Source organism: Tympanuchus pallidicinctus, unplaced genomic scaffold, assembly GCF_026119805.1.
Source record: "Tympanuchus pallidicinctus isolate F22 unplaced genomic scaffold, pur_lepc_1.0 scaffold3, whole genome shotgun sequence".
Classification (NCBI taxonomy): domain Eukaryota; kingdom Metazoa; phylum Chordata; class Aves; order Galliformes; family Phasianidae; genus Tympanuchus; species Tympanuchus pallidicinctus.
In genome coordinates this window covers 29,899,514-30,187,871 of record NW_026294747.1, presented here as the reverse complement: position 1 = coordinate 30,187,871, position 288,358 = coordinate 29,899,514, and the positions used below count along the sequence as shown (strand labels likewise).

Sequence of the window (288,358 nt, the reverse complement as noted above, 5' to 3'; positions counted from 1 at the left end):
AATATAATTATTCATATGGGAAAAAAAGCTGTAACTTTAATATCTGTCCCAGTAGGCATTTCAAATTACCATTGAAACACTGATCAAAGAGAAAAAAATCTGCTCTTTCAAGGACTGACATTCATTTGCATTTGTAGAGATACAAATATTTCTGTAGATATGCTTACAAGGTTGTCGTTTTTTTGAATTGTCCTTTTGAAAAGGTTGTGGCCTCTAATGCACTGCTTTAAATGGAAAAGAAATACTTGCAAGCTGTTTAGAAGCTGAAATCAGCTTTGTAAAGGAATCATGTTTCAAAATCAGTCACATGAGTGAAATATCTTTTCAAAGTCGAGATGTTTCATAGTGAAAATGAAATGATGGTCATGATAAGTCTTTTCAACATCTTGGTAACAGGCTAATTAACCCTACTTTGAAAAAAAAGCTCAGTCACTACCATTCACTTTCATTAGCATTGTGGACTACTCTTTCGAAATACTTATTTTTTTAAGAATAATGTTATAAAATGTCTTGATTTGAGCTCTGCTGTAGCAAGGCAGATTAATTGATAGAGTATTGAAGGAAGCAGAATGATTTTTCGTCATAAGTTGAAGAAGGCAGAATATACTCATATGCAAAGTGTTCAACAGTTTTATGTTTACTTTCCTCTTCCTTGAAATGTGCATAAATAAGATTTCATGTCAACCAATAGCTTTTATTAATTGCAAGTCTTGAAATAAAATACTGGAGGTGAAAAACAAAGGAGTTGTACTCCTCATGGAGGCAGAAAGTCTTAGAAGCAGTGTGAGTTGCCTTCTCTGCCATGCCAAAACACTTGTGAGTAGTTTTGGAACAGGTGCTTTCCATCTTTCTGTAGAAGTAAAGCATGACTGTCTATATGGCTTCCCCCTGTGCCTCCAGAGTTCTAGTATTTTACTTGTCAGAAAGGCAGTTAAAGCTGCCATTTCTCTTTCTTCCACCAATCAAATACTGTACACCTTATTAAAGATGACTATGGGACCCCTTTTTAATTTTCCACACAAATTCCCTAAAGTGCACTGGGAATTGGCCTTTCCCAAGCTTCCACACGACTGTCCTGTAAGCTGTATTCATCTGCAGGACTACCAGTAAGATCACTCCTCAGGCTGTATGAGACAAGAATCAGCCAACTTGTTTTTATTCATTAGTATCACAAAAGTTCCACATATTTTTCCAGCAATCTTTTAACTAGATCAGCAGAAGTTTCTTGGTTTTATGATTGAAAATTTTTTTTGTTCTAGATTCAGACACTTTTCTCTTTACTTGTGTTTTGCCAACACATATCCACTGTTATTTTTTCTTGTGACAAATTGGAAAAAAAAAAAGCAAAGCAAGATTTCTTCTAAAAGGTTGTGTTGGACCTTGGCTCTTTATAGGATAATTAGCTGCATGTAATCAGAGATGTTTCTTCTTCATCACGTAGATCTCAGCTAAGCATTCTTTGTTGTGAAATAAAGGGACTGGACTTTGTTTCCTGTTGTAGTTAGCAGGACTTTTAGCTTTTGTCTGTGGCAGCAAGTGAATTCAGCCTAATATATCTTCCAGTTTTCTATGTATTTTTTTTTTAGTTTAGAAATGTATGTATTGCATAAACTGTAATGTGATCAGTGGTGACAGTAAGGGAGAACAGTAGGAGCTGCCACATGAGAGCCACTAAAGTATGTTTCCATTTTTTCTGTTAATACAGTAAAATTGCTGCTAACTCTGTGCTGGCTAGCAAGGTTCTGAGCACTTTCCAGCTGTGAATTGTCCTTATGTTCTTGCGCATGCCCAGAATTGATTTTGTATGTTACTAAGCTGACCATATATTTTAGGAACACTAAATCCAATATGTACACTATTGCCCGAAAGAAACATTTCCTATGACACAAATTAAGCTTGCGCAGCTAGATAATGACCAGAGTGAAATAGCAGAACAAAAGAAAGCCTCTATAATGTTACACTCTTGCTTGTTTCTAAGGGATGATAGCATGCTAGTATTGTGCACTGGAGGCAGGAAAGATGTGTAAGAATACAAAATTGCATAGAGAAGACTGAAAAAAAGGAGGTTAATCATAACTAGATGATTTTGTTATGAAAATAACAGGGATTTAATCTTAACATTTCAGTCAGCCATGCATCTGACTTTAATCACTGTAAACTTGTACTCACATCTTTCTACACTGAAACTAATGCTCTAATTACCTATGGATGCAGACTGTTCCTGTGTCTCCTGAGCACACAAGCTCCTCTACCTGCTGGACCTACAGCAGATGGTTATTCAGGCAAGAGTAGTAGAATTTTGATGCCACAGTTAGATATTGATGAAAAAAAAAAAAAAAAAAAGGATGCACTGAATTTTATCTCAGTATTATAGATCAATTTTCAGGACAGAGTTCCTAACAGTCTGTTCATAGGCTGGGTACAAAACCAATTTTATCTGCTTCAGTGGTGTGTGAACTGTATATGGCAAGACATCTCTTTACCCTCTGATAGCTTATCTTCTCTGGTGTCCATTTATGCGTGCTCGTGTAAATATACATATTTTACTGAAAAAGCTCTTTAAACTATCCTTTGAGATGACCTTGAAGTAGGAGTATTTGAATCTTCCAGGAAATTAGCAGCAAAGTTATGTTTTGATAATGATTGGTGGGGTGGGAAGTGCCACTCAAAGCAGAAGTAATAAACAACAGCAAGCTGTATTACAAAGTAAGATATTTGACAAGGAAATACACAAAAAGAAAAATATACCCCCTCTTCCATCTCTGCAAAATTTCTTACAATCTTCAGAAAAAATGTGCTTGGCAAAATGGAGCTACTGTTTAAGAACAAAAATATTAAAAGTTAACAACAGGAAAAATAGCATAACCAGTATGATTTTTTTTGTCCTGCTGGGCATATAAATATTGAATAAACAGTTAGTAAAGAAAACAATGAGGCTTTTCCAGATGATGCAACTTCCCAACAATTAACAAAATTTATGGAATTTTTTATTTTATCTTAGTGTATAGTTTATTATTTTAATTGCCATTTTCTTTCTTTCTGCTATGTTTTCCCACTTTGACTGCAGTCCAGTTTCATCCTCTTAAAATATGAAGTTTGTATTCTTAAATATATATATGTGTAGTGAAATTTGATATAATTTCACTTTGATCCACTATCCTAGAATATACACAATGAACCAGACAATTCAAAATACTCTCCCTTTATCAATGCATAAGCAGGCTTCTACCTCTATGACAAATTCCCTCATACAGATGCAAATACTATTCTCTATAAATGTGGTTAGGCATAGGCATTTTTGTCCTTAACAAATGAGTACTTCCCACGTGAATGTGCATGTCTTAGAACATACATTGCTGTGTTCTTTGCCAGTCCACACTGAGTGACTTTATTTGCTTCTTCTTTTACTGCCTCTTCAAAGTTGCCTATGTAAAGCTCTTGTTCTTACATTTTGCTTATATCCCATATTATAAATTGATGTATTTGTTTTCAATACACAAACACACATGGTCTCCATAGCATTCTTACATACGTGTGCAATCTTCTATAGAAACAGCTTGGTTAACCATGAACTGATAGTAAAATTATATTGTAAAATTTTGAAACATGGTGTAGCAATAGTACAAGATCTTCCATTTTAACTTCTATGATAGCATCAAACTTAAGTTATAAACAATTTTGAAAATGCTCAGCAAAGTAATTAGCAGATGAGATGATATAGTGATAACTTATACGGTGCTATTTTCAATTTTACTCATTAAAATTGTTACTGTGAATTTTAGTGATACTTAACATTTATGAAAATATTAGGAATCAGTTAGGTATCAATTCCAAGTACCAATAAAATATATTGAGTGATGGCTTTGAGACAGTCTGCCAGGAGGGAATATAGAAATATTATTTGGATAATAATTTGGAGAGAGGACAAAAGCCCAGCTTGACGTACCACGAGATGTCAAGAAAAACAAGAGCACAGTAGGTTTATGAGCAAAAAGCAATTGTACAGGGAAGGTGCAGGTTTGCTACTGAACAGGTTAATACAAGCAAACTAGGTAAGTACAGTGCAAAGATTGAGATGCCTTAGAGTTCAATGGTAAACTTAACCCCCAAGTCTCTGTGCAAGAAGCAATAAGACAAGCTAAACCACAGACTGAGAGGAAGTATATTGGACATAACATACAGAAGTGTATGAGACACAGTGAGCGCTATAAGAGTTGACTGACAACAGTGCAAAGTTAGTCTTTAAAAGGGTGATGGAAATAAGGGGAAGATCTGAATGACTTTTAAAGACCAAATAAATATCCATTTCCAAAAAAGAAGATCTGGGAAACTGCAGATCAGTCAGCCTCACATCAGTCCCTAAACAAATTAACAAACAGATCCCTCTGTAAAGCTGTTTCTGTGATAATGAAAGACAAGCTGTTTGGGAAAAGCCAGCATGGATTTACCAATGGTAAATGCGTGAGGAACTGATCTCCTTCTTTGTTGAAACAACATGCTCAAAGAATGAGAGTGGTGATTGTCATCTGCCTTCATTTTAGAAAGACACTGTCACAACTAACTAAAACTCCTTCAGCAAATTAGACTGAAATGGCTCCTAGTCTATAAGGGCCACATCAGTGAGTCAGGAAATAGAAGTAGTAACTATGAAAGAAAGAAAGAGTTTGGCTCAGAAATGCTATCCCTGACACACTATGTACATCTACCTAATCTATCTATATCTATACCTATTTGTTATTAGTTACCTGATAGTATATATATTTTTTTCTTTTTAATGACAATCTTTGATGTGTCTGGACTAAAGACTTCATGTGTCCAATAGATGGAGGTAAGATGCAAGAAACCTGTAATAACCAGTAACCTAGTAATCTGAGAAGAGACTGAGGTGCAAGTTCTGCCAAATTGGTCAGAACTTCTACTTCCATGTGCTGTATATCAATTACATTTTTAGTTGCTTAACTCAGAAAGAATAAGATTGTGTTTCAGCTTTGTGCTTCTCACTACAATAATAGCCCCTTCTCAAAGTTTAGGCAAACAGCATCCCTGCTGTGAAAAAAAAGAACAAAAGGAAGAAGAGTTTTGACTGCATGGTCTGTGATGTACTGAATCTTACTCAATTACAAATATTCATTTCTTCTTATGGACTCCATAAGCTTTCCAGAATGTTGATCTCAGACTAGCTTTACATTGTGCAATAACTAGAATTTGATCAGTCAGCCTATTTTAAAAGGCTTAAGGGCTAAACGCTGGAGCTAAATCTGAACAAAATTTGAGTGACTAGATGGAGTCAGATGAGATAATTTTATGTTTTGAACTAAGTTCTGGAGCATTTTATATTTGTAATAATTATGAAAGCACATATTCTCTGTGAAACACAAAAGGTAATTAAATTTGTATAGCTAAAAGAAATTAACTTAGTTTAAAAATAAAACAAAATACTGATCTTTGGCATTTCCATTTTTGGATTCCATAAAAAAATATTCAGGTACAGAAGCAGGACATGTTTTGTTCATTAGAAATTGCATGGGTTATCATAGACTAACTGTCATTGCTATGTTATACGGAAATCTGGTTTTCATCCAGCAGCACCACATTGCTAATGTTTCAAGCATCTACCCACAGCATCTTTTATAACAGCAGAGAAATGCCATGGAATTGATTTTAATTAGCCTTTGGAAAAAAAATATTTTAAAAATGTAGAACTCAAAATCCATTGTTCAAGTCAAATGCCAGCCATGCTGTGTAAGAGGTTTATGCAGCTAACTGGACACCAGGGACTCATGTCTGTGTTCAGAAATGTACTAACCATTTTATTAAAAAAAAAATTAAGGGATGTGTTCACTAACGGTATATATCTAGGTAGACATATATTTCTAATTATAATTGTAACTGAGAAACAGAGACTAAAAAAGAGGCCAAATTCCTATCTGCAGAGCAAAGTTCTAAAGGACTATAGGGATTCCTTTGGAGATGAAAGAACATGTGTCATTATCATATGTTAAATAAGCCTGCATGAATATATGAGAGCATTTTAGTAAAATACGTTTGTGATGTTCTTAAAACAAGACCTATTCTCTGCTGACAAATCATAGAATCATAGAATGGTTTAGGTTGGAAAGGACCTTTAAGATAATCTAGTTCCAATCACCCTGCTATAGGCAGGGACACCTCCCTCTAGACCAGGTTGCTCAAAGCCCTATCCAGCCTGACCTTGAATACTTCTAGGATGGGGACATTCAGAACTTCAATGGGCAACCTGTTCCAGTATCCCACCACCCTCACAGTAACGAATTTCTTCCTAATATCTAGTCTAAATCTACCCTCTTCCAGTTTAAAACCATTTCCCTTTGTCCTGTCACTACTTAAGGTACTGGAAGGCCACCATATGGTCCCCCCAGAGGCTTCTCTAAACTGAAAAGCCCCAGCTCTCAGCCTCTTCTTCATAGGGCAGGTGTTTCAGCCCTCTAATTGTCTCCTTGGCCCTTGTCTGAACCTACTTCAATAGCTCCATGTCTTTATTGAGTTGTGGGCGCCAGAACTGGATACAGTATTTCAAGCGGAGTCTCATGAGAGCAGATTAGAGAGGCAGAATCATTTTCCTCAACCTGCAGTTTCTCAGTCAGTTTCTCTAGATACAACCCAGATTAGGGCTGGCCATTAAGCTGGAAGAGCAAATACAGATGACCAAACAAGTAGTTGATTGGTACACCATTCTAGATTCCAGGAAACCGAAGAAAGGTAACTTCATACGTTTTGATTTTTGTTAATACTCAATGAAGACATAAATATCCATGCAAGTGTTTCTTCTACGGCTAAATGCCATGTGTTTTTAGGCAGTAAAATATTGACATCACAAGTTGGGCTGGCATTTCCTTTCTGATCTATAGTTATTTGAATAACCTGATTACACTGCATACAACATATTTTTTGACATACACAGTTGAAATTATCAAATTTGATGGATCACAATGCAGAACTCAAAAATCTTTGAAATTTTCTTCTTGAAACAATAGCTGAGTGCAAGCCTTGAAATTAAGAGTATGTTTTGACTTGCAACAGGGGGAGCAATTCACTGCTATTTTCTATACTGAAATGTCTTTGTTTTGTAGGGCAATACTGAAGCATTTGTTATGTTTAAAAAACTGCTTCCACTTCTGATGGCTCAGAAAATATAGTCTGTTTTTGTTTTTGTTTGTTTGTTTGTTTGTTTGCTTTTGGTTTTTTTTTTTTTTTTTGCAAAGGGATCTTTCTGAATCTCTATGGAAAGTTTGCTTCAGACACCCAAAGCTTAAATTCAATATCCGTTACATTTATTAACCATATCATGATAATCAAAGATCAAAATCAAGCATGTAGAGATTTTGTTTTGTGATCTGATGAATATTTTTTAGGCTTATTAAAAAATATGAAAAAAGAAGAAAGAAACAGAGAAGGATAAAAGGAGAGTAAGAAACATCAGGCCCTGCTATAGGTTAAAATAGATGTGGTATATCAAAGACACAGGTATTATAATATGACTTACATGGTAGTGCATTCTGATCTGGAAAGACAATTCCATCCTAGCATTAAGAAATGAAGTTTTTCTTTTTGTGAATCATAAGTTTTAAAATTTTCTGAGCCTACTCTAGTCACTAGACTAATATCTCCTCCTATCACTAAGTCAGCAGAACTGGTATTTCTTAAAAATTTTTTGCAAAACTTGGTAACTGAATAAAATAATGCTGAAAAGGATGTCTGAAAGTCATCTAGTCTAGCTTCCTACTCAGATCAGGGCTAAGTTTGAAATTAGATCAGATTATGCATAATAGGTTGCAGTCAGATTTTAAAAATCCTCAAGGAAGGAGTCTCCTTAGCCTTTTTCAGTGCCTAATTTCTCTCTCTGTGATTTTCTTTTCCTTATACCCAATCTGAATTCCTCTTACTATTACTTCAAGTTGGTTAAAATATTCTCCCATGTTTCTCTCTAAAATGAGTTCTACTTTCTCTTCTCTATAATCCACGTTTTTAAGCTAAATTTAAAGAGCTGCAAACAGATCCCCCTTCATTCTTCTCATGTCCAAGCTGAACAAATCAAGTTTCTTCAGCTCTATGTGTATCTGTAAAAATCATATATGGATATGTAGATGCATGTGTTTGTGTATGTATATATAAAAATATATATCAGGTACTCCAGTTCTCATACCCATCTTGGTGCCCTTCTGGACTCTCTTGTTTCTCACTCTCTAGCCTCACAAGTGCTAGACAGAAATAGACATAATTTCCCTTGGCCCATTGTTACAGTCTTGTAAATGAAGCCCTATCAGTGGGTAGTGGTATCACCTCCAGTGCACATTCCTGGTTCATGTCCAGGTTCTTATCCATCAGAACCCCAAGACTGAGGCTTACTGAGCCAGATCCAACCTGCATTGTTGGATGGAATTATTCTAGCCAGCCAAGATTTTGCATTTGTCCTTTCCTGTTAGCCTGTTTCTCTAGCTTGTGGCTTAGAAAATCCCTCAGGATGGTGTCCCTAGCTTTCCCAGTATCAAGCATTCCTGCTGCTTGCATGTCACACATAAACTTCATGAGAGTGCACTGTATCCCATTGTCAGGACAACTTAATATCTTAAATAGTATCAGCATCAATTTCGACCCCTGAGAAATCCCTCTTATAACCAGTCACTATGTAGACTGAATTGTTGACTTTTACTTTTCCAGGCCCTAAGTTCAATTTTTCATCCATCTTCTAGTCAGTCTCTGCAATTCATAACTCCCCAGTTTGGCTAAAAAAATGGAAAAAAATTGCAGTTTTGAAGTAAATGATGTCTGCTGGTCTCCCTATATCTGCAAAGACAGTCATAGAAGAAAGCAGGCTGATGAAATGTAGTTTGCCCTTAGCAGATCTATGCAAGGTTTCCAGTCCTTTCTCTCCTTTTTGTGATTGCAAGAGGCTTCAGTGAGGACATCATCCATAATCATTCCATCTTTTTTTCTTTAAACAGTCCTAGAATATCCTTGAATTAAGATAGCATGAGAGACATATGGGCTTAGCACCTAAAAATACGCAGAGCAAGCATATCTCTCTTTCTAAAATTTTGACACAAATGGTCTTTCTATTCAAATCTAACAAAGATTTGGAAAATAATGCAGAAGAAATATCTGATTTTATAGCTGTCCAGTCATTTACACTCTTTTAGTTAAAGCTGCCCTATTACAAAAGCATTTTATCCAATCTTCCAATCAAGAATAGCCCTTTTAAATATAACACAGTCAGGCAGCTGCTGTCTTAAAATGCCAGTTTTAAAACCATCTGCTTTCAGTGACATCTGCTTGTGTTCCAACTGGTAAATGTTCTCCCTTTTTTCCTGGAACGACGCTGCTTTCTCTCACCTATTTCAGAAATATCATAGAAGTCTAGCAATATTAGAAGTTTCCTATTAATTTCTATGGCAAGCCCACAGGAACCCATGGATAATGTTCTATCAAAGAACTTCTGTCATTGACCTCTCAAAGCATACGGGGTCAATTTTGGCAATGCTGTTAGCATAAAAAAACACATATATCACTAAAAAGAGAAAGATAAGAAATGTTCTAAAATACTGTAGATCAGAGCGTGTCCCACAGTCATATTTTGAATTAAAATAATTAATGTTAATTAACATTAATTGATGTTAATTAATTAGAAGAGTAGAAGCAAAAAGTATTGAAAATTCAATACCTTTATTTTGATTAGGTTTGTGGTCACAGTGCAAAGATGCTTGTATTATCTGTGATGAACTCTTTGCTATTTCAACATTTTGCCTTACAAAAAGATAAGAAATGAAACTATAAATCCTGAGTCTTTCAAGATACATCCTGACTTCTTGAGAGAACTATTAGAAAGATTATTTACTGGTCTATGTCATATTTTTCAATATTCAGTTTTCCAGCATGCTATACCATTTTAAGAACTAAGAAGTGAGATTTCTTCTGTGGTAATTCACAAATTTAAGCTCAGGTTCACTACATTTTTTGCACTTTTCCCCATCATATCTTACTTCACCTTACAAATATTGCAATGAGAGGTGAATAAAATCTACAAGCATTTTTAAAAATAAATTGTTTATGCCTAAATTCAGATATTAAAAGGATTCTTGAGTATTTAACACTGTATAAAAAATTATAACTTCTACTTCAGTGACCTAAGTTAAATTATGATCAAGTCCAGAAAAGAAGAATTCATAATAGAAAGATGGAAAACTCAAGAATGAAAAAAGCACTGATGGCCTTTACAGTAATGCAGCATTAAGAAACTTAATTCCAGCGAGCTTTATACAGTTCTTTTAATATTTCTTTATCATAGCACACTACCTGTCTTGACAACAAAATTTCAGAAGTTAGGGCTTTATTCTTCACATTGTCATGCTCTATTAGTATTTCTTCTATAGGATTTACCCCGTGAAGGAAGGAATCACCAAGGAGTAAGGTCTATGGTTATCCTATTCACTAAATACCTTTTCTCAGAGATGCACAAATGACTAAGTACTTCTGGTGCCTTTGTAAGAAAGTCAAGTCACACTGGTGTTAGGATGAAAGAAAGTTTGTCCTTTTCTGGCTAGATATTTTACATGTAAAAGAAACATGAAAATCTCAAGTGTTTCAACAGCAACGACAACACAGAATAAGTGATTGAGAGTAGCTCTACCTGTGTTCATCTTATTTCACGGGATTTTATATTGCTATGTGTACCTGCAGACAACTGAATTACTTACACACACATGCATGACCTTCACTTGGGATATTTGGTAGCATGAGTGTTGTTCATTCCGTTTTTTCCAGGATGCACAGCTCTGCATTGCTGGTATTCTTCACTGTGCCCTGAATACGTCACTGCCAAGGCCCATTGTCTCAGGGGTTCCTGTGCAGCAGCACATCTCCACATTCACAGTTACACTCCTAAATACATATTCTGTAAGGCTGACAAGTAGAATTGGTTGGACACTGTATTACTGAGACGAGGCACATGTTGTGCTGGACTTTCAAAGGGTGGTGAGAAGCTTGATTTGCTGGTGAGCTCAGAAGTGTCATCCCACTTGTCGTACTCTGTACCTCCATCGTTTGTTTTGGCTACTGTAGCTGGGAACTTGATTTGTGCCGCTGTGCACATAGTATGGCTTAGTCTGTGAGGAAAAAAAATCACAGCAGAAATCAAATTAGGGTAAGTTTATTATCAGTGTAGAATTGTTTTATAGAATGACCTCTCTGGTGCTGAGCAAATACTGCTACTGTTGGTCCTACTGAAAAATTACTCCGTTTCCATTTCAGTCATTTATTTATTTATTTATTTATTTATTGCCTTCCTCCAGAATAGTCTTTCTCCTTAAAAATACATCTTCTGTTTAATCTAGAATTTAATAATGACAAGGAGGATTCAAAAATGGATTTTAAGCTAGTGGATAGATTTTCTTTCTTACATCAGTTTTATACTGGAGAAATGCTTAGCAACAGTCAAATGACTGTTTTATACAAGTAAGAACCAAATTGGACCAGCTATTTAGATGCTAAGATGCATATTAAGGAGAATATATTGAAAGAAATGGAGAGATTTTTAATAAGGGAAGAGGGGGTGCACTTAATAAAAAGAACATATAGAGACCCTGACTGTGGCTAATGTGCATAAAAAATTCAGCCTGTCAGATCCTCACTTTTCTAATTCAGTAATCTAAATAATTTATTTGACATTTTAGCTCAAGATGACCTTTCTTAGGAAAAAATTACTGTTTTAAACTTTTAGCAAGTGCAACCACTGCAGAGGATTGCTGTTGAAGTCTGCATTTTCCCAAATGAGTAAAGGTTAATCTTGTACAGCTCAAACACATTTCTGACCCTTTTAAACAAGTTCACAAAAAAATCATTTAATTTTTTTAATATGATTTCAATTATATTGCAATATTTGTGTTAAATGATCTTTCTCTTCTCCTCCCCTTTTATTTCTGTTGCTCAGAAACCATTTCACACATGTTCAGAAGGATTTAGGTGAAGGGCTTGTTTTGAATGAGTAAAGGTACCATTGTACCAAATGTTATTTATAAGGTAAGTTCCATAAATCAAGGGAAAATACATAGTAGATTAATAGGTGAGTAGGTTAAAATAGCCACTAGTAATAGCAAGAAAATGACTGTCCAGTGGTTCACCATTCCCAGATTGGTCACTTGACTCAAGTAATCAGCCTCAGAGCTATGCCACAAAAAATGATCATGTCTGTCTCTGGATTCTCTTCCTCTAACTAAACAATTCCATATTTTGCAGAGGGCATTTCAGTGGTTCTACTAAAGGACATTTAGTGTAATTTTACTCTGCTATTTCTGATAATTTATCTAACTTTCAGACAGGTCACTAAAAAAATCTTTCAACGTAAGGATTAATATACCTCCAATTGTACATAATAAAGGCTATAATTCTCTCAGGGTTTTCAGGTGACTTTATAGGGGTACATTATTTATTGTTGAAAAAGTGAATTTGCTAGAATGTCTGAAATATCACAAAGGCTTTAGATTCTGTGTAAAAACTGCAGTACAGCTGCCAGCTGTGAGAGGATGTAAGTGACTAGCTATCAAATGTATAGGTGACCAGCCATATTTGTGAAATAAAAACATTTGGTAGAGCATTGTCATCAGATTGCTGTTCTTTTTTTTCCCCACGTTACCATTACCATGACATGACATCATTTCTATGGCATCATTTGTGCATTTTCAGATCAGCATCTTTCTCATCTTTATGTGCAACTGGAAGTACTCCAGTGCAGTCAGTATGAAACCAATGTGGGTTTGAAGTAAAAGGAGCATCACTACTCTCAGCTCTGCTATGATATCCTTTTTATACTTCTGCTGATTTCAGCTAGTGCTTTCTTTTCCAACAGAACAGTAGGGGGTTGATCTGATATGCCTATGAATTACAGTCAAAAACCTCTATAAAAATGGAAAGCTGAACTATTGATGAAATTTATGCTCCTAAATCACTTAGACAGTTTTAAAATCCAATGCAAGTGTAATTAACCTCTTAAAGGCTTCTGGTGTTACTGACTCTTGATTAACAGTAGTGGGATTATCTATGTTGCAGACAATGTTAGAATTGCAGACCTCGCTTAGTAAGCAAGAATATATTAGGTTAGGTGTGGTACAACGTGAATATTTCTGTATAGCTCCCAGAGCAACCTTGTCACTAGAGGTGGCATGCCTGTCCCATACTGTGTGGAGATAAAACTTGCACACCCAGTTTTGGAACCAAACTAAAGCACACAAATCCAGCCTATCTGGTTCTTCTCCCATTTCAATAACTGGGAGCATTGGGCAAATGCACCCTGACATAGTTTAAAGTGAGTTTATAAAACCTGTATTGCCTCATTACTAATTAGAACATGACCTGCCCATGTATTTCAATTGCTTCATTAACCAATAAAATGGAGGATAAACTTTTGATCACCACAACTATAAGCACAACCTGTTTTGCTTAGGAAGACAGCCTTTTTTTTTTTTTTTTTTTTTTTTGGCTGGGATCTTTTGTAATTACTGCGTTCTCCGTAGATAAGCCATGCAAAATTTTACTGCATACTCATGTGATCTACCCATAGTCACTATCTGAATAATAAAATAGAGTCAATCTTTCTATAGCTTCCTAAAAGCCACCAATTAGAGCATGCTCACTGGCTATTTTAATTTAAGGCATTTGACTTTACAAAAGATGTCCTAGGGGTACTGGATAGGCAACACTTTATGCAATGCTTGTATTTTTCTATCTGATGTGCTTTTTAAACTCTCAGCCTTCTGAAGAAGATGACCAGGGAGCATGGTGATATTCATTGAAACATCATGGGCTGTAATTTATGTGATTAATGAAGTAGGATATTGTACTGTTTTTATGAGACATGGACAGTTTTCAGTTCATGAGAAATGTCAAATGTCACTGCAAAATAGGAGTAGTATAACTCACAACAACATTAGAAAATTATCACTGTTTTTAAAGTTCTCCAAGAGAAAATCTTTTCTTTTGTAGTTCTTTATTCTCTAAATATAAAAGAGGTTACTAAATACTGATTAGGATACCTTAATATTTATTTTTCAATCTGAAAACTGTTAAAAAGTTTGATTCCAGTGAATTAAATTGGACTAATAGGATTAAATTTGTAATTCACAACCGGACCTGTTGAAATTATGAACTGTTAGTAGCAGGAAAAGATACTTTTAATGCTTTATCAGGTAACACTAACCAAAAGGAATTGTAAGCAATAAGCTGCATACACTGCTATATGAATTTTATTGGTACTTGACACGACTGCAAAGATGACTGTAAGAAAAACCAGTTATACTAGCATTGGCATCAAGGAAACCCTGCTTCTCAAAATGGCCTGTAAGTAATGTGACTGGTTATTAGTTAGTAGTCCTGGTTTTCAGTCCTGTTAACTTCCTACTGGTTTTGCACCTTCATTTCTACAAGTACTCTAGAGCAATATGAGCCATCTTAGATTGACAGGAGAAGCAGAATTTGTAGAGAGCCATAAGATTATTTCTTAGACAAGCAGATCATGTTAGGGGATGTTAGAAGATGCATTAACGCTCAAAGTCTTGGACAAGAATAATCATAGAAATTATTTGCTCTTTATATTTATTTATTTGTTGGTTTGCTTGTTTAAAAATGTGGTTTTGACTGAGAAGTGGAGTATGGATTCACTGTAGCACTTTGTTCAAAGAATACTTTGAGAAGGATTACTCAATTTTTTCGCTAAGTTTTCTTGTGTTATTTTTTGTCAGGAAAGTTGTCCTGTGGCCATGTTATGACAAGAAGCCTCATTATGGCTTTCCAATACTTGAAGGGAGCATATAAACAGGAGGGGTTACAACTGTTTACATGGGTGAATAGTGATTGGACGAGGGGGATTGGTTTTAAACTAAGACAAGGGAGATTTGGGTTAGATATTAGGAGCAAGTTTTTCACTCAGAGAGTGGTGATGCGCTAGAACAGATTGTCCAAGGAAGTTGTGGATGCCCCATCCCTTGGAGACATTCAAGGCCAGGCTGGATGTGGCTCTGGGCACCCTAGTCTCGTGGTTGGCAACCCTACACACAGCAGGGGGGCTCAAAGCCCCCTGATAATCATTATGGTCCTTTTCAACTTGGGCCATTCTATGATCTTAGTGATTTCTTAGGCAGTTGAATATGATTTTAAATTAGTAATCTAAAGATGAGAAATTTCTTCCTCTTATTAACAGTTCTCTACAGCATCCACATCTTGTGTGTTGTAAACTTGTTGCTGTTGCACGTAGTATGAAGTTATGTGTTGCATTTGGGTTGAGGCAGTATGAGATATGAATGCAGACTGGGAGAAGCACTCTGAGAGCAGCCCTGTGAAGAAGAATGGGGGATTCTGATGCACAAAAAAACTGGACATGAGCCTGCAATGGGCTCTTGCAGCCCAGAAAGTCCAACTGTAAGCTGGGCTGCCTCAAAAGAGGGGTGGCCAGCAGGGAGAGGGAAGTGATTGTCTTCCTCTGGTCTGCCCTTGTGAGGGCCTGTCTGGAGTACTATGGCCAAGCCTGGAGTCCCTAGTACAGGAGGAATGTGGGGCTGCTGGAGCAGGTCAAGAGGAGGGTCATTGAGGATGATCAAAGGGCTGGAGCATCTGCTCTATGAAGAAAGGTTGAGGGAGCTTTGCTTGTTTAGCCTGGAGAAGGAAAGGCTGTGGGGAGATCTCATTGCAGCCTTCCAACACTTAAGGGAGCTTACAAGTTGAAGGGGGATTGACATTTTACACAATCTGATGGCGACAGGATGAGGGGGAATGGCTTTAAACTAACAGAGACAAGGTTTAGGTTAGATGTTAGGAGAAAGTTTTTTACTCAGAGGATGATGAGGCACTGGAACATGTTGCTCAGAGAGGTTGTGAATGTCCCATCTGTGGAGGCATTCAAAGCTTGGTTGGATATAATTCTGGGCAATCTAAGCTAGTGAATGGCAACCCTGACCATGGCACAGGATTTGGAACCAGGTGATCTTTAAAGACCCCTCCAACCTAAGCCATTCTATAATTCTAGATTGCTTTCATTTCATGCTTTCATTCCCATTATGCAAACAACATGCAGTTTCCTACCTTATGTTTCTCTGATCTGCATGACATTGCATGATACAGTCATGACAGTAAAAGGTGTAGGGCAGAGATGTGATCCTACTTTTGAGGGTACCATAGTGCTGTGTGGTTTGGCAGGAGGAACTGTAGAATGCACACGGTAGAGTGCTAGATCCTGGTCCCCATTTGGATAAGGTCAAGAAGCTGCTTGTAAATATGCTAGATGATTTCCTAAAAAGCCACCTCCTTCTTTATCATCTTTATCTTTAGAGTGGCATTCTGACACATAAAAGTCAACTTTAGTGACCAGTAAATGAGCTGCCTCTTAAAACTTTGCAAGGCAAAACTGGTTTCCAAGTGCAGATGGAAAAAGATTGTAGGCAAGAATTCTGCCCACTTTTGATGCTGAGAAAACATGGAGTTTCAATCCCACACCAAATCCTAAAGTCCTAATATCCAAGTCTTGTTTGACTTATGTGTTGTATATCTGTCTTTCTATTAAAAACAGCTTATCAAATAAATGTAGTAAGTCTTTCTACGTTAAAATGGTCATAAAAGTGGTACAAATCTGAAAATTGTATCAGATCCAAATTTGGATTAAGATTCTATTCTCTATAATGAGGAAAATAAGCAAACTAAACAATTGAATATTGTTCAAATTCAAGTTGCTGTGTTGTTTTTAGAAAACCTCTAGTAAAATGAAATTTGGGGCCCAGATTAGCAGTATAGTTGCAATTAAAGTATTTGTGAAGTAGAGTGAGCACATTGTTACATTTTTGCTTTTTGTCACTGAGAAGCACTGTTATAATGCCTCTGCTTGGTAAACTGAAGTGGAACACACCCACCAGGGATGTCATACTGGATTCCTAATTGTTACTGGGGGTCTGAAGCCTGGGTTGCACAGCCCAAGTGTAGGTGGTTTACTCAACCATCTTATTTCATAGGTAGCTACCTCCTGGCTTAGATTCTTCCAAGGGAGTTTCAGAGCAAGAAATTCTCTTTTGAGTATGCACAGAGTATGATTATGGCCAGCTAACCAGATGCCTAAAATTTGCTTTACTGCTAGTCTGAAGGTGGTCTGCATACTCACTAACCTCTGTGATTAGCTAAAACTTTTGCCTCTCCATTGCACATGGAAGTCCATAGATCTGTGCTGTCACTAGACTAACAAGAATTGTTGGGCATACGCTGTTTCTGTCATTTGATGGATGATAATGGCTGCTATTTTTTGTTATGACCATCACAACTTGAGACTGTGGTGCACAAAACATTAACCTCAAGCTTTGTATCAAATTTATTTACAAGATACTTCACCTTTGTGCACTGAGGAAGTAACCAGAAAACAATTTTGTATCAGAGGGCTGAGTTGCATTTCTCAATACAAAAGAAAAAATTGCTCTGGATTTCAGACACTGGCCAGGACTGCTCAGAAAGGATAAGAGATAGAATGAACCACCATGTATATATAATACACAGAGAAAGCAGGCATAACGAGAGGAGATGATTTAAGGTCTCTTCTGAACAGCACATTTAAAGTCAGTTCCAGCTGATAGCAGTATCAGTTACCAAAAGCTGCTGGCATCCTGATAAACTATGTGAAATACATTTGGTGGTCTCAGTCCATTTTACGTTGCCAGATGAATATTTCTCTCTTTTTTTTTTTTCTTTTTTTCTTTTTTTTTCCAGAGGCATGAAGTTCTTACCAAATTGAGGTAGTCACTGGTATCCTTCTTGGAAATCTCAGTGTGGAACAAGCAGGCAGACCTTGACTGTCTAATAAAACTGAAAGGCTCTTGCTTCATTTCAATCCATTTTGATGGGAGTCTCTGTGTGAAAGATGCAAGCAACACAGTACGTAAGTTTTCTTTCCCCAGGGATGTAAGTCTGACCCTTTTCAAAGCTGCTCAGCTTTCAGGGTTTTTTCTTGTATGCTGAGTACATGTCAGGCCCCGTGTTTAAACATAAATGTTCTGACTGGAAATGTCCCATTCTTTCTGGTGAATTATTTTTTCATTATTTCCCTGTCATCACCACTTCTTTTTTTTTTTTTAATGAGAGTGCAGGGGGGTAGAGGGGAGTGGACACATAAGTTGATCTTAGGGACAAAGTAAACTTTTGGCCTAAAATTCTTTCCTGAGAAAAGAAACATGAGAAACAGTATATTCACCTTGTCTCAGACTTCTGCATGGACTTTTGTGTAGCTGTAATAAATTATTCACTAATTTTTTTGTAATCAGACTAGCTGATCTGCAAGTCTGCTAATGAGTTGCCTGATACGTAAAGAAAACCACAGAGAGAGTGTTACATTCAAGCTTGTTAGAACAGGTCAGGGACCAAAAAAAAGAATGATCCCCTGATTTCTACAAATTTAAAAGGTTAGCATTCCATTGTGCTATTTCAAAATGTCATTAAAACCGCTTATGATGGAAAATTAAGCTAGCTGTCACCCACAGCTTGTTGATGGTAACTTGCTTCCTTGCAGTTTACTGACTTGCAAAGGAAATCCAGACAGGTGAAAAATTTCAGACAGGCTTAGTGATTGCTAAAGAAAAAAAGCAAACTATACAAATGCACCACTCCACACACCCCAATGCCTTAATTCCCTGTTTTTTCTCTTTCTTGTCTTTTCTTGTATGGAAGCTTGATTTGGTTTAAAAGATGGAAGTGCATCCTAAGTGTAAAGTATAAAAAAACACAAATCTTTTAATTATTAGCTGCAGCAGGCAAGGACATTTCTGAAGAATTTTCCTTGGGTAACTTGTGTATGTCCTACCAGAATCTCACTTCTGAATCCAGGCATGTTAGCACTGTGTTTCTTCTGCTAAAAGAACAAACCTATGGCAAAAAGAAGCAAACGAGCAAAGCTTTTGGAGAAGCTATCTGGAGAAGATGGGTTTTACCTAAAGACAATAGAGATTTGTTTTAGACAGAAGGCATGCCTCCCATTTTCTGTTCTCAGAAAGAAATAAAAATTTCTGGTCCTCCCTACAAGTCTGCTCTCCTCAGCACTGCACTCCTCTCCCTGCTCCCCTTCCAGTCACTTTTTGCCTAAAAACTGTTCACAGGGCTTTGCTGGTTTATTTTATTTTTCCAGCCAGAAAATGTACTGTTATTCTGTAAATGTTTTCGTGCTGTCATACTTTGCAGACGATTTTCTTCCTATTTTTGGAGGCCTGAATCTGCCTTTGGTCACACTATTTGCTCCTCTATGGTCACCTCTGAGAAGATTAACCCTTTCATTAAGAAAGCTTGGCCAGGGTCAAACTACTGCCTGGCTCTGGACTCTTACATCCCTTTGATCTCCCAGCTATGGAGAAATTATTAGCAAATTCTAAGCCTTCCCATGTGATTTGTTTTTGTAAATTTGTAGAAATTATTCCTAATCCTATTACGTGGCCGAGGGCAAACCTGCATTAAATATATGAGACTTTTTGTTATGTGGCAGATGGATAATAAAGGAATGCTGAATGCAGCCCATTCCAAGTTATGGGAATCTGGACACTTCATCAGCATTCACTTAATCCTCTGCCATGGCCTACGCCTTTGATGAATGCTCTCATTTATGACCACTGATGCCACTCACTTAATTTCAGAGAAGAAAAATAATACCTTGCTGTTAATGTGAATATTTGAGTTTATGGCTGTACAATGAATAATTGTGACATTATCAAGGGAACATCTTCTTATACATTATTCACTTGTATAGACCACATTAACCAAATGGAGGAAACTTGCAGTTTTGCATCTTCCATCTTCTTTGGAAGGTAGACACCGTGCAGACAAAAGTCAGCATCTTAACCCAAATTCTAGCTGACAGTCCGTATCAGCCCTCACTATATTTTGTTCATTGTGGTGCCAATCTCCTATCTCACCAATGACATTTTTTCAAAGAAAGAGTGGATTTCCTAGAGACTCTACCCCATGCAACTTCCATAGCTTTTTATTGAATAGAAAAGTGTATCCCTCCTTTTTGCTTCAGTACTGTTGCTGTGTAGTACGTTCATAAATTTAAGCTGAAAATTAAGACAGCACACAGTTTTCATTTGTACTATAAAAAAAAAAAAAACAACACCCCATGATAAAAATGGTATCTTCATGCACTTTAAAATAAAATTCATAAATAAAAATAAAATCTATAAAGTCTTCAGAATTTCTTATGTATTAACTCCCAGCTTTTGCATTCAGAATCACAAATATTAAGGTGTGGAAATATATTAGCTTGTTTTATAGAAATCTGTGTTGTCTGAGGTCAGAGAGTTTTTTAAGCATGTTTGTATTTTGTCTGATCTCTCTTCAAGTTTCCTTACTTCATTCAAGAGAAAATGTTATTACATTCCCAGTGTAAATATGACTTTTAATTGAAAGCAATTTCACATTTTTGAGTGTATTTATTTGCTTTTCTGACTGTATAACAGTATTGAAGTGTAGGAGTTTGCTATGATTTTATCTTCCTTTTCTGCAGGCGTAGTAATTTTGGTTGATATTTAATGGTGCTAAAATTCTAAAAGTAGAACCCTGCTGTCCCTTTTGGCTTGCACATATAAAATTCAGAGGTATATTGGAGTTCTGGTAAACCATCAGCATGAGAAACATGTCTGGATTTAGTAAAGTGTTATAAAAAAAACAGTTAAACATCTTTTCTTAGTGGGAGCATTCACACACTGCAACTAATTTACTGGAATCAGCTAGAGTATTCAACAAGAATAAAAATAAGTAGTCTATTTAATTTTTAGTATTTCTATTGATCAACACTTTGAAATCTTGTGTAGCAACCTATGAGAACACCCAGGACTGACTGCTCCAAAATGAATATAGATAGAGGTCCCACACAGAGTGGTTGCTTCAGTGATCCCTTCCACACTGTCACCTAATTTAACACACAGGCAAGCTTCTGCACACAAGTGTTATTTTGTATTTGCTGTATGTATTGAGATGCCTGTCAGAACCAAGGGCTCTGTCAGAGTGGAAGTTTGTGTTTGGAAAAGGGATTGTAATACCATGTGCAGTGTGTCCATGTGATAGCAATGATCCAAGATTCAATTTTTTTTTTTTTTTTTTTTTTAAAGTAGAAAGAAATGCTAGCTGTTCTGTGATTGTAAAATAATACAGTGATGAAAGATTACAACTTAATTGACTTCAGGGAGAGGAAGGCATTGCCTTGATTTAACATCATAATGTGCTAAGCTAAATTTTTCTCACCTACTTGGATTTCTATGCTGATTTCTGATGCATCTGTTTTTTCTCCTGAGAATCACTAATCTAAACATTTCTGCAGAGTTACAGTGTTATTCTTGAAATATCCTATTCACTGTTAACTGAAGTGTTTGGTTAAAAAGGAAAAAAAGAAAGAAAAAATAAGCTATAGACAAGAATACAAAGCCAATCAGAAATGGGTCAGTCAAATCTTCCAATCCACCTTTTGGTGAAACTTACTATAATGTCAATCAGATACTTGCCATAAAATAAGTAGCCCAAAAAATTCAACTTCCACAACAGCAACAAAATAATAGCATAGCAGAAATTTTGGAAAAGGAAACCTTAGCTAAACAAACCTCCAGAATATAAACAACAAAAAGGTATGTAGTGGAGTTAAATAGCTATACATACATATATATAAAACTATATTAATTGTTATTTTTGTGTGTTTATGTATAATATGTGTAAGTATATATATTTAGGGACTTTGATTTTATCCCTTGGTACAAGGAATGGGCAGGTAAAGAAATCCAGACTGAAACTGATTTTTCAAACACCCTTTCAGTGTATGAGGTTTGAGAACTATTGTCACCATATGTATTCTTCACCAATATCATATCACTTGGAACAAGTAACACTTACCTGTGTGGTAGCCGTTCTGCTTTGGCAGTCTACTTTGTAAAGTCTTCCTTTATTACTGTCTGAGAATGTAAAGACTTCATTATACACGATCCACAATCAGTGTCTGGGGTTTCCTTGTTATAGCATTTCAGGCTGCATGGTGATCAGCCAGCCAGTGGCTAGGTTCTCAGCTTGCTAAAGCAAAGTACAGATCACTCTACAGTCCTGCTGTTAAATGAAAAAAACATTTAAAACATCTTTCATAAGCTGTAAATTGGAGACCATAATAAAAGTGAGAAGAAAGAGTATGAAAACTTTTTTATGTTTTGTAAGTTTTTTGTTGATTTTTGTTTTTTTTTGTCATTTGTTTGTTTGTTTACTAGAATTAGAGCTGACAGCAAGAACAATTTATTTTTCAGAAAGTATATCTGTGTTTGGGCGTAAGGAGTTAACTATTTTTTTATAAGCTGATTAGTACAGACTGTTGTTGACAGAGTTTTTTCTGTATTTATAAAGCTCTTATATGATTTCTTAAAAGAATTTTAAATGAGTCTAAACAAAGACTTTCCTGAATGTAATATCACTGTAAAACAATGCATTCCTTTCATATCTGGAATGAAAAGGTAATAAAAGTATGCCGATGTTGCAGCTCCAATCTTGCAGTCAGATGATCTCAGTTGAACATAAAACGTGAGAAGCAGCAAGGCTGAGCTGCAGAACTCAGAGAAATGTCGTGCAGTGAGGCAGTGCCTTTTTTTTTTTTTTTTTTTTTTAAATTGGACACTGAGAGCAAAAAAATAAAGCAGCCACCTGCCCACTCAGAGTTTTCGTGATCACTCAGTAATCCTCCAAACCCACTGTCCAGAGACTAAAAAAGTGCTTTACTTGAAAGTAAGACACACTCACATCTTCTCTTTCATGCATCTGTTTTTCAGTGTGATTGTCTTTGAAGTACACAGCGTATATCATGTGTGATAAATTATACTTTGCTGAAATGTTGCATTGCTAAACTATGCTAAGAAAGCTTTGAGCAATATTTACAAATAGTTTAAATGTCACAACAATACACCCACCACTCAGGCTTCTATAGATTTTACTATATAAAGATTGTAATAAAGGATACCACTTTTAAGTATTATGAAAATATTCCTTATAAAGGAAGATAATTGCGGGACAAAATCTCTAAAATCTATATAAAAATCATTTTGCAGATTCTGAAATCACAACTGTCAGGAAGAGCAACCACAGTCTCTCTTGTCTAAGAATCATCATCTGTTCTTGTGCTGTTACTGCTTGCCTCCCCTTTTGTTCCAGGTGAGTTGTTAATTTACTCACAAAGCTCAAACACCAGCTACATGCTCAGCTGTTTGTTGGTGGTGGGTTTTTTCTTTTTTTTTTTTATTGTTGCTTTTTTTTTTCTTTTTTTTTAACAGTATGCTGTAAATTAATTAAAGTTGTGCTATTGGAAAGAAATGCAGCCTCAGTTTCCCACTTGGGATAAACTTTAATCGTACATAACAAGTGTTAAGTTCTGCTGTTTGCTATGTGACAGTGCAGCTGGTGTAATTCCTCTACAGCTGAATGAAGCAGTTCAAATTTACATTAATTCTAAAGAAGGAAGAGCCAGACCTTCCCCTAAACACCTGAAAATCACTCCTACATTAAAGAATAAGTCTTGTGAACATTACTGTATGTTTTTAAGATCTTCCTTAGGGGAAGGTACGACATTGAAACACAAGATAAATGTTTTTTCTATCAACCTTTCTCTTTATTTGTTATTTTTATTGGAGCGTGGAATATTCCTGTTGTGTTTGTCAGCTGCAAGGGCCTGTTTCAACCACTGAAACAGTGAGTTTCATCAGTGCAAATTTAGCTTAGTTTGTTCTAGTGGGTTACTATATCTGGAGATCCACACCACTTCTGCCTTGGCAGAAACATAATCATGCTATATGGATATATAAAGAAGTAGTTAAATTATATTAGAAAGCGTTTACACTGAAGTGGATAATTTGTTGAGGGGTCTAAGGAAGAGACGTACAAGCTGTTGTTCCAGTTGGAGCTTGCTATTGTTTGGTTCACCAGGAGGAAATGTGGTAAAATGCGGAGAACTCTTGCTTTCCTTTCTAAATACATTGTCCTGTTTTCAACTAAAATGTAGCTATACAGTCAGTGACTTCTTGTGAATTCTTTTTCTCATGTTGAAAGTAGCACTTGTGAAAAGATAAGCCTAAACACCCTGACCACACTAATGGAAGGATCTGAAGTCTGACACTGCTAATGTGCATTACATTCTATCTGCATTTTTAGCATAGCAGCTGGAGATAATATAGTCAGGTGAAATCTAAACTAATTCATCTTTCCATCAAAGGACCAATCTATGTTTTCATATTAACAATAATGCTCAGACAACACCCTCCTACTGTGAAACTTATATATTTCTTTTTCTTTTCTTTTCTTTCTTATTTTTTGCAAAAGCTAGCAAAGTAACATAATAATATTTTACATTACAAATTATGTGTACATGTGCATGTGCATCCAGCTAGAAGAAGTTTCAGAAGAAAAAAGCACTTACATTCAGTAAGAAGCACATAGGAAATGTGCACTGAATTCCAGAGTTAGGGTATTTATTCAGATGAGCTACAAAGCAAGCTAGGACAAAAGGAAACTTTTGAGCCACTGCTTAGCATTAGATTTTCAATCTTGATATGATTGTATTATTTTATCTCTGTGAATTTAGCACATTTGATATACAGTCATGGCCTAATGAAGGCAGCAATAAATATCACATTTGTATTCAACTTCAGAAGTCTCCTTCCCTCCTCACACCAGCAGCAGTGGGTGTGATTTTATAAGGGTATGACTGTAAATAATCTGGTTAAACACAAGGTTACTGATGCACTTACAATATAGAATCACAGAGACAGTGGTAAGATTCAAGCCCCTGGATGTGTCTTCCTGCCTCAGTCAAAGCAGATGTATTTGATTTTGAAAAAGCAATGCATAATCTATTTTTGTTTGTTCAATATAGGAACTGTATACTTGCTGTATCTTTAGGGATTACTTTTGGTTGTTTTCAAGGAAATAATTTTAGTGCTTACAAATTGTTGGATGACATTCCCTTGTACATCTTTAAATATGATATGCAGGGAAAATATTTCTAGTTCTAATCTTTTTATTTAGAATAGAGAAGCTGTGTGTAATCTAGGAGATGAAATATGATATCTTTATTAAAGTGGCACATGCTAGCTCTATTACACTTACAGGTCTGCCAGTATATCCATTAAGGAATCCATTTTTCAGACTTTTAACACTTGTCTGTATTCATACCGGAGTGAAACTTGGCACTCAGGTTTATAGCCCAGAAGCAATTTGTAGTGCTATTTACAAATGTCTCTTGGTATTCATTTAAAAAAATGTTTTTCTATTAAATGCCTGAAAACCATTTGGTTATTTAAAATGCAAATGGGAGTGGTGTTAAAAAGAACAGTGTTGACTTCTCTAAGAGTCCCATGCTGTAGCTTGATAATACTTCTGCCTTATGAAGTTTATCATATTAAATCATTATGAAATGAGCTGCAAATCAGGAGATGGTGCATTTCTTGAGATTAGAGACTTTTTATACCCCTGAGAGAGCTGATTCTGCTTAGCATTTAGCTAATGCATGCTTTAAAATTTCTGTATACCTTCATTTGCACACTGTAGTGATATGAAAGATCCTTATATACAGGTAACAAGCTTTCTTAAGAAACACTGAGTATGTATTCATATAATTCAGTGGTTTATTTCAGTTTTGAAACTAATGATAGTTCTTCATAATAGCATAGTGCTGCTTATTTATTTTTTTTAGTTTTTGAAAGAAATTAAGTAATCTATCTAAGCATGCCATTTTTTCTTGGCAAAATATGATGGAGAACAGGTAGTGTTTTCACCTTAAATCCAATCGTATCTCCCACTATCAGCATTCAAATGTAAATTAACAGTGAGTTAACTCAAATATACTTTTGCTTCTTTGTTTATATATTAGCACTTTCATTTGCTCTTTAAATAAAAGCTCAGATCTTCTGAAATGAAAATAACTCTATTTTATTCTCCAAGAACATCTCTTTCCTCAAGTGATGTAAATCAACAACTGATCAACAAATCATAAACTCATACGTTTCCCTGTACTTCTAATAAATACATTAAAAGTTCAAACAATTTGAGAAGAGTTGGAACCATCCATATATATAAACAAATGATATCAAATATCGTAAATAGTGATATATTGCCGAATCCTCACTGAAATTCTGGGTTTGACAGTAAATAAACTTAAATAAGATGATGAAAAGAATTTTAGCAACTCCTTATAAGCCTGGCTTTCTGTGAACTACTATAGACTGAGGTAGAGGCACTGACAGAAATATTACAAATAAAAGAAATCCAAAATCGAATGTTCATTATACTTTCAGGTCCTTTTAGATGTTAGGGGTTTAGAAAAGTCTCATCAAGATCCATCTGAACTTCAGGAATAAGTCCTTAAAGTCCTTAAAGTCCTATTCTGTAAACAAAATGATTCATAGCATAGATTTTTTGTTCAATTTTGTAGCTGCTATTCCTCAGTTGTGGGGGGGGAAAAGAAAAAAATGTGCATTGGGTTTTTTTTTTAAGACTGTACTTTTCACTTCTGCAAACCTAATTTTTAGTCTTGGGTTCTGAGAAATCAAAGGCTATTTAGAATACAATAAAGAATAAAAATTTGATCAATTGTGAGAAGTATTTCTGTGAAGTCTGAACAAAGTGGGAATCTGAATTGCAGCCCCAAGTATTTAAATAAGCTATTACAAAAGGAGTGCTAGGAACCATTATATTGCATGATTTCTTGTGAATAATAGAAATGCTCTCTATCAGGTATTTTTGCTTAAATGGAATAAATGTTTGAGAGAGATGGTGTTCATCCATTGTAACCTTTCACGCCACTACTGTTGGTACTGTAATAACTTCATCTATTAAAAATACGGTTTGAATCTATTAAAAAATACTCTAAAACTTGGAAAGAAGTGTAGTTTTAAACCACCATACATTAGAGTCTCCATCTTTTGGTAGTGTCATTTATGCTTTAATGACATCAGTGTAGAATTTCAGCATTTTTATACAGAAAATGCCTGTCATATACAAACAACATTATGGCACTTTTAGTATAATATGCCTATAGTAGTGCTATTATTTAATGGTGTGCTTTTATATTGTTCAAGTAAGTTTTTAAGGATAAATGTGCCTACATCACATACTAGTTATGGGGCTAGGAAATGGGATTACTTGCTGCTAATAAGGTGAGTGAGCTTTCATCTCTAGTTATAGTGGTTCTGATCCAGTAACACTGTAGTAAAAGGTGATGCATTTAAGACTTCAATAACAGCAGAAGCAATATCTAAGTCTGGGTTGATCCAACCTGTTACTTAAATCTCATGCATTTTGCTGCATGGAACATTGTCATGCACTGAAAGAGTTTTGCTTAATGAGGCTGGTTTTGTTCAATTGTCATTTAGGAACTGACTTCTATTCTCTGTTTGGGCTGAACTCCAGCTGGTATCCACACTCCTCTTGCATTTGCCCAGGAAAAGATGAATATTTTCTAAGTATGTCTTAGAATTTTAATGTTAAATTAAGGAATCTGCCCCTGTTCCATCACACAGCAGTCAAGGGTAGAGCTTAAATATGGTAAGAGTCTGACTTACGTGAGGATCAGCAAAGAAACAAAAGGAAAAGGATGTACGTTTGTTTCCATAGGAGCAATGTTACTAGAACTAGGCATGCCATTACAGTCCTTATGCAGATTTACCATGTGGAATCACCAGTCCACCACATATCATAGTGATTTTTTTAATTGGGTTTGTCTGGATCTAGCATCCCAAAACCAGGAATACTTCCTGTTCATGTAACTTGATCAATCCTTATGAACTGATCAAGAAATGAGAATTATTTTTTACTTTGACTAATTTTTTCTACATGCCAGAAATATCTCAAAGGGGGGTTGTATGGGCACTGCTGAATCACGGCCTGAACCTCTGATTGACCATCTGAGGCAAGCAATGAGTCAGCCATGGGTGCACAGGTGAAGGCAATTCACCTGTGCTGCTGGAAGGGGGTGAAGCCTGGCACCACCTTTCCTAGACCAATTTAAGAGCCACCAGTGGGAAAGGATCTCTTCTGGAGATCCCTCCTCTGGAGTTTTGCAGCATGTCTAGGACATGGGTAAGCTTTTTGTCTATTTTCTTTTTGTTATTATAATCTGCTTTGCTAAATGCTCTTGTTTGTTTCATAATTATAACATCTTTATATTCACTGACTATACAGAGCTGTTTTGTTGTTTTATTTTGTTTTAATGAATGTAGGACGGTACAAAGGACTAGTTTGTGTATTTTATTAATGAATAAGGTACAAAAACATGAGTTGCTCTTCCTAGTAATAGGAACTTCATTTCAAATTTTATTTTCTTATGTGAGATACAGATTTATAAAAGTGTTACATAATATTATGTTAAACTATTTATAATAATGTTGTGGGATTTTTATTTTTGTATTACATCTTTGCTCAGGCTTTATGGAGCCAAATTTTTTTGTATTTTTTGGCCCAGGTATGAAGTTCTTCACTGAAAGAACAAACTCACTTTTCTACTAAAGCATAAAAAATCCTTTTTGAGCTCATGTAACCTGCTGGTATCCTCCTCAAAATGTAAATACTCTGAAAACTGACTAAGAGAATGAAAAGATTCATTATAATTGAAACCTCTAATAAGAGGAATGGCTAAAATTCTAAATAGATGTTTGAATTTAAATTGGCTGCAATGTAAGGTGTCTTACGGCCATAGTGTAATTCAAGAACTATGGGATAAGTGACTATACCACATCATAAGGGAATGCATCCCTTAATGATATCAGTTTCATATCCACTAATGTAGTTAGAGTGCTGTAGGTTATTTAACTTCAATAGACCAAGCTTTCAAATCTAGACAAATATCTACTTGATGTTCTTTCGGGAATGACGTGTCATGATATTGGGAAAATAGAGCCCTAAAAGGGCTCCATTAAAAATTCTGCTCTCTTCAGTCACAATTGGTACCCACCGCTTCCAGGTCCTTCTTGGTGTGTGCTGAGGCAGCCTGTGTTAGGATCTGAGTAATGCAAGTATCTCATAATTGCTCAGTCTTGTAGCCATTGGCTCTTTTTACTATCTAGATGCTCTTTGATTCTCAAAAGAAAGTCTTGAAACAATGGCTTTAGCTTGACATTAAACCTTACTTCAGGTTTAATGTGGAGTACTGACTGGGATATGTTTTCACCAATTCTAGAGCCGTTTATTTTCATAGTCCTGAGGATGATAACTCACTATTAGCACACAGTAAAACTCCTTCGCTCTTCATTTAGATTAATTCATGGACTATGATATGAGCACAGATCTTCCAGTGAAATAAATTATTTTGTATACATTCGAAAGATTCTCTTTAGCCGGAGGAAATATAGACTTCAACAGAGATATGAGGACTCTGATCCCATGGCACGTAGGAATAGTTACTAACTACACATGCAACAAAAGTAATTGCATTTTTGGTACATTTAAACACTCATTTTTACCTTCAAACATTGCTATTGGTTTTTAAGCTGAACCAGGTGACGTATTCGGGTGAATTAGAGCCCTTGTATAAAGTGCATTGTTCAAAGCACACCTGTATGTGTGTTTGGAACAGAAAGCCTGTCTTGTTTTGCTGCTATGGCAGCCACAAAATGTCAAGATAATCTTAATTTATCCATTAAAAATGTAGGCCCATATTTAAGAGTCATCAGCAATAAAGGAAAATATACTGAATCATTTCAAGTGCATGCTAATCATTTAATGTAATAAATGGAGCAACTCTAATTATCTCCCGAGGAAATGATTTCACACTAAAACAATGGAAATGAGGAGGTTACTTTGGGAGCATTATACACAGCTGAAAATTACTCATGTGAATCTAGAGGATATTTCAAATAAATAGAAAGGATTGCTTAAGCCTTTTCAGTAATCATTTAATGCTATGAGAGAAACTCTAAATGATGGTAAAGATATTTAGTGATTTGCACTCAGCCAGTGAGGCGTTCATAGGTACAGTTACACAGCCAAACACTATTCCTTTCCACTGAGACACTGGTTAGCACCAGATCAATGTCATAACCGTAGGTTCTTAATGCAGAACAACTGCATTAAAATAATTGCAGAATAACAGTGAATAAAAGATGAATATGCTAGTATTTCTTATTTGTTAATTTCAGTCTATGTTGGAATTTACAGATTTGAGATTGATAATGCCTGTGAGCCTTTCCCTTGAGGTGTCTGGGATTCTTTATTTTTAAAAGGATAAGTAAAAAGTCTTTTTTATTTCTTTTTCCAAACTAAATCCCATGAAAGCTTATTTGGGAAATTCAGCATATTTTTAGCCAACAAAGAAGAAAATGAAAAGCAAACTTTGGAATAAGATGTAAAAATTTATCAGGGAGTGGGGTTAAAATTGATTTTAATGATTCAGTCCATTCCCTCCAAGGGAACTGATTTTACTGCAAGCTAAAATGTTTTGTTAAATTATGTACTTCAGTTGCTTGGGTGTTATGTCTCTCTTGGAGAAGTGCATGAAATGAGCACTATCCTCCTAGGCATTTTAAAAACATATCCACATTAAATAGAATATATATACAGTGGTTGAGCATATAGTCTTTTTAAACTAGATAACAAAATGATTTTGACTTGTTTAAAAATCTTTTTCTTTAAATGGCTCTAAAGCTAAGACTAAAAGATAGATAATGTGGACTGAAAATTTTCCCCCTTGCTTTCAGTTTCGTAGAGAACAGCACATTATAGGTACTTTCCTTTGTGCAAGAATCACATCAAATGCCAGGAAAAATGCATCTGTTTTGGCTACATATTTAACAGCATGATTTCCAGAACCATCAATTTCTCTTTATTAATACGTCAAATGCAGTTTGTTTAAAATGTTTGTCCGTTCTAGTACCATGCTACTATAGATACTATTAGTTTCTTATATTTGTTACTGAAATTGCGTAAGATACAAAAAAAATACAGCTCTTTGCATACTGAAAGACCTAGTTCAAGACAAATTAATGCACTGTGATTCTAAAAGCGTAAGCAGACAACTGTAACTTTTCTAAAGGTCTGCATTTATTTTGAAACTGACACACGTTTCACGAAAGAATAGACAATTGTTTTTTATCATAAGATTACTGCTCATCATCTACAAGAAAACAATTGTTATCAGGTATGAACTTAATTGGAATCAACTGCAACAGTCTTTACAGGAATTTACCGAAATGTCTGCCATTCAGAGCTGGCTTACCATAATATTCTCTATGGAATAGTTGACCACAGGATTCTCATTCACAAACAGCCAGGTTAAACAGTTAAATGCTAGCAAATCCTGCATAGCCCTGTGGGAAATTTCACTTTAATCCCGAACTTATAAGAGGACAATCAAAGCCCAAAGCCTGGGTAACAAATCTGATCCTCTGTTGCAATCTGCGTCCTCATGGGAAGGAGAGAGATGCTCCCTGTACAAGCCTGAGATGGATAAATACCTAAATGATGAGATAGATGGGGAATGCAGAAAAAGCGTCTGGCTTCAGCCATTCGCTTCCAATTTCACATTACATTGTGAAAGGCAATTCTTGTGCAGCTCGGGAACAGCCAGTCCTGATTACTATAAGTTGAAGTGTGGCTTAAGGAATGATTAATGACAGTGTCAGGAGAAAACAAAGCACAATGAGAGTTATCTCTAATCCACCTGCTTGCAGATGCTATAGTAAGGGAATGAAAATGGCCCCAGCGAGCCCTGATAATAAAAAAATCAAAATAGAAAGGTGCAAAGCTGTAGATATGTATTAATCTGATATATAAAACTAGGTCTTAGCTTGAATAAAGCATTAGGCATGAATGGAGCCCCATAGGTGATAGATATTAGAGCATAGTGGACTTCACATTGTCTGTATTTTTTAAATCAAACAGAACTGTTCCCTTCAGTATTGCCTTTGACATTAATAGGTTGGTATTTGAAAAGTCACAGTTCAGTAGATGAGCAGGCTTGTGAGTTCAAGCTCATTAAACAAAATCTCTTTTTTGTTGTTGTTTAAAGGAAAAAGTGACACCATACCACCACCTTGCGGCTTTACAGTGCATATGCCCAGGGAGGAGGGAATCGGCTGTTTCCATTTCAAACAAGCTATAGCCAAATAAAACATGATTATGAGATCTTCCTTTCTGAAATATGAACATGTTTACAGGTTACTTCAGTTAGTATAACGCACCTAAGAGGCAATGAGGCCATTTCAAGTGAATCTTTTGATTCTTTTCAAGCTGTCCCTGTTAGATTTGCTCTGATTCAATACAGCAACTATTACAGAAATAAGAGGGTCGCTGGTAACAGCTATGCATATACACATTATGGTGTTCCCCTTCGACTTTCCTATTCTCTGTTCCTGACCTGCCCAGGAAATCTTATACCAGTGGCACAGTGGACTGGGGTCTAGATGGGTTCAGGATGTTGAGTCCTATAGCACATGCTCTCACTGCCTGGTGCTTCTGTTCATCAGGCAGGCATGTCTGCTAAGATCTGTAACAGTGACAGTCTGCTCTTTGATATAAATCACAGAGTTCAGATGAGAGCTACTTGCTTGCTTTGCTGGCATCCTATTCTAAAAAGTAGTTCAATTTAGAATTGATCTAGAGTGAGTAGTACTATGTCTTTTCATTAGGTAAAATTTTCAAAGTCAAGGCACAATATAGGGTTTCCCAACAAACAAACAAACAAAAAAACTGTAGCTACACAGGAAACCTTTTTGCTCTCATTAGGGCACAAATTCCTCTTATATCTCCAAGAACACATGCAAAATTTTAGTTGTTATCATCAAAGATAGGAATACAGGCTGAAAGAGAACACTTCTCGAGACCGACATGTGCATCAGATTTAAGGCCATTGCCTCTTGCTGCCAGCACTGAGGGAATTATTTGACCCCACTGAATTCAGAAACAAAAGCCTCATTGATTTAACTGGGTCAGGATTTCATCCCAATGGTTTTTCTCCCCTCCTTTTTCTTACTATGACCAGCAACAAGTTAAATGTTAATTTATATTTCATGGAAGTATTTTAATATTGAAAATATAATGGAGATTTAGCACTGGGCTTTTAATGAGGCTGACATAACTGTTGAAAGAAAGCAAATACATTATTTTAATTAATATCAATTCATAAGTGCTGCTGATTTATATATTAAACAAAAAAGAAAGTGTCTTGTCATGCACTACAATTTATTCTGCTTTCACCCATCATTTACTCAGAATCTTTTTTTTTTTTTCATGTGAAGGGTATGATGGAAGCTGCCATGTAGAACTGTACAGCTGCTGCATATGCTATTAGCACTGTGATCACATCACCCTTATTTTCTAATGACGTGCCTCAAATCAATTCTATCCACGTGTCTTTGTCTCCACCTGACACCTCCTGCTATCATAATAATCATGCTGTATGGTTTAAAGCTTAAAGCTTTTGTATACTGTATTTTCTTAACACCTGGGAGGCAGACAGTTTCTGTGCTATAAAGATATATTGTTACAACCAGCAGAGTGTTGAAAAAAATTTGATCAAGATATTGAAACCATCAAAACTCAGGTGTACTACGGCTACAGTTTTGATTGGTCCATTTTAGAATCTGATTTAAAAAAAAAAAAAAAAAAAATGAGGTCTGGGTACAGGTTTAGGTCCTGACCTCTCTTCCAGGCATAAAGATGTTGGGGTCTTTATTCAAGCAAAAGTTTGAAATGGGTAAGATTAGAATAAATCGCAAATACATCTGGAACTGTTTTTACCTGAGCAATAGAGAAAAACGGGGGAATTACTTAACAAAGAGAAGTAGTGTTGTAACTGTAATATTTTATGTAGCCATGAAAGATGATTGAGTAAAAATTTGGAAACTAATGCAGCAATACTATTGCAGACATATCACAGTAAAGATGCAATTGGTTGAAGTCTATATAAATCCAAAATCATGCAAGGGTTAACATCTCTGCTAGCATCAGAAGTGTGGAAGCATGAAAGTACCACTGTCAGATAGTCATCTGAAATGCTTTTATACCCATCTGTCATACTCCTCCCCACTTCTCTATTTCCTCCTTCATTCCAATAAAATATTGTGTTTCCTTCAACTTTATCCCCCCTTACTGTGACACAAGTTTCTCTCTTGATCCAAAGCAGTCCTCAGGGAAAGATTGTACTGAGCTATCAAATGTCTCCTCGTGAGCATGCTACCTTTGGATGAAATTCTGGACTTGATACATGCTCTGTTTTAGGTCTGTCTATCTGCCTTTCTTACAATGTGTGCACGCGCAGATTTTCATGGAGGATTCCATTCTGAATGTATATTTCCTGAAAAACATTGAGTCCTTGCATCATAGCCTGTAAGATCTGAAGGCAGCAGCCATTTCAGCAAAGATTTACAGGTAATTACTAGATGTATTTTTAAAAAAGCTCAAAATCCTATTTATGTAGTGTAAAAAGTGAGGAATGAGAGACAGTAGAGGAATTAGAAGATGAAATTCCTAAAAAGAGGGTTCCAATTGATTTTGGACACCTGACTGAGATTTTAAACTGGCTCTTTCCAATCTGTTTTTGTACAAGCAGATTAATCTCTGCTAGGGCTGACATATTCTTGTATTCAGAAAGCTCCTTAAACAGTTATTTCAAAATATTTTGCATGACTCTTCTTCCTGGCCAAAACTCATTCCACACTGCAAAGTGAGAAACCAGCCAAAAATAAGAATGAATAATTTACAAAGGACTGTTGACCTGGTTCTTACAAAATCAAACTAAAATCTGAGATCCAGCCCTCTTGTCAGTTACTAGATCCAAGGATGAGCCCTGCAGGTCAAGACTACATCTGAATTGCATATCTGCCTAAATTTCTCTTTTTCTACTGAATATAGACTTTGGATGAGATAGTCTGTTTTCACTCATTTCCTATCCCAAAATTGCATCATGTTGTAGATTCAGTCATAATGAGTAACTACTTGCAACGATATGCTCTAAGAGTAGGTGAGTGTTGTTCATAGCTTGCAGAGTTCTTCCATGTTGCTGCCTCGTTCATGAGTTACAGTCACTTGCTTTAAAACAATGTATCACAAAATTTCTTGTTTATATGTGGTTACCGATCTTGACTGCAGCTGTCCGGCTTGCAGCCACACTGCCACACAGCAGTGGGGTAGTAATTGTCTAACTCATGTCAGTGCTATAGGTAGCCAACTGAGAAGGGAAATGCTGTGCTGCCTCCTTGTGCTTCCAAATCCAGGCAACCAATGTGAGCCAAGATCCCTATCTGTGTTGCATGCTAGGGCTATTATTTTAGAAGCACTGAATACATTTTCAAGATATCACAATGCGACTTTTCAGCTATCTCTTTTCACATATTCTAACCTGCAGCAAAAGAAACATTTCTCTATAGGTCTTTGCTAGATAACTTGATACTAAGTTCAGTTATATTTGCCTCAATTAACAATAATTCTAGCCGTTTGTGTGGACAATTCTCCTGCTGTGACAGCATTAAAAAACAATAAAGTGTCATACAAACATTTGGAAACTGCATCACCCCATGGCATCCAGTAGGTGCTGAAACCCAGCGTACTTGAGTTCTAATTTAACTACCTGTTCCTTCCAGCTTGGGGGTTGCAGGTGCTGCTGTTTGTGACAATGTATCTGCTAGAGCAGTAAACCTGTCAGCATTTTTGTTAAAGAATCCCAACACCAACAGCTGGTCCATGTGCCGTTTATGATAGACTTAATTTCTTGGCTAAATGAATGATTTTCTTCAGTAGTACATCTACAATGTGTACACCAATCGTCAGCTAGTTGTCAGTATAAGGCCTGGTATAGTCCTCAAGGGAATAACCTGCACCAATAGAAACATATTTATTCTTAGTCTGTGCTGCAGCAGCTCTTTGTGCATTCAGAACATTTAAAAGAAGCTACATTTTTATGGAGCGTATTGAGGTGTGTAGTCTGGAAAAGCAGAAAAAGAGCATAAGAGGGGTAACTCAGATGCATTTAGCATCTGCAAACGAAAATCAGTGTTCACTCAGATAAATGAATTTCTTTGTGATCTTCCCACCTTCTCCCTTTAATTTCGAAGCTCTTTTTCTTCTTCTCTGTTCCTTTTTCTTTTTCTTTCTTCTAATTCTGGTGGTAGATCTGCTCTGGCAGTGTGTTATGTTCAACCATTAGTTTATTTTTTAAGACTAAGAAGAGATATTTCTACATTATAAATTATTTATAAACATCAGAACAAAGGGAGGCTTGTCAGGACTGCTGGTACTTCGAGAAAACAAAAACAAACAAACAAAAAAAAGATGAATTTATGAAGAATATAATTTTATGAAGGGGGGCGGGGGAATGCAACTGCTAATTATTAACCTTCATCTGCAGACAAAGACCTGAAAGGATAGGATTAGAGAGATACATTTACATCTGTCTGTCACAAAAGGAAATCTCATTAAAGGTTTACTAGACTGTCATAAAATTTCTTCTAATGTTAAACTTGAAGGTCTCAAGGGGAAAAGGAATATCTCATTTTTGGCCAATTCAATGAAATGATATTAAAGAAGCAAACAAAAACACTTGCATTTTTAGTAACAGCTCCAACTGAATCTACTTAGGTGACAAAGTTTCAAATGCCATGGAAAACTTTTACATGTCACTGCAAGTTTCAGTAGTTTCTATTTATGCAACCGTGTACTTTGAGACATGATATGGCTGCCACAGCAATCGCTTTGTGAATAACATTCATCATCTGGATGCTTCTTTTCATCTATAAAAAGAAATCTGCAATAGGTTTCTTTGACAATTCAAGATGCTGAGCCATACTTTCTCTGCTTTAAAGAAACAGAATTAAGGTTAAAGACATTAAAAGTGCACAAAAATAAACACCTTGTATGTACAATATGTTGACAATAGCAAAACATCAATATCGTGTAGTTTTTGATCAAAGAGCTGAATCTGTGAAAAATAAATCCTGAATCTAGCCAAAGCTGTCATTTTATTTTTCACAGTAAACTAATATATACTGAACACACGTTACTAAGGAAAATCTAGAACACTTCTATTACTTGAGCTCTTATATGTGACCATAGCAGTAAGATATTCAGACAGCTTCTTCTAGGATCTGACATTTGTTTTCTAGAATTGTATTCTGGTTGGTTTTATTTTGACTTATATACTGACTTGATTAACATATGAAATGTCTTTCAAGGGAGAAGCCCTTGAATTGAAGCCCTTGAAACAATTTTGAGCCTTGTGTGTAAGAGACTGTCAAAACTAATGCAGGAAAATATCACAAGTTCATCCAGATCAGTAAAAGTCCATGTTAGGACAATTTTCATCAGTGTACAAACCAAATCCAAATCATACCCATGATATTCAACTTCCATTCCAGTTATTCTTAATTCGCTTTCAGCTCTTGGATCAAATACAAAAAAAATGCCTAGAACATTAACCTCTGACTTTCCATTTCTATTGTAAATCTAATTCGCACACTACTCTCCAGTTTCTGTTTTCAAACCTGGATGTTGACTGTCAGTGTCTACTTTTAAATGCAAACACTGAGACAGTATAAAGGGGCCTGATTTTCAGAGGCTAGTTCCTAAGGTCTGAAGTTTCAGCTCTCTAGGTCTTTCAGCTTGGGCACCCAAAACAGATGCATCCAAATGTAGGCCCATATGTTTGAGCATGTTGCACCACTATATATGCACTCCTTGGCACTGTTGAAATGCATACATTCCCTGCAACCCTCCTACGCTCCTCCCTCTGTTCTGCTCCATTTAGGTCTATGCACATAATCTAGGTTTCAGGTAACCTGAATGAGAAAGTTCTTTATATTCCAGTAGCTGAAAAATCGGATGATCAAGACTGGAGCCTACACTGCAGATCACCTTTCTGTATGTGAATTCCATGCGAGTGCACTATTCAGTTACCTGCAGAGGACACTGCCTTTGAAAGGAAATGCAAAAATGAAAGCTTTTAAAACAGTAGTTGTGTAAGCAGTAATAACAAGATATTTTGTTCTTAATGTATGTAGTTCCACATTATCTCTTACTGAGAGCTTATTTTACAGAATTTATTGGTATAATCCACATGAGCTATAAAGGTAACAGAACAATCATTGTAACTTCAGGAAATACCTTAATACGTTCTTGAGTGACTTTTTAAGAAATATTGAAAAATCCATACAACAGTGACCAGCTGACAAGCTTTTAACATGCAAAAGCCAAGTAACAGTAGAAATATCTAAGAAATGTGAAATTATAGACATCAAAAGGGATTTTTTATTCCCTTTTCTGAGTCACTTATCTTCCAGATAGCTCTTCTACATCCTTTTTGCAGTTTTACTTCATGTTTTAGGGAGCAAAACTCTGGTTCAAGAAAGGATTTTAAGAGGCCTCTCAGTATTTTCTTTCTTGTGTTCCCAATCATATATTATGTTTGTTGTAATGATATGCTAAAGAACAGAAAAAGTATACAAGTTCCTTAATAGAGAGTTGAATTCCACTTCTTTACTCTTGGAAGTCTATTCTCTGTTAATCATAAGGCAAATATAGGAAGCCAATTTAAGAAGCAAATGATGAGAGGCTTTAAATGCTACACTAAAGTTACAGCTGAATATTTACATTGCACCAGTTTTCATATATATATATATATATACATATATACTTATTAAAGGCAAGTAGAAAATAATTGTTTCTTTTTATTTTCACTTTTTATTTGGCAATTAGATTTTTTTTTCTAAAGTAAATGCCTGGAGCTGAACCTCATGAAATGCCTGCCAAGTTACTAAATAGAGCACATTTAGTGAAAGGCTACTTATATCAGAGGATTTCTGCTGATTGCAAATTATTGCAGTAAGTGGTTATATCAAATGAAGAGCACAATACTCTTTTTGACATTTCTACTATTTGTTATTGTAATATACATTGCTACAAACTTTTTCTTTATGGCTTGCAGCAATTTATTATTCAAGCATTCTTATTTTTATTACAACAGGGAAATATGTAGTGTAGACAGGAAAGAAATCATTGCTGAAACCCATCAAAGGCAGGACTTTCACAAGGCAATTACTGAATCTTATCAACGTTTGGAATCTGACTTGAGAATGATCCATTTTCAAATGTCTGCTCCTAGTTCTTCCTCTTGAGCAAGCCCTTTGCTGTCTGTGTACAAGTGCAGTAAATAGAGTCCTAGAAATTACTTTCTGTTTGCAAGCAAGCTAAAACTTGTGTATACTCTGCACAGCCTGTCACATCCAAGTTTGACTCTACAGCAGTGCTAACTGTAGTGACATAGACACTGCATGTGCACAGGGCTGTGCTGACCTCGGGCACTCTTCTCTTCTCACCTCTTAAGGAGTCTGCACAGCTATGTTGCTCGTTCATCTTTTCTGTCTCCAGCCATCAATTACATCTGGTGACTTTCGCCTTCATTTCCCTAAATTGCATTTTTGCTTTGTTCTTTATTTTATAAATTGTATTCATGTGGGTAAGTTGTGAGGTGGAGAGGCTGGAAAGGATGATCTTCCTAGACAGTGGATACAGGGCATTGATCTTCTGGGGATTTCCATACCAGCAGGTGAATAAACAATGAATTGTTGTTTGCCCGCAACATCTTTAAGAATCTGTTCATAAAACAACACCTTAGAATTTGTTTTTGGCTTTGAACAAACAAACAAGAATCTAGCTTTTTCAGGTATAAATTCAGGTGTAAGAAGTCAGTAGGACTCTGGAAGACTACTGCAAACTGAAGACAGGAGTGTGGATCACGTGTATAAAATTGTGGTATTTGGGCATGAAGCAATGGGATCTGAAGCTGGCATTCTAGAACCATTCCTGAATCCGTATGGTTTGATCATCTGTGCAGGATTAGGCTCCTGACATTTTTTTTTGCATCCTCATGGAGTGGTAAGTCTGCTATTATTCCTTGTTACAAGAAAGTTTTCCAGATGTTTTAAAATATACCTATTACTGAAAGCATGATTTTGATTTAGTTATCAATAATGAATAGCAGGAGTTAATTTTGAATGTTAGCGGAGCTACTCAACAATACGTTCTTGACACTAAAAATGAATTAGATTATTTTTAAATAATGCAGATAACTTCTCTGAAATCATTTATATGGATTGTTTAAATTCTGACAATTCTAATACGAAGACAGGACATTCTTCTAAAACAAATGTTCTCACTTAAGAAGGAATTAATTCAGGACATTGTATAGGTAGTCAAACTAGGTGATCACAGTTATCATTTCTGGAAGTATAAGCCACAAATAATGTAAATATGCAAATATCTTGAAATGGTATTTTCCCTAGGAAGTAACTATAAACTTGCTCACAGGGTATATCTCATTTTCTGGTGACAGACTTTATGTTTCTGCCTGGTATGCTGTGAAGTGGGAGAAGATTTCTGAGACGTTGGAAAGTACTCAAAGTTTCAGCAGATTTCCTGGGGCTTTAGAGTGAAAGCTTTAAGTGCCCTCTTTTGGTATAATAGTGGAATTGCAAGCAAGGCTTTGTTACTTAATGGCCTTTTGAGGGAATCGCAAATTTCCCAATCATGCGATTTCTATCAGATTTTTATACAACTGAAATTTGCTCACACGAGAAGCAGCTCATTTTATACTAATTCCTATTATATGATATACTTTCAGAACTAATCTTGCTTATACAATCATGGTTCGCCATGAAATTCTCCAAAGACATTGAACTTTGACTGAAGTGCTTCAAGAAGAGTATATGCTTAAAGTCAGTGTATCTGGAATAAATATGTGTCAGGAGAACATAGTCATTTTTCATATATTTTCTGTTGGGTTAGTGGTATAGTTGTTATGCTGTCTTTCTTCAGTACACGGATTTACGTTAAAACTGTGGCAAAGTTCCAATTGCAACACTTACAGTGCAATAGAAAGCCAAAATTATTTATTTTAAGAATATATAGATATAAATGCGAAGTTTCATAGAATCACAGAATGGTCCAAGTTAGAAGGGAAGTTAAAGATTATATGGTTTCAAACTCCTTTTGTGGGCAGGGTTATCACCTACCAGATCAGGCTGCCCTAAGGGCCCATCCAACCTGATCTTGAATGACTCCAGGGATAGGTCATCCACAACTTCTCTGGGCAGCCTGTGACAGTGCCTCACCACTCCCTGTTTAAAGAATTTATTACTAACATCCAACCTAAATCTCCCCTCATTTAGCTTAAAGCCATTCCCCCCTCATGTAGTGGAGGGCTTCATGAGATCTCCCCTGAGCCTTCTCTTCTCCAGCTCCCAAATCCCTCAGCCTTTCTTCATAAGAGAGGTGCTCTAGCCCGCTAATCATCTTCCACTCTGATTCTATGCAAAATGGTTTTCTTATCTACTTTTTATGTCACTGGAAGCAATTAGCTGGTCAGAGTTGCTAGTAATCTTTGATGCTTTATAAATGCCAAATGTCTTGAGAGGTTCCCCTATGCCAGCTAAATTATTAACTCTTAACTGCCGGACATTTTGTAGTGTACAGTATATGCACATAGGAGCATAATTCAGTTGTTAGAGATCAGAGTTTCTGAGTTTTGTTAGTAATTACTTTTCTGAGCCTATACAACAAAATGAATAAGACATGACATCTGTTTTCTGGTTCTTAAGTAAACTTACATTGAGTGAATTCAATCATTGATTAGCTGTTCAAGTCAATGAGACATCACATTTTTCAAAGTCAGAAATTATTACAATTTCCATTGAGCCTGTGATCTAATTTGAACTGAGTGGAAAACAATTTTCTGTCTCTGATAAAATATTTGAAAGATTTCAAGAATTTTCCTATCCTTTTACAAATAAGAAACCCTGTAGCAGACTTCTCTGTGGCTGAAACCCTCAATCTATGGTATGTAAGTTCAAAACTCTACCACCCTTAATTCAAATCAACGAATATGGGTTTCCCACATCTTATTAATAGCCAAGCCACTAGGAGGCTGGGCATTATTCTTTGTTGGTTTTGATTTAAAAAGACATAGAGATGAGTGACCTACAAGTGGTATGGTCTCTGACAAGTAGGATTGATTTTTGAAGTTTGGGAATAGAACAATGTAATTATTGGACAGGGGAACTAAAATCAGTGTACTCATTTACTATAGGGATATGAGAAGGCCCTAAAGAAAATTTTGTCTTTGCTAAAAAGAAGATTTTATAACAAATTATCATTTCTGAGATGTAACTACTGTACAACTCTATTTTCTAGGAATTGTTTCCTAGTTCCAACAAAGTTCTCTTAGGATGGATTTCTGATAAGTACACAAAATATCTGGCATTATGAAACTACTGCAAAAAGCCTTCTGGTTGCACAGAATGCTGCTTCATCTCCTTACAGATGAATTTTGAGAAGTATAGATTAGGGCGGAAGAGTTGAGAGTATAGATCGAAGGCTGTGAAATCCAGAGATACAAAAAAATAGGAAGCTAACACTGAAAAACCTGAGGTTGAGAAGGATGTGGGATGTGTAAAAGATTATTGTCAAAGCTCTCTAGGATAAGGCAAATTAAGAGGTGAAAATTCCTGTCCTCAAACTCAAAGATAAACTCTTAGGTAAAATTTGTCAGCTTTATAAATTCCTCACAACTCTGGTGGGATTATGGGTGGTCTTGGCCAGTGAGAAACTCTCAGGGACTTCACAGAAAATCAAAATTCCATTTTTATTTTTTTATTAAAATCTCAAATCCTAGAAGTAAATAAAAGACTTGGCTTTTGTTCACTCAAACAAACTTTTTTAAACTTCTCAGTTCCCTACATATATATATATATACATATACATATATATATATATAAGTATATATATATATATACAATGAACTCTCAATATTTTAAACCCAAAAGATCAAGAACAAATGTAGTATTTTTGTAAAAGTGATTCCCCAGACTCAATACTTTTGGGTGGCTGTAGCAGAAATGTTAAGTCACAGCCTGAAACAGTTATTGATATAACTGATTATTAACAACTATATAACAGTTATTGATATAACCTAATACTTCTTTCTTAGCCAACAATTATTTGTGACTGTATTAATTTGCTTGTCTTTCTCCTACCAGCTTACAAAACTGTCTTTTTGCTCCATAGTTTCTTGCTCTCAATCACATTATGATTAATACATTCCATTTCACATTATAGGAATTTTGTTTACAGGTGGACTCTAACTGCATCATCAGATGCGCAGTTTCTAATTTAACATTTTAGAGTGAGCTAAATGATTGAGAGCACCTGAAAAGTATCTTCATTACTTATATTACAGTCAGCCTGAATTTGACTATCCTCTAAATCTGTCAATTTGAGCCAAGAACAGGGCTTTACTATACTATTGACTTCTAAGCACTCCAGAGCTGACAATTTAAAGCAAGGTAAAATAGATAGTACTTCTAAACAGTACTATTCATTGATTTAATTGGAGAATCCTGATTTAAAATTGATGTGACTGAGGGCCCTGTTGCCTTTGGCCATACATAACAGTACGGATGTTATTCCTGCAAATTTATAGTCATTCATATTCAAACACTGTTCAGCAAGTTGTAGTTAATATTGCAGCTCATCGTTTCAGAGAGGATACTGACAGCAGTGAGTAGATACTGAGATCAGTCCTTTTTATCTGGAGGGACAAGAAACAGGTGTTGTTAACCCTATTCATTTCCTGCTGAGATTTTCGTGCTTTTATTTGTTTGAAAAAGATTTTGGATTCAAACATCCCTCACAAGAACAGAGACTGTGACTCAGTAAGACAACCTGCTAAGGAACAGCTGAATCAGAGCTTGGTCAGTGTTAATACAATCAAAAAAACAGGTTAATGTGTAGAAGGATATAAGAACATCTGTGAAGGATATCTAAGTGCCAATACAGAATTTATAAAGTGCTCTTTTCTACTTTCATACCATACTCATTCAGCATTTACTTGTATCCCACCCATTCCTGCAGTGACAAAGCTCCATAACCTTAAAGGTAAAAATTAAAGGCAGGAGGGAGACCATCTTATGTGGGCAGATAGTGATAGGACAAGAGAGAATGGCTTTAATCTAAAAGAGGGGAGATTTAGGTTAGACATTGGGAAGAAAATCTTTACTCAGGGGGTGATGAAATGCTGGCACAGGCTGCCCAGAGGAGTGTGGGTTCTCCATCCCTAGGGGCATCCCTCAAGGTCAGGTTGGATAGAGCCTGGGGCAGCCTGGTCTGGTGGGTGATAATCCTCTTCATTGCAAGGATTTGAAACTAGATAATCTTTAATGTACTTTCCAACCTAAGCCACAGATGAGCCAAGAATCTGAGGTCCCAGCACTGCAGCTGAATCCTAGCAAATGAAAATCAGTGTACATCAACAGCTTTTCAGAATTTGATAAGATTAATTTGATTTTAAGGTCAGAACATAGTATAAAGAAAGTGGTAAAACCAAGGGAAGAAAATTTTGTATGCACGAGTACAGTTTTGTGGGGAAACATCTAGCTTTCAGAGAGATTAAGTTAATAAAGCAATTTGGTTTCATCTCTTATTTAAGTAATTTAAGTGAGAATTTGGAGAGGGTATTTTAAAAAGTAATTATTATTTGAATAGTAAATATCTATTAAATATCTTTAAATATTGACAAATGAAAGATGAAGACCAGGATAATAGAGTTGTTTATATCATATCATTGCTTCTTTAAACATGATCACAGCATAATTGAATAAAATGTATATCTAGAAGAGCAGTAAATAGCCAACATGTAATAGTTCACAAGACCTCATAATACATGGGACTTCTGGAAGCTTTTTCAGATTGCAGCAATTAATTTTGCAACAGAAACAAAATGTATTTTTTAATTTTTTTTTTCCCTCTTCCGGAAACATACCTGATAAATCTGGCAGTGCTTTTTTTTTTCTTACCCTCTGTTCGAATCAAACCATAATTATTCTGGCATCAAGGTCAGGCAACTTGGCTAGCTCTGAAAGATATCATCTGTTTTTCTCATGTTTGCTGAACGTCTCTTAGACAAATTTTGCATTGTTTTTTGTGTCAGTTTTATCGTGGAACATCGTGCTGCCATCTGGGAAGAGAAACACCATGGTACAGGAGCAGCTGGTAAATGGGAATGGCCAAATAAACATTGGCACTCATTCTGCCACTAGGTGAGATAAGAGGGCTGAGGCCAAGCCAAAAGAGACAGCCCCAAACTACTGCCATTATCCTTCACTGTTCTTTTCTCCCTTATCTCTGTTTAAAAAATACAGCTAACATTCATTTTAGAGGGGGGAACCAAACCTAGATATCAGGTGTTGGACATACCCTTCTGAAGCCTGGAAAACAGAGATATCCACAGTCAAAAGCATTTGAGGTGCCTTGCCAATTGGCTGAGTGACTTACTTATTGCACTGGAAAAGTAATAAGAACAATTAATAATTCTGTAATGATTCCTGTCTCAAAGCTCTTCAGACATAAATTAATTCCCCAAGCATTTGAGAATAAGTAGGGAGCTACTAACTGCTTTTTTGTGGACGGGAAAGTTGGGGCACAAAGAAGCAAGTATCTGTCTTGCTCAGATTTATATATGGAGTTTATTAATGACAGGAATAAGTCCTAATTTTCAACTGCGTAGCCTCTTGCCTACCAGCAGCCCAATTCTCCTTCCAAAAAGTTGAGGCCAGCACAGAAATTTAGGAAGATAATGTACTTGCTCAATTTTTATCTTGTGAAGCATGAACATTAGTAGGTTGGTATTCTTATTTTCTGAAAAGCTGAACTGAATTACCTTTTGGGAATTTCCCACTGGCAGTTATGTTGCAAGGTGATGGACAAAGGAACTACTACATGCAGCCACCTACGGCACAGACTATCTAAAAGCTATGAGCACCTGATTCTTAACTGCCAGACGCTGGCTTTCTGGAAGTAGCTCCTTTGATCTCAGATTGCATATGCTTGCATTTGTAGCTCAAGTCACTTGGAAATGTATTTACACTCGGCACAGACCGGACACGTGCAGGCATGCAGCTACTAACAGTGCCTCAGATGGCCTATTAGCTAGCAGTACTGGGAAGTTTTACTTAGAATAAAACGTCACTACTTTTTTAAAGTATTATCATGAATGGTTGTCTGACAAAAACCTGGAAATTTTAAATTGATAAAAAGCAGTCTGTATGATATTTAAAAATAAGAATGGATTATTCCTTGCAAACCATTATGTCTTTTATGTCATCTAACACAAACTCAGTTGTCCAGTCAGGCTTTATTGCCAATTGCCTGTACTATTTGATGGCTGTTTGGATAGTTTAGTAATCTCAGTACACTTCCCAGTGGTAAAGGCTGTCTTTCTCATAAATTCACATATGGCACTGACTGACATACCTCTCAGCCCTATAAAAGTTAACATCGTGGTGTTGACTTTCCCTTTCCTTTGCACAGAATACTATCAGTCAGGCACACTAATTGGGCAATCTAGGGCAACTTATAAACCAATGACCCTAAAATCGTTGGTCTGAGCTAACATCCCTCATTGCTATAGAAGAGCAAAGAAGCTTTGCTTTTTTATATCTTCTGTGCAATTGTGGAAGACCAACCAGCCACAAGTCATGGCCTTTTAACAGGAAGAACTGTCATCAGCTGTGACCTCTTGTCATGGCACAGGGCACAAAATTCCACTTAATACTTTTGGAGTGGGAGCCAAAACTGTTAATCACTGATCAGAAGAGCCAAAGAAACCTTGCTTCCTCTTAATCTGTGTCGCATGCATGTAATCCACCTCCTTCTTGGTTCCTTCCCTTTTCCTTGGCAGTCCTTTCTCCTCTGTGCAACTTTTCCAGTTCCACCTATCATTGAGGTGAGGAATTATGTTTGCTGCATTTATTGAGGTCAACAAGAACCACCCTGTAAGTGTGTGTGATGTTTGGCTGTTGACTACAAATCTACAAATGGTTCCAATGGGCTGAATTCTCATAGTCTTTCTCTGTGAGAGCACTGTTTTAGGTCTCTCTCCTCTACTGCTCTAATCACGTTTGTGAACTGATCTCATTTTGCCTTTTCAAACTTGCTGAGAGGAGAGCCTTATGGATAGATGTGGCATGCTGTCACTTCATCCTCACTTCTTCAGAAAGCTCCATTACTTCTCTTTCAGATAGAGAGCTCTGGGTGTAGCCATAGTCGTGGAGGGCATGGCCCAGCCCTGATAAATATGAATTATGTTGCAACATCTCCCAGTGTTTTTTTAAGGTGGCCAACAGTCCTGTCATACTATCTTTACTGCTAGTGATTTGTCCTAACTTTCTGTTTTCCCAGGACAAATTCTGTGCACAGTGGAGAGTGCTGATTTTTACCAGATGTTAAAATCCTACAAAAATGACTAGAGAAAAAGTAGTGAAAAATCCAGAATAAATACATAAATTCAACAAAAAGCCAAAATTAGATGCTTGCAAACAATGAGTTAAGAACAGTAAGAAATGAAAAACTGCTGTAAGTCAGTGATTTGACTTTCCCAGAGCACTTTTGCAAGTTGACATTATAAATATTTCAAAAACCTGGACCTCTTCTACCAGAAACTTCAAATTCAAAATACCTACACTAAAAACACTTTAAAACCATTGCAAAAAAGCAACAACAAAAAATGACTGATGGAAGCAGTGCCACGTCTCAGGACTAAACTAGGAATTTTAGTTGGTTGATACTGGTTTTTTGTGTGTGGGGCTACTTGGGCCCTAGGTTATTACTGTAACATCCTAAAAATGTTTCAGTATCAAACAACAGAGAATGTCTCAATAGGAATCTGCAGTGGCTACCTGGTACAATATAGCACTGTGAAAAAAATACTAATTGAAATCCTGAAAATAATTCAGGTTAATCAGTTTAGTATTACACTGACATTAAACAGCCTTAATTATATGTTCTAAAGCTAGCCCTGCTATTGTCTAATTTGCCTTTTTGGATATAATATTAATTGCATACACGTTATTAAAGTATTTCAGCTGGTCTTGATTATAAAGGTAAAGTGATGGTAACTGCCTGTGACAGAGATGCACGATTTCTGCTCTGAATTTTAAAAGCTAGTATATTTGGGGATTATTTTCCTTTTTTTTTGACTTTTTTTTTTAACAAAAATGGAACTTTCGCAATTTTACTTTGCAGGAGAACTATGTAACTCAATTGATCCATGGTGACTTCTAAATTTCCTTTTAAAAATTTGTTGTGCTCTCAGGCTTTTTGATTTAAATGTGTGATTAAACTCAATATCTCAAAGAGAGTAGTACTAAAAATGGTTTCTCATCAAAATTCATGCAAAGATTGGAAAACATCAGCAGTTCAGAAAGTAACTGAACATAATACGGTGTGGCCGTGGGATCTTGACTGTATGGTGTGGAAGTGTCAGGTCATGGAACAGAGAGGAAGTTAAGAGAAGGTTTTGGTTTTGAATAAATATTTTTCTGACCTTTTGTATAGCAAAGGAAATCTTATATGCTAGGTGGGTGCTGGGAAAAATGGTATTTGGCATTTTCCCCATCTGCAATACCATTCTGCTATTCAGAACCACACATACAATGAGAAACAGAAAGAAAGAGCATGTACAGTGTGAATGCTCTCATTTATACTCCTTCTTAGGCTGTTATGAGCCAAGAACCTAGTCGCTTTCTGGACTATCTTGTATAGCAATAACCCACCTGCATGAGTCTAACTGCAGCAGCACGGAATTCACTGAAGATTGGCAAAGTCTCAAACTAGATAAACGTTTTTCTTTCTATGAAGAGGTGATGTCACTACTCTGAGTGCAATTTTCTCAGATCAAGCTAAATAGTTTGAAATTAGCTAGGTACACCCTCAAATAGATAGTGATGCGTTATGTTGTTCTTGTCCACAAGATGTCGATGTACTCTAAGAATTCTAGAGTCTGGTCTTGAATCACAGAACCATTTCAGTTGGAGGGGACATTTAAAGTTTTTCTAGTTCAACTTCCCAGCAATGAACAGGGACATATACACCTAGATCAGGTTGCATAATCCCATCCAGCCTGACCATGAATGTCTCTAAGAATAGGGAATCCACTGCTTCTCTGGACAACCTGTTCCTCATCACTATTATTGTGTTTAAAAATAATAATAATAATAATAAAAATAATAATCTTCCTTATATCCAATCCAATCTGTATCTTCTCCTCTTTTAGTTTGAAGTCATTTCTCTTTGTTCTACCCCTGCAGCTCCTCTGTCCTCTTCTTTCTTATATTCTCCCTTTAGATACTGAAAGTGTGCTGCCAGATCTTCCAGTATGTTTATATGTTAATACAGAAAAAAGCAGATTCAAGATGAAGACAAAGTTTTTGCTTTGTGTATTGGTATTTAGTATAGCTATAGTGTCTAGGCCACTGTAGCCAGGATTCTTATAGGGCCCACTGAGCAAATGTTGCTGCCCATAACAGTCATTGACAATAAAAATCTGTTCACTTTGTCCTGCAGAATGAATTTTTGGGAAAGGTGTAGATCTCCCTGAAGATTTTTTGCTATATGTTCATCTGTTTGTGCTGTGAGAGACCTGTGGGGAGAAAGCAGGCTGCAGTGATCAGCAGCAAACATATGCTAGAAGGAGAAGCGGAGTCTGTTAACTTAAGCATTATGCCCATTATTCTGAACTCCCAAATGGGAGCTGCTCAACATCTGACTCACTGGGACAGTGGGTGGAATAAGTCTGTATGTATTAACAATTGTCTTTGTTTACTGATACATTTTGTTTATTTTTTTTTTTAAAAAAAAGGTTAGATTTAGTCTTATGGAAATTCAGATAATTGCCAGTCTTTATATAAAGCTCAAATTTTGCTTTCACTTACATGACAATATTGGAATAACATGAACGTCCTAAAGTAAAACCAACAGATTAAGGAAAAGAGGTTGTTTCTTCTGGTTACAAAGAATCCCACAGGTCCTCAGGTAATAGATATTAGTAAAAACTTACATTTCCCTATGTTTTACAGATATATTTTTTTTTTATTTTAATCTTTTATTAAACATAGCTGAAGCTCACAATATATTTATCTGAGGTCTGAAGCTGTAGATGCAAATGACATAGACTGATGTAGTCCTTGTTCACTTTGATTTAAAGTTAGTTAGAATGGCATAGAAGATTTACATTAAAATAGTATATGTTAGCAAGATCGAAATGTTAAATTGTTGTATCTGGAAAGGTAGAGGCCAGGGTAGGTACTTCTATTGGCTTTCTCTCAAGCCAGCATTTATGAATGTGTTTCAGTAATGCAGTAACTGCTGCCAGTCTGTCAAAAGCCAAGTTTTGCCAAATGCCTGTTCACTTTTTCCGTAGACCTTTAATATTTTCTTTCGAAAGACAAAGATGGTCAATGAACTGAATGTAATTTTTACAACAGATTTTACAACACGTTAAGATAAGTGATTCTTTCTTGAATCTTTTAGAAAAAAAAATACATAAGATTGTTCATGTTTCATTTTGTGTAGTATGAAGTACAGCTCAAGCATTGTCTCTTTCTTACATTTTGAAGGGAAGTCTGATTTTTTTAATCCCATCTACCTGCATAAATTAGTGGAGATGGAGGAAGTAAAAAAATTAAAATTTAGGAGTAGTTTTATGTACAGAGGATGCTCTGAAAGTAATGCCTTCTATTAATTATGTAAGCCCATGACATCAAAGGCAGATGTCGATGGTATGGTAGTGGAGTTTGAACCTTCTCACCAATATTCCATAACATGTTGTTGCTGTGTGACAGATAGCAGCAGAAGAGCAGTCTGACAACATGACATCTGATGTGGAAGTGTGTATGAATAAAAGGCACAGAACTGAATTCTTCTGTGTGGAAAAAATAACCTGATGAAATTCAGTGTTTGCAAGGTGGTGGGTGCTGTATTTCAGCATTGGTGACAGCAGCCATGGGTCACCTCTGCTGGTGCAGATTTTACATGCTTGACATGTATGCTCTTGTTCATTGCTCATTAAATGGACAATTAATGGCACTAGCTGTTGTTCTGTAGCTGAGAATTTGCTCTATCAAATGGTGTCATTGTGCTTTTTATAGCCACTGTAGTTTCCAGAGAAACAAATAGGAGGCGTTAGTTTTGGAGTGACCTACATGCTGCATTTAGTTATCAGGTGCCTTGTACACATGATGCCTTCATTTTACTTTCAAAGGGTTAAATCTGGAGTGACAGCATCTTGGTTTTATTTGTAGTTTTTGTTTTGTTTTGTTTTGTTTTCTGTTACCTTGATTCTGAGCAATAATGTTTCAACACATTTCTATTTTCTTACTGTCTAAGGGAAATTTTATCAGTTTTATAGAACTCCAGCAAAATTTCACAAAGTATCTTTCTTTCATTATAAATCCCCTCTGTTACTGAAAGGAGGATGAGGTGTTTTTTCCTACAAACGTAAATGTTAGGAGCTATTACTGGGATATAGTGTGCAGTAAAATGAATCTCCTCTCCTTACAAAAACATCTTCCAGGATCAGATCAGATACAAAAAACTGTGCTCCTGGAACCTAAGGTTCTAACCAACAAGATTCTTGTTGTTGGGATCTGCCACTGCTTCAGGTATTTGAGTTCAGCTATTTGGCATGCTTACTGCAAATCTAACTCTCAGTTCTTTATTAGCTGGAAGTTGCAATCTACCAGGCTTTAATAAAGGGTAAAAGTTTTCTCAACTATGACATGTTTTGTTCTTGGGATTTTGTTGTTTATTTATTTATTTATTTATTTTAGCTTTAGCTAAATTGGCTGTGCTGGCAGGGATGACTGTCACATTGATGTAGCAGGTAATGTTTTGCCTAAGAATTCATACCCTATCCCACATGCTTTGTGCTACCGTGTGCTCTGGTTGTATCAAAGGTTGTGTTAGAGCCAGATGTGCCAAAAAGCCAGATAGCTTTTATCTTCTGAGATGAACTCACATAATACTTCTTGTGACAGAAGATAGTGGAAGAGGAAATGCAAACTACGAAATAGGAACTAAGCTAATTTTTAAATTATTTTTAATAATATTTTAATCAGTAACATATTGATTTCTCCTAACTAGGAACATCTTCAAATCTGTCTCTGAGACAGACAGGGAACAAAGACAGACACCAATCTCTTTCCCATCCTTGATGTCCAGTTGTAATTTTGACAAGTAACTTCTATAGTAAACTATTCCCTTTCTTTTCTTTCTTACTGTGATAAGTGGTGAAACAGTGTTTTCTCCTTTATGAAACATCATGTTTATCTTGAGGTGACAACTCATGAGACATTCTTTCAGGGCTGAAATTCCAGACAGATCAGTTAAACACATTTTCATAGCCTTCATTAAAATCATAACTTTTGGAGGATTATGTTCTAAATGAAAGCTGAATGATATTAATTAAATAGTAATTAAAGCAAATGCTCTTTTTCCTACTCCCATAAAAGTATTTTACCTCTTGTTTTGCAGACAAGTGTCTTTCCTGATCCTTCAAGTGAAAAAACTGTGTGTTGAATGGGGAAGAAAACTACTACGTCTAATACTAACCTAACAAAACCCTGATTTCAAACAGTATAATGAACATACAATACGAATCAGAGTAAAGTCTATGTTTGTGTAGCCTGTAGTCTACATATGACTTCCTCTCTCTGGGAGGGAAATCTCTCAGGAGGATTTAAAGATGCTGTTTCCGTAGAACACCGAGACAAGAATAGCTTCAAACTCTTTTGTTAAGCTGTAGGGCACAGAAACACTTTATTTTGCTTCCTTCCTGTAGCTAGTCAGTAAGATACTTTGTTTAACAAAAAGACCTTCAGTATGCAGTGTCTGAATTTGTGACAGTGATAATGTTTTTTTCATTTCCACCACACTGGTAGGGAAGCTAGACAGCGTTTTGACCTGAGCCTTGTGAGATACAGACTTTGTGTCTGTTTGTATGAGACCTCAAACAAATCACCTTGAAACAGGTATTTTCAGAGATATCTAGGTACCTACCAAAGGTGCTATTTTGTCTTTCAGATGACTGACAGCCTCTGTGGATTTTGGTATATCTGCATTATCTTTTGAGGATAGTTTTTTATGATGAGACTAAGGTATGAGTTTTATCTCTCCAGACGTAGTGTTCTCCATTCAAATGATTGTCTAGACTTTCGGAGAGCATGATTCATCTGTTCCTTTAGCAGATGATTCATGCCCTAAAAGTGCCTATTTCTCTCCATTGTCTAGAAACGAACCTTAGTCCTGACTATACCTACCTGTAATAGGATGAGAGTCCATTGGCAGCAGGTCTGAAAATGTGGCCCAGGAACATCTGGAGGGCCAACTTTAAAGTACGTAGTGCATCACATGATAGCTTTAATGCCATGCTACAGGCTGTCAGCAGCTGCCTGGAGCTTCACAGATAGTGACGATGACTGAAGAATGGGAGCGTCATGCTCATGGCCATACTTGAGACTGTTCTTAAAAAACAGTGCAGAGTCTAACACTTATATTGTTCACTAAAATGTTGACTACAGATAACTGAATGATTCTGAGGGGCTTTGCTACTATGTTGTTGAGGGTCAAGTAAGGGCCAGCTGAGAGAGATAAAACCTGCTGTTTGGTGGTTTTGCACAACTTATCTTCTGCACAGCAGTGCCTGCCAAAAGCTTTTCAAGTGTTAAAACATTACGAATGCCATTCTAGAAGCCTCTAAAGTATTGCTGACCAGATATGTGCAACCTGAGAATTAAAGACATTATGTTTTGAGGGTTTTGCTAGATTGTTTGTTTTTTCTTGCCACCTACAGATTTTCTTTCTCCAGAAATTTTAAAAATAAACAGAGAACTGTTAGGCATGTAATGATCCAGAACCATTATTAGACATCTGTTAAATCAGGCAAGAGCCAGGAAAAAGTTCAGCTGGATTGCAATTGTCTTGAGAGGGACAGCCAGGAAGGGAGAAAGTACGTAGAGCAGTGGAGTTAGCCAGAGTCTGTTCATTTATTTATTTATCTGTTTTTCCCAGAATTGTTACTGTTAGGAGCAAGTAAATGCATGAGGCTATTCTGTCCCAGGGAGGTCTTTTCCAACCTGAGCAATTCTGTGATTCTAAGGGGTAAGATTCAAAGATTCTATGGCCCTTAGGGTAAGATTAAGAACTTGTGTTCCACCCCTGCTGCATTTTACCATTTTCTGAAGTGCACATAAATGATGGGTTATGGGAACATAGTACGTTCCTGAAAGATTTGACAGAATGTACTCAGTAACCTATTTCCTGTGACAATACTACACTAGCTGTCCACAACTTTGAAAGTGTGTTTATTTCCGTAGAATTTTGAGAAACAAGTTCTGGTGAACCTGGCTTCTGAAATTAAACATATTTCTGCCTCCAGCTCCCCATCCCACTCCTCTATCAGAGTTTACTGTGGAATCAGTAGAGGGAAGTAGGTGTAGTATTTTCTCAGAAAAAGCTTGGTGTCCCAGAATAAAACTCTGCAAGAAGATGGACCTCAGCCAGCATCACCTAGATTAAGTGGTTGAGAGACAGGCAGGATCCTTCTGCCAGCTTTGATATAAGTACCTTTGGCTGGGAATGCAGAGATAGTTACCTGCAGTGAAGCCTTAGATTTAGAGCAAGCTCAGCTATTACAGCTCATACTAACTTGACACTTTGTTAATAGCAACTACCATGAAATCTCCATGCACTAATGCATGGAGCCTTAAATGTCATTTTCTTTCAGAATGATACAGTGCCTATCCAAGTGTGAAATCTGAGTGAAGCTATTGCCGTATAAACTCAAAGCATATAGCTTTTCATTCAGAGGATCAGGGGCAGAATGCTATCAGTCTGTCTGAATCTGTCGAAATAGTTGCCATCTGTTATCAGAATGCCATATTTCCTGATTGAAACAATGTGACTGAATTACAGCAGTTTGAGTTGTATTTTTCCTAGACTGTTCCTGATTCTGAATAATCTAGGTATCATTCCTGACTGTTTCTGCACCTGCAAAACTCTCGTTTATTAACTCTTTGACCAATAAGGAGGTTCTGAACCTGGAAGTACTTCTACATTTCTGTGGCTTCCTAACCACAGATGAGGTAATTTGTCTTGTCACCTGCATGAGCTGCCCAGGCATCCCAACATATTCTGAAACCGATCATAATTACCTTGTAACATCTCCTGCTTCAAAGAGATAATCTACTTTATTGTCATGTGTCCTACTTGTCTTTTTTGAATTTCTAACTCAAGTCTTCTTACTTTCACCAAAGCAGGTGGAGTATTATGGACACTTGAATTTTCTGTGGAAAATTACTCACGTTCTCAGTTGTCTCATTCTGCTTACCACAGAACGCATCTGAAAGGTTTTATAGATTAATTGAAAATGGTTAAAACACAAAGAAAAATAGTTGACCTTTTTAAAGCATCTGCACCATTCCATAAATTGCAGGTGTAGCTAGTTTACACCATTTGCAACGTACAGAATTCTACAAGTCTGCTTTCACTACTTGCATCATTATAACTGAAAAATGTTAATCAAAGCGACTTTGATCTATTCACTTATTTCCTCCACTCACCAGTAGGAAATACAATTGCTGCCCAGTCTTTTAATGCATACATAGATATCTCATATGCTGGTTCTATCACTATAGTAAGTCAAAAGAACAAAAGATTGGGAAAAAAAAAAAAAAACAGTTTGAAAAACTCTTGCCATCTCCTAGCAATTTCACATCATGAATTACAATCAAGTTGTTAAAGTCTTTGGAGTTCATTTTGTATGATTTTTCTGCTGTTTTAAAATTACTGTGAATGATGTCACTGACTCATGACTTTACCTTAGTTGTATAATATCTGGCATTTATGCTAAATCTATGTTTTCTAGATTTGAATCTCTCATGTGCGAGAATCACAGTTTCCTTTTGAAAATGAAAAGTTCTGAGCCTGCATGGCTATGCTAGAAGAAATCTTTGAAGCAAATGAACCCAAAAGCTAAGAAACTCAAAAACAAATGAGAATAATGCTATATCTACTTATTTATATCTTCTTCTGAGCACTATAATAATTAGGTTCATCTTGGTATCTGTGATCTGGGATTAAGTGTGCCTCTTTGCAGGGCTGGAAGTGAAACTAATACTGCCCATCCCAAGGAGATTCATGGCTGAGACTGTGAGGGAAAACCTTAGTGCAGGGGCTAACTCATAATGGGCAGTTTGAAGTACCACTGCAACTCATCCCTATGAATAAACTGCCTTGTAATGGATGAAATTCACACCCCTTTATTTCTAAGAGCACCTATGGCTGCTCAAACCCAAGTCAGAGATGTCCAGCTCAGCATCTTGGAACAAGTGATCAGAATCAAGGAGAATGGGAAAGGAAGCTTGTATCAAGTTGCAAAATTGAATGGAAAATTCACTTTTGAAGCCTTAGGCTAACAGCACATTCTGCAAAACAGAAACAACTTCTCTGTATTGATGCATTATCAGTGCTTCACCGTTACCTCAGATGTCCTTGTCATATGTTTCATAAAAATTACTGGTAGCTGGCACAGGGGTGCTTAAATCTGGGTTTAAGCTTTTCATGAACCTAAGCCTCTATGAAGTTTCATCAAAAGCACATGGAATCGTGTGAAATGCAATATTTTTCACTCCTTTGCTTTGAATGCTGAGTTTGCCTAGACCCTGAATTAAGACGAAACCACAGTGCTTTAAATCTGCATGAGGCGGCATTGAAAGTAGAGGGCGATTGAGTTTAAATGAGAGCATCCCATCCTTGGCCAATCTTGGTAGTTCTTCTGTCTCATTTTCATACACAAACAATTCCTAGCCACCAAGTTGTGTTCACTGTCTGGACTGGCAGACAGATTTCGATGTGTTTTGTTAGATACAGCCAAGCTTGAGTTCAGTCTGCCAGCACAAATGCCAGAACCAGAAAAATGAGGTGTGAACGCACTCTGTCTAGCTGTGAGGGGTAGCTGCTAGCCTACCTACCCTGGTAGCCCTGTCTAGCTGGAGCCCCACCTAAGCCTGGCATAATTTAACCAGGCTTAGCTTACACAGGTTCACACAAAGCAGGTGTGTCTACCACCCTAAGGCATTTCTTCATCCTTTGATAGTTCACTTGATTACAGTGATAAGGAATGAGCTTCTAGACTGGTCACAAAGACTCTTATCTCAGTAAAATGAAAATAATCATGTTTATGCTTTGTTGTACGTGGATAAGCAGTGCTATGTCACTGAAGTGGATATAATTATGTTATAAAATAGATCAGCACTGCTGCAAAGTGTAATACAATGTATGTAATTGGGAGGAACTGTAAAAATCTATTCACCCTTCAAATGAGTGTAGAACTTCTCTGTACTTACTACTATAGTATATTACTACACAGTATACTATATAGTATACTACTATACTACTTTATTTCATAAAACTTTCATTATTTTATGTCATTGCTCCAAATATTTTGGCAAAACAAACAGAAAAGTAAGCTCTTACTAACTTCAGTTTTTTGCTTCTTTTCACGTTTGTGTTTACCTTTGTAAGGGCAGCTGCCTTTTCTTTTCAATTTAGTCTATCACACAAAAACTTTCCAGCAATTGGAGTAGTTCCAGTTTTGCTAAAATTCAATGCCTAATCTTTTCCAATGTAAGAAACATCCTCTGGTCTAAGACTTTGAGCCAGTTCCTAGCCCCCCAAAGCCCACTCTCCTGGCATGAAGGCATTGTAAGAATTATCTAGTCTAGTGGTGCTGCCTGATACAGGTCATGGCAAGAAATATCTCGATGAACTGGCTTGGGGCATGCTGATCTGGACACACCAAGGAAAACCTATCTTCAGGCTCCAAGCTTGACCAGACTGCAAGCGTGTTTGGACCTGTAAGTGAATTGTAGTGAATAGCAAACCTTTTCTGGTTTCCCGAATGAAAGAAAACCTTGTCCATTCAGATTGCTTTTGCTTTCCCTTGGGCTCACTCAAATTTGCAAGGTTCACTCCTAGATACCAGTGTATCACTTGCATGAATGTACGTATGCTTACTTCCTTACACCATTTAATTACAACAGAGTTTCTGGCCTTGATCCAGTAACACACTTAAGCACATGCTTAACGTTGAGAAAGGTAGTACACTAAGTAAAAATCATGTAATTATTGCCTAGGAACAATACAGCAAGCAAAGAATGAAAAGAAATCCATAAAATACATATATTAAAAGTGATGGCTCCATTTGCTCAACAGTTCTAGAGTTCATAGCTTCCTGATCCAAAATGTAAGCTTTGAGTTTAGATTTTTTGAAAGTTTTCTTTTTTGTTTTTTTTTTTTTGTTTTTTTTTTTTTAATTTTGTTTTTTGTTTTTTTTTTTTTAGTATAAATGTTAGCAAAGAAAGATATTCCTGAGCATAGAAACTGCAGTGTTGTGGGAGCCTTCAGGATCTTTGAACAAAGTGGGTCTTCTCCAAGTGGAAAGTCAGTTCTGCATGTGACCAGCCTGGGCTCATGAGAAGCCATTAGCATTCAGCTCACCCCTATGTAGCTCAGCTGCTGTGGAGAGTGAGCTGACTGGTGACGTACTTGGGATTTTGGCAGTACCTCATGTGTTAGTCCCTTTCTCTTCCTGTTGTCGTCTTAATGAATAGCCATTCTGCTTAATTTAACCTCCTCTTCTGCCTAAGTACATACTCTGGCTCTTCATGCTAAAACTAGATCTTAGTAGCTGTAGAAATAAAATTCCTCAACATGTTTTAGCAGTGCTGATTCATTTCTGATTTCTTGGCAAGACTCTTATTCAAGAATCCCAAGTGCAATTATAGTTGTATAGCATAAACACATCCCTTTTTGCCATCATTACAACTTATTTTGCTCTCTGGGGCAGTATGAAATATATCTGAAAAATTGTGATTCATTAATATAAATCATATCTATAAAAAGAGAGATGATTGCACTGACTGCACTCATATAGTTACATTTGTTCTAGAGAGTAGCCAAATTGGTATAAAGACTTCTATCATAATGTAGCCTCTTCTATCCAGCCAGTAAACAGTTTAAGCTACTGTATCAGTAGATGTTTGTCGCTGAAACCTGCATTTCATATTTTTCTAAGGTGTTAACAGATTAGTTTCCAATCATCTATCCTTTGCATTGCAATTCTTAATGCAGTGAATTCTTTAATGAATGGTGTAAGTGCTGTTCAGCACCAGATTCCACTAGTAGGCACCATCCTAAATAGAATTAAAACACCACAGATTAAGTGAAACTTTGGCAGAATTTAACAGCTAACACTGTTCCAATATGTGCTTCTCTTCTATCACCCAATTTGTCATGTAAATATGTTGCTCATACATCTTTTTTCTTAATCAAGGCACAGTACCAGTCAGAGTGGTAAATTGTTACAAGATATTACATATAAAAGGCATATTGTCAGCATTTCTTCTAATTAAACATTCTCCAAACACTGTTTAATATTATTTTTCCTTGTGTGTCAGCTTATTGACTTTTACTATTGCAGAATGCTAGTGAGAATAGACAAACTAAAATGAAATTCATTTCTTCCCCATATAAAGCTGAGCAAATTCTTCTTTGGAGAAGTGCTATTAATCTCAGTGTTCCCTTTTACACTGTACCCAATTTCCCCATTCCAACAAAACCGGCAATGGAGCTTCCAGAAAAGTAATACTTTGTATTCCAGAGAACTGTTCCCATGTCTAAGCAATTTATGAAATTGAATGAAATAACCCTTACTAACTATTTCAGGTATAAAAGTATTACTCTTCTCACTGCTGAACCTTAGGTGACATAGTTATCTGTGAGGAAGGCAGAAATTCATTTCATGTCCTCAGGCTTCTCTAATCACACGCATTCTTTGTCATGAAAATTCTTTTCCAGCTTTGAAGACCACAAATATTCAGATATTCAATATTCACTCAACTGAAGATAAACTAAGAATTTAATCTATAAGCAAAATAAATATTTAATTCTTAGGGAAAAAAAAATGAAGTGTATGTATATATATATATTATATTATATATATATAATATATATTATATATTATATATTATATAGAAATAATATATATATATTACTTCTATGTACCACAGTGTATTCAGGAACCATGAGAGCACTGCTACCGACAGAATATATAATACATTTATAACTGTCAAGGTAATCTAGTGTAATTTACATTGTCAGTTCATAAAAAAAAAAAAAAAAAAAAAAAAAAAAAAAAAAAAAAAAAACGCCAACTGAGATGTCATGTCATACAGCTAAAATAAATGTAAAGAATCAGTAAAATGTATGTTTTCTAGAGAGATCTTCACTCAAGCCAGTATTTTCTTCTCTGAGTAATCATGCTTTCCCTGCACAGTCCTTTGCATGGTTGGAAGTTCAAAGACTTTCCAAATCTTGTCTAGCTTGCCATGAGGTAACACCTATATTGGCATGTTCACACAAAAGAAATGACTACGAACATGTTGGCTTATTTTTGCTGCTGATGAGCAAAATCTCACTAGGCAACTTGAGTTGTAAGATGTGAGATCCTCTTGATGTGGAGAAAACCAGAAACAGCTAGAGCTCTCTCTTACATCTTTATTGAAGCAAAATCTCCTGTCCAAGGACCAGAGTATGTTAATGAATTACTATTATGGCCACACTGCTCTCCTGTGGATCGCTATCCCAAGACATTTTTTTGTGAGCAGTTGGGGTGGTTGTTTTCGCTGGGTAGTCCATTTAGTCCATTTGCCAGTTTTGCCAGTTAGTTATGGTGCTACTTTTTTTTTTTTTTTTTTTAAGTTACGCCTTCACTTTGGAATTATTTTGGCAATGGTGACGTTTTATCACTAGGTGGAGCTTCACGCTTCGGTCCTGCGGGGCTCGCCGGCTGAATTCCTGTCACCATGACAGGGAGTTCCTCAACCTCTCTAATCACGTAGTTAGGCAACTTCTAAACCATTTGAGGTAAAATTGGCTGTAAATAATCTGTTATATGCTATAAATCCGTTTAGAAGCGAGGGTTTTATTTTTCTTTTGTGTGTATGTGTGTGTGTGTTTGTTGTTTTTTACATACTGAGTCATGTTTGCAGTCACTGAAGTTGGATAGTGATCAAAGGGAAAAAAATAAAGACTTTCCACATGTAGATATGCAATGTAACATGTGTATTAAATTGCTCTATGACTCTTCTAGTATTCTACTGGAAAAGCAGGCCAACTGCAAAGAAAATATGGCAATGCTGTTAAGGTAATATTATTCCCTATTACTGTCTGTGGACATCAGTAACCTAAATCAGTACTGTCTTTGGCTTTAGATCAAGAGAAGGTACCATAGCTATGCTCCCAACACACAGCTTGGGTCTTCATGAAATCAGAGCTGTCCATACGTCCTGCTATTTTTAATGTGGAGTAAAAAAAAATAAGTTTCCATTTTGTTGCAATCTGAGCCAGTTGAGAGTTCTTGGACTGACGCAGCCAGCCTAAGAGCTTCCTCAGCTCCCTGAATGTTCTGTTGTGGTGAGGACCTGATCTCACTGGAGACTTCAGAAAATCTCTCCTGATTGCTGCAGGGCTCAGTAGGGCACACACATCTCTCTTCCTAACAGGAAACCTCTTTTCCACAATGTATTCAAACATGGTATGCGCTTCGTTGTATGAAAAATGTGGCGAGTGAATCTTGAACTAAAGCATGTCCAGAGGGACCTCATCAGAGCCCTTAATTCATGCCTCTTATAGGCAGGATGACCTTTAAGTATTACTGAAAAGGGCAGCTTTCATGAAAAGAAATCAAACATTTATATTTAGAGCAGTAAACAGTGTGCAGTAGAAAGCTTAGGGCTTTAACCCAGAATGTCCTGGTTACGCTATACCCAGGGAAGACTTCTGCATGATGGTTCCATGTGAAGGAACCCGTTCAGTTCAAAGGGCTGAAACCTGACTGGCAGAGAGCAGAAAGGACATCCCCTGTTCAGAAAAACTTCTTAAAGAATTAGCAATTTGTTCTGAAGCTGCTACTTTATCCTGACAGATTAAACTGTTCAGAAAGGGGAAGTCCTGATAGTAAACAGATATAGAGGTGGCAATGGAAAAGCTCGGCCTGGAATTACGTAGTGTTTATACAAACATTTGTAATCACCCTTTTGTAGAACAAAAATTGCAAGAGTCAAGCTTGTAATTAACAGGTTTTTATCTAATAAAAACTGACCTGAAAGGGAGCAGCTCAAGTTACCAGGCAACAATTTGCAATGGATCAAGACAAAACCAGATAGTGCCTATCTCTAGGGAGGAATCTCTACTGGCCTGTCAACAGATGAATTGGTTCTCAGTGCTCTTTTATAATCTTTGACCACTCTCTTTATTCTGTCAAATATTATTTTAATTACAGAGTAAAAACTGCTTCTAACAGTAGCAGAATAAAGGAATTCTTTCAGCAGTTCTTTCAGCAGTTCTTTCAGCCCTTTTTAAAGTTTATCCCGTTTGTATTTTAGTCTGCTTTTGAAATGCATAAGTGCACAAATTAGGCAATTGCTCTTTTCTGCACATGCATTTTGAAAACTTTTAGAGAAGTTTGTGTTACAGAGGAAAATTTCACCATGACTGATTTCCCTAATTTATTAGTTAAACTGATGTAAATTTTGCGTTACAAATGAGACCAGCTGATTTTGTACCTCTGGTATATATTGTACTTACATACAGGATTTCCTTTGACATCAAAGACTCATAGATGATAGTGCTCTGAGGATTTGTCTTGTGAAAACAAGGACTTCTTTCTTCTGCACTCTGAACTCTTCTGTAGTATAAATGATAATGATATAAATGCCTAAAAATATCAGAACTGCTTTTTCTTGTTGCGTTGTCTAGAACAATGCATGTACAACGACTGATGTATGTGTACAGTGCATGACAATGCTTGTACAGTTGAGCTAAGTAGTTGTACTGCAACTACTTTAGAAATTTGTTTGGAACCTACTGAAGTATCTGCATTGCCCAGCAATGATACATACAATATGTTTCAGGTACATTAAATTCTGCTTATTTGAATTCTGCTAGATCTTCATGAGACTAGTCATTACTGTAATTTGAGCAACAGAATTAGTGCAGATTATGAAGTGCACACTTGCAGGTAATAACTTATAAATAAATTAAAATGTATATCAATTACTTCTGAATTTAAAAACCCACAGATTTTTCCACTTCTGCTTTTGGCATTTCATCATTAACCTGCAAAAAGGTTAAATATTCTTATTGTTTGTCCACAGAATTATGTAAATATATGTATTTTAAATTAAATTAAATTAATATAATTTCTGCCTTTATCTATATGACTTTTGTACCAGCTGCTGGGCAGCTGGTGGAGGCAGCTGTTCTCTTCAGTCTTGGTCCTCAGACTTTGGTTTCACTATTTTTGTATAAACTAACTCTGTATGCTATGAACACACAAGCCAAGGTAAGCCTTTCTTTTCTGATGTTCTTCACAGACGCTTCCCTACTCTGAGACTTTCTGTAGACCAGCACTTTAGCAGAAGTTAAAAGCCTTTAATATTCAACAAGGAGCCTCAGTAGCTCCAGACTGTAGGTCAAATACCTCTGCCTTATTAACTTCACTGTTTCTTCATCTATGCAGCTTTATCTGGGGAAAACTACAACAACAACAACAAAAACAATTGGTTATTTTTCAATTTAATTAGTTGGCAAATCCACAATGTGAGCTGCACCTCTCAACTTTTTGCTTTTGCTTTAATTCCATCTCTGCCATCAGAACTTTTCCCACAAAAGGACAATAACAGAATGTAAAATGATCTTCCATCTTTCCATAGTTTAATTTCTCTCTGTATTGCTTCTGCAGTGCCATTTTCTGTCTTGTGCAGAAATAGGAGTCTGATGCCTGACTGTCTCTTCCACTCTCTCTAAATAGACCAGTGACTGTATCCCATATACCATTCCCATCTATCTTATTCTCTTTCTCACTCTCTTTCCGTGCATTGTACATGATATTGTGTCTCCCATTCAAAAATCTGTTCCATTTCTGGTTGCTCTTTCGTTACTGCTAAGATAATAACTATCCTGTCTTATATTTTACCTAACCAACTACAGTCTTATAATTTATCTTCCAGTTCTTGCTTCTGTTTTCTTGTTTCTTCCCAGTGAAAATGCTCCCAGGTAAGCCAATACTTATGTCTTACGTCTAAGGATTAGTATTCCAACATCATTCTCTGTGACTTGACATCCACTTCAGACAATTTCTCACATGTACTCCTTGGAATCCTGTCCTCTCTTTGCTTCTTTGAGACAGCTATAATAAGAGTCTACAGGTGAACTTGTCTAAGCCTCTGTATCAATTTATACTGTTTGAATGTGGTTTTCGAACTTTTTATGCTTTGCCTCACAACAAGAGGATATGGCCTTTAACTGGTCTATGACATTAGCTTTTAATCGGAAACATTTTCAACATAATTTCATATTTGTGTTTTATTTTTGCTGCTTCTCATGAGTGAAGTTTCCATGGCCATTCAAATATCATTGTTTGCAAATATATTATCCTCTTTCAGAATTAGAAAGAGTATGCTGTGGTTCCATATGTTGAAATGACTACCTATATTTCTGAAGAATATTGCCTTATCATTCCTTACTTCTGTTACTTCTGATTTCACCTTTACACTGTAAGATGGAGAAAGGTGAAATTTGGCTTTCTATTTGAACAGCATCACACACACCTGGGAAGTGGTCTTCAACTAAGACTCTGACACATGACAGCAGTATAAATAAATATCCGTGGTATAGAATTTGATACCAGAAAGGCTCTCTCTCAATCTCAATTCCATCTCCTGTGGGTTACTGTATGCCATAAATACAAATGTGAAAAGTGTAGATTTTTCAAAATCAAATAGATTTTGTCCTGAAAAATTAAAGGAAGAGGCATCAGTTTTGTTGTGTTGTTATATCTATGTTCTGCATATTTGAAATTGCAAGGCTGCAAGGGAAGTTTAACTCCCTTTGTATTTCCTGTTGTGTTGCTATCTGAATGTGCATACTTGCAGACCTGGCTGAGCAAAATACATTGGGAAGAGCCCTTTTGGGGTGATAAACATTAGAAGTTTTCAACTTTCCAGGAGAAAAAATAATATTTAGATTGATTGAGTCCTTTCTGAGCTTTTTTGCGTGTGCCGTATATATTGTAATCAGTATTCCTGTTGCTAGGGTACTTATTAAATCAGTGTTAAAAGTTAATTTAATACACCAAATTTTACATTTATATTTGCAAGTGTTAGTTACACAGATCTCATTCTAAAACAAATGAGCACTGACTAACTCATACATATGACTATTCTGTAATGTGTAGAATCAATCATTTTGAATACAAAATACCTTGTGCTCTCAATGGGTTACAGATGAATGACAGACCACTAGCTATTAATGAATATGCATCCAAAGCAGAATTTCAAGGAATGAACACTGACATCGCAGTTTGTCTACAGACTAAAGATGTCAGTTTGAATTAATGCATATATTTATATGTTCTTACATTTTGTATAGATTTTATTAATAGTATTGAGTTTATGAGAAATAAGAATAAACTGAGAAATATTTTTTCATACGTATTGAAGCATTTTGTATTTTTACAAGTTAAAGGTTTCTATTTTAAGGATTGTAATATGGAAAGACCAATATCATTTTTTATATATTTGTCTACGACAATGAATGTCCAGTCTAAAGTAAAAAAAACTTTTTCAGCAAAAGGCACATAGAACTCTGTTGGCCTGTTTCTCTGTCAAATGCTGTATTTGCCATCATTTATCCTGTTAACATATTTATACTAGGGAACCTTTGCACTTGTTAGTAACCAACAGGACATGCTTTGACAAAAGTATTTCTTACAGATAGGATGGAATGGGCAAGCACAATGACAGAGGGGCATGGGTTACAGTCAGTTGTCTTTGCATTGTTCCCCCATTGTCTTGCCTGAAACTGATTGCAGGAATGAGTGGAAAAGAAGGCAGAAGCTTCATTTTTTCTGTGATTCCAAAGCCCAACTCTTGTTTAGCTGTTGCAGTTCTTGTTTACTTATAAAATATTTTTTGAAAATATACAAGCAAAAGAAAACATATCCAGAGATAATCATGTTCCACAGCTTTAGGCAGAGCAACCTTTAGTGAATTATAGAAGACTTGGTAGTAAACAATACCTGGTTTGTGTGCTTCAAGAAAAGAACCAGTATTTTAGGTCATTTCTAAATCCGAATGTTTGTAAGCAGATGTTAGCAGAAAGGACAAATGTCTTAAACATAAGGGACATGTGTATTGATCATTTTAATGCCCTCATTATAGTTACAGGAGAAGTCTCTGTTGTCAGTTTTCCTGTATAAAAAGTAAAGATTCTGTAGAATATTTATGAAAAGGTTTTCTGTATTCTGGGTGCTTGTAACAAAAGAAGATGAAAAAAAATTGTATCTTCGTTCATATGGAAATAAGGAACAATCTTTCGATGTTCCAAAAAATGATAAAACAGCTTTTGGTATTGAAATTTATGATTCTGACTGAGTGAAGTTATGTTTTCTTTTCTGTTAATGAAACACAAAATGGTCATTCACTACTGAGTAGGAGGAATTTTTTTCTAGATACTCTCAAGCACTTACCAAAAATGTAAGATTTGCTAGTACTAATTCTCAAGTGTTTTCTTCCAACTCAAGTCATTTCTAGAAACCAGTTATCAAAAATTCTTTTAGTTTTACTATTCAGCCAGCAAAAAGCACTGGAAAATCTCATGATCCCCAGTGGGGGGAATATGATTTATTAACTTGTTTGGGGTTTCAACCAGAGAAGCCTTTGCCTAATAGCCTTTTGCTTTTACCAGGAGATCATATAGAATATTTAGATTGTATCTATACACCAGTAAGTGTATCAGGTGTATCACGGACCTCTTACACTACAGGAGCAAAAGAAAACATCTGAGTGTTAAGAAGTACTGATAGAAACTAAAGTTCTCAAATGAAAATCTGTCTTTTCTTAAGCTAGACAGTAAAATGTTTTAAAGAAGAGGAGGAAGGAAGGTGAAAAGACTATTGTAGATTTTTTGATGGATTCAGATACCTCCAAATGTTTTTATATGTGAGGTAGATGCCAAAAGTAGTAACTCAGTACTTTAATTTTGCAAAATCAGGATCAGACCAAATCTGACACCAAGTCAAAGCTATTAAGATTCATGTTATAGAACATACAATTCCAGGTTGCAATGAGTAAGAGGAGTAGTGCATCGTTAATGGTGGATGATTTGGTTTTACTGAATGTGTGAAATAAAGTTACCTGTCTACCCTTGGTAGAAGTTGAGCTGTCTAGGCTCACAAGGAAATTGTGTAGATCCCAGAACATTCAAATCTGCCAGAACTGAATCAATAGTGCAATAACATGATCGTAGAGTCATTAAGGTTGGAAAAGACCTCTGAGATCATCTAGTCATTACATCACTACCATGCGCACTAAACTATGTCCCTCAGTGTCACATCTACTCTTTTTTTGCAAGCCTCCAGGGATGATGACTCCAATTCTTCCCAGGGCAGCCTATATACCCAATACCTGGCCGCTCTTTTTGAGAAGAAATTTTTCCTAATATCTGACCTGAACCTTCTGTGGTACAACTTGAGATAATTCCCTCTAGTCCTATCACTGTTTACTTGGAAGAAGAGGCCATCTCCACCTCATTACAACCTTTTTTTAGGCAGTTGCAGAGAGAGATAAAGTCTTCCCTGAAGGTTGTCTTCTCCAGACTGAACAATCCCACTTCTCTCAGCTGCTCCCTGTAAGACTTGTGGTCCAGACACTTCACCAGCTTTGTTGCACATCTTTGGACATTCTCCAGGGCCTCAATGTCTTTCCTGTAGTGAGGGGTCCAAACCTAATCATAGCACTTGAGGTGCAGCCTCACCAGCATTTTCATCTAAAATGAAGAGTTTATTCAGGATTAGCCATCTGTGTTTTACAAATGTAAAATTGGTTTTGATGGATGATCTGAAATAGTTCTGTTGGCAAAAATTGTGAAGGACAACAGTTCACTGGCATCTAAAAGATATCACCTACTATATATTCAGTGTTAGTGAAAGCAAGGACAAATTGACAAAAAACATGTCTTAGATACTATCGGGCTACCAAGTTGTTACTGGTAGAAAGATGGATATGCAGATTTTATATGTGTGACTGTATCAACTGGACCCTCCCGGAAAAAGAGGAGAAACAGTGTCTTCTGAAATGTAAAGTTGCTACCATGTTGTGACAGTATTGAGAGCAAACACATAAGAAATTATACTTTATTCAACACTTTCTTATCCATTAAGATCCCAAAATTATATAGAAAAAGATTAAATAACAATGAAGCTAAAACACTAGAACATCCTACATCTACCTGTTTGCTTGAGCCAGAATCCGTACCGCATATTTAAGAGTGTAAATTTTCCTTTCCTTTCCTTTTCTTTTCTTTTTCCTTTTTCCTTTCCTTCTCTTTCCCTCCCCTCCTCTCTTCTCTCTTTTTTCCTTTCCTTTCTTTGAAAGATCATGAAGCTAGTAAAATGCACAGAATACTTACAGCACCACTTCTAGAATACCAGCTTCCATGTGGTAATGTAGGTGCTGCAAAATAGCCATAGAAATTGGAAGCCATTTTCCCAAAGTTAAGTATTTATGGTTAATAACATGTCTGAATTGTCAAAGGTTAAAAGTGAAACATTGTAATATAACTCACGTTTTTTTTGAAATCTGAAATCTTGATATTCTGTTTTCCAGAATTATAAAAACATAAAAGCATATTTTTTTGACACATATAGCTTTGGAATAGATGCATTTTGGTCCATATGACAGACCTTGGTTCTGTAAATCCAAAACCATGGATTTCTTAGTGTCATCAGGCTTCCAGCTTTCACATAGGGGCTCAGGACCCCAGGCTGACTCTATGTTAATAGATGCTGAAATATTACTGATCATTTAGAAAACTATAGTTCAAAAAAACAAGTATCTTTGAAACAGAACTCTTACACCGTGCACCTATTTGTGATTTAAAATACATGGTCTCTGTAGAAGAACTGATGTTTTCTGTGCTGCCTAACAGTCTATCACTGCCTTTTTACTTTGTCACAAAGTTTTAGTTAAGTTGGAGTGATTGACTGCATTTCTGTCTTCCTGAATTCCTTGTGTGTAAAACAGTGATGATTTTTCAGTTCACTCAGTCCATACTCCAGTTCAGTGCAGGACAGCATTAAAATTGCACCACTTATTTTTTATGTATTTTTTCTCCAGTACAACTAATAGATCATTCATTTACCTAGATTAAATGAATGAATTAATGGAAGTGGAATGCATCCCATTTATTTTAGCAATCTAAATTTAGGCATTGAGTCTAAGCTAGTAATCTACATTTCTGTAGTAAACGAAGAGAGATAGAGATGCCTGAAGAGTGATTCATCCTTTCCCAGAGTGTCTAGCATAAAGGGAATGAAATGCTGTCTTTCTCTTCTCATGCCCCTACAGCGAGACTGGTTGACTATGTACTTACTTCCTTGTAGCTGAAAGTAGTTGACATGACTTGCATTTTTTAGTAAACTTTAAAAATATGGTCATCAATCTTTTCTCAAATTACTTTAGTAGATATCTAAGTAAAAAAAGAGATTTCACCAATGCAAGGTTTCAGGCAGCACATGGTTAATATTAAGTGACGGGATTGATAGGATAAATGTGTACTGCTATTTGAATGGGATAGAATTATTTGAGGGTCAAAGTGTATGCTGAAATGGATAACCGAGCTTACATTCAGCTTTGCTTTTGAGAAATAGAAGTCATATTTTCACTGTTTAATTATACAAAAAGCTATAAATGTATGATACAGTATATCCTATTATACAGGTATGTTAAATATGATAGAGGACATATTACTGTAATTATTGTCCTCCAGTGAGTATAACCATTTCCCTTTATATCACCAGTATTTTGGTCAGTACACTCTTAGGCTCATAGTCATCTGTACGTTTCAGGCCATTACCAATGCATATGTATTTATTGTTTTGAAGGGAATACGCAGTGTTTCATTTCTGAGGCTCAGGTTTGCTTTGCATTCTAGCATGTTAGTATGTTATTTTATTGAAATCAGTTTTGTTGGGATTGTCCAGCCATATCTTGTGTAAATCTCCAAATTTCTGCTTGATCTCTTCCATAGATGTATGGTAAAATAGATAGCATTTGCTTAGTAATAATTATGTGGAATCAGTTTCATATCTATTGGTAGTAGCTCATAGCTATATACTTCAATCAGTCATTACAAGTAGAGTCTGTACCAGTAATTTTTAATTCAAGTGTAGAAAGAGCTTCTGTTTTCCAAACTCCAAGGTGCAGAGTGTTCTCCTATTGCATAAACATGTATTTTACATGCAAAAGGTTGAATAAAGTTATAGTTCAAGCCTGAGAACATGACAAGAAAAAACAAGAAATAACTCCTTCCAAAAACAAAATAAAACAAAACAAAGAAGGGTATGTGGTCTGGTCAGTGCTCTCTAACTCCCAAACAATGTACTGTTTTTTGTGTATAAATTAACCTTGTCCAGCTCTTTCTCATAGACTACGCAAGAGACTTTAATTGTAAAATACTGACAAAAATATTTGTACCTTTACCACTAAATGTAATTGACTTTAAATTTCAGAGATGGGAGTATGCTCAGCAGTGGATGCAAAAATCTTATGCATGGGATGCTTGTATCTCTCTGAGCTATCTTGTATTAGCTTGAGGCATATTATGTAGAAGTTTGTTTTCTGTGTACAGATCTGCCAGGTACCTCTTGTTTATAACATTTTTGCATTCTAAAAATAATTATTTGGTGAGCCTTCTCTCCACTGCTGAGTTTTGTAATCTACTGTTATATTTCAGTAGCAAATTTGATGTTAGGTCTTGCATCTCTTTTTCCAGTAAATGTCAAACATTGCCTAAATTTCTTGGCTTTCTGTATCTTTGCATAGTATCAAACGCTAAACAAATGCTTCACAACCTCCAAATATGTACTCAACACTATTCCCTCCCTGAACCAGACTCACTCTATCAAGAACACAAATAGCACGGGGAGTTTCAATGGAGCTATTCAACTGTCTATCTACTTATGCTTGCCTTGGTTGCTTTTTGTAGTGATCCATACATTTCTAGCATCAAGTATGATGCATACCAGTATTTCTCTAATGTCGAAGTCTGAGCATTGAACAGCAATTGTCATGTTTCCCACCAAATTCCTGCCTGCTTTGAATATGCTGTTTCCTTTCCTCATGTGAGATTGTTTGCCCATCTGTTGCTTTTCATTTGGCTTTTTTCAACTCTGTCTTAAATGCTATGAGAGCATATTTATGGAAAGCTTATCCATCAACAGATCTTTCAGTATATATTTCACTATGTGTAATGTATTTGACACCAGCATCACTAGCTGCTTCTCCAAACTGAAATTTCAGCTTGCAGTAAATAGTTCCTGTTCAGAAATTTTGTTCACTGAGTTGTATGTGGTATCTTAGATGCAGCTTGCCTTTCTACCTCCTACTGTCAGTTACAGATTAACAAAAATGTTATTTTTGATCAGTGCAAGGAGTTTATGGTATACACTACTGTCTATCAGAATATTCAGTACTTTTTCCCATGCTATTTTTATACTCTTCATCTTAGTGTATAGAACCGTAATAAGGATCCTAACAGCCTGCCAGTTCTGACAGCATTTAGATGCTGTGCAATTGCACAACTTTACTGTGCTTAACTGTCTTTCCATGAAACCTTCATCTCTTCTTCCCAGAAGAGACATTTCATCCCACTTAAACTGGATGGAGACCTTCTTTACCTGTGTCCAGCCTGAAGTAAACTCCTCTGCTTACTCAGCAATCCTAATACTTTAGCTATTCAGATCAGAGTCTGAAAGGTGTGTGATTTCTCACCTATATGCTTGTGTTTCCTTCCCCTTGACACCAATACGGGCAACCTGGTAATAGAAAGGTGCTGTTATTACTGTTGAACTCAAACTTGAGAACTGAGATTTGAATTTTACCTGCTTTCTGTGATCCTATGTCTCGTACCCCCATCTTCAGTTTCAGCTCAGCAGACATGAACCAAAAGACATTAGAGTATTTTATACAGTGCAAAAAACATAATCAGTCCACCATTGAGAGAAGTAGTAGCAACCATGCTAGAAAATGTATAGTCCAAATCAGGTGACTGTTTTACCCCTTGGAAAATCTGTAGACAGGCTAGATAAGCCACTAAGAATGGGTTGTTATCATGGGCAGATAATAATAACTGTCATTTTTTCTTATTTTATTGCATAATTTTGACGGTTAATGAAGCAGATGTCCTTCTGTTCCTTGGCTCTGAGTAATTTCTGAACAGCACATAGTACCAGAACAATAAAGTTAGAACAGCTAAAATCCCAATATAACAAGGAAACACATTCTTTGAGGTCATGAAATTCACAGAGAAAAATGTTCCTAATTGAAACATCAAGTTATCAACCTAGGAGTATTAGTATGCAGTATGTTCAATGGAAATGGAGAGTTGGTGCTGTCTTGAAGCACTCAAAGGGGCAGTAAGGTAGTGCTATTATACCGAATAATACAAAACTAAATTGTCCATGGACAGCTCAAGAACAGGCAATAGTACTTTTCTTTCAACGGAAGTGAAGACCAGTAAGTTATGCACCACAGGCATTAATAATAAATAATTGTCAGTATGCACACAAGTAAGATGATTATGTTGACCTTAATCATAGAAAGATTCACCTTATTTATTATTACTATTCTCCTTGATATTACTATTAATTATTACTTATTCCCCTTTATAAGAGAGTTGTTTTACTAAATGATGTCCTGTGTACAAGAAAGATGGTTTTTTAGCTAAAAAAAAAGTGTGATTTGTAAATTTAATAAAAAGCCAGGAGAGATTTTGATTCTGATCAGCTCTTCTAGACTATTTAACAAATACAAAGAGCAACAGGCTCTAGTAAAAAAAATTGGCTTTGAATAAATCTAGTTTGATGAAACATGGGTTGTGACCATCAGAGCAGTTCTGATAAAAACTTTCTGGAGTCAGTAGTTAGTGTTATTCTATATGGCAGTTGGCCAGCATAGCTCTTTAAGAACCTTGGGAGACCTTTAGGAAACATCTCTCAATACCATATAATGTATTCTTCAAGAGTTTAAGATTATGGTTTTTTGAAACTAGAAAAGAAATGCAAACATTACACAAATGCAGATATTTGCTTAATAGAAACTAAATGCAAGAGCGCCAAAATGGGTAGGAAACAATGTCTGGATCACCATGGCTGTGGACATAAAGAAGAGAAAATCTGATCGCAGATCTCAAGGGTTGAACCGCTGTGTACGTATTGATCAGATACTATCATTACAAAGAGCAACAGCATCACAAAGCAAAATCATATGTTTGTATATGGCTGATATTTTGACATAGAAATTTCTTAAAAACAGGAGGTGCAACAGGAGATGATGCTCAAAGTTGTGTGGGTAGACTTAGAAGCAGGAGGCTGCAAAGCAGGCTAAAGTAGTTGTGGATCAAGACATAACATAGAATTAATGGCTTTAGCAACATCTTGAAAGTTGTGTATTTGGATATATAGTACTCTTAAGGTGTGTTCTGTATTAATACTTTCTGTTTTATTGCAAATTAGGCTACATATAAGCAATGATATTTCTTATGGTGAGGGAATAAAAAAGGAAAAGAGAACTTCATAGTCTGTGGGAACTTTTGAGTCAGGGCCTGAACCACTGATTGATCACCTGGGAAAGGAACAGGTCAACCCTGGGAGCACAGGTGAAGGCAATTCACATGTGTGACCGGAAGGAGTGGAGCCTGGCTGCACCTCTCTTAGACCTCATTTAAGGGCTGACTGCCACTGGGGAAGGATCTTTTTTTGGAGATCCCTCCTTTGTGAAGCTTTCCCCTGTAAACTTGGAATTTTCTGATACAGGTAAGCAATCTTCTTCCTTTACAGCTCCTTACTATTGTGTTGGTCCTTCTGTCCTTGTGCTTTTGTTGTAACTCCTTTCCCATCGTATTTATCCATCCAATTGCTATGTATACTGTAACCGCTTCATAGTAGCTTTGCCAAAAACTCACTCTTCAAAAATCACACCCATCTGCCAAGTAATGCTAGAAAATAGAATATGAGTTCTATAATTATTTTTTTTATTCTTTATGAATAAGCACAGTGCAAGTTAAAACAAACAAACCCTTGTGATTTACTGCTTTAAATGATGACTATTTAAAAAAAAAAAAAAAAAAAAAAAATCTTGGAAATAAATAGATAATTCCCTTGAAATAGATGAGCCATGCAATGAAGCTGAAAGGCATGAGACCTACAGAGCTGTAATAACCTCCTTCCAAGGTCCAGGCCTTATCATTATAACTCAGAGTACTTCAAACTCTTTACTGTTCTTAAAAGCATTTGAAAACTCTTGTCATTGCACACCTTAAGAAAACTTTCCTCAATTCAGGTTCACAGCAGCTAAACACTTATTTGGTTTAGTTTTCCCTTTAGTCGTTAAGCTATAACTTTAAGCATACATTGCCACACGAACTGCGTTACGTAATGCATAATGTCTCTCTCAGTTTTTATATCTCCCATAATGAGGCAACACCTATTCAAAATATGAAACCAGAGAACTTGCATTTTTTCCTCTGGCAGTATAGAGAACTGGAGAAGGAAGTCTTAAAGTTTGTCTATTGGAGGGTGTAAGCTTCATCCCTAGTTACTAATATAGTATCAAACAAATGATGGTTTAATTAGAAGCAGCATGTTGCCTTTGATAAACAGATGTTCCTTTTATTTAACTGTTACTCACGAAGTTAGAACTGAGAAATCTTTTTCTATCTCAAAACCAGTTAACTTTTAGCCTTTGGTCACGCTATCCAGATATAGTTCCTAATTAATATGTCATGCCTTAAATAAGTATTAGTTCCTCCTACCAAGTCTCTATTATTTCCTTAAGACACTGCAGTTAAGTTGAGCTTCTTTTCAGAACTGCGCGAGTAACAGTTGGGTAAAGCCACACCCAGTTGTCAGTAGTCCAGAATTTGGGTAAACATGGTCCAGCCCAGCACTCATTTGTCCGGTGACTTGGTAAACAGTGGAGCATTCAGAATTTTAGGGTCCTGCCTACTGAGTGAATAATACCCCACCTTGCCATTATTGCATTTACAGCAAGGTAAACAAAAACTCCGACAGCAACTCAAAAGAGCTGCCATTGGGTCTACTTAAAAATAATTCTGTGCAACTGCTTGATAGGTCACTAAGCAAACAAAGGCTTGGCTTTGTTCTACTTTTCTAGCCTCTAGGTAAATAACAAGTATAGAAAAGCACTCATGAGCTAATAAGCAAATACAGCTTTTAACTTTTCAAAAATTATCTGTTAGATAATGTAGCAGATGTTATCATGAATACACTGCCTATTTCCCAGTTTATGAAGAATGCTTTGCTTTATTTTTCATGTTGTTTTATCTCTGTGTTCATGAACTACAAACTTTCAGCATCAAGTAAAAGGCAGAATGTCCATCTGTTTTATTTGCAAGTGAAAAGAATGACTAAATGTATTTTTAATGGATATTTACCATTTTTTTTTTTTTGGTTCAATTTCTATCCATGTAGTCACAATGTTCATGTAGCTCCAGATGTAGTACTGTCCAAGGATGGGTATGAGCAGGTGTTCTTAAGATACATTCTCTTCTAGAAAGCTATCTAAATGAATTTTGTTCAACGTGCATTTCTGGTTGCACTGTTCCTGACTTTCAAAGCTTAGTGTCTTACATACCAATCACTTTGAAAAGCTCTCTTTGTGATTACAGCTTTAAAGTTTCACAGAAAGACCACTGGGAATCTCACTATTTCAGGTTCAAATTCTGCATTCATATTCATTGACAAGTTTGAGGCCTTGTGGGCAGAAAAATTTCTCAGGCCCGTGATCTACCTGAGCTTTCATTTCAAAAGTATTTTCTGTAGGTATGTAATTGTATAGTTTCGGTTATTTTGTGCTCAGGAACAGTTAAGTACCTATGACCTGATCTTTTGAGCAGCTGAGCACCTCCTTGAAGCCGATGAATGTTCTGGTCAACATGTTAATAGCCACTTAAAAGTTGCTAAGCAGAACTGCTGCTGTAGTTGTGCTTACTCTAGTGAAATGCAGAGAAGTAAAAGAGTTTCTTAGCTTTCCTTTATTTCCCCGAGTAAACGTGCAGCTGAAGCTTGTGTGAACTGTTACAAAGCAAGGATTCTATATATTCCACATCCTGTATTTATTTACACCAATGGGATTTTTCCCTTGAATAAGGGCTTGAGACATAAGCATTTCCAAAACGAAGTCATGAGATTTTTCATGTGATTGTTTTTTTTTGTTTTTTTTTTTCCATGACTGTAATCAACTGAAAGATCCAGCACAGAGGTTGTGTAGGCTATAGGAAACACCGCATCTAAAATCTTCTGTGAACTTTTACCACCAGGATATACACATTAGAATTAAGCAACACCTAGCTAGGTGATGAGCAAATCAGCACTGATAATAGCAAGTAACTCTGCTACTGCAAACACTGCTCTTTTAATTACATGACTTGTTTTTCAAAGTTGTTTTATGCCACCAATAGGAACATATTTTATATTTAATGTGATACAATTCCTGTTTCTCATCTGCTGTACAGTTGTTTTCTCTAAACTGACTGGCCTGAAGTCTCACTTGCAAATGAATTTTGGCATTTTATGTCACTGTAGGTATGAATGGGGTCTATATAGGAAAGGGTTTTGAGAAAAGCACTCTGAATATTGTTTTTCCAAAATGAATTATGAAAGTAGAGGATTCTTCATTAATAGACGAACTCTAGCTAAGCAGATGATGAAAAGGAAAACCCGTAGCATTTATTAGAAGATATGGCATCCCATTGCTTGCTGCCAGTTTACCCCAGCTTGGAAGAAATCAAACTCATCATTTTTTCACAGCTTTCTTAATTATCAGATGTGCATTTGGACCCATAACGATGCTGATAAAGGTGTACAGATCAGGAGTTAAACTATTTAACTTTGTGGCAGAAGCACATTAAATTGTTTAGCGAATGATGTGTCCTGGGTGCCTTGCAGTTCTGCTCATGCTTGGGTGAATTCAAAGATTTGCAGGTAGCCTGCAGCCTCTGTATGATTTTTTTGCCTTTAATTTGCCAGCAGGCTGTGGTTCTGTTTTGCAGAGTAGCCAACCAACATATAAAGTGCCCATACATGCTCATCTACTCTGTATTTTAGCTTCAGTCTGTGCTTTTGGTTTCTTAGGCTGTTACAGACAGGAAAATATTGCTGGATAGGAAGGACTGTTTTTCGGTTGCCAGAATTCCTCTGCAGCTTTAATGGAAAGAAGTAGAATGTTTTCAGGGGAGCCAGCATCTCATTTCCATTCGGCTCTCATACAGCCCCTGTTGTATCTGCTGGAGTTGCGAGTGCAGTGGCTGTGGCAGAGAACAAAGAGGCCATTCAGCTTGGAGCAGCTTCCCTTCTGCACCGTGCTCTGGCCATGGCAAGCTTGGCTGGAGCGCACTCCCCAGCAAACACTGGATTTGCTGGCTGAGATGAATGAGCCTGCTGGGTGAAGACTTCCTTCTCAGCACTGGCATGAGCAACAGGGATTAGCTGGGCCATGTCTTCACCCCTCCACTCATTGCATGCAGAAATGTGGGACAGCACTTCCTAGGGTCACTGAGAATGATAGCAGCTGGCGGCAAACCCCAGTGATGATCTTGAGCGGTATGCTCCAGAGCTACAGAAACTCTAAGGTAACTTTGTATCTGATCTGCCACCTCTGAAACATTGCAAGGGTGACTTCTGGGTTTTGTGTGTTGCTCCAGTCCAGTTCCTTGAAAGATCCCACCCCCTGTGGCTTTGTAAACTGAGTATAGAATGAAGGCATTTCCCCATATCTATTTTCTAGGTTATATACATGAAAAAATTAGGCTAAGATTTTGCTTAAGAATATTAATGTAAGCATTTGATTATTTAAATAATCAAAATACAATAAAGTTCTAAAGTAAGTGCTTACTGACAAGAGAGAGCACCTTATTCATAGTGCTGGTTTGTGTTAAGACTTCAAGGAGATGAAAAACATCTGTTTTTAATGAGCAAAGCCAGGTCACAGCTTTCATTTTCAAGCCCAAAACTATATGATACCTATTTATGTGATTCTGTAATTCTGGATTTACAAGTCAAGCTTTGATTTGCAAATAGACAACAGATACGACTGTGAGAGACTAAGCCACTGTGACCATAAATGTTGCTCCAACACAGTCACCATTATAAACTCTGGCAGAACAACATCAACTGGGGAGAAAAATGAAACAAACTAGGATTAGTGAACCAACTCTATTCCTAATGAAATATCTATCATTGAAGCAATTGCAGTTTAGGTGATGGATAAGTAAGGCCCAGAATGTCTCCAATTTAGCTGCATGTCATTAACAGATATCACAGAAGTTGCCTTCCAGATGAACCAGTTTATCTCAATTGACTTCAAGGGCATATGCACAGAATCACAGAAACACTAAGCTTGGGGAAGTCCTACAAGATCATCCAGTCTAACCATTCACCCATCATTGATAGTTCTCACTAAACCATATCCCTCAACACAAAATCCAAATGTTCCTTGAACACCTCCAGGGCTGGTGACTCCACCACCTCCCTGGGCAGCCCATTCTAGCACCTGACCACTCTTTCAGAAAAGTAGTATTTCCTAACATCCAGCCTAAATCTTCCCTGGTGCAGCTTGAAGCCGTTTCCTCTAGTTCTATCGCTACAGCCTCCCTTCATGTAGTTTCAGAGAGCGATAAGGTCTCCCCTGAGCTCCCTCTTCTCCAGATGGAACAATCCCAGCTCCCTTAGCCATGTGCTACTACTCATAAGCCGTGTGCTCCAGACTCCTCATGAGCTTTGTTGCCCTTCTTTGAACCTACTCAAGGGCTTCAATGTTTTGCAGTGAGGTGCCTAAAACTGAACATAGTACACAAGGTGTGGCCTCACCAGAGCTGAGTACAGGGGGGGGAATCATTTCCCTGTTCCTGCTGGCAACGCTGTTTCTGATGCAAGCCTCTTGGCCACCTGGGCACACTGCTGGCTCCTGTTCAGCTGAGCGTCAATCAATACCCCCAGGCCCATTTCCTCTATGTAGGCTTCCAGCCACTCTGCCCCAAGCCTGTAGCATTGCCTGGGGTTGTTGTGGCCAAAGTGTAGGACCCAGCATTTAGCCTTGTTGAAACTCATCCCGTTGGCTTCAGCCCAGCTATCCAGCTACTCTTTACTTAACTTGTTCAGTGCAATCAGAATTAGAGATTATAATCCATTTCTAATCTTCAGGATAATGCAAGCAATCTTCTGGTTTGTGCAACGTTTCCTACATTCTTTCCCAAAGTAAAACTATTTTATTTCTACTCATCTCCACAAAAAGTGGGCATCAGTAAAGCATGAGTCACAAAGATCTGGTGGTTCAGTTCAGATATACATCCAGAAGTTTAACAGTTTCCAGAGTTTATCCGACCTCATCCAAACTTCTGTAGTCTGGAAACTGGATGGCAGCCTCCTTCAAATAGACTGTCCTGTGCTTCTGCAGTACTTCCTTGTTTCATTTGGGTCAGCTGTAATACAGAACAGCCCTTCTCACAGTACTTTGGCATTTCCAATTTCAGTTCTGGCTGAAACAGAAGCATTGAGATATGAGAAATAACCTCACAGAAACTTTTAAACATTTAAAATACTAGATTTGCTTATTGTTGGGCTGAGTTTCAGATTAATTTTATTATAGGTAGACTGATCCAGTTATTTCCTTCCCACAACAATAATTTCTCTAGTTACTTTACTGGCCAAATATATTTTATCCAGTAGCATTTTCCAAAGAACAAAGCAATTTGAACCAAATACAAAACCTACCTGGCACGTAATAACAAGATTACTGCACTGTTGACAAATGATTTTCTGCTTTTTTTTTTTTTTTTTTTTTGTAGTTCTAAGCTGTGGCATAGTGTTCTTAGACTTCAGTGGCATAGCTAGATTTATTAAAAGTACTGTTACTCTCTGAATTATTTATACTGTAAAAAACAGTAAACAGAATCCTGCTGCACTTTTCCCAGTAGCATTCTGAAATGTTACTAAGTTCTAAGTGAATCCTGAGTAAATAAGGATTTTTTTGCATCCGCATTCCAGTTCAAGATTGGTGAATAATACTTAGCAGAGATATTACCAAAAACTTCTGACTTTTGATTTGGTTTTGTTGTACTACTTTTTCTATTCCCCATAGAAGAAGAGTTGTGGTCATTAGCAGAAATGATCAATCACTGGCATAAACTTATTTGAGTAATCAGCTTTCATACTCTTCAGAAACAGCTGAGGGTAAATGGCAAATGAGCATCTGAAAAAAAAAAAAGAAACACATGGATGTTTGATTTATCCTTCATTATTTAATTTGCTACTCCACTTTTCTACATTTAGGCATTAATATAGGCACATGCATTTGACTTTTTTTTTTTTCTGAAATCCAGCTTCTGCAGGCTTCACTTGAAAGACACACACCTACTTTCCTGTTAAACAGCAATCTCTCACACAAATGTTCAGACATTATTCACATATGACACTTCGTGCTAAAGAAAGCCCTGACCATGTGGCAGGTGTGTATTTGCTGCTTTTGGCGACTACAAAGTTCTCTGGTTGTTTTGATTTTGTTTACTTCTTTCCTCATTCTTCTGAATGCAGCTGAATTCATGTTTGGCATTTGTCAGATAGAGGTATGGGAAGGAGAGTTTGGCTAAGAAAAAAACATGCTTAGATACCGATTGTGTTTAGGAGGCAAAATGATGCAGCCAATATGATGCTACTGTAGAAAAGATTCCTTGTCTGCTTTGAGGAGATGCAAAGACCAAGGAATTAATTTTCCTGTTACAACAAGATATAGAGCATAAATAAAAAGCATGTCTATTCTATAATATTTTCTGACCTTTTAGATTATTTATAAATATATTTAAAGCTAGTTGTTACCAGCTGATTTACAATTCTTGGAATACAAACTCTTTTCTTGTTCATATAAACTAATTAAAGCAATGATAATGGAAATACAACTTTTGCTATATTGTCTATTAATTACCTGGAAAAAATGTCATAAGATCTCAGACCGCAGAAAGTTCAAGTCAGTGACTGATCATCTGACACACACACACACACACACACACACACACACACACACACACAAAGCAATGAGAAAAAGCAGCTTTGAATCTTTGTTAGCCTGATGAAAGCATCTGAGCAGTAGCCAAAAAGCAACTCGTTTTTGAGTGCTGTTACTAAATTTTGGTTCAGAAAATCTCCTTAGGAACCTATTGTATAAAAAAGATTGACTAAGTTTCTGGAGTCCTGCTGGATCTGTTCTGTGCAGCTCAAATGAATTTTTAAATACCTTCAGATACCTTTGAGAGATCTGAGGATTTTCTGTCTAAATGTTTTGGCTTCTCTTTTCCTCCTTATGGAAATTGTACTGTTGCAATATCTATTTTTTATTTTTCCATAGGAAAAATCTTTTATGTAGATTCTTTCTGCTTTCTCATAGGAAAACCAAAAAAAGAAATAGATACTTTCCAGTTGGCTGAATATGAAACAAAATATTCTGGTTTGCTGAAATAATCTGAAATGTTTCATTTTAAGTCAGTATATACTGAAATGTGTATCCCTCTGCAGCTGTTTTGCTATATGTCTCATAGCCATGCTCTCTCTTGTGGAGCTGGGACTCTTTTCAAATGCAATGGGTGGTGCTTCATTAAAGACATGTGGTCTGAATATTAAATACACCACTTCAGTTTGGCCATATGAAAGTGTTTCAGTTGTGAAAAAGCTGAAATTAAGTATTGCCTTATTTCTGCACTGGATTTTTTTCTAAATATTTTGTTCAGCACAATAAACAAGAATTTCAGCTTTTGTTTCACTCTGAGATGAGAAAATGCATTAAAATGTTACTGTCTCAAAGAGATGATGTTCTGATTTTAATTTGCTGAACTACTTCTGAAGACTCTAGTCTGTGTACTTTGGTCCTGAGTTTTCTTAAGAATCCTTTGGGTTTCCTTGAGGTTTCCATGCTCAGAAGATAGTAGCTCATACGGTTCTTGCACTGAGGCTCAGAGCCTGAAATGAGTAGAAGTTCTGTTTCTGTCTTCAACGAGAAATGATCACCTTCAGTGAATATTTATGGATATGAAAGAAAAGCCACCAGGCGTGTTATCTCCAAAGAACCCACATTCTGCTGTGTCATTTTTCTTACAGATATTATAAATGAGAACTATATATATAAAAAAGGGCCTTTTAAAAGTAGGAGTACTCTTACCTGTAATTAGATTTGTTGGCCAATCTAGGTTAATATAGAGAGTAGGCCAGTAAGAATCTGACTTGTCCTATGGCGATATACCTAGACTTCAGAGGAGGCAGTGAAGCAGAACCTGCAAGGCTGTTCTTTATGCACCTTGATGACTTTTTTAATGTATTTCTTGTGACAGATGGACATTCCACCTGTTGTACCATCATGAACTGATGTTGTATTGATTTGCTTTTTGTTCAGAACAGCTTCTTTGTAAGAAACAGTTTAAAGTGTCTGCTTAAGCACTTTATAATTTCTTTATCAAAACACTTGCAATCATTTTTCTGTCTGAGTCAGCAGCATTTGCCTTGAATAAATCATGTGAGATCCCCTGGGGTTTGTTTCAAAAATTTTAGAACAAACATGACTAGAAGTTCATCAGGATGCTGACATGAAGTCCTTAAGCCTGAGCTTCCTAGTGTTGAGATGATACCGGATAATAAAATAAACTTTTAAATAAATAAAGAGGAAATGCTTGTGCATTAAGAAAAATTTATATCCAACCATCCCATCTGTTCAAGGTAATCCTCTAGTTTTACAGTGAAACAATCTTCTAGTTTTACAGCGATGCTTTTTTTCTTAGCTGGTCTCTGAGTAATTACTATGTAACATACAGGTCTTTGCTTTCATTGAATCACATAACTCTGAAATTTACTGGTGCTTTTTGCTTGCACAAAGGAATAATACTACCTAACTCAGCAGCACATCTTGTTTGGTAGTGACGAAGAAGAGTGTAGATAAGAACTTTTAGACAAAAAATTTTAAAATGTGTAGCTGTCTCCCTAATGAAAACTCCAATTTACTTGATGTGTAGGAAAATATCTTTGCCTACATACTTAATGAATTGTCCACAGCATTTCAAAAGTTCTGAATTTAGCTTCAAGTGGCTTTTGGCAATAAACTGTGGTGTTCATAAACAAAATACCATTGGCCCTACCGAAAAATATGGTGGTTCATTCCAAGTTATGAAGATCACATTTATTAGTTTAATTCAAAAATAATTAAACAAACAAAAAGATGTTACGCTGAAAAAAAAAAAAAAACAAAAACCCAAAACCAGAAGAATTTCAACATCAGAAGAGAAGATTCAGTAGTTTATTCTTAAAAATGCTTCCAAGTATCTACAAAAGAGAGAAATAATGAATGTTTTTTTCTCACTGATTATTACTAAGAATAATCCAGTGTATCATGTGTCATGTATTATATGAAAGTACTACGTATTGCATTTTGTTCTAAATACAGTAGTTTATATCCACATTCTATCACATTTTTTTCACTACACGCTTCAGCCACTGTAATCTATTTTCCATAAATTTACACACTTCTGGTGGGAGAGTGAATATTTTGCATTTATCGTTGTGATATATATTAATGAATAATATTCTTAACACAAATCCTGCTCTCAACTGTCAGGTTGAGTACATGACTTTAGGATTTGTCAAAGACAGTTATTGATGGTCACAACTATGAAGCCTCAATAACAGTCCTCAGTGTGTGTCTTTGGTCTCCTTATTCTGTTTTTTGGTTTTGACTGTGGATCTGCACTTACGGTAAAGCACTTGGGAAAAAAAAGAAAAAGATGAAAGTTTTTCCTGTATATATCTTGCTCTTGTTCTTCCAACTACAGAATTTCATTTTGATTTCCATATATCAAAGGCAAAAATTCAGATGATAATAGACTCTCTAATATTTAAAAAGTTGAGATCATGTGTGGAAGTCCACAAAAAAAAAAAAAGAAAACAACAATGGCAGAACTGACTGTGGAAGCTGGGAGCTCTTACACACTCTTCTTTTCTCTAACTGCCTTTACAGTTCTTCATTTCCACATCATGTAGCCTGCGTCAACAGTAAAACCTACAGTGACAGCAGGATTTGAATATCCAATGTTTCTATAATCTCTCAGAATTCCTAAGGAAGTATTTTTTGATAAATATATCACTTGTGTATTTGTGGACTTACTTGTCTGTTTATTTTTTAAAATTCCTTTAAAGGATGTAAATCTGAAGGTGTGCATGCTGTCACAACTAAAATTACACCAGATTTGTTCTGTTTATTTCCCCTGTTCTTTCTTTCTTTTATTTGCTATTTTATCATTAATGGGGCTAGAAGCTGTTTGAGGGAAGCATTTTGTCTCTCTCTATGTTTTTAAGGTGTTCTGGATGTTTAAGTTTCATGCCTGTGTTATGCAGAAGATTAGATTTAATGTTAATGATGCTTCTGGTGCTACAAAGACTTTAAAACAAATGGGCAATCCTTGCTTTTTTGCTTGCCACCAACTCCACTGTATCTGGGATTTTATCTTTTGAACCTACCTTAAAAAGTATTTTCTTAGCTGCTGTCTTTTGGACAAGAATACATTTTAAATCTGTGTATTTTTAACTGACTGTTTTGTGGCTGTCTGTGACATCATCATATTAGAAGGCAGTGCATTGGTAGACATCCATTAATAGTTCTTTTTTATATATTCACTTACCTATTTTACTTGGGCAACTATTGATTGTGCGTGGTATGTTGGTGGAATTCTGTGACTGAATGACTTTGAGGCATCTTGTGGAAAAGTGTTTTCTCCTGAAAATACATCAGGGTGAGAAATTTTAAATTTTCTGTGGCTATATTTAATTTCTTTTTTTCCAAATGTAGAAGTATTTTTGTATACATGGAGCTGTGTATTTAAATGATATGCATCTTTTTTTATCATTTTTGTCTTTTTATGGGTGTCTGAAACTGATCTATATTTTGCTTATTCATATGTCTCTTCTGAGCTTCTTCCTCTACATGTCATCTGTTTAGCAGATCCTCGGTTCTGTAAAGAAATATTTGTTGTTAATTTTGAAAAAAAATCACAGCTTTGAAAGAATACTTTATCAATTCTGCTGGTGGTGAGTATCACAAAAAATGCAATGTATCCTTTGGAAATATCAGATCACATGATAGTAGATAAGTAATAGATGTAGAGTAAAGCTGACAGCATTATCATGAGAGAACTGTTTGAGGAAGCTGAGGTACTCTGGAAGTAGAGGAACAAGATAAGGAAAAGCCAGTAGTACCATGACAGAGGTGCATGAGAGCAGAAAAGAGCAGAAATTATTGTGGGAGGGTTCAAAGAGGTACTGGAGGTATCCAGAACAGAAGCAAAGCAAATCACTAGAGGCTATAGAAGCTGTTATGAGCAGTGATATGATGTAAGATATAAGTAAGAGACTAAGGCACTGAGCTAGGAGCACCTACCAATGCACACAAGGAATCAAGCTTCTTTCGTTCTGGTGCTCACAGAATAATTAATAACTGTTTAATTTCTTACCTTTTTTTTCAATATTATTTCCCTGTAGAAGCAGATATTGTCCTGCAAGGCTTTGTAGCCATTAAGACTTCTTGCATCATTTATTAACCAAATCTATAATATCTTCATTATTATTACTGTATTCCTTTTTATTCTTAAAGTGGTAATCTAATTTTTAGCACTATGTAGAATCAGGTTCTTTCTGAAGGAAAAAGTAGGCCTGACTGTGATAGTCTTGAGCACTTTCTGGAAAAAGTTATTGCCCTATGATACTCATGTTGAATCATATTGATATGAATATGCACTATTGAGTCTTGGTTGTGGATCATTCCAGGTGATAAGCACTCCACAGGAAGTGCTCAGTATGTTGTTTTAAAACAGAGGAACATAAATTATGGAAGCTCAGTAAGATGGCAGTAATAACATGCCTATCTTTGTTCGAAGTCTAAAATCCCACTACACTTTTTTTTTTATTATGGTCTCTATTTTAAATTAAAGACAAGATAATAAGAGTAAAAAACTGATTAATTTGGTGTCTTGCAGTCACAGGGACACAGAACTTTAAGTGGGGGAAAACCTCACTAGACGCTGTTTTAGTCTCTTCTGTAATTACATTTGCTTCTAAATTTTCTCACAGAATTATTTGTTGTATTGATTATGTATTCAATCTGGTTTTAAACACACTGAAACTTGGTCTCTGGTACTCTGGCAAGTCTATTGAAATATCTTTGCATTCTCGATAAGCCTCTAACTCCTCACTCAAGCCAAATTAAATAAAGCTCATTAGTTCAAACTCCAGAAGACAGAAGGCAGAGAAACCTCTTCTAAACCTAAATATGCAAATCTTGGGCTTCTATATATAAAAGATGTATATGGTATGTTCAAAGACTCTCATTTTTCTTTAGTATAGTTTGCCTCTTATGAAACATATCCAGCTTTAAATATTTAGACAGTCTTTTCAGAAAAGGTCTGCAGTTGTTTTCAGAACAGAATTAACTGTCATGAACTTTGTAAAAATTGTCTAAGCAACTGGTATGAGTATTGAAAACTTCTCTGAGTGAGCTTCTTGTTATTGGATTGGAATTCTTTCATCTTTCCCTGCTTTTGTATATCAGGAATGATTTATTTCCAAGCATCGTCAACTTCAGTGAAAAGTATTTCATGTTTACCTTTATTTGCTCATGTCAAGCAATTTTTAAGTTGTTCTGAGGCAAAACTTGTCCAAGAAGTGGAACTTGAGATTCCATTCTGCAAATCATTATTACCATTCCACTGCAGCAAAAAGTCATCTTTTAATTCTTTTGTAGCACTGGAGGACTGCATTTTTGGGGGACTGAATTCCTGAGACTAATATTGCAGCTGACCAATAACACCAGGAGCAGCAGCTTAACTTTTTAGCATTTGATGTGATGCTTTTGGATAGTTTACATGTCTTTGAATGGATACTGCCCTTTTCTTCATAGAACCTTAGAAACAAAAATGGAAAACCTTCGGGCTGTAACGTTATAAAAGGGGGGGTGCCTATCCACATTAAAAATAAGATCCATGTAATAACATTCATTTTCTTATATCCTGTTTCTATAATTATATCAGACCAAAACATCTCTTACTGAAATCAGCTTAACACCCACACACATACCCAAACAAAATCCTTGGATTTTCATTTTGAAGGAGCAAAAGATTCAAATCTTTGATACAGGATTGGTTTTAAATATACAGTGCTGTGAGCATCCTGCATGTAATTTGGGTAATTGGCAATAGAAAAAAAAACTACCTAACAATTTTTGGGTAGTGGAGCCATTTTACAGTCTGTTCTATGCTGTTTTTTTTTCCTACTTCAGCTTTTTTTGACAGACTAATCACTATTTGTCTTTATAACTATAGAGCATCAAATGAAACCTGGATAATGTTGTAACCAGTGATTTTCTTTTTACCTGTTTTCTGACTCTTGTGAATGGGGAAAAGGAAAAAAGAAAGATGATTCTGAATTTGTTGAGTTTCTGATTTCATACTTTAGTCTTCATCTTTTCCCATTCATATTTCCACGAGTATTTAAATGATGTCTTAAATTATTCTCGATTTAAAAGTTCTGTATTCCAGTTTAAAGGGGCATTCACAGCCTCACTGAGCAATCTGTTCCAGTGTCTCACCATGCTCACAGTAAAGAATTTCCTGATATCTACTCTAAATCTACCCTTTTCCAATTTAAGACCATTTCTTGTAGTTTTGCCACTACCTGCCCTTGTGAAAAGTTCCTCCCCAGCTTTTCTGTGGAGCCCTTTTTCTGAAGGCTCCAAAACTGGACACAGTACTCCAGATGGGGTCTCACAAGAGCAGAGTAGAGGGGCAGAATCACCTCCCTTGACCTGCTGGTCACACTTCTTTTGATGCAACCCATTTGCATAAGGTTGGCTTTCTAGGCTGCAAGCATGTATTGCTTGTTCATGTTGAATCTTTCATCAACTAGCACTCCCAAATCCTTCTCATAGCTGCTTTCAAGCCATTCTCCGCTCAGCCTGTATCTGTGCTTGAGTTTGCCCTGACCCAGATGCAGGACCTTGCTCTTGGCCTTGTTGAACTTCATGAGGTTGGCATGGGTCCAGCTCTCAAGCCTGTCCAGGTCCCTCTGGAGATTATGCCTTGCCAGACAACTGATACTTGTTACTATACTGTCCTGGCAAATACTGCGTAGATCTAAAAGTTTGTTTTAATTCTTCTTGTACCTTCATGGAGTCCAGCAAATGGAGCACCCAAAGGATTTTACTTTTTCTTATCAGCTACACAGTCCTTTATTTTAGGGGAATACCAGTATTCATTTACTTTCCTGCGAGAAAGAAATGTGATTGCATGTGGCATAATATAAAGTTATAAAAAACTGAAATTACAGATGAAAAACTACAAATGGTCCACACATTTAGAGTACATGAGTCCTTTTCAACTCAGATGGACAAAGAATCCTGATAATAGTGACAGACCCTACAGCTTTATTATGTTTTAGCCAGCTTCCATAATCGGGAATTTCATCCTTCTATCAAATCCTGTATTCATGTATGCCAGATTACAATGTTATTTTTTTACATGTCTTTAAAACTTTTAAGTACAATATTACAGTAAGTATATCATGCTATTACAAAATAGCATACTTCTAGTTACAATAATAAAAAAATCAAAATCTCACAACTATTCCTATGCATGGAGGCAGCTGCATCATAGAGCTTTGTGACCTTGGCTCCTCCACTGAAAAAAAAAAAAAAGGTCAGTGACAGCTATTTATCGATACTATTTGAGTCACTGCAACAGGCATCAGTTAGAGATCAATGCTTCACCATCCTCAGTATTATACACACATAAAGACTGTCCTTGTCTAACATTTCTTCCTGTTTTTCCATCTGATGTTGATGATTTGAAGAGAATTTTTTTTCCTGTTTGCTTCAGTTTAAAATTTTAAACCTCAGTTTCCTTAGTGATGGCAGGGATTCTGTATTTTGATTCATGTAAACAGATCCTTACTTCCACGAATTCAGCAAAGCTCCATATAGGAAGAAGAATTGAATTAAAAGTTCAAGGCTTATGTGAGCATCATCACCAAATTGTGGCACTCAGTGCAGCTGAAGTAACATGAAAAAAAACTAGTTTAGTTGAGATAGGAAGATCCTCAATGATCTTTTCCTACCACTGTAACTTCAGCTTCTTTCTTCTGACAGCATGCATCTGTTGTTTTGGTGTTTTTTTTCCACTGTACTACTTGCTGTGTTAGTAAAGCCCAAGGCAAGCTTCAGTTTAAGTCCTGCCTGTTAGAGCCAGATAATTACTTCAAGAACTGGACATCATTCCTGTTTTTCTTCCAGGTAACTGTAAAGTTGGTTAATTGGTACTTGATTGCTTCTCTGTAATTAAAAGCTTTCCTGAAGGAAGCTGACATTTAATAGGTACCAATAGTAGAGATCAGTTTCCTATGGAAGCACAAAGAAGGGGCAATGCTGACTGATCACATAGGTGAGCATTCAAGATGACTAAATAAATTTTTATATGAGATTTTGAATATGAAAAGAGGAGGATATTTTAGTAGAATGAGAATAAGACAAAGCCAGACACGATGCATGGTAGTATTGCATATGTGCATATACAGTTACTAGATAAAGTAATACTTTATGTGATACGTAAATAATCATAGTCATCATCGAAAGCTCCTTACAGAGGGGGGAAAAAAAAAAAAAAAAGTTTTCAGATACGAGAGTATGACTTAGAATCCTGTTTTCCTTTCTGCTGTATGGAGGTTCCACAAAAACAACAGGGGAACAGAATTTATAGGTGAAGAAGCAAAATTGCTGTCAAAAGCTAGTGTAAACAAATTTAAAATTTGGAGCAAAAATATTTGTTTAGCCATTCTGTGTGACTCAGTAATGTGTTACGTGTATTGTCAAGCATATGTGCTTAAGACACTGTGGTTATGGTTCAGCTGATGCTCTTTCTTTGATTCTACAATGCACTTGAAATCTGCTCAGCTCTGAGCATTCACTGAGATGATAAAATGTTATAGCAAAGGAAATGAATCAATGTCATTTACTGCTAAAAACAGTAAGAGCAATGTAATCAAACTTCTTTCCTCTTTTCCAGTTTATGTCCTTTATTGTGAACACTTAATGAAAGTAAAAAATAGTTTGCAGGTAGTACAGTGCAATATGATTTTTACTGTATCTCTCTAGGCCACTAATTATCACGAAAGTGATGCTATACGAATTTTTTGCCTCAGTCCACCTTCTGGCACAGCTTCAGTGTGAAAAATGGAGGCACAAACTGATTCAATAGAAAAGGAAGCAAGCAGCAGGAACAAAAATTAGATCCATGTAGAGAATCTGCACAACTTGGGAGAACAGTCTCTTTCCCCTGAGCTTTCTTCTTTTCCCTCAGGTCCTCTGGATCATCCGCTTCTTAAGAAGTCACACCTGTCTGAGTTTACAGTAATTGAAGTTGGACATCTGGAGAATTATGAAAAATTGTCTTAAGTCTGACAGACAAATAGTATTTATAGGATGATGAGGGCAGATCTTTATACAGGTTTTGGTTTACTGAAAAATAATGCTGATAGGGGTTTTTCAGTCTCCTAAATAGCTAATATGTGATAAAGGCAGGCGTGATAAAAGAACATTAGTTATTATTTAATTTGAAAGTAAACATTTTTAACACCAGTCCAGAGTAGCTTCTGTGTTTCAGCTCAGAGGTGGCTAAAGTGCAGTGCCAAATATGTAAGTTCTGGTTATGAAGTATCCAGAAGAAGAAATGCTGTTTAGGAAACCTTGCTTTCCAAAGTATTTATTCAGGAAGAAGGAAAAAAAAAAAAAAAAAAAAAAAAAAAAAAAAAAAAAAAAAAAAGTAGTAGTAAACAGCAAATAGTCTAGTTTTTACAAAGCTACAATAGTCTAGCCATTCCAAAATAGTTTTCTAGTTTTTTGATAACTGGAATAGTAGATATATCACCAATGAGCTCAAATGCCATTATTTCATACTGATTATTGAGGACAAAAAACATTTCTTTTGAGTCAAGGTTTATACAGAAGGGAGTTTACAACATAATGTATTTAAGTTATCTCTAATATACTGTAAGGCTTAAAGGAGGCTTTGTAATCAGGACTGATGACTTAGTCAAAATCCTAAAGTGAATGTACAAGAGAAGAGTGCAAAGGGTTTAAAATTAAATAGGAAAGCTCTTAACCTGAACTTTATGATTCAGTGTTTTTCCTGCAAGTAGTTTACTATAATAGAAAAGAGAACACTGTGTCCTTACATGCCTGATGTAAATTTGGGTCTAAAACATGAAATGTCCCTCATAATGAAGTCTGGGTTTGGGTGTGTCAGATATGTGTGTGGCTTCATTTGAAATTAGCTCCATGGCTGAATATGACAGAAAAAGAATTTGCTGAAGTTTCTTCTCATGCCATAGCAGAGAATGTCACAAACGAGTGACTCACTGGCTGAGCTCTATTTTCAGTTTGTGCTGTGTTTGGTCATCATTCTCCTGTGTGGGAAGGATGGCATGCCTGGTTACCGAAACCCTATTTTATGTGCTATATCTGAAACATGTCCAGATGCAAAGGTGAGGCAACAGTGAAAAGGAACCTTTTCCTCTTATCTGTCCACTGTATGTATTTGGACCTATGTCAGAATGCCAGAAAATTTACAGTGCAGCTTTGTTTAGTGTATGCTCTCCAAAATATATTCTTCAAAGCAGAGATGGCAGGATTCTTCACATTCAGTGCAGCCCAACAATGTGCTGTACAGAACTGAAGACCTTCATCTTTTCATCATCTGTGACAGTTTATATTCTGCCTTTTTTATTATTTATTTTAAAAAGAAGGAATATTTATGTCACTTCAAGTAGAAGCATCCTCCTTCTAATATAAATAACTATATTCTCATATACAGAAAAAAACAGCTGGTAATATTTCTGATAAAAAGATGATTTTTCAGGGAAAATAATTATTTCACAACCCTTCAGTATAAGTGGGGAAAAACCATCCAAAATGTCGTAATTGTAGTGTGGATTTCACAGATCACATTCGCTCCAGTATCTACCTTGACCATGATACAAAAATAACTGAATTACGTGGAGTGAAACCTGAGACAGAATTTCTGCCTTTCACTTAGCTTTATTTAGCCAGTTGCATATCTTGACCAGAACAATCATAGCAAGTGAGCTGGATTTGATGCTTACATTTTATTATTTCAACAGAAGATCAATCAGGTCTGCTTCAAGTAGTGCTGTGAAGCCAGCAACTGCAAAGGTTTTCAGGTGAGAATGAGACCATGCATTCCCCACAGGCGGTTACTCTTAGTGCAGTACTACAGAGTGTGAAGAACAAGCTCCCTTATGTAGTCAGTACTTGCTGGTGATAAAATAGCGTTTCTCCTCAAATAATCTAAGTTAGAATAAAGTGAATTAGTGCAAAAGAAGCAAATCTGCAGGCAATTTGCATGTGAAATAGGAAATAATATTTCTATTTTATGACAGCTTATATCTATTGCTCTCAAACAACTCCTTTTATTTCTTCTTTTTTCCCCCTCTTATTGTCATATAAGTTGGTTGAGTATTTTACCATTCTATATTCTGCTCTATCCAAGTATTGCTCAGCTCCTTTGTGGACTAGAAGCTGAACTTGAACTTCCTCTCTGAATTTTGAAATATGAATTGTTTCTGTACATGAAGATTGAGTAATTTAGGGGTTTCCATATTACTTATACTGGTTTGTTTTGTTTTTTTTTTTCTGTTCCTTCTTTCAGGCACCAATTGTTGTCTTCATAATATTTATTCTGCTTGGCAAAAAGTGTACCAGCACAAAGAGGCAGATGTATTTCATATGTCTTCTTCAACACCTCATCTAACTGCTTTATATCTTTCATATCTTTCTTATACTTAACACAAAGTGCACCCTTCATTCTTTGTTCTCAAGTCTCTCCCACCCTGTTGAGATGTGATGCAGTTCATACATACACCTACTTCTACCGTACGTATTTTTAACTTGTGCAATGATAGATAGCGGGACAGTTTGTAATAGGATGATCTTTCTGGCTCATTTCATTATTTTCTGTTCTTTGATGACCATTTTGAGACACATTTGTTTCTCTCTGTTCACAAACTCATTATTTCTTCATACCTAGATGCTGTCCTGTGTGCTAAATCACTTCCTCTCAGTGGTAAATTTGTTAGACATAGATGCAATCACTTATATTTCTTAAATTCCGTTGAACATTGCATTTCTGACAAATGCTACTTGTTAACTCCAAGTCATGATGCAGTGCTAGTCATCTTTATGTATTCATACTAAAAATAGTCAACTCCAAAGCCAGCTACCTCTCTGCCAGTGCAAGCCAGTTCTATGACTGTCAAAGGGTGACTAATTCATGGTGCAAACATTCTCCAGAATCCCTCAGCTTAGTCAGCTGTGCTAGGACGTTTCCTCTACTCTCTGGATGATTAATGTGCTAACCATTGTCTTACACATTAGCTTTGTATTGGCAATAGTAATGAGAAACATTTAATGCAAAATTTTCTCCAAATTTAAAATATGCTATTTAATGAGTGATAGGAGATATTGTTATCATCTGTGTTGTCTCATGTTCCAGTTTTGCTGAAGCACATGAAATCAAAGCATGTCCTAAGGCAGCGTACACCCCTGCTGCATCTAAGAACTGAGCAGTGGTCAGCAGCTAGTAAATTCTAACTGTTGCATGTCCAAAGCCATGACTGGATCACCCTGTCACTATAAAACTAATGGAGTTTTTAACAGCTTTGAGGTATGGGTTGCTAATTATCATCACTTTGCACTTGCCTCACACAAGACAAAAAATAGATAATTTGACATATGAAAATTCGACTTATAAAAAATAAAAATTAAATTGGATAGGGTTATAGACATAGACATAGAGTTGTTTCATGGCTACTTCTAGATAAAAGCAGATTAAAACAACATAATCAGAGAGGGATGGTGCTAACTTGTAAAATAGACAAACTTATAAAACTAAAGGAGGTCTGTCAGATTTCAGCAGGCATCAGAGAAAGAATCAAATTGGCAGAAAATTTGAGTAGTTGTCAAAAGAAATTGAGAATTTTCCTGGAAGTTGAAAAGACAACTACGATAGATTTTCTGTTCTGGTCTGACACGGATCTCTGCAATGGCAAATAATGATTTCACTAGCAACAAAAAATAAATTTTCAAGTGTGTTATATATACATATATGTGTATACATATAGAGGTCATCTCTATATCAATAAAGATAGATATATAAAGACATACAAAATATAGAGTAATTCATGTACATTTAAAAAAATATATGTGACAAAAATGCCACAAAATATCTGAGGTCCTTGTAAACATTAGGGAAAAGATTTTTAATGAGTTAATTGAACTTTTACAGTTTTGTCTAATTCTTATCCATGGCAAAATGCATTTAAAGTCTTAGCTCTGAGTTGGCTACCACAGGTCACTATTTAGTAAAACATTGTTAGAATCCAAGCTAGCAGATGTTAAACTAAACTGATTAAGCAGAAAGATTAAGAGAATACCAGATTGAGCTTCTATCCAGGAACCTGACAAACCTGAGGTGCTATCTGTAGGATTAGAGCCATAAATACCTAAAAATAATAAGTTTGCAGGAAACAGATGAAAAGCTATCCTACACATAGGATTATTTTGATTAAGGTGATTAAGGAGTTGTGAGTGCAAAGAGAGTGCTGATATTTCAAATCTCACATTTAGAATTAAGTATGTGTTTACATTATATTACTATTTGAAATGAAGACTTAAATACTTGCTGAATCTTGAACATTTGTGTTCAAAAATTTGAACAAAGAGAGAAGATGAGAAACTGCTGTTAGGTCATTCCTTTAGTGTTACTGCTTCTAAAAACAGATTTCTCCACAAGCACCCGAGAAATGAACAATTACTGCTCTTACTCCATCTTCAAAGTAATTATTTTTTACTGTTACTACATGTACTTTTTTGTCAAGGGCACACCACTGTTGACTAGTTTCCTGACTGCAGTTGACACATCAGAGACCTAGAACAATACTAGCATGACAAACAAAAATAACACTGAGGAGCTGATAAACTACTGGCCTTTACCTCACTGATGGTCTGTAATGTCTAATCTGTTACACTCTGGCTTCTGTTCAGGCCCCTTGCTTGTGGTCTTGATGTCAGAGAGCGTTCTTCTATATATGTACTGACAAAGATAGATAAATAAGCGTGTATCTATCTTATCTATATGTACCTTATCTTATCTGTATGTATATAGGAAATCTATATTTAGTTACCTGAGCAGAAATCATTTCATTTGGAGCAATAAGGAGAAAAATGTCCCTCAACTGGTGTGTGTGTGTTGCAGTTTTGAAGTAGTATACTCCAGAGGATCAAATTGTACAGGCAGCAGAAAGAAGTGAAGCAAGCAGCCAAGGATTTTGAATAAATACTACAGCTGTGAGAAATTAGTTGTAGAAATAAAGTAATAACTGTATTAAAACTACAGGAAACAGAGCAAGATTGAGTCTGATTTATACTGTAAATAACTCCACTGACTTCAACTACTGAAGTTCCATAGGATATCAAATATATCATCTCAGAAACTGGTTACTGTATGATGGCTGTGAGCAAGGAAAGGGAGTTCTGCTGAAATACCACTGCTTATGTCTTACCATTTTTATATTCCACTTTTTTTAGAAAACTTGGAAATGGATGGTCTCAGAGTGGTATCTAGAGCCAATGGTATTGCAAGCATGTGTTGCACAACTCCCTAGCTCCCAGAGCTCTGGTGCTCTAACTTCTTCCACAGTTCCTCTGCTGCTCTAGTTTTGGATTGTTCTTGAAGGGCTCTGGGCTGTTAATATTGTGATGAACTGGCTATTATTCATACAGATGTAGAACACTCACTAGAAATAAATCTCAAGATTGAATTCAGCTTAGGTATGTTGACCTTCTATTGCCTGATCATTTCTCTAAGGAGATATGTTTTCCAGACATATATGCATTTAAGGTGAAAAATAGAATGGGCTGAGCCACCCAAGAGTGATTTTCACATGGGGATTCTCTGCTTCTGCAGTTCTGTTTTATGCCCCTTTCCTTGTTGTTAACTTCCCTGCTTTGGATCTCTCAAACTATTTGCCCTGCTGTCAGAGAGGGTTTTGTTGCCTTCGTCATCCCAGTGTATGTTAAAGAATGACTGCATTAGCATTACTTCGTTCAGAGTCTTACCTTCTCTGTGTCGTGAATAGAATGCACCTCTCCAGTCAAAAAGTGAAGAGAAACAAATAGTTATAAATAGTAATTCTGATAAGCATGGAAAGCATGTTTTATTTAAGATATTTTCTGACTGAAAAGATATACACTTCCTACAGCAAGCTTAAATGTCTCTGTGCCTGAGCAATCTATCTGAAGCAGTGCTTTAAAGTTTTAATTATTGTAATTATTTCCCATGAATCTTCTACAATTTTTCATAGCTGTAATAAAGACATAATCCCAAAGAAGGAGGCTTTGCATTCAGAAATAGCAACAGCTGCATAGGATTATTTTCAGGTGTGCTCTTGCCTGATTCTTAAAACAGATGGAATCTGTGCCAAAACCCTCCATTCTTGTTCCAGGGATAGTCTGGTGCAGATTTATCACAGACCTGAAGTTCTTAGTGGCATTTGTTTTTGCATATAACTCAAGCCAAGTCCAACTCTCCAAAATAGCTTAATAACTAAATATAATTCAGGAAAAATTGTATAGAAATAATGCTTTGCCTATATTCAGTATTTGTCTTAACGGTGAGGAAAAACTGCATGGTTCATTGGAAAGCAGAAATCTTTTAAATAATATTCTACCTTAAACCAGATAACCCTAGAAAGTTCCTGAATTGAGAAATTCAAGGTTACTTCAGCCTTATTCTATATGAAGATTCAAAGCTTCAGGCAGGTTTATGGATGAATTTCTCCAAAATTTAGCACGCTAAAATCTTGTTTAAAAAAAAAAAAAAAAAGTATATATCACTGGGACAATCTGTAAGGTTCTTTTGTTATTTGCATTAAGACCATAAAAATTAAATATTGGGTTGGATAGCAGGGCTGAGGTAGAAATGCAATGAGAGATGTCTTGTTGGTGAAAGGTACAGGAAAAGAAACATATACTAGCACTATATATTGAAAAGTCATACCTTCTACTGCTGTTTACTGTCCAAATATTACTTTTGCTAATTCCCTTGAATTTCCATAAACTTCAATGTGTACACAGAATAGCAGAAACTGTAAGGCACGTACATATCTAGGATAACTGAGTAATTTTAGTGGTCTGGGTATTTTAAGCCAAAATCCACTATTAATAAGTCTGGGAAAGGTTTAATAATATAATTTTTTTTATTGATTCATGCTGTTGTATTTACCACATGCTGAATATGATGTTCAAGAATAGTGCTACTTGTAAAAATCCTCTTATCAGTTAGTCTGGTTTTAAAACACAGGTAGTAAACAGCGAGGCCAGTGGGAATGGGACATACTCTACTGTTAATATCATGCAGTCAGGTTAAGCTGTTATCATTTACACCAGGCATGTCCATTCTGTGGTCTATGGGCCACATGCAGCCCTGAACAGTTGGTAATGTAGACCAATAAGATCTTAAACTTTTGGCATAATTATGGGATTTTTAGTGATATTTTTTCATGAGTTGATTGTGTGTAGGTTGAATTCAGGCTGTATATGCAACAATAGAACTCTGTGAAGGGGAGGGCACAGTGCAGTGCTAACTCTGCCTCTGGTGCCCACCACACATGCTCAGTCAAATAAGGACCCTCGTGCATTGTGCGTTACGTTAGCACTTGTGCCAGATAGCGCTTGTGCTATCTGGCAAACAAAACACAGTGATTGCCAATAATATTATTTCGAACCACCTACATGTATATGTGCCTGTGATGACACGAGTTTTTTGTCATCAAGCAGACATGTAAGTTTTCTTATTTAATTATTAATCTCTGGCTTGAGTAAAATAATTTCAGAAGACATTCACTGTGGAAGAAATATCAAGAGTACTTCAGTTGCACTGAAAATTTTGTAATTCTCAACATCTAAAAAAAACTCATAAAGAATATAAAATAATTTGCAATATGTTTTTAACCAGTTTAGTTATACGTATTTAATTAGTGTTTCTGCCAGTTCCAGGAGTTCCTTTAAAACTGTAGATGATGATTATAGGAGTATCATTTACTTTTCTGAAGCAGTGTGTCTAAGCCAGGATAAAATGCTTAAAAAAATTGTATGATTTGCAAAATGAAATATGCCATTTATGGATTCAGAAGGAAAATTTGTGCCAGAACTTGAAGATGAAAAATGGCTCACAGATTCAGCATTTTTTACATATTTGACCGATCATTTAAATGAGTTAAACATGCACCTTTAAGGTGAAAATCAACTTACCTGTGCTGTGTTTCAACTTACTTGTGAATTAGTTTTCACAAAACCAAACTTTTATCTTTTGTTGTCCTCTTTTTTATGTTTTAACAACAGAATTTAAAAATATTTTTTAAAATAAGTTTTGCCACTTAAATACATTAACCGTATGTACACTGTTATGTATTTCATATGCGGCTCAAGACAATTCCTCTTCACTCAGTATTGCCTGAGCAAGCCAAGAGGTTGGACATGATTTAAATTGAGTTTAATCTCTCCAGTCTGTGCTGGAGATTGGTTGAGCTTCAGTGCTGAATGTACTGCAAGCAGAGTCTAAGTCGTGCAATAATGTGTTGACTTTTGCATGCATGCAGTTGCATGCAGTATGAGAATTAACTGCATGTGTGATACATTGATCACAGCCATAAATACTGAGAATCCAAAGTGTTTGGTACTTGGGCAAAGGATTAGAACAAAGAGCAAATTAAAACAGAGGATAGTGCAAAAAATGCTTTCCACTTATCACACACATTTTTATTCAGGTTTCATCTTTGCTAACAGTGAAAACACAAGCTGGAAAGAGTGTTTCCTCTTGAGCTATTTATTTTCTGCAGTAAACTGCTAAAAGGCAATATTGGTAGTATTAGCATCCTAGGAAGTAGGAAGGAAAAAGCAATTGTAAAATTAATTGTTTAGGTGAGAAGATCTTTTCAAGGAGAACCAGCAATCCAAAAGATTTACCATAAAGGGAAGAAATAAATGGAAGGAAAACACTGTTTGGTCAAATATCCTTGTAAAGTGCCTTATTATGATGACCTCCAGAATCAAGAGATCAAGGTGTAATTTGTAGGAGAAGTGAATATGCAGGACTTTCAGGTGCTTGCTTATATGAATAAATGCAGAAATACAAGATCATCTTTAAATACAGGTGTCTTTGTACAGCCTTCTATCTTGTCGTCAGACATTCTAATTTGTCAAGATCTCTCTGCAAGACCTCTCCACATTTGAGGGAGTCAACAACTCTTCTCAGTTTAGTGTACTTTCAAATACTGAAGAATTTGAAGCAATAAATATAGGTTTTTATTTGTTATTGTTTTTTATATTGTTTTTTATATTGATATTTAAAATATTTTCCGCATAGTTATTCTTGAAGAATATATAGATTTATACACTGAGAAAGTTTACAGTCCACATATGGGAATATGTTCATAGACCTCACAAAAAGGAGCAGATCTTACTCTCACATCTGGCAGTCATTTGTTCATGATGGAGTTCTGCATCTGAAAGTATTGCATAATGAATATGCAGGGCCAAAATCATTCTGGGTGTAACAGTACTGACGTCAATTCCCTTACACCACGAATGAATTTTTTGTGTGGAATGCAAACTGTTTTCATGACAGACAGGGAAACAATTCAGCATGGATGCATCTTCTTATTTTCCTTTAACAGCTGGCAGCTGGTAGACATTGGTGTACTGGCCAAGTACAATAAATGAGATGGACAATGAAGAAGAACGATTACAAAGAAAAATGAAGAAGGTTTCTCAGATAAGAATGAGTCTATATGACTTTTCCTGCTCGGAAAGAGAAGGAGAATAGGGGGAGATGGTGAAGAGAAATGATCATTTTTAGGAAGCAATTATAAAGTCATATGTTTCATAACAAACAGAAGCAGATAATCATTACCCATTGCAGCCACTTCCAGGCTAATTTTCTTCTCAGTGTGGTCATAGAATCCTAAAACTGCTCAGGTTGGAAAAGACCTTAAAGATCAAGTCCAACCACAGCCTAACCATACTATCCTAACTCTAACAACTACCGCTAAGAGCCACAGCTAATGCTTCATAGTGTTTAATATCTTCATTAATGGTACAGATGAGGGACCAAAGGATACCCTCAGAAATTTTGCAGTCTAATACAGTATGGGGAGGAACAACTGACACAACAGGTGATTGTGTTGCCATTAAGAAAGATCTCCACAGGCTGACAGGAATCTTGTAAAGTTCCAAAAAGTGAAGTACAAACTCCTGCACCTGGGGAGAAATAATTCTGTAAACCAGTGCAAGCTGGGGCAACTGGCTAGAAAGCAGTTTTGCAAAAACTCAGTTGTACGTACTGGCAGACAAGTTGAATAAAAGCCAGCAATGTGGGCTTGTAGCAAAGAAGTCCAAAACAACATCCTGGTATACAGTAGGAAGAGCATTGCCAACAGGCTGAGTAACATGAACTTTTCCCTCTACTAAGTATTGGAAAGGCCATATTTGGAGTATTAGGCCCAAGTACAAGAGACATGGACTTAGTGGATTGAGTCTGGCAGAGGGCCATGATAATGATTCAGTGACTGGAACATCTGCCGTGCAAGGAGGGTGTGAGAGAACTGGGATTTTTCAGCCTAGAGAGGAGTAGGGTCAGAGTGGAACGAGACTGTTTGCAGTATTTCTCAATGAATAAACAATGGTCACAGATTGAAATACAGGAAATTCCATTTACACATAAGAACAACCTTTCTATAATGGAGTGAATTATCCAGAGGGGTCATCTTGGAGATATTCAAAAGTCAATTGACAAAGCCCTGAGCAACCTGCTGTAGCTGGCTCTGCTTGAGCAGGGAGCTGGACTGGAAGATGCCTAGAAATCCCTGCCAATGTCAGCTATCCAGATTCTACAAAATACAGCCAAGTTTTCTGTTAGGCTCTGAACAGCATAGGAATCGTTACAAGGTCATATGGGTATGGTCAACACAGAGTATAGGACAAAGATTTTATTTATCTTAGATTTAAATGGAGTGGCAGCATGATTCTGTTTCCTTCTCTACCTCATCATGCCTCTGGGCTACTGATCCTGCACAAAAGAAATTCCTGAATTTCCCAGAACAGAGGCTGCAATTGTAACTGCTAATTATGGTAGCCACAAAATTAGGAGGTTATGGCAGTCACAGCTTAGTCCAAAATGTTAAATCAAGTCCTTGCAAATAAGAATACAAATGAATTTAAAACATTTTTTAAATTATTTGTAAGTCCTTTGTACAGACCAATAATTGTGAATACACCTGATTTGTGTATACTTTTCTTAAATTTCAGTTGCTTTACAATGTTCTTTCTTTAATTCTATTTCTACCAACATCAAGCAAGCATAAGTGAATGTCGGTGGGTGCCATTTTTTTCCACAGGGAGGAATTCAGTTCCACTGCTTTGCTTCATACCCACTTCCGTGTGAGACATCATTTTGTCAGGCTGCCTCTCTGCTGCCATCTGTTGCTTGGCAACATGTCATGGAATATCTGTGGGAAGGTTCAACCTCTACTGCCATACCACCACCATCTGCCTCTGACTTTGTCAGCCAACATAATAAAATAGGAGGCATTACTTTCAGGGCAGCACTTACATGCATGTATATATACATACATACACATTTATATATACATATATATACACACACAAATGTATACGGTTACATATGTATAAATCATAGATTAAGGATATAGCCTTAATAATGGATATATTGGAATTGGCTTATGAACTTATGTTTTTATCTTATTCAGCTGACTTACTTCAACAGAAACTTAAATGAATTTAATTGAGCTACAGCAATATAGACCAGTAATAGGAAAATATCTGTGTGCATACTCATAACTTTTAATTAAAAATCAGATATATTTTTTTTTAATTCAGCAATTTCAGACTGCAAAATTCAATGTTTGCAACTTCAAACACTGAACAAAAAAATAACATCCTCAGTCTAGTCACAGTTAACCACATAGTGACTAAAAATAGCATCAGCTAGTCCTCAGGATGTATCCACAATAACAGACTACTCAAAATGTTCTGCTGCTATTCCCTACCTAATATTATGCCTACAACAAAATGCGGAAGTTTAAAATATCTCTGTAATTATGGTAAACAGACAACAATCAGTAAAATTGCAGAGTACTGTCCGCTGTTCCTAACCTACAGGTTGTATATAGAAAGCTAAATTAAACAATTCTGCCTGCTTTGGGTAGTCACGTACATACTAGATCCAAGTGCCTGTAAAGCATAGGGAAATATATATTATACATATATTTATTATAATATATATATATTATTATATATATTTTGAGTTGGATATAAACTCAGCCCAGACTTTCTTGAATATTCGTATATGAATTTCAATTCCAAACAATTGCTGTATGTTTTGTGTTTCCTTACTGTGTCAAGAATTTTCACAGATATTTTTAAATGTAGGAGTCATTAAATATAATGACACTACTTCCTTTTACTTGCTTACTGTGGAATTGTGATATTACTCAGTGTCCAAAAACGTTTCTGCTACACTCAAGCCAAATTCTGTGTTGAATTGAACACAAGAAGAGGCACATATCTTGATGTTCCTCTCTGCATGCATTCTGAGGAAAGTACTTATTTTGGAGCATGGCTTCCATCCCATATGGCCTGTGACCTTCTGCTTATGTACTGTGGCCTCTGAGTGAGAACAGGAAGAGGTGAATCAATCAGCTGCTCTCTGAATCACAATCCTCTCTGGATTTCTCTATGGAAAACAAGAAAAGAAAGGAAAAAAAAAGGAGATAACTATTAGAGCAGAAACATTCCTTGAAGCTACCTCTGCAGCTGCTGTGAAGAGGATTCACCAGCATCATTATAAAGATGGGTGTAATTGTTGGCAAAGAAGTTTTGCAGTCATACATTGAGAAAATCTTTGCAACTTATCTGCCTTATTCTGTCTCCAGAACCTTCCCTTGTATCTCACTCTGAATAAAGACTTCCTAGTCTGTGTTGCTGAGAAGTTTAACCCAAGAATAGAATGTCAGCATCTAGTAAAGTGCAACTCAGATTTGGTATAAATTCATATTCATCCTACGTAGGAATAAATCGCTACACTTCGTGTAACAGAGAAACAAAACTGTGATTACAGCATCTCAAGACTGAGTATGTACCACATTGTTAATAAGACTTTCATCTTTACTGACACATTCCTTGTTGTTCAGTCTAAAGCAGTAGACATTATTTTAGAAGTATAATGTTGAGAGACAAATTTTTGCAAGTTACAAGGGATTTGGAGCATCCAGTTTGGACTCTTTTGTCAAAAATTAGAATTCTTTAAGAAAGTGATAATGTTACTAGAAACTTACAAAAATACTTGCTCTATTAAGTATGTACAGTAGGCTTCAAGGGTACATAAGTCTGATTCCTGGAAATCTGTGAGGTGTGTTACATAGCTATCACAGAATGCTTTCCATTGGAAGGGACTTTTAAGATCATCTAGTTCCAACACCCTGCTATAGGCAGGGATACGTTCCTCTAGACCAATTTACTCGAAGTCCCATCCAGCCTGGCCTTGAATGCTTTCAGGGAAGAGGCATTCACAACTTCACTGGGCAACCTGTTTCAGTGTCTCACCACCCTCACAGTAAAGAATTCTTTGCTGATATCTACTCTAAATCTACCCTCTTCCAGTTTAAAGCCATTTTTTGTCATTGTGTTGCTACCTGCCCTTATAAAAAGTTCCTCCCCAGCTTTTCTGCAGGTTCCCTTCAGGTACTAGAATGCCACTATAAGGTCTACTCGGAGACTTTTTGTTCTCCAAGGTGAAGAGCCCCAGCAGTAGAACCTTGCACTTGGCCTTGTTGAACTTCCTGAGGCTGGCATGGGCACACCTCTCAAGCCTGTCCAGGTCCCTCTGGATAGCATCTCTTTCCTCTAGCGTGTTGACTGCACCACTCAGCTTACTGACATCTGCAAGCTTGCTGAAAATGCACTCAATCTCACTGTCCATGTCTCCGACAAATGTGTTAAATAACACCAGTTCCAACACCAATCCCTGAGGAATGCCACTTATCACCAGTCTCTACTTGAACACTGACCCACTGACAGCAACTTTCTGATAGCTATGAGAACTGTATAGACTTTGACAACCATTCTTCTGCAAATGTAGGAGTACAACTTGTGCCATATTCTCCTGGAGACAAAAATCTGTCAAATATTTATTTTATGAATCAGGCTATAAGATATACTGAATTTCAGAGTAAACATTCTTTGAGTTTCATCTCACAGATGAATTAGACCATTTCTGTATCAGATACACTCAAGATTTTTGTAAAATAGCCAAAAAATCTGAGCCATATGTTCAGACATGCTTAAAAACAGTAGTGAAATTGTAGTATCCAAAAATAGCTCTGTTTTCCTGGTCTGAGGAATTTTTTATTTTTTTTTTAACCTGGAATTTTATCACTATTTTGAGACAGATAGCAAGAGCTAACATAGCAAAATGAGTGTAAAAACTATTATCAGAGCAACAAGTGACTATGCTTTTGCAACTTACTTCAGGAAATTGTACCAAAAAATTGACAAGTACATGCAGTCATAACTGATCAATTTCCCTGCAAACTCCTGAAAACTTCTTCAAATTGATTCCTTCACTCAGCTGCTATTTCCCTTGCGCTATTTTGAGGAGAAGAGGGGGAAAAAAAGCCCTTAATGGCTCTGCTTCTGGTAGTTCCTTCCTTCCTGCCTGCCTTTACTGAAAAATTGTTTTGCTTATGATCCTGTTGAAAACTAGAATAATATAGAAAATCAATCTTTGTATCATTTATGTATAAAATCAAATGCAGACTCAGATTAAGAGATTTTAACACTCCCTAGTCATGCTACTTGTGATGTCTTTCCCCAATATAGCTGTTAGTTCTGAAGTTCTGCGTATGTTCTCTCTCTTTTCCATTTGACTGTATTATCTTATAGTCAACTAGGTCTTCATTAACAAAGTCCAGGAACTCATTTCAGTGATAAAATATGAAAAGAACTTCTGTAGAGGTTATGTAGAGAATGCTAAAATTGGATGTCTGCTACTTTGTTACTTACTGTCAGTAAAAGGAACTTTGGTTTGGAGAATCTTACTCCCATTCACTGTGCTTTTATGCATGGATGTAAATAATTCTCACAGTGTAGGGGACAGTAAAACCAAGTCTCTCTGCCTCTCAATTAAAATTGATTTTTAATTCCTGTTCTGGTAATTTCTGTAGACTTTTTCTATGTATTTTGGGTGTTTTATTACTATTGGTAGAAAAAAGCCTTTCCTGCAAGTTTAGTTGGTGATCGCAGGTGACACTATGTATCCCAGTTTGAAAACAGTCCCAGTTAATTACTTGAAACATTTATCTCCTTGATTAATCATCTCATGAGGACATTACATAAATTTTCATTGGGACTTAGGCTTCTGAATGCAGAAGTTACTTTTGAAAAAGAGCTTAGATGACTGACTTGGATATGTTCTGAAAATCATCCTTTGTTAGCTTTAGCATTAAGAAAAAAAATGAAGTACACATTCCTGTAATACATCATCAAATTCTGTCTAACAGAGAATCAGAAATGTTCTAAAATGTGCAACTACAAAGAGACATAAACTTTGAGACATTTTTGTGGTTTCAGAGAAAACTGACTTGAGTACATACATCTGGAAAGTCCCACCAAGAAGCCACTTCTGTATTTTCAGGAAATTAAACAAAAGGGCCCACTACAAATCTTCAGTTGTCCTTTGTTTGTTTATTTTAAGCCACATAATAAGCGGACATTTGTACATCTTAGGTACAGGATTTGTACCAAAAGACATTGTTTGATGATAAAAGGGTATTTCACGAAAACAACTGTTCTTAACATTTTTGAGATAATTTTTTTTTAAGGGTCTTCTATTCTGTGAGACTGTGGGCAGTGTGGGGATTTCAGAGCTCTGCAGCTGTGGAACCAAGCCACAGTCACAGTCTTTTTTTGAAATTACCAATTTCAGAGATAACCTGTTGTTTGAAAAAGATATACTAGAAGATGTCCCTGAATGGTCTTGATAAAAATGGTGACTGAAAGGGTAGTATCCCGAGTTAGACAGGTATTCTTGAGTTTGAGAACATCTATACTAGATCAGAAAGTCTCTGTAGCACCTCTCCAGCACTGGTCAATTAACAAATAGCTACATGAAAATGTAAGAACAGGACAAGTATATGTGACTCGGAAAATCCTGATCTCCAGTAGCTTGTAATTCAGAGATTTCTTTATATAATGATAGAAGAACCTTATTGGGTTTGTCTCCAACAATGTCCATAACTACGTGCTTAAGAAACAGTAGAAGCAAGAAAAACACATACTTTCCTGCACCTTCCCACCTCTCTTGATATATTTATATTGAAAGAATTCATAACTCTCATACAGTTTGCTTGTTTAGTTCCATACCAGCAGATCTCCAAGCATGAGTAAAAAAACTTCCAATCCTGAGACAAGAGTTCTAGAAGAGTTGAAAACAAGATTTTTTGTAATGATACTAATATCAGGCAGTTATTGCAAAGCAATCTTTGCTGCTTTGTGGTGAAGAAAATGGAAATTCTGTAGGACAGAAAGAAAAGTAAATGAAAAGAGAGCATTCCTCACATTGATGTGACTAGCACACACTGTTGAATGGCCAGTAGTAGTCATTGACATTGTTCCTTTGTTCAGTAACATTTCTAGCGTTGTGAAAAGCCATCTTCTGATAGAGTAAGATGCTTTACTAAGCATGAAGTAATACTTAATACTTAAATTGATACTTCACTTTTTCTCTTTTTAGGAAAAGGAGCCTAAAGAGATTGTTTGGAACAAGTATTTTCATAAGGCTTTAATTTTGCAAAATGTAAGTAGTAATGAGGATTTACTGCAGAACCACCCTGTCATACTTCTGCTACTCTGCTACTCCCACATAAAGCATAATGCTATGTGCAGCATGATGTCTACACCTCACATAAGTCTCCATTCCAATAAGATGTGACAGCTGAGCTTGCACACAATATTATGCCTTACTGAAATATTAGAGTTTGTTTTGCATAGTGACATGCTGATAAACTCTTAATTAACTGTTATTTACAAGTATCTGCTTTTACAGTAGGTCCTTATTCATTGGTCTCTACCTATACTATGTCTACATATGCCAAATTTAGATTATATTGCAATTCGTATCCTCTTGTGTATGTACAAAGGACTATTAGCTGTAAAGCCTTCTGTGAGACATTTTATATGGAAAAATACTTACAGAATATATCAGATTGCACAAGACACCTGCCTAAATTCCGGAATTAATATCTGCTAACCATTTATATGCCAAGATTCTCATATCTGCTAACCATTTATATGCCAAGATTGTCATTCACAGTAAATTTGTAACTGTATCCAGACCACAAAAGCAAAAACATTATTTGGTGAATAAGACATTTCTGATCCATGGTCACATGGGTACTAAATAGTAGACCAGCCTAACACAAACATGTTATTATGATTTTTCCTTGCTTTACCAATCCCCATAGGATGCCATACCCTCATTCTAAATTTCAGATGTCTTTTTCTAATTGGATGCTTCTTTTTGTGATGATGAAGATAATTCATGGAGTCTCCTAAGCATATGCAAGACTTTTCAGAACAGAGTGGATACTTCTGCTTTAAAGCCACACAATGCTGTTCCATAATTATATAAGATTTTATCAAAAGGGGATTGGGAAAGGCTGTACTTTCCAGAGAACTGAAAATATCACGATCTCTGAAGATATCAAAATAAAACAGATATAAATACAGATTTACTCTCTTTGCGGCAGAATAAGAGGTAGCTTCTGATACAATTCCCTTTGTGATGGTATGAAATATTCTACTGTCTTCCTTCTTTCAAAGAAGTGCAACTTCTTTAAAAAACATTATTCAATGAAGATACTGAATAAAATTCAACCGTACCTAAAAGTTGGAAGCTCTTTAGGGCATTTGTAATCTGTCTTCAAGCCTTAGTGAACACAGAGGGAATCTATACCACTGCTGGAGTCCCTTGGTGCTACCACAATAAAAACAAGAGTGACTGTGGTGAGTAGATGTGACCTGTATTTTTATCTATATTGCCACTTTTGTACTTACACTTGTATTCAAATTTCTCTCCTCTTTAAACATCTCTCCCATAGGTCATAATTTGTGTTTCCCCACCCTGTCCTTTACTTTGTATCTCAATCATAGTAAGGTTTGTAAAAGAGTACCCTGTTGAGAGAAATGAGAAATAGCATAGGCAGTTTCACTAGAACAAGGGAATTTTGCTGCTTCAGATACCAAGAAGCTTTGTCCAATAAACCAATCAGTGGCTTTATTTCTCTAAATGCATAAATGCACTGAACTCCTGATTCTCTACCACTTAACAAGGTTGATGAGAGTCAGCGAAATGGCTTGTAGCTTAATTTATATATCCAGTAATTCTTGTGGCTTGTAGCTTTTATTTATATATCCAGTGATTCCTCTGAGGACCTGAAAGGAAAGGTAGAAATAATATTCACCCACCTTGCCACCTACGTGCATTGCCTTTTTTTTTTTTTTTTTTTTTTTTACCCCTGCACAGCTTTTCATTGTCTAATAAACATTACAGAGGTCATTACAGAGCTTTTGTAGTTCAGCTGCCAAGCCATCTTTTCCTGTGGGAGGTGGGAGTTCTGTTAGGAAAGGTATCTTCTACATATCCAGATTCAAACGTTATTATCTGCTTTTAAGTTCAAGACAACAGCAAGTACAGCAAACTTAGTGCTACTAATACAGGATCCTTTCTTTGAAGTTTTAGCCCCAAAAGACACCATTTCCATTTGGCAGCAGTAGCTGATTCACATGTTATCTGAAGCTATGCTTCATCTTCTGGGAACTGGAGGAGCCTAGATTTGTCACTTGAAATGTCAGCAGCTTTTTAGGTCGCAAGAATTGAAAAGGCACAGGAACTAAAGCCAGTTCTAACTTTTATAATAACAGTAGCAAGATCTCTGAAACCAGGAAGAACAGGCCTTGGGATGTTTTAAGTGCAGGGCCAGCATACTTTCAGCCTATATCTATTAAAAAGCATATGCCATTCAAACAAAAAAACATCACTTATTTATGCTTCTTATTCTCCACACAGTGTCATATTATTCTAATTGTACAGTTGGCACTATGAGATCCAGCCAAGGCCAGTGGAAAGTTCTGCATAGGTATAGACACACAGAGAAAGGGCTTGTTTCCTCCCTGAAGACGAACCTGATTTTATTGTTGTGTGAGACTGGAGCTTATCAGGTACTCATCATTGACAAATATGCCCAAAAAAAGAATCAAAAAGAATCAGAATTCAGCACAGAGTGGTCTGTAAGATATTTTGAAAACAACCTGAGAGCGTTATTATTACATCCTTATCTCTAAATTGGAAAGAATTTGAGTAGATTTGAAGGTTGGAATATACAGTGGATAAAAAATTGGTTGGACAGCTGCAACCAGAGGATTGTGGTCAGCAGCTCTGTGTCTCAGTGGAGGCTGATCACAAGTGGTGTCTCACAAGGGTCCATCTTGGGACCACTGTTCTTCAACATCCTCATCAATAACACAGTGGAATTGAGCGCACCCTCAGTGAGTTTGCTGATCACACCAAGAAGGAAGGGATACCATTCAAAGGGACCTAGACAAGCTTGAAAAGTGAGCCCACATGAACCTCATGAGATTCAACAAAGGTGAGAGCAAGGTGTTGCATATTGTTGGAGCAGTCTCGGGTACACATACATACATACTGGGAGAAGGACTCATTGAAAGCAACCCTGCAGAGAAGGACTTGGGGGTCCTGATGGAGGAAAGGCTGGGCTTAAGTCAGCAGTGTGTGCTTGCAGCCCAGAAGGTCTAATTGTATCCCAGATTGCATCAAAAGAGGGATGGCCAGCAGGGCCAGTGAGGTGATTGTTCACTACTACTGTGTGAGGCCCCATCTGGAGTATTGTATTCAGGTCTAGGTGCATGAATGTCATACAGCTATATTGGAGTGTATCCAGAGGAGGGCCACAAAGATGATCAGAGGACTGGAACACCTCTCCCACAAAGACAGTCTGAGGGAGCTGGGCTTGTTCAGCCTGGAGAAGAGAAGGCTCCAGTAGGGAGACCTTATTGTGGCTTTCCAATGCTTAAAAGGAGCTTACAAACAGGAGGGAGGCTGACTGTTAACATGGACTAATAGTGATAGAGCAAGGGAGAACAGTTTTAAACTAAAAGAGGGAATATTTAATTAGATGTTGGGGGGAAAATTTTCACTCAGAGGGTGATGAGGCTCTAGCATAGGCTGCCACGAGAAGCTGTGGCTCTCCATCCCTGGAGTTATCCAAGACCATGTTGGATGGGGCCCTGGGCAGCCTGATCTAATGGGTGGCAACTTCTCCCACAGCGTAGGACTGGAGCTAGATGATTCTTAAGGTTCCTTCAAACACATGCCATTGTATGATTCTATGATTCTATTGTTATAATGCAGTCAGAAAATTGTGTTTTGGTCAGAATTAAGTTAAATACAATATGTAAAGCAATAGCTGCAAGTTTATAAGCACAACCACTTAAGGGTAATACAGAGAATTTAATGGAGGGACAGTTTGTGACCTATTGTCTATTAAAATGGTCTTATTTGGCCTGGTCTCAGGAAATGTACCTTGAATCAGACCAGCGGTCTAGTGACCTCACTAACTACTGAACTACACGAGACAGACATGAAGGATTCAAAAAAAAAAATAAAAAAAAATCTGTGGAAAATGTAGTCTGAAAGCAACACTCAAAAAACAAAGGTGAATGATGTGTTTGTAGATATAGGAGTGTAACTTTGACACAGAATGGCAGATGGGTAAAAGTGTTTTACCTTCATGTGCACTGTTTGAGGATTAATCTCTGTATTACAAGTGAATTTGTGCTAGAAAAGAAAGCTTAAGAGGGATCATACAGTCTTGTGTTCAGAAAATAACAGGTTTACTGTCTTAAAAAAAATGAAAATTTTTAGTGAGGTATGTGGTTATGATGGCAGATTTAGAAAATTATTGGTAAACTATAATAGATTGTAATTTTAAGAATGACTGAATATACTTCATTGGTGGTGTCTTCCATTGCATGGACTGAAGTCTCAACCTGACTTTAAATGTTTGTGTCTACTCAAAGTGCTCATTATATTCATTTTTTGGCACAAAAGTTGTTTTTGTTTGAAGAGATGTGTAAAATGTTGGGGACTATTTTAGCTTATTCATTGAATGTAGCCTTATTTATTTGAGAGTCTATCTCTATAAGCAAATAATTATTCCTATTTGAAAATGTGAATAGTTAACAAAAAAATTCCACTAGTTTTTCATTTGAGTCCTTTTTAAGGCTGCATAATGCAAAATTTGGAAAAAACTTAAGTTGGACATATTTAATCCAATTTTGGAGATGAGATCACTTTCCCTCACAATACTTGAATTAAGAAGTTGAAGATAAACCACTAGTATGATAATTCTAACTATTTTTAATGTATACATAGGAAAAAATGTCTAAATTAGATTTGGCAGTATTTGTGAAGTCTGGCAGTGACAGCTGTCAAATAGGAAAAGTATAGTTGGGAAACAAAACCTGGCAAAATGACCTCCACCTCATAGAACCAGAAGAAAGGGAGTTCAAGTCATACATACTTAAACTGTCCAAGGGAATTTGTATCATATTTTGGCTAGAGAGAGAACTGCCAGACAGCATGTGCATTTAGTCTTTTGCTTGGAGAACAACAGCTTGACTTCTTCCTGTAACAGTACCCAAAAAAAGATGGAGCCCCAGATGTAAAGGTGGCCTTGTGCCATTTAGGTTGGAGTGTGGACCCACAAACAGCAGCACTAGTGAAGAAGATACAAGGTATGGGTAAATGCAGCCCTCAGAGTCTCCCTGTCACAGAACATGTCAATGACACTATATTTCCTGCTCAGCTAGGAGTGCATCCTTCCCAGTCATACCTATATTAGCAACAGATATGAACAGATTACATGTGTGAAGTCTGCCTTTAAACAGATTCCTTGCAGTGATGGAGAGGTGACGCATCACATCTTCTCAGTATTTCACCCGAAAGCAGACTGATCAGCTGAGGAAGAGAAATGAGCAACAGTAATTCCCCTCAGAATATCTGCATCCTCTTCCCAGTACTTCCTCATAGTCCTTGTTTGCCATATTTTCTTTCTGAATACAGAACTTCAAATATATGCCTGCATAATTCACTTTTTTGGTTACACAGCTTCCTCAGGGATTTTTCCTACTACCCTTATTCTGCTTTAGCAAGAATCTTTCTGTTTCTCACACATGTGACTAACCAAAAAAAAAAGAAAGAGCCCTTTTTCTCCAGGAATAACATAGAAAAATAAATATAAAGCACTTCCTAGCAATTTTGGCACATCTAGAATGCTCTTTACTCTTCAGTGCAGCTCTAAAGAACTTTTATCTACTTTTTCTTCTGACCAGTTCTATAAGTCTACCTGAGGTACCAACTTGAGCACATAACAGCAGTCCTAAGTGCCTCTAAATTACCTTCAGAAAATACCTGAGATGCCTCTCTTCCATTTACATGCCTGATTAAGTGCTTATTTGCTATGTAGAGCAAAGCTCTTGCTTTGAAAATTCTGTTTACTTAACAATTATCTTTTTGAAATACAGCAAAGCGAGACATTTCTACTCTGGTATTTCCAAATCCCTCCTTGGCAATGTTAATCAATCCAAAACCTTTTTTCTCCTTTAAATAGAAGGCAGAATATATGAATGCAACAAATCAGGGTTGTTTTTGTGTTTTTTTTACTTTATGTTGTCATTCGAGGAGTCTCTAAATTTCTCTTCTGTAATACGAAGACACTGACCCCAGGCCAGCTTAGCAACTCTGCTCTACTCCAATGAGACAAAACTGGATTGCTGATAGGCTCTGTATAAAAGCAATTCCCAGATGATCAGGGGCAGCTTCTGTGGCTACAACATATTCCCCTTTCCCAAAGACTTGGCATAAGCAGTTCTCTGGGAGAAAGTGGATATGTTTCTGTCAAATTCATCACAAAGTTGTGGTTAAACAGTTGGCCATGGCTGAACATAGTGGTTCTTTAATTTGTCTAAATAAAAAGTCCTTTTCTTTGCCTACTCTTTCTTATGTAAAAAAACTTTTATTAGTTGTGTTAATCTTCCTCTTACCAAACTCTCACTTCCTTGTGATTTGAAGTGTATCTCATTGTTAACTGGTATTTATATAAATAACAATAAATCAGTTAGAGACTGATCTCAGACAAGATCACAACTGAGATTTAAAACTCAAAATTATATAACTCAGAGCAGAATCCAATGTTTCAATCTCTTCTATCCAAAATGATATAAATCTCTCATGAATGTGGCTAAAATTCTGCAATGTGGAGACAGCTCCAGTTCTTTCCTGTCTCTTCCTAGCTGTCTTCTTGGCCTTAATCTCATTGCTTTAATTTTCTCATTCCATTTCTCCATCTTTAAAATGGTGTTAAACTTTACACCTTTGTTAAATAGTGTGAGATAAACCAGTTAAATATTTTAGTAGTGCCTGAGTTTTATTAGTGTGTGGCTGGTATTGATTTCATTTTATGCAAATATTCTTTCATATTATATGAGACGTGTATGGTAACTGTTGAGTCATGGCCTGAGCTACTGATAGAGCACTCAGGGAAAAGAACTGGTCAGCCCTGAGAGCACAGGTGAAGACAATTCACATGCATCACCAGAAAGGGTGGAGCCTGGCTGCACCTCTTTTAGGCCCCATTTAGTGGCTGACTGTCACTAGGGAAGAGTCTCTTTCTGAAGGTCTTTCCTTAGTGAAGCTTTCCCTTACAAACCTAGAATCTTCTGATACAGGTGAGCAATTTTCTCTTCCTTTATAGCATCTTTGTATCATGCTAGTCTTTCTGTTGTCACTCCTTTGTTGTTAATGCCTTTCCCATCATACTGTTCTGTCCAATTGCTACAGGATGCTTTAGTAATCCAATCAGGATTTCAGTGCAAGGAAGAAGTCACCAGCTGAAGTGCTTAAATGGATAAGGATGGGCTTTGACCCAGTGAGAAGTGGGTAATTTATGAAATAAAACCATTCTGTGTTGTAGTTTTACTTGATAGTGGATTTATGTATGAGTTATAAAACATATTTGATACAAGATGACTACTTGCTTTCTGTTTTTATTAAAAAAACAAACAAACAAGCAACAATTGTATCTGCTCTTTGGCTATGCCCAGCTGTAGAACCCACCTGCCTGTGCTGTCATATTATGCTGCCCATTGCAGTATTCTGCCAGACAACCTCTAAGTATAATTTAGGAGTCAACATAGGCTAGTGACCACTTCCAGTAGTGGTTTGCATATAGCCACTGACTTGGAAGGGCAGAGAGAGGCATTAGCAGTGCTGATAGGATGAGGCCATCCCAGTTGGCTCAAGGCCTGGAGAATGTACTACAGCATTGTGCAGTAGGAAAGAGAAAGGAAGTGACTAAAATGTGCTATTGGTGCAAACTTTTGTTTAGAAAGATCTTGTTTTTTTTTTTTTTTTTTTTTTTTTTTTTTTTTTTTTTATCTGAATGTATTCACTCAGTTATTTTTTGTGGGTGGCATCATTTTTGAGCTGTGAGTGCCACTGATACTCAGTTCTAAAGTCAGGATTTAGCTTCTTTTTAATTGACTTACTAAATAGGCAGAAGGAAATCATGTTTCAGGAAATCAGAGGATTATATTAAAAGTTTCGTACTGAAAGCATTTTTTTACCTCTATTGTGCCTTATGCATAAAAGCTTTTAAGGCAATTGTACAAATATTCTAAATTAAATATTACAAGCTTAACATGAGATGCTGATAACAGCGTTTTGTATCTTGAACCCTGCAATGAAGGAAAATATGAAGGCAAGTGCTGACTTCAGCTTGGCTGGATCTAAGCTTTTAGATGTTTCAGCTGTAGGTCCAAGCATCTCAGGATCCGTTTTCAGTGCTGGAATATTTGTATACGTGATTCTACCTCTCATGTGCAAGATAACAGTTTTTGAGTACTGAGAATATCCAAAGGTTCAATGTCTCTAGCCTGAGAAGAGTTGGGTGGCTGACCATAGTTGACCTGCACTGACTTTCAGCAGTGTGGAAAGGCGCAAGTTGCTGTGGTTAGGGAATTCCCATAACCTTGCTTGAGTCTGTTTTTCATCAGAGAAAAGCATGTTGCAGGTTACTGTTTAGAACCAAGCATGTTACCAGCAGCAGTTTTTGTAGGATGCTTCTCCTGAACTATTAAAGGTATTAAGGAAAGCACAATGCATTACAATCCAGATGCTCTCAGGATAGAAGAATGACTGAAAATGCAGGCAGATATCGGAGTTAAAAACCCTTTTCTCTCTTTCTTTCCTTGTAAGCAATGTGATTATCTGCACAGATCTGCTTAAGAAATACATAATTGGCCAGGCACCAGCTGACAATTTGCTGGTGTTCAGTTTTAAAATGTGACTGTATTCTGAACCTCTGGCATAGCTTTTTTCTTTTTTCTTTTTTTAAGTCATGAATGAAATCAATTAACTAGTTTTTCATTGTTTAAACTAATCTAAGTACTTTTTGAATCCCCTGGTAACTGCTCTACCTCCTGCACTGTATTTCCAGTGGGGAAACCTGCTATTCCCAAGCTGTAACACAATTACATTGACTGGCTTTTCCTTGGTGCTAAAAATTCAGGCTAATTGTGCAGCGCATAAACCCCTTCAGTGCTCTAAGTCTACCTTAAAGGGACTTGTTTGAACATTCCAATCCCAGTGTGAAGAACAGCCAACCAACACACACTGCTTCATTTTGGCAAAGCTACAGATAAAGCTTTTGTGTTGTTCTTAAGATAACGCTCTTTGTACACAGGTGTCCCATCAAGTTACTTATTTACGAGTTACAACATTCCCTTAAGTCCTCTACTGCATACCAGTGTGTACAGAAACACACACATTAAGAAGCAGAGAGGTAAGGAAGACTGATATTCTGTCCATGAGGGGACATCCTGGGCTTGTAACACTCCATTCTTACAAGTCCAACCAGCTTGACTGATCTTTGCTAGGAATCAGAAGTTCCAGGAATGCCATATCATGCACAAGCAGAGTTATCTCTGCTTACTCTATCAGATGTGGACTTAAAACTTAGGCAATCTTTACTGTATAGTCTGTTATACAGAAGTATAGCTGAGATCTTTTATGCAGGAAGATAATTGTTAATGAACTGATCAGATTTTCAGTTCATTTAATGTGTAAAGTATTTGCATGATAAAACATCATGCATTTCACTGTCATGCTTAGCAGAGAATGTGCTATGCAGAATTAATGAAAGACATTATATTATGTTCTCTGCAATGTTTATTCTATGTACTATCACCATGTTATTTGATTATTCTGATCAGTTTAAGCCTGACTGTCACAACACTCATGCAAAGAAAGGGCAGATGTTTCAGAAATATAATGGTAGTATTTTATCTGTGGTGCACAAAATTATGGACAACATTTTAAATTGCCCTGTGAACTCAGAATACCTTCAGTTTAAGAACATATTTGTTAGCTCAGAATTCAGGACTTGAGACTTGCTTGTTTTTCTAGTAAGCAGAGTATCTTCCAAGGTAAATGTGTTCCTTTTGAAATCAGATTTTGCATGCATATAGATATTGTCTTAGTTTTCTAATAAACAGCTTTTTGTTTAGGAACTAAAGACTGGCAGCTACTATCTGCTGTTAGTATTGCTTCAACTGAAATAAGGATGTGCAAAATTGCATGTGTATACAATCACCTGTCTCAGAGGGCTTGATGACAGATAGATGTCTTTACACAGACTTAAATTCATCTGCAACCAGTAACACAGAAAAGATAATCTGAGTAGCAAAAGTGAATTGGTTTACATTTTCAATTACTTGCTTGAGAGCTAATCTTGATCTTCTTGAATTTGCTGGCAAAATTCACACAAACATCAGCTGTGTGGGAACAGCCCCTTGTATCAACAAGAACTGATTCTACATGGAGATGTCAGTTACTGGCCCACCTGCCAGTTCTGCATAAGAAAACATGAATAGCCTGAGTCTCATTCAGTGTTTGTACTTGTGGCCCCAGGAAGAGTCAGGCTATATGACACAAGATGCAGCAGCCAATTACTGCTTTATGCTTACTGAGTAATTCATTGAAAAATGGACAATAGAAGAAGAGTGCTTAATGCTTTACTCAATTCTGAAAATTTGACTAAGATGTGTGACTGAACCAAGCAGAAGCTTGGCACTAAATCTGCTTATTAGTATTGGCACTACGTGCGCGCGCACACATATATATATATATATATATATATATATGAGGAAGAAGCTCTAAGAGCTCTAAAGAGCTGGAATATTTTGACTTGAAAATTGGCAATTGAGATTGTCTGGGGGGTGGACAGAGGTAGGAACTGTTTTATTGAGCAGATGAGAATTCTGAATGCAGCAGGAAACATAACTGACAAAGCTTTCCGAAAATGCCGGCACTGATATTAAATATATGCCTCATTCCATTTGAGTAATAAGAGTCCTGTGAGTTAAATTTATTTCTCACTGTGGTGAAAAACATGTCCCACACACATGTGATGTGGCACTGGGAGAAAAAGGAGACAAACTTGGGGGGAAGTGCTGCCAGTACTGCCAACTCTGGGCTCACAGCTCAGCCCCTCCCTGCCCCAGGCAAGGGAAATCTCAAGGAACTGGTATTATATTAGAGAATATTAGAACTGAAATCTTTATAGTCACAGGACAAGTCCATCAGCTTCTCCATAAGTGCTTCTAGAGCCTTCCTGACCCTTTGTAGGTTCTGGATGAAACCATAACTGGAAGGAGCTGGAAGGGACAGCATTGCCTTGATTCTTACACGGCAGTCTTTTATGATCTATCACTTTTTAAAATGAAATATGGGGAAAGAAACCATCAGACATTTCTGTGAGGACAGTATACTTGCTGTTATGTTTCCCCACTCTTGGCAGATGACAAAGGCATTGAATGTCAATAATTAGAACATATGGGCAAAATTTTTTTTACCCCTTCCACTCCCAGATGCTCACTTTTTCTTGTGGCAAAGTATGGCTTCAGCATTTGATCTCTTCTAGTCACCTCTCCCATCCCTTTAATGAAATTAGTTGCATATGTAGGTTTGTGTTTGTATGTTTCCTAATTTCAGGTAAGATCTAAAACTGTATTTCAAACAAGAGGAACATAAGTGGGCATAGTTAATTACTTTTTATTAATGTCTTTTTCTACAAACTTCTCACAGAGCAGAGCACTGGTCTCCACAGACTTTTTTTTTTTTTTTTGACTCTTCATGTATGTTGATTAGCTTTTTTATATATTGATTTCTGGTAGCTCAGCCTCTTCTGTAGGAAACAAAAGGATCGTAAATAGAAAAAAAAATCAGGAAAAAATATACAAATGGCATAAAGAAAATAGCAATGGGAAAATATGATTCCACACCATTTCCTGATTTGTAGTATATGACAGAGTAATGGACTTCATACCATAAGGGTGTTACAACTCTAACAAAAAAAATAGGGTATTATTGAAGGGTTATTTCAGATCTTGATCATAATGATGGCAGATCCAAAATAGCAGAACACGAAAATGGTGTAAAAAATTTACTTAGGTGTTTTACAGGAATAGTCTGCACTATATGATTACATGGCTTTATTAAAGAAAGCTTTCTCATGCAAATAGTCTGATGGAAGTCTTGGCCTATTCTACACACCAGTCTTAGTGGAAAGGGATTGCATTTCTCTTCTTTCCAATTGTTAGGAACTTGTTTGTTCATATAGTCAAGCATTATAAAACCTGGCAGATTTACATATCTTATTTAGGATACTAAATTAGTAATATATTGCAGAGGAAGTATGTCTGAAGTAGAAATCTTCAATGAAACTGTTAGGAAAACATCAAATTTTCACCAATTCCAGTTTTTGTATAAGAATTACAGGTTGCATTTGTTTGAAAGAACGTGTGGTATGCATGAAAGAATGATTCATAGAATGGCGGAAAAAGAAGAGAGGAAGAGAATGCAAAATCAGTGCGAAGTGAGCTCAGGAACAACTTTGAAATCTAAAAAGATGGATTTCAAGTAAATATGAATGAGAGTAGAAGTTACCTCCTGTGTATTGGATCTTTCCTTGAAATGTTTTATGTGGATGGGGCAATCAGGAAAGGGATTTATTTTAAATGCTAGTCACACTTTGTTAGGTGCAGTCTGAGAAGCACATAATACGGGAAGAGCTTCTACATTAATAACTATATAATTACTCAGTCTCATGTTTAAAAATTTAATATTAAAAATAGATTATTTCAAGTCAGAGAAAACCATTTCATCTTAGAGCTGTTCATCATGTTGGCTGATGCATATTGAAACTCCTGCTCCCCATGTACAGTTTGATACTAGCTACTGCATTTTTCAGCTGGTGATTATTCAGTCAACAATGAGAAGAGAGCTATTATCTATTATCAGGATGGCAGTGATGTGATAGTAACAATTCCTCTCAGAAAGATTCAAGGATTCATCCAAAATCATGGAATAGGGTATCCTGATCTGAAGGTGCCATAGAAAGGCGCCACCTTCAGAGTCTTTGTGGATTTTGTGCTGAAATAGGATTTATGTGTGATCATACAGCAAAGGCAGTGTTCTCAGAACTGTTTCTAAGAATAGCAGGATGAATTCTTCAACTGTTCTGAGTAATTTCAGAGCAGCATATATTGTGTGTTTCTCTATCCCATGAGAGCCTTTTGATCGTGAAAATACATAATTTTACATCAGTGATTTTTGGATTCTTTTTTCATATTAGCTTGACTTGCTGGAGAAATTTACTTTGCTGCACAGTATTTGAAGAATCTCTGTGGAATTTGGAAAGCAATAGATGCATCAGCTTTAGAACTTCACATTTCTTCACCTTAACTCTGAGCAAATGACAAAAGACTGTGAAAAACTAAGTGGTAGACTTGAAAATGAAGAATCTGAGAGAAACAGCGAAGCATCTGAACCACAAGAGAACTGTCCTCAGAAGATTCATTATGATGCAGTCAAAGCTTACTGCATGTGTTTCAGTTGATATAAGTAATCACTAGCATCTTTATGAGCAGTGAAGTATAGTTATGGCCAGCACGGGAGATGGCAATGATATGGCAGATTGGGTTATTCCATAGTAAATGTCAGCTGTCACCAGTCCTGAAAGCCATTGATTGGCTCTATTACTAATGGGAGATAAAACAAAAATCAACATTATTGACATTATAGGAGGAAGGGAAAAGAGTGGTGGAAAGATTAAAGAACAAAGGAAAAGCAATCTGATCTATCTGAATCTAAGTGAATCCGGCTGAAATGTCCAGAGGTTTTGTCAACAGGAGAGGCTGCTTCTTTTACATTCCGCAGCTCTTGTTTGTCCCAGGGTCAGATAGCTTCAGGACTGCCTTAACTAATACCTGGAACACAAGGCTGACGGAGTAGTTTGGTTAGCAAATAATTGTGAAAGTATAAATTTCATGTAACAATGTATCTCCTGTGATAACGCCTTACACTGTCGGCTAGGCAAGAGATCTCAAGAAGCGTATCTTCTAAAAGCAGAATTGAAGATTTACAATCAAATACATGCATATTTGGCAGTATGAATATTTGTTTTAAAGTTCAGAAAAAGAAAAAATGGCATAAAATATTTTGACAAATATTTATCTCATGAAGCCATTTAAACCACGACATACCACATCAACACATCTCTGATGGCTTCAGCAGGAACACAAGCTGAATGTGCTGAATGACTGTTTTGCTTAACTCCTCCTCATGCCAGAAGATAAATGTACTTTCTTTTTCTGTTTTGAAACTTGAACTATACTTGCAGGAGTGCTTCTCAGATTGTTGTCAGTTTGAATACAGGTAATTACTAGGTTCATTCAGGAGGGCACAGCAGCAAGCAGACAATATCTCAAGACTTCATTGGCAGGAATCTAAAAAGACAGGAGTTTGAAGAACATCCTCAGAACTTATTTTCCATTGGACAGCCTCTTGCAGCTTTTTATGTAGTCCCTGTCCTGTAAATAGCAAGATTCTTTGTTGTCAGGTAATTGAAGAAAGCAATGGTTATTTTATTAGCACTCTTTCACTGGGTTTATTGGAATTCTATATACAATATGTCAATCAGCTGCTGTTTCCATTGACTTCCAAGAAAGTTTTGCTCTTTGATTTTCTCTTGAGGCTCTTAAAACTTCTTAATTTCCCAAAATACTTTGCTAACCCACTTTTAGTATTCTTACTCTTATTATTCTTAATTGTTTCATAGCCAGTCAAGATAAATAACAATTCCTAGCAATCTCAGATATGTAATATTTTCAGGTATATACATTCTCTACTAACTGCAGAAGAATAATGTGTGGTTAACATATTCGATGGAAATCAAGACGTCTGGAATCAATTCATGTTCTTACCACAGAGACTTGGTGCAACCTTGGCCAAATCACAGCAGGAAAAAATATACAACACAAATCTTTAGGCATATGATCTAGATACTTCAGCAATAATCTAGTCTCCCAATGCATTTCCTGTGAGCTATAGTTAGGGAATCATGTTGGTGCCTCCTTTTTCTTTCTGCAAAAGCTATCAGGCTTCCGTTCTTTGATTCCTTGCTATGTGTATATTCAAAGCTAGCTCAGCGAGATCCTTGAGCCCTGTAGCCGAGTTGACTCTAGCATTATCAAAGACTGACCAGTAGGTATAATTCTATGGAAGAAAAGCAGCTGAGAAGGTTTATTACTTTATAAATGCTTCCTTTTTAATATGTTCATGCATATGTATATCTATGTATGTACTTGTGCATATGTGCATGGCTACACATGTATTTGTGAATGGCTGTATAGGTGTATGAAAGATTAAAAACAAGGCACTATGCAGATATAAGGAGATTAATTAAGGGACAGAAGAATTCCACAAAAAACACAGAGCATAATTCCCACTAACTGTTCTGCCTTGTACTTGTCTATATTCTCCATCTAGAATGAGTAAGTGGAAACACTTCATCAGCATCCCAGATTACAAGAGGAGCAGAATGCTTATCAACTGCCACACATTTCATAAAGGGGAAGAAGCTGTTTGCTGTAGTGAAAATCAGATGAGGCTGAAGAGAAGCAATCCTGGCTCTTACTCCCACACCTGCACAGTTCAGCTATGCCGAAGCACTTTAGTCAGTCTCAGAAAATCAAGAATATAATTTTAAATCCTATTGTCCTCTTGCACAAAGGGGAGATCCAGGACTTTCATACCATACACATTGCTGCTTGATGGAAAGAACTAAAAATAGCTTCTAAAACCTGATTAAATTTATGCATATTTGCAAATTGGATTTGGTCGTTATATTAACAGAACAATGCTATTTGTAGAGCAAATATATGTACTTCATTATTTACTGTGTAAGATTTAAAAAATGTATATTTACAGAACATAGAAAATAAGAGGAAATATATAAGACATTAGTATTATCCACGATTCCTTTATAACAAGGCAGGTTTTGTCCATACTTCTTGAGAAATGGCATTTCCTACAATAGTACCCACAGAGAATAAGACCTATTTTGCCAAGCGCTATGGAAACAGAATAATCTTGAAACCAGCCCTACCTCAAACAGTTTACAATCTAAGAAATGAGAGAAAGCAGATAGTAGGTGTTCGTTTAGTCTTTATGTCTTGCCTTGTATACTGGAACTGTAAAGAATTATATAAATTGTTGCTGGTTCTGATGCAGTTTTGTGATTTGCAGATTAAACTGAAACAGTAAGGATGGCTTCTGCCCTACTGTTCCAAGACATGTTTGAACCTACAGATCTGAATAAATCTGACAAACTCCTTTCTCACAAGGTCTTTTGACTTTCATGGTTTTGATTCAAACTTGGATGGAAGTAGAGAAGCTACAGATCTTCCAATTGCTTCCAAACCAAATTCTACGTTAAATCAAGCTTCAGACTTTGATTCTGTTCCATAATTACTCTGAAAATTAGTACTATTTATTTTCCCTTAAATGTTCTGAAATCATTAAAATGCTCCCATTTTAACATTTGCTGGCAGTTCGCTTGTTTGTGAGATGTGGCAGTAGGGAGAACGCGGAAGAACTGAAATGGCTTTAAGGCCTTCAGGTGAGAGAATCGAGCCTCTGCCTCTAATGTCTCTAATGATTTGGATAATATGGATAATATAATAATGATTCTACAAAATTTGTTTTAAAATCTCATTTTAAAACAACAACAACAACAAAAAAGAAACAAACGTGGGAGCAGTGATGTCTGTGTCTAGCATTTGTTTCTCATCAAGTGCTGAAAGTAAAGCATAGAGCTGGAAAGGGACCAAGCAGAGTTCCTCCAGCACTGTCTTTCAGATGCACATAATTTGTACCCCATGCATGTAGGTGTCACAGGTGGGTAGGGGGCTACTGGCAGAGGAAAGTGATCATCATAGAGATCGTGCAGAGAGAATGGGATAATTGAGAGGACTGGATTAACAGAAATGAAATTCAAAGGCTAAAAAAAAGGTTATGAACAATGGACAAAAGTTCTACTCTAAGATCTGGCCTCTTTATCTAAAAACTGCTCAGAAGGAGAGGTACATGAGTACATTAATGGGTACAAGATTATTCTGAGCTACTAACTTGCCATAACCACAGAAAAAGAAATGCCTATGCATTCATAGGCTTACTGAAGACGCAGGAAGATTAATACCTTTAGTACAGTGCATGTATTTGCAGTACTTCATATTAAATATTCTGTGATTTACATTCAAGTAGCATAAATTCAAGCTCAGGAAGATGCTGGGATGAGCTGTCCAACACATGTTGGAGATGGAAAGCCTGTCATGTGGGAAGAAGGGACAGAGAGACCTTGGTCTGGTTTATCCAAAAGTATGGGGACTTGTGTTAGCTAAGGTCTAGCAATGCCTCAAGGTGGAAATTAGCTATTGAAGTGAGAGACAATGGTGTCTTGAGAACATGGATATAAGTAACTTTAGGATGGAAACTTGGATGTTTCCTCCTAATTAGGAAATTACGAGAGAAGTCAGTTCCTGCTGTGAGTGTGGAAGTGAATTACTCTGGGTAGTTTTAATATAAACTTGGGTACTATAGGGAAAAAAGAATATGTATGAGGTTACTCATGTCAGTGCAGCTGCATAACTCAAATTAATGTCTCACATCTCAATACTCAGTATTGGCTTATTTAATGCAAAACTGAGTTTTTAAATGAAAGTAGTGTCTCAGCAACTGGACTGAAACCTTTTAAAGTTATCAATATATCCAACTCCCTTTGAATTCATGTAAGATATATACGTTAAAACGCTGGGAGCTCAAGTTCTTTTTCCCCAGTTATTGATGTGAGCCACGCTGTGATATGGAAGATGGAAAGACAAATTTTTAGTCAGTAATCAAAAAAGGCTGTGATATTATTTCTAATAACAGTGCTTTCCACCCCACCCCTCCCACCCTCCTTAAAGGACAGTAGCTTAGTTCTTTCCTACCCTGTGTTTACCAGCTGTGGAGTAAAGATCATCTGTGTATCTGTTGGTGTATAACAAAATTTAAGATTTATTGTTTACTTACCGAAGATGCCAAATATTTCTAAACAGCAGGTGAGTAGTTATTTTACTGAAAAATTAATTTTTTTTAATTACATTGACAGGAACTAAGATTTTTCTTTGCATTTGCCACTAAATCTTTGTGTCTGTGATCATTGAGCTAACAGCACCTGGTAAATTCCAGATGACTTTAAAATCTTTTCCATCTGTAGCTGTCTTTGATGCCTCAAAAGAACTAATTTATCCATTATGGACTAATTTCTTTACTGATAATCTAGTGAGAATGATGCAAAAATACTCTTTGAGCCTGCTCTTTTTCAAATGGATTTAGTGTCCTTTTTCTTTAGCATTCAGCTCTCCTTAAGGTCTGAGAGTACCTTTTTATGGTTCACAAGTTGTTGTTGTAATCAAGTTGGCTGCAGTCCCACAGTAAGCTGTGTGACTCAGTGACAGTTGCAATCAGTGCACCAGGAAAAAGACAAAGAACTGATACATTGGGAAGCTGCAGCCACGGATGAAAATATTTGGAGAGCTTTTCACAAAGTCTATTACTTGGAGAGCTTCAGATAAATCTGAGCTTTGAAGTGTTCAATATCATTATTAACTAATGCATGTAGCATCTAATGTTGCCAAGTTTTATATTTAACAAGCATTAAGTTTCAATTAGATACAATATTGTTAATTTCCCACAATAAAAAGTTGCACTACATTGCTGTGCACTGTAAGACTTCTATTCAGGAAATACCTAGATATGTTTTAAGAGAGGCAGAAAGTTTTACTATTTAAAAGCCACAAGGTGGTCAAGGATGCTCTTAACTTGACTCATTTGCTTAATTCTCAGAAATATCAGTGAGATTTCAGTATGAGACAGAAAGGAAATACTTTGATTTTAACATTGTCATTTATCATTCCAGAGCCTGATGTGTTCTCAAGAAAACAAGAATTTTCATTTCTCAAGTACCCTGCCTAGGACTTGAAGAGTGCTTTGAAATCAGTGATGTTACTTCAATGGAAGGTATCTATCATTCTTTTGCCAATAAATGATAAAAATCCCCTGATACGGATCTCTTTTGTAGATCCTCTCTAATTACCGACAAGCATTTTGGTAGTATTTATCCCTTATAAGGATGATCAGAAATCTAGGGACTCTGTAGGGAGAGTTTAGGTAATCTAAGGTAAGATGTGGCCAATATTCAGCAATTATACCTGTTCTACCCTTTTTTTTTTTTTTTTTTTGAAGAGAAATGTACAAAGCATCTGAGAACAAGGCAAATATATCCTGGATAGCTCCAACTTATGTAATAGTACTCCCACCTTCTCTGCCAGCAATTCATTGCTTCTTCATGAACAGCAATGTACTCAGAAGTCACCCACAATCACACACATGAATGTAGTCCCACTCATTTGCACATTCCTACAGCAATTCCTACAGTATTACCTTACACCAAGCAGTTTTAAAATGAACTTTTAAGGAAGAATATAAAATATACATTTTAAATAGCCTGAAGTACTCAGCAGATACATCAGTGAGGGTGATGACATGTGCCCATATCACCAAGAGGCTTTGGTTACATAAAAATTGCCATATTGTCTCGGATTTGTTGTCCATTGAGTCTAGAATCCTGTTGGTGAAGGTGACAAGTACCAGATGCTTCAGAGGCAGGTGCAAGAAACCCCCGTATTGAATGCTTATGTAATAGAGAGGGTTCTTCCTAAAATCAGGCAGTCTGTGGGTGGTTTATGCTTCACAGCAGGAGAGTTTATAACGCCGCAAAATGTTTATCTTCATTATGTAACTGTGGATGTGATTACCCATCTATAGGCAGCCTGGGCAGAAAGTGCCACGGGGCTTTTAATAAACACTACTAATCAGGACCTTGTGTTATGTCTCAGCTCAGAGACACTGAAGCACTTCAGGATCTGAGTGAGCCAAAAGAATTGCACCAATTTGCTAGGCTGATCATTCTTTAAATTGTAGAAAGTGCTTGCAAAGGCTCATTCATCCATCTCAGTGCTGGATATCTGCTCTCAGTCAGCCACTAACCCAGAGATTCAGACTCATCCAAGTGTCGCCAGTTCACAGCGGTGAATTCCTACAGAGTTACACAGGCTGAGCTTGAATTGAGGAAGTGAGCAAGAGGACATTTTCCTTCAAAATCATCTCAGTAAAAAGAACAATCTCTCAGACAATTGGAATCTAAAGTAGCCCAGATCTGAAGTAATTTACAATTCTAAGATAACACTCACAATCTCTATTATTTAAGAAAAGCAAGAGTGATTTATTTTTTTCATAAAGGAATTTATTTGCTTCATTGTAAAGAGGGGGGAACTGAAACATCCACTATAAATATCAAAAACCTTCTATGGTGGGTTCTTGATTTTTAAATTATATTCTGTTTTAAATTCCAAGTCTCCTCCCAAGTTAGAGCTTTTCCACAAGAGGCAGCATGCATTCATAGCAATTTAATTGAGCTTGTTTGATGTTATAATCATGCCATTAGTTAATTTAGCACAGCTCTATGTGGGTCCTAGGAATAATGACACATGCAGCTCAGTTGCTACACTGCTCTGCAGCACAAGCAAGGAGAAACAAAAAGAAACAAGTACCACACAGAATGCTCCAAGTTTTAAGGTTTTTTAAATAAAAAGATGCAATTAAAATGGCAGCTAGGAGCATGATGGAAGGAGATCCTAAAAGTAATCAGGTGGTGTGGTGGTACAAGGCAAATGCTCTCTTTGCAGGGCTGGCATCATGTAGTGTGTTTTCTGAAGAACACCTACAGCATTCACTTGTGGTTGAGCTACCATTCCTTTCAGACCTTGCACATCTGTTTCTGGGTCTCTTTTTGGAAGTATTGGAAAGGAAAAGTTTGGGGGGGGGGGGGGGGGAAAAAAAAAAAAAAAGAAAAAGCACTTTCACAGGTATGTACCTGTTTGAATCTTGGAGACACCTTTAAAAATAGAGTGGGCATGTCCTGTCACATACCAAGAGGTGAGAGGAATGAGGGTGGGGTAAGTATCGTCCTCTCTTGGAAGCTGAGAGATTGAGGAAGCTCCTTCCTCATGGCTGAACATTCTGAACAGCTGTGTAAATGCTCCCTGCCCATTTCATTTAAAAAGAAACAGGTTTGCTCTAACTCCCTTGGATTTTGGGGGTTTGAACTAACCTCCCAGCTGTGCACTGAAATGAATTAAAGGTGCACATACAAGGACCATGGTGCCTGGGCTGAAAGATCTTCCACCACGTTGCAGGCCCTTGTTCCATCGTGCTGTGCTGTTTGCACACAAACTGCGAGTGGCTGCGCAGCACAGGAGTGTGGAGCTGGGGAAGGATCAGGAGTGCTGAGTGTGCAGATTGCACCCAGCATCACACCACAGCTTCCCCCAGACAGCATGATGCTGCATGTGGAGCAGAAATCCGCCTCTGTTTCCTATTTTATAGAAACTGATATGACCGCAGTAGATCTGTCCCCAGCTGCTATCCAGCAGGCCCTACTTGAATTTTAGAGTATATTTGGGACTTTCCCTTTTGAGGGTATTTGGACCTGATTTTCTGGGTATTAGTAATAAAGGTCCAAAAAAAGCCAAAAAGAAATATATGAAACATTTCTGTTAAGTTTGAAATGAAATTCTAAATAAGATTTGTGTGTGTTTTTCTCGGAATATTTGCTACTCAATGCTATTAATAATAATAAAAAGTTGTCTGTTTTCTTCTCTTATTTTCCTAATTGTTTGTAATATTTTTCCTACTTTCAAAGGAAAGGATTGAAACTGTGGAGCTCTGGGAGTTCTCCCATTTGCCATATGTTGTGTATGTGTGCATTTTATATATATGTATATATGTATGGACATTGTGGCTTAGCCTAGATAGTGACAAAAACGCATCCACTGCTGGAACACTTGAGAAACAATAAAATAGTGCCTTACTCCATCAGTCCACTACTCCAGACTCAGAATCACTCATATTGGCCAGAAATTACTGTGGGAAAAGAAAAGGGAGATGGATGAATATTGTCTTCTGTCCTTCCACATCTGTGCTCTCCTTTAGCATACTCGACCTTCCCACAGCTTTGGAGTGTGCTAAGAGGCCAAAAGTCTTCTGGCCTGAATTCTCCTCCTCTTAATTTTTAACCTGCCAAATAATCTAAACTAGAACTACACTTGCTTTAGGCTTTCTATGGAGTCAGTGGAGAGAAAAAAGCATCTCCAAAAGATGACTCAGATATTCCACAGGCTCTGGTACTTGGCAAGGCCAGATGTGCTCCTCCCAGCTGGACAGCAGCAGGAAGCCAGGGCAGCCCCAGGAGCCCGAGCTGAGCGACAGCATCTCTGGGAGATCGTAGACAGATGTGAGGGGCTCTCCTGCACACACTGCAGTGATGATCGTGGGCTACAAAGACAAACACACCAAAAGAAAAGTGCCTGTAGCAGAAAGAAGCACTCCTGTCAGCCTCTGTACAAGAGAGCCATTTTGTCTCTGCCTCTACCTTTGCCTCAAAGAGTGACTTGGAACTAAGTACTGATGTACATCTGTGAACAGAAATGGGAAACATGCATCCTCAACTAAAAGCAAAATGTGTTCTTTATCATATTTTCTGATTTCTTCCTCTCAGCAAGGAAGTATTCCTTATTTTTATCCCACTTGATCCTAACTGCAGCATTCAGCTGCTGTGTTGCAATCAACAGCACAGTCCTGAGGCCCCAATTTCCCTCCAGTCTGACATAAACGCAAGGGCTACGCTTCAGGCCAGCACAAATTAGTCCCAACAAAAGCAGTTTTGCACTACCATTCTTTTCTCATCCCCCTCTGTGCTATCTGTTCCCTCAGGCATTGTTGGGTGTTTACCCACTCCATGTTTAACTGCACCTCACGAAGGGCCAATCACTTCTTATTTCCTACACTTGCTTTTTCGCCCGAATGCATTCCCCAGTGTGGTTCACTACTCAGCATACAGATCTATAGCTAGCACAGCCTATAAGTACTATAATTTATGAAATGCTGATATTCTGTTGAGTTAGAGCCATCTATGCAAAAATTCATAGATTTTATTCTAATGTAGTTTTGCATCTTGCTAGAAAACATCTTGGAGATAATTCGATCAAGTATCATAGAATGATTTGGGTTGGAAAGACCTCAGAGCCCACCCAGTTCCACCCCCCTGCTGTGGGCAGGGCTGCCACCCACTAGCTCAGCTGCCCAGGGTGCCATCCAACTTGGCCTTGAACACATCCAGGGCATCCACAGCCTCCCTGGGCAGCCTGTGTCTCAGTGCCTCACCACCCCTTGAGTAGAGAATTTCCACCTAATATTTAACCTAAATTTCCTCTCTTTTAGTTCAAAGCCATTCCCCTTTGTCTTATCGCTATTAGGTCGAATAGAAAGTTGGCCTTCCAAAAACCCACCATTTTATCCTGTATGCAGTAGCAAGATTCCAGATGAGAATTTAACAGAATCTGACTTTGCTGAAAATACTATTATAGATTAAATTAGTTCAGTTTTGTTAAATCCTTATTAGAACGTGTATAATGACCACCAGCGTTCAACTCACACTCTGATTCTGAATGGAAGCTCTTACAAAAAAGATTCCCTAATGTTACCATTTACTTCAAAATGGCAGAATGCCCATACCACTTCCATTTTTTGTAAACTCATCATTAGAATCTAGATGTGAGTGCAACGATCACTGTTTTGTGGAGGTAGATTTCAACACTTTTACACGTAGGAGTTAAAACCTTAAGTAAGAATTGGTCATTTAAGTTCTGCAATGACTGACTGATCTGGATGGCATTACTGCCACTGATCCTATTATGGATTTTAAGATGTGGATGCCATGCCGATCAGAATCATGCAATTTAACCCTTGTAATACATCTTCTCTATATAATTCTTCTGCCACAGATTTGTGGCCCGCTATGTGGCACAAGCACTGCTGACCATCTGTTCCATTGGGATGTCACAGACATGAGTGCAACCATTTAAAGGAATGGTAAATAAGTACCCTGGGCAGAATATATACCAGTCCTTTGTTCACTAATAGCATAAGAAACGTACTTTAGACCTGCTTAGTAAATGCATTTTCCAACATAGACTGCTGCCTCATTTTAAGTATTCCTGTTAACCACCCACTTTTAAAGATAAGAGCTGATGAGCTTTACAATTCTCATTTAAAAGTGTCTCTAGAACCAGGGCCAAAGAATATTTGCAAGTCCAAGGCCCACAGCTGTCAAAATGTCAAAGCAGAGCAATGGTTCTGAGGTATAAATTAGTTCTTGTAATGTGCAACTAAAGATCTTTTTTCCGAGCAGATTTCCATTCATAACTTTTAAATAGTCAAGTCTGTAACAACCAAATGCAGTCACAGAATGTATGTCTATCTGTTTGAGTTTGTGTGACTTTTGAAGGAAGAGAAGTCCCAGAGCATGTGGCACTTAGGACACGAAGTGGCAGTTTGTCTGAGGTTTTCTGGATGATGTCACCTGTGCCTGGTTTGCTTCTGCACTGTTTGCATGGGTGGGGCTCAAAGATATTTTTCAAATGAGCCACTGACAATGAAACACCTGATTTTCTGCTCCAAAACACAAAACTAGAAGGCTCTGAAACCAACTGCTGCCCAGCAAAAGGCCACTCCATATCAGTTTTCTGATGTTCCCAATTTCTGCGAAAAGGGGATTTCTGATGCAAGATACAAACCAACAGTTTTTCTGTCTTCTTTGTGACATTCAGATAGAGACAGAAACTGTTTGTAAGACTTCTGCTATGTGTACAGAGCCATGAGATCATGTGCAAAATCTACAAGAGGTAAAGAAGCAGTGAGCTCCTCTCCACTTACCTCCTCCACGCAGATCCCTGAAAGTCGTGGGGCTAATATCACATTTGCAGTTCATAAATGCATACACTCTATTCTTAATGTAGACATTCTTAAAAGCTTTAATTATTTGTGCCAGATTACAAACGAGTTCATTTTATTGAATTGTCAGGGTGAAAAGTGTTATTACAATAAATATATTTAAGGTATTTAAAAAAACGTAGCAGATTTCTCTATCTTTCTGTCATCATCACGTTTTTTTTCAGAGGTGTCTGAATAGAGCTGTATGACAAACGGAGTTGGTTCCTGAGCACTCCTGTACGGTACATTATCTGCACATCGCAAGGCAGAAAATACTCCAAAAGATTTCTTGCTGCCAGGTAGAGTAACATGATGTCCCCACAGCTGCGTTTCAAAACACGTTTTTAGGGCAGCAGGCAAGAGGTTCCTGTATTCAAATCACGCATTGAATCACTGAGAATTGTAATATTGTGCAAAATTGGGTTTCTGGTATATTTTTAGAATTTAGATGAGATTGTGCCATGAATAACCGATCCATTTTTGACTGTACCATTTTAGGAAAAAAAATGTTTTTACTAAACAATTAGAAAATTTCCTCCAAAAGCTGCCCTGATAAGGAAGAGAGCATCACAGGGCACGTTTAGGATGCGTGCAAACACGTGCCACGTGGGCCACTGAGCAGAGCGGCGTGACAGTAGCTTGCTATGATTGCTCCATCACGCTGATGGCAGAGCCCCTTTGGAGTTTGGAACAGGAATGTTACAGTGAATGTAAACCACCCATGCCTTCTTTTGCCTGGAAGAGAAGATTATATATACATACATATACATAAAATAGGTTCTATTTAAAATGTTTTAACTAACGATTCTACGAACCTCCCCTCCAAAAAGAATTCCTCCTTCAAAAACCTGACAGGAACTTTTTCTTCAACTTTTTCTCAGAGCTTTCAATCACGAAAGAAAAAAAAAAAAAAAAAAAAAAAAAAGGAAAAGCCGTCCGGAAAAAGTCTCTGGACATCATTCCAACGAACCGCCCTCCAACCCCGGTAGGGCTGCGCTCCCCACCCCGCTACCGGCACTGCCCTAGGCGCTCCCCCCGCCTCCCCACCCCCCGGGGGCAGCAGTCCGCGGACGGCCGCGTGGGAACCGCTGCGTTTCCGCACAGGAAGGGGACAGCTCATCGCTGCTGTGCAGCAGAGGGGGAATGAGCGGTTCCAGGAAAAACGGAACGGGGCTGGAGTTGGGAGAAGTGCCTCAGAAGTAGCGGATGCGCATTGTCAGCCCCCACCGCGCCGCTCCCCCGCTCTTACCTGCCCCTCTTCGCGCCTCCATCCCGCGGGCCCGGCGCACACGGATCCCGGCGGGAGCTCCCCCGCGGGGTACCCATCAGCCCCGCCGGTCCCGGCCCGCGCGGCGCCCCACTCAGCACTCAGCGCACAGCGCTGTGGCACGTATCCCTCCGCGGCGGCTCCCGGGAATGGCGTGAGGCAGAGCCGCGGGAACTACTTTGGGAGAGCCGAGCGGCAGCGGGGCTCAGGGAGAGCGCCGCACCCGGCCGGGCAGCGGGAGGAGTGTAAAGGAGGGGTGTGCAGGGGGGCCACCCGCTTCCCTCCGCCCCGCTCCCCTGCGGTTATTTTGGATCGCGCAGTAGCGGCGGAAGGAGCCCGAAGCCGACGCTTCCGCCCAGTTTTCCTGTGAGGGGGCGGCGGAGCGAGGAGCGCAGCGCCCAACTTCCCGCAGCCCTCCGCGGGCCGGGGGCTCTCCCTGCCGCACCCCCGCACCGCACCACACCGCACCGCCGTGACGCAGCCCCTCGCTGCCGGCCCTCCCCCCCACCCCCGAGCCGCCCTAAAACGCCGCCCTCCCCCCCCCCTACCGCCAGCCTCCTCCTTGGCACCGGCCCCCCCTCCCCTCCCCCGTCGCCGGGCCGCGGCCGTCTGCAGGAATCCGGCGAAGAAGAGAGGGCGGGAGGAGGAGGAGGAGGAAGAGGAGGAGGAGGAGGAGGGCGGCAGCGCGGCGAGCGATGAGCGGCGGCGGGAGGACGGCGCGGCGCTGCGCCTGGCGGCGAGGAGCTGTGCCTGGGCGCCGCCGCGCCGCTTCCCAGTAACTGCGGGAGAGAGAGCGGAGCGCCGCGCCAGCGTTGCATCGCCGTCTCCGCCATCCGCACGGATACGGCGTCTTCGTGCTTCTGCGGGACCCGGACCGCTCCGGCCCGGCTGCGGCTGGGGGCGAGCGAGGGGGAACAATGGTGAAGTTTCTGGTGAGTTCTGGCTGCGCCCCGGCCGCCCCGCTGCTGCTGCTCCGCCTCGGATCACGGTGAGGGGAAAATGAGCGAGGAGACGGCGGCTGCTAACACCGAGTAAGCTCCGCGCGTGTGCGTGTGCGCGGACGGGGGCGCGGGTCGGGGCGCGGGGCCGTGGCGGTGTCGCCCCTTGGCGGTGGGGCCGGGCCGGGCTGCGGAGCGCGGTGTTCGGCGGCGTTCCGCATGGAAACGGGCGTGTGGGAGCTCCATCCTGCAGGAAACTGCTCCTGAATGTTAATTGGATGAGTCAGTCCGTGTAAATACGGCTTAAACCTGCCCTGGAGCCCTGCTTTTTCTTTTCTTTTCTTTTCCTTTTTTTTAAAAAAAAAAAAAAAAAAAAAAATTATTTTTTTCTTTCTTTTTTTTAGTGAGAGCTTGGGACTTTTATTTTTTAAGAGAGGAAGGGGCAACTCAGGGATCTCAGTGTTTTTAACGTGCCGGGATTGAAGGAGACCTGGAACAGAATGAGCGGTTGCAGCTCACCATAACGTCTTAGAAATACTACTAATAAAAAAAGAAAAATAAATCTTTGGGGCAGGAAGAGGAGATGAGCGTTGGGCAGAGAGAACCAGAGAGTCCCTCAGGACTCTGAAACGCGAACGTGGGGCGTTCTGAAACTTCTTTTATCGCAAGAAAGTTCGGGTGCCCGCGGAGCTTCGGGTTGACGGCCCCGCGCCCGGGCGCTGCCACCCCCCGATGGGCCGTGTGGGCACCGCTGACGCCGCGGGTCGCAGGGTGCTGTGGGTCGCTGGGGAGCTGCGGGGTACCGCTGCCACCCGGGCAGGAGAGCGCGGGAGCCGCCCCGCAGCGCTGCCCGGCGCGGAGCCGCGCGGCCCGGGCCCGCGGCGCCCCGCAGAGCCGCGGGGGCCGGGCCGGGAGCGGGGCCGGGGCGGGCCGCGCCGCTGCGGTGTCAGCGGGGCCGGGGCTGGAGCCGGAGCCGCCGCCATGTTTTCTTTTTTTGTGAATCGCTCTCATTTGCATACCACGATCTCCATTCATAAAAAAAACAACGCCATCCGACCTGCCGGCCGGGCCCGCTGGCCTCGCCGCCCTCCGCCCCTCGGGGCGCACGGGGCCGGGCGCGGGGCGCGGCGAAGAGGGCCCGCTGGCAGGCTGCGGCCGGGGCCGCTCGGGAGCTGCGCGTCGCCGTGCGGTGCCGCGCTTGTTGACACGGTTATGTGGGAAATATCAGCCGGGGAGGTGCTGTGGGCACGTGATCGCTCCATTCATAAAGTACCTGGCCGTCCATTCAGGCGCGATGCCTGCACGCTGCGCGCTGCCGGGCGGCCCGCGGGACGGGCACGGGGAAGGCGGGGGGGTCTGCACGGGGCTGGGCGGCCTCCTGCCGCGGGTACGGGGAGGCCGCCGCCGGGCCGGGGTTGCGCTGCGGTTCGTGCTCGGCTCGTTCATATGAAGCGGCGTTGGTTCAGAAAATGCCTCTCGCGGCACAGGCGCACATCGCTGCACGGAAGGGTTTATTCAGAAAACGTCAGCGTGTTTCCCCCTGCCGAAAACGCTGGCTCAAAAATAAAATAACGAAAATCGAATCCATTCATGCGAACGCGTTTTCCAAACGGTGCCTTAATCGCTTCTCGGTCCTCGTTGGTGACCGACGCTCGTATCTGCGCGGTGCTAGCGGATAAGGGAAGGCGAGCGGCCGTCGCAGTGGCGCTGGGGCTCCGGCCGGGCGGGCCGTACCGGCACTGCGGATCGGAGCGGGCCGCCGCTCGGGGGGTGAATGGCAGTGCGGGCGGCAGCGCTTCTCTTCAGCCTGCGCCGTCACCTCCGGGGTACCAGGGTAACAGAAGTGTTGTAATGCGGCGTCAGCTGTTGAAAGGTCAAAATATTAACTTTGCTTTCAAACGTTTTTAAATCTTCGTTACAAAAGGAGGGGGAAAAAAAAAAAAAAGAGTGAAATGCGGAGATGCAGGACCACTGAAGGAGCCACCGTGACTGTTTGGTGCGACTGCTCTGCGGTTGCCAGTGCTAAAATGGAGCTGCTGGTTGCTTGTGAATACACCATTTCATTACTTCTACAAATTACATGGAGGTGATCCTTAATTATCCACTTGTGGGGTGGAGGAGGCTGTGTCTCTGGTGGAAGTGGGAGAATACCTGAAGGCTTACTGAGTGTTACTTGAAATAAGAGGAGTGAGCCCTCATGTAACGTTTAGTCTAAGTTCATTCGGCATTGCTTGCAGCTCAGGGTATATAAGCTAACAATGCGTTTTCAGCAGCAGTGCTTTTTCTCTCACAGTGGATATTTTTACTTCCTAGAATGTCACAAGCATTCTAACTCGGGGGGAGGGGAAGGTTGAGTTGAAATATGTACATATATAATATATTTCCCTCGGTTTCATTTGCAGTTCTGCTTGCAGCTCTGGCAGGGCCAGAGTCGTTCCTCTCTGCTGATCGTGCACACAGCACTGGAGTGCTGCTGTGAATGACAGGGAAATAGGATTGAAATTCGAAATCGTTTGTGAAAACAGGGCAGATCTGCACGCTGAAGTACATCATATATTAGAAGATCTGTGCTGAATTTTATTATGATTGATATCATCAATGGCCTTGAATTCATTAACAAATCTCACTGCATGTAAGGGCAAATACGGGTACTTGGCAACATTTTTTGTGCCATTGTGGCTACCAGCTATACCCCAGTAATTAAGCATTATGCTGTGTTTACAAAGCTTCGTTTTATGGAATAAGACATAAAGGTTTGTGGTGCCTGGAGTCAATAATATTAAATTCTTTTAAACTGTAACGTGTGGTGCAGAAGATTAATTAAAAAGCTGCATTAAGGACTATTAGGTTTCCTGTCAGTCATGAGCACGTGTCGGGCAGCCTTCTAAAATCCTGACTGCCACAGCTGGATTTTTTTTGTGGTGATTTTTGACTGCTCTTGTAAAGCTTTCACTGCATTTGTCAGTTAGATCTTAGTTAAATGAGAGTATTTCTGTAGCTTTCCAGATCCATTTCTGTACTAGTTTTTTCTTCTCAGTGCTGTTGTGTGGTCAGTGGGAACACAATGCAGCACTCACAAATGCTCTTAGTTTTCAAATGAAGGAATTAGTGGGACGTGTGGCCTCGTGGGTCAATCTGCTGTTCATGCAACTTAACATAATAATGTCAGAGCATGCAGGTCAGCAAGCACCGTACAGAATTCCGATCTGATGGCAGATTTTAGTGCTGTCTGGAAATGCTTCTGAGTTTCAGTGTTGTTGCCCAACAGAAGAAATGCTGCGTTATGTAGTGCCTGTTGAACGGGGATGAATGATGACAGGATTAAGATGGAGTCTGAGTCGCTCTATTGAGAAGGAGGATCACTGCTTCCCTGCTTGTTTACTTTCCTCTGTGTTGCAGGTGGCCCCTTTCTCTTTGAGGGAATGTCTCTGCTCTGGATTCATATTTTGAGGGCACTTTTACAGATTTAGGCTGTCATGCCTATGTTGTGCTCCACCAGCACAGGCATTCTTCTGGTCATTTTCCTAGGTAATTTGATTTAGGAGATTATAAATTAAAGAAGCACTGAGTGTACATTAGAGCTGTGTGCTTAACCATTTCTAGGTTGTGACGGACTAAACACCCTCAGGTGCTGTTGATTTGAAAGCAAAGGTGAACTGTGTTTTTTGAAATACAGTACTTGCTATATTTATATATTTTCCCTGAATATGAATGAAAATATTGCTTCATGGGGGCTTCAGAATTTCTTGCAGTCGAAGTCCAAACTGAACAGTGAACACGAGATCCTATCTGAGAAAGCAAAGCCAACTAGTTTGTTTTCATTAATTTAATACGTTTCAGCAGGCTGATTTTACTTCTGAAGCATAAGCTTCAAAATTTTTCTTCTCTTTATGTAAGGAATTTGTGGTGTTTTGTTTTGTTTTGTTTTGTTTTGTTTTTTTCTTAAGGCTGGGTAATTTGTTTTGAAAGCAGTCAATTAATTAATTATGATGGAATCATTACAATTCATATATATTTTCTTCTGTGGCAATGGCTCTGTGTTTGGTCCCGGGGAGGCTTTTCCAGTTCTGTGAACAGCTTCTTGTTGTCTCCTGGGCTTTGTGCTATGCTGCACTATTCTGAAGGTGAAACTGAATTTACATATTACATAATCACCAAGTCAGTAATGTTTTTTTTCTTTTTTTAAAAGCTTTACCTTAACAGCGTTACTTGAGTACTGTTCTGCTGCAGAAAAATACCTTTTGGCTGTTTCAGTATAACTGGAACCAGTGTTAACATTTGAATTTTAAAAGGACTTTTTTTTTTCCTTGTTTGTTTAAAATCTGATGTGCTTCAACTGTTAAAAAGGCAGTGACGACATCAGCACATGCTTCAGAAGTAAAGAGCTTTCTTGAAAGGAATATATCTTGACAGGATCAGAAGTCACAGGATTAAAGCTGAGAGCATTCCTAGTGCTCTTAGGTTAACTTTTATATTTCTTATTTAGCTTTTCTTGTGAGTATTCAGAAAAAATCATATGCGTTGGTGATGACTTGATGGGATACAACAAACACCAGAATAAAAAAACAACACTGTTGAGAACATTGCTGCGAGTTGAAAAGGGAGACACGGGAAATACTTTCATCGGTTTTGGTTTTTACTGCTTTGATTCAAAAACAAAACCAAAACCCAATCCTGTGGTACAGCATCTGCTGTACTGTCTGAAACCTTGTTGCTGTGATGCTGAAACATATGCTTTCTCCCTCTTAGTATTCTTTCCTGATTGAACTGGTTGCAGTTTCCTTCAAGGACTCGGAGAGCTTGCTGGCAGTTGCCATGTTGCTGAGGTTCCCAGTTTCTTTATGGGTGTTTACAAAATGAACCATCTATGGCTGTTTCCTCTCTGTTCTCATGTTCAGCATTTAAGCAAACAAATTGTAACTAGCAAAGCTCACACAGCTACTGTACTGACGGAAGTGGTTGCATGGATTTACCATGGTTCCTCGAAATCTTCTCCTTTCTTTCTGTTCAAAATACTGATTACTTTATCTGAAAGCACTTCTGCTGGCAAAGTATTTGTTTAGTTACTGGGGATTTTTATAAAGGAATTGAGTTTTAATTTGGGATATTTGTACCATGTTTGCCACATTTTTCCTATGCCTTGATACCTGGTTAAAGGTCTTGGTGTTCAGCAGAAATACTCTTCATCATTGCTCCTTATTTAAGGAGGGAACTGGGTGCTTTTTTTATGTATGCTGTATTAATAAATATTTCTAGACATAGAAATATTTATAAGGCAATCTATATTCTTGTTCAACTTTTCCTACATTAGGTGAGAGAACAGATATTCAACTCATGTTTGAACTATGATTGCATGAATTCTCTTGACTGGTACTACTCCAGGTTGGTTTTTCATATAAGATACAGTGTTGTGTTGTACAGGGTAACATATTCTATGGTATCTGGTAGGTACCAGGGTAATAAACATGCTGTCTCTCCTGCTCATTGAGTGGTGTCTGTAATAGTGCTTAGTCTCTAAGGCTGTGGTAGTTTTGAACAGCACTCGATTGTGTTGAACAACCAACCACACATCTTATGTGTTATCTCACATCTTTCCAGTTTATCTTTTTCATAATGCTCATGCAAGTATCTCTGATACCAGACTGCTGAGAAAATACGTGGATATTTATTTTCACTGTATTATATTCACTGTTCTTTCTGTGACAAGAAAATATTTTTTTAAAAAACAAACAGCAAATCTTTAGTTATGCTTGGGGGCAGAAAATGTGCATTTAAGTGTTTTCAGTAGTAAAATTAAGTATAAATGTTCCTCTAATTAAATAATAGCAGAGTTGTTACGGATAATTGCAGGCCAGAATTCCCACGGCTCCAGATAAAGCAGGCACAAATAAAATCCCAGTGTAATCCTGATAAATGCAGCTGTGTATGCAAGGAGCTCACACATTTTTGTCTCCAATAATTTGGTGTCTTGCTATAGTGAATACTGCCATCAGGGAAAGTATGGTCTGTTCAGCATTACTGATACCAAACTTGTATGGATTAGAACATACTTTCCTAGTACGTGCTCTACAAGAATTCCCCAAACGTGTACTGTCAAAACATTTAAACCATGTTTAAAGATGAGGTGGTAAAGATTTTTTTTTCTCCAGGTGTATTAATTCTTGTGCTTAAAAAATGTGACCACTGCTCCATGTGGTATTTTTGTGAGGTGAGGAAGTCGTGTAATCTGTGCTCCTACTGTGAGTCAAACACTTCACCTGCTTAGAAGCGTGGCAGACATAGGAGCCCACATTGCCTTGAATGGTTTGTGAGAGCAGGCTTTGTTAAAGTCTATGGAATGAGCTGTCTCTTTTCTGTCTTTAAAAACTAACTCTAGAAAAACAGTACCAAATAACTAGGTCTTCTCCAAGAATGTCTGACAAATGTTGCCAGTTGCTCTTTTTCTTTGACTTACCCTGACAAGTTGTGACACTGACACGTTTGTCAAAGCAACAATGAAACTGGTTTATTTATTTCAGTTTTAGTGAAGTCAAATGCTGTCAATAAACAAGTGTAATGACAAGAAGTATTAAGAATGTCATTAATATAACAAATACTGAAAACTTGGGTGCAGTTTGTTAAAAACTACAGCTGAAACTGGCTGTCTTCCCTAATTAAGGGCAGAATTGGCAAGATAGAGCTCTTGGTGAGGACTCCTGCCTGCAATTTTTTTCTTTCAGCAGCTGTGGTGAGGTAGTATAAACCTTGAGGACAGTAGTGACTTCTCTCTTAAACCTTTTAAGGATTAAATGCCTGTGAAAGGTGGGAGCACAGAGCCTGCTCTGACGTTGGGTGTTTACGTGGCTTCCTAGAAACTCCTCAGCTGGTGACATTCTGCAGTGATTGGTGCCCCAGGTATTTCTTTCTGTACGTGCCATGCTTGCTCCAGGTCCCAGAACACTGCCTTAATGTGAAGTGTGTGATCAATGCCAACACATTCTGAACCTGAACAGGGACGTGGTTTTGAAAAGTGTGAAGAAACTAATTTGGGGTCAAGTGTTGAGACCTATACATCTAAAATGGGAAATGGTGGTTTTTGTCTAAGTGGTGGTCCTTATGTACCAATACTGTATGTTTATAAGCACTAGTTCCTGTTGCTAATCCCTGGTCTCTTTCTTCCTTCAAGACCAAGAAAAATTGGAGATTTCCTAGCATATAGATTCACAATAGCATATTTGTGCCCTCATCGGGGGCAGTAATCTGTGTTGTTACAGTGATCCTCTGTAGTGTGGGGGCTGCTGATCTGCTCTGCTGATGTCATACCAAAAAAAAAAAAAAAAAAAAAGCTTTTCCTGCTTCTTTAATTTTGCAAGATTAAAAAATCTCTAAGAGGGATAATGAGTCCCACTGTTATATAATGAGTGTGCCAAGAGAATGCAGAGTTGTACAGTCAAATACTCAAGAATTTTCAAGCTTCAGAGCAGAGACTGTGCAATTCTAATCTGTGTGTCTGAGGGGTATGAATTTTGATGATTTTGATACTGAAGCAGAGCCGACATGGTAATTAAATTGCCTGGGTTCCACTGTCAAGCCTTCAATGCTAGGAAGCACCCATTTTTGCTGTTTTCAGCCTCTTGCTTCATTTGCTGCCGTCCTCCGCCAGGAGTGAGGCCTGCATCCTCTGGCTGTGTACAAGTGGTTCTGTGTCATTGAGGACTCCATCCAGATAAAGCTGTAAATCCTATAACTGCTACCGTTGAAATATAAAGGAGCACTATTCTAATAAACTTGCTAGATTTTTGTTTGTTTCTGCACTTTACTTGTTTTATTCCTTTACATTTTCAAATTTCAGCTATTGGATTATTCCAGATGTTCATGATGCTGTTGTAATTTCTTTCCAGTTATCTTATATGGAGTTTCTTGTATTGCTCTGATACTCTGATTCTCTTTGTCTGAAAATTTATCTTTTTTCCTCCTTCCTTCCAGTTTGGAGGCTCTGAGAACTTACTTGAAGTAGTGATAGATCTGCTGAACTTGCTTTAGCTTTAGTGCTCCTAAAACACTACTGACTCGTGCTAAGTGAAGCCGTGATGCTGTCAACCCTGTGCACATCAGTCAGAGTGCCATCAAGCTGTTGCCATGCACAGGTGTTTGTGCAGTGGGGCAGCCCCCACACAGCATGGCAAAGCAGGCCTGGGGTTCAGCCCTGTCACAGCATGAGGCCTGCACCAGAACTTAGCATGCCAGTGCAAGGTACTTGCAGCTCTCCTTGAAACAAAAGTGCATTAGGGCTTCTAAGTGTCCTGACTGAATCTTGCTTCATCTTCTTCTTTCTGCCTCCAGAAACTTCAGGAAATGTGCAGCCACTGCTCAGTGTTGAGCTGATCTCTAGCACTGTATCTTCATGTTCTGTGTTTGTGCAGAACAGTTCTGGCTCAAAATATCTTGTCTGAGCTGTGTTTGGCTTGAAACATCTTTCCCAGAGCCCCATACGCACCTTAGCGTGTACGTGCTTTGTTTCTATGGTGATGGGGAAGCATGGTGCGTGTTGGCAGCCCTGTGTTAGGTAACAGAGGACTTGCAGAAAGTGAGTGGTTCCCTGGGGTGCAGAAATAGGACCATGGCTATGCTTGCACCCCTAGTGCCTTGCTGCCCAGGTCTGGCTTTGAGGGTAGGCCTGGCTCTGCTTTGGGCTGTCTGAGCTTGTGGGCACCTCTGGGAATTGATCCCAGGAGAAGCTGAAGGAGTGTTGCCTTACCGTATCCTCTGAAGTATCTTGTGCCATGCATGAGAGGGGAGTGCTTACACATTTGTTTCCCCAAAGGAAGGCAGAAAACACAGTCTCTTCATTTAGTTGTTGTAATCTGGGTAAGAGCCTGTCTGTTAGCCAAAATTATTCCAGAATAAGACATTATTTTTTATTCTTGAGTTAGTCATGAATTGTTGTAGTTTATTATAGAGTTATTTCCTGTTAAGATACTTTTATTCTTCTGGATTAAGTTGGGTTAGGAAGAGGAAAAATCATAAGCTTGATTACTGAAGGAGAGGAGCTTTTCAAGTCCTTCCCTTCAAGCCTTTCCTTCTCTGCCATACCTATTCAAACTTTAGGGTTATGGTGTGTCTATTTGCTTTTCTTGCATGACACATTTTGTTACTTGTTTGTTTATTTTTCTCCTTAAAATGGCATATTTTTTTGTGTTCTGAAGTGCTTTGGCTATTAAAGGGACCCTTCCTTTTAAGTGATGTGTTTCATTTTGGTTTGTTTGGGGTTATTTTGTTTTTGTTTTTTCCTTTTTGTGTGAAAGCATTTTCTTGAACTACCATTCTCAAGCAACTTGTCCAGAAAAGCTTGTCCAAAACAGAAGACACCAGATTACAGTCTCTTTTAAGACATTTTGACTTACCACTTAGCATGTCTTAATACTAGGGTATTCTGTTCAGGCTTTGTTTGCCTTTTATTGTGGTGATGCTAACAAAAAACCTGTTTGGGTTTTCGGTCACTCTGAACAACAAAAACGTAACCCAAATAAAAACATTTGTTGTAGGAAGGCAGAATGCTTCCCCCAGGCTATGAGTTCATCCTCCTTTCAGCAGTGGAAGTCATCGCATGAATGTTTAAAATCTGCATTGTGACCTCTCTGTGACAGAAAGAAAATTCAACTGAACTTTTCCATGTTTTTGAAATTGGTGAATAATTCTTCATAAAGTAAAATTAGAATTGCAATTTCTTGTCTGAATAAAATCTTTAGATTAGATTTCTGGAACAACTAGAATAAGATTTACTGTTAGTATTTCAGCTGTTTTTTAGGCCTGAATGATTTTCTGAGAGGTACAGGATTGGCTTTTCTGCTTTTTTGGCATATTTGTGCTGCACGAGCTTGATCTTCAGGGTTGAATATAAAAGGTGAAGTAAAAGATTTAACTACTGCTTGGTCCTCATGTTCTTCCCAACTTGAGTGAGGGAACAATGAGCTTTGATTGATGCGCCATCCCACATAAGGCACGAAGATCCAGATCTCTGCTGTGTGCTTCAGAAAGAGTTTATTTCATTAGAGGAGCTGCAAGAGAGATCCTTTTTAACTTCTGCATGACAAAGGAATAAATGAGTGTCACTTCTCAAGAGCCAAAGTGATTTTGGCCAACTTTTCTGAGATAGCTTGTTGGTAAGGCAGTTACAGGCATATTTGGGAGAGGTAGCTAAGTACTGTTAAAAATATTTTGTATTATAAAATATTGTAATGAAATGTTTAAATCATTTATATAGCTGAAAGATTATTCTAAATCATTACAGTTTTGATTATCTTGTATTTGCTGAAATGTAGGAGTTGCCAGATAGGACACATCAAACCACAGTCTAAGCATTAAATTGAGTTTCATAGATAGTTTTGTTTCTCCATTCAAAGTTGAGAAATACTGCTTCTCTCCAACAAGGAAAAGGCAATTCCAGTAATAATAACACATGTGATTCATGTCGGTTTAACTTAATTCTCAAGTTTCGGTGTCCAGGATACAAAGAAGTAATTCACTATTTTGAAGCCTAAAGTAAAAAATCACGAATGTAAATATTTGATAGAACAGTACAAAAAATGCAAGGAGGCAATGTACCTTAAGTAAACATTACTAAAACATTCACTCTGAGGTTACATCCTGGGGCAGATCAGTGTATTCAGGTTACCAGCCTTGTTACCAATTGGTTACCAGCCAGTGCTGATTTTCCTTGCTTAGGAAAAGCAAGTAGTTGTATATGTAAAGAAGCATTAAAATTTTCTTGATTGTTAATGTAAATGGAAATGTAGGATGGAAATAATGGTGTAAGTTGCTACAGCTTAAATCTGTTTTTCATCTTCTGATATCTTCTAGGGATAGTTATCTTCACTTTCTGTAGTGCCTGTGGTGTTTTGGACACCACAGCCTGAAAAGAAATCAGCTCCAGTCAATGCCTTCAGTGGAATTGGAGCATTTTACATTCCTTTAACTTTTGTTTTCTGCTTTTTTTTTTTTTTTTTTTTTTCTTGTCTCTGTTATGCTTTCTCCAATGTAAAAATGAGTAGCAGTAACTGTCATTTCCCAATTTTAACATGGAAATAGAAATACATGGACTGGGCTGTATTTGGTGATAGAGATTTTTAAAATATATATATTCCCTTATTTTTCTATATAATCAAAAGGTGTATTTTATTCCAAATAAGTGTAGTCTTTTGAGTTAAATTGAAAGATGTTGTTTATGATTTTGTCTTTGACCAGGAAAATAGTTTTGTTCTACTGTATTTTCAGCGGGATGCAAATTTCATTGTCTTTACATACACTGAGAAGTTATGTTCTTTGGAAGATTTTTTGCTTTCCTCTGCAATGAGTTCTTATTACAGATCAGCAAGTAGTTCTGTCAGAGATGGCTTCTTTGGAAGATATCCTCTGGTAATAACAGTGCTGGCCTAAAAGTAGGAAGTCCACTTAGTCTAAGGTTTTTTTGATGCATCACTACAGTACATCTCAGGAAGCGCAGACTAATACTTCTCAGGATTAAAGTATCCGGGTAGTATTTGTATGCTTTTGATTCCTATGGAAAGCCAAATCAGAAGTTGTTCAATATCTGACAGTGGAAGTGGGCAAGATTTTATATTACCCCTATGAATCATTTTTGTAACATTTGGTTTTTTTTTTCATAATGGTAAAAATTTCGTTCATCTGCAGTCTTGTAAACTCTGCTGCATACCATCTTTTTCATAAATGAAAATGTTTCAGATGTGGTTATTAATTTCAGTGCAGCAATTCCCAAGTCCAATGGTTGAGGCGGTTACCAAGTGAGAGTACAAGACACAGAGGAGCTAAACTGAATTTAATGTTCACGACAGCATTTGGGGTTTGGTGAAATTTACCTCTTTGTAATTATGAAGGTCTGAAAGTTTCAGAAGCTATAGGTGGTTTTGTTTTAGTGTTTTTTGATAGACTACTTACATAACTTGAAATATTTAACTCTTTGGTGTTTATGGGGTTTTGTTGGTTTTTGGTTTTGGAGTTCTTTTTTTAGATCCTTTGACAACCTGTGAAATATTTCAGAATAAGCTAGAGGTGCATAAGTACACAAGCAGTTTAAAATAAAAATAGCTGGAGTTCCATTAATACCCTACGTTTCACCAAAATTAACAAATCCAGTTTCACTAAATAAATGATACTGGTGTTGTCATTTTGACACGCACAATAACTTTGCCTCCATGTATTTCACAGCCACCTCTTAGAGTATCTAAAGCAAATTTACAGTTGAGATCAGTTAATGAGGAAGTGTGGGAGTAGATTTATTTGAAATCCTCTGAACTTAACTGCTCATTTCTTTGCTCTTTTAATGATAAAGCAGATCTGTGATTTGAAGCAGTTTGGGGACGTTTTGGTGACAAGGTAGATGAACTACCTTAAAACTGCAGAGGGGTCAGCTAACATTTCTACCCTCTGGGTTTAGCATTACTTAGAAATGGTATTGGAAATCTCTTACTGAAAATGCTGAAGAAACTTGATACTTGGCATATTGAAGCCCTTCAGAGAAGGAAAGCTTGTCCTAGGTGTTAAAGGGCATAAATAATGATTTAGTACTGTATTTTATCATTTTGAGTTGTTAGTGTTTTATATAAAAATACAAGAATTGCCAAAAAGAATGTGTCAAAAATCCTTGTCATTTAGTGTTGTTCAACCCATTCAATGACTTTTCTCCACCTTGGCATAGCTGGTTAAATTCTATATGCTTGTATTTCTTCTTGAGGATGTTCAAGCTGAAATAGATTATTTATTCCTCGATTCTTTGGTGGAAAGCTTTACCTTATGGCTGTCTGGTGGCACTGTGTTTTACTGTGGCAGCAAGCTGTCGAGCTTTGTGTGGTTTATCTGTTCATCCAGGCTGTGTTGTGTTCTTAGGCATTCAGAAATTGAAATGAATTGAAATGGCTATGCTAGATTACTCAGTTCAATCTCTTGGTACAGTTGGTTTGCTGTTTGTGTTTCTGTGTGAGAACGTAAGGTTAGTTTTAGTATCTGAATGAGTTATTTCAGTGCATCATGTACTGCATGAGTATATCTTCTCTTGAAACGGCTTTTTCACATAACCACGTGAATAAGGTGAGGAATGAAATGACAATGTTTCCAGTACCTACACAAGGTTCAAGGGAAAAGCTTCTGAATGCGTTTCCCAGCCAAAGTGAATTGCTCTGTCAGCGTCAAGTGTAAAGTAACATCTTAGCAGCAGGAGGAAGGGTGCTGGGAATGCCGATGCTCTTGGGCTTTGGCCTGGAGTGAGCAGCTTGTGAGGTGGGCAGGGACCTCTGCCTCCTCTGCCAATGTCTGGGCGGTTAGAGCTGGCTTAGGAGTGCGTGGCAGTGGCACTGCCCACCTTCCCCCATGGCTACCAGAAAGGCGCTCATGCTTCAAAGATCACACGTGCTTTTGGTCAGGTCTGACCTGCTGCCATCTGAGGGGTAGCTTTACACTGGATATATACAGACATCCAAGGTGCAAAGATTTCTTGATTTATTTATTTATTTATTTATTTATTTATTTAAGTTAAACGTAATATTTCTGTGTTCCAGTCATCTAGAGGCCTGTCATTTTTTGTATATGAGATAAACTGTATTTAATAGAGGTTGATTGAATGCAAGGAATTTGTAGCTGCTGATTTGGGCTGCGGCAGTGTGAACTGTGAATGAAGGATAGTATCGGTTTGCGATAGCTACCAAGTGTTCTAAATTACATTTTTCCCCTCATTGCTGCTAAGGACTTTTGAACTCCTTGTGGGCAGTTCCTCAGAAGTAAATAACCCCACTGCTATTCTCGCTGCACACAGCACTTTTTCAGCTGTACAGCCTTGAGTGAAAGTCTCACTTTTGTGGGATTAAAGAAAGGAAGATACCTCATGGGAAAAAGTGGAGTGGAGCAGCAGGGGGAGAAGAGGAAGGGGAGGGAATTAAGAGAAAAAAACGAAATGTGCTGTAGGAGCTACCTGTGTGTACAGCCGGTTGGTGCGGCAGGAGGGGGGCTGGCAGTGGAGGGACCGGGTCCCCTCACGCTGCTCTCAGTGGCATTGGCAGTGACCAGCGCTGCTGTGCAGAAGGTTGTCCTTCCTGATGTTAAAATGGAGGGCGAAGGAGGCAGAAAGGCAATGCCAAAAAGATGAAAAAAACTGACAAGTAAGAAGAGAAATCTAAGGCCTGGCTTTAGGAGTGCATTTAAAAGTCAATGAGGCAAACTACTGGCATCAGGTTTCTAAAATTATTTCAGATGCCTGTCTTGCTCTTTGAAAGCTCTTCTTGTAGCAGATTTTTGAGTTTTTTTTCATTGAAGTTTAGTACAGGGAACATTAGAGTTCTTTATTAAACCTGCTTCTCATATTGAGTTATTGCCCTGTCAGCCAGTGCGTTAGGTTCTGGAAAAATACATAGTAAACCCCAGTGCCTAATTGATGTGCTGCTTGGAAGCTATAGATAGTTTGTCTAGGAACTGCTTCCAGTCCTACCAGCGGTATCCATGGCACTGGGATAGCATTTCTAGGCAGTTTTTATAGGCTTTATTCGTTAGCTTTCTTTCTACTTTAAAAGAATGCCCATACGCTATTTCTGAGAGTTTAAAGAAAATGCAAAGAGAAGTTTAAATGTCTCTGTGGGCTATGCAGCTGCCATTCTGTATATGACGAGTGACAGGCTTCACCAGAACTCCTGCTTCTGAAGGCAGGAGACCATGATTCTAAAGCACACTGTAGTGATGTTATTTATATCCTGCCAAAAGCAATTATCCTGCAAGGCTTATAAATATGTGTTAGCTTTTGTGCATGCGATAAACTCTGTAGACTTCTACAGAGATCTGTAGGTCTACTCAGACTGATATATTTAAATTTTTGCAGGACTGAAGCCCAAATACTTGCATAAAAAGATGTTTCTAGTTCAGGCATATGCAGATTATTCACCAGTGAGGCAGAAATGTTTCCTTGGGACTGGTCTGTTGCGATTAGGTTTATTATACCAAGGTAAGGAGGTCTTGCATTTAATAGCATCTGATAAGAGTTGTTTAAAAAAAAACAAAACTTCTGGTTCGCATGCATTATTTCCAACAATTTCTTTTAAGATTTCAAGAACCCTTAACTGTTTGTGAATCCTATTTTCATTTTCTGTGAATCTTGTGCTTCCTTGTGAAAATTTATTACTCCTTAAAGCATCTTCAGTTAGCTACTTTAAGCCCTAAAAGCAGCCTCGTTCTGAGCTGTGTCTTTTCGTCACTGTGTGACAGAAAATGAGCTCCACTGTTGGAGGAAAGGCCTGTGCTTTGGATCTTGGCTACCAAATAGAGCAGCTTTTCTGTTCACCTCACAGCTGCTGCTAATGTTTCATTCTGCAATGGGCAAGTAACCATCCTCATATGAGACAAAAATATAACTCCATTAGTCAGCTGGCGTGGGCTGTTGAAGCAGAAATGCAGGCTGTATTTTCTCCTGGTGGAGAAAAATCCATCACATCCTATTAAAGTTGCCATTAGCCGACTATGGGGGAATGTACATTTCCTGAATCCATGATTGCCTGTTCTCCTTACTTTGATGGCTGTCTACTTTAAAACTTGTAATTTAGTCATAACTATTATAAGATCATGTTACATCTCTGGGGTTAAATCTATTTGACATATAATCTGTCTGAGAAAAGCCCTTAAGAAATAATGGTGCTTGACACTAACTGAACCTTAAATTATTGTGGCGTGAATTGGAGGAACTTGTTTCTGAGGGGGTTCTGTGAGCTTTCTGAAATCAGTGTCACCCTGTTGGACTTCGCATTTCTAGCATTTTAATTCTAACTTTTAAAGTACTTTATTATTTTAATTCTTTGCTGTTAAACATCAATTTCAAAGTTTCTTTCAAACTGTTTTTGTTGTTGTTGTTGTTGTTGATGGTGGCTTGTTGTTTTTTAATGGCTGTCTTCTGTACGTTCAAAAAAAGGCTAGTAGCATCTTTGACATCCTCTTGCCATTGGACAGTACAGGGCAATAAGTAAGGAAGAGCTACCACCCCAAAGCTTTTTCACACTAACATTTGCACCCTTAAGGTTTTTGTATGTTCAATCTTCATAATCTGAAATTATGACAAAGTGCAGAACTAAGAAAATAAAGCTGCCTTTATTTCATTCTTGCTTACCAACAACAAGAAAATTATTTTTCATCGTTATTCTGGCAGTAGCAATTTTTAGTTCTGCCTATCACAATGATTCAACAAATGGTTTGCTGTGGTTAGTTTTCCTCTTGCTTTAGGGCTGGATTTTGCTGAAATCTCTCAGCCACCTGATTCTTTGTTCTTTTTTTATGAACTGCAAACAGAGAGAAATGTTCAAATTTCTTAATTTCCTGAATGATAAGTATTTAACCGTAGCATACAGAGTGAATGGTACTAATATAACTGTCACAGATCTCTGATTGCAGTTTGCAGGTATATTAGCACATGTAAATTAAAGGCAGAATAGCATTCAATCTTGCCATATTAAAGTTGACTACCATTTGCCATTGTACCATTTCAAGTTTCAGTTATTGTAGCTAGCAGTGTTATAGTATAGGCAAGTCCTGGTTATATATCAAGCCTGTTGGCAGCTGTCTTGTCTTGGTACTTTGCCTCTTTAGTGCAGGTAACAGGCAGTGCCTTGAGCTGCTTTTGGTTTGCTCACTTCTGCCAGTGATTAAGTTACTTCTTGTTCTCAGTAAGCAAGCTGAGTGATAGTGAAGGACTTCAGAATGTGGTAATGAACAGTAAAGTCAAAATCACATTTTTGTGTTATACCATTAAAATTAAATATGTACTTAATGACTCTCATAGCTTAATTCAACTCTTTAAAATGTAAAACTTACGCAGTTTCAGCTGATGGGGCTATTTTCTCTCAAATCAGCTTCCAGCATGTTCGTGTAAGTAATGTTTGCTAAAACTTAATATGGAAACAAAGACAATGTTCTGTACTAATTTACACAAAATTTTGATTGCTGAGCTAAAAAGTGCTGTAAACTTCAATGACTATTTTGTAAAAATTGAAAATCAAGTCTCCATAACAATCTGTTTCAACTTCTAAGTCAAGGAAATAAGAAGATCCTATTCCAGAGTGTTTGATCCTGTAACCCTAATTTTATGTAAAAGCTAAACACAACTATGCATCCAAAGGTTGTGCCCTCATGAGATGCTTTCCTGTTCTCATTGAGCACGGGTAATGGGATTTCTCCTGTGTTCTGCATCTGAGGGTTGTTTTCCTATTGGATTTTTGCACTTTGGAGTTCAATAAAACTTGAATGTTTTCCTCCTGCAAAGGGAAAATCCACCATGCCTGTTTCTGGTTAGCCTGCCTCTGCCTGTCAGCATTCAGGCGGCTGTGGAGGATTCTTTTCAGCTTTCAACCTTTATCTTCGGCTTTACTCTCTTGTGAGCAGGATCATCTTCTGCATGTGTTGCTCATTAAACAGGCACCGGTTTTCATTTAATACAGTAATTTTCCTTACGTCAAAGCCTTCCTGTGTGCTGAGTTATGCATCCTAGCCTTCAGCTTTTCTCTGACTGCTCTGAGTTGCATGTGGGCAGCCAGCTTGCTTTGTGTACAACTGAGGGGGAAATGTAAACATTAGTGTGAATGTGCATGTGGATATGGTAAGTGCCTTCCTATCTCAGGGAATTTCTGCAGTCAAGGTTTTACTTTAGTGAATTGATGGAATTTAGTAATTGGTCTGTTTGGATGCAGAAATGTGCATGTACGTGGTTGTCTGTAGGCTCTCTTTTGTGGATCCTTTGAGTTGGGCTGCTGGAGAGCTTGTTTTGCCTCGTACAAATTGAAAGAGATTGCCATATGGTCTGGTATAGTTCATGTACACAACTGTGATCCAGTAGAGGAAAGACAAACTCCCTGCCCCCCTTCTGCTGTTTCAGAGAGGAACAGACAGGAGGAAGTAGGAGTGAGAACAGATTTCTGGATAGATTGGTAGGCAGCGGGGTGAATTCTTAGCACTTCCCACCAGAAGTTTATTCTAATAGCATCAGTGCTTAACTGTGTAACTGCTGTTCCGGAGGCTGGAACGCAAGGATCAAGAACCAATGCAGGCTTGTGGGGCTAATCCCAAATCTGAATGGTAAAGGTATTTACTTCATATTCTGGAATAAGGCCACGGCGCTCTCAGTGTCTTGTCATGTGAAGTTGACTAGTTTTGTGAAGTTGATCATGGCCTGTTTTTTTTATCTTATGTTCAAGCAACTGTGAGCACTAGTGCATAGATCAGAAAAACACTGTGGCGATGGGCTGTCTGAATGAGATTTTTCGAAGACACACACCTGGTGGTGGAAGTGTGTTTACAGCACATCCATAGTGAATTACATCAAATGCTAAAGGAAGGGAAGTGCTAAGAGATTTTTTTTTTTCCTGGTTTCTGAGTCTTTTAAAGCCAAAGGGTAAAGTTTGTCTAGCTTTTCAATAATGTATAGGAGGAACAGATGGAATTTTATGTTAAACTCTGCTACTCTATCGGTGACCAGTTTCAGACTGAGGAATTAAATTTTTTAAAAAAAAGCACTAAAGCACTGAAAAAAGAGACTTAGAATTACTAAGTTCATATATGGAACAGAAAACAACTCTTACAAATTTCCTCTGGCTTAAAGTTGAGTTTATATGTAAGCACCAAAAAAGAAAGAAGAAAATGATTTAGGTAGGTCTTAAAATAATTCTTCATACCTGCATTTCTAATGATGAAACTTTGATCTTTGTCATTTTGGGCTGCCTCTGAGAGGTAGTTATGTGTGTTCACCACCACTGCCTTTGCCTTAGAACAGAGGGGCATGGCTGCAGGTGATGTGGTGCACTGATCTGTCAAAGCAATCTTTCTGGGTTGTTGAATTTTCTGCTTAGGTTGCACAACCAGCTTGCTTCACCATTGCATAACGGCCTGAGCTAGCACAAAGGAAGCAGCTGAGTTGTGCCCCGAGACTGAGGGAGGAGAAAGGGGCAGATTCATTGAGGCTGGAGTTAGGTGAGCAGGTTTAGTTGCCTTCCCATTATCCCACAAAATCAAGTAAGTTTTGCTGCAAACCTGCAGGTGCTGAATCACAGGTAGAACTCCTCATACATGACTGTTCAAACAACTCATGTAAGTAAAATCTTACAATTAGTTAGGAGCACTCAAAATGAGGGTTCTGTGTGTCATTTACACGCTCTGCATAGTATACTGTACCCCGTCCATATAACTATTCATTGAAGCATCACCCTTTAATTTGTCTCGTGGAGGTACATAGTCTGTCTGTGTCAGAATGCTTGCCTGAGTATAATCTGGAGGCTGCTTTTTTTCTGAGTGCCTGTGTACTGGAACCCAGTGTTTAAGCTAGAAATTCATGGGGTTTGTATTTTCCTGCATTCTCAACAAATACTGAATAACCTTTTGTAAATAACGATCCTTATTAAAGGATGAATAGCTGCAAAACTCGAAGGATTTTCATGTATTTTTTTCTTCTTTTGAAGAGAGGAGATTTGTATTTCCTCTCCCTTATGTGCCTGGCATAATAATGCAGGGGCACAAACTAGAGCAGTAACAAGTAGCTGTGGTTCATGATGCCAGTAGCACTGCTGTTAAAAAAAAAAGTGTTGTACAGTAGATTAACTTAAAATGTAAAGAATCTTCATTTCGAATTATTAATTAGTGCTTCAGGCATTTTATTTTATTTTATTTTTTAAAATGAAAAATGTCTTCTAGCAAAAAAAAAAAAAAAAAAAAAAGGCTCAGTTGTCAGATCAGTTTTTCCAACTAGTTCTTAAGGGCTATTTTTTTTTTTTTTAAACTTCCTTTGAGTGATATTTCCTCTAATATTGGTGATTTTAAAAAGCGTCTTTGAGCTGGTGAATCGCTTAAAACAAATCATATTTGTTTGTTAGATATTGAACTTTCTTCTTGGTACAGATTATTGCTGTAGCTCCTTTCCAAAAAAAAGGAAAAAACAAACAAACAAACAAAAAACAACCCAGATTTGAGTATTCTTAATACTTATTAAGTCTTACTGCAGCTTGAATTCAGACTTTGGAATATGTACAATAAAGCTCCAACCTTTACTATTACTTCACTTTAAAATTCTGAGAATGAAAGCGTTAATCTGCTGCAAGGCAGTGCTTAATTTCTCTTTACTCTTTGTTGAAGATATTTTGTTTTAGGTGGATTTATGATAATAAAATTAACAGCTATATGTATGTTGATGTGCTTAACAATTCAGTCTTATATTGTGATGCATTTATTTATTGTATTTCTTGAAAATTGTGGTTTCTCTGCCTCTCAATTTTCACCATGTTGTGGGATAAACTTCTCACCGTGTTCAGAATGTCCATTTTCTACATACCCCTTGATATTCTGTCCATACATAAAGGAAACTCGGTCTGTTTCGTTAGCATGTAAACTGGGCCAAAACAATGTAAACAATGAGGGCCAAAACTTGTGGCAGTAAGAATTCGTATAAAGAGAAAATGTATGTTTCTAGGAGGAGGAAAAACTGCTCATAGCCCCGTTACGTATTTGTTGCTCATTATTCCACATGTGAATCCAGAACAAGGAAACTTTAAGAGTTAAATTATGTTGACACTGCAGAAGGAGATCAAATGTGCCAAAATTTGTGACTTGAATCTTAAACGTTCACATTTCAGGTTGTGGCTTAATCTCAAAATACATCTATAATGCAGAGAAACAGATGAGCTGTGGCTGGACTGTGACTGCTCCATCTTTTCCTTATCCGTATGGGTTTGTGGGAGCTAGCTTGGCACCAGTCACCAGAGGTGAAGCAAGCAGGCTCTGCTGCACGTGATCCCACTGCTTGCAACTTGTACAGCTTGTGTGTTCTGACTTCAGAATCACTTCCAGACACTGTGAGAGCACCTTGAGACCTAAAATCAGTCTTCTGCTGGTGAAGGTTGGCTTGCTGTTCTGGTCTGAAGCGATCCTTCTGAAATTATCTTGGTTCACTTTAGCATCCTGGTGTTTGTCACTGCCTGGCTGCAGATTTCTTGGAGAGAGTGCATGGCGAGCCCAGCTGACCAGGAGGGAGGGGAGAGGAGTGGTGCTGCAGTGGTGCCAAATGGTGCTTCGTCTGCTCGTGGTAATAGCAACACTAGCACGGGCAGGAAAAGGGCTTCAATCTGCTGGTAGAAGGAAGTGCAGAACTACTGGTAGGTTTTTTTTTCCATTAGCAGTGTTCACTGAAAGACTGTCTGAAATGAGGCTGTAGAAAGTGGCTATGGGAAACATAGCAATCTGGCAGCTGCCATTTTCATCTGTCTGTTTACTGGCTATATTAATGCATCGTGGTCCTTAGGGATTTCCCACCTGTGTTATTTATAATGATTAACATGATACAGTCCTGGATTGCAATTGGACAGCTTGTAGTTGCTGGAAAGAATTTAATTCATATACAATTACGAATTTAAAACTTCAGTGTTTTACCTTTTTCACTTCTTCTGGAATCAGTTTATATTGGAAGCAAATTAAACCAATTTTTACTGGTTAAGATCTTGCTACAGATTTTATACGCGTGTTTTTATCAGTATACTATAGAAGGCCATTACTTCAGAAGTACTTGCTTAACAAGAGTATGCATTGTGATTGTGCACTGAAGAAGGGCATCCAGGTTTTCTTCCTGTCTCTCCATGTTTAGAAAAATAGGATTCTGTTTGTTACTTTGTTTGTTGTTAAATTTACTTGGTAAAGAAGAACTTACGCAAGCAGCATTTCCTCCCCCAGTCCTGTTCACTTAATGTAGCTGACTTTTGAAACATCTATTACTTCATTTTTGTTACTTGACTTCTGGCATTTTTAGCTCCCCTTTCTTCCCCTTAAATAACTCTTAGGCAATCTTTTCTTTTTTGTGCTTCCTAAAGAAACAGCTGTGTCAGCTGTTTTTCTTTAAACATCAACTTTTCGTGTGGAATAGTCAATACTGGTTTGTTTTCTTGTTTTTTTTTTCTCTTGTTTTGTTTTTTACAGTCTTTTGTGATAATGCCTCAATTAGATGGTTGCACCAAGTACCAGTCGCACAACGCTTCCCAGTCAATGTACAGATGAGAAAAACAAGTAGTAGCTGCTTTACTCATGGGTGGTTAAAATGTTGAGTTAATGGAGCTAAAAGCCTTAAAAACTAACCAGTATTTCTTTCTTGATTTTTCTGTCAAGTCAGTAAGATTAAAAAATAACTATAAACAAGTCTTCAGGAACACTTAGAAGAATGGATGAAAATGAGAGCTGAGTTCTGTAGAAGACTTATTGTATGATTAGGGAATATTCTTTTATCTCTTCAGACACAGTTACTTTTTTGATGTTTGTGCAACTGGATTCAAGAAGCAGGCTCCTCAGAAAGTTATATATCTGGCATGAAAACCTCAGGTGAGGTGAATTCATTCCTGGTCTTGGATAGTGAAGAAAGTTTAGAGAATTGTCAGATTAATTTCTGTGATGCACCCGGTCCTTCAGGCTTAAATTGCTAGATAGGGAACACTTAAGCTAAAAAAGTCAGAAATGATCTGTTAGCATCACTGAAGACATTATTTGTAATGTGCTGTTGGTGTTTTGACCTCGTTTTTTCAGGATGCTTAATAAAATGCTGATTGCTTTTTTTAAGCTAGCAAAGCAGTTAATAACTACTGTATTACCAGATTTATAGACAGTCTCATTGCAGTTGAAAGTATTCAGTTGTTATTTTATAATGAGGGAAAATTATTTGTAATCCATAATGCTTTCCTGCTACACTCCGTGTCTGGGGTATGAGTAAAGAGGGTGCTAGAAGAGCAGAAGTCCATACCAAAATATGGGTATGAATTAAATCAGTGGTGGGCCAAACTTAGATTTCTGTTTCTTGAGGTTGAGCTTTGTCTTCTGTGTGTTTGTCTGTTCTTACAGGGTTTTTTTGTCTTCATATTTACTGAAAACATTTTCTGTCTCTCTAAGCAGGAGTCTTGGATTTTCTGTTTGTATTTCATTAGATATGCAGTGAGGATTCACTGATAGCAGTCTTGTTAAATACTAAACTTCACCTATTTGTGGAATGGGAATGTATATCTCACTACATTGACTTCAGAAAATTTTTCAGTTTTATACTAAATATTTTACAGATCGTTTTACTGTACTGCGTTTTGTGTAACAAAAATGGCACGTAGTTGTACTTGAAACATTTTGGAGGGGGTTGCAGTCTTTATTGTCCAGTAAGAGTGTGTAACACAGGTGTCAAAGCTACTCAAAAAATACAATTTTCCTTATCTGACATTTTTGTCTCTTAAATCTACTGGAACAGGAGGACTTTTTCAGTGGGTTCTCTTGGGTTCTGCTGCCTAAAACAGTTTTATGTTGTGTTGCAGTTGTCTCCTTGATAGTCTGATCAGATCGTATGTTTTGTGCAGTTGCCTTGCACCTAAGGTGAAGTGTCCCACCCCAGGCCTATATCTTCCAATGGCATTAGTGGTTTTGAAATGTCGAAAGAGGAACTATCAAGATGTTATCACTGCTCTAAATCATCTCATGATCTCAGAGATGTAACAGAGATGCAACTTTTTTTTTTTTTTTTTTTTTTTTTTTTAGGACTTTGTTGTTGCCAGAACAAGGAAAATCCTTGTTGACCCTTCCCAGGTGCAGAATAGACTTAAAGAGATTCAGTGATTATAACAGGATTCTCATTACTAGCAATGATTTTTGAGGTGTAAATGTGTTCTTATTTGGATCTGATATATTTTCAGGGACAATTGTTTACAAGCTTTTAAGCTTCTGGAACAGCAACAAATAATACAACTTAAATAGTCTTCATTTTGAAGTGAGAGGCCCTTCAGTGTTACTGTGCTACATGTTGTGTTCTTTCATGAACGAAGTATTCACTACATACTGCTTTTCGTTAAAAAATGTGAAAGCTGTTAATTTAGCAGCAGTTGGAATAGGGAATGCAGTTAACGAGAATTAGTTACATTTTTTTGTTTGTTTGTTTTGATGCTCTATTAACGTTCCGATGGTCTCTGACCTTAGGACTTCTGAATCATTTCTGTGCTTGAGACTGTTGGCTAGGATTCTAATTATTACTGAGATTATCAAACAGATCATGCAGTTACGTATTGGATTATCAAACTGATCATACAGTTAAATATTCACTCTCAATGTTCATTCTGAAGTATTGCAGATATAAAGGCCACGTAGTTAAAACATTATATATAATCTTGTTAATCTCATTTCCTCTCCTTTGATGGATTACTGTAGCAGAATTCTTTGCATTTGTCTGTATTTCCTCTCTCCCAAAGATACGAGGTTTGTAAATAGTACAAAAAGACTGATTCAGACCACAGAGTGTGGTGCTGCATAGCAAGGGAGTGGTAGCTTCCTTTCAGTCACCAAACAAAACCTCTTAAAATAGAGCTGTAAGTTCACAAGTTACCACACTTAAAGCTGGTTCAGATTTTTGTATTTACTCTTGATTTTCATGCTATTTGTTATACATTTTGTAGTTTTGCTTATGGTCTTTGCTAGTGTGGAAATTGTGATTTGTCCACTTACGCTTCTTTGAAACTTACTTTTGGAAGTTGTATTTTTCCTTTATCATCTTATGTTTAAAAAAGAGAAGCAGTTTAGCATTAGGGATTTTTGGCATGGTAATTTGTGTTCCAGGACCATTTTCCTTAGAGCAGGTTAAAGTCCTTGAAAAGGCCATCTGAGTGCAGATGTTGAGACATGTTGTGATTTAACAATATCAAGTACAATTTTCCTTCACGTGGTTCAAGAATACTTAGTAATGTCAAAGCTCAACAAGACAGTAGAAGGAAGAATTTTATTTTTTATGTGTTGTGATGCTTTATTTCGTTTTAGATCCTGGCCCTTTTCTGTTGAGTGGAAATGCATGTCAGGAATGATGTAGGCCTTTTACAAACTTGTTTTAATGTCACAAGATTTAAATTTAAATTTTGTGGTTGCCTTCCTAATATGAAGTGTTGCTCGAGGTGAGTCAACTGAGTGGGACTAATGCTTTTTCTTCCCTATATGTTTTGTCAAAAGACAAACATAGCAGCTCATCAACTGAACTTTATAGGTAGGTCACTCCAAAAGTAATGCCTCCTATTTATTTCCGTGGAAATGACAGCAGATATAAAGAACATAGTTAAGCTATTTGACAGAGCAAATTCTCAGCTATAAAACACTGTTTTTCAACATAGTCACCACCAATAGCTTTACATTTTCACTAGCAGTGAACAATAGCCTGAATGCAATGCCCGATTTTTTTATTAAGAAAAAAAAAAAAAAGTGGTGGTGCAGATTTCTATTTTTTTAATTTTATTTATTTATTTAGTTGCAGTGTCACCATTGCTGAATTAGTTTGTTGCAGATAGTCAGTGTCCCAAACAGTGCATAATCCAGGATAAACTGAAATAATTTCTGATAAATTAACATAAAATACAATATTTTCTAGTGTGTTTATAAAAGTATGGCAGGGTCTAGTTGGTACTTTTGCAGAACAGTATCATTGTTAAGTGGCAAATAATAGCTTTTCAGATATTTGTGGAACATTATTGTTAAATGCAAGAAACATACATGTATAGGTGCTTATTTGAAAATAACACATATGCAGTACAGACTGTTCCATCTTTTTAGGGTAGCTGAAGCTGTTAATAAGAAATCTTCATGTGGTCTTATTTTAGTGTACTAGTTACCTTCATCTTATTTTACTGGTCACAAACAGGATTACAAAGTGACTTGTTGATTAGTGCATTCATGTCTTGATAACTGTGACTCTAGGGTCCTGTTTCCTCCATCTTGATTGCTAGATGACTAATAGCTTTGACTATGAGCATGATCTAATTGTGCTTGTGTATTTGAGTGATGCTTTGTATGTAAAAATGGAAAATGGTCCTGAGAGAGAGTTCTGACTTTTCAGAGACAAACTATTAGCTGAAAAACTTTGTTTAGATTGTTTATTATCAACTATAGCAAGCACTGCCATTCCAGGGAAAATAAAAGGAAGAATTTAATCAGTAATCTTTATTTAAACAAACAGAACAGCAACGAAAACACCACTTTATCTGGATGGATGCTGTCTGGTAGCAGCTAATGAAAGTATTAAGCTGTCTTAGTTTCTGTGGAATCCATCTCAGGCTACAAACTTGTCCTAAGTTTGTTGAAGTGCTGAAGCTTCTTCCAACATTTCTTTAGAAAGTCATGTGCTTTTACAAGGATGAGAAGAAACGGAAAAAATAAGTCTCGTTTTGTTTGTCTTTTTTTTTTCTATGGGATTTTCATCTCAATCTACATGTTTCTATGGAAAGCAAGTTGCAATTAATACATGGCCTTGATACCAGGAGCTTGATTGATATGTGATAAAAAACTGGTAGCAATTATCGATAGTAAAGCAATTGGCAGTTCTGTGCTATAAATACAGTAAGGAGATTCCTTAGGATCTTCAGAAATTCCTTTGTTAAGGAGGTGGAAGAAATTAAGAAGATGTGTAGAGAGAGGAGAAGCAGGACGGGGATGAAGAGGGTAAATATTTCTGGCTGTCAGCTTGTAAAAAGAAGGTGAATTTAGGCTTTTCTGGAAGAAGCCAGTTGAGCTTGAGGAAGCATGTTACTAAATTGGGTGGAATTTGGACCAAGAATCACTGGTATCAACATTCCTCTGTTGAGCAGACAGCTGTGGAAGTCCCACTCATTTCTGGCTCCTCCAAGGGGAACTACTAACTATATCAGTCTGCTGCTTCTCTTAGTTCTGCTCCTTGTGTCAAAAACATGTTCACCCCATTTTTGAATGTTACATTGGTGCCTTTTAACTTTGGGGAAGTATTCCTTACTTGCTTGTATATTTGATATCAGATGTAATCTTCTAAGTAATCTGCCTTGATCACATGGTGTTACAAAAGCCATAGCATTACTAAAACTTAATTCTGCGGAAGGCATTTTCTTTGAAAGTGATAGAACCCAAGTATATGATCTCCTTTAGTATATTTATAACTTCATATAACTGATCTTCATGAATAATATGTAATTACAGTAACTGCCTACATTATTCACAGAAATGTTGAATTTCTACTTGGTAGTTTTTGTAGTTTTCAACTTGCTAAACAGCTTCTTAGTTCATGTGCACTCAGTTTTTATTAAAGTTCCTGCACCAGTAGCCATTTTTCTTTGCATCTTCACTTACGTTACAAATCTTCAGTTGTCTATATTCAGATAGGAATGTGATTTTAGAACACTAGTTTTAATTTTTTTTCTCATGTTATGTTTAAAAGAAGACGTAACAACAACAATGTACTGTTTTGACAGTTTCCCCTTTTGACACTTCTTTTTTGTGTCTTGTTTTCAAATTTGGGTTGTATATATGTTGTCAAACACTTTGTTTTTCAAGTTATGGGATCTCTCTTGCCAAATAATCATTGTGCAGTTCGGGTTTTTATTGTGTTTTGGTTTTTTTTTTGTTTTGTTTTGTTTTTGTGAGACTCAATCAGATACCAGTTATTCCCTTCTTAGGTGATAGTTTCCAGTGTAGCTTTTTATTTCTGCCATGTTGAGTTCAGGCAAGTTTGCTCAGTAATTTTTGTTTCTGTAGGAACTATTTTGCTCAAGCAGGAACATTCAATTCATTTTATTTAAATGGAAAATCCAAAGTATTATGGTATCCAGCTTTTCATTTTTCAGTCAGTGTGAGTACTAGCCTCCTAAATGTACCAGCATTGGTCTAGTAATTCCTCTTGAAAATCCATATCTTTTCTTGCTAACAAAAATGCATTTCTTAGTTATTGCAGCTATGCCTGGTTGCTGTAACTTCCATCCTTTTAACATACCTTTTAACTCTCAATTTAAAGGAGAAAAATCAATCAAGTATTGCCTTCTGTCAGCATGACGGCTTGATGCATATTCTGACTCACTGTTAAAATTGTGAGAGGAGAAAGGTAACACTTGCATCAGGCAGTCTCTTATATAGTGACTGCAAAAAAATAAAAATAAACAAGATATATGCACAACAGTTTCTTTTACATACAAAATGATAGGATATGCTGACATTTATTTTATTGATGTAAATTGTCTTGTTTAGTATTATATTTGCATCTCCTGTTGTAGACAAGTCATTAGTGTCTCATGCTGGCGGCAGTCATTCTCTAAACTTTCAGTAAGAAAGGGCTTTATATCATGAGCAGGTTACTGGTGTGTTCAAGTGATACTGGTCAAATTACTTATTTTTTTCTAAATTGAGTCAATACTCAACAAATGTTATCTGCAAGTCAAATAGACTTTAGCTCAGTGGTTTGGTATTACCTTTTGGTATCCTGGGCATGCACGTACTCATAAACACTTCTGAAGCTGGGAATTGTAAAATTATCTGCTAAGCTGTGTGGGTAATGAGAGCCATAAAAAGCCAAGTGTGGTTCACGTATGCTCTTTGGGTGAGGCTACAAACACACAGGTGTATTGCACCAGAAGTTGGAAGGGTTAAAGTACGTGTGTAAAGTGTTAGTCCAAGGTATGGAGCCTTGATCCATGACAAGCTTGCACTGAGATCAGCCTGGAGCTGTTACTTGTTCACCAGTGATGACAGTGTATTTTCTTAGCAAAATGTGTCAAGTTTTCAGAATTCAAAATGCCTTTTTTTAAACCTTGTCAGAAGTCTTTATCTTGTAGTTGTGTGCAGTGACAACTCTTACTTCAAACTAATGTGAATTCTCATAAATTAAAGCAAATTAGTTAAAATTTTGAATGTATTTTTGAAATGGTTGCGCTTTGAAATACTGCATTAAATAAAAGAACCATGGAATGGTTGAGAATAGAAGAGACCTCTGGGTCCATGTGATCCAACCCTTGCTCTAACAGCTTTCAGGGGACTCCAAGGAAGATGCTCGACAGCCTCTGGGCAGCCTGTGTCAGTGTTCAGTCAACTGCAGTTATTTATGTTTCTTTTTGTTTTATTGTTGCATGATATTTTGATATGGGATACTGATAAAACCAGGACATTTGTTTATGTAATCCTTCACTAGCCTCCTTCCAGCAGTTCCATGCCTCTCTTGCACTGGAGAGCCCCTCTGGGCCTAGCACTCCAGGTGAGGCCTCTCCAGGGCAGAGGGGCAAGGTTGCATCCTGTGGCCTGCTGGCAGCACAGCTCCAGAACACCACTGCCCTTCTTGGCAACAAGGGCACATTGTTGGCTCATGCGGTGTCCAGCTGGATACCAGGTCCTTCTCTACAAAGCTGCTTTCCAGTTCTGAAAGAAACCAGAAAACAAATTTCTTAAGCTAGGAGGATCAATTTCTTATGTAGCTCAGTTTTCTAACTTACAGAACCAGTGTGTTTTTGTTTTTTTAATAGAAACTGTAGTTGTTTTATAGTACTGCACTTTGGTTGTCTGTGCAAACATCACTATTATTTTTCAGTCCTACAGTAACTGCAATATAAAAGATGTGTAATGTTTAGTATGAATCAACAGTATGCAAGTCTTTTCCTAGAAGTTAAAATAAATGGAATGCAACAAGATAACTTTTTTTGTTGTTGCTGTTTGTTATTTGCTTCTTCTGCATGTCTTCTTTTTCTCTGGGGAAAGTATTTTGTCTGAAAATCCTTAGCCTTCAGTTTCTTGGATCCTTAATGGAAGAAAGGATCATTGTAATAATAATACTTTGGTATCTTTCATTGGCTTGATATTGCAAATAAGAAATACCCAAAACTAAGAAAATCACTTTTAAGGGAAGGGGGCTGACAGAAGAAAAAAATCTACCCCCTCTGTCCTGAAGGACAGAGTTGCTAGGCTGAAGATCTCTGTTTGTCAGGGCCCAGGGAGTGCTTCCCAGGCTGGAACGACAGTTTGTTCATTCAGGTCAGAATTTACTTTGGGCCCAAGTATACAATATAGATTTTGGAGAGGGAGGATTGCCTTTAATACCTGAGGTCAGATTTTAATGCTTAATGTTCTTATAGTGAACGTGAGTGAAGGCTGTGGATCACCACAGTGGAACCAAACAGTAATTCAGAATTATGAGAATAGAACTTATCTAACAGTAGTGTGCCTTTGGTAAGGAGGTAGCAGTATGGTATTCTTAAGTGATTACAAGAAATTATAAATTGTGATGAGATGTGGTGGGGGAGTGGAATTTACCTACAGTATGGTTTTCCCCAAATAACTAAGTACCACCAGAGAGTACAGCATCTCTGTTCTTGGGAAGCAGGGAGCTCTTATGAGCAAAATGCTGTTTTGCCTTTCCCATAAACCTTTCTCTGACTCAAATTTCTAGTGGCTACAACCAAAATCAAGGGGTCTTAGGAAACCTTGCATGTAATACAGTAGGTTTGGACCTGCTGTTGCAATGCTTTCCCTCCTACTGCATTTCACACTTCTGGTGGCCCTCTGAAAAGTTGAGCAGTGCTCAACTAATTTCTGGTTTTGGTTGGTTTTCTTCTGACAAACTGCTCTATCAGCAATATCTGAACATGCAAGAGCAGGTAAACATAACAGGCTGTAGGTTTTAAAAATACTTAAGGGCTGGTGCTGAAAAACACTGGAGCCTTGTTCGCCCTCTTTCCCACAGCTAAACCATCATAGCCTTTTAACAATTAGTGCTAGGTGTTCCCAGTTGTCCCACATAGAGGGACATAGGAGAGCTGGCTGGTTTTAATACCACCAGTGCTGTGATAGGCAGCTCTGTTTTGCAGAGATTTCTGGAAATTGAAATCCCTGTGAGTTCTGCTGCTGTTTTGCCAGCTTGTATTGTTACTAAAGATGACAATTGTCAAGTTCTTTTTCTTAATAGTAAATAAAGCAATTTCTTGGTTTTGGCATTGTTATGCAAGTGCAGTAATGAATTTATCTAGTTAACTTATATGGTAGTTGTCTGGAAAAAATGTTTCTTCTCAAGTTAAAAAGTTATTCAGTCAATATTACAGATTTACCTGCTGGGCACCTTTACTTTGGCTCTTGCACTAATGGGGTGGATTTGACAGTAGTTTCTAAAATGTATGAAAGGATAAATATTGCCTATTAAAATAGTCAGAAGGGTAGGAAATACGGAAAGAAAACACAAGATTGTTAACTAGACTGCATTAGGCTTCTCGTTATGGGAAGGGGAAGGAAAAAAAAGAAATCCAACACTCCCAGAAGACTTCTGGGAAATGGAAGGAGCTAAGCTTTTGAAGTATCATGTGCTACTTCTACCTTTTCCTTCTCTTTCAATTTTCAAATGGGTGTGGAGTGTAAAAAGTTTCATTTTTTTCTCATTTACTCTAAGTGAAGTTCTTTGGCTACCTCTGAATGATGTTTTTCTGAACTATTACTGAATAGTTTAGTAGTTCTACTGGTATATAAAAGAGAGTTCTAATATCCAGATTGTCAATGAAGTTTACAGAATGAATGACTTCTAAGCTAGATTTGTAGTTGGCTTGAAGAGAGAATAGTGAAAATACAGTGTAGGTTTAACTAGTGCGTCCTGTTTGCTGTGGTTCCACAGGAATGTCCAGGCACCCTCTGTTCTTCAGAAGAGGCTCATGTGAGACAAATAAAAGACAAATGATTATTTGTACCTTGAGTGCACGGTTGCAATCTGAAATTATCACTAAGTTAAGTATAGGTACAGAGATCAATGAATGATTTAGATATCAGTAATACTATTAAGCATCAAGGGATAACCATTTTTATTTTCAGACATTAGAATAGATAGATGCATGCAATGAAGGGTTGGGATTTTTTTATCTGCTGTGTGAGGGAAGTAACTTAAAGATATTGGTACAGAAATGGTGAGAAATGTTGAGTGAAGTGTTGCTTTAAGTACGAGTTTAAGAGGAGGAGGTTTTAGTTTTTTGTTTTTTTGGGGGGTGAAGAAAGTCTCTATAAACAACTTAACTTGCTTGTAAGCTAAAATTGGACAGTCTTGTTTTTTCCCCCATTCTGCAGACCTTTATATATTTAGGCTTCAGATGCTTGCAGCAAAATTCTTTATATAAATGCACGTACACGTGTATATGAATCATATGTATGAATCATGTAAGTCTTTGAACGTAACGTATTAATTACACACACAAAAAAGAACCTATTTTTCATTATTTTGGGACATTTCAGGAAATCAGACTTATTAAAATACAAGTTTGGTTGTCATGGTTTTATGATTTTTGGCTGTTGATATTCCACATACTGCATGGAGTGCACTGGGAGTTAAAGAGTTAATGCTCCAGTTCCGGGCACCTGTCTGGAAGAGAAGAAGAATGGCAGCATTCCCTAGAAGGCTGCTTGCTGTTCTGTTATCATTCCTGCTCAGGGGGACACACAAAAGGCCTCGGTAGGTCACCTGATCTCCCTCTTTTCGATCATCAGGCTCTTGCTTCTGCTCGTCCCAACTGCACGCCATTAATATAAGGCCTTCAAGCTTTTTTGGACGCGCTCTCTCATTTTATTTGATGATTAGCTCCAGTTCTAATTATACTGTACTATATTGTATTATAGTGTGTTATCGTGCATTCTGATACCGTATTTAGTAAATCAGTTTGTTTCTCCTCAGATCGTTGGCATGTTTAATTATTTTGGGGTTGCCTGTTTCCCCTTTCTGGAGGCATGGATCTGTGGATCCCTCTGCTCTGTAGTCGCGGAACCGGGCCGAACCAGCCCGTAAAACACTGACATTGGTAATGGCTGTACCGCAAGTATTTCTGTACAGAAAAAATAGCTTTGTCCCCTTTTAATATTTCCCGTTCAGTCCTTATTGGCGTAAGTACTTAAACTGTAGATCAGAAATACATTGCAAAAGATACCTTGGGGCTTATTTTTCTTGAAGTGCTGGGATACTCATTCATGCAATAAACCATATTTAGAATGTAGGGTGGAATCATATTTCTTCCTTGACAAAAAATGCAGTTTTACAACACACGTAGCATCAAATTCATGCTCAAAACTAAGATGTGTGATTTAATTAAAAATAAGTAAAATGTAAGAGAGAAGGTTACAGACTGTTTTTTTCTGAGACTCTGGAAAAGAAATCTGGATGGAAAGAAGCAGTAGCTGTTTATTTTATGAAAATACTGAATGATGAAAATTGTCATTAGGTTGTAAAATCCAAGTAAGTTTCCATACGCTGCAAGTATGGGCGAGAACCAGCTAATGGATACTAGAAATATTAGATTTTAAGTAGCCATAACCAATTTTACTGTCAAACCCCATGTGTTCTGACTTACCCCCTCCAAAGGAGGGCTTCTGTACATGGGAAGGAGGGAGCAGCATTTCTGGCCGGAAGCCTGTTCTTGTTTAGATTTCAGTGGCAGAAGGCCTGACCTCTTTCTGCTTTCTTGTTCTCTTTTCTGTGTGATTTCATGGTGAATGACTCGCTTCATGATTAGTCTAAAATAAATCAGGAGTTGATTCATACTCTTATCCTGCCCCCGGCCCTCTAGATAGATCACTGACTGCGAAGTTTCTAGAAGAATATAAATGTTGACTAAGGAATTATGTTGTCTGATTGTTTCTTTACAAGGAATCACACGTAAGCTCCAAGCAGAAGTGCAAACTCCTGAAGTAGCCCTGGTGAGAACATGAAACTAGATGGGAATGTTTGAGAGATTTTTTAGGATGGTTTCTTCTGAGTAGCAGTTATGGAAGTGCTCAGCCTCCAGAATGTGAATTTCTTGGTTGTGGGTTTTTTGAGGTGTTATTTCTTTTATTATTATTTTTATTTTCTGTTGGTTTTCTTGTTTGTTTAATTTGGGGGGGGGGGGTTTGCTTGTTTATTTTGTCACGTTTTCTTAACTAGCTGTTTTGCATTTATGGAAAACTAATTTCTTCTTTTGCATCTCTTCCAGTAATAGTTATGCACGAGTGAGAGCTGTGGTGATGACCCGAGATGACTCAAGTGGTGGATGGTTACCACTTGGAGGGGGTGGACTAAGCTGTGTCACAGTCTTCAAAGTCATTCCCCAGGAAGAGAATAGCTGTGCTGATTTTCTTATCCATGGAGAACGACTCAGGGATAAAACGGTAACGATTTACATCTGTTTAGTGACATAGAGCCTAAGAATAGATGCTTGCATATTGTTGCTTGTAGACTGGAAAGTAAATTTATAATCTCAATCTAATACTGTTAATGAATGCAGTTCATATGACTGTAGACTTACAGATCCAACTGCTTACTTTAAGTAACAAGATACATTTCTAGAATTAAACATGTATCTTTAAGAAACCTTAGAACATAATTTTTCATTGCAGATTTTCATCTGCTTGGGAAAACACTTGGGTATTTTTTTATTTATTTTTTTTTCTGGTGGAGGGTCAAAGTAAAATCTGTTTGTTAACCTGTTCATACATGCTATGTGTATTAGCACTGTTGTCAACACAATTTGTTGAGAACATAAAGTCAGGAGGAATTGCTCAGTAGTGATTTGTTTTTTTTTTTTGAGGAATTTGACTGTGGCAAGTAAAAGGTCCCCTTTTGATTTAATAAAAATAAAAAAAAAAACAAAAAACTTTTCTGTCTGGGAAGAAATCACAAAGTTAGAGGATCCTATAATCCATCTGATTTGATGGAACACATAGGCAGTATTTATTTATGAGCTGCAGTAAATTAAATAACTGTATTAAATAGCATCATGAAAGTCAGTCTCAGAGAAGGAAAACCAGCATAGAGTATCAGCTGTTGCTGCATGCAGATCTAGGGAAGACGAAATTGACTGGATAAGGCTTGTTTGTATACTTTTGTGACAAACAGTTTTCCAAAGGGGGAAAACACAAACTGTCTATCTTATTGCCTTCTATCCAAGACTTACTCTTTTCTGCCAATTTACAATTCCTTAAACTTAAGCTGTGTAGGCTTAAAAGGTAGGATTGCTTCTTACGCTGTACTGCTGATTCTTCTTGAGCATACCAGTTTCTCCCTTGAGGCAGGTCTGCTGAGTTTTCTGCCTTGACTGTGACTGCTGTAGGAAGAGAGCATATAAATAGAAATTCTGCTGACTCAGTTGTTTCAGCGAGGCGTAGTGCTATTAGCAGAGTACCCTGTGTTCCCGCAGAGCTATGTGCACCTGCAGTTCTTTCCTCACTTTGCAGTAGTTCCCTTTAGAACTTTTTTTAGATGTATTGAAGCTAGTTTTGAGCAGCTTAATTGCATTTAGAAGTACTTGACAATTTTCTCTTAATTCTTAATGCTTTCAGTGTTCACTGCTTGCCTTCAGAATCGGAGGGAAATAAAATGCTCAGAACTGAAGGCTGATTTGATGTTTCTCCCACATGCATATGAAAATGTTGCAGCCATCAGTGTCCCTGTTTGTGTTCTCTCTCCCAGTTCCCCTGGGCAAGCCTTGTTTCATTTCTACTTCTGGTAGAAGGCTTAAATGTCTCTGCACTTCTTCCTGTCCAAAAGCCAGTCTGTGTTACTATGAATGTGTTTCCAGACTTCTTTGGTCGTGAAAATGCACCTCCTCCCCCACACTCCCCCAGGGTTGTTGGCTGCTGGTCTGTCAAGGCACAGTTTGATCTTACTGTAGTTTTAGGAGATTGCTGTTGGAAGTCAGCCACTCAAAAATACAGGATAAATAAGAAATGCAATAAGAACACCTATCCACTGAATGAAGTTCAAGGACCTAACACATACAGACTTAGACTGTGGGGAGAAGTACTGTAGAACCAGCGATGATGATTTGGTAACAGAGTAAAGAGATGCATGTATTTCCTCAGGCTCCAAATAGTACAAAAGCTAATGTGTAATGAATTAACAATGAACTTGCATGGTATGCAGCAAGACCCATGTTAGCATAAAAGAAGCAAGGTCCTACACCAAAATACATAAAGATATCATGAGGGCATGACACTTTTTCAAGGGGTCTATAATAGAAATAGAAATTTTGTTGGATAAGTATCAGACCACTGATTCTAACATCATTCTGGGCTTATCTTTCTATGTAGGTGACTGTATTATGTTTGTTCTTAGGGATATTCCTGAGGATTCGCATTTCTAGCACAACTTTAAACTTTTTTTTAAATGAAGCCAAACAATTAATTTTCTAGTCTGTGTATCTTTGGCCGTGCATTATTATATCTTGGAATATAGGGAGGAAAAAAAAAGACATGATGAAATGTAATTCTGTTTGATAAATATTTTTTTAAAAATACAACCATTCCTTAAAATTCCTCTTTTCAAGGTAAGAAAAAGCTTATCCTTACAGATGATCTTTCTTTTTTTTCTCCTCTGCTGTCATATTGCACACTTAAAATCTAGATTTGTAAAAGTATATATTTTTTTTATTTCCTCTGAGTGGCAACTTTTTCTTCTGTGAATTTCTCCACCTTCCAGAAAAGATATGAACATTCCCTTATCCTGTATTTTTTATATATTAAAAAAAAAAAAAAAGAAAAAAAAAAGAAAAAAAGCTATATGATGGAAATTTGAGCACTTTTCTGGGAGATGGGAAAATGCGAGCTCTGAAATAAATCAAATCAAGTTAGCAAATATGGTTCATATCTGTGGGTTTTGCCTTAGATACGTGGTAATTGTAACACAAGTATAACAGTTCAGGCCTATGTGCTATCTGCTATTTACGTGGATCTGATTGTAAAACAACTGGAAATTCGTACTACGATACTCCAGCTGCCTCTTCAGTGACTGTACTCAAAATGAATGAAAAAGCTTTCTTCTTTCTTCTTGTTAATTGACCTAGTTGCATCGTCTTCGTGTGTTGCATCTGACACTACTGACAACTGCAATTCCACTCTAAAATGCCAAATCTCTCCATGTCTGTTATAGCATACATGGGCTCACAATCAAGGCTGTAGGTCTTAATCTTTCAGCTCTATAAATCAAGTGTTTTGGGACTGAACATCAGAGTATTGGGATTCGTTGTTGCTGTGGTCCTGAGGTTTTTCCTCATCATTTCTTTATATCCTTGAGAGTTAGGTTACTGTCAGTACTGTTAGGAACCAACTTCAGTCAGTATGTAGAAGATAACAAAATTTGTGTGGTACGTAGCTGTTTAAAACATTTCATGGGGTTGACAAAAAGCATTCTTGTCAACTGAGAAAGAAATCAAAGTGGTGGCACCATTGAAGTAATTTAGGAAAGGGAATGCTCCCTGCTGGTGTACCCAGGGTGTTTAGATGTGTGTTGGAATGCAAAGTCTTCACAAAATACCCTTGATATAATTACACATTTCCTCCTTTATTATACCCACCTCCCTAGATCTGGCTCCAGCCAGTCTGCTGGGAGCGATTGCTCTCCCTTCTAACCTGGTCACTCCGCTACTCTGTTTTACTGTGTTTACAGTAGCTCCCTTCTATCTTAGTAACAGCAGTGTTAAACATACATTATGCTCAAGCTTACAGGTTTTTAGACTTTGGGGAATCTTACGTTCTGGAATGAAAGTTCTAATAGACCCCCATGATCTGTGTTATGTTCTTCTCCAGTCCTTTACTAGGTGAGTTTTTTCTGAAGAATGTGCCTCATACATTTTGGATCATCAGTCAGGATGAAAAAGTTTAACATTTTTCTTCTGAACAGCAGATAACTGTGTAAACGGAGATAACTAATAATCTGTGTTAACTCCTTCTGGAGCAGGTGTTCATTGAGATACTGGAGAGAAATCAGCCTTGTGGTTTTTTCTGTTGAGATTTTGGATGAAACTGCATGCAATAGAGTGTGGGAGTAGCTGGTGTTTAATATGGCAGAGAAACCCTAGCAGTCATCCCAGGCCTAGTGAATGAGATGACATGAGAAGTCTTCATTTGAACTGTTTTTCTTCTTCAGAGGAAGCAAGATAAAAATAATCAAAAGGAAGAAGAGATGATCATTGAATACGCTGTAGACCCGCTGAGTGATTTTTGTTGCCTCATTGCATATTAGAGAGTTTTTAGGCAGAAAAAAAAAAAAAAGTAAAAAACCATTTTGGATGGAATTCAGAGCAGAGTAAAAAGGTTTTAGTGTAGAAAGGGTTTGTGTGTGTGGAAAAAAATACCAGCCTTCTAGAAACAGGGATTAGAGGCAGTAAAATGCAAGAGGTGATGATCAGTAGTGGGCTCCGTTCTGGGTGGAGTAAGTCATGAAGAGCAGGAGGAAAAAAAAAATCTATTTGCCTATGTAATAATTTGTTAAGTAGAGGAGGGTATGTAAGACAGAATTCTTTTTTTAAACTTAGCTATTTTTCTGTTATGTCTATAATTAACCTCCTTTTTCCACGTGCCTAAAGAAATCTTCCATTTTTTTCTCTTCAAAAAGTGCGTGCATAACAAAATTAAAAATTAATATTCTGAAAGTAATGTAGAAATAATAAAGTGTTAACATTTCCTTGCTCACATTTCCCTGTGTAGGTTTTCAGAATTTAAAAGTAAAGTAGAGATACGGGTTATCTTGCAGTTTATTTGTTTATATCTAGTGATACAGGGACAGGTGAATGCACACCCCTTCAGACTTGCTTGTTCATCTTGAACTATTTGTAAGAAAATATTCAATGCATTGATGATTACATTCAAAAATGGTTGAATTGATGGAAATGAGTAAATTAAATATGCAAACATATTTTTAACGTTAGTCAACTTAAAGTGGAAAAATGATGTACAGGGAGTGATTTTAATTAATAAACAATGTGTATGTGTATCTAAAATGGTTTGAAAGGCAAATAGTTGTATATTCTTATCTGTCTTACTGAGAGGAAACTTCCTGAGAGCAGTGTAAAATTAGTTCAGCACTCAAAAAACTTTTAGAGTAATAATACAACTGAAATTCCCAGTGATACTGTATTATTGTATATTAAAAACCATTTTTCTGCTAGTGTTTTTTCATTTGTGGAACTACTAGTATGTGTGTACTGACATGTGCTTGTTGAGGGATGAGAATCTCACAGGGAAAATGCGGTCAGTACACAGTATCCTGAACCTGTACCACTGTATCAGTTACTGTACCAGTAACTGTTAGTGAATAATTTGGTCATAATGGAAACTAATGTAAAATTGCCTACTTATAATTGGAAGAAGTTTAAACAAAGGCTTTTGTCTGCTCTTTTGATGCATATTTTCAGGTGGTTCAGAAGACTACATTTTGTTCATAAGTTCTCTGTTAGTCACTGATATCTTTTTCCTCCTGTCTTATTTCTGGAAGGTGGTCTTGGAATGCACATTAAAGAAGGACCTAGTTTACAACAAAGTTACTCCAACTTTTTACCACTGGAAGATTGATGACAAAAAGTTTGGCCTCACATTTCAGAGTCCTGCTGATGCAAGAGCATTTGACAGAGGTATTCGGAGAGCAGTGGAGGATATTTCTCAAGGTATCTATTCAGATGAAGGGGTTAATTTTTCTTATGTGTTTAATAAGAGGTGATATGCAAAGTACTTCAATACGGTATCAACGTTTAAAGATGTGGATAGGTCAATACCAAGTTGAGATTGTCAGAGTTTTAAAAAAGGCATTTTGAAAGTGCTGTTCATTCAAGTGTCTTTAATTGTTTCACCAACACTAATAAGGTAATTCCCTAAATCAAAAGCATTGCCTTTTTTTTTCTCTTTAAGGAGATACTGGAATAAGCCACATCTGTCTTCTCAGAAGCTCATTATGGCTTCTGTCGTCTTAAACTCTGAACTTGAATGTTTTAGGAAATTATGTGATAATAACTTCAATCCATGCTCTAACTTCTCAGCTGTTAGTAAACAGAGTAGTATGGCAGACAGATTTAGATGGGACTTCAGAAGAATTTTCTGTAACAGTAATATACCTAATTGGTTCCAGAGATTCACTGATCTCATGGAAACTAGTGAACAAACTGAAGCTCATAAAGCCTCAGTGTTGAAATTGAAAATATGATGAATGTATTGCTAGATGGAAGGAGGGGAGAAGGGGAGAAAATAAATTTCTATTGAGTGGGAAGAATGTCTCTTTAAGGTTTGTGAGGGTTTTTTTGTTTGTTTTATTGTTCTTGTTTTTTAAGAAATAAAGTAAATCAAAGGGAGAAAATAAAATATTCTGTGCTTAGCTGCAAATTTAGTTTTTTTAATGTAGGTTATCATATAAGCAAAGAGAAGAAACATGTTTCTGAAGAAAATTCTTTTTGTCATACTGGAGTGGCTTCTGAACTGAGTTGATTTTTGCAAGAGAAATAATAGGGATGTTAGTCATTTTTTCTCTTATTGTCTCACAGTTCCAGTTTCTGCTGCTTTATAACAGAAGAACATAGCACAACATGCATTCATGCTAACCAAATATAATCTGCCCTTAATTTTCAAAGCAAGAATGCATTCCCTTCATTCTTATTTACAGTGAATGGTGTCAACAAGATAAGAGTGTGATGAGGTACACTTAGTAATAAAATCACATCAGTAATGAATGATACATAATAAAATCAACTTGAAATGCAGTGATCAACTGCTTAAAAAAATATACAAGCCTGCTTCCCACAGCTGGGTTATTGAAGGATGATGTGAACTACTGGAAGCAATAAACAGTGAATTAAAAAAATTCTTTTTTAACAATTTTTTAAAACTTTTTTGTAGGCTACCCACCCTCTCAAAATGATGTTGAAGTGGCAGAAGACTGCTTTCAAGTGAGTGTTTTAATTTTTATATAAACTATGCAGTTACTTTTAGAAGAAAATGTTTGAACAACTTTCACTAGTGAGAATAAACAAAATAAGTGCAACAAGAAAACTAAATTGAGTGTTATCAGTTCCAGAACAGTTATCTGGAAGACTTAAGTTATTATCTGTCCTAAACTCAGTAAAGAGTATTTAATCGATAGAATGGTTAATCACCCTAAGTTAAAAATATCACTTCTAGGTTATGTGACCTCTTTGAAATAGTGGGAAAATTACTTTTATTTAGAAGAATATTTTTAGGGGTCAAGATGTTCTTTTTCTTTTACACGCACACTCTACTCTTTTTTAGATTTTACTTTGCAGTGATACACACTTCTAACAGTGAAAGGCTGGAAAGTTTCAGAGATAATGGTAAAAAAAATCTTGTCCAAACAAAGGCAAAAATTCAGATAATTAGAAAATAAAAGCTAGTAATAAGAACAGAGTACATATATGCAATAAATAAGTTTAACACAACTGGGTAAAAAAAACACCAGTGTCTATTAGTGCTTGTCATGTTTTTTGTTTACAGTTGGAGGGAAAGCAGTGTCTTAATTCACACACATTCACTTTTCAGAGTGCAGATATTGAATGTACAGCTGGTAGACAAACAAGTTGACTCAGGGATCTTAGCAACTATTCAGAAAACCAATAGTATGAAAGTTTTCTTGAGGATGGAGTTTTGCCGTTTACACAACATTAAAGTCTTTGTTAGTATGTATAGGTGCAGTGTACTCTGTAACAAAAAATCAAGAAAGTTAGTAGCCTATTTTACAGAATCAAATTATGGTATGAGGAAGAGTCAAGTGTTTTGAAAGGATGCTGCAATGCAGTGGTAATGCAGAAGTGTCTCCTGCTTTCCTTCCATTTAATAGTGGAAGAAAGAAATTTGTGTAAGAGTTGGTCTCTCAACCACCTGTTGTTGCTCTTTATTTGCAGTGCTTTATCTTACAGTATTTAAAATTGCTTTAAAGTTGGATGTTTTGGATTTAAAGTAAAAATGAAGTCTTTATATAGTAGAGGAGATGTGGGCCAAAGCTAATGCAATCCTTAATAAGCTTTAAAAGGCTTGTTTAAACAGGCTTTATTGCAAAGATTAATAATTGAGCAATTTCTGCAGGCCTAATGAGATTAGAGGAAACTAATTACTTCTTGATTATGGTGCCTAGCTGTTACGTTTCTATATAAGGATGTCAAAATTGAAGCAAATATCTTTGATTCTATGTATTTGCAAAGTTTGTTTTCGAGTAAGTGAGGAAAAGAAGTAAATAAGCATAATCTGTTATGCATATTACAGATACAGTCCTTCTTCGATACAAACTGCTGGCAAAGTTCTCTTTTTACATTCTGCTCAGGAAAATGTACTTTATGAATTCCCTATAGCACACATTGCATAATTATACATTCATGCTCTGGATAAATAAGATTTACCTGTTTTCTAGAGGCCAGAAAGCTGTCAAATTTCTCTTAGCATATCTCTGCATACCATGCTGAAATAAATGTTAGTAGAATTACTTTCCTACTGGAATACTGGAAGGAGGGGGAGGAAATGTAGGGAATGTTGAACCCACCCTGATGTAGCTATGCTTCATGTAAATAAAATTTATATATCGATAACTAGTTCATAACTGCAGCTTTATGAACGTCAGTGTAGAAGTGGTGGGGTTTTTTTTGTTTTTTTTTTTTTTTAGCAACAACAGATACAGTCATCAAGAACAAAATCCTAGAAATAGCCAAATAGTGATCATTCTCTTCACAGTGATTAATTCCTTTCCTTATCCTGTTTTTATTTGGCTTTTTGTTTGTTTGTTTTGGTTTTTTGTTTGTTTGATTTTGTTTTTTTAATTTAAAAGACTGGTAAGACCATTTGATTTAATGTATGGATGGATGTGGGGAGTCATGCTGGCTTGTCCCACCTCCCCATACGTGCTCACACGCATACAGTTTGAAGGGGTAATGATTTATTTTGTCCTGTTTTATTAAATGATCTGTTCTCCCAAGTATCTAATAGCATTTTTGGTGATGTCCTATTAAAATTTTTGAATTACATTTATGCAAGGCCATTTTAGAGCATGGGCAGAATTTTAAAGAAGTGATTGACACTTGCATATAAACATCTCAGCTACCGTTATATCCACTAAGTTTCATCAGAACAAACTTCCAAACACTGGATTCATCTCCTCTATTTGATTAAAAATATTTAGTAGTCATAATGCATATTAAGTACTCCACAATAGCAGAGTATCAAAAAGGTTATTGTTAGCAAACTTATTTCTGTCTACACTCTGTAGTAACTACCAGATATGTTGATATTCTTCAGCATCATTCCTTTCTTCATTAGTTAGTATGGAAAATAAAGTCCCTAAGATGTCATCAATATGATTTCAAAACTTGAGTTTTAATAGGTTCTTCTCAATTACACCGTCTGCTATCAAAGTGTTTTGCCTTGGCTGTTCTAGTCATCTTCTAATCATCTAGGAATCCTATACTTCGTGGGTACACTTGAAATAGGAACATAGTATAAACTACATATTGAATTTCTTTAACAGTGATTCTAGCTATTTTTTATTATTTTTTTAAGCCAAGATGATTAGTGATGAACAAAGCAAAACAAGTTCCATTAATTGTTTTACTGCCTGGTTATAATCCACACTAAAGGAAGCAAATAAAATGATTCAAATAAGATCAAAACACATAGCCTTCTGATCCAGTCAGCAGTGCCTACCTGTAATGAATATTGACACATTTTACAGATGTAGCAGGTGGAAACATAGGCTGCCCTAAACTTGTACATGCAGTTCTTAATTTTTTATTGGAAAACTGAACTCCTGTCTTGCTAGGAATTGCTATCTAGGCTAGCATTTTGCTTTTGAGTCACTAAATACTTTTTAATATACTTTAAATAAAATCTTGCAGAGAAGTTGACCTTTTCAATGACAATCAAATCTGTCATTGAAGAAGACATAGTTTCATAGTAGCTTCCAAGATGCTCAATTGACAAAGAACATTGAAAGCTTAGCATCAAAATACTATCATTTAAAGGTATTGATACTCGCTCTTAAAGGTTGCTTAAATGATTAAAATTTATATATACCATATGCAAACTGTTCACATCATTAAAAAACCCTCAGTGTTAGCAGATAAATTTGAAATAGAAACACACAAATGAGTTAATGTAGAGTTTTCTGATTTCCTGTAGTGTTTGTAAATAAATCCTCTGAATGTATATGTATTTGGATGGAAATATATACTGAGAATTTGTCCTGGTAGGAGTATTGGATTTTTTTGGTATAAATCCAGCTATTTTGAATCCAGTAGACAAGCAGCTTGTTTAAGTCAGTTTGCTTGTTTGTTCAGAGATTGGCTCAGATTCTTGTTCTCTCGAAGCACAAACTTTTTGCTCTAAAATTGATTGGGCTTAACAGCAAACAAGAAGAAAGCAATCATTGGGATCTTTTTTTTTTTTCTTAGGAGTAAATCTAAATGTGATCTATAGTTCATGCCTTTAAAAATACTTTTGTAGAGGTTTTGGAATTTAAAATGCATAAGTCTTTTGAGAACTGAAAAATACAGCAGATTGGGTCTATTTGTCAGTTTTTGTTGAGCCAGACATTGATGTTATTTAGAGGCTATCAACACATTTTAAGAGTTTGGAAGTAATGAGAAGTGAAGCACTTCTGCTTCCGAGTTTCTTACTACTTGATGCAGGAGAAAGCTTAAGTCAAATAAATTAAGGTGGGGTCTTATTGGGTTTGTTTGTTGTTTTTTTTTTTTGTCTTTTTTTTTTTTTTTTTTTTTTTTATTTGTTTGTTTAAGATGGCTTTCAGAAGTAGATATGAAAGGGAGAAGGTCTGAAACTTATAAATACAGTTTAAGAGATTTTGTTGCAGGCAGTGGCAACATAAATGGTTGACATATCTCATCGTAAACACACTAAGTAGTGAGCATTCAGTGTATTTTGTCTGGAGACAAAGGTTTGAACAAGCTTCATTTTACAAAAGTAATTTGGCATTGTAAGTTGTAAAGAAATGTGGAATGATTTATACTTGACACTGTTGTCTGTATAGAGAAAAACGTGACATGACTAAGCACTGAAGATTAGCAATATTCAGTGTATATTATTTAACTGTGTGGAAGTAATGTAGTATCAATTTATTATTAATGTAAAATGTAATAATAAACGAGCTGATTTTATTTATGTTTATTAGGCCTTTGTGGTGTAGTATTCAAAACAGACAATTTTTTTTTTTCTTGACAATATCCATGACCACTCATTTACATCTCCATCCCTCTCTTACTCCCTCAGAGTTACACTTGGTATCTTAATTTATTCTTTTCTTTGTTGGAATTCCTAATAGTCTCTGCTATGTTTTATATATTCTAGTAGAACATCCTTGCAAGAAATACGTCAAATGCCTGACTTTTTACTTCAGACTGAGACTAATCTACGTAATATTTCAGTTCATGTCAGAAATACATACCTGGTTGTAGTAGAATTTCTTGCCAACTATGGAAGTATTTGCTCCATCAGTCATAGGAGTAGCTAAAGCAGAAGGAAGTTATTTGAGTGGTTTTGAAACCCGTATCATTTATTCACAATTAAGAATTACAGACAAAAATGTAAACTCCTTTGCGGTGGTTACCATCAAACAGCAGATTTTCAGGCCTCATGGGAAGTAAATACAAGAGCTGGGATGCAGCGGAAGTGTGGTCTCTCAGACATCCTTCTGTGTAATCATTAAACTTAGAGCAGAACATTTTTAACAATGTTTGCAGAACAATGTTGAATTCTCTCCCGGACTTAACTCTGGCAAACTGGGAGAAGTAAGGAGAGAAAACTTGGAGAAGAAAAGCTCAGTCTGGTTTTCATTTTCTCTACAGCTGTCATCTGGCTTTGAATTCTGCTGGAGAGCTACAGCTGGAGTCATTTTATTGCTTTACCCAGCATTCTGTGCCTGCGCGCACAGAAATGTTTTAGTAGTCTTGGAAAAAAAAATTCAGAGTATCTCTTAGCAACCATAGGACAGTAATTATTATACCAGCAGCTGGGAGCAAACCAGATTTCCGTTATGCATTAAAAACTGGCGTAGGTTACTCTACAGATGATACTGAATAACCTATGCCAGTACCGTACTTTGCAGGCGGTGGTTAAAGGATATTGAATGTGGGCGATGTAATTGCTTTGGGCGGTAGAAAAAGGGAACGCGTGCATCTGTGTTTGTGTGTAATATTTAATATAACAAACTTAGTTCTTCTGGAAAAGTTAACATTTGTGTTTCACTTGAATGCATTTTCAATACAATAGTGTTTTTGTTTCTAGGACTTCTCCCTTCAGGTCATCAGAGTTTCCATGGCAGATAGGGGTTTCAGGTGTTTATAACCTTGTCATAAAATGTTACACTAGAGCAGGATGCATCTGTCCAAAGCAGCCCTTTTTGATACTAGTAAATGTGCTTTAGCTGTATTTAAACTACCACCTTGATTATAAACGTAGTGGGTATTTATCTGTCATTTCATTAGTTTTGCATGATGAGTAATTATAAGCTAATGGTGATCAATAGCCTACTTACTCACTTTTCATCTTTGTTGAGACTCGGAAGCTAGGCTATACCAGTGTCTGGGTTGGTAGGCTGAGTGCTGGTCTTTCTCAACAGTTGTCTTGCAAGTTCTTAGAGTTCCTACCATACAAAGTTCAAATACCTTTATCTCCTGCCACCCCTGCATTTGTCCTTGAAGTAGGTTGGGATGCTGGAATTAAGCAAAAGCATTTCAATGTACTTGCTCCATGTAGGGCACAGAAGCTTGCTTTAAGGTCCTTATTTCATACATCACTAAATGGCACTATTAACACTGTAATAGATGATTGGTGACTACATCTTTTATAGGGAGACTGTGTGTCATCTGTAGGGGCAGAAAGCAATGCAGGGTGTTCCAAAGCAGACCCAGGGCTGGCATATGTACAGGTATCTCTTTTCCTGGAAAGAATGGAGTAGCAGTTCTTGAATCTCCCACCCTAGACCACACAAACTGATGGTAGCTGTGGGGATTCTCAACTCGTTTTAAGGTTAGGTAGTGGTTTGTGATGTTGTTTGTTGTGATGTCACTGGGCAATGTACCTTCAAGAGTATGTCCTGCTGGCAAGGTATTTGATACTGCGCTAATACTTGATGCTCATTTACTCTTAAAATAAATATACATCTTTGAAATCTAACACTTGCTAGTCATTTTAACATTGTTTTCTACTCCATTCCCAGCAGTATTTGGCAAGAAAATAGAAGGCTGATGGCTTAGTAGTGTTGTGGTGCTCAAGGACCATACAAGTGCTTCTTTTTGTAGATTTGACTGTCTTCAGTATTTTTTAGCTGAACTTCAACCTTATTGAACTCCTGTCTTTCCTTTCATGGAGTATATTTCACTGGTATTAATTAAAGTTGATAATGAAATGACTACTTAATTTCAGTGTTTTTTCCACTCAGAGACCTTCAGAGTGTTATGTAAGTTCTTAGTGGCGGTTTTCTTTCTCATAACATTAGCAACAGAGTAGCTGCTTTGACTTAATCTGAGTGTATTTTAATTTGATGCATGAAGCTTTTATGTATCTCAGGTGCTCACGAAATTCCAGAGCAAGTTTCTTAATTATTTTGATAAATGAAAGCTAACAATTCAGTGTTAGCATTTAGCCTGCCAAAATTTCAGGTACTGGAAACTACTTCCTTGGTAATTTTCTGCAGTATTTTTTTTATTGTTTGCTTCATTCATGTTTTCTTGATGCATACAAATCCTTATAAAAAATCTTTATAGTTAAATGGAAATATTGCTGGAAGCAGGATGATGCCAGAATTTTCTCAGATCAATCAAGTGATGGCAGCTAACTTTGCAGCATCTTTCAATGCAAACAAAACATACAGCACTTTTTTTTAGCAACTTAATGAGATTTCTATCAAGATGCTCCACTGTATCTCAAGCATATCCCACTCAGCTTAAAGAATGGGAAGCATTTGCTTCTCTCTTCTTCTCAGAAAATTGGATCATCTTACAAGCCAATGTTCCACCCAAACATACTTCTTCTTCCTCATTCTGAGTAGCATACGTTCTGTAGATATATCATTATACACTACCACATGGTGTCAGTTTTGTATCAAGTTGCCTAATGTAACCTTAATTTTAAAAAGACAGCCATTAGCTGTTTAATACACACTTGCTGTAATTAGATATTTTAATTGAGCCTGTATATGGTAACACTGATTATTTCTTCCTTTCCAGCAGATCTGTTAAGCAGTCTTGCTTCTTTACTTACTAAAAATTCTGACTAGCTTTTGCCTTATTAGTCTTAATTTTTCTTTCCTACAATTCTGTATTTGTAAATACTGGCAGCCTTGTAGATAGTTAGGGAAAGCATTATCTTGGGGCTTGGGTTAACCCCTCCTACGCTAAAGAAGTTCCTTGTATCGGATTTGGCAAACGAGTTAAAGGCCTGTATCTCTGACTCCCCAGTTGTGTATGCTCTGCAGAAAATGAACTCTTCATTTCCAAGACTGACTCATCGTTAAGAAATGTATTTATACATACTTACAAATGTGTATTTTGAAATGCTTGTGTTTATAGATGTCTCTAGCAAATTGTGTAGAATTTTACTGCTTTTATGTATAACCTTGTGTATTGAGGAGCAGTTTTTGTGTAAATGCAAAATCATTTCAAGAATGTTCTTGTTTGCTCCAGAGTACTCAAGAAAATACATCAGGTTCATTAATGAAAGATCACCTTTTCCAACACGAAACCGTAGTAACCAGTGAACTTTACAATACTTCAAACGTAAGGCCTTCAGCACTTGAGGATTTCAACACCAGGAGAGCCTGTTTTCCTAGCCAACCTAGCCAGGTAAGTTCATCAACGAAAGCAGTTCTTACTTTGCTTGCTGTATTGCTGGCATGCGATGCGGCTTCTGACAAGAGAGCATTTTCATTCTGAGTCCTTGTTTGTAGCGTTATATTGTGGACTTCTTGAAATTATCATCATAAATTTTGCAGTTGAAACATACAGCATTATCATCACAGAATCATAGAAGTAAAGCTTTGTGAAGGTACAGTGCAGCAGACTACGTGAATAGATCTTTCACTGTCTTTGAACTCATATTTCTGTATCATAGACTTTGAAGCTTTGAGCTGCTATCTAAATTGTTTAGAAAATGTAAACTGGCCATTGTCTTAATCTTGTTTACATGTGTACCAATACTGTTTTGATTAGAAATATTTAAAGGTATTGTGAAAATGGGTGCTTAGGATGCATTGCACAGTGGGACAGTTGTGAATATTTTTAGTGAAACTTTGTTCATGCTAGCTGCCTGCTAAATATTCTATTTCAGTACAGAAAGGGAGGTTGTCTGTTGGTTACATGTGAAAGGCAATAAGCACCTTGCAGACATTCTTAAGAGAAAAAAACAATAATGTGAGGAAGACTTGAAGTCCTGAGTTGTAAAGAAAAATGCAGCAGCTTAAATTGCCTTATGTTCTAAGAGCGTATTAAACTAGTACTAATTAAAGATTGAGTAGGTCCCATCTGATATAAAATTGACATGAAAATGCTAGAAGTCACTTCTTGTACACTGAATTGTTGGTGATTCCACGGAAATTTAAGTAGATAAATATTCTTTAAAATATTTTTCTCATTGTAGCACTACCTGCATCCAACATACTGTGCTTTTTGTGTAGTCTTGTTGTGCACTTTTTAGAACATAGGTGAGTCAACAAAACTTCACATTCTGTACATGCAAACACTGCTCTTGCTGCTGAGCTCCATGCATGGTGGCCATGCAGCGCAGCAGATTTTGAGGTAAATAACAATTTCGTTTCAATTATGTATAAATATGTTTGAACTCTTACTGTGCTCCTAAGTCGAATAACAAGAAGGTGCTGAAACTAAAGAGATTATTAATGGCATTTGAATTCCTTTCACATGATACTGTCACAATGTTATTTTAAAAAAAAAAAAAAAAAAAAAAGGAAAACCAACTCCTTCACCTCCTTATCTTCTGGTGTGTATTTAACTTAGCTTAAATGTAACTCTTTGCAATGTTGCAATGTTACTTTTAGCTACCACTGTCTTCCTATTGAAGAGTTTCTACCGGAGCAATCAGGTGCATCTGTTCGAAGGGAGTCAGGGAAGGCTGCAGTACCAAGCAAGTGCCATGCCTTGCTTGCAGTTGTAACCCTTCAAGTAAGGTGCAGTACTGGAAAATTGAGCCATGTCAATAAAGATTTTCTGCCTCATTTCCAGTTGGCTAATTATGTTTGCAATGAGATTCTCTGTGGGGTTCATTTGTTGTATTATTGTTCCTCGCTTCCTGCTTCAGATGTTACACAAAGGTTTCACCTCTACTAAGATATTACTGTGAATATCAAAAGACTAGATGCATAATTTTCGTTGCATTTAGGTGGTATTTGTGCCTAATGAAATCTGGGCTGTATACTGTTCTTCAGTTTCTATGTCTGCTTTCATATATAGTTCCCATTAAACACCCAATATGAAAGAATTCTATAAATAAAGCTTTTCCAATGTTTGTTTTCCTGTTCACTTGTTTTTTTTCAGTGTTTATCACTTGCTTTCTTAAAGATTTCTTAGTATCAGCTACGTGTTGGGCTTTTAAGTGTTTTTTAAGTGTGTGGCTGAGGACTTGAAAAAAGTGAATAGTTCTATGTATGTGTTGTTTTACGTTGAAACAAATAGAAAACAAAGATTGAGAAGTCAGATTTTATGGTTGTTGGTATTTACTGTAACAGCAATTCTGGGAGAAGGGAGATAGGAGTGAAGGTTATGATTTGGGGTTTTAGCTTTTGAACAGTGAGTTTTAATGTCTTAAAAGCATGCTTAGTACTCTATTTGAACAGTGAGGTAAGGATCCTTGTACTTGTAACATATGGAATTGTAATTATGCTTTTAGTACTTTTCCCCTTGAATTTATGCTCGTAACAGCTTGAAAAAGGCAGTTATCCATAGCTATTACTGATGCTAAAGCAGTACGCTGTTTCTCCTCTTTTGAACACTGTAGAACTTAGCAATCTGTATTTATAAGCAGAAGGTTGAATTAACTGCTTGCACTGGGGACTGGGAATGTATGGAAGAACAGGGGCATCAGCTGAATGGGATGGAGTCTTTTTGCACAGCATGTCCTCTAGACCTTGTGGATGTCCAACTAAATGACTTGGAGCCACTTGTTCTCACTAGCATACTGCAGTTGAAGCTCATAGGGCAGAGCAGCTTGTATTACGCTTCTGTAATACATGTCACACAAGGATTCCTGAGCAGGCTATGGATATGCCGGCTTCTAATTGCGTGAGAATATTTTAAGAAGCTATTCTCTCCACTTCTGCCTTCTGCCCCAGAACTGGAACATGCACGTTTCAGTGTAGTAGGAGCAAAGATGCTTGCAAAGTGAAATAGAAATGTTAACTTAAAGCATCTTCTTCAGACATGCATTGTTTCACATGGCAACAACATTAGGAATCATCAATTTGCTCAGTACTAGTAAGAAGGTATGTACTCTCAAAGCAATGACATGGATAACAGAGATACCCTCAGTGATTTCTGATTCTGGGAGAATTTTTAAGACTGGTGCATTAGGAAGTGATTTTGCTGTCTTTTTGATGAGGTATTTTGCAGTTGACAGGAAGGACAAAAAGCTCCAAATCTAATTTCACCTCTGTTATATTCTGTCTCTGATTATAATAGCCCTACAGCATAGGAAAATAATTGCCTGTCTGGGACATACTGACACTTTTCTTTTACTGCTGGACTCTCTGCTGTTTTCAAAGTTCCTTCTGTACATGTGCTGTATTTGCATTCTGTCACTGCACATTTTCTTAAAAATCACTTCTGATTCCAGTAACATCGAATGGTGGTCTGCTGTATTACACTCGTTTCTCAGTTCTGCAGTATTTCTAATCTGCCATCTTAAACAACTTTTTCATTGCAAGACAGAGTAATCAAGAAGTCTGATCTGTTTCTGTGCTGTTTTGCTTTATATTTAGCATGTTCTTTGTTATTTGCCCACTAAGGTAAACATTCTGAATTATGGCCAGTTCCATTACCTTTAAAAGTTCTCATGAGTTTGTCTGCTGGCTTCCTAAACTGACCACTGTCAGTAGTAACGTATGGTATGATAGCTAAGGGTGAGACGCATTTAGAAGCTGCTGATACTGAATACAAGAAATTTGTCTGATAGCACTATTGAACTATTGAATTCAATACTGAACAATATTGAATAAAATATTATTCTTACACATGGCAAAATCCGGAACACAGCTTTGTGTAATCAATATTTAATACTATCATAGCAGAACTGGAGGAAATTTGAAAACTCAGAGCAAGAGTGAGGGCTATGGAAAGCTCCTCCTAGATAACATGAGTGACACAGCACGAGTTCATCTGGAAGTTAATCCTGGAGGTTTTCACTGATACATGAGACTGGCAAAGGGACATAACGCGTCATTGATCTGTGGAATTAATTGCCACTGTGAGATGTTAAATCCAAATTTTGAGCCTATTCTGAAGTATGGTGTGAAGTTTTTATGTGGATACCAACATGTCCAGAGCCCTTGTGAGACATAAAAGGTTGGGAGGGAATATGAAACCTTATAGTGCTTGTATTATGAGGAAGTCTGTAAATGGTATTGGTAAGAGAAGGAGGTGAAAAACCTGTTTACATGCAGCAAGAAAAAAAATCCCACGCTCTTAATTGTTTGCATTATACGTGAACGTAAATTGAGACTTAACAACAGTAAACTAACCTCACTTTGTCATTTCAGGTCCCACTGAAGCCGATCAGACACGTTAGTTTTCAAGATGAAGATGAAATCGTTAGAATAAACCCTCGTGATATTTTGATACGTCGTTATGCAGACTACAGGCATCCTGACATGTGGAAGAACGACCTGGAGAGGGATGACGCAGACTCAAATATACCATTTTCTAAATCAGACAGTAAAAAATCTGACTATTTATACCCGTGTGGGGATGGAACTAAGTTGAATTCCCTGAAAGACTCAAAGAGTTCTGTGGTATTTAAAACTCAACCCTCCTCATCAAAATTTAAAAACTCCAAAAGAAGAAAAGAGGATGGTGAGCGTTCCCGCTGTATATACTGCCAGGAAAGGTTTAATCATGAAGATAACGGCAGAGGAAAATGTCAGGATGCTCCAGATCCTATTAAAAGATGTATCTACCAAGTTAGTTGCATGCTTTGCGCAGAGAGCATGCTGTATCACTGCATGTCAGACTCGGAAGGAGACTTTTCTGATCCTTGCTCGTGTGACACTAGCGATGACAAGTTCTGCTTACGCTGGTTAGCACTGGTAGCGCTGTCGTTCATTGCTCCATGTATGTGCTGCTACCTCCCCTTGAGAGCATGCCATCACTGCGGTGAGGCGTGTGGGTGCTGTGGAGGGAAGCATAAAGCTGCAGGATGAATCAGTCTTGTGCCAAACAGAGCTGAAAATCTTTGTTTCCAGGAAGCATCTAACTTGGATTTGTGGAAGCTTTTTGGCAAGCCGAAGGGAATCTTCTTTCACGTAAGAGATGCTCGACGATGTGGAAGAAGCAACAGGACTTGTCAGACCTTGGCATTTTACAAGTGCTAGCCACGCCTAACTGTTTCCTTTGAGCACGTGGCGTTTGTTGCGAGTTGTGAAGGAGATTTTGCAAAGGAAAGCCTGTTCTTATTATTGGCTATAAAATGAGCATATAAACTATGATTATACTAAAAGGGATTAACTTTTGCCACTTTGTACATTCATGGTTTAGGTGAGGGGGCTCTTTTAAAAGGATTAAAACTTACCTGAGGGGAAATTTTAACTAAAAGTGCACTAGTGACAGTTGATTTAAGATTAAGAAAAGTTAATACTCGGCAAATGAGAAATGAAACTGATTTTAAGTGCAACTAAATCACTTATTAATAGTTTTTTGGAAGCAACTTTATGTATAAATAACAAATGTTTATATTTAACTAAATGTGTAAGGTACGAATTATTACATGTTAAACTTCCCTTCCCTCTGGTCTAGTAGGTATGGACCATATCTACTGTCACATTCCATTGTAGTACTTTAAATATTTAATTAGTTAATTTAGTTGCATTTTTATTCCAGATGGACAAATTGATATTTTCAGTCCTGTTTCCCTTCAGCTACAGTTTGTGTTGAGTTGTATCCATACATTCTGATAATCTAAAAACTTCTAAAATATTAATTATTCTAGTCTTGAGTGACCAATATTTTTTTTTAAGCACAGATGTAATTGTCTAAAATGTTCTTGTTAGAACATAACATTTATTTTTATATATAAATGACTTTGTTTTCAACATAATAGCAAAAAGGAAGCTGTTTCTGTTGCTCAACCAGCAAGTTGTTTTCTTTTGGGGCATCCTCCAAAAAATACTTTATTACATATACAGATGTTCATTAAGCAAAAGGTACATTAAGGCAGTTGTAACGAGTTGTCATCAGTGTTCTTGTTTATCTTTCTGTTAAACTAGGATCCTGTTCAACTGTTTATCGAGTACTATGATTAAAACAAAAGATTAATAACAAAAGTGAAATTGTTTTCATTATTTTGAATTGCAACTTCTTCCTACTTCAACATGCAAGAACAAAACCACCGTTTTTGAACAAAGGAAAGGCAAAGAAGACTTGAGAAATAAGCCCAGGCAAAATTGGAAGTGAACTTAATGAAGTGAATTTGGAGGGAGGCTGGGGAGTGGGATGGAGGAGTGCACATAAGCACACATGGTGCTGTGCGTATTTGTTACGGCTTTATATTCACTAAGTGTTTAACTTTCAGAAAAGAATTAAGCAATTAACCATTAGAGAATTTTTAAAACATATTTTGCTCTGCCGTGAAGTAAGAAGCGTTTGCTTCTCATTAAAAATGTGTAAAACAATAAAATAATCATTCGGTGGGGTAGGTGCCAAATTGCTGCTGCAGCTGGAGTGGGGCGGACAGACCGTCCTCAGAGTATCCCATGTTAAACAAAAGTAATTAAGTTGAAAAGATGCACGTTAACTTTTCTCACCCTACATATTTTTCAGTATCATTTGTGTCGGTCAGTGCCCTTAGTTTTCTTTTGTAGCCCAGCATTAAAGGAAGGAAACATCATTTGTCTGTAAAATACTTTTTAAAAGGAAACATTTATATTTATATTATGGCTTGAATTGCCCGCATTATGTACATAGCTCATCCCAAAGTATTATTTCACATTGAAAAGAAGAAACGTTATTGATAACTGTAGAAGCTATGAAAGAGCTTCCAGTTTTGTAATGAGTTGATCGGATGAATTAAGTCCACGAATATGATGCTGTAGCAGCAGTCTTGCTTTTTTACTGTTAATGCATTTGCTGCTGTTCTGGTTGATTGTCATGCTTCACACGTTTTCAGCTGAACTTGGTTTCCTGGAATAGACTGTTAACCTTAAAAAAAAAGAAGAAGAAAAAAAAAAAGATAAATTGTAAAATAGTAATGTTTGTCTTGTGAATGGGATGCATTTTGTATGTTTCAGTGCTAGGTTCCTAACTCAAGGTGAAGAGAGGTGTGAACGACCTAAGAACAGAATTCACTGGCTGTATAGGTAAATACTGTAGAATCCTACTCTGTATATACTGCAGAAGGAAATGAATTTAACAGTTTCCTCTGAGCACTAGTACTGTATTTTATATGAAGCATATATGCTTTAATATTTTTACTGAATGTGCGCATTAATATTCTCATTTTGCATTTAACTGCTTTGCTAAAATGTTTTCGTCATTTTGCCTTCCCCTTTAAAGACTTGTTCCATCTGAAAAATGTTGGTGACATTTCAGTGTTCACTTTCCTTCTTGTGATGGAACATGCAGCCTGCATGCCCGTCCTGAGATTAGTGAAGAGAAGTGCAGAAGTACAGTTACATAAGGGTTGCTTTTTATTAGGATGCACGCATACTTTTTTCCCTCGTGGTGCTAGGGATCCTTTTCACGCTTGCGGTTACGAGTAACAAAAGGTAGACTCAGATCAAACCCTTTCCAAAATGGGTTCTTAAATCTGCGCGTCTTTTGTTTTTGACAGCAAGTAAAATCTGTTCTCTTCTGAGCTGTTTTCTTAAGCTGTTTGGGAAAAGAGAAATTCCTTCCCCAGCCTTGACCCCCCTCTCCCTGGGCATCAGAGCTGGAGCTTGCCAGGCATGCGGCAGCGGAGCTTTGTGTTGCTCGGAGGGGAGACCCGAGCCTTGGGAAACTGTCGGTGCATACTAAGTCCTTCGCTCACTGAGAGCCTCAGTTACCGTGAAAATTGAACGTTTCCTATTGAAAGGAAGCTGGGGCAGCCGATTGACAGCGGCGCTCGAGCGCCATCTGCTGGGGGAGAGCGCCTCGGGCTTCACTCCCGCGGCTCCGGCCTCGCCGTCACGTAACGCGCTTTGGAGCGGCGTTACGGCTGCGGAAAGAGTTTGTGAGCGCGAATGTACGCAATGGAAGCATGGCATCGTGCAGGGATTCTTTGTCTCATCGTGCCTCTTAAATTTTACTGTTAGTGTTAACTGAAAATCATTAAAATGCTTTAGTCGTACATTCTGTTAGGCTGTCATAGTTACTTTATTGCATGAAAGTACAAAAATGAGGAATGGAACAACTTCTTCGGGTGGTGTCGTTAGGTGTGAGAGATTCCTGTGTAAAGTAAAGGCACATGGATATTCCTGCAGAAGAAATCTGGCTTTTTGGCTTGTGATGCCAATGGAGCCCGAATAGACACAGGTGTGCCTGCGCACCTCCTCGTGCACTGCAGTGGTTTGGAGGGCTACTCCCACAGCTGCGTGCAAGATTGAAGCAATATTCTGAAAATCTACAATTACTATGGTAACTGCTTAGAGTAAACAGCAGCAAAGGATGGCACAAACTTCAGCTGCCTTCCCAGAGCTTATGTAAGGGATGCTGCGAGCAGGCTTAACCCAGCTCCTCTAGGAAAACAAAGTCTTCAGAAGAATGTCTTAATTTTGTGTGTTGGGATATCACATTCCCTTTTCTGTTATGTTCTCTTCAGAACGTTCTGTTCATGTGTACCTGGAGGACAATGCTCAACTCTTGATTAAATAATGCACATAGGTTCATATTAGACTTCAAATCTTTTTACAGCGTATGACAGTATACAACCAGCACAGTGATACATTTATCTCAATAGAGTGAAGATCAAGGTCACAGCTGGCAGCAAAATACTAATTTTTAAAAGATGCTTTACGGTACTCTTAGTGCAGCAGTGGGGTGGATAAAACTTCCCCTCGGTGCATTGACAAATACGAGGAAGGGTGGGCTTGAGGAGCAAGGCAGTGTTTGATTTTTGTTTGTTTGTTTTCCTGAAATCTTTCTCTTTCTTGATTGCAAAATTCATGGTTAGGTGAAGAAATTGAAGCGTTTGTTGAAGGAGCAGCCTTCATCTTTGAGGCTCCGATATAATCTGTACAGAATTTTCTCCTTTTGCTTGGTGCTGTTTGCTTTCCACCCTTATGACCTCGAAGTGCCTCACATGTATATTGTCTCCATTAAACCTCAACTGCTATTTCTTTCTGCTAATTGGTATATCGTTGCATTAACTCATCCCATAGGTTTTTCCTTTCTGTCAATGAATACAGCTTGTTACTTTGAGTATATAATGTAAATATGCCCTTAAATTTGTAACAGATTTGTTACATCATATCCTTGTAAGTTGACATGGCAGATGACACATTAAAAATTGTTTAAATGTGATTTTTTTCCTGTAATTACCTGATTAAAAGTGTCTTGAAATGAAACAGCTGACACGTTGTTCCATTCTGTGTGGGGATTGTTCAGAACAGTGCCTATGAAGTCCAGTGTTACAGCACAAGAACAGAATAAAAAGATTTAAATCCAGGTAACACTTGGTCACAGTGTTCTGTGCATTGATTAAGCAAAATGTTGATCAAATCATTTTTTTATATTTAAAATTGGTCAAAACTAAGTACTGCGTTGCTGTAAAGGTCCCACAGTTTGCTGTGAGATCTGTTCTGAAGAGTTGCTCTACCATTGTAAATGAAAAAATGTCCTTGCTTTTAATCAACAGCAGCACTTGCTCTTGCCATCATACTATGCAGGTCAAGATTCCTTTATGTAATACAAATTCTCTCTATTCAGGATTCCAGCACAAAAATGTGTGTGATTCTCACCACAAAAATGTGCATGTTTAAATGTAATTTTAAGTTAAAATAATAGAAATATATGCAAGAAAAAGAATAGAAAAGCAATCTGTTCATGAAGGAAAATGGAGCTGGAGATGAAGATGTAGAAATCTGAGAGATAGCAATTTTAAGCTCAGTGGTCATTATCTAGGATGGACTATTCTAAACTGAACTTTACTCGCCTTCAGTTGTTGTATATTCTTTCTGGTTACAACCAGCACACTAATTACCACTGTTCTTCTGAGCAGTTTCCTAGTGAGAAGACCTTTGGTTGCTGGATGTAATTATGGTGGACAATTTACTGCTGGTACCTGAGCTTTTACTGTGAGATTTCACTGCTAGATTGAGGAAAGAGGTGAACAAAGTAAGGCACAAGCAAGGGAGAGTTTCTTAGAGAGTACCATAGGTCTCTGTCAGAAACACACATAAGAAGGCAACTCAGCATTAAATGTGCATTTTTTTTTCTTTTTTTTTTTCTTTAAGAAAAGCTACACTTACACAAAAACAAATTACTGCTGTCAGCAGCTATCACTGTCTCTCAGACAGAGCATACAATGTGCCAGTGGAGCTCCAATGTACTTAGGTGCTTTTTTTGTTGTAGCTTTATATTACCTGTGAGGGAAGTAGTGCAACAACTTGGCCTTTCTCGTGGTTTTGCTGTCACTTGTTCCTTCTTTCTTTATGTTGACTGAAGCTTTCCTCAGTTTTCTCTACTGGCATATAGAATTGGTCCAGGTAGTATGGTACGTACCTGATCACTACAGCTGTGGTTATTATATTTGAAAATTGTATTACCAGGACTAAAAGTGTGAAGTACTGCATCTATTTTTAAGTATTACCACATTAGTTTTCCTTTTCATGTAGCTTCCAAAGAGTATGTTTCTGAGTCTGTTATGGTTTTATGTATATTTTCATTTGACTCTTGCCTATTTGCATATAATTGTCCATAGAACAAGTAATATGATGATATCTAGAGTAGATGGTTAGACAACTCTTTCTGAGGAAGACAAGAAAAACAAAACACAAAGTTCTAAACAATTCTTAGTGTGCTCTCTTGCCCTAACAACCCATAGGTAATACAGTTAAATAATGTTACAGTTCTTGAAAGTCCATTGAAACCAATATGGTGGAACTAATTGGTTTGGGATGGTTGTCACCACTGGCCTTCAGGAATGCTGCTGAGTGCAGGATCATCTGCTGTGCAGGATCCTCTGTGCTTGTTTTTCATGTTGGTCTTGTTTTTCAGTGGGTCTGATGGAGTGGTTTTCCTTCCTCTTTGGGCTTAGTTGTCCCTCTGAGTTCTTTGAAGCCTGGAAATTGGTGGAGGCTTGAGATGCCAGAATGTGTCAGCCAGAAGCTCACTTCAGCTTGGCTGTGGGTTGTGTGTGTGTGTGCATGTGTGTATAAGAATAGGATCCAGGAGGAAAAACAGACGAAGAAGAATGTTATCTAGATCACATTCAAAGAATGAACTTATTTGCAATGAATCATCAAAATGTCGAAATGATGCAGGATTTGCAAGTGACCTCAAGCTTCTTTTTATGGTTATGCAGCTTATGACTTTCCTAGGGGCTCCTAGCTTTATTGTATACCTGAGTAAGTATCTAAGGACTGTTACAGTCCAGCTTGGACTCTGCCATAATAGGTGCTGTCTTTAAAATCTACCAAGTCATAGTACAAAACATGCTTTTTTGTAAAAGCTTGTCTGAGATTTGCACAGATGAATATCTAATTGATTGATGTTGAAGGTTGACTGCTCTCCAGGCATTTCAATTAACACCCTGTTCTAAAGTGGTGGCGTCCAGTCTTTGAATAATTTTAGCTTGTGGTGGGCTTGCATAAACATCTCTATGTTAGCAATGTTAGTAATGCAAACGTTTCTAAAGTCAGGGTTATGACAGTAGTATCCAGAAGGCTTTATTGCATTTGGAGCTGGTTGCCAGGTGGGTTGGTGGAATCTCCATCCTTGGAGAGGTTAAAAACTCAGCTCAGTGTGTCCTGAGCTGCCTGCTGTAACTGACCCTGCTTTGAGACAGTGATCTCCAGAAGTCCCTTCCAACACGTCTGGCTTGTTTCTCAAGAAAATGAAGATTTTGGAGAAGCAAGACAGCAGTCTCAGAAAAGTTTGGTGATTTTGTGCCTGCTAGATTTGGTCCCTGGTTTAGAGGCAAATCCTACTATTATTGCTTGCATATTTCAAGCACCATGGAGAGAGTGTTGGTTTAGTCACATCATCATTATATCTCAGTATTTTTGCTGACATAATTATTAAAACATGAGCCTATTTCATGAACAAAGGCTTCAGCATCTTTGGTAAGTATCAGCAATGAAGTGAGGGGAAAAACTATTCCAACTGTTAGTGAGTTTAAAAAATATGCACAGGTGTTTGCGTAAGTACTGAACAGCTGCTTGAAATGCTCTGCTGGCACAAAAAGTGTTTTCCCAGAACTGCTAACTAACTTTTAGATAGTTCAGTTTCAAAAAAAATAAAAAAATAAAATTAAATTAAATAAAAATCAATTCCTCTGATTTTTTCCAGATTATCTAGTTTAGAAGCTTTTCTAAAAACTGACTGGAATCTGAGGTAAGCTGCCATAGTGAAGACAGGCAAAACTGCCTGGGCAGAGTGTGGAAGGTGTGCACATGCTTGGAGTGAAGTAGGAGCATGAGGATGGGTGTCCTACTCATGCACAGCTATCAGCTCCTAATGGCTGTGGCGCTGGGGCTGCGCACCTACCCAAATTTATGCTGTGTCCAGTAGTCAGAGCCAAAGGATGGGTGGGGACTTAAGAAGACTGAGTCATTCCCGTTCTTGTTTCTCCTAAAATATCAAAGTAAAATGCTGCACACAAACATTCAGCCTGTCTTTAGAGGGGCATTAGTCTTAAATGATTTATGATTTGTCTAGAATGATTTTAACTGTGTAAAAGCCTTCACATTTGGTAAGATTTCTCTCTTACAAACTTCAGAATTATTAAATATTCTAAAAACCCTGGCCCCTTCTTTGTTCTTAGAAAATTCATAGAATCGGAGTGTTTGGGATGGAAGGGACATCAAAGCCCACCCAGTTCCACCCGCCTGCTGTGGGTAGAGCTGCCACCCGCCAGCTCAGTCTGCCCAGGGCCCCATCCAGCCTGGCCTTGAATGCCTCTAGGATGGGGCACCCACAACTGGGCCTCACCACCCTCTGAGTGAAAACTTTTCTCTTAATATCTAACCCCAAATTCTGAAGTACCTGAACAGCATCACTTCCTGGTCAGGAATTCAGCTGCCTACGGATGTCATCTAGCTTACTTCCAGTTGGTTCTGAGGAAGCAGCTGCAGCTCACCAGCTCGCTTGTGATCATGACTCAAGTCCTTCTTGCCCTTCTTGATTATTCCTTTGCATCCATCTACCAGTCTTTCCAGAAAGGGCTCAAGAATTTGCTGTAGTCTTTCTTCCTTTTGAACCTCTCACCTCTTTGTTTTTCTCTCAGCCCTCATCAGCTCTCTGAACTGACTGAAATATCCATACATGCAGCAATAGCCCTGACCATACGCTACCAGCTGCTAGCCGTGCCTATTGACTGCAGAGCTCACTGCTTAGAAAGCACTGCCTAGGCACTGGGCTTCAGGCCTAGCAGTAGTTTCAGTAAAGCAGAAGGTTTATTTCCCCAAAATTAGGACAAATCCTTGCAGAAACAGCCTCTCTTTCTGGGAAGTTGGGAAGCAGGCAGAGGGCAGGTGGGAGAAAGTATGTTAGTTGTACCGTGTGTGTCAGTGTGTCAGTGTGGCTTTGCCTTCCTGCACTGCCTGTGTTACCTGTGCCTGAAAAAACCCTGCCTGGACACGTGTTCTGTACGTATCTCCTGGAACTCCTTTACCACACCAGTTATCTCCACTTAGCTTCCATTTTTCTAGCTTTCAGTTTTGTTAAAAAAATTAATTTACTTTTAGATGATGGAGTGAGAAATCCTGCAGATTTGTGTTGTAACAGGGCTTTTACTATTTTATAAAGTTAGAAAACTGATCTGGTTGAGCTTTATATTTCTAGATCATCTGGAGCAGTTTCTGATCTTGCAGACTAATCTTTATAAGTGTACCTTTTTTCAGTTCACGTACATGTAGTTGCTGTGTATCTGCACAGTCATAGTCTAGAAGCTGCCTGTAACATACTCCCAGGGATTAGCCTTCAGTTATATCCCAAGTGCAAAGCTAACTGCACTTGGCAACTGCTTTGTGCAAGTCCTTGATCCCTTGATTTGCATTTTTTTTTCATTGTCCCTAAGCACCTGCACTGGATAATCTCCTTTGAATCTCCTGAGGATAATAGAGGAGCCATTCAGGGGGCAGGCATTTCTTAGGTCATACAGTGATGGTTTTGTAGACATGGACAGAATAACATATGGATTTCCTTTTCAGTTCATAGGCAACAAGTACTAACTCAGTAACCAGTTACCCTCACGTATCCACAAATGACCCTTTAACAAACGCCAGCTTTCTTATCAGGCTTCTGGTTATGGAAGATACCAAGATGATTGTAGGCTTGCAAACAGTGAATCTACAGCCTGCTGTGTGAGGGGATCTCCCGCAGGATTACATCCCTCATGAAAAAAAAATAAGAAAATTGTATAAGTAAAAAAATCACACTCTGTATAATTAATGATAATATTGTAGAAAAGATCTTAAAGCATGCCCAGTTCAAAATACTGTGTGTGGAAACTGGACACAAGAACATCTAAGTGAAACTGTTCCCATATTTTGCCAAGGTCATTTAGGAAAGGTTGACATCATGAGTGATTCATGTCTGCAAAAACAGAGAGACTGACATGCTATCACAACATTACTTGAGATGAAAGCCTTGGCTGTCAGAGCATTAGTGAGCACTCTGCCAGGACTTGGCGGAACTTGGACATCTGTGATGCAGCCTGAAGGGAATTCCAGCAAGCATATTTATGTGGATGAAAGAACCTCTCTCCTGAGCTCTGCACAAAGATGGCACAAGAAGTTTCTTTCCAGTGGGGCAGAGCTCTGTGAACGAGAATGGATCCCAAGGACAGCTAACATAACAGCTCACATGTTGAAGCTGAAGCAGAATTGGGTATCTCAAGCAAAATCTCTACAGTGAAGCTGTTCTCCTATCACCAAATACAGCCTAGAAAAGTTGGTTGTTTATTTGTTCTCCATCACTTGTTCCTTGAGAAACAAATGTTCACGGTTAGGGTCTTTCTTATGGTACTTGTCACTTGTAGCATTAGTGGGACACTCTCCTTGGAAATGTTCATACAGGTGTCTCCTCTATCTGCATGCTTCTTTAGATTCCTGTTGACAGTCAAGGAACCCTTCACCTGATTCCTACACCACCAGTGCTCCCAGTCTCTTATCAATTGGCACAGACACATGGCAAGTGATATTGTGCTCTCCTGTGAGCAGTGCTGCAGTGGCCTTGTGCTCTGGTTTTAGCTCATGTTCACACTGCACTTGTCCCAACTTCACTTTCCCTCTTGTTTTGCCCGATACACCCATTCCAGCTGGTAGCAGGCCTCTGAGTCTGTCACTGCTCAGTGAATGAACCGCATTGATCACATTTTCATAAGTTGTGTGGAGAAGCCCTGTTGTGCTTTTCCTCCTTTGCTCTTACTGCTGTAAGAAGCCTGCATAAATTTTAGTGTCACGTAGCCACGGATGAATAAGACTCTTTCAATGAAAAAAAAAGTGTCATTGGAAGGCCAGTAATGAAAACAACTTTAATGTCCCTTAAATCAGGCAGAAACTGTATATATTCATTTTTGTATTTCATTTTATCTCTGTATCAGCTCTTCAGCTTGTAGAACTTCACATGTGGGCACTGTTATTGTGATATATGTTTCAAGTGATTATTTCAAGCAGAACTGCATAACAGGATAATGTGTGGATTTCACTCTATGCACTGAGGAATGTAAGCAGAGGAACATACTGAGTATTTCCAAAGCTGCTTTAACCCATAAGTGGTTAATGTTAACATTTGTCTAGTGCCAATAAAGTTAAATTTATGTGGCATGTAATTTAGGAAATTGAGTAGGCAGAGAGCTGGTGGATGCCTTCTTAGCTAAAAAAAAAGTGTTCACTTTCCTTTAAACATTCACACGCATTTGTCATAGCAACCTTGAAGTTGGCCATAATGCTAAGCAAAATAAATAGTGTTAGCATAATGTTTGCTGTAATAACATGTCTCATGAGCTAGTTCAGTACTCCTTTTTATTACTTTATTTTCATTGCTCATTCACTGTGTTGGAGTTCTGTTTTGTGGTTTAATCATTATTACATCATTTTCCTTTCTCGATTTGAAGCTGCTTCTCTGTTCCTGTCATTCCATGCACCCCTTGACTGTGTGCACGTATCACTCCTGACTTGTTCTGTTTCATAACAGGGAATCCTCTGGTCCATTATTTTCCAATAAAGACTTGTAGTGGGATACATTTTTTATAAATCCAGCTCATCAGTACTTTATCATTAGGAGGAAAAAGAAAACAAGGATTAGCAGGAATGTGTAGTATGTTCTACAAAGTATGGCAAAAGGCACAGAAAGCTTAATACAGTGCATCATAGTCACATCTGCATGAGGCAAAACAAAACAAGATGCTAAAGTTGATAGCTAATGTTCATTAAACTACATAAATCATGATCAAAATACCCAGCATTTAGCACAAATCCTGAGTTTGAAGTAGAAAAACTGTTCTTTATTCCAGTCTTCTATTTCCCTGCTCTTTTTGTAGCCTACATAAGAATTGGCTTGTATGATATATTTGCAGAACAAAGCACCAGAGTTTTCTGGAGGGTGAGTGATTGCCTCTGTGCACCTTGCCACTCTCTCCTTATGCACGTGGCAAAAACCCAGCTGACTCTCCCTGGGATAGGCCACTGGCAGGGCAGGACTGGAGAAGGACAGGGCCAGCACCCTATTTTATTTTTTTTTTATCCTTTAATAACTTGAAACAATGAACTGTTTATTTTTGAACAACATATGTAGACTGTTTGAACAGAAAAAAATTAAAATGGTCTATTACCCTTGTCCCTAGGAAAAACATTATGGTTCGTCATGGTGGTTGCTTTTTTTTTAATATTGTAATCCTCCTTGTCTGAGAGGTGAAACTCACTTCACTTCAGATGGCTCACCTAGAAGAAAATAATCCAAAAATATTCAAAAACCTTCCTAAGTCCCTGTCAATACATTTCAGTGTAAATTTAGAAAAGAGGCCAGTTTTTGAAAGGTTTCACAATCTCCATCCTCAGATGTTTTGGCAAAGATTGTCCTATTCTCTGTGTACCAACGTACATAGAAACGATCCTTGTTGCATCCAAAATATATCCCATAGTATTTATACACAGTGCTATATTCACTTAAAGACTATCTATATGCGATGCAGAATCTTCCAGATTTTACTAGCAGAAGGAGCCAACTGCATAATAAGACATCAAATTTGACAATATATTAATGATATTTGCTTTACATTTTCTTTAAAAAAAAACAAAAAAAAAACAAAGAAAACAACAAAAAAAAACCCCACACATGCAAAAAAAGGTCAAAGCCCCCTCCAACCTTCACAAAATTAAAGTACAATCACCAATAATGTGATGGAGCTTTATCCAGGTGCTGACGATTCAACAATTAGTGGAGAAAATGGTGCAGTACACATAAAAGCAGAAGTTACTCTCGTTTAACAGTCTGCACCAAAATGTCCTATCATCCTTATTGCAATGGACATATGATTTCTTTGTTCACTAATCTTTTTACGTACCACTGTTCTCACAGAACAGAGTCTTTCTCTCCTTGTGCAATATTCATTCAATAGAGAAGAAATGCCAGTAGGCATCAGCATGAGTAAGGCCTGCTTGCAACAGTGCAACCTGACAGTCTGGGACAAATTCTAATAACGCCTCATAGTCTCATTTACAACAAGAATAAAACATTCGATTTCTAAACTGAGATGTAAAATAAACCCAAATAAGGAATGTATTAGAAGTGCGGCCTAAGATTTTGACTGGTATTTTTTCATCAGTACAATGTGATGATTCATTTAAGAAACTCAGTTTACTGACAGTGTATGTTCTAACCATTTTATGCAATGGTATTCATGAGAAAATAATAGATTAGTCAAAAGCTGGTGGACTAATGCAGTTTATTTCTGTTTTATGATGTTCATTAGTTTTACTTGATTGTCTTCCATTTACCTCAGACCACAGGATTAACTGAGCACCCTCCATATTAACTCTCTCATCAAATAATTATCACAGCTTTTTCCATTCAGTATTATTACATACGGCATTTACTTTAATTTCCTCCAAGTATTGAATAAAAAGCGTATTCATTATATAATATATTTACTCTCAGAGCTATGAAGTCATGAACTCATTTAAGGACTGAGGAAAAGAAGCAAATATAAAATGATTATGGGCAAGACATGCTGTCTACCTCTGCAGTCAGTTTAATGTCTATCATGGAGAAATAAATTTTCCAAGGCCAATTGTGGCACAAGTATTTTTAACCTGCCCTTGCTTGCATTGGTTTAAATCTGAAGTAACTCACTGAAGTTAAAAGAGAAGCCTGGAAGAATTCCACTGAGTGAGAGAAGAAGTTGGCCACCAGCATAAAAACTAATAGTGTTAATCTTCCTCTCGGTTCTAGAGTTGGTCATTTCTTTATGAATGTTTACTACAGTTGTAGTACATAGGAAGAAACTTGTTTAGCATTTTTGGCAGACAATATGATTTCTCCTTCTGAAACATACATTTCAAGAAAGTATCATATTCTAATACATTACCCTTCTTCCATCCCTCTCTAACGGTACTGTCTCTACACTTCCCCATCTTTCCAAGAGTTTTTTTTATGCTTCCAGGAAGTAAGGATGTGATGGTGTTCCCACATTATGGACAGACAACTGAGACTGAGGGATTGTGGGCTAAATTCAGAGCGAGGATTTTTCATATAAACAGCAGTGTCTCTGTGGGTACTTACATACTGTAAGTACTGTAGCAGAAATGCTAAGTCACAGCTTGAACCAGTGATTGAACACCTGGTGAGAAGGTGGGGCCAATCCAGGGGAGCTTAGGTTCATGCAATGCACCTGAGTGACTGAAAGGGCTGGAGCCAGGATCTGCACCTTTCCCGACCTCATTTAAGTGTTGGCAGTGGAGTTGGGGGTATTTCACCTGGAGATCCCTGCCTACTTGATGCCTTCTGAAGGTGAGCAAATTTTCTTCATTGTTGTGTTTGGGCTTGTTCTTATTTGCTGTAACGTAGGTGTTTCCTGCCCTGCTATTATCGCTGTACTTTCCATCACATTACAGCATTATGTGTGTGCATTCTCTTCCCTAATCTGCTCAACACTAAGAAGCACTTAAAGGTACTTAGTATTTAACTTGTGAAGATGTATTATCTGTTGGACAGGTGTGCTAGTGCATCAGGTTACAACCATACCAGTTAATCATCTTTCAGGCAGCTCCTGAGGTCTGCTAGGATTTCCAAAAGGATTCATTCTTTTGTTTTTACTTGTGATTTTAAGTTTCCCAGGTAGATAGATACAGAATGTGGTCCCAGCAGCTAAGCCTAAGCATCCCCTTGAGTCTGGGTCCCTGGGTTGGTCCCTGTCAGTGTGAGCGTGAATCCACACCCCAGTTCCCCCTGATTGCCCTATCCTCCAGGTGGTCTGATAGTGCACTGTAACTTGCTCTCTGTAATACATGCTGGCTATGTGAAAAAGATGTATTTGCAAGGGTAAAGAGGGGCAGAGTTCTAGAAATTTCTCTGTGTAACCCGCTTATTCCAAACTGATTATCTTCAAGAAGAAGGCTTGCCTGAGAAGCCTCAGTCTGTTGCCTACATGGTAGAGGTTTGAATTTAGCTCTCTCACACCATGCAAAGTGCTGGAATATGAGTTGAAGTGTATCTCCAACTCTCTTATCTTTTCTATTGAAAGAAGGACTTGACCACTGCTTAGAAAAGCAATTGCACTCAAACTCTTGCCCAACTCTGTGTCTCCCTGGATATAATGCCAGCTCCTACTGGGATCACTCAGACTTACAAACTCCACCCATCAGAATCTAATGTCTTACACACTGTTAGGAGTGAAGTCAAGGTACTTTTACATCAAGGCATGCATTGAAATTCAACATTTGTCTATGTAGATAGATATTTTTCTTGCACTGGCAGTCAGTAGAACAGACATCTGGATGGGCCATAGTGTGTCTGTCTCAGCCTCCATTACTCACACCAAATCCCAGCTTTGCTGAATTGATCTTTCAATGACAGCAGCCTTAACTTAGCTTGCCTCTGAGAAGACCCAGTAGCAGATACTATATGGCAGGGATCATTGTCTCTGCCTGTTCTCTTAAGACTTTAAGGTTTTAGTGAGCTAGTGATGAGGGGTTTTGTCTTTCCCTGCTTCTGGCACAGAAAGGGCTGTGCTCCACAATTCCCAGGCAAATGAGACATGTCATTCCCTGCTGCTCTTGGTGGCTTACTGCTGTCACTCTTCAGATCCACCAAAATGGCCCAGACAGAAATAGGCTGCTGATACAAGCTGGTATCAGTGAGAGGTAAGGTTATAGAAAAGCTACATAAGGCTCTGTGGGCTGAGTGATTCCAGTGTAGCTTTTTTCTAGTTTTGTAGAACTGAAATGCAGTTTCAGAGAATGTAGGCACAGACAACAAAGAAGTGCCTCAGAAATAATTTAAAAAAAAAAAAAAAAAAAGTTGTGTTCTCTGTTTCATAGTATGTTAATCCAGAAAAGAGTCAAATCAAGAAGCCAATAAAAGGAACAAGAAATCTAGGTATTCTTCCCCATTTGTATAGTTTAGCCACCAGTTAGTTGACTATTAGCAATGCAAATAGTGTGAGGGAGAGAAGTGATGGTAGCCATCTTGCATGAGCTGTGATGCACTTTGCTTTCCCCCACATTACTCCCTCTTCTCAGGGTACGGAGCCCCCCAGCTCTCTGAACAGCAGCCATATGGTTGAGAACATGAGTGGTGCTGTGCAGATAAGATCTGTTGGGCTGTTTTTTGTGCTCTCAGACAGATCTCCAGGACAAGCCAAGCTTAGATTGTTCCATAACTTTGCTGTTTCCTCAGCAATTTTTGCAAGACCCTTTTCAAAGCCTTTCACAAGCCTGCTTTTCTTAGTTTATAATCTTGACTTCTGATTTCTACCTTAACTCATGTGACAGTATGCTATTGGCAAAACTCTACTCTGAAAAAGAGAGTCCTGAACAGCGTAGCTGATATTTTAAAGGCCCATTGCAATATTAAGACCCTACAGATCCCTCAGGTAACTCGCACACCTGGCCACACACTTATTCACTGCAATATTAAGACGAGACACAAAAATCCTGCCAGGTTCAATCTGAATGAACTGAAAAATGTCTGATTTCCTGAGTATTCCCAAAAGGGATTACAAAAATCTGTGGATAACTATTCTTGATTTCATCTTGCTAACATTATATTGAGGTCATCTGAAATTTATGCAATGGAGACATCTATGGAAAAGGAGAAGGAACTATTCTTAAAGTGCTTCACGGGTGCTAATAATTATTGTTATTATATGCTAATATTAAGCTCAGAAATGAATTGGATGCCCTCAAGAAGCATTAGCCTTGATGTTACCATTTGGAATCAGACCCCCAAAAAAGAAAGGATAAGCGATAAATAAGCTGGAAGGTCAAAGAAAGAATTTAGCACTGTCAGAACGGAATGGGTCTAAGTGTTTTTCCTGATGGGGAAAAATAGCCATTAGGAAAAAAAAAAAAAAGATTGTTGCTATTTATGAACATCAGGTTGCTAAGTGACATCATGTGATGTTCACCGCTTCAGCGGCCACCCACAGTTCTCAAGGAATAGCAACAGAGGGGGTGAGAAGGGTGAAAGAAAACCAAAAGGCTGAGTTACTATTTTAAAAAAAAGTCCTACCATTCAAAAAGGGGGGGGGGGGGGGGGGGGGGGGGGAAGGCAAAATACGCCTTCTAAAAATACCTCATTTCTTTTCCTAGGAGAATCCTTTAGAACTAGGTTAGGAACTATTAACAGAAGCAATACACAGGTGAATCGTCTAAAAGAGAGCCTCAGAACCAAAATCTATCTCCAAACATAAGTTAGCCTCTTGCTTTTACACATACATATATGTACATGCATGTGTATTCATTTTTTTCTACTTGAATAAAAGACCACACTACATATTTCTTAGTTGGTCCTAATGCCAGAACTCTGTCATCTGGGCTCAAATGTTTCACGTATCTTTAATTTGATATGTTTTTTTACTTCAGCTGTGTCAACTCAGCTGCTTCATGTAGATTCAATTATTTAAGCAACTATGTCACTGTACCCTTATCACTTCCCAAGAGTTGTAATAGTTCTCTTGAAATTTGTCAGAGGAAGTGAGATGGGGACAAGAAAAAGTTTGGATCAAACACCCCAGGGGAGATACTTGAGAAACTGAGGTGCTTGGATGAGGAAATAAAGAAATTAGAGAATTGACAATAAGACAATTCTGATGTTCTTGTGGTGGTGGTGATTCTGGAAGAAAATGTAGTGTGGGTTTGAACCTACAGTCTCAATGTTCATCTCTTCTATTTTGGAAATTCCTCACGCTCAAAGCTTTGGAGGCAAGTGACATAAAGGAACGTGCTCAGCCTTCCTAGCTGGTGTATCATTGTAACTATGAATGTTTAATAACTTGATCTTTTCTTAAACACCTCCCCCATCATAAATTGGCTTTGTGAGTGCTTTACTATGGAGCACATGTATTCATTTTGACTTTCCTGATACTTTGCCTATAATACTAACATATAAAATGACAAAATATATATTTATATCTATACATACATACACCCTAAATATCCTTCCTCTCGCCCTCTTGGAAACTCCTGCTGCCTCTCTTCTCTTCAGATTCTTTTGGTTACATTATCCACAAGCAGAATGAAATTGAATAGGTCTCTCTCAAATACTGCCAGTTTCCATTTTTCAATGAGCAGTATTACAACAGGCTATTAATTTGATGCCTGTCAACCATTTAAAAAAAAAAAAAAAAAAAAAAAAAAAACATTTAGGGTATTGAATTAATTTTCTGAGATGCAGTGAGTAGAAAGGAAAGGCAATTTGGTGTGGTTGTGAGAGCTGGGATAGTCATGTTAGGTAGATAAATTAGGGGGGGAATATCTGTTGTTTTCTCTGAAGATGATTATCAATACTTGCCCATTACCAATACATCTTTACTAACAAAGTTAACACATACAGAGGTACATAGCTTGCTTAGTGTCTCAGAGTCACAAGATTATTATAATTAACACTCAAGTCACACTGATTTGGAGCATAATTACCTCCTTAGGAGAGAATTTCTGCTGAAGAATGTGAAGTGTGGCCTTCTAGTTCTGCTTGGTTAAGCCTTTCCTCTACCAGACTTCCAGAAAACTGCTTGTGTAGCACTGTTGAAGCATTTAAACTAGGAAAGTGCCTGCTTTTAAAGGGGAGAAGGCAAGAATTTTATTTCTTGCCCATTTCTTTTGTTGGCATTTTTATTTCGTGGGGGTGGGGGGTGGGAGAGGGAGGAGGGAAGACAAACATGCTCTCAGTTCCTTTTCCCCATACTAACAGAGTAGCTTTTTCTCTGTGGCAAGCACACCTTCCAGACAGGGAGTTGCTTTCGGACTTGAGTGGTTTACTCCCTTCCTGTTTGAGACCCATTCCATCTCATTTGCGATGCTGTTAGTCCAGGAAGTGGCTATCCTGAGGTCACTCCTGAGCCCACCCTTTCCAAATGGCACTGCAGCCCTTTCTTCTGAAACACCACCCCCAAGGTTGGGCCCTCGCTGTGGTGAACAAGCAATGTAAATCTGTCAGGATTACCCACAACTGGTGCGTGTTGAAATTCTCCAAAGTAATTTGAAAGCTGTGGTTTGAAAAACGATGCTGGCTATTTATTAAAACAGCAAGCATGGTCAGACCAAGCCAACTTGCTGGCTTAACAGATGGAAGCTTGTTAAAAATCTTTATTTCAATATGTTAAGAAACCAGTATTGCTGCAAATTGTGAAGTATGACTTGTGTTTCAAGCCCCAGTGGAACGGATGTCTCGTGCTTTGAAACTCTGCTCTATGTTCAAGACCCAGTGTTTGCCACTTCATAATGTTTTGATTTGTTTTGTTGTTGTTTTTCTGGATTTTTTTTTTTTTTTAGAAGTCAACTATTCCAGTATTTTTAATAGCTATCCCACATTTCCTGTCTTTTCTTTCAACTACAGTAGGTACTCTCTCACTGTCAGTTGAGGAGAGTCTGATGATTACTTCATGAAGTTCTGGTCTACAATCTTTACTACTCATATAACACTTTTTTTTTTTTTTTTTTTTTTTTTTTTACACCTGAAGTATGGAGAGATTTAAGTTTTATTCCAAAGCTCCCACTGCATGTTACAAGGACAGAAATCTTCTTGTCCTACCAGAGACAAAATTTATTTTCCTCTCATCAGAAGGAAGATTAAAAAAAAAAAAAGTCAAGAGAATTCACTTAGCCATGGTAAATCCATAGAATAAAGTAACTGGTAGTGAGGAAAAACGACATAATGACATTCCTAAGCTGAAAAAGGGACCTTTTGCAAGTCTATATGCTTGCCCGATCTTCTACACTTATTTTGGTACATGCACATTCTTAGAAATCTTTGCAGGCAGCTGGTGCTCCTGAGGCTGTGGCACTCAATAGCAGGATTCTGACTCTACAGATCCCTCAGGTAACTCACACACCTGGCCACACACTTATTCATCCATTCAAATATTCACTGTATGTTAATTTCATTGGTATGCATGGGAACTATCATAAGACTTTTCTGTTATTCCTTCTTAGAAGGAGGTCAGGCTAGGTGTCAAACAGGAACATGTGAATACATCATATATGAGTATAAAAGATTAAGGTGAGTTTGTGTGCAAGCATGAGGAGATCAATTTCAATCAGAAAACCTAAAAATGGAAACATTTTGCACTTGGTTTTTCACTCCTGTAATTCCAGTTTCCAGCTAAGAGGAATAAAAATACCTTTCAGTGAAGGCAGTGAAACCACAAAGAAAGACTGCAATACGCACAGCTCTTCTCAGAGAAGCCCTACCACTTAACTTCTAAGAAATAATGTCAGTGTAAATCATGATGTGATGAATGCTTCACTGAAATGATTCATGCCATATGCTCTGAAGAGCAAAATGGGCACAGTTTATTTTTAAAGAATGAGAAATATGAACTTGGAATATTCATTGCTTTGTCCTGCCAGGCTGAACATTTGCTGCAGCAGAGGCCAGACTTAGTGCAGGTCTGTCTTCTTTTGCTCACTTAATAGCATATGTTGCAGCAGTTCAGGGCTTCAGTCTTGCTCATAATGGAATAATGCCTACAAAATTACAAGCAGTACTCAGCCCCATCTTCTGCAGAGATATGTTCACTGGGCACCCAGAGATTGCATTGCCTCTCTCTTTATCTTAAATGATGCTACCCTTGACAAGCAAGTAGTCTTCACAAGGGAATTACTACCTTGATAGTGAGAAGCCAGTTAAATTCAGCCCTGACAAGAAGCAAAAGATACTGTCAGTTCTGAGTCACTTGCCTTCCTATTTTCTCAGGCTACTTATGCTCAACACCTTTCTTGGCGTGTTGTTGTATACATTCAACATGAGATTCCACTTAAGCAAGAAGAAATGTAACAATAAAAAACTGGTTCTTTCAACATTCGTAACTCTTCTTTTGCAGTGCACCACAGAAAAAAGAAATGGGAGCAGACAAATGTGAATGCTGGGTCAAATGTGAATGCTGGGTCTGTGAAGTATGGGGTTTTGTTGTCAACAATACTGAAAGATATAGGAACATCTCACTAAAATCCTTAGGTTGCACAACAACTCCTTTTAAAGCAAATGACAAAGATCTCAACTTCAACTATAAGCAACAAACATTACAGTACTGCAGAGCTAGACTGTGCATTATTGATTTTCATCCTTCCTTGTGGATAGTGAAGTGCCATCGTCTCCATAGACAGGCAATGGAAAAAGAGGCATGTTCAGTTATGTTGCAGGCAGTCTGCAGTGTGCTGATGGCTGCCTGCTTCTGAGCTCTCCCTCAGCAGATGTGCAGTTGTGTGCCCTAGGAAAGTACTTTGAGAGCAATCTGCTTTCCAGAAATTGACTTTCATTCTTCAGAATTTTTCATTATAGATAGTTTTGAGCAGGATTTCATTTTGGACTGGGAACTTCCAAGTCACCACTTCAGGTGGCTTGGTTTAGTCTGGGAGAATGGTTTCTAAATCAAATGTTTGTAATGTGAGTGCATGTAATGTGAGTGCAGTTTCAGCTAAAGCAGGGCAGCTCTTGCAGTGGCAGGTGAGATTCTTGTACCCAGTACAAACCCATTCAGACTCTATGTAGTCACTAGATGTATCATTCACATCTACATTGCTCCCAAGATTGATTGCTGTAATTTATATACAGGCCAATTTCACCTTTGCAGCCTGATTCTACAGTGATCTAATGAATGTGATACTGGCCTGGGTGGGGACTTGCAAATAATCCTTAAAAATGAGAAAGAGTTTATTGAATGATCAAAAGTATTTTAATATTGGGCTCGAAAGTAGCAAACTGCTGTTGTTTAGATGTCACTGAGTCTGTAGAACAGTATCTATCTCTTGTCTAATAGGCTTGTGTTATTTTACAGGTGGAAGTTGGGCGATTTAAACTGATGCATAAAAAAGTAAAGATATTGCTTCATTTTAACATAATCCTGTTATTGATCTGTTTTATGCTCCATTCATGTAAGTTTCTCACATTGACTTAGGCGTGTGCAAAATGCTGTTTTCATTTCTAAACTGTGCATATACAGCACAATGCTGTATGCAGGTAAGTTCTTGCGAGAAGAGATAGAACATACCACATAGTAAACTATTTCTTCTTTGCTCCTCTGAGTCCCTCTAGTGGTCAATAATTGCTTGCTGCATGTTTCTCAGCGCTATGAATTTTTGTACCTTCTCTGTACTAAAATAGAGGCATCTCCCTCTCGTTCAAATTCAAGATATCTGGTTCTTATTCTTGGGCCACAATTTAGAAGGACAAAACAAGGGAATCTTCCCAAACATGCAGCTGCTTTATCTGTGACCAGTGTCACTAAGCTTACTAGAAATATATTTTTAATTTAAATAACATTATAGACACCTTGTAATTTTAGAGATTTAATACAAATTGGCAGGAGACCCAAGTTCCTGCCTTCACTAGGCTTTCCACTCAAGATGCCTTCCAGAATACTTAAGAGAGGTGTAGACAGTTGCTGCTGCACACTCTAAGATGCCATTTCCTACCTGTTTGGGTGGATTCGGGTCAGCCCTGATACAGACATCCCCATTTTCTAACCCAAGCTGTGTGCTTCTGCCCCATTCACATGCTAGCACTAGGATGTGCTTGGCTGCTAGTGATGGCAAGGTGCCAGACTAGTGAGAAAGAAAAGCTGTCAAAAACCTTGTTCTGGTTTCAAATATGTAGGGTTCTGAGGACAGGACTGACAACAAGAAGCCACGTCTGCCTTTCCCATGAGGGTGATGGCCATATGCTGGGGCCTTGGTGGTGGTGGTGGTTGCATATTTCACAGAACATGTGGCAAGGGCAAAACCCAATCCCTTAGAAGTAAACTGCTATGAAGCATTTTTAGCCAGCTATATCACCATTTCATGTATTCCTTCCCAATGGATGGGAAACAGATAAACGGACTTAGAGAAAACTGTGAATTGAATTAACGGCAAAGTTGTAAGCAGATGTTAGGCAATACACCTATAAGGTTACAAATAAGAATCTTTCACTTGCAGGTTTCGAGATGTTATTTACGAAATTTGGACTTGTTCTTCCTCATGCATGTAATATTGACATAATGCAGGAAAGTTAGAAAGCAAAATGCACTTCTGACACAAATTTTAGAGACCCATGGAAGAATGCTGCCACCTACTTGCACCACATAGTACTTCTTCGATTATCAAACTACCTTCGATATTTTCGATAGATTGTTATGGTTGTTATAGATTGTTAGTTTCAGTTGCTCTCTGTTTTTCTTAATGTACTCAGCTGTGTGCGTGGCATGAAGGTTACAGAAAAGAATGAGAAAGAAAACTATTTCTACATATTTTTCTTTCCTACTCTCTTTAGTAGGTGTTTATTTAGACCCCAAATAAGAGCAGATGATTCTGAGAGAGCGTGGCAAAAGCCTGGAGTTTCAAGTATAAAATGAAGAGGGCAAGAAAGCATGATAATGTTATTGCTGCTTCAGCAGATAGGGGAGGGCATAACTAAGCCTTCAACACTTCAGCAGAAATGTTTTCTTAATGAAACACTGCTTTCAACATGGGACACCGGTGCACTGATTGCACCACTCCTGAGTGAACTTCACAGTACTTTTTCTCATTGCTGCAGGAATACCCTTGTTCTATTTCAAACAGCACATGCAAATGGAACCCTTGGGAGAAATAAAGATAAAAATTATTTTAGGATTGAGTCCATTTCTCAAGGAGGAGACAAAAGGGCAAGGAAATTCCCCCTGAACCACTCTTCTCGTAAAGCAGGCAATGCCACAAAATTCTGTGGCTTCTGTCATTCTTAAAGCTCTCCTGAAATCTTGCATATGCTATTAACCTTAATGCTACTCAGTGCAAGCTCCTTGCTGCCAGACGGTGTGGGGAAACTGAACTCCCCCAGAGTGTAACAAATTGCTTGTTGTTTAAGCAGGACTAAGAGTCTCCTTTCCAGACTCCCTGCTCTCAGATACACGTTCCGGGGTTCAATTGGGAACCCAGATGAAGCAGCGTGTCGGGGCTGCCCAACCTGCCGTATCTGGCGGAGGTTGCACCGTGGCCTGGCGGCTCCGCGGAACGCAGCGGCGGGCGCAGGTTGCGGCGGGGCCGATTTGAAGCGGGCACAGCGCGGCGGCAGCCGCTGTGGCGGCATGAGGGAGCTGGAGCCGGGCCTGAAGATGGAGTGCGACATCTTGGACGCGCTGGAGGCCCTGGGGTAAGTAACGGGGGAGCGGCTGCGGCCCTCCTTTCGCGGCGAGGCCTTGGGGGTGACGGGAGGCTCCTGGAGGAAGCGGCGGCCCGGCCGGCCCTGCTCCGCTCCGGCGGAGGGGCCGAGGGGCGCCGCTGCTGCGCTTGGAGCGGGGGGGGCTGCGCGCGGCTGGGGACGGAGCGGAGCGCTGGCCGAGCGGGGCATCCTGCCTCGCCTGGGAGCCCGTGCGGGGGCTGCCCTGCCTGTAACGCTGAGGCCTTGTGCTGGTTGGCGCCTCCGCTGTGACGGAGCGCTCAGCGTGTTTAAACGTACGCACGTTTTCTGTTAAAGCCTGTTCGTATTATCAGGCTTTATCTCCCTGTACAGGTACGCTGGTCCCCTCTTGGAGGAGGAAGCCCTGAACAAAGCAGCACAAAGTGGATTGTCTTCACCGGAGTTTTTTGACCTCTGTGTTTGGTTAGGTTCCCAAATAAAGTCACTTGGTGATATGGAAGAAAGCATCACGTCAGCAGATGGTAAATTAGTGTTAATTTATTGAAGCTATGTAGTACTTGTTTGGGGGATTCACACTTAACATTTAAGCTAGTAATAAAATTAATATTGAAATTTAGAAGGCAGCTAAGAGGTAGCCAAAGAGAGCCTGATGTATGTAGCTGCTAGATTAAGGTCTAACCTGGTGAAAATTCTTTCAAAAGGAAGAAAGGGGGGGGGGGGAGGGAAGATAACCTACCATTGTCAGTACATCTGGGCACATAGGTGTCATTAGGTTAGTTTAACTCCTGGAACTTGGTCGTCACAAAATGAATGACAGTTGCCCACTGCTTTGTGGCATATGCTGTTTGCTTGACAGCAGTATTCCTGTGATCTGAAGGAGTAAGTGCTCCTGCCTCTCTGCTAGATGCGAGCTGCTGATTCACTCTGAATACTTGCATTATGGTTTCAGACTGCTGTAGCATCAGTTTCTTGTTTAAAGCATGAATGCAATATTGCCTTTGCTATTGGAAGTGTTGCCTGTCTCTTTAAGAAGAAAGAAAATGTTACTGGAGTGGCAGGTGGTGTTTGTCAGTGGTGTTGAAAACTACAAGCTAAATGTATAAATCGTAAAATCTTAGTCGGAGGTTTCTATTTAAAAAAAAGAAAAAGAAAATTAAATTAAAAGAAAAACAATTAATGGTCTTTATTTATTTCTACAGGTAATAAAGATATAGAGAGTTTCCAGCTTGAGATTAGTGGCTTCCTGAGAGAAATGGCTTGCCCATATTCATCACTTGTATCTGGAGACATAAAGGACAGATTGAAAGAGAAAGAAGATTGCCTCAAACTCCTCTGTAAGTTGAAAACATTTTTCCCCCTTACAATATTTTATATGACTGCTCTGTAATTATGATACAATTCAAATATTTCTTTATGTGTATTTAAGTGTATCTCTATAATCACTACAACTTACCTGTGCATGCATCAGATAACTTGTGGAAGAATGAAAATGGCAAGAGTAATATTTCTTTGTGATGTATTATTCAACCTACTGAGGCCTCCTGGTAATTTCTTGATCCAGTTCCAGCTTAGCCAAAACTAAGGCCTTGCTTCTCTCGATTCTGAGAAGTCTTGGGGCAGCTTGAAAAAAATGCAGCATGATTGGGAGATTGAAAGTAAGATTGAGGAGAGCAACATCTAGGTTTAAGCTAGACCTGGGCTAAGCAGCACCAGCTGAAACTGAGTACAGAAAAATTATATTGTGGAACTGATGGTGGCAAACACTTGAGATTTGACAGAAGAATGGAATAACAGCAGGGAGCAGTGTGATAGTATGAAATTAGCCAAGGAACTTGGCCTGGGGAGGGGTATTAGCAGTCAAGTATGTGTAGTTATGATGTGCAGGCAGAAGACAGAAAGCTAGATGAAAGTTAGTTCAGGCAACGAACGGGAAACTGATGCTCACCTGTCAGGAGAGGACTGAGAAAGGGTCTTTTATCACTATCTCATTTTACAAGAACATGGATACAAAATTTGTCATGCCTCTAAATCTGCCATTGTGATGCTTTTCTCTATAGTATTTCTAAGTACAGAACTTCAAGCTTTAAAGATACTGCACAGCAAGAAAAGTAAAAGCTCTCATTTGGAAAAGCACAATGAAATCAATCAAGAAGTACAAGCTATCTGTGATGCACTGGGCTTACCAAACTCCTCCTCATCCGATATTCCTCCTTTGTTAAACAGTGTGGAACAAAAGGTACAGGTTTTCTCTCTGTTGTTAACTTTCATGCCTGTAAGCATCCATCTTAGTTAAGGGCCTAGCAGGATGATTCATTTTATACTGCTTAGTGTTTAACTGTTTCAGTTGTGAGGTGAAATATTTGAGTGGCTTCCTGAGGGTGAGGTATATAGTGAGCCATGCTTTGCCATGCAAACTTAGGGCATGAGTTGAAGTAACACTTTTGTGTTTTGTGTTACTATTTAAATGCAGAAGACTTAGTCTGATAACAGTTTATGTACCTGTGTTCTGAGAAGTAGTTAAATTTAATAAAGTTTTCCAAAACTTACATTTTTGCTCATTAGCTTATGAGTATCTTAACTGCAAGTATTGATTTGTTAGTGCCATTTCCTTAGCTGTACATAGGATGAAAATGCCCAAATTACCAGATTAGTCAATATGCAGTGTAGGTATTTCAGTTATATCCCACTAAATTCTAGCTTATTTAGTGATGATGATGTGATATTTGTCTTTCTCACTGCAGAATTTATTTTCTCTGTCAGGTAGTTAGAAGTTTTACTGTTCGTTCCTTCCTGATGCCTGGGAAGAACTAGTCCCTTCTTGAGAACTGTGGGAGATGAATGCTGCCTGTGTTTGCTCATTTTTATATAATAATGTTCAAGAGGTGTCTGGATGAGGTGCTACAAGATGTGGTTTGGTAGCTTAGAGGGTAGTAATGGTGATAGGAGGACAGTTGGACTAGATGATCTTGTAGGTCCTTTCCAACCTTGTGATTCTGTGTGATTATTTTCTTCCTTCCTCCTTGCTCAATGAGCTGGTGAATGACTGGAAGTTTTGTGGAGAGGGCCTGATTTTCTTACGTGTGCGGCAGTGCAGAACCTTTAATAGATTCATGTACAAGAACAAGCACCCAGGTGGTGAAAACATCTACATTCCCATAATGCCACTGTGCTTGGTCTGTTTAGCTCAAATGGAACGTTTAAATCTAGTCTTGCTAATAAACATTTTTGTGAGGATGGGGGAGAAACAATTCTGGTGCTATTTTCTGAGGATTAAAACAACAGAGTTCCAGCTGATCAACTAACACTTGCCTAGGACTGTTGATTTTTCCTCCAGATGGATGAAAGCCCTGTTTATATTCAGAGGGCTTTGTAGGCTCCAGCTATGGCCAGTGGCCTTCCTTGATGGCTGCTTTGTATCTCTTCTTTGATACAGGTGTAGTTCCATGCCAAGGTAAAGGAATAGGACTCTAGTTCTGCAGCAGCAGGCCTTCTGGGTTAGCTTCTCACCTACACACCTATGAGCCCAGAAGGTTTTCTTGAGTTATAGGGTTTCTTGTCTGCCATGTTTTGTGAAGTCCGAGAGTTCCTATAAGTTAGGATCACATGCTTGAGTTGGTGCACAGGGCATTACTGTTACAGTTTCATCAGTGCTAAAGTGAGTCTTAAAAGTGTGTTGTCTCTCTGTTTCTACCTTCCCAAACTGCCTTGAGCTGTTTTTTGGTGTTTTCCAGATCCATCAGCTCTGCTGTACTTATACAACTTGCACTCACTGCGCAGTGTAGAAATGTGACAAAACTAGTTCATTCACTTTCTTTTACTACAAATTAATAGTGTAATTTGTACTCTGAACTTTCTGGCCCTTACAAGAGAAGAATTTTTTTCTTACTGTTCAGGAGATGCTGTAGAATTTCTACTGTATGTTTCATTGTCCTTCATCCTTTAGTTTCATGTACGACAGGTTCAGAGTTCATTTTGGTAGTAGTATCCAGTTGGGTATGTGCACTCACAAGACGTGGCTGCATTAGAATGGTGATGTCAATAATTGGATTTCTTTGCTTCATAAATTTTTCTTCAGTGCCATTTGTTACTTTTTTTAGATCCTTACAAAAATTCACTAGAAATGATCAATGTCTTTTTCCAAACATTTTATTGCTTCTAATTTAATTAGATCCTGTGTAAAATTGCATTGCTAATGCTTACTATTATACTAGATAATTTGTAACAGAAACTTACAAACAAATCTACTATTTTTTATCGAATTGGAAAAAGTAAGCAGAGTTTGAAAGCAGCATTTCAACTTGCTCTTGCTTCTGTCTAGCATCTTCAGCACTGTCAGCAGCTGTGGGAATAGTTCTGAGAATAGTTCAGCTGTGCAACAGCAACCTGCTAAAGGGACAGATCACACGTTGTATTTTGGTATGGCATATTAGAATGTTGCTTAACTTGAACAGAATTCAATTGAAATATGAAGACACTATCTTTGAAAATAATATTTGGGAATATATGCAAGAGGACAGTTGTATTCCTGTCTTCCTGCAAACAGGATATTTACCAAAAGTCTTTTACTTACAGCTGTGTTGGTCGAGGCTGGACAATGTATTCTGTAACTGTAAGGCAGCAAAGCTTGTACTTGGAGGGTGAGCACTCAGTGTACTGCTGATGCAAGTGAGGGAATACAGTATTAATAGAGATTCAGGAGCGTTGCAGCATGTCACAAACTGTAAAGTTTGTGTGTGAACCCAGTTCCTCCTTAAATGTTGCTTGATGAACATACTGGTCACTGGATGAAATTACAGATGTGTTCTCTTTACTTTGGTTAACAAAGGTTGCAGAAAGAGTCATGTAATAAAAGTATTCAGGAACTCTTATTTTCTTTTAAATAGATAATAAGACAGAAGATGCATCTCTATGAGTCTGATAAAACGCTTGTGCTGTATTTGATCTTACGATTGGAATGAGTTGTGTGAAGTAAGTGTAGATATAATTTGTGTTATGTGTTTTGTTTCAGATAAAGGACATTCTCTCAAAAGTCCAAAAAAACCACGTGGGGAAATCACTGCTAACAAAACCTCTGAATTTTGATCAAGTGGTAAGAATAAAAACAACTCAATTTTTTTCTGTATTTCACAGGATGGTCGAAATTTATGTTTATGGCTTTATCTGACTGTCCATTTTACAGTCACTGTTCTAACTATTGATAATTAACATTCAATTACTAAGCTTTAATAACGCTAACGTTAATTCTGGAAGTATCTAGTTGTTAATGTTCTTTGTGTTGATACATGTATTTACTTTTAAAATACTTTTAATTACAGACTGCTGCTGCACTACACAGATGCATCCCTAATTTTATGTAGTTTATAGAAGTTACCTGGGAATGGTCATCTTATTTGCTGGACGGGGTTGCATTTCATTTGACTTACATACCTGTATAGAATTGAACATTTGGATTTTTGTACTGTAACACTGCAGGAAAGATTGGAAAAAATCAACGATGCTCTTCGCAGTGAATACGAATGTCGCCGCCGTATGTTAATGAAGAGGCTAGATGTGACAGTGCAGTCTTTTGGCTGGTCTGACAGAGCAAAGGTAAGCTTGCTGCATTCTTTGCTTCCTGTAGGTGGGAGTCTGGTACAATTTTGTAGGTCTTGTTAGCAAATACACGTACTGTGTAAATACAATTCCACTGTTGCTGTCTTCTTTTCAAGCAGTTTCTCATCCTGGGTTATAATATCTGAATCTTAGATGCTGTGGAAGGGCAAGAATTTGACTGAGCAGCACAGGCTGTCTTTTGTGAGTGTCTATAGCTCCAAAAATAGGAATTCTAGCATCCTCTGTTGGGTTTTTTTTTTTTACTATAAGTCCACACCTCCCTTTTTCTTCCTATATTCATCTGCCCCCAGTGAAATAAAGTAAGAGGAATCCTCAACATTTCTCTTAGAAATGCAAGAGAAAGCCAAACACTGGGCCTTAACATAGATAACTCACAAGGTCAGTGAGATTGTTACAGTGACTGTAATCTATCTGGGATGCAAAACAACTGAATAAGCAAATGGTCAGCTGAAGAGCTTGTATGAGAAAAGCACACAATTACTTCTGCTCCTTCAGATGGCTGAAAGTTCCAAACCACTGCTGTGGATTTTGTCTGCTGGTATTGTTTTGTTATCACAGAATCACCAAGGTTGGAAAAGACCTCTAAGACCATCCAGTCCAACTGTCCACCTATCGCCAGAATTTCCCTACTAAACCACATCCCTCAGTACAGCATCTAAACATTTCTTGAACGCTTCCAGGGATGGTAGCTTCCCTTGGTATCCCATTCCAGCACCTGACCTCTCTGTTTGAGAAGAAATTTTTCTTAATATCTAATGGCAGTAATTTCATTTTTATGATTTCCTAGCACTCTGTATATTAAAAAAAAAAAGTAATGATTTAACCCAGTCTGATATTTCTGACCTAGAAATGCACACTATTTCAACCCAGTAACATCAGAAGAGAAGATGCTAAAAGTTTGTAATATGATGAATATACATGCAGGAAAAAAAGGGAGATATTTTTCCCCATGAGCTGCAAGATAAACTTTTCTTTCAAGAGAAGATGCAAGGTTTGTGTAGAAAGTTAGATCTGAAAGCGGTGTCAAAATTTGGCATAGACGCATGCAGACACAGTCTTTTTTATGAAGCTCATTGAGTACCACTGAAACTCATGAGTCAAAGACTGCTGTTTCTGAACGGCTCACTTCAGCGTCTGCTGGGGTTGTGAATTCTTTTATGCAGAAAAAGAAGAAAAGAGAGGGCATTGACCTTGAAGTTGTCAGATTTCATGCTGTGTGCAACTTCTCGTTGCTGTGGCAATACAGCTATAAATTTTCAAATGTAGAGTGCACTTCTAGGATGTAGCTGATGTTGGCTGATACTAACTTAGACTAAAATTTTAAATCACCTGATGTTATTTCAAATGACATTTGAAATGACGAATACTTTCACAGAAGAATAACAATTTAATGAGATTTTTGGTGATTCTAAAATAGTAAGATTCGCTTTCTTGTTGCAAAAGAAAAAAACTGTTGATATGAAGTAGTATGCAGTTACAGAAATGATTCTATTATATATTGATTAAAAACTGCATATGATTTTTTTTAATCCTTTTCTCCTCACTTTTCTTGTAAAATACTCATTTAGAACTTCTCCAGAGAAGCTTTTCAGATTCAAAATGTTTTGATATTCATGGATTTTTTTTAAGCCAATAAGCAAGTTATTTTCCTTTTTAAATTCAGTTTCTAGCTTGCCTTCCTCTCTTACAGTGAGGAGTCTAAATTTTAGTCTTACATATATTGGAAAGCATGAAAGAATGTTTGCTGCCAATGGGTAGGAGAGTTTCTGTTGTAGCCATCTGAATTTCACCAGCATATTTTGTACATCACCATATGGAGAGAATTGGTGACAACTGGCACTGTATTTTGTAAGCTAACCTAGTTTTTCGGACATCACAGCCGCTGCAACTTACTGAGACCTGTTCAGTAAGTGTGTTTTACAGCCTGCATGCAGTAAGTGTGTTTATATGTATGTCTCACACGTAAGTTGTGTTTGATTTTTATCATTTAGGTAAAAACAGATGACATAGCACGAATCTATCAGCCCAAGCGCTATGCGTTATCTCCAAAGTCAACAGTAACGTTAGCTCACCTTCTGGCTGCTCGAGAGGATTTATCAAAGATCATAAGAACAAGTAGTGGATCAACACGAGAGAATACAGTCTGCGCAATCAACAAGGTAACTTTTCTTTCTGGGATATGATAAGAGGATTTTACAGACCTATCAAAAATTTGGGATTACGCTGTGTTTAATATTTTTATTCTTCTTTGAAAGATGGGTATGCTCGGTACTTTAGAAAAGGAAAGTTTGCAGCATTCCAGTAAACGATGCAACAACTTTTTTTTTTTTTTTTTTGTATTATTATCTTATAACACAGTCAGTCATAGAAAACAGTCATCTAGATGAGCAGGTACAATGGAGGAGGTAGGCAGAGTATAGAATTACTTTTCCTTTCTAACAGAGTTGTGCTTTTCAAACAGTATTCTCAGGACACAGGACTACTTTAGTCAGTTCTCAGGGTCGATAAACGCTTGATTAGAGCGTTTGAGAGCGAGATAAAGATAAGAATCACCCTTTTGTTTCGGGATCCTTATTATCATAGGAAGGAGACTTCATTCATTCAACATAAAACAGTAGTAATAGTAGTTCTTTCTTTCGCTTAATCAACACAGAAACAGGATGTGTTAACTGGAGAACTGTTAACGTTCCTTAGAGCTACTAGAGATCAAGTAGAGCATACTTGCTAAAATAGGGCAAAGGAGGAAGTTGTGCTTCAGGGTTGCCTCGCAAGCTGGCTTATTATACTTCATGTTAGGATTAGTAGATAAATAGAGTACTTACCACATTTGGATTCATTATTAATTGGCTTTGGTTTTTATTTGTTTTACTTTGGGGTTATAAACCCCCAGTATAGGGGTATGTATTGACAAAAGCGTTCATACATTTGCTCAAGTTAGGGATATGTGTTGCTCTTTCTGATATAATGCCTGACTACATGTTGTCAGGTTTATATTGTTCAGTTCATTACCACTTATTATGCCAAGCATAGTAACGAAGAACTAAAATGCATGACTTTATTTCTATTTGTTAACAAACATCTTTATTGGTATATTATAAATCACAGAAGTTTTTATAGAAGGGACATGTTTGTTCTGCAAAGTAACATTTTATTTGGCAATCTGTAATTAAAAAAAAAGAAAAAATTGCACTGCCTTCTTGTGTATTTAAAAAAAAACTCAAAACCTCAAAGCTTGCAAGTAACTTCATTAGGTTCACAATTCAAATGGCGAGTTATTATTAATCCTGTTTTATAGACTTCTTAAAGTTTTGTTGCCCCACTTAGATATTTTTTAATACGTTCTTATCCTGAAGATTCTGAAGTTTTCTAATTATTGTATGACCTCTGTTTTTTTTGTGTTTTTGTTGGGTTGGTTGTTTTGTAAGAGGTCTTTGATTGGAGTGCGTGGGACTGACTCAATGTCAGTTAACATTCATCATACAAAGAGTTTAGGAAATCTGGGAATTACAACAAAAAGACATACCTGAATACCTCTTCATTCTTCAACTTGAAATTTTGCGAAGCTTAGTCGAGTACAATCTCCTGTTTTGTACACTGGATAATATCTACAAAGATCATCTTTTCTTGAAAGTGTTATGGCAGCATGTTGTGCCTTTTTTCTGTTCTGCCTTTTTCCTCACTACTTCCTATTGTAAAGTAAACTGGTGTTACTTTTAAGAGCTGCATGCCAGTCTGCCAGTTTTTGGTTTTACTGACTGATTAGGTTAGAACCTGTTTTTGAAATTAGAGTAGAAGAGCAAACAGCACAGTAATCTTCATGTGTATGTATATATTTGAGTTATATGCTACTTTGTTGTAATACTTGGCATGCAGTTTTCTTTGTATGTATTTCAGAACACTGTTATTAGCTAGCTAGCTGTAACTGCTTAAATTTTACAGATGGGAAATGAGATCACTTTTGTAGTTCTTGCCACATTGCTGGCAAGTTAGAAGGAAAGGAAATAGGAATTCAGCAGTTAGGCTCCACTCTGATAGGAAACTTATTTCCTCTGAAGAGCAGGCAGCATGTCTTTGTCCAAAAAGAATTACCCTCTGTCCCTTCAAGTTGTTATATCCCTCTGTTTTTCAATATAGGTTCTGATGGGGAGAGTACCTGACCGTGGAGGCAGACCAACAGAAATTGAACCACCTCCTCCTGAAATGCCTCCGTGGCAAAAAAGACAGGAAGGTGGTGGAAGAGGTGGCTGGGGAGGTGGGGGTGGGGGTGGGAGGGGTGGCTGGGGTGGGGGAGGGGGTAGAGGAGGAGGTGGGGGTGGCTTTGGGGGTGGGGGTGGCTTTGGAGGTGGGGGTGGTTTTGGGGGTGGGGGTTTCAGAGGTGGTGGAAGAGGTGGAGGTGGTTTCCAAGGTGGCAGGGGGGACTATGGTGGCAGGGGTGGTTATGGTGGCAGAGGAGGTTATGGAGATCCATATGGTGGAAGAGGAGGTGGAGGATACCGGAGATACTGAAAGAGTAACAGATGAAATATAGTGGTGGTGTTTACTGGTGTCAGGAATTTAGATATGGTACCTTTGGTTTAGATTAGATTTAAGTATGACCATGTGAATCATTGCATTCGACCAACTGATGTTGTCATTGAATTCTTTTAGTTAATCAAACAGAACTTTTTATACTAAAATATCATGACTAGAGTCCTTGCTTTTCATACTGGTTGTGGCTTTTTTTTATTATGTTCATTTATTTAAAATAAGTCTCAGAAAACTGAATAAAAACCTTTTTAAAGAAACAGAATAAAGATGATGTTCAGGCCTCTCTAATTATTGCATGTTGCACATGAATTCTGCTCCAAAAGCTGGATACAAAAAAAAAAAGTAATTAAAAAGTCAGACCTAAGAACTTGAGGGAGATGCTTCTGAAAGTCCAGAATGCTGCCTTTGTGCTTTTTTCTTTATCCAGTTTTCACATTCGACATATTGAAGAACTTCAAGTTGTCACTTAAGGCTTTGGTCAGAATTATTCAATGAGCTTTCCTGTTCTTTCAGAACTTCACATAAAAGTAATATTCTCAATTAGTTCTCTACAGATACTAGTAAAATTAGGTGGCTTTTTGTGTTCATAAATATATCGGAGATTAATTGAAGGTCAGAGCATGTACCACAAAACCTGAATCATGGCGACTTTTGATGTTTATTTTTTACTTGCTTTTCATATTATTGGTGTTTCATAAAAGCATTTTCTACTACTATCACGTCCATTAGGAGGTCATTTATGTACTCTTTCTGCATCAGCCTTTAAAAATAAAGGTCAACAAAGCTCAGTTGCCGGAGAAAGAGCGGGCTATTTCTTTTTTTCCTCCTGCCTACTCTCTGCATTTGGCAACTGGCAACTGCCAGCTGATAAGTTAACTCATGCAGCAGTTGCTGCTCCCCACTGAGGTTCCTGGAAGAAGTTCCAATATAGCATTCAAAGACTTTGCTTTTTTATTGTCACCCAATTGGTCTGATAACCTGAAAGATACTCTGTCTCAATATGCATGAATGCCTTATCCTTTGCAGATAGTGTTACTCTAGTAAAAGAGCATCTAGATGAGGAAGTGGGTTTTGTATAAACATGGCTGTAAATAGATTTGTTAAAATAGATTAAGTTCAGGGCTGTCAGCTAAAAATTATGTCTGTTATCTAGCTTCTTTAGGTCCCTCCTCTGCTGTGATGCCATTTGTGAGTAGAGGTAAAACAGAGAGATGATGCCCAAGTATGTATTCATGATGGTATTTATCAGGGTCATGTTACTGCAGAGATTCCGGAAGGCATCTGATAAAGCTGGGCATATCTCTTGACAGAAACCTTGAAGAGCTTTCAAGAAATATGTAGCTTAGACTTATCTGCAGTTGAATTTTAAGATTTGAATTTGCTTTTATGTACCACAGTTATGAGTTTTTGGGTTTTTTTTTTTCCCCCACAAACTTGCTGTTGGTGTCTGTGTTGGCATGCTTTAAAGTTGTTACCCTGTCTTCAGGGACACATGCATCATGCCCTCAATTGCAGAGGCAGATCTATGCAGGAACATAGAGCTCTGTTTAAAATTAAGTGATTTTCCAGCATGTTGTTTAAAAACATGTGTCAGATTTTATTAATTAGCTACTACCAACACCTTGATTTGAAATTTTAGACTGGATGAACTTTAAAACTTTCCTTCTTGTGATTTTTCTGTATGCTTACTGACTAAGAATGCTGCTTTATGGTGTGATTGGTACAGCCTTGAGCATACTTTACAGTTCCGGTAGGCTTCTAAGAAGAGAGTGGGAGACTTCATTGCTTGTACATGTTGACTTGAATGTGAACTCAATATAATGAAGTACTCTGCTGGCTTAACTTCACCTACCTTCTAGCAGTGTCATTATCACTTTGTTTCTGCAGTCATTACTGTTGTCAGCCTCTGCTGCCATTGTGGAGAGGAATTTCAAGTGGAAGCATAGTACTCATTTTCTTCCTTTAGAGACTGATTTTCGCATAGTGCTAATAGAGGTAGCTCACAAATGACATTTCGAGTGAGACTGCTGGCCATGGAGGTGACAAGCACTGGTCAGCAAGGGAAGAGGGAGAACAGTTTTTAACAAACAAAGCCTTAATTTAAAATTCTCTTTGCTAATCCTATGCTGTTATTTTTGCTACAAGTAACATAAGGACAACAGTCAAGAGTTCAGTTTCACCAAGGATGTAGGCTAGGAAATTCAAGTGGTGTACCTGTGCATAAAGATTTCATCAGTCTTAAGATGTGAAGATGCACTGGGTTAGTTGACCTGTAGGGCTGGTAGAACTGTAGTAATTCTGTATGTGCCTCAGTGCTTTTATCTTGTCAGTTTGTGCTGTTTGTAACAGAATAGTTCAGAGTAAAGTAGATGAGATTTGTGCCCCCATCCAGTTCTAACAGTTAAATTATTCCAGTACTGTTTCCCAATTATTTTTTATGTAGACATTGCAAAAGATAAAACTTTGAATAAGTTGAAGTTTTATGGAAGATACTTTGTTCTTTTTTTTTTAATTATTATTTGAGCCATTTCATATTTTCTTGAGTAATTCTGAAGTGTGAAGCCAGTAGTAGAAAAGCAAAGTAAGCACCACCACGTTTCATAGAGGTATCCCTTTCTCGGTCTTCTCTGTTGTCAGAATATATGTTCTTATTTTGTCAGAAGATGCAATAATACCATTAAAACAATTGATTTAAGCCTCCAACCCTTCTGTTTCAGTCTTGAAAAAAGTATTTTCAAAAATTCTGTTGTAAGAAAAAAGCTGTTTTATATGTCTATGATTATTTCTGTGTTTATTCAAATTCAGTGAATTGTTTTGGTTGATCAAGAATTGAAGAAGACAACTTTTGTGTCAGGACTGAAGAGACATGGTTTTGTTAACAGCTGAGGAATAAAGTACTGTATTTGAAGTTATTTGCATCACTTGTCTAGTGTGATTTTGATTCTCTGTTCATATCTCCTGTGCTTGCAAGGAAGATTTCCTGCTGGTGATTTGAAATAATGATGAAACGTGCTTTTTATGATCATGGAAAAATAACAAATTTTGACAAAAGTAGAGAAGGCAGTCAATAACAATCCAGGAAAAGTTCACCAGACAGGAGAGGTCCCAAATATATCCTGATTACGTTATCTGGAGTTACTAAGGAATCCGTCTCCATTGAAGGACATTCAGTTAAAATTTATCTTAATACAAAAAGAAAAATGTGATCATTATGTGATCATTACTTTTGTCTTTATGTAAATTAAGGAACAACTTCACAAGTAGTGAACTGAAGTAATAATTGGAGGTTTCCTTTTTCGTGTTTTTTTTTTTTCCCCGCTTCTATAATTCTGAAGCAAAACACACCTTGCTCTGTATGTGCAAAGTTGGGAGAGCAGATTTGCCTGTAAGTAGTAATGGTGTTTTTCAGTAGTTAGCACCCTCTTCTTCTTCCCTCCCTTCCCTCAGATATTTTGATGTTCACTACCTGACGTAAAAACATGCATGAGATACAGTATTTTGAGTTCTGCAGTAAGGTAAAGAATAGCAAAGGTTCAGGATGACGTGACGCTGCCTGTGTACGAGCCCTAGTAGAAATTGCAGAAGCCTTGTTTAAGCTTACCTATCGTGCTGTAACATCTTTTGTGAATGAATGTTCTTAACAAAAGCAAGAGATAATGCTAATGAAGAACTGTGCTTGGGAATACCTTGAACAGTGTAATGGCAAAACAGTGTCTGTATTGTCTCAGACACTAAATGCTGAAAAAATAATCTGAAAATGCCCAGCTTCCCAAGTTCTCTTGGTGTCCTCAGGCTCAAGAATGTAAATGTAGACTTGAGACTCACATATACGAGGTCAGTCCTGCAGAAGTGTCCCAAATGACAGACTCGAGGAAAATGAATATATGTTGTTAAGGTTTCTTTCTTTTAGATACAAACTCAGAGACAAAGTACAATTTTAACATTTTTTTTTCTATTATAAATATTAAACTGATTTCTTACACTTTATATAAATGTTTACAGTCTGTACACTTTTTCAATCTTCATTAGTAGCACTGAAACAAAAATGGAGTAGAGATCAGTTCCCACAGGATAACAGATTGCTACTGTAACAAAGAATTCCAAAAGGTAATATTGTTTTGTATTTTCAAAAGTTTAAGTAAGCTATTTTAAAGGCAGTGGTCTTCAGTATTAACATTAGCTCTGGCCTTTTCATTGTTAGATCATTCCGTCTACTTACTTTCATCTTTTAAGGATCAGAATTCATACTTAGAAAATAAACAGTAGTTGGGGTATGAACATTTCATTTTTTCTTCCTTTCTGTACGTATATGAAACACAGCTGAGCCTGGAGAAAGAATAAAGGTGAGTGCTTTTCATTTATGTTAACTGTGACAAGATAATAGTTAAATGGTATTCAATACCAGTGCTTGCTGATGAGTCCTCTAAACAGCACTTAATACTGTCATTATATCATTTTTCCTAGCATAAAGTAGCAGTAAGATCAACAGAGATGTGGGTGATTTTTGCTCAGTAGCTTTGTCAGTTTTATCAGTATCCTTGTATAGTCAGTATTTGCTATTAACGCTATTATTTCATGCAGCAAAAAGGAAGTTGCAAAGTAATAACAAGGGATTACCACCAAAACAAAGCAACAACAACAACAACAAAACACTGCAAGAGGCTTTGGGCAAACACCTTGAAGGTAATTGGAGAGCTTTGAAATTTTTCAGGTATCAATAAATTCATCTGAAGCAGTACGTTTTCAGCATACGTGAAGTATCATGTATGGGTTCTGTAAGATGATCCTGCAAACAGATTGGGTCTAAGTCATTCTGTTTATAGGAACAGGGTGACAGAAAAGTAAGTTTTAATTTTAGACTGTACAAGTCTACAGTCTTGACTTGATTTTAAGCATTAAGTACTCAATGTTACCAACACAGTAACCTTTGGGTCAGTGTTGGCATTAGGGAACTTTCCAAATACTGATTCGTTAATTTTCTCCCTCTTCCACCCTCCTAGAATAGGCAAAGTGTGTGTGTATATATGTATGCATACACACACACATACAGAAATTCTGTTAGAATTGAAACCATAAGCAAGCAGAGTTTCCTTAGATGCACAAGATTTGCCAAATTTTGCTGCTCTTCTAAGGTATTTTCCAAATACATTGAAACATTTCCAACATTCATGCTGTTCCTTTTAATTGTTGTAGAAATAGACTTTTTATCTGCTAAGTGTGTATTAGAAATACTTCTCACTGTAGTCCTGCAGAGAGGACAAAAATCAAGAAGATCACAGAAAATTGGCAAAGCAAATGTGCAAATATGGTTTGAGAGCCATTCTGGTTGCTTCATTGATAAAAGTGCAATTTCATGTTAACTGTTAATAATTCAGGTTTAGTGTATGAGGAACAAAAGTTTCACAATCTTCACAACAGCTAGATTTGTCATATGCATTTAAATTCTTCACAGATCATATTTATTTACAGTAAGATAACAGAAAGTCTAATACTACTATTACTACTACTCTCTCCCTGTATTTGTCTTTATTTAGTCATGGATGCAGACACAACTCAAGTTCTAACCAGGAACTTAGAACCAGTAGATTTGTAAGTAGTTTCAGATTGACTTTTAAAAAAATAAATAAAGTATTAATATGCTTTACAATTAATGACTGTAAGCTGGAAACAGAGCATACATCTAAGCCACTGAACACGAAGCACACATGCTGTAGTAAGGGGTCAACTAAAAATTTAATCTGTCATGGACTTTGTAAACTAATTTGCAAGTTTTGAAGAGCACTAAGTATATTACAGAAGTACAGAATGTCAGGGATTGGAAGGGAGCTCCAAAGATCATCTAGTCCAACCCCCCTGCTGGAGCACGAAAGTATGTTGTAAATAGATATGTTAATTTCAGCTTCTGCTGTTTAAATGCTCGATGCCATCCATTTTTTATAAAAGCAAGTGAGTTTTATACAATTCTAAGAATTATTGTGAAATGCAAATTTTAAGATTGGCTCTTATGACTAAAAGATTCACCAGTAACTTGAAAGACGGATTTGTCATCTCCTAACAGTATGTACACATTGTAGTTCTAAGAAAACTACATTACTTCCCTAGCACCTTTCACTGTACAAAGTCTACACACGTAAGAGCACAGTCACCTTGACTCTTCACCTAAAGTGCGTATGAAATCTATGAGGGAAACTGAATAAATCCTGGTTAGAACCATAAGGTGTTAGAAACTGGAATACAATATCCACTGCATTGAGATTGCTATGCAGTTTCCTTCATAATATGGTCCTTAAGATACGACTCAGAAGTTACAACACTGGTATGCACTTTGATGTTAAAAAAAATAGTCAATGTTATCCCTGCATTATCTACAGTACAGGGAGAGCAAGCTACCCGTTAAGCCCAATGAGTAGTATTCCAAGCTGTAAACTGGAACACTGAAATGGAAGCTGAATTCACTCTCTCTAGTCTCTCTAGTCTCATGTTTTACCTTAATGAAGTTTTAAAACTTTTGTCAGTATGCCATAACAAAGTCTAAAGATCAGTTTAACTACTTGTATTAATATTCAATATGCTAAACTCTAGAAATAAAGATGACTGTCTACGTAATGTTTTTAATTGGTTTCAGCCACAATGAGAAAGAACTCTCCCTCTTAATGGAATACAGATTTACTTAAATGCTTATCTCTATTGAGTGTTTGTTTCTACAAACCTGAATTTGGGCCAAATTTGAAGTGACAGTCTTATGAGTAGCTACTTAGAGCACTTGTAGCGTGAGATGTGCAGCCAAGTCACTGTAGAATCCACATGGTCCTCACGTACAAAAGTTTCAGGAGCAGTGCCACTCCTTTCAAAAACAATCCCAGAAGATACTGTGTTCATTATGCAGATGATGCTAACATACCTTAAATTGAAGGAATTCATTTATAGACTTGGGAGTGTGTTTTCAGTAGGGAAATGTATAGAATAAAGAGAGTATTTATGTTTTAAAATCTTTTGGAGTGTCTTTCCAGTTCACTTGGTAAAGCAGCTTTTTCACAATTGTTCCCTTCAGTCTTACATTCTTCCAGAAGAAGCTTCCCCTCATCTGCTAGGAGCAGTCTTTGTGTTGTAGATTGTCAATAACATGATTTTTTCTCTGAATCGTAAGAGATTCAATTGTTTTATGTGCCTGCTCCAGTTGCATCTTTAAACCTTCATTGTCTGCCTTTAGAATATTTCTTTCCTAAGGAAACAAAAAAAAAAAAAGGTATTTGATTTTACATTTGTTTCAGGATTGTCTGGTTGTGCATGTAGGTTGACTGGCATAAAGATCAGTTGGTGTAGCTCTTAGCAGCAGGGAGCAGTATGTTATTTGACTGCTTTCTAAACCTGAAAGAAATTCAGGGCTACGAAAGTGATATTTGTTTTGTTTTTCTTGGGGGGTGAGGTGGGGGAGTGGAGAGGGCAACATGCCTAGATGTTTACCTACATAACTTTTTTTTCCAAAACCAAAATGCTGAAAGATAATTTGTAGGGACTATGCACTGAAAATAATTTTATCTTAATGAATTCTTATAGTTCTCTTCCTATCTGTCTCTAAGACAGTATCTATCTCTGGACAGTAATAAGTCCAGAAAACTCAATGGGAATGTGACTGTCATTTTGTTTGCTTACAGATTGGCACAGATTAGTGCTTTAGGGACTGTCTACTACATGCTATAGCAGTTAAAAAAAATAAATAAATACAGATCACATGTGCTCTATGAATGCAAAACTGAAAAGTGTGGACTGTGAATTTTAAAGGCAAATGCAATAAATAGACTATTCTGAACCTGAGCTACAGAAATATCTAGTGAGGTATTCAAAATCCAAGATGGAATTAACTGAAGCTAATGTTTTGAGTACATGAAGATACTCTAGATAGCAGTCTGGCTCCTGGGAGGAAAATGTCAGTTTCGCTGTTTCTTTTAAGATGGGTCATGTTAAAATTTTCTGGAAGCTGTTAAAAATATTCACAACAGTTAGATTAGAACAAACTTATTTTTATAACATATTAATCCAAAATGAGACCATGCCATGAGGATTAAGTAACCGGGAATACAAATATAAGATAGGTGTCAAGACATAGCTTTGCTGCTTTTCATATTCAGCAGTAGTCGCTGCTTATTGATCTCACTGGGCTGGAATTTAGACATGACATTGAAAATCCAAATTTCAAGTAGATGAATAAACAGTGAGCAACTTGATGGAGATATGATTATTTCACCCTGTTTTGTTCTGATTTCCTTTAAGAATATGCAAATCTGCAAGTATTTATATGGCTCTTAGAATTTAAATTATGCAAAATCTTCTTTCTTAAAAAAAAATACTTCTAAGTATTAGGAGCATCTTACTATCCTTTCAAAGCTCCTCCTTTTAGAAGCTTTGGTATATTCCTGTTGCTTATTATTTCAAGCCAAATAAGGAGCTTCAATCAAATTGTTCTAGACTGGTTTAGTATATTGTTTCATTATATAGGAGAAATGAAGCCGTACAGTGTATAACAGATTATACTATATTGCAGAAAATTTGATGCTAGTGCACTGAGCTGATTTGCCAGCATTGTAATCCACAAGGAAATGAATACAGGCAACTACCCCATGCATTATCTAGAACAGTTGTTTCCAAAGTAGATTGAGATATTCATGTAAAGAATGCTTATTTTTTAACTAAAAATGTTAAAACTGTGAGATTTACAATTCTTTATTTAACTCATGTGCATCTCCCTGAATGTTTTTTCTTCTGCGTTCTCTAAAGTGCTGTGAATTTCTGGTTTTGTCTAACATTGCTGTTTTAAATTTGTATTAGAAGTCATTATCTTTAGCTACAAGTATTTTTGTTAAGGAAGTGTTTATCTGTTTTCAACATTATGCTGTACATAAATAGAAGATTGTCAAACATGTTAAAACACTTATTCAGCATTCCCAGTCTTGTATTACATGTGTGGAAGACAATTCCTTAAATATAACTCATTTTATGGAGTAATACCTTTTCCTAAGCAGTCGGACTGTGGTCACAGACTTCCTTGTCACTTCTAAGGAAGACAGGGATCAATATAATCATAGTAAAGTCTTCGGAACACATTCCCTAAGGCCTATACTACTATTTAAATTTCTATTTGAAGTGAAGCATTGCTGGAGGTAAAGAGACTAAGAACTCATTATGTCCCTCAGGGATTGTTCTGGCAATTAATTATACTTGAGAACAGTGACAGAGTGACATCTTCCCACCCAGCCACATCCTCACACTCTTTACAGTACTGGTGTGTAAAACCAAATACGTTCCACTATGTACGTACCCGCTCAAGTTCCTGGTATGAGGGTTTATAGCTGTGGTGCTCGTGATGCTCCTCCTTCGTTTTCTGACTGGATTCCTTGTTTTCCCATTTAACATATGCTTTTTTACGGCTTAGTAATGGGCTTGGACGTGGGGATGGTGGGATGGGCTGGAGATAAGGATTTTCTAGTATCCTTTTCTCTTTCTTCTCCATTGACCTATGTGATACATCAACAGCCAGCAGTGTGGAGTCTGTCTGTATACCTTTATGAACTACGGCTGGTTTCAATCTTACTGAGATTTTCTGAGCTGAGGAGCCCATGAGCATAATAGTTCGGTCCTTGCTGTCTTCATTGTGTTCTACTACTCCATTTGGAAATGTGAATGGTCCTTCTTCTTGTCCTACAGAATATATATGGTAAATTGAGTCAAGAGGAGTTGTGGATTCCTAACACAAAGATACGTAAGTATCTACTTTATAGATTCCACATTGAAATTTTAGAATTGTACTAGTACAGCTGTTCCTTAATGTAACAACAACAGTAAAAACAAGCATACCAAGACCTGCTTCTTACAAGATGGGAGAGTTAAGGAAAGCTGGCAACTCTTCATTTCATGGCATTTAAGTTCTCATGAGAATCTGGCTGAAGACTTACTGAATTCTTGTGGAATTTGTGCACCTTACCTTGTTTGGTGTGAGGAGAGGTCTCCTAGAAATTTATTCACCTAAGACTTGAACTGGAATGCTTAGTTATAGTTATTAGGCTGATAAAACTCTGTAACTAACTAACAAAACTCAAAACAGTGCAGTACAACTTATCTTTAAAATAAAAGAAACAACTTAAAAATTATCTAGATCTTTGGAGCTTTTTAATGTGACCTTTCCTCACCATGGAATTGCTCTTTAACTGCTACTGTGCAGAGGCTTGAAGCAAGAGCAGATGTTGGGCTGCTGTCTGCAACAGAAGTTTTGTGTCTTCTCTTGCACTCTATCACAATCAGGTCTTTGCATTGCTTGTGGCAATTCATTCCACAGTCTGTAAACAAATGAAAGTATACACAATTCAGTGTCTCTGTTGTGCTTAAGATAACTCTCACACTGAGTTTTCTGCCCAAGAAGCAGGGAAATGTTTGTGATCCCTACATGCGTTACCTGAAACAACATAAACTAAGAAAGCTCTCTTCCTTTGCTATACACCTCAAAGGTCTTTTCATTTTGAAAATATCAAATAGCAACATTCGGTTGCAACAGATTTCTGACTGTAGAGTTGCAGAGAACGCAGATACCTGCATGAGTGGAAAACCCTACAAAATACTTGAGTCTGTTATACAGTTGTCACAGAGAGTTGATGTTCTCATTCATCAGAATAGAGGGGTCTGTTCCTCAACCCTCTGGATTCAGTGAAGATTTGCAAAGAGTAGAACAGTTCATTCAGCTTTGCATTTCTTCTGGAGCATCAATCTGTCATCTTAATTTTAAGTCAGCCTTCTCCTCCTTCAGAAGCCAGATTAAATAGGTCTACAACAATAGATCTTGGAATGATCAGGGCTGGTTTTTTATTGTTTGTTTTTTTCCTTTTTGTCATTCACCGTTAATTATAGATTAAATATAACAAAAAATAAAAAAAATAAAAATTCTTACCTTTGCATCTGAATCCTTGTTTAATTACTCCCCATAGCTGAAATTCAGACAAACAGAAAGGGTATTTATTTCTGCACGGTTTATACCTCCAGATATAGAAATCCGCTAAAAGCTCCACTCAGTTCTGAAATGTGAGCACCAGCAGAATACTTTGTTTTTCTATTCTTTTAATGGTAAAATCAAAATACGAACCATCTACCTCTTTAGTATAAATATTTTGTTTAGCAGGCAATATTTATATGTATGCTCCTTAATCACAAACAAAATAGCTTGACCTAGTCTCTAATGAATACATCAGCAGATCTGACAGCCCAAAGTAAAGCTGTGGAACTGGAGTAGATGGAGAATTTCATATCATCACTCTTGTTTGATCCCAGCTAAGCTAGGGAGCAGTAGGACTCAGTTTTACTAAATCTTCTTGTGCTAGGCAGGAATCATGTCACATCTGTACCAAACACGAGTTCATAAAATGATAGGATACCCTAAGTTGGAAAGGATTGACAAGGATCATTGACTCCAAATTCTTGCTCTGTATAGGACCACCCAGAATTCAAATCATATTTCTGACAGCATTGGCCAAATGGGGAGTCTATTCCAGCAAAGTGAAGAACCCTTTCCTAACACCTCAGCTGCCTGACGCAGCTCCATGCCATTCCCTCAGGTTCTGTCACTGTCAACAGAGAGCAGAGATCGCTGCTGCCCCTCTGAAGAGCTGCAGGCTGCCACAAGGCCTCTCCTCAGCTTCCTCTGCTCTGGGCTGAATAAACCAAGGGGCCTCAGGCACTCCACATTATCTGTTGCCTTCCAGACAGTTGAGCTTTTTCATAGTCCTCCTTTGGATGGTCTCTAATAGCACGAATTCTAACAGCTCAGTGGAGTGGAAATCTCTGAATTTGGAAGTCTTGTCTAAGTGACATAGCCAAACACAAGAAAGGAGCTGTGTTTAAGCACATAATACTACCATGACTGGAATGTATGAAAGGGCACATTACATAGCTACATGGGCAGCAGCCTTCTTTTCTTTGTAGGTTCACTGATGTTTTGTATAGGTTTTTGTAGGTCACATGAGGTAATTATCTGATAAAAACAGGTATTTGTCCAGACAATACTAACATAATTTGCCTTCAATTAAAAAAAAAAAAAAAAAAAAAGAATAAAAAAGGAGAGCTTACAAATCCAGCACAGTTGTCACAGAAAGTAGGTCTTAAGTAAGTGGTCTCCTGAAAGTTGTGAGAAAAGCCAAGTCCTAATTTGGAATAGATTGAGCTAGCCCTCATAAAGTAAGCGGTTATTTCATCCCTGCTAATCAGACCTTCCCTGAAAATAAACAAGAAAAGTTGTTTGTGAAGCATCTGTTTTCTTAAAAGCAAAAGAATTAAACATACCTTTTCTTTACAGTTTATAATGGCAATATCTTAATTGATCGAAACCTGCAGTGATATCAACAATTTTGTCAACTACTCCCAAAGTTTACAGAAGCTTCTCTGCACATTATAATTTCTGTAAGGATAATTTCTGTAAGCCTGTAAGGATAAATGAATAATCTGCATATGAGATGCAACTTCAAAACTATTTATTAGTTTTATTGATATTATTATCAGTTTTATTTTTCCACATTTTAAGGTGCTAAGAAGAATGTTCTTAATTTTTCCAAAATATACATTTGCCAATTCTGTTTTTGAGGGTCAGGTTCATTTTTTGAAAGTTATTCAGTGGTATATACTGTCATTCAAAAATATTCTATTTTTCTTTTATCTTTATTCTTCCTGCTACATCAACCACTGCTGTAAGCTCATTCACAAAACATTTGAATGATGCTTTTGTCAGTTATGTTTTTACTTTGCTGGTGAAGAGGATGATTTTACGATCCTAGTGATAGAAGAAGAGAAAACAAAACAAACAAGCCAGGGTTGATAAGCAGAACTGGGTGAAAGGAGATTTATGAGTACTCACGAGTCCTTAGCCATTACACAAAATGAGAATGGAAAACTGGCTGCTATCTTTTCAAATTCCTCTTGAGAAATGTAACCATCCTGATCGTGGTCGTAATTTTTGAAGACAGACTGTATAAGATAATAATAGAATAGTTTATTACAAGGGTAGAAGCTTATTACATTCGCACTTCAGAAACTGTCCACAATATTTAAAGCATTCCTCTCCCACTTTCCCTCAATATCTATTAAATAATATAAGAGTTTTTATATTTTTTTTTTCTTGAGTCTAAAGAAGCATTATGATTTCCTGATTCTTAGGAAAATGCAGATAGGTGATAGGTCAATACAGACACAACTGAATGGTTCACTACACAAGGCTAGCTCTTATTTACACAGTTCGCTCCAAAAGTAATACCTCTACGTATTTCCATAGAAATTACAACAGATAGAAAGAGCACAATAACACTATTTGATAGAACAAGTTCTCTGCTACAAAACCCTATTTCTAACTTGGTCACCACCATTAGCTATGCATTTTAATCAGCAGTGAACAGAAGCCTGCATGCCATGCTCGTAAAAATCTGCATAGCAGAGCCGACCCATTGTTTCACAGATACTATGACAGTGCCACTGCTGATACACTCCACCCACCACCTCACTGTTCTTGCATCCCCTGTTTGGTCTGAATAAACATTCAGAAAGCATCAATGAATGTTAGTGGGTGCCATTTTTTCTACATGGGGGAAATCAGTGATACACTACCACTCCATATGCACTTCCATGTCAGATGCCACTCTGTGTGACATCTCCATTGCCATCTGTTACTTGGCAACAAAATGTAACACAATGTTGACAGAAGGTTCAACATCTACTGCCATACCACCAGCATCCACCACTGATGTCAAGGGCCAACATAATAAAATAGCAGGCTTTACTTTCAGAGCGGACCTCATAGTTTCTCTTTAAGATCATCACTAAGGTCTACTTACACAACTTGTACTAATGCTTTCAATGATGGTCTCTCGACAAACCGCTGCAGCTGCCTGGCTTATTTGATCAGGTTAATGTTATGTGAGAATCAGTTATATGAAGACTTATTTCTACTTGTGGAATGACATTACCGACTGGGTTGGTCCTGGAGCAAGGAGCATATGTAGGACAAATTTAGAAATACACTCCAAAATAGTATGTGTTTATCAAGGGATAACAAGCAAGTCTTTAGAAGAAAAAGAGATGATGCAGGAATGTAAAGAAAATCTTTACTTCTCTCCACGTTTCTGTTTTGAAATCAGTCACCAATAAAACTGATGACCCAAATGAGAAAAAAAAAAAAAAAAGCAATGGCTGCTAGTAACAAAGCTGTTGAGAGGTCTGCTTTCAGATTCTACCAGTAACATGATGTTGAAGACCCTGCTAGAGTGGGAATACTTGTCTGCTTGAAAGAATGACTCTGGAAGAATACAAATCAACTTTCACATTCCTGGCTGGCTTCTTCGTTATTTAAGGAATTTCCTCTCATACCTCACTGCTAATGCTGTTTGAAGGTAGCAGAAATATCCATTTTGTGCAGACAGAAGTGCTAACAAACTCAGCACAGTTTTGAATGTAGCAATAGCTTGTTTCTTTCTTTGCATCCTTTTGTACCCAGCAGTTAAGACTACAACTGAGATATAAGGTAAATGGTCCAACCATACTTACATCCACCATCCTCTGAACATGTTTGCTGACTGTTTTCGGATCAGGTTTTGGGGCTACTCCTGAGGCCCAGTCTGCCACTACTGGTGGTCTGGAAGGTGTCAAAGGCTACAATAAATTGAATGAAACTTTATTAGTACCACACTAAAATATTTTTGATATTATACTTCTTTCAATTGTGACAATGGACTATGAAATAAAGGACTGCAGAAATGGCCTCTCGGACACAAAGTCATATTTTTGATAATTTTGTCATACTTCAACTTCCTTGAACTGTCTTTTCTTACATTGTCACAATTCACTGACTGCCCTATAAATTCACGATTTTTTTCCAAAACAGAATCAAAAACTGCAACATAAAACTCACAAATTTGATCATTTGAATCGCAGAAGAATCTTAACCTAAAAGAACCAGTATTGATTTTCAAGAGGAAGCCTGATGCCTCTGTACAAGTAACTGCATTTGTGTTTTTTAGGAAACCTGATACAGCATCAAGTCTCACATGCACTCTCCTTTATGTTTCATCATCAACCAAACATTTTTTTGCTTTAATGGATTTTGCTCAGTTTTGCTCCGTTTTCAGTTTTGCTGAAAATAAAATAAGATGGATGCAAGGGATATTAACTGCATTATTCATAAAGTTATTTTGTTAAGAATCTGGAAAGGTCCTTACAGCAGCTCGGTGACTTCTTGGCTCTCGTGCATATGAAAGTTCATAAATTTCATCTTCTGTGTAGTACAGATCAAGGGACAGCTGAAAATAAACAGAACATTAGCTTAATCCCAGAGCAGTTACTACTACTTGATTTACTTGTTCCTGGCCTGCATTCATATTTTTTGGTAGTCTGGTGTTTCAAGTTTGCACCTAGGAAAAAGAAAACAAAACAACGCTGCACAGGTGTTGAACATGATTTGAAATGGATGCATTTCTAAGTTCCAGTCTGTTGTTGCTACTGTCTGGAAATCTGTAACATTAACATTGCAAGTGACTGTAGGCATCAGCGTGTTAGTAAGTAACCTGAAAAAAACCTGTTACTGCCATGATATATTGATAGTTTTTCACGCAATGTAATCACCAGCCCATGAAATTCAACATCAACTTTAATTCTCATGAAACTTGAGTGAACCAGGTTGAATCAAGAAGTGCATGAGGAGGATGAAAGATGGACATGTATATATTTAGTTAGAATTTAACTATCAGCTGCAGTTATGCAGAGTGAGAAACATTATATTCAGATAAGTTCAGGAATTTGAAAAAGTTACCAAATGTACACCTTTGTTTATGGATGTGTCTTGCAAAATAGTATAGAAAATAATGTACTGACTGTCTCTTCAAACTGATTGCCTGTTGATAGGAAAGCAAAGGATACAGATTGTTGGGAAGAAAACAACAAAAAGCAAACACGAACACTATGTGCCCAGGAATATTAGTTGATGGGAAACTCTTGTTTTAAAGTGAAGTAATTATTTTATGTCCTGTAATACATACTTACATGAAATTGTGGCCCTCATTGCTCCTTAAAAGAACAAATAATCTCAAGTGCACAAGCATGTGCATGTTATCTACCAGATTTTGCTGAAATAGAGCGTGTAACCACAAACCAAAAGGAATGGTATATAGCTTATCCAATCTGAGATGCTTGATAGGGACAAACAAAACTAAGAAACAAGAAAGGTAGAATTTCTATTTTAATAAAGAGATAGTACTTAAATTTAAAAGGAGAAGCAAAATATTTTGTAGCATGTGCTAGGTAGTGTTAGTGTTATTCCCAAGATAGCACTGACTAAAGATGACTAGAAGCATAATGAAACAACATGACAGATTTTTATGTCAGATAGTTTCACAAGTACCAGAAGAAACCTGGCTGGAAATGTGGCATGTTTAACCTTTTCTTGAGTAATCCCCTCCATATAAACTTCCCAAATTTATATATTTTACAGGAGGCAACCTTATATGCAATCTTCTGCTTTCATAATGTAGCAAGGGAAACTTTCTACCTTTCTTCCTGCTTAGGTTCAGTTAGCAGAGGATTCAGAGTGTTTCATTAGGGAAAGATCAGAGATAATGTATGCTATTGTCATGGAACAGAAATATGAATGTTTTCTTCTTTTATAGAAATAATTGGAAGCATATTGCTCACGGTGTTTCTACCCTTGCTGCTTGGTAAATCAGCATCACTAGCTTTTTCTCCTCTTCTGCTACTATAGACTTCCATAAGGAGAAAAATATAGAATCTTATAACATTAGGTATTTATAATTAATATAATTCTCTATTTAGTTCAGTTTGAGGCAATTGAAAATTATTTTAAATACTGAAGTATTTCTCTATTCCAATAGACTTACCGTAAGCAAATGAACAAGGTCCATATTAGCCTCCAGGGGAAGTGGCATTTCCTGGAGCTGTATTAGCTCATTTATGTGGTTATAGAGAGAGTACAGTTTGCATATGTTAATTTTTTTGTCCTCTAAGTAGTCTGGCATAGCCTCATGAAGTGATATCAAGTCTTTCAGGTGGACCCCAAGGATTGGGATCTTAAAGTTAGTGCACTCATTATAAGCACGTCGATAACAGTCATAGTTTCTGCAAGATGAAAGCAGTTCTGTCATTTCATTAAACACCTAAAAATGAAAAGAAAATAGTCAAAAATAAAATAAAAATCAAACTGTCAAAATTCTTTCTGTTCTACTTATATGCCACAGTAATTTCCCATGTTATTCTTATGTAGCTTGTTCACAGCGGCTCCCAAAGTGGACTTTTCAAATGTAAATCTTAGGCTCCACATGAAATCTAGTTATTCACCTCACTTAAATTAATAACCTATTAATGCCAGTCTGTAATGCCAGTTTTCCTACATTCCCTATTTAGACAATGGAAAAAAAATACAACCCTCTAAAATCAAGGGGATGTGTCTGCAGATGTTGTGTCTCTGATCTTCCCAGAAGCAAGCGTCTTCACATTAAAATGTGAAATGTAATTCTCTGGCTCCCGAGTCACCAGTTGGAATTGCCACCTGAAACCCTATACTGTGCCTCCATAATATGGCCGGAATTCCTACAATTCAGGGTGGCATGTCAGTGCTTTGAAGAAAAACTTTTCCTTGAAAAGAAGAAAGAAACATACACTGTACCTTGTTGTGAAAGCCAAATGAATCCCAAGTCTAGCAATACATATATAGCAATATAAATACTTTCCTTAATTAAAACTATCAAGGCATAAAGCTGCATTTTAATATTATAAAGTTAATAGGACAATGTTTTACTGTGATTTGTAGAGTTCTTTGTTTGGTTGGTTTCTTTTTTGTTTGTTTTTCTTTGTGGAACTTCCTGTTTACCCACTCAATTTTTAACCTTCAGAAATCAGTCCTTTAATTAAATTTCAAAGTAAACTTTAAACTGGTAAAGCCACTACTTATCAGCCTTTATTTTCCGAGTTTTTATTAATATTTCTATAAAATGATGCAAAATGTTTTCCAAATGATGAGTAAATGTGCATTCCTCATGGTGAGTAAATTTGTACAAGCAACAACAACAACAAAACATGCCTTTAAAATAAGCTTGCTCAACTGGGTCAATGGATTTTAAGAAATACAACTGTTATCAGTGGAAGGGGATATTTCTGCTCTATATTACAGATATGCATTGTTCATTAAACCTGTTCATTATACTCTATGACCAAAGCAGGTTTGTTAGATGCCCATATGAATTCTTTCAGGAGTGGAGTGTATTAGTCTCTTAAGAGCAAATGATTAAAGCCATTTAATTGCTTAAAAAATAATAATAATAATAATGTTTTCTTAGTTTTAGTAGCTGGAATCTCAGCAAAATTATGACCACGTGCTTCTTATGGCTAAATTTATTCAAGTCTGACTAGATAAAGTCTATCACAGGGAAAGATCAGGTAAACAAAATTGGTCTTTCCAGTATTAAAGTGCAGAGGTCTGTGTTTGAGTTTTATAGACTCAAGCTAGTCAGCAAAAGTTTTGTTCTTAGATGTTGTAGGAACTAATTGTCTGCTTTCACATTTCAATGCTATTCTGTACTTCTGTGTGCTTCTAAATGAAAACAGGTGTTTTCATATCCAGATATTAAACAGAAACTTTAAAGTAGCTCTACAAATCTATGAAGGAGACATTGAAAGTGTAGGAGTAACTGATGTTTGTAAAAGGAAGTGACAAAAAAAACAGGAGTGAGGGAACTCTTCCTTTTTTTTCAGTCTGCTCTATGTCATGTCTAACAAAGTGAACTTGTTTGTTTTTGTGAGAAGTGACCAAAAAAGTTTAAATCTACACGATTCGTAAAAGTTAAAATACCAACCTTAATTACATCATGAGGAACACATGAGCTTGTTTCCTTGAGTCTGGAAATGGAACTGTGACAGAGACCTCCTATCACTGCCATTAATGTATTGAAATTCTGCAACTGGTGAAGCTTCTGCATTGACATACAAACAAATAGTATTCATTATTTAAAGCTGTTGTCGTTGTATTTAAAGTTGTACCATATGTACATTCAAATTCTGCATTTCCTCTATTATTCAGGACCAAATTCTTAGAAGTTTTGTACCACAATCTATTTGACTTCATTCACTCCAGTACTGGAATTGTGATTTTGGTGAGTGTAACATTCATTTGTTATTAAATAACAATAATTCCACATATACAGCAAGTCTTCAAAGGACTCCTCAGTATTTCTCCTTCTTCCCACAGTCTGCAACAGCACTGTCCAATTTCTTGTTTATGGTCACAGACGGACTAGTATGCAAAAACCATCAGTAGAAGGATAGCTTTGCTTCTATCACATGAAGCATAAGTAGAAGCAATTGTACTTAAGGCCAAAATCATCACAGCGGTTCATACATTGGAATGACAGGCATTTTCAACTTGACACTTCACAAACTGATTTGAAGAATATACTAATCTCATTTTTCTGTGAAAATACTTCCTTCAGAATGAATAGGAGAAAACTGTAGAGACTGAAGATACTGTGTATGGGGACTGTTAGGTCACAGCCTGAACCAGTGATTGAGCACTTGGAGAAGGGGTTTGACCAGCCTTGAGGGCACAGCTGCAAGCAATTCACTTGTGTGATCAGAAGGGGTGAACCCTCAGTTCCAAACCTCATTTAAGGGCTGGCAGCCACAAAGATGTTATCTCTACTTGGGGATTGCTTCCTGTGGGTCCTGATTTTGGAAAGGGGTAAGTGATTCCTTCTTTATTGTTGGACTGGCTGCTGATTTTCTTGGGTGCTCTGAAGCTGGTTAAAGGCAACTATAGTTGCTGCTGCCTATTCTTACATTGTAATATGTAAATACCTGGCATAAGACCATAGCATGGCACAAGTATGCATACTATATGTATGAAATGGAAGATCACTGCCAACTTCTCTTTCTCAGTTGACAGTGGGGGCAGGGGGATAAGAAATTAAGGGACTGTTTCAGAGAAAGTCAAAGTATTGTATATCAAAACTTAACTGACCTGTGCAACGTGAATGAATTTGATAAATACTTCAGCTCGAAGCTGTGGTGTTGGTCTACTGAGAACCATTAGCTGCACCCACTGAGAGATACCATTGCAAAGAGCAATTGACCTTTCCATTGTTGGATTCTCTTTCACACAGCTATTCACAATGTAGCTCTGATAATCCGAGAACTAAAAAAAAAAAATCAACAATCATCTACCTCATGGTCTGTATGCAAATACAAATGAAATGCTGAAGAACAAGATAATTAGTGAACCATAAATGTTCATCGGTTTTAAACCTCTCCTTTGTTCTTTTCAAAGCAGAAAGCTCATAGTAATGGAATTAAAAGAATCTTTTCTTCATAATTTATGTTGCATCATTGTACTGTGCATATCTCACAAGCCTCAACTCTCCCAGTGTCACTGGCTCAACAGAATCACTGAATTTAGTTCTCTATGAGGAAGATAATGCTTAAAATTTGGTTTAATCTGGTAATTCAGTGATAGTTTCAGATACATACATTGTAACTATAGCACTTCTACATTAAACTATTCTAACCAAACAAAATGAGTTCTATCAGATTTACATAAAACTGAGGTGAGATTTCTTAAGAAAAGAGGACCACAGATTCCTTAATATTTTGATGCACCTTGTGAAGTTTTCTTATTTAACCAAGTGACCTAAAATAGTCTAGGGAACCCCTGTATGTGACAAAGCATTGATATTTTCTTTGAAGCTGTTCTTCTCATTAAGATCAAAGAGAAGCAAATGTTTGTTTTCATAGATGCAGCGTCTGATTCCTTTATTTATTTATTTATTTATTTTAAATCTATTAGCAAGGATACACAAAGTGAATAATCAGAAAACATGATAGGATACTTGTATGTACACTTTTTATAATGGACAATAATACTGACATCTTAAAAACTTTCATAGCTATAATAGATGTGTTCTACATACATATTATATTTCTTTGGTTTAAGAAAGACACTGAGTGGCATTGATCCTTAAGGAAATATCATAAATGGTAAAACTGTTATTTGTTTCTTGCTTGTTCTTCCTCTGCTTTAACTTTTTCCTTTCTTCATTTAATAAATAACACTTTTTAAAAGTCAGAGGTGGCAGCAGATACCTGAATTAATCCTCTTACTAAATGAAAAACGAGATAAATCATAAGAACAGTAATAAAACAATAAGTAGAGCTGTCTCTAAGATTTCACAGCACTTACAGTTATTGTTTGAATTCTGAACTACAGCCAGATTTGGCTGGATGTTGAAATTTAAGCAATTACACTGTACGATAATTATTCAATGTTTGACTACATAATTATCAATCTCATAGCAGTTCCAGTACAATTATGGTTTGGTTAGGTTATATTTTGTTCTCAGTAGCTCTCTTCTTCCAAAAATGATTTTTTTTTTTCTAATGCTGAAAAAAAAAATCATATCTAGTACTTCTTAAAACTTCCAGAAAACTTTGGTGCAAGAATTTATTAGACTGGTTAGATATAAGCAGATTATTAGCAGCTGATACAGTGAAGAAATCCAGGTACTTAAATGCAACAACCTGATATTGCAGTGACTAATTAAAAAGCATCAAGAGCAAAGCAGAATCAGAATGAACAGCTTAGACAGCTTAGACTACCTGTTTTCTACAGCTTTATGTTGAAATGTTTTGCAGGTATGCTCATACTTGCAGTCAGTCCTTTGTGATTACCGCTCTCTGCACTTTCTTTGCTGCAAGATGCATAGTGTTTCATGGAAGTCTTTGCTAAATGCTACATATATTTTGAGGATCAGCTATTCCTCTCTGACTTTCAAATGACTGAGTAGTTATTCCAATGACTGATAACATTGCAGGCTATTTAAAATCTTTCTCCTAGTATTTGCTGCCAAGTTAGAATTAGGAAAGGATTCTGTGGCTTCACATATCATGAATACACTGTATGAAGAGTTAAAGATAGAACTTCTTACTAATGGACATTGTTTTCCGATCTGAGGTTTAAGAAGTTTCAATTTACACCAAAATGTATGCATGTAATAGTTGGAATCCCATGACAAATTTGAAACTGACTGCAATCATACCTGTGTTACTCAATAATTTTATGTCTGCATAAAGGTTTGAAAGTGCTAGGAGTTACGAGCCTTGAATGTTAGTATTATCTACAGGCAGCAGTTTATGCAGAAAAGCACTTATCTGCTGCATGAGAATATTGCATTGCTGCTTCCTACTGTCACTGGAAGTTGGCTTTCTAGGAGATTTCCAGGCTTCCTTCATCCCCCTCGAGCCTGATTGCTGATCTGAGCCAGAGGATACTGCTTGTTTCTGCATGCAATTACACCACCACTTCTAGTAGAAAATGATTATTTGGAAGAAGTTCAGGTAGTTTCTTCCACTTCCCCAAAGGCCCCCTCCCTCAAACTATTGTGTAGTTACCTAAGATTTTCTATACTTGCACCCTCTCTGAACTGACTACAGCAAAAAGGAAGGTAGTCAGATAATAAGTAGTCTGCCAAAAGTGTCACTGTCCAGTTTCAGTCTAGTAAAACAAAAATAATATGGACAAAGACACAGGCACGTAAGTCCATGCTAACTTCATTGTTAGCAAAGAAGTGGATAAAATTTTAGCTTGCAGCACTACCAATCTCGGTAATAGTTGGAGATGGTGGTTTGGGTATAGAACAAACTAAGGAATATTTTCAATGCAGAGCATGCATCAGTGTCCTCTGCACAACATGATAGCTTAGTCATAGTGAAACAAGCTGAGCTGTGCTTGTTCTACTTGACCTCGGGGCCAAAGAAACAAGCCTTACCTACTTCATTTATTTTTACTGATATACAGGTAAGCTTTCCCATCTGGCTCTGTAGTTGACCTTGATTTTTTTGCCAGCTCTCCACCACAATCATTTTGTCAGTTTGTCAAAGTGCTTGCACCTCAGGGTTAACCTGTAATGATACCTCTCTCCCATCTTTACTACCTCCTTCCTGCCTCTATTTAAAATAAAATAAAACACTTACTGATATTCTTCTGAAGGACTTAAATTCAAGATAGGTAAGATGGTCTGACAGCTCTTCTGGCTCAAGGTGATCAAAAAGGAGTGAAACTTTCCGTTTCTTACTGCTGTTAGCCTTTACACGTTGTGTCAGCTTTCTAGACCAGTCCCTGGAATTTCTTTTAGAGAAATTTTAAGAGAGAATTATCTGAAGTTACCATCTGAAGATGAAACTTCTTAATTGAAAACTTGCATTATTTTCATGCTTTATTGCATTAAAAAGTTCATATTTGGATTTCTAAACAGCAAGCATCTTTCATAAATTATAGACTACATGACAAAACATTTTCTGTAAGTATTTATGTTGCATCTAAATACAGTACAACATTACTAAGCAAGACAAGATCACATACTGCACTTTCAGAATTGCTCTCCCTGACTCTGACCTACTGAACATAAAGACTATTAAAGGGAATATTTTAACATATCTCATTGACACTTGTACCTCCTCTACTACTCAATCAAAATGCACTCTTTTCTCTCACTGACTGAGTCAGTAAGGCTCCCTGGATATAATAATGCTTAACTAGCATAGAAAATCAGTACAAAGTCTAGAAAACAGTCCAGTTCAACTTAGCCCATTCTTGAAAGGCATTCTGTTCTTCTATGTATAATGTATTAATGCTTTGCTAACAATTAATAACATAGAACTTATTGTAGACTAAAATTAACCCATTATGGTATCCTTATCCTGTTATACTAGAGAGAGTTATATTTAAATAAAGGAAATTCAGAGCAAAACTCTGTTTTGCAACTATATTGGAACTTTGGCACTCACATTTGAGTTGTGTCGATTAGACGACAGTGCAACTCCTCACCATTAGCTTTAACCAGTTCTTGAAATGCCTCCATGGTTGTTGATAGTTTAGAGTCCATTTTGAACATAATCCAAAACTCTGTAATCCAATACCTATTATAAATGAAAAAAAATTATTTTGCTTTACCATGAGTAAGGCTGAAATTTAGATAACTGCTCATGTTCAGATTTGATTTCTTTTTGACCAACTTTGGGAGATAATCATTGTTCTTTAAATGCTATTGTTAGGGTACTTTTAATCTTTTACAAGATTTAAAAAAATATATATATAGTTCTATATAAAATTGAACTATAGAACTTGCAATAATTCAAAATTAAAGCATCTAGACTCATGTTATATTTAGATAATGTAAAGAAAATAATCAGCATACACAAAGTAGTAAATAATTTTACTTATTCCTTTAAAACTTGAAATTATTCTGCCAAAAAATGCACTATGCTAGTCAGAATTTTAACTATTAACCAAAAAATAAGTTACTATTTAAATATATTTGTTTACTAGTGATTCATTCTTACATGCATCAAATACTTTCTAAGGACTATACTTCTCTGTGTTAGGCATTCAAATTATTTGTCATACATTTTATTTCAGTTTCCTCATGTGACTTGGCACCCACTGTGATAGGTTGGCCCTAGCCTCAATACTAAATACTGACCTAGCTGCTCACTCACTCCTTCCCCCTGCATGGAACTGGGGAGGAAAAAAAATTGTGAGCCACAGTAAAGATGTAATAACTGAATGAAAGAGAGAGGAAAAGAACAAAACCCAAAAACAAACAAAAAAACCCACCACCAAATAAATGCAAAGGCAGTCATTCATTATCTCCCTACAAGCAGACCAAAGCCCAGCTGTAAGTCAAGCTACAGCTACTTCAAGATGGCTAATTCCCATTTTTATTGCTGAGTGCATTTCTACACTTCTCTAAAGTAAGATTTCAAACTTTATTGTGCTTAATAAAAGTGGTCTGTGATCATTGCAAATGATTAAGAACAGTTACTAGGGAAAATTGCCTACATATAAAACAGTTTTTTTTTTTTTTTTTTTTTTTTATGTAACAGTAGCTGCAATATCCACTCTATTTTTTTAGTAGACCTCTATAATATTAGACATAATACTCTTGATTCCTGAGCACTGTCAATTCTTACTGCTGTTTAAGGAGCAAGTCCATACAGAATCAGTCTAAAAGTATGACCCAATAATTCATGCACTGATATCAATAGATCTGTGTGAGTCTCTTTTTTTTTTTTTTTGTCAAGTTGCTAATGTGAATCTTGAAAAGCTAAAGGAATGCAACTTTCTTTTTGGTGTGATCTTAATATTTGTAAAACCATCCTTTTGTGTGACACAGAGACAACTACTGACTAACAACTATCAAGCAAGAGTATTCTTACCTTACAAAATAGCATATCTTTACACACAGCACGGATGACTTCTTCTCTAAAGCGCTAAGATAAGTAGAAAACGTTAAGGAAAATCACATGTATATGAGTCCAAGCAGACACCTAGAATAGCATCAAATCAGGAGGAAAAAGTTTGATTTAAATACTCTAGAATTTTGAGTGAGTGCCTGAGAAATAATACTTGTTGAGAATTGTCGTCTTCAGATGATAACATTAGAATATTACTAAAACTACGGTTTTGTGCTTTGCTCTACTTGTACTGAGGATAGGAAAAACAGAGATATGTAACAGTCCCAGGTTTGCAGTATCTAACACTTGTTAGATAATCCCTTCACAGCCAATAGATGATGATTTATCCTACTTAAACTCTGAACTGGAGTTTATCTCTGTCTATGTGGATTGTAGGCTAAACCAGGCAAGGAAAAAACATATACCCTAAAACAAACAAAAGCCACACTGCACAGACAAAAAAAAAAAAGTAAAAAGTCTATTGTTTCATTAGCAGAAAAGTAATGTATTCCTAGCTTAAATATCCTCTACTTACCTATCTTAGAGTAGTCAAGCATATCTAATTTTTATCTTGTGAGCAGGTGAATATTGCAAAGGATATAGATCACTGAGTTTCTGGAGCATATCTGCAGAAGAGATGATAAACTGATGCATGGTCAGAATCATCTTTAGCAGCTGGTTATTCGGATAAGAATTTCCTTCTAAATCTGGGGGGGGGAAGAGCACTCATATTGAAATTGTCATATGACTTCACAAACATGGAAGAAGCCTCTTCAGAATCCTAGTTCTCAGCAGGCCAGTTTATCATGCTACTAGAAAGATGGTAGTTAGCTACTGACATAGTAGGTCTGTCTTTTTTTTTTTTTTTCTGATGAGAGATAACAAAGAAAAACAGCTTTGTTTCAAAAACAAAATATTCAGATAGCTGTACATAATGATCAGATGAATGTAACACTTATAAGAAATTAGTGAATTGAGTTACACAGGAATTAGGCTACTGATCCATGTCAGTCAGTGGCATGACTGAATTCATCAGAATGGAGATATTCTTAAGTAATTATGCAGGTTTTTTGTGTAGCTGACATGTAATCCTAAAGTAAACGTGCATCTAGAAATGCATGGAATGAGGTACAATGTATGCAGAATTTCAGGGGTAACCAACGCATACTCTGTGGTGGACCTAAACATCCTAATGCATTTCCTTGAACTGTGCTTCACAAGGATTTAACTTGAAGGAGGTTTTTAGACTAGATCTATCTTATGGGCTTTGTGGGTGCTTCTTTCCCATATTAGGAAAAGATCAAGGACATTAAATGTATTAATGTTTTATGAAGTTTCCATTTCTCTAACACATTTTAACTACTGGATCTGTTAATATTAACAAATGGTGGTTTTGCATCGGTTGCCCTGAGACAAAATAGGTAACTTGAAATAGAATTCTATGTCCTTTCAAAACTTACCTTTTTGCATCATTTCCTCTACTAAGACAAATGTAGTTACCACCTGAAACAAGAACAGCATGCAGAAGCAATGCATGATAACACAAAAAGGAAGAGGTAGGTGAAAACAACAGATCTGCAGCATATGAAGTGGTATCTACTACAAGAGGGGGAAAAAGCCATTTTTTAGACTACACAATGTAGTAAAAAGGAATATTAAACTCATCCCATTCATAAAACAATATAATTCATGTTAGCCACTGAGAAACAATTTCCATGTCCTTATACAGGTGGGTAACACACATGAAGAGGACCTCAAAGCCAAGGCCTTTCCTGCCAAACAATACATTAGATCTGTAATAGAACTAATAAAGCCCAGCTTCCTCCTGGTTTATTTCCTACTACTCACTCAACAATAGTTCTTACTCTCCCCTTGTCATGGTTCTATGCATGAATTCTATACACCCCTGAAAGCTTTCTCTTCCCTTTATCAGTGCAATAACCTCTCACTCATGCTTATAGCAGGTAACACAAAATATACTGTTCCTGAGTCCAGGCTGATTGGCCAGAAAGTGAAAGCCATCAACTAAATGCTAGGTTTACACTGCTACCTACACCTGCACCAATCTGGATGTCTCCCTTCTACATATTTAATCCTCTAGAGATCCTGATCTTTCCATCATCAAACAGACTAATTTAATTATTTCATGCAGAGTATATGTAATTCGGTAGGAAGGTGATTCAGAATGACCTAAGCCTGTAGTTTACAAGGAAGTTACTGTTTAAGCTCTCATTTTGAGCCCTTAGCAGCAGAGGATGTGCTGGATATCTATCATGCACTGATGTAGATATTCTGGAAATGGTATGTATAGTTTGCAGGAAAATCAATATGATGGACAGACAGACCCTCAGGAAAGGCAAGTAGAAAATTCCTGATCAGTAGATTCTGGCATCAACCCATTCAGTGTTATTATACCAGAACAGAAACTTTATATATCAAGTCATCTTTGACAATGAATGTGAGAGACCACTTTCTGTAATTACAGCTACATCATAAGAGGCAATTCTGCTTATAGCCTCAGTCTAATATACTGACAGAGGCAGCAATGAAGAGTTAGGAGAATAAGTTGCACTACTTGACTCCCATTTGGAGCTAGCAAAAAACCTCCTGTGAACAGTCACAGTCAATGTAGAATTTAAAGCAGAGCATTCAAAACATAACATCCAAACCATCCTGTACCTACAGAAAGAAAGATCATAAAATTCCAGGAGACCAATCTCTGTAGTGTTATTCTATACTTTCAGTAGAGTGACAGGTTTACTCTAACTGGAGCAGCTGCAGATACTTTTAGAGATGTGTGCTCTTTACCAATCCTTCCAGATTTGTTTTCAGATCTTAACTGAGTTTCAAAGTCATGATAATGCATTCACTACTCGAGAAATACAGAGCGCTTAGCTTAGCACATGGTTCAACTAAGCTGATATGAAAGCATACAAATTCTCTGTTACCAACTACAGGCACGTCCTTAAAAGTCTAGGGCCTTTTGGTGGTAACATGGAAGAGCTACACTATAGACTATTTTCCTTTCAAGGAATAGGTAAATAGTTGGTATCAATCATTATTTTTAAGTATAAATCTAGTTTCCCACAAAGTCACAGATGGGGAACTAGTCCTTTGCTTTAAATACAATTAATATATTCCCTATTAACTATCCACAGTTCTTTGTAGAGATGAGAGAAGCAGGCTGCTGCTTATACTGGAAAACAGTTGGGTCAGGGCTCTTGAGCAATGACATAAGAAAATGCAGTCGGATGAAGACAGATTGGGAAAGACTACTGACCAGCAAAAAAAAAAAAAAAAAAAAAAAAGGCATTGGTAATACAGAAGTTCAAGTAATAGATCAATATGAAATAAAAATCCAGGTCATGCTTCAAAAAAATTTCTTCATCTGTCTTTTGATTTTTATTGTAAGTTCCTAGTTTTAAAGCAGAAACCAAAGTTTATACTCATGTTCTCGCATAATTTAATTTATTACTTACAGAATATTTCTGTTCTTAATGGAATGTAAATAGCTTAGGCGTTAAAACAGCTGCTGCGTAAGTTTTGCTGGAGAAATATGGAATTTGCAAATAAAGCCTGGGACATCAGGAATCATAATGTTTATTAAATTCTCTAGAATTTGTCTTATTATTCCAAGTGTTTTTAAGAAGACTAAAATGCTTTTAAATATAGCACACAGAGGTCCATACCAAATTTTACAAAATAGAATGGCTCAGGTTGGAAGGAACTCTGAGGTCCAACCCCCCTGCTACAGGCAGATCCACCAACTCTGACTTCCAGATTTGGTACTAGCCAAGGCTATACAGGGCTCCGTCCAACCTGGTCTTGAACACCTCTAGGGATGGAGCATCCACAGCTTCTCTGGGCAGCTTGTTCCCATACCTCACCAGTCTTTCTATGAAGAAGTTCACCCTGACATCTAATCTAAACCTTCCCTTCTTGAGCTTAAAACTATTCCCCCTTGTTCTATTGCTACTACAATACTTGCTACCCAAGCAAAAAGCTTATTCCCCTCCTGTTTATAAACCCATTTTAAGTACTGGAAGGCTGCAAAAAGGTCTTCTAGCAGCTTTCTCTTCTCCAGGCTGAACAAGCTCAGTTCCCTCAGCCTGCCTTCATAGAGGAGGTGCTCCAGCTCTCTAGTCATCTTTGTGGCCCTCTGGACCCTCCCCAACAGATTCATGTCCTCCCTGTATTGGTGGCCTCACACCAGGATGCAATGGTTCAGTTAGGGCCTCATGAGGGCAGAGTAGAGAGGAACAGTCACCTCCCTGCCCCTACTGGCCATCCCTCTTCTGATGGGGCCCTTCATCCAACAGATTTTTTTAACCAGAAAAGCAGTTCTGTATATACTTAACTTGAAAGCCAAAATAGTTATCTGCATGTATATAATTGTGTATAGCTATTGTTAAATCATCTGCTTTTCAGAAGTGTTTAATATGGATCACCTTCAGCTGACAAAGACAGTCTGTCTATCTCAACAGTTTCTATCTGTGCATATTCCAGGCTTCTACCATAAGTATTACATGGCATCATGCTTCCAATTGAACTTGGATCTTTTTTAATGATGTTTTAAATACTTTTTTTCTGCACTGTAAAGGTGTGGGGAAAAAACAGCACATGCTACCTAATATTAGTGGTTAGGTCAACACGCTTATTTTCTCACCCAACAGAAGTGAACTTATGCTTTAAAACATCCAGATCCAGCTACCTCACATCGGAGGTGGATGTAGTTAAAGAGTAATTATTTTGCACACAATGAAACAGTACTAAACTTCAAGCTATCCATTCCTACCATGCGCCCATGACTAAAAGGCTTAATCTGAACTATGAAAAGCTTTGTTTTTTAGTACATCACAAGTACAAAACATGCACTGCAGACGAAAGTCTTATCAGTTCCCAGTACAGCTCAGCACAAAGTAGCAGACCTGTATGGGATTGTAGCAGCAGATAATTTTACAAATAACCATTATCAAATATTTAATGTAACCTTCCTGCCAAATCTATAAAAGAAATGCTTTTTACGTGAGTACACTATTAATGAATAATGTTAGTAAAGAGAAAAACATCAGGTCTGATTCTTGTATTTGTATTGCATAAATTCCTAATTCAATAAAAGCTAAAAATTGACCTTCAGTGTGAAGAGATTCCAGCTCAGTTTCAGAACTGCCACTGACCAGCAGGCAGTTTCTTTTCAGAGAGCTGACCTGCCAAACATAACTGTGTGTAAGGAAGTTACAAAAGCTACGGTAAACTATCTTTGTGCAAATAGGGAAGGTGATTATGGGGTTTTCCTGACTCACTTGGGAGAGTCTCTCTGAATGCCTCTACAGCATTCTCTTGAACCTCCACAAGGTTTGTTTTTTTTGTTTTTTTTTTGTTTAAGTCTGAGACTCATTTTGATTTCCGTTTGTATACGTGTTTCTAACCACATACTCTGCTGAGCAAAAACCGGAGCGACTACTAAACAAAGTAGCATGGGTGTGTTTCAGTTAGTTGATTTACCTTAATAGCGTGCTGCAAAATACTTCATAAGCCTTAGATTTGTTTCGCTGCAGAAAAATATAAATAGTCTGCAAGGTACAATTTTCTTTCTCCTGTAAATGCCCTTAAGGTGTTTTAATAAAAGTTCTCTGAAGCAAACAAGGTAGTAGGAACTGAATATACTTTTCCAGTCTTTAACTACATGCATGAGAATACAAAGAAATACAGAACTGAATACTTTATTTAAACAGCAACACAAGGTCACCTGAATTTACCGTTACCAGAGTTCCATTTCATAGGTGAGAATCAGAAAACACAAAAGTAAGAACATCCTGACCTAGGTCTATCAGCCATTCTTATGCATGATCCAACTGGTTGCTTCCTCCAATCTGTGATTTAGATATAACTGAACTATCACTTGTTTCTGGAATAATTAGGAGAATATAAGTATCCAAAAGCTAATAAGGCATTAAGAGCAAACTACCTATTTTTCACTACAACCCCAAGCTTATGGTAAATGTACTCACTAGGAAACGTTCTATAGGCAGTACCATGGTCCTGAGACCTTCCTACATATGAATGCAATTATAAAGCAACAGGAAGAACGCCAGGAAGATCTTGAGCTGAATTTTGCAAGAAAGAAATTTGTTTTTCCTAGGTCTAAAAAGCATTTATCTTATAAGCATTTCTTTATCATCAGGTTCCAACTCTGTCATCTGGTGTACCATTTAAAAAGCATAAGAAGTGAATCACAGAACACTGATATCACATGATCAGTGACTAAACTACTAAGAATATGAATAATTTCTTGTAAGCTACCTGAAGTCTTCCAGTCACTATCAAACCTAACACCAAGAGCAATGCAACAACAAATCATCAGGCAATTGCCAAGCAGTCTTATTTAAGTGCAAAGCTGAAAGTCACTGGTTGCTATATAGTATTCCATGTAGTATAGTATTCTGCAGAGTGGTGGTGTTTGTTCTTTTTCTCCTGTTGTTTTGTTTATTTGTTGGGATTTTTTTCTACATAATGTCTTTCAGAAATAGTATAAGTTAATTACAATGATCTTATGAAGATAGGCAAAAGAATTATTTCTAGATGCAGCAGAAAGCACCTGGAATCTTCAAGCTCTCCTATTTAAAATTAATTATACAAATAATGGCTGTCCCCAACATGCAGCAATGTACTTGTAACCACTAAGTCACTCATATTAAAAAAAAAAAAAAAAAAAAAAAAAGATAGTACAAGAGGAAACTCCAAAATTAAAATGAGAACTCTGCTTTTTTTTTTTTTTTTAAAATATAATTTCTGTACCAGTAACAGAGCCCTAAACAAGTCAAACAGATTTTGGAAGAAACAGTGTAAACTTGATGCTTCTCTAAGTCTACATCACACTTCAAGATACCTAGAGAATGGGAAGGAAAAAAAAGTTCTTCCACATACTCATTAACAAGGCAGATTTGACCAAGGCACAAGCAAATCTAATATGCATCCAGGGCTACTCTCTACCATGTGAGAGTAGAGAACATCAGGGAGTAAAAGCCTCAAGGGAAAGACATTAGCCTCTCAGAAACATCTTTTGGAGAACTACCTGTTGCAGAAAGCTCTGGGTGGGTAGTTCTTTGAAACGAAAACGAGAGGATAAACGTTCTCGTCAAAGGGAAATGGGATGATTTTGAGAAATTAAAATGTTCTTCAAGAGAAACCAAATGAAATGTGGGTGGAAAGTGTTCCATTAGCCTTGGAAATTCAAATCAAGTACAAAAAGTAAAATGTTAACACCCCCTCCATGCACTAATTTTCATTGTTCTATAGTATAGCTGAAGTATTGATTTTGGCAAATGAGAACTTTTTAATTGGTCTTTTTCTATAGAGCCTCCCAATTGTAATTTAAGTGTTTTTTTTCTTTTTTCAAAGCTATGAATCATGTTACTGAGGGAGCCACGTGTAGGTTTTGAGCTACAGGCAACTCTTGAATAATTCAGGTGTAGTGCCTGGCAACACAACTGTGCCAGTCTAAGTGCTCGTGGATAAACAAATAAGACTTCTGGAATCAGAAAATTGAGCCCAGTATTGCTAGATAACCACTAAACTCAACTGCACGCTCAGCACTTACTCATCCTACAACTGCATTGTTTTTACAGTGATATTCTAACTACATGATTGATCCTGGGGCAGCCAATCATCAGATCTGAGGAAGCACGAAGTCAGCCACATCCAAAGGTTCAAACTACAACAAACCAGCAGACACCAAGTGTCTTTCCTCTCAGAGACCTCAAGATGTTACAGATAGATTAGGCCCCAGTTTCTGGCCTTAATTTTCATTGCTGACTCATACTCCTACCCTAAATCCTGTTATGAAATTCCTGACTTGTTTTTTCACATTTCTCTTCCTTACATATGTCAGCTTCCCAGTCTCTGGTCTAACTTCTAGATATATTTCTGGAATTAATGTTTATAGACTATGGTGACAAGCTATCTTCTAACTCATTAGATGGTGACATGTCTTTGTTACATCCTGAGACAGGAACAGCCCTTATCAACCATAGACCAAGAACACAAGGTTTACAAAAAAAAAAAAAAAAAAAAAAAACCCACAGAACAAACAAAGAAAAAAGACAATAGTGCAGCTTCGCTTACTTAAATTCACAAACTTAAATGTACCTAAACACCATTCATCATTATCAGAATCTACATACTGAAACTTAACACAGAAGAGAAGCTCTTGACATCTCACGTTATGGTCTCTGCCAGAGGAGTTCCATATTTTAAAGGTTAACATGGCATGCCACTAAATGATCACAATAGGGCTCGCACTAGGCACTGGATTCTTAATATGATCTCTATATCTATTCAAGCATGACAGCTTCAGCGTTTGGGGATTCATGAAAGTCAGCCCCAATGCAAGAATAATCTGAGCAGCTGTAATGGGTGCTCTCCCATCTTTGCTTTCTCCCAGCTCTCGCACTTCCATGTTCTGACCTCAGCAATGGGAGTGGAAAAAAAAAAAAAAAAGAAATAACGTTTAGAAAACTATCTTGGCTTTTCTTCTTAAGCATATATTATGTAATAGATCTATTGTACTGTGTAATATTTCAAGTGGAGTCCCTTCTTTCTCAGACTTATAAAAATGCAATGCAAAAAAGTATCTAAAAAAATGCAGCAAAATACTGACAGATTTCACACTAAAGCATATACAAACCAAACTAAGTAACAGAAAGCAAAATGCGCGGGGAAGCCTAAAGAACAAGAAATTATTGCTTGCTTCTATTTCATACATACACTGAGGAGAAGAAAACAAACTCATAAATATTCTCAGTAGAATGAACTCTTTTCTTATTGTATCTAAGTTTTGTGCACTGATAAATAGAACTTATATTGCTTTTCTGAGGTTACAATTAGAGGTTTGAAGATATAATTTTCTGTCATACTCCTGTGGTAAGCATTAGTAAGTGGGAGACTTTATAAAGCAAGTAGTCCGAGTTCTATGCATTTTCTTTTGTTATTTCATGAGTTTGGACAACTATGTTGTAAAGACTGAAATCAAACTAGTTAATTAGAACCTTAAAGGTTCTAAAAAGTTTCATTTCTTTGGGAAAAAATTCTACAGTCATCAGGTTAAAAAAAGAACCCATTTTCACTTTAGAGCAATCACAATTAACTTTAACAGCTAGCTAAATAGCACTTAGCATTCTACAGAACAGCAGCTACTCTTCTGCTCCCACCATGTCATTAATTGTTCATTAACATAGTTTCCATTGCCAAGCAACACTAGATTTTTCCTAACTGCATTTTACCAAATCACACACAATGATCAACAGCATTTTAGTACAGAATAATAAACTGTACACATTTTAACGACTCTTTGGGGAACTGGAAACTTCAACTTCAATTCAATCTAGACTTTGGGGGCACATTTGTGTCCCCTGCAATTTTGTGGAGCATGAGACAAAAAGAAATGAGTGACCAGGAAAAAGTTGCAGAAGAAATATAAATGACAGAAGTTCTCTTCTGTGGGTATGTGTATGTCTTAAAAGACACATGCCTTAAAAGATACAACTGTATTCTAATTAGAATTCTTTGTTGTAGCTTGGTATTTGGTAAATTTTGAACAAAGATAATGACAAATTTGGTATTTGAGCTCTGATTGTATTATTAGTTACTCAATGTTGCATCTAGACTGGAAGAACGTACTTATGTTGGGAGCAAAGTAAGTTTTTCTTAGAAGGCAATCTAAGACGACAATTTTTTTTGCACGATACTGATGCAAAAATGAGTAGTGGAAATACTAGGATATCACAGAACTATAAGTCTTCACTAATGCAGTTACTTTTATATTCTGGAAAATATTAACTATAATCAACTAGTACTTGTACAACCAGATCCTTTGCCAGATTTCTCAGTTCTATCATAGTAATTATGTGACATCTTTCATACAGATCAGTCCTGAAATGGTTTACTGAATTTCTAAGGTTTGTTTACAAACAGTCCCTTTATCCCACAGTGAGGAAACAAGCTGATTTAGCACTGATTAGACATTACAGAAAAATTTACATCATAGTCTTACGATTATTATGACCATTAGAGGCTGCAAATTGTATTAAGCTCACATAAATTCTATTAGGAATGTTGATAAACTATAAAGGTAGTATTTTAATGTATTTCAAAAATAGTAGCCATGGTTTTAAAACTTTTTTTTAAATATACTTTCCTTCCTATTGAAGATCCAGTATAAATAACTCCACTGCAGTTTTTCATATCTGAGCTTCCACCTAAAATTACATTACATAAAGTGTATTAATATACATGCACTCCAGGGGAAAAAAAAATCTATTACTTTCCTAAAACTCTGTACCTACTTCTATCAAGAAATCAGAGACTCTGCATGGCAACAGACAGTTAAAAAGATGTTTCATGATTTCTTTTTTTCACTGTGCATGCTCATCTTGCCTAGCAGTAACTGAAGTGCCTGAATTGTATGATAGCACAGCTCTTCCATGTGCTACAGCATGCGTGCTTGCAACACTTAAATCTAAGAGATAATTACATAGCATCCTCCACTTGAAGGCTAAAGACATAAATACCTCCATAATATTAAAACTGTGTTATTTTAGTGATTTCTTAGTTCGTTCATGATCCTCAGTTTTTTTAGTAAGACACAAGTGTTTGTATAAATTAGTACTGTCAAGTGTGCTCTTAGGATTGTTTGTTAGGTAGTTTTGATTAAATTTTCAGTGCTTCACTGATAAAACAAGGAAATAGAAAAATGACACTATGCTGAAAATATATTTTGTCCCAGTTGCAAAAAAAAATTTAAACATTTGTAAAAAAATTTATTTAAGCAAATGTTTTGTGTGCAAGGGAAAGACCCTTTAACCCTATATGGTCTATAAGCCTTATTGCATGTTAAAACAGTTCACTGAATCTTTGAAAAGCATATTTTAAAAAAATAAGTATATGTCAATGTCATCCAATATAAGCATGAAAATATATGTAACATAGAATCATAGACTGGCTTGTGGCAGGCTTGTCACCAGTCTCTAGCCTTCACCTGAATATAGAACCACTGACCACAGCTCTCTGGCCACAGCCATCCAGGCAATTCCTTATCTGTTTAACAGTCTATCCTTCAAATCTCTTTCTCTCCAACTAGAGATGAGCATGTGATGTCAGACTGCATTAAAGGTGTAGAAGTCCAGGTAGATTGTATCAGTTGTTCTTCCCTTGTCTTCCATTTATGTGGTAAGACAGAAGCTTACAGACAAGGAAAACAAAGGTATCTTACATACACCTTTGCTAGAACAGAAATTTACTTACTAACAAACAGAAGTAACTATCAGTCTCACAGTAGCCTGGGAATAGCCAATGGTAAAAAGTATGAAGAACCATCTCTGGTGGAGAGATTCCAGTGAATCCAGCCCTTCTGCACAATACATTTTCAAGTCTTTTCAATCACCTTACACTACCCACTGCTCTTCCTCTCTATGCATTCCCCTCACATTGATTTCTTTTTTTACTCCACTTCCCTATTACTACTTCTCTTTCTTTCCACGTAACCATTTTTTCATCTTTAGATTTTACTGTTGGCTCCACTTACATGCAATACTTCTCTTTCTTTTCTATGGCAATCTAATGTGATTCATTCATTTGCACTCTGCAGCTCTTCTTGTCAATCTAGATCATAGCTGCAACAGTATCCTTTAGCTACTTGTCATGTTGAAAAGGTCTTTCAAGATGCATAAAATACTTGGAATAATTGCCCTATATAATCGCATTCTTCCTCTTCATACTGTTGAGAGTTGTTTCAAGTCTCTACAATTCTTCTAGATTTATCTCAGAACTTATGCTCCTTTCTAAGTTTTCTGCCTTCAATAGCTCATCACACTGTTTTTAATGAACTCTTGCTCCAACTCATGTCCTGGCTTTTCTATTGCTTTAATTTGTGGGAAATAACTTTTGGGTTCAGCCTACTCATCCTCATGCAATATTTCATGACACTTGAACTTATACTTTTAGTATCTCCTATTTTTGTTTTAAAAAATTGTGTTATTGAATAAGCACTGATGTAACACTTTCCACTCAGATATGCATAGGTCACTCCAAAAGCAATGCCTTTTAAATAGGGAAATGGAAACTACAACAGGTACAAAAAGCACAATAACAATATTCGATAGAGCAAGTTCTCACACCCAAAACAGTAGTTTTCAACATAGCCACCACCACTGACTATTCACACTCACCAGCCATTAACAAGAACCTACATGCTTCACTCATAATAATCTGTATGATCATCCAGGACATGGCTTGCCTTTCACGTTGCTGCCTCCACTGCTGAAACACACCACCCACCACTTCACTGTGCTCTCATCTACTGTTTGGTCTGCATAAATGTTCAGCAAGTGTCAATGAAAGTCAATGGGTGGAATCTTTTTCTGCATCAAGGAATTCAGTGCCACATCTCTGCTTCATACGTGCTTCCATGACAGCCACCATTGTGTCAGACTGCCTTCTCTGCTGCCATCTGCCACACAGCAACAACGTGTCATGGAATATTGGTGAGAAGGTTTAACCTCTATTGTCATACCACCAATATCCAAGTCTGACATCATAAGCCAATGTAAGAAAACATGTTTTAGTACCATCTTCTATTCAGCACTTTCATAGATCCACAAAGAATATCACAAATTCCAAGATGCAATCTTTGCTCCTCACTTCAACTGTCAAATTGTGACATCTCTTTAGTACAGGTTTTGGATTACCTCAGTTCTCTTGACAAACACTGTCTTTCTACAGACTATCCTAGAATCACTTACAACACTTTGGCGAAGTCTTTCACTCATTAGCTGAGATTCACACTTTCTACTTACCAATACTGTACGTTTGTGGGTTAATCCTTAATACCATCTTAGCTAGGCCATCTTATGATATTCCCCATGCAAATAGCAGAAGGCTGCCAATCTCCCCTTATATGCCATTGTTGATAGCAGTCTCTCTTACACAGTATTTGCTTTTTCAAGCATTTCTAATTGTGTTCAGGAAAATAAATTTGGCTGTGTACTTTATATAAGAATTGTATTTGTAACTGTACACATAACATTAGCAAGTGCAGTATAGCATTAGCATAAAACAGTATGTGTTCACAAGCCTGACACACCGTCTTTACTACATACTGTTTTATTTAACCCTTGACAGTAAATAAATCAAGGGCTTTTTCCAGAAAGCAAACTTAAAGTACAGTAAGAAAATCTGTGCTCAAGTCTTGGGAGATTCTGTGCTTTTAATACTGAAGTAAATCTTGCTCAGAACACAATAACAATTTCTGTAATAATATAAATCAGCGTATTTGAAAATGACGATACAATTTTAATCTGAATAGAACTATTAGAATACAGGGTGGAAACTATTCTTAGACACTATGCATGGGAATAAACCTGCCTAATTATTCAATTTACATCAGCAACTATTCTTTTTGTACCTATTTTTTTCTGTTATGAATTGCCAAAAAGAGTCTAAATGCCAACAGTGCATATCATGACTCTAGAAGTCCTAACTTAGTCTATGATTATGAGCACAGGCACACTGCTACTCACTTTGCTAGAGCTATGTACAATTTGTCAAAGTTCAAGAATTTACAGTAAACTTGATAATTGAAGTATGAAATCTTTTAGATAGAATTCTGTCCATAAATAGCTTAACTGGACAGGTTTCTTTTTCTATCAACTTAGCCCTCATAGAACATGGATGCTTAGCAGTATAAAACTACATGCTGACATATATACTCTGAATATTAAAAAATTATTCAAATAAAACTAAAAAGTCAACAGTAGTCTCCCACTCAGTCTCCCATAGAATTTGAAGCCAACATTCACAATAGTTTTACTAGATGTTGTATTTATAGTCCCTTTTTTCCCCCTTAAAAACATGAATATTGAATAAATACCGTAACAATATTATAACTATAAAATGGTCTTACATATGCTTTAGATGCCTTCTCACTTCCACTAAACCAAAACTTACAGATTAGTTAACATTTTTTTAGGAACTGGGGCTTTTATAATTGTTATAAATGTTCTTTACCCAATAATGAACTGAATGAGAAAAAGAGACAGAAAGAAATGATAATTGCATGTTTTATTAACTTCTCTTAGACGCGCATTTCTCTGCACACGCTGAATATAAGACCTTATGGTATATTAACATTAATGCATTTCCAATGGGTGTAAAAGATTAGTCATTGTTTATACAGTACTTGTTGCAGCACTTGATCAGCGCTCTGTTACTGTTTAACTGCTCAGATTAATTATTCTAGAGATGAGTAGGCATTTGAGTGTGTTTAGCACCTAAGGACTACTCTGCAAGAAAATCTTGTGAGACTTTCAGAAAGACAGTGTTTCTAAACACTGAAAGAAGGTTTACAAGCAAATGCCTTATTTGCAAAATATTCAGAACCCTTCTGAGGGCCTTCAGTACTAAAACACATATTATAAAAACCAAGCCCATTTAATAGTTAAAAAAAATAAAATAAAAAGGAGGCTAAGGATACAGGGTTCAGGCAATAATCATCATTGTCCATGTATTATGATTCTTGTGGTAAAAAGAAACAACTGACAGGCTCAAAAAAGTATACGGATGCAACTTTTATTTGGATTCTTTATTGAGAGGCAACTTTAAATCTATATTGATAACATAAGTGGTAATCTAGTATTACTTCACTTACCTTATAAAAACAGCTCTGCTCATTTCAAAATTTTTGTATTAAACATGTGAGATTTATTGCATATTATTGGATTATAAAGATTACTTTTTTACTTTTTTTTTTTTTTTTTTTCTCTGTTCCTTCAAGTATTGGTTTGGTGAATGCCAACATTAATCTCTTAGCATATATTACCTACATATTCACAAACCCATATGATGGCAGTGCTTACAGAATAGGTAATGTTCAGTTAAGCTTTTATACTTCGTTAATATATCAATGTAATTCACTGGTAAATGGCTTAAAAGCAACCAGTATAGAAACACATTCACACCATTCAAAAAACCTCCAAATACTCACCAAAAGACTGAATACAGGTTTCAAGAAGGTCTTCCAAAGTCGCCCCTTTGGCTAAGTGCCCCAAAGGCACCATAGTGACTTGGGTAAGATTTGAATGGCTGTGACAATGAGTGATCTGCTTCAGCTCAAGTGAAGATTCAGGGGCAGTGCTGCATCCCTGGGCAGGTTGCCTAGAAGAAAGCACAATAGTGAAGTAAGTACAAGGGTGAGTGACAAATTTTAAAGGACATGAAAAAGAAGGAGAGATTTAAAGGGCAATGAACTCCTTGTAGCTAGGTTAGTGAAAGGCACAGCCCTCCCACTTATAAGTGTACTTAAGAGTCTGCATGGTAAATGACATTTTTTTCCTGCTAAACACAGATAGTAGAGCACAGTTACAGCACTCTGCAAATGATCTGTCAGATTGCTGCAAATCTTATTTCTTTGCGTGTTACGTTTCCAATACTATATAAACTACAAAACAGGAGCATTGTTACACAGTAATCTGCCACCACATGTTTGTGTGATCATAAAAATAAAGGAGAAAAAAAAATAGCTTAATCTAACATTATTGGAAACACATTGTAACAAGACAGACCAGCTGCATTAATAGTGATTTTCCAAATGAAATTAAGTACCCAAATTATTAGTGCAACTTCACAGTGGAGCGTTTCACAATTTAAAAAGAAAAAAAGAAAAAAAAAGCTGGTGAGTTTTTATCCATTCTATATTATTAATTCCCACTAAATTGTTTTAAAAGTGCATGCATGAGTGAATTAATAGTTTTATAAGTAAACACATCTTTAAAAGAGATAAAAATGAAGAATGAACCTTGGCTTAGGCCAGTACTTTGCTCCTATTGCAATGTCTTAAGAGCTTAAGAATGTACATTTACAGATAATATTGTGTTCATTGTTTGCATGCAAGCTCATCATTCTGTATGAAATATTAAAGAAGCACAGTGTTCTGATACATGTTCACGTGCAAATAACAGGAACTGATTCAAAATCTGACTTGAGAGCATGACACTTGTCGTTTGCAAAATGGCAACAGCCACTGTTGTTTCAGTGAAACTTTGGGTTCTTTTCAGAATCAATGTGCAGTCCACCATATTCTTAAGTAAGTTACTGCAGCTTCTTCATGTTGCTATCTTAAGCCTTCATATGACTTTCCTCAGACAGAACACTGCTGAAAACTTTATTAATAAACAGACAGCCCCAAGAAAAAAAGGCATAGAAATGTATCCAGTGTGCATAAGACAGACAGGCAGAGGTGGTGAGGATATCCTGTACTCCTGGATCAGTTTGGAAATAGAGATGCCTAATGAAGACAGATCAGACCCACCTAATCTCAGTGAGTTTCAGGCCTTAGCTTAAAATTTCTGACTCACTTTTCATGCTGGAAAAGTCATAGAACTGTAGATGAGGTAATTTGACGGCCCACACGGCCAGCAGAGCCCAGACCTGACTGCAGAGGTAGGGGCCATCACTTAACTTTCCTGAAGCGAATCTGACACTGGCTATGCAAAAAATATTCTGTTCCCTTCCCCTTTTCTCTAGATTTCCCCGTCACTGTGCGATCTGACTTCCTGTTCTCATATAAAAAAAGAGCGAGGCCTGCTTAGCTTTCAGGGTTCTCTTTTTGCAAGCTTAACCCTCACCCCTCCACACTTTATTCCAGCGGTTCTTTGGTGCAGGGCACGCTCAGAGTTGCAGCAGCAGCAGATATGTTAGGTCTTGACAACAGTGTCAATACCGAGCAGTGAGCAGAAGGAAAATCATCCACGTCCTCCTCCAATAAGTTTACAACAATAACACCGTGGCCGACTTGGCAACGCTCCGCGGGTGACACATCCGAAACCGATCGCCACGTTAATTAGCGCGGATCCCCGCACAGCGGCTTTTCGGCGCGGAGAAGGCACTCGAAAAGCACGCCGGGCTCCCCGGTACGCCGCTGGGACCGGGACGGAGCCGCCCGCAGCGCTGACAGCGGGACGGCCCGCAGCCTCCAATCCCGTCGGCGGCACTGCTCAGGTAGCGGGGCCGCCTCTCCGGCTGCGCCGCACGCTCCGGTCGCGCCTTCACGTTTTCTCTCCGCACACGCGCCGCCCGCGCCCGCTCGGATGGGCGATCCGCTGTCCCGTCCCGCCGCTTCGCCCTCTCTCCCAGCCCCACGGAGCCCCGCGCCCCTCTCGCCGCCTCGGCCCCTGCGCTGCCAACTCACTGAGTTTCTCTCTTCTTGCCCAAGGTTCCCATGCCGGTGCAAGTTTCGGCTCCGCGCGGCCGCAGGGAGCCGGACTGCTCGGGGCGGAGAGGACAGCAGGAAGGCCCCGCGCATCGCCCCCGTCCCGCTTCAGGAGGAGCCTTAGAGCGGCTCGAGCGGAGCAGCCGCCGCCCGTGACAAGCGCAGCGGAGATCTTATCGGCAGGAGGAAGTGCCGAGCTATCGCCCTGCTTTTCTCCGAACCGTCGGCTTTACCAGGTACCCCGAGGCGCTCCGCTGCTCGCGTGCGGCGCGGGCTCTCACCCGGGGCAGCCCAGGGGGCCGGACCTGCGGGTCACGCGTGCCTCGCCGCTCCCCACCCGCGTGGGGCTGCTGCCGGCGCGCTGCGGGCGGTGAGGGCCCGCACGCGCCCCGCTCCTGCGCGCGCTGATTGGCTGCTCGGCGGCGGCGGCGGCGGCGGCGGAGGGCTGGGAAAGGGCTCTGGCGGCAAGGAGTCGAGTGGAAGAGCCGGGGGGCAGTTGCGAGGGAGGCGGCTGTGGTCCGGTCCCGGCCCGGTTCTGCCGGCGGTACGGCACGGGCGGCTGGCACAGAGGTGTGCGCTGCCGCAGGGCGGGCGCCGAGCTGAGATTCTTACATCGACAGTTACCGGTTTAAAGCACTTGCGCTCAGCTGCCACCTCTTACCGTCCTTCCAGCCTAACTGCTAGATTTCTTAAGCGCTTGCACTATTAATTGTCCCATTTCAGCCGTTTGTTCTTCTCACTTCAGAGAAGAAATGACCCGACAATAAAACTGAAAGTCAAACTCAAAGGTGCTGTACTGAGAAACACGGGTACCTGAGCAGGAAAGTCAAAGGGCACCCAGGCTTTGTTGTTCTGAGAGCTCTGTTTGCATGTGGAAGTTACTTCAGCATCAAAATGCTATCATACCTCATGCTGAGACGAGGGTGGTTCTCATAAACTGTTTCTTTAACTGGTAAGATTCAGATATTCTGAGTAATTCCTTGCCAGCAATCAGGACACATTTCTCTCCAGGTGTCCAAAATGACCAAATTCACCAAGGCCACAGCTTGCTGCCATTTCCTGAGGTTCATGGTGACTCTGGCTGTCACCACAGCTGTGGAAACCTGACTACAGACCTGCAAGTGGAAGGAAAACCCGGCATGCCTCTGGAAATCACCCCTGTGATTCACCGGGTGTCATTCCTCTGAGTAAGCATTGAGCTCATGTCCAGCTTGAAGATCACTGTGCTTTATGAAATACAAATACGTAATGTACATCCAAGACCACGAGTCATGTCTGCAATGTTCTCTGCAGCATCTATGTTGGTAAGCCAATATCCCTGCCTGCTTCTACTTTAGACAGGTATATCCCAGCTTTCTTTGCTTTTCTTTAATTGTAGTTCCCTTGAGTTCATGCACATGCATACACTCATAAACAAATGAGTACTCTCCAGCTTTTTTATCAGGAGTTAATCCATAATGAATCTTACACAGCCTTATACAAAAATACATTTGCAACTTACCTGTACAACATCCTGATGTGCTGATCCATGAATGTAATATTCTCCAGGCAACATGCCCTCCTGTTGTGAAGTAGGTTAATACCTTGTCTGTGTCCAAACCAGGCTTGCTCTACTGAAGAGCAAGATAATTTTCTTTTTCTTCTCAGATCTGAAGTAGGCAACTACTTTACATTTAACTTGTGATGACATGCATGCATTCTTCCAGTAGCTTTCGCCTAAGTCTATTTTACTTATATCTCTGTGAAATCCCAGGTCAATAACAAAGGTACTCAAGTGTCCTGCTGGAATGGCGAGTGAGAAAGTTCCCTGGTGGTAACAGAGGGCCCTACAGGATGGTGGGGTCAACAGATGTTGTTAGGAAGGCAAGCCAGATAATCCAGTGTGGGAAGCAGCTCCAGAGAAGGAGAAAAGATTGCTAATACAACTGGAATGAAGGACAGCATATAGAAAGTATGAAGACCCTCTGCTGGATCAACTTACATTATGAAAACAAGTAGTAATCAAAATAATTGGGTTTAGTAAGCTCTCTTCAGTTAGAGCTGCTAGCAATTCTATGTGGAAAAAAAATAATAATTAAAAGGTGATAAACCAAAAGTGGGGCTATCATGTGTGATCAGCTTTTACAAATAGCCTCCCTACTGACAACATCATGTAAATGTGCTTCCCTATTATAACTGAAGTTTGTAGCTGTTAAAATGCCTCTTCTTAGCATGAAATTTTACCTGTGTTGCAGCTAGTAGAGCACTTCTAGTGTCTCGTTCCAAGCCTGGTTCAGGATATTAATCAGGGTTATCTAGAATTTTGATTGTTTTCACTACCTTACCAAAAGTTTCTATTCTTAGAAAGCTTCAATGTTAGTGAAGAATTTAATCTGATAACCCTACTGAGGTTATCAGACAATGGCAATTCCCTCTGCTGTTTTCCTCCTCCTGCAGCTTTGCCACAGGGGCCAGAGATGAAGTGTTGCCCTTTCTAAAGAAAGGTGATTGATAGCAGAGTTAGTATTTGTGACTTTACACTTGTGTCATGATAGGATTATCTTCCTTCAGCAGTGCATGTTCTGGGACAACTCTCTGGACAACTATAGCTTTTTAAACAAAAGGGTGTGGCAGTAAAATTCATCCTTATGACTGCAGAATGAGACTCAAAAATATGAAACTGAAGCATTCAGAGAGTACATAGCAAATTAAGAGGGGTGTGAACTGATTGTTTTTAAAACGTGTTTTTTAAGTCATATTGAGAAGACTGCACTGATCTTGAGTGCTTTGCGTCGTCAATAATGTGACTGTGAGACTCCAGCTTTTTTGTTAGAACAGAAAATATGGAGAGCACCCAGTAGCATCTGGCTCCTTAAGTTTAGAACCACAGGTTTCAATACATTATATGTTAAACAACTTTAAAAGTTAGTAGCTATGCTACTAATAAGTATAGCTATCCAATCTATCTCTATACTGAGGTTTCTGAGGCTGTAAAGGCTGCTTCTGTCAAACACTTCAATGGCCAGTTGTCAATATTGAACCCACTGAGGAATTCACTTACAGAAAGTCAGTGCAAATCAACTGATTCTTCTTGCATCTTGGGAGACCTTGAGCATATATAGGTCAACTTACTTTTAGAATTAAGGCTGTAAGACAAACTAAATACAACTGTTTCTCTTTTATCTGTATGCCTTTAAACACAGTGAGTGCGGAGGGATGTATCACTGAAAAAATGTGGAAATTTATATAAAGCAGTGTTATACAATCATCCAATGCTTAATGGTGTCTATTTTGTTACAGGTATTTGCCAGTCATGAATTCCCCACCACCCTCAGTGAACAATTAGGCTGATGATTACAGCTGCTGTGAGTCATTTTGTCAGTTTGAATGCTAAAGGTCTGTGGGATGGACTGAATGATTCCAGTCCTACTAATGATCCATGTGGGTGTGAACATGCCACATGATGGAACGTCTGTGGTTTTGAGTCTTGGAAATTACAGAGAAGGCATAGTTTGTAGGTAAAAACAATATCTTCTATTAGACCAACTGGCAGTCAGAAAAAGCATGATTTGAAGAGGGTTTCTGCAGAGAACCACAGAAGCGAAAAAAAGAATAGGTTTGGAAGGGACCTCAGGTAGTATTTAGTCCAGCCTCCTGCTCAAAGCATGGCCAGCTGTGGGACCAGATCAGGCTGCTGAGTGCTTTATCCAGGTTACTCTTGAAAGCCTCGAAGACCCTTGGAGAGCTGTGTAATCCAAAATTAGGAGATGGATTTGTCTCAGTGCATGTATGGATGTTGATACTGCCTGAGCCTATAAAGCAAGATGCAATTCCCTTCACTAGCACTCCTGCTTCATTCAGATCCCAGTATGGATATGTATGTAATAGGGGGGGGCACATAAGGAGGCACACTGGTGAAAAATATTTTCAGCAGCTTTTATTCCAGAGGTTAGATGGCTTGAAATCATTAAAGAAGAAGGACTGTAGAAGTAAAGATTTGGTCTGGTGGATGAGATAGGTCTCAATTATCATTATTTATTTGTGCAGATAATTTTCAAGCTAGTGATGGACAAGTCTTGAACTTTCAACTGCAACTTACTAGAAGATAACTGAAGGGTTGAAACTGTTAGATATTTCTGGTTTTCATCTAGAAGACTTCAAAAGAATAGAGTAAAATGACTTGTTTAAGTAAGACCAGCTTGATAATATAGCAAAACATCAGGTCTAGTAAGCTAGGAAGTGCTATTAACTGGTAGAATTCTTCTGAATAGGACCACACTTAGTTTTGTATGGCTTTGAGGCTCTGTCCTGAAAGTAACATCTTGGCCTTTCTATTGAGTAAACACTTCAATGTTTTCCTATTTAAAAGAATGCAATCAGCAAGCATTGATTGTCTGCCTACAAGTACAACTAAACTACCTTGCATCAATGTCCGGCCATTTCAGCAGTAGCCAACATTTTTGAGATATTATGATACAGTAACATTCAGTGAAACGTAATGATTTGACTAACTGAAATCTGTGTTCTGTATTGCTGAAACCAGAAATACACTTAATTCTGCCATACAAAGCCTGTTTGTACTGTGAGTCCAGGAGCAGTGTTTTCCTAACGTCTATTCCCTTACAGAAGTCCATAACAAAATTGTTTTCCTTTACAGTCTTTCAGAATTAATGTATTTTATTAGTTTTGATTTAGGCCACCAGGACGCTTAGATATAAATAAATTTATGAGTTGATTTTGATAAGAATTGCACAAAAACAAATCTCCTTCTCCATACCTCATATGCCCCTCACAAAACCCTAATCATGCTGCAGTGCCTTTTTTTTTTCCTTAAAATGTGTGTGAAATATGGATAAATGAGGTGAAAAACATCCGACACCTTTGAACAAACTACTGTCCAGAAGTGGTGAGACTCAAAGCACAGAAAGGAAAAGTATAACAATACTACTAAGAATGCCTCTTTTAGTTCACCATCTGCTTAAAAGAACAAAACAGCTGCTTGAACAGGATGTAGATAACATCATTCCCTATGTCCCTTTGTAAACATTTTCCAAGGAGACAGTGATTAGCTACTTCCTTTACAGGATATCTCTTGGTCAGCACCAAGAAGAGAGACACACTTTATTAGAAATATAGAAGTGAATTGTTTTAACCTTTTTAAAGTACTTTCACAGATAAATTGTTGTGGCTCAGACAGTACCTTTGAAAGCGTGACAGGATGAAAGTTGGGCTCAGTGAAATGTGGGTTCTTTGGTGTTTTGGTGGTGTGGTTTAATGTAATACTGTTTTTCAAATACCAACCCAAATTGCAGTGATCCTTTGAATAGGAAAGAAATGTAGATACATTATTTCCATCAGACTGAGCTGATTCAAAAGTTTCAAATGCAATGCACAAAATCTGATTTTGCTTTTGTGGAGCTGAAGGCCAGTATTAATGATTTTGCCCGCAGTATTTGCCGTGGTAGGGATTGTGTGAAGAAGGAAGAGTGACAGATAAGGAGAAAGAAGTAATCACAGAGGTTTCACAGGATGTGGATGTTTTAGGAATGGTGTTTCTCTGCCCTTTGCTGCCTTTCTGATCTTATAAGCAGGGCAGAAAATATTTCCAAGGGGATTTTGCCCTGAAGTACAAGTTAGTGCTAATTTGAACTGAACACTGATTGAGTGATGAATGTAGGTGGACATAAAGCAGTGCGTCAGTAAATTCCAGATTCCTCCAGACCACCTTTCCTTTTGTATTGCCTTTGGGGAAATGCTCTTTTCCCTTCCAACCTGGTTTGCTTACTCTTGCCTCTTCTCTTGGTGTGCTCAATATGAAACAAGTGAGGAAGAGTGGAAGCAAGAGAGCAGGAGAGAAAAAGCATCTTCTCGCAAACACACCCCAGCGCACTGTGGAGCTCTTGGTGCTGGGGATCAGCGGAACAGGGTTGTGAATAAAGGCAGAGTGGCTACAGTTAATACCAGTGGTTGCCAAGGGCTTTCTGTCATCTGTTGTTATTGATACAAGAATTAATGGAAAGTTGGCCATTATAAAGGAAAGGAAAGGAAAGGAAAGGAAAGGAAAGGAAAGGAAAGGAAAGGAAAGGAAAGGAAAGGAAAGGAAAGGAAAGGAAAGGAAAGGAAAGGAAAGGAAAGGAAAGGAAAGGGAAGGGAAGGGAAGGGAAGGGAAGGGAAGGGAAGGGAAGGGAAGGGAAGGGAAGGGAAGGGAAGGGAAGGGAAGGGAAGGGAAGGGAAGGGAAGGGAAGGGAAGGGAAGGGAAGGGAAGGGAAGGGAAGGGAAGGGAAGGGAAGGGAAGGGAAGGGAAGGGAAGGGAAGGGAAGGGAAGGGAAGGGAAGGGAAGGGAAGGGAAGGGAAGGAAGAGGGGAAGAGGGGAAGAGGGGAAGAGGGAAAGAGGGAAAGAGGGAAAGAGGGAAAGAGGGAAAGAAAGAGGGAATTGCTTAGCCATAGGCTGAACTTTGTGAGTTTTGCGTGTATGCATATGTGATCTAGGACAATCATGTTCTCATGAAGGGATCATAAGATCTGCTCCTCAATTTGCTGGAATTAAAAGACGCTTTATAATAAATTACATTGGGAACAGAATCAGGCAGATGAATACAGTACTGTACATTTTGAGTGAACAAAATTGTAACAGTCAATTTTGGCTACATTTAAAATGAATACAGGTCAATTGTCAGATACCTGGATCTAAAATCCTGCAAGTTTTTTCTCAGCTGCTAAAACCTTTTCCTCCACCTCCTGGTTTTATGTCTCCTTACCTTTCTAGGTTTAAAGCACCGTGAATTACTTTCTGTTACAAAGAACTGCTCAGAATAACAATATTGCTGAATGACAATATTATCAAATAATAGTATTGTCAAACATTACTGTCGCTTTCTGGATTAGAAACATTGTCAGTTGCTGGCTTCAGTTTTAATCAGAGAGAATAGCTGTAGCAATACTGAAAATAAGGTAAATGCAAATATATACCCAAATAAATATTCACTAGTGTATCAGTCTTATGATTCAAAAATATTTTGGCACTAGTTCAGCAAACACATTTAAACCCGCTCTTCTTACAGGCAGGGAGAGGCATAGTCATATGCTGAAAATTGAACTGGTTTAAAGAAAATCCTTATTTGCTTTGAACAACTCAAGGAGCAACATTAAGGGGTTCCTACAGAACCCCAGAGCAAGCATGTTTTTAGGTTAAGGATCTTCTACTTTCATTATAGCTGTATTTGTAAACATTCAACTTAGAAAACAATGCATAGATGTCTATGTATGCTCAGCACCTTCAGTGCTAAGATTTCTGGCAGTCAGGCTACAAGAAGGCTAGGAAAAGTCTCCAAAACTTCTAGTAGCTCCAACTGGAATTTGTGTGTTTGGTTTTTAAATTGTCAGTTTACAGCTTTTATTTTGTCCTTCCAATGATTTATTAAAATAAAATAATAATTAATTGTATCTTTCTTTGATACTTCAGAGTGCTTCTAAAATCCAAAGGTATGAATCTGAACAGTGAGGTCTTACAACAACCTGGAAATAACCCGTTAGTGAAAAGTAAAGATTCTGGCAGTGTCTGAACATGGTTGCCTGGGTGTGTTTTCTGTTTTCCTATCTACCTGTTCTATTTTATCTTCTTGGGAATTTTGAAGGGGCGGTTGTCAATGTTTGTTCAGGGTGACTAACAGGTTTTAAAAAGGGATTTGTGCTATTTCCTTGTCAAATGCAAGCATGTTTCAAGATTTGAGCTTAAGCTTAGTAGTATCAATCTTAAAAAAGTCAGAAAACAAAGAAGAAGAGGGAAAAACATTGTCAATAAATTGCATGACTAATAAGTCAGAGTAACTGAACTAGTGTATTCTAATGCAGATTGCCTTACGTCACATTTAAGAGCATGCCAAACATTATTATTCTCAGCGCTAATTGCATCAGTTACAGGATATTATTTAAAAGTGTGGACAAAATTTTAATACTGTTTCCACAGTGCAGGGAAATGACAATATTGAAAGAAAAATGTGCATAAATGAAAGTCAGATTCTACCAATATTCAAATCATGGTTTTACAAGGTGTAAACTAGCTGTATACAGGCAGCAAGCCCATTTAAGATCTTTTATCTCTGTTGTTGTGGCAATGGAAAAACAGTTCATCCACTACTGAGGATTCATTTTGACCCTCCAAAGAGAAGCACTCGTATGCCACGGTGGCTTAACATTATACTGGAAGTCAAGCACATGTAGATGTGCTAAACCATTTCATTTTCATGCAGATTTTCTAAACTGTGCTGCGCTGATAATTGTGGTAATGATGCTGAAATTAACAGATGCAATTTGATTATATTTTATATGCTTAAATAAGAAGTTGCTCCATAGGTGCTGCGTAAATCACAGAACATGTTTGAGTATAATGCATGAAACTGAGAAAGATAGGGTTTTTTTTATTATTATTATTTTTTCATGTTTTACTCTGCGTGCCTGCATTTACATATATGTAGTTCAAGTTAACATGCAGCCACATTTTCAAGCATTGCATGCATGTATCCCTCAACACTGCTTATACCATCTACCTGATCCTCCTGTTCCCTGCAATTTAATTTCAGTGTTTTTGAAACCATCAGGGATATGAGGAAATTCAGGAAGTTATCCAGCTATCCAGCAAACTTATCTCAGCCATATGGCTTATATATTTCAGTTTTCTCCCTATTTATGTACAGAATACATGATGGTGCTTTCTGTTTGTTTTTAAAAATGTTTTGGTTTTAATTTCATTTTATCCGTTTTGAAAATAATGTCTTAAATTTTTTTTTTTTTAAATTTCTTTTTATTTCATGTTTATTTTTGACTCTCACAAAAAAAATATATATTTAGCAAGACAACTATTCAAAAAGAAATTTTTAACAAGAAAATTACTTTGATGTGACTATATTCTGAAAAACAACAAAATCTCCCACTGTAAAAAACCCTTGTGCTATCTTTTGACTAATTAAATACCATGCTTAAGTTTAATCCATTTGATGTTTAGATACTTCAGATATTGCATAAGGGGATGTTTTTATTTGATGCTTTTTAATTTTTTTAAAATGATTATCAGCTGTTTTTTTATTACACTTGTTAAATGAGATGATAATTCCTCAAAGTTTTAATGTTAATTGTACTAATGGACATCTCAGTCCACAGATAATTTTGTATTCCAAACTCTTTAGATTCAATTTAAATTCTTAATATCCTGGCACAGCTGCTTCCTCACCCTGGTGGCATCTCTATTCTGTGACAGAATTCCAAGCACTCAGCAATGCTGTTCCATCTCAACCTCATCAAAGTTTATCAGCTGTTTGGTTCTCTGGGTTTGCTGCTGAAAATCTTGATCCAAGGAGTACATAGTACTAAGTACTAAATACTAAATAAAACAGAAGTGGAATTCAGTTTCTTCTTCTCCCAAGAAAGTGTTTTGATAGTTGGCCATGTTCATGTTTGTAGTCGCTGTGGCTTAGAGGTTCTTTAATTATGGAAGAGGGGAGAGAGAGAGCATTCTTCCCTTTTAAATATCCTATAGCATGCCATTTAAGACATTTTTCCACTGAGATGTGGGAGTTAAGGTTTGAATTTCCATAAACAGTGGAAGGAATTGAACTGAGGCATCTCACATCCTAGGAGAGCGCTGTAACATCTAAGCCATTTAAATACCTTATGCATTGCAAATGGTATTGCCTTCCTTGCCCTTTGAAAGGTAAGTCTCAAGAACCTATCCAGAACCTAAAGGAAAAGAATTGCTTTCTTTCAACAACGACTACTGATGTACTTCATGTGTTGTAAGTCAAGATAGAATCTCTCACTAGGAATTATTTACCTACATTAAACTGCTCCCAGCTCAGAATGCAGCCTGTTGTAAATCTGAGTGATTTAAAATTAGTTATATATATAAATAATTATACATATATATATATATTTATAAACTGTGACCAAGCACCTTAACTTGCATGCTATTGCTTATAATATCTAGTTAATGCTATTTTTTTGTGGATCTGAGCTGTGAGACACTCAAGGTCACAATAAAAAAGCTGTGGAAGAGCAAAATATAGAATTTAGATGTCAAAAGTCTTAACCAAAAATCAACCTCCCTCTATCACATTTCATCAGAATCCAATAGATAAGTCATAAGCATGCTATTGACCTACGCTCCCACCTTTCCTTGATTACTGCACTTCCTTGCATTGCAGTTGTATTATTATTGTTTGAAAGTATCACCCTCTTTAAATGCATAATTGCAGTGATTGTGCAATCGTTATCTCTATTAATTACTATAGCAACTGGAATAAAAACATTCTTCAGCTTTTCCCATATAAAAAGGTCTTCACTTTCCTTCAGTTTTATGCATATGCCGAGTGAATGTGTATGACACAATGAAAATTGCGTGCTTTGAAGGCTGCTCAAGTTAGTGAGGGTGGAAAGCTAAATTTCCCTGAAATACTTGTTTTTAAAAAAAGGGAAGAAAACCTTCTGATCTGCTCAGTAGGACTCAAATTAAGTAAGTGTACTATTTCTCCAGCTTCCTTCACATGCTCTTGGCAAAGCATTTCACCAGCTAGGAAGTGGAGCAAACCAAGTAGGCAGCAAAATAAGTCCCAGTATGATCCAGATGCTCAAGCTGTATATTCTAACATTAGAGCTTGAGTCTTTCTCCTCCCTAGGCTTTAATGAGGCCTTGCTTACACTGATATTTTCGCAATTACAACTCCCAAACTTTGTCTAAATATAACAACTGACATCATTAGCATAAATAATCAAAATCATGAACAAAGCTTCATCTTTCTTCTTCCTTTCTTTAAATGTAGCATCTGGAAAGGACAAGTAGTTCTTGTTTGTCTTTTTAATTAACAGAATTCCTGTTAATTAAAAGAAACGTGAAAACAGAGAAAAACGTGAAAACTTAACTGAAGGGATCTATGTTGTTCTGTTAACATCAAAACAAAAGTAGCATGATTTCTACCACAAAGTTTCGAGAATCTGATGATATTTTCACCCTAGCTACAGTCTGACATACACAACTGTTTCAGTATTTTCACAGGGCATGTAGGAATTACATTATCTTTGAGATGTGTCAAACCTTGTTACAATTTGCCAACAGGTTGAAAAGATACTACTTGAACTCTTGTGCATGTACGCATACACAAACACTGTGATTGCACAAGTTTCATTTCCTTAGGAAACCAGGCTGAAAACAGAAGGCAAAAAATAGGGAACTCAAACCTGTATTCCAGTACAATATACCACATACATTCTAGTTAGTGAATAGATTGAGTTCTTCATTTCTCCTGTACAGGCAAAAAGCAGTACAATCCACTGCCTGTTGGATTTAAATGCAGTTAATGTGGATTCCATTTTTTGCCATTAATTGTGTAATTCTAGTTAAATTCTCTCCCATTTCTCCTTTTGCCTGCTTAAACAAAGTTTGGTCAGGCAGGAGCAAGTGCTTTCTCCATGTCTTCAGAGTGCTTAGCATGTTACTGCCCACAAAAGAATCTGCAGATGACTAGAAATACATAGGCTGCATTTCTCTAATTAATAATCATACAAATAGCCAGAACAGAAACAATATCTGAAGTTTTCAGTAACAAAAAGTACATCAAGTACATCAAAGAAGAGAGGTGTAGGCAGGTAACTTTTTGAAATCAGCATACAGATCAAAGGAAATTTATTATTGATTTTGCTGACAATTCTAAACTTGGATTTTTTTTTTTTTCCCCTGGATCATTTAAAGCAGATAAATAAATAATTAAGCTAAAGGAAGCAAATAAATAAATAAATATGGAAAATGAATCCAGAGTAGTTTTTTCTACTCTGAAGAATAGAATTGGGTAGAATAGGATAGGATTCTTATGCAGACATTTATTTGGCTTCTTAGAAAAGCACAGAAATCATGAGTTAGTAATGGTCCTGCTTATCATTTCTCCAGTTTCTGAATTGAGAATCAATGCTACATCAAGAAACTCTGGCTAGTTTTGATGTTACTGATGATGCAAGGTGCTGATAACTGTAGCAGAGGTCTTGAAGTAAGCTAAAAAGAGTTACAAATGCCTGGCCTGCTCTGCACCTTACTGTAAACAGCCTGAGGGATGGGTTCTGTGATAAGAGAGTAAGCCTACACCACGCCCTAGATTCAGTTACATGAGAGAGGGTGACACATTTTCATCCACACCGATCTCTTTGATGCTGTTTACCTTTACTTTCCTTTCGGTTCAAACTAAAATACTGCATTTGTGCCTCAGGTTTAGCAGCTCTAAAATAAGGGTCCTAAATTGTTTAAAAATCATCCTTAAGTCTGAGACAGGTTCATTTTCTATTAAAATTATGCTCCAAATTAATGCAACAACGGTACCCCAAATTGTGCAAATTTAAAGAAACAGTCAACGAAACCTGATCTTAGTTCATACTGGAGGTCTACCATTCTCAGTTTGTAATAAATCAGTAACAAGATTTATACTGGGAAAGCCACTTCTTTCCTCCAATACTTTTAGATCTCCTTATGAGAAGGCAAAGTCACTAGATGCCCTCCTTTGCTTCACTCTTTGTTACTAAGACTGTCCCTTGAGAATCCCAGGCCCTGGATATAAGATTTTGGGATAAGGAATACTTCCCCTTGGTCAAATAGGATTTGATCAGAGATAATTGAGGCAAATTCAGTGCATATAGATCCCCAGAGCTCATTGGGAAGCACCTATGAGTGCTGAGAGAGCTGGCAGAAATGATTGCCAAGCAGTTCTCTATCATCTTTGAAAGGTTGTGGGAATGGGAGAGATGCCTGAGAACTGGAGTAGAGTAACTCCAGTCTTCAAAAAGAGCAAGAAGGAGAAACAGGGAAACCACAAGCCAGTCAGCCTCACCTCTGTCCCTTGGAAGACAATGGAGCAGCTTATTCTGGATATAATCTTCAAGCAAGTCAATGAATAGAAGTTTATCAGGAATGGGAAACATGGTTTCACCAAGGAAAAACTGTGCTTTGCCAGTCTGGTAACCTTCCATGATGTCACAACTGGCTGGGTACATGAGGGGACAGCAGTGGATTTTGGCTATCTTGACTTCAGCAATGCTTTTGACACTGTCTCCCATAACAACCTTTTGGGTAAACTTACGAGGTGTGGAATTGGTGAGTGGACAATGAGGTGAACTGAGAACTTTGACTAAGCTCAGAGATTTATGATCAGCAGCACAGTCTAGTTGGTGGCCTGTACTATATTCCCCAGGCACTGATATTTAGTCTAGTATCATTCAACATCCTCAGGAAGTGAGCAGTGGAAGTTCCATCTGAACATGAGAAAAACTTTTTTACAGAGGATGACAGAGTACTGCAACAAGCTGCCCAGAGAGGTGGTGGAGTCTCCTTCTGTGGAGATAATCAAAATCCACCTGGATACTTTCCTGTGTAATTTGCTGTAGGGAACCTGCTTTAGCAGGGGGGTTGAACTAAATGATCTCCGGAGGTCCCTTCCAAACCCTACAGTTGTAGATCTGTAATTCTGTGGTTCTTCTTGTGTATAATGTGTTTACAAAGGCCTGTTTTGCTTTCATACAAATTCTAGGAATTTCCAATACTCAGAAACATCTGATTAATTTTTCTAGTTAGTAATGAACCAGAATTTGTTTTTGATCCACAAAAGGAATCTTATCAGGTCCCTTATGTGGAAAGAACTTTGGGATACAATTCTGATCCCACTTATTTGTTTGTTGTTGTTTTTTAAGTGCGTCGTGATGAACTATGAAGCAGCACACTGTGCAGACTGTGTGCAGAAACTACAGAATTTTTTTTACTGGAATGGTTAATGTGTCTTTATATTAAAAATCTGAACTGAGGAACTGAGAAACTGATATCAAGAAAGGTTTTTAAATATATTGCATGGATATTTTCCGTAACTTAAATATGTCATTTGTACCTACAGAGTTTTATGTGGAATAGGGAACATTTTTTAAGGTTCTGGGCAGGATAAAGTAGATATGTTTTCAGAATAAAGCCTCACATCAGGGAAAAATGAGCTTGTTGCACAAAAAAACTTCGGTTGATAAATATGAGAAATAACAAAATAGAAAATATCGCTTACTCTGACTTAAAAGACACCAAGTTTTACCTTTCTTATTAGAACATTTAAGAACAAAATTAATTTACCTAGTTCTGCACATTTATAAAACCTAGCTTGTAATGCTGATTCTGCAGTTCATTAAACATTCATTATTAAACTTACTGCATCTGTTAAAATGGCTTGTGCACATGTAATTAGAATTTCAATAGCATCCTGGTTTTTAGGGTTGTATTGGAACTGTTGAGTTATGGTCTGAACAACTGATTGACCACCTGAAGCAAGGACTGAGTCACCTATGGGAACACAGGTGAAGGCTATTCACATTTTTGACCTGCAGGGATGGAGCCTGGCTGCACCTCTCCTAGACTCCATTTAAGTGCTGACTGCCATGGGAGAAGGATCACTTTCTGGAGATCCCTCCTTTTGGAGATTTCTGTTGTGAGCTGAGGATATGGGTGAGTGTTTTGGTTTTGATTGTTGTGAAAAGCTGTCCTAACCACACCGCTTTTCTAATTGTACATTTGTTAATTGTATGAGGGTGTGTGATCACCCTGGTGTATGAACTATTTGCTAGAAATAGTCTTTAAGTGCTTAAGGAATAAATCTGCAAGTTGTTTGTTTTTGTTTTTTTTTTTAATTTAATAAATGCTTTTGCTATTAGGTACTTATGCAAAAAAAAAAAAAAAAAACAAAAAAACAAAAAAAAAAAACCAAGCTATTTAAGCCTTCAAATATATTTTGAGTTATGTTCTATACAGTCCTTAATTGATAAATTTGACTTTATTTTTTTTCACTTTCGCCATATGTGTGTCATACAAAAAATTTTTCTTGTGTGATTTTCCATGACTCTTTTCCCTTGCTGGCACACTCTGTTAGCCTTGTTGCTTGTCTATAACTGGTTTTTATCTTTATTTCTAGCTTCTGTTAGCTTTTCTGGGGGATCAGTGCAAAAGCAGTACTCTTTATGTGCACATGGATTTTGATATATACTTCATATCTTCACCTTAGAACTATACAGTCTTTTTTTTTATGTATATATATTTATATATATGTATGTATTTGTCTCTGCATTAACTACTTTCTTTCTTCTGAAAGTCGAAAGCAAGTGGTGCAGTCAGATCTAAACTGTGTTTTTACTCTGCTGTTTAATTTTATATTGTCTCCTGGAAAAAAAAAAAGAGTTTAAGGAAGACTAAAACTGCAAAATAATCCCTAAGTTCATATAAGTCCTCACGACAGTCTCTAGGTAAGCATGCATTATTAGACAGTCTTTACCTAAATAAGAGCATGTTATTTCTGAAAGACTCTTGCCAAAAAAACCATGCATTCTGCACCTGGTAATCAATGTTCTTAATCAGTAAGGGAACTGTAATGTGAGGGAGGAAGCTAGCTGGGAGAAAGATTACAAGTAGCACTGAAAGAGCTTTGTTACTAGAGATATCTGGTGGAACTCTTCAGGAGGTATGTCTTCAAACAAACTCTGTTCAGTAACGTCATTAAAAAGATTAGTCTGGAGATAAAAATACATGATGATCAAATTTGCCAATAGCAAAACACACGTCTATTCTTAATAGAGAAGAAGACTGCAAGATCCAGGAAGAACTGGATGACTGTAAGGACTGGAATAAGGGATATATAAGGGGAAAATTGAATAGTGTATAGTGCAAATACCATCCAGCGCTAATTCAGAGAGTTTCTGTTGTTAGCATGCTGACTGTAAATAGCTGTGGAGGAGACAGCTGCAGTGGGTGGTTGATCACAATGCTTATAAGTCCCAGGTACAGCCCCAGAGGAGACAGGTGTACTAGATGAGGTTGATTATCATAGTGCTGGAAATGAGTTGTAGTTTTTGATTTGCAGGAGACTTCTTCTCTATGATATTTCTTTGAATCTGAAAATATTAGCACAAGAACAGGTATCATCTGCCCCTGTGCAAATTCAGACTGAACACTAGAAGTTTTCTGGTAGAGTGGCCTATGAATTCTGGAGATGGTGAGATTATGACTTCTCATATTCTGGACAAGCAATCCAATAAGCTTAAATCAAACTTTGAGCTTTTGGGGAAAAGATTATGTGGTTAATTGGAATTACAGAGAAATAGATCTAGTGATATACACCATAATTTAAGTCTGAATATTTTATGGTTCTATGAAGAGTAAGCCTTTTTGGTATCGTGTTTTTCTATGCATTATATGCAGCTTACTGTAGTCTATATTGAGTACAGAACAATTAGCTTCCTTTTTACAACTTCTGTTTCTGTTACTTAATTTATTTTAGCAAAGATTGAATGAAAGATTGTTTATGTTGTATATATGCAGTACCAAAGTATTGAGAGTAAAACAGTTAAACTAGGTTCTGCTGGGTAACTACAAGCTATTCTTCACAATATTTAAAATGTTGTATTTGAATAATACTTGCCAACTCAGCTGAGAGAAATCAGCTTTGTTGCAATTCAGGTCACAGGTGCCTTTTTGTGTGTGCTCTGAGTGACACTTAGATTGAGGAACTGTAAGGAAGAAGCAATTTAAACTAAAATTCTCCACTATGTTGTCCAGCGTTCTGCTGTAGCAGACCCTGTTTGTTTTCACCTGAGGTGTTCCTTGTGAGTAGAGGTGTTTATCCAGCAGTATTTTGGCTCAAGCTGACTGTTAAAACATTGAAAGAAACTGAAATGATGCTGATATACAAATTATGTAAAATACGTGACTATACAACATGGTTGAATTAATACCATTCTTTAAGCACTCTGCCTGGCACTGTTTTTATCCCAAGTCTGGGTTTAGATAACAACTTCCACAGACTCCAACTTCAATACACAGGGTTTCAGTGCTAATATCAAGCTAAGGCATCTTTGTCATGTCTATGCCTGGCCTTTGGTTACTCCAGCACTGCAGCTCACATCTGCCTGGTATGTCTACAGCTGGTTGGGGGACCGTGCTGTGTGCTAAGTCAGTCAACAGATCTGATCTTTTTGTGCATGCTTTCTTTCTAACGCAAGTCAGCTCGATCATCTAGTTCACGTAATGACTCACAAACTGTTGCTCTGGTTTCACCTAGAAGAGGCACATGCCACCTGTGCAGGAACAAACAACCTGAAAAGCACCTTGAGATGCTGTGTCACAGAACAGTGGTACATCTGCTTTGGACATGAGATGTGTGAACTTTGCTTGGAAATAAGTGTTCAACTGTGAATAGGTGTTTGGTGAATAGGCTGTAGTCATAATGAAATTATCAATGTAAGCAAATCCACACTCTCGTCTTGGTGAATTTGACAAGAGAAGATGGCTTCAATATCTAGTGGTACTGTTAATAGTTTGATACTATTGTTTCATCTTCTCCATCTAGAGAAGATAATAATTTATTGCATTTTCTCCTAATTTTACTACCAGGAATGGTTTCATTAAGTTAGCTGAAATATGCAGAAATCTGGTAGCAAGTAGTGGCTTGGAAAAATTCTGCTCTAATAGTTGATGCTTGCTAGTTTTATGAAGGAAAGAGTTGAAAATTATAAGGATATACAAATAAAGTTCGTAATATTGTTTTTGAACTGTTGTCTTACTCTGTTCTTTTATGCTCTGCTTTTGACAGCCTGTATGAGCACTTAAAAAATAAGTGTTATGATACATAATAAAAGTGAGTTTCTGGGAAACCTATGCCTGTCAGGTAGTGATTTTATGAAACACAAGAAAAAAAAAAAGCATTAATCTTATCACCAACTACCAGTTTCATCTTTATTTCAAAGCTTCTACTTAATCAGAATTCCTGAACAGTCAGACCCGAACTTTTCTCACACTAAGGTGTTTCAGATTGCACAGGTGCATTTGAGAAGTGTTTTCCCTCAGATGTTTGTTGAAGCCTTGGATTAAATCTAGAATTTGTATGTTAATGAATTTTGTGTTGAGATATATTATCATGCTTACCTGCCACATGGTTTCACAAAGGGGGGGTCATTCTGCCTTTCTTACTGTTCCTTTCAAAGAAATTTTTAAAAATCTGGTGATTTTAGCAGATGAGCTAATTATAATGCAATATTATCTTCCTTTTTGCATACAGTTCTCATAGATATCACATAAGCTGTAACTACCACAAAGCTTTACTCAGTCTTGAGCAGTGAGTGATCAGTCAAAGTTTTGCCCTTCAAGTTATTTTAATCATGGAATTGGGAAATGATGAGGATAAAACAGTGCTTCAAATTTGTCTATTCATATATTCCTCTTCAGCTTCCTTGATAACTCAGCTATGGTTTCATACTGAGTATGAGAAACTCACATGTGACAGTGATTTCAAATGAGTTAGCTAACCTAACTCAACTCAACTGTAAATACTATAAGCTATCAACATTGCAGCAGCTAAGAGTCTTTATCTCAGTTGTGAGTTTATGATTTAGAAAGCACTTATTTCTGGTTTGAAGATGAAATAAAAATTGAAAGTGTAGATGTTGAATCATAAAATCTACAAGTACTTTTAAAAATATTGGAGCATCTTAAGTCCAATTCTCAGTCTAGGATTTGTGTATAGGAATGCCAGCTGTGCTTGAAGTAGTCAGGGATGAAAGCTTTTAATGGAATGAAAAATCTTTTTCTCTCATTCTAGCTAAAACTGCAGTTTCCTGTGAAGTGAAAGTTACATTTCTTTAGCAGATAGATGACATACAAACAGAAAGGTAGAGTCTAACATCTAATGAATAAGACTAGAAATTTTGTGAAGAAATTCTACAAAGGAAAAATCTAGTGAAGTCATTGAACAAACCATCAGACAGAGAGAAAGTAGTAGAGGTCCATGCTGCATACATCACTACGGAATATGAAAACACATTTCTTACTGAAACAGTTCCCAGTTCCCTACATAGCCTGGGTATCTGTTGGCTTTAAAAGGTGAAGAAAGAAAAAGAATAAAAAGTTCTGTAAAGAAATATCAAAGGCCACTGGAGAAAGATCTTTTAAAAACAGGGACAGTAGCACATGGAAAAATGGTCAGGGGCTACCAAAAATGAAAGAGTAATAACCAGCTGTTTATTACATTGAACCATCAGACTATATATCTTAAAAGCAATAGCAATTCAAAATTTATGAGGCCTATCTGTGAGGCGTTTTTACTCAAGTTAAAAGCTGCAATTATAACGTTTACCAAAGGTTTGTACTGTTTTAAAGGTTAGTTCTCTGAATTCAGTTAGTGTTTTCAATTAAAAAAAAAAAATCAAGAAAAGAAAAAAAGAAAATCAATTCAGGAAAAAAAATAATGAAATGATATATTTACTATATTGGCATACTAAAATGCCCAAGAGTAGTTACATGAATTAGGTGAATTACTAAAGCTAAAAAACTGAAGCTCGTTAGAAGCTCTTACCCTTTATACTTGATACAATGCATGTAGGGTCAAGAAACACCAGAAAAAACTTTCCAAGCTCGCAGGCAAACTCACAGAACAGTCTGTGGGGCAGAACTGAAGTTGCACTGTATTGTCAAAGAATGATCAATCTTTAACTTTAAAAAAAAAAAAAAAAAAAAAAAAAAAGGCAGGTGAGCTTTCTTCTTGGTGAAGAGTTTGTAGAACAGGAGCTCTTGTACTGGAAATTTCTTGGATGTGACTGGAAATGAGTGTATTTCTTAGAGAAGTCTTGCCTACTCTGGAACCACTGGATGACATTGTGCATGTGTAACATTAAAAAGTATAAGAATGTATTGAGATTTTTTGAAGTTTGTCATCTGCTCTTCCAGGCCTCAGACTGTAAAATTATTTGGAAGAACTCGCTTCCAGCTTAGACACTTGTATAGCAGTTATACCTCCTGAGCACACTAGAGAACATGATTTCTTTATTGCTACCTCTTGAAGGAAGTGTTTATGCCTTTGTATATAATTAGCTCCACTGCGAAGAAGCTCTGAGAAAGAAAAGGCTTGGTTATCTTGTTAGACTTGTGGTTCAGCAGGGTGGAGAGTAGTGAAGTAGAACAGAATGTTTTGCACTTAGTCATAAGCAGTACTAGAGGCAACTAAAATCATTAGTATCTACTGGCTGAGTGTGGGATTCTATTACAGTAGAAAAGGAGAGATTCAAAGCCTGATAGCAGCTTTGGAGAAATACTACTGGGTGGAAATTCCATCTCAACCTGAACCCTGTTCCTAGGGTCTCATTTTCCCATTAGGCAACATGAACAGAAAAAATAATGTTCTGTGCAGAGGAACAATGCCTATACATCAAAATTCATAGCAATGTGATAACACCAGGCCTCATAGTGATTTGAAGACCTTGGAGCACTTTGCCAGTCTTGGCTGGACTGTCCTACCTACATGCATCGTAAGTCCAGATTCGATGCATTCTGTCTTCTATCTATTCAGACTGTTGAGAGATGGACTGTGTGGGCAATATTTTCCTAGTAAAGATGGTTGCCATAATAGCAGCTGTGAAACAATGGGTCACCTCCACTGGTATGGATTTCTGAGTGTGGCATGCAGGCTCTTGTTCATTGCTGGAATAAAGGCATACCTAATGGTGGTAACTACATTGAAAAGTAGTGTTTTGTAGTGGGAGTTTTCCATATCAAATAGTGGCATTGTGCTCATTGTATGTGTTGTAGTTTCCAAGGAAATAAACAGGAGGCATTACTGTTGGAAAAATCTATGTAAAACTATGTCCCATCTCAAAAATACATAAAACTACATCTCCTCACTACCATAGGTATACATGTAGTGATGGTGATACAAAAAATACTTGCAAAAATATGTTGGTTTTTTAAAATTCTGTAAGGCTAAACCAATTTAATAAAGAATAATTGGAGCTGTACTGGAAATGGCTAACTTCTTGTAAATCAGCATACAGACCATCAAAATGTTTTAAGTGCTCTGACTTCTTGTGCTCGGGGTAGGGGATTTTCCTCTTTGTAGCTGTGCAGTATAGGTTTTATTTAGCAGAATTATATTCTCATTCTCAGTTTTAAGCCTCTAGTTTGGAAGACAAAATTGATGCTCTACAACCAATGACTGAGGAAGGCACTTCTAAGGGGTTATTCAGACTATCCGTGCCAGAAGTTAAATTGATGCTCAATTTTAGGTGGCCTGGATTGCACTATGGAAAATCATGGAAGATTGTACTTCTGTCATTAATGCACACTGTTGCACACAATGCACACAAAGCCTGTTCATCTGTGTATTTAATGTAAATGCATGTGCACTGAATTGTAATACTAAAATATCTTTCTAATGCACTGAAAAAAATGTAGGTATATGTACTTTACAGGCATAAAACAATAAAAACCACTCTGTCATTATTACTGTGCTGTATTTATTTGCAGTTAAACTTGGTCTGTGCATTCTCTTATCTCTCTCCTCAATATTTATGCTTATATGGTGGCTGAGAACATAAATACATTTATCCTTTTAAAATTTGCCATATAGCCAATGAATCAGTCCTCTGTATAAAACCTCCCATCCACCACTGTTGCTATACAATATTTAAATCTTCAAATAATTCATTAAAAAAAAATTTAATCTTGCTTAATTTAAACTAACATGCTTCCCAAAGTGCCAGTCACTCTGGAAATTTCAGCTTCCTGTATACTTGATTTGCAAATCTAGATCTCTGTGGGTGCCCATTAGCGATGACATCAGCTATTCTTTGCACTGACTCCTGCTGTGCATCAGGTCTGAGCTATTTTGAGCATTTAGATTCAAAGAGCTCAGAAAAACTCATAGCCCCTTTCTGTAATTATTAAATACTCTTCTAATTAGCTATACTAAATCTGTTTAATCTACCAGCCCAGATCTTAGCTGTAGAAGCTGAGCTATAGCATTGTGACTGTGCTAATGGTTAGGTTGCCCTTGAGATCTTTATCAGCACCTGAAGCCCCATAGTCCCTTTTCAGTGTGCACTTTCTCTTTCTGCCCTGGCTCTGTTATGAAGCTGTCTTGTTCTTCACTGTGGAGTTGTATTTTGAGGGGCAGCACATAAAGTGTCTAAGGATAGGAACTCAGAGACAGCAAGCTGTGAGCTGCATCCCCACAGCATCTAATGCTCAGGCCTTCACAAACAGAAAAGCTGCAGAGACACAAAGAGAAGATGAAGGCAGCTAGAAAAGCAAAACAACTGATTTTCTGCTCTGACATGAAGAAAAATTCCTGAGGATGGTAAGATTCAGAGACCCATAATGAGGATATCATCTGTGTTTAAGGGCATCCTATCATATTTTGGAAATAAAATTCTCATCAGCGTCAGACCTAGCAGCTCTGAACGCTTCATTGCCTAAGATAACAAAGCACGTTTCTGAGACTGTATTTCTTTAGCTTTTAAAGTCTGAGTTATTTGCTTCAATTAATCTTCACCTCTTTAATTATGGAAAAAAGAAAAAACGGTGTATTTGATGTCCAAATTAAACCATCGTCTTGACTTCGAAAATGAATAAATAGTGAGTCAACCCAAACAATAAATAAACAATAAATAAATTCTGCTAAATATCATAAGTTACCTGTTGCTCGCTTCATATTGCTTTTCGTTGTCAGTCACATAAAAGAATTGTCCTGGAACCACGTGTGTGAATCTTGGTAACTAACCTGAAGAGAGTGGGAAGGATTTTAACTTTTCAGAAATCACCAGGTGGAAAGTGACTTGGTAAAGATGACAGTTGACTGAAGAAGAAAAAAAAAAAAAGCAGCTGCCTACTCTTTACCCAAATGCATGCTCTCTGGAGCAATTGAAACTGAAAATTTTAACACTAAAGTATGAAGCTTTCTCTGCTTCATGATATAACATCCCATCCAGCAGTATGAGCAACATACAAGAACCAGAATATGATCTTCACAGAACATGCAAGAGATATGCAAGCAGTTCTGCATCAGATGCATGTTAATGCTGTAACTGGTGTAAGTGGGAGGACCTCTTAAAGCACAGCTTTTGTGCTGCAATTAGCTTAGGGTTTTTCAAGCAGGAAATCAACTTCAGGGCTGGTGGTTTTCCTACAGCTAACTTAACTAGCGTAGCAATTGTTTGATCTTTGCAGGTTTTAAAATATATGGTTTTGTATATAGTCAATGGAAAGAGTTTAGAATCTCTGTAGCTACCTCAAAATATCTCATAAAACTAGAAGTAAATGAATATAAAAATTACTGAAATAAGGACATATTCACATTGCAGTAATTTTCTTCTACATTTGCTTATTTAAATAACCTGTGCATTTCTGACAGACTGAAAATGGAGGAAATAGTTATGCTTACACAATAATATGCAAATAACTTTTTTCCTCTAAAACGCAAAGGAGGGAAATTATGCTCATTTGGGGATTACAGGATGTTGGCTTTTTGAAGACATATCTGACCAGTAAAGAGAAAATTATCTAATTTGAAAAGAGGACGATCTGTCCAGCAGCTAGGACATGAACTGATGGAACCCATTCTTCCGTTCCTGGCACTGAAAAAATTTTCTCTGATATCAACTCATAGTCTGATTCTATTTGATATTTCTCATTTTCACTTTAACTTCTGCCTGAAATAGTTACAAATACTAGTCTTAAAAGTGCAACACTTCTTTATTTTGCCTTATCCTTTTTATTTTTGAAGGAGGAATGGATTATAAACATTTACTTGAAAAAAAAAAATACAGTGCTCACAAGGTAGTATAGAAATTTAAGAATAAATTAAAATTGGATGGAGCGTGGGAAGCTAGAATGACATGTAGTGTTTTTACCTTGACAGCCTTTCACTGGAGGTGGAACAGCGAAAGATCTTGACACGTCTTGACATCTCCAGGTAGAAGACAGGTAATTTATTTCAGACGCAGTAAGAATCAAAAATTAATGTAGTCGCAAGACCAGGAAAAAAAAAAAGCCAACAGGTGAACTCAACATTTCCTAATTGAGTGCTGATCTTTTGTATTTTTTAGGAGTAGAAGTAATTAAAATTGCAATACATTATAATGCAACATATATAAATATTATTTCTATATGTACAATTATAACTGGCTTACCTAACAGAGTAAAGCTAGCGGGGAAAAAAAAAAGATCCATTAAGGCAAATTGGAAACGTCATGTGACAAACAGTGCAAAATTCTTGAAATCACAAAGCAGTGAGAAAATTTAAAGAAACAGACATATGTTCTTATTTGCTTCCTTTGTTAGGTGTTCTAAGCAGCTTTTTTTCCTTCCTCTTATGAGTTGCTGCCTTGTCTTAAGCTCTCATTCTCAATTTCTTCAACCTTATTATTTTTTTAAACTTTTCTTAAAAAAATTGGATGAACAGAGACTTAATGCCACCAGATAAACAGTTCTACTACCTAGAATTTTAAGTTTTTCTGTGTTAGTAAGGTTGATGAGTGCATTAATATTGAATATGGTCAGTTTTCAATTTATCTAAGACGATGAGAAATGAGATGACAGTTAAAATATATATTGTACAATACTTAAGCTATAAGCTAGAATAGCACACAACAAGATATAAAGATGAAGAGATAAACCATTGAACATTTAATGGTGAAGTGCAGACATTTCCAAAAGCCTGTAAGTTCATGTGATGTGGAGTGCCACTGACGTATCTACCAGCCAAGGAAACTGCATAGCCATGGTAGCATGGCATTGCTCTCAAGCAATAAGCCCTGTCCCCCTGAATTGTGACCAAGCCAAACATTACCAGTGCTGCAGTCTGTAGAGACCCAGTTCTAATACTCTTTCACAGCAAGGTGGTATGAGCTTTTCTGCACTCACAGCAAGCTCAGTCTATAAAATGAGTTAAGATTCACCCACAAATAACAGAAAGGTATCTATATGCATAAGAGGTTTCAGTGCTGTGGCTTTGCAGGCAACAAGGCTACTTCTAATTTCATTCACATATAACATTTATGACAGAGAGATATCAATGCCATTTATTTGATAACAAGAGTAATACTTGTGGCCTCACTTCTGCTACGTATGATTACAGCGTGCACACTGCAATATGTAACAGAGCTTCTGTTTAAACAACTTTAAAAAAAAAACTTCAAA

The 288,358-nt window shown here is 37.4% G+C and overlaps 3 protein-coding genes and 3 long non-coding RNA genes across 20 annotated transcripts; 3 read left to right on the top strand and 3 right to left on the bottom strand.

Annotated features, from left to right (window-relative positions):
• Window positions 1-76,074: 76,074 nt before the first annotated feature.
• On the bottom strand, window positions 76,075-133,473 carry LOC128086654 (uncharacterized). 6 transcript variants are annotated; one of them, XR_008209460.1, is made up of 3 exons: window positions 132,992-133,473; window positions 84,763-84,857; window positions 76,075-80,303 (listed from the first exon to the last, which is right to left on the bottom strand). It is a non-coding gene; the product is annotated as an uncharacterized LOC128086654 (long non-coding RNA). The 6 variants fall into 6 exon arrangements; XR_008209462.1 differs by lacking the exon at window positions 132,992-133,473 and adding an exon at window positions 92,282-97,089; XR_008209461.1 differs by lacking the exon at window positions 132,992-133,473 and adding an exon at window positions 88,748-92,262.
• On the bottom strand, window positions 99,538-113,775 carry LOC128086658 (uncharacterized). Of its 2 annotated transcripts, none has more exons than XR_008209468.1 (2): window positions 111,932-113,775; window positions 99,538-103,008 (listed from the first exon to the last, which is right to left on the bottom strand). It is a non-coding gene; the product is annotated as an uncharacterized LOC128086658 (long non-coding RNA). The 2 variants fall into 2 exon arrangements; XR_008209469.1 differs by lacking the exon at window positions 111,932-113,775 and adding an exon at window positions 108,652-111,925.
• Window positions 133,474-133,717: 244 nt separating the features above from the next.
• SPRED1 (sprouty related EVH1 domain containing 1) lies at window positions 133,718-188,947 on the top strand. Its single transcript, XM_052695483.1, has 6 exons — window positions 133,718-134,040; window positions 167,706-167,880; window positions 172,982-173,150; window positions 174,370-174,419; window positions 182,169-182,327; window positions 186,251-188,947. Exons 1-6 carry the CDS (start codon window positions 134,009-134,011, stop codon window positions 186,908-186,910), a joined length of 1,245 nt encoding a protein of 414 aa, XP_052551443.1. The 5' UTR covers window positions 133,718-134,008; the 3' UTR covers window positions 186,911-188,947.
• A 21,599-nt stretch (window positions 188,948-210,546) lies between these two features.
• Window positions 210,547-223,711, top strand: FAM98B (family with sequence similarity 98 member B). The gene is made up of 8 exons (XM_052695482.1): window positions 210,547-210,671; window positions 211,032-211,180; window positions 211,859-211,993; window positions 212,717-212,895; window positions 215,668-215,748; window positions 216,132-216,248; window positions 218,264-218,431; window positions 220,407-223,711. The coding sequence occupies exons 1-8, from the start codon at window positions 210,607-210,609 to the stop codon at window positions 220,776-220,778; spliced, it is 1,266 nt and encodes a 421-aa protein (XP_052551442.1). The 5' UTR covers window positions 210,547-210,606; the 3' UTR covers window positions 220,779-223,711.
• Window positions 223,712-224,680: 969 nt separating this feature from the next.
• Window positions 224,681-263,459, bottom strand: RASGRP1 (RAS guanyl releasing protein 1). Of its 7 annotated transcripts, XR_008209455.1 has the most exons (18): window positions 263,347-263,459; window positions 261,145-261,314; window positions 246,709-246,814; window positions 246,090-246,152; window positions 244,659-244,790; window positions 243,846-243,999; window positions 240,841-241,014; window positions 239,681-239,797; window positions 237,710-237,985; window positions 236,039-236,119; window positions 235,368-235,472; window positions 233,689-233,798; window positions 232,908-233,052; window positions 231,736-231,772; window positions 230,984-231,130; window positions 230,116-230,495; window positions 227,509-228,021; window positions 224,681-225,125 (listed from the first exon to the last, which is right to left on the bottom strand). XR_008209455.1 is itself a non-coding variant. In XM_052695476.1 (17 exons), exons 1-17 carry the CDS (start codon window positions 263,376-263,378, stop codon window positions 227,887-227,889), a joined length of 2,364 nt encoding a protein of 787 aa, XP_052551436.1. In that variant the 5' UTR covers window positions 263,379-263,459; the 3' UTR covers window positions 224,681-227,886. The 7 variants fall into 7 exon arrangements, 6 of the variants coding, with proteins under 6 accessions (XP_052551436.1, XP_052551441.1, XP_052551440.1 ...); XM_052695476.1 differs by having other exon boundaries at window positions 224,681-228,021; XM_052695481.1 differs by lacking the exon at window positions 263,347-263,459 and adding an exon at window positions 247,568-247,610 and having other exon boundaries at window positions 224,681-228,021; window positions 261,145-261,257.
• LOC128086656 (uncharacterized) lies at window positions 262,744-278,072 on the top strand. 3 transcript variants are annotated; one of them, XR_008209465.1, is made up of 5 exons: window positions 262,744-263,068; window positions 263,371-263,603; window positions 264,379-264,671; window positions 266,647-266,711; window positions 277,622-278,072. It is a non-coding gene; the product is annotated as an uncharacterized LOC128086656 (long non-coding RNA). The 3 variants fall into 3 exon arrangements; XR_008209464.1 differs by having other exon boundaries at window positions 262,744-263,156; window positions 277,735-278,072; XR_008209463.1 differs by having other exon boundaries at window positions 262,744-263,156.
• Window positions 278,073-288,358: the final 10,286 nt, after the last annotated feature.

Coding starts and splice junctions, on each gene's coding strand:
- SPRED1 (XM_052695483.1), top strand. CDS start 134,009: ATGAGCGAGGAGACGGCGGCTGCTAACACCGA. Junction 174,420..182,168: donor TGGCAGAAGACTGCTTTCAA/GTGAGTGTTTTA, acceptor TGTTTGCTCCAG/AGTACTCAAGAAAATACATC. Junction 182,328..186,250: donor TTCCTAGCCAACCTAGCCAG/GTAAGTTCATCA, acceptor TTGTCATTTCAG/GTCCCACTGAAGCCGATCAG.
- RASGRP1 (XM_052695476.1), bottom strand. CDS start 263,378: ATGGGAACCTTGGGCAAGAAGAGAGAAACTCA. Junction 246,153..246,708: donor CTCCAGAAACTCAGTGATCT/ATATCCTTTGCA, acceptor AACGTTTTCTAC/TTATCTTAGCGCTTTAGAGA. Junction 237,986..239,680: donor TTCCTCATGATGTAATTAAG/GTTGGTATTTTA, acceptor TTTCATTTTTAG/GTGTTTAATGAAATGACAGA.
- FAM98B (XM_052695482.1), top strand. CDS start 210,607: ATGAGGGAGCTGGAGCCGGGCCTGAAGATGGAGTGCGACATCTTGGAC. Junction 216,249..218,263: donor GCTGGTCTGACAGAGCAAAG/GTAAGCTTGCTG, acceptor TTTATCATTTAG/GTAAAAACAGATGACATAGC. Junction 218,432..220,406: donor CAGTCTGCGCAATCAACAAG/GTAACTTTTCTT, acceptor TTTTCAATATAG/GTTCTGATGGGGAGAGTACC.